This window comes from Fringilla coelebs (assembly GCF_963513975.1).
Source record: "Fringilla coelebs genome assembly, chromosome: 7".
Classification (NCBI taxonomy): Eukaryota; Metazoa; Chordata; class Aves; order Passeriformes; family Fringillidae; genus Fringilla; species Fringilla coelebs.
This window is the reverse complement of record NC_140035.1, coordinates 19,977,362-20,265,719: the sequence shown is the minus strand read 5'-3', so window position 1 is coordinate 20,265,719 and position 288,358 is coordinate 19,977,362. Positions and strand designations below refer to the sequence as shown.

The window sequence follows — 288,358 nt, the reverse complement described above, 5'->3', positions numbered from 1 at the left end:
CTGTAACTGTTCTAAAAATGGTTACATTTTACCTGCTGTACAAGACAGATTTCTGAAACAAGACCCACAGACTTTTACTATAGATGCAAAGTGATAATGATAACTACAGGCAACAAACAGGACAATCCCTCATGCTGCAGTGGTAACAGGAGTTCTTGCAGATGAGCTGAGAGTAGATTCAGGAAATAGACATTCAGGGACTAAAGCTATTAACTTGACTCCAGAGAGTCCTCTGGCTGTGTATTGCAGACTGACTCCTCCTCTAGACCTATCTGCTGCTATGAACTCAGACACTCTCTGCAGGAGTCCTCCTAAATGTAGCATTTCACTCTCCAAAAATCTGGAAATCTACAGAGCTATTTCGCTGTTTTGCCCCAGAGTTGGCAGTTAGAGGAATCTACCAGCACTGCAACAAAACGTTAAGTCGAGTATTTTTGTCACAGGAACTGAGGACTTCCTGAGTAACCTTGAATAAACTACATTCTCCTGTCCCGCAGCTGTCATGCAGGACAGCACATTGTCCACTTACAAGGTTGCTGAATGGCACTAGTGCTCCCAATACCAAGATACTGACAGCCCCGCATGGCCAAGCATAAACATCATGGGAGCACCACAGAAAAGCCTAGTCCTATGTGTACACACAGTTCTTAAGTGTTGTAGTAGGTTGACCTCAGCTGGATGCCAGGCACCCACCAATGCATTTCTATCACTCCCCTCTGCAACTGGATAGGGGAGAGAAAATATAATCAAGGGGTTGAGATGAGGTCTGGAGAGAGCTCACTCACCAAATGTCATCATGGAAAAAACAGACTCAAACTGGGGAATTTATTACTAACAAAATCAGAGCAGGGTAGTGAGTAGTGAAATAAACTTTAAAACCACTGTCCCTCATCCCTTTCTCCTTCCCGAGCTCTACCTCCTCCCTTCCAGCAGCATAGGTAGACAGGGAATGCGCAATATGGTCAGTTCATCACACATTGTTTCTGCCGCTGCTCAGGGAAAGGAGTGCTTCCCCTGCTCCAGCATAGGGTCCCTATCATGGGAGATAGTTCTGTATGAACTTCTGCAATGTGAGTCCATCCCACAGGCAACATCCTCCAAAAACTGCTCCAGTGTGGGTCCCTATTCCATGGGGTGCAGGCCTTCAAGAACAGCCAGGGCTCCAGCACTGGTCCTCCAAAAGGTCACAAGTGCTACCAAGAAACCAGCTCCAGTGTGGGCTCCTCTCTCCATGGGTCTGCAAGTCCTTGTGAGAAGCCTGCTCCAGCATGGGTTTTCCCACAGGTTCACAGCCCTTTCTTGGGCACCCACCTGCTCTGGCATGGGGCTCTTCTACAGGCTGCAGGTGGATCTCTGCATCTCTGAGGATCTCCATGGGCTGCAGGGGCACAGCTATTTCACCATAGTGTGCATCACTGGCTGCAGATGAATTTTGTCTCTGGCACCTGGAGCACCTCCTGCCCCTCCTTTTCCACTGACCCTGGTGTCTGCAGAGCTGTTCCTCTCACATATTCTCACTCTGCTCTTCTCTGGCCTCAATTACATCTGTGCAATAACTCTTTTTTTCCTTCTTAAAAATGTTATCACAGAGGCCTTACTGTCATTCCTGACTGCTGCGGCCATGGCCAGTGGCAGGTCCATCCTGGAGCCAGCTGGCGTTGGCTCTGTCAGAGACGGGGGAAGCTTCTACCAGCTTCTCCATGAAGCCACCCCAGCTATCAAAACCAAATACAATTTTATTTGGCCACACAAACCAAATACAATTGTAAACTACCATTCTTTCAAATACTGGCATTTATCAGTCCAGTCTCACTCTTGTCTATTTATTCTGTCACTTTCTGCTGTGCTCCAGAGGCTTCTGTATATAATCAAGTCATAAACATGTTTTACTTTGGTTTAAATTTTGTTTAATAATAATTTCCTGAGTAGCTTGAAACAAAACTAATTACACACACAGAGACAGGTACACAAAAAGAAACACCCGCTAACTCTACTTTTTTTTTTTTTTTTTTTTTTTTTTAAGGACTCTTCAGTTACTAAATGTAAGTAAAATTTCAAAAGAAACCCAAGCATGACAAGGTACAGAAACTGTGCCTCTCTGGCACAAGAACACCCACCTTTGACATAGATCTTCTATCCACAGAAGAGCAATTTTCCCTCATGCAATGTATTTGTGAAATCCTCAGGTATCTTAAAGTTCTGGAAGCTGAGGGAAAAGAACAAGCTAGAGTGAAAGAAGTGACCCACATATCCATAACGTGTTTCGCGGCAAGTCAAGCAGATACAAAAAACAACCATGTCCTGCTTCCTGAGAGCCTTGCCCACACATTGAGCCCCCAAGCTGGCAAGGAGGGCCTGCAGCCCAGCATAGCAAGTACACAAGGCTGAGGATGACCTGCCTTAGGGCTGGATGCTACTGGCAGGACAGACTTACAGGCAAGCTTGTCAGGAGGCAATTCATTCTCCTAAAGTTTGAACCATTCCCAACACAGAAGAAAAAGGATGGTTACAGGACAATTTTTTCAAACATGCATCAAAGTTCTTCCTTCTCTCTGCTTTTTAGGTCTAACAGGTCAGTCAGTCTCTCTCCTGAGCATTGTAAATCACTTGCTCATTGCTGGTTGAAGTTAATACCATTTCGATAGTTATCTGTGACCTCAAGATTTCTCCCCTTGTTCTTTCATGACATTAGGGGCACAGGAAGAGGATTTCCTAACATTGAGCCAGAAAAACAGAAACTGAAGCCAAACAGAAAATCAAACAGTGATCTCCCTTCCCCTGCCCATATTTTGCATTTTCATTCTTTAATTAGAGTAAGGAAAGCCAAAATGACCTTTTCCTTCTTTTAGTTGCTTATGTGTTTGTTTCCGACAGAAGAAATTTGTCCTTCCTGCAGGAGAACCAACTCCACTCTTCTATAAATAAAATCCACTTGTGTAAATGGAAGCTTGTTGGAGAAGTTTCAGCACAACTAATTTTACAAATTAAAGACTAGGAGAGCCAGAAGTAAAATTTGATTTGGTCTCACAAAAGTATTGAGGAGAAAAGACATTTATTTGGTTATGTTTTCAAAAACATTTATGAAATGTGAAGCTACCACTTCTTTTACATGAAGCACATTAGTTGACCAGCATAGGGTTAAACCTATCAGAAATCTAGCAAAGCAGAGTAAAGATAAATTTCCTGAAGTGCACAGTAAGACACTCTTAACCAAACATTGTTCTTTCTTACATAAATGCTCACATACAAAAATGTATCACCTATTGCTGTGCTATGTAAGCAGGTTTCAACATTGAAAAGCCTGGTCACAGATGCCTGGGTTAGAGAAGAGAAAGAGCACAGACGGCTCTTGTCAGCACTATAGAAGAGTTTAGCAGAAGACCTGAGAAGACAGAGAAGCTACTAAGGATGAACTGAACATAGTGACAGCCCTTTCATACAATTTCTGAATAGGATAATTCACAATGCAGTTTACAAGTCCACACAAGTTCTTGAATTTCATATGAATGCTTAGTATCTTACTATTTAAACTGTGTAGTCCTGATTTTAAAATTGGACTTTGCATTTCCCAAGGAAAAAAAAAGAATTATTAATTTCCAATAGCAACTGTGCACACAAAAAATGTATACACCTATGACTGTCTCTTTCTGCTTTGTATGAAGGACTTGATGTGTGAAATGCGACTACCCCACGCTCTGCTAAAAATGGCACAAACTAGACAATGGAAATTGTACATTAAGGAAAGTGGGGAAAAAATCAGTGTCAGAACACACAAAATAGATATTCACAGTGAAACAAAAAGAAAATTAATGTCCCTCAGTCTGTGGACTGATTATAGGTTTGCCATGGTTGTTTTTTTCCCTTGGGAGATTATGTCTCTCAGGAGGTGACATCCACTTAAGGGACAATGAACCACTATTTATATAAATGTCCATCACTGAAACTCTCTAAACAATTGTAAATATTGACCAGCATGCAGCCGATTAGTTTTGGCCTCACTGTCACTGGCATATATCGTGGATAGCTATTGCAGAATAGCAGCTCTCTTACATTCATACTTGACACATCACTGTTGAATGTGACATTTCCACCAACAACAAAAGAAGCATTTAATAGTAACTTTGTTTCCCTAACAGAAACATATGCCTTCCTAATAACATAAAGCCAAAAGACAAAACTAATATATTTTTTTACATTATACTAGGCACTACCTATGTAAATAGTACAATCCCATGGTAACAAACAGTTCCTCTCCACAAGGAATATCTCCAATAGATTCCAAAACACAAAGCTTTGTTCTACTATAACCATTTAAATGTGGCCTACAATGCACAGAATCATTTTCCTCAGTTGCAAGAGCTACTTCAATGTGGCGTTTGTTTTTATTAATACAAGTCCTTATATTCAAATGCAAAGCAACTACAATATTTTCAAATTTAAGAAACTGTCTGATGTCAACTCTTGAAGCAGGGCAAGACAGCACTGAGTTAGGAGCATCCTACTGCTGCCTCTGAGGCAAAGACCACAAAATTTGCAATCTCCTCACGTTCACAGCTCTCCTTTTGAAACCATAACTTTACAAGCCTGGAACAAACAAATATTTGTAAGACTCACTGCAAGACATGCATTGTCATAAGACAGGCAGGAGAGCAGTATTTGGAACAGAACCCAGCAGAATAACTAATAGCCAATTTTCAGAAACATCGAGTAGGTACTGTTTCTTTTCCATACAGTTTTGGATGCTCTATACCTGACCATGAGAGGAACTCAAAAAACAAAAGCAGACAATGACTCTCTCTTTCTCCCTCTTGGCTACACTCTTTTTGGATCTAGTAGTTCTAGCATTATACTCTTAATTAGCATGATATTCAAATTCCCACCTGAGATCTAAAGGAATGAAGAAATGTGTGTGTGTGTGTGTGTGTATGTTTGAACTAGTGTAAAACAGAAGGATGTAGCAGCAGGAAGCTGATAATCAAAACTTTTTTCTTCCTCAATGCATTTTAGTTTGTTCAAAATAAAAGACCTTATTTTGAACACATTTCAGAGATGTAAATCCCTGCTTTATTCATTGCTTTGCTGCACTCTTTTAAGTGCTCCAGCAGGGGAGGAGGAAAGTTGGTGGGAAGCAGAATAATTAGGCACGCACTTTGTAATTGTTAGGAGCATTGAGCACAAAGGCAATGCTAAGAGAAGCTGCCTGAAGCTTTCTTGGCTGCAGGAAGTGGCGTTACCAAGGTAATCACTTTCAAACTGTCCAGCAAGACTGCTGAGGAACTTTGTACTGAGAGGGATGTGTTGGCCAAAGCATACTTCCTGTAAAAGAGAACACAGGCATCCACTGATAATTTGTAGGACTTCCATGTTTTGTCTTACATATGTGTTTCTAGCTTGCTGGAAGTTGAAAAGCTGAGCTCATTGTGAACATTTAAGATCTTCCCTATCACATCCTGAATCCTGCAGTTGATTTGAAAATCAGATGGGGGTAAAGGAAAGCAATTTGACAATTACTGAGAGGCTAATCAAATTAGATACAGAGAGGTCGGGTATGGTTTATATATACATTTTCAGGGATTAAAGTGCAAGGATCCATTCTTCTCCCACATTGCAGATAAATATATTTGCAGTACTTCACAAGCCCCTTGTAGCACCTCATTTGGTGCCACTGCTGTGTTTGCTGCAGGAATGCAGCCCTTCACTCAGCTGTGATGTGACATGAATTTGAGACTGACAGCTACTGCACTTGAGATCCATACAGAGGCTGTGCTTTTAATTCTGGAGATCCACAGTGAAGCATCCTGCTCTTCACCAAGATAGCAGCTGTTACACTAATCTGAGGCCTCTGTGCTAATTGTGGCATGAACCAGCCACAGTAGAGCTAGCTCCTATCCCACACTTTCTAGGTGTTAGATTATTCTGCAACAGAAAGTGGACAAAATCACACAGAGATGGAAGGAGGTGACATGAAAGGAAGGGTGACAGCAACAACAAAAGGGCAGATGTAGATTTCCAATCAGTGGTAGAAGAGGCCTGGTGTTGCAGCAGTGGCCCTCTGCTTTTCACATGGTTGCATGGCACAACCCCTGTCTGCTGGAGGACAGGCAACTGAACACAGCAAGGGGGACTCCAGAGCCTAGAAATTACTCAGCTGCTCCAGCATCCTGATCACGCACCTTCCTTGGAAGGAGCAGGAAGGGTTTTCAGTATACAGTGTTAAAGTTTCTCCTCTCTTTGCTGTGTTTTCCACTTTTACATAACTATCACACTCATCCCAAGGTATAAAAACAAATTAAAAAATGGAGAGAAAAGATGCAGTCTGATTTTAGACACTATTTAGATTTGTTCATTTTATGTGAGTCAAGTCATGCCACAAAATTGTCTGGGAGCCACTTAAAAGTTTTTCAGTTCATTAACAAAACTTTCAAAGATCCTATTTGCACTGGACCTGTGGATACAGTTTTACATAACGTGGAAGGACCTCTGATACTTCTCCTTCCTAATGCCCTGTATTCAAAGCTGGAAGTAACTCCCTATGTACATGTTTTTAACTGTATTTCTATGCTCAAGCTGCACAGTACACTGGTCAGCTCCTCAGAATTTTCTCATCTTAACCAAATGTGAGCCCACCATGAAAGGAAGGAAGCATATTTTGAGCAATAAAGCCTTTGTTAAAGACATAAAAGCTGCCATAACCTCTTTCTTCACAAATTTATACAGCTGTTAATTTAGCATCTCCAGTAATCTTAGCTGCCACTATATCAAGGGATACTATGATACTTCCAGTATTTTTTCCCTATCAGTTCTTTAAAAGTTTACATTTAAAAAAAATTAAAATCATTAAAATGTAATCAAGTAGTAAAGATTTTTAAAAGCCACTTGAATGTGTTCCCTCCCCACCTCCAGAATTCTTTGTAATTTTGGGGGGTTGAGGGTGGTGGTGGTGTGCTTTTTGCAGGAATGAGTATTCAGCACAGGGTTTTTTTTCATATTAAAGGGTCTACGTCTTTCTGCAAGCACAGCAGAGACAAGCCTGTAAACTGTAAGCAGTCTTCATTCCTTATTGACATCTTTCTTGAAAAACTGTAACCTTTAACCTTGCAACATTATTTCTCAGGAAGCTGATTAACTGAAAAGTCTGTTTTGGTCAATGGCAATTATAGCTGCAGACCTCATGGTAACCTTTAGTGTGTATATTCTGCCTTGCAAACAATGCCAATTAAATGGTTGACCGTCATTCCTTAAGTTCATCTAAAATTACATTATCTTAGAAGATAAAACACTGTCAATGCAATTTACGTCTCTTCAAACTGCTATGCCAACAAAAATTTATTTCTTACGGGTCAAAAAGGGTTAAAATAAGCAAAGCAATCTAAAACTTAATTTGTAAAATACCTTTAAAATAGAGGAAACACAGGTTTATGCCATGGGGTGATTTGGGGTTTTTTCCTTCCTTACATAGCGCGATTGTTTGGATTACAGTATTGGGGGGTTTTCTGTTCTTGTGGGGGCTTGGTGGACATAGTTTGTTTGTTTTTAGCTACCTGCTATTTATATCTTCTTCTGTGAATCTTTTCTGAACGTCTCTCTTCCCCTGTTGCTCATGTTAAGCTAAATCTCTCTCAGGTTCAGAAAAGAACTGATCTTTCAAATACACAGGATAAACAGTGTTTCAGGCCATTTAATGTTCCTGTATTTTGTCATTGGCGTTGTTAAATATATTAAAAACATTTTACCAAAAACTTATTTGAATATTTGTGCCAGAGACAAATTGAAGAACTTGTTTATGCAAAGACATTGCTAAAGAATGACCCAAGGTATCACATCAAAAGTCCCAGTTTACTGACCTCTGCCTCTACATGTGGGAAAGCCTAGAAAGTTTGCATCTGCTTTGGTCTTCCCTATTAGCTTTACATCAGTGAAGTAGTGGAGGTAGATAATATATTTATTCCAATTTCTATTTCTAATAGCATTTTTTCTTTTTGTTTCTAACAGGAAATCAAAGAGAAGAATACAGGTTTTTTTACAGTTTCACTTTACACTAATTTCAAATTTCAATACCAATTTGAATACCAATTTCAAATTTCTCACTGAAAGTATTTGTTCTTTACTGTTTAATAGCATTATTCTTTAAAGGTAAAGCAGATTTTAGATAGTTTGTGGTTAATTTTGTTAGGCCCTGCTCAACTGTTAGAGAGACTTTAAAACCATAACATTTCTACTCTATTCCCCACTATGCACAAAGAGATAGAGTCTCTTACAAAAAAACCCCAAACTTGTAAATCAAAACATGAGTCAGAGCAAAGTGAGAAATATTGCATTGCACAGCCCCTTTTTCAGAACCTCATAACAAATATTAAGCACATTTGCCAGTCTCATATGGATTTTCTGTTGCTTTCAGTTAAACTTTTTTTTCTGGTGGCCTTATTTAAAAAAAAAAAAAAAAAAAACCACCACAAAAAACACTTTCCTCATCTCTGTCCAGTAATGCCCTTCGCTTAGTTGTTTCAAATTAGGATAATTACACAGCATGACTTTAGTCAGCCTAGAGCAGCTTCCATCCAGAATACCTTTATTCATATTTTTTACCTCCACTCAATACTATAATTTTATGTTTTAAGAATTTTAAAGCCTATTCAGTAGCACAATATCACATCATTAAATTTATGATAACATTCAAAACCAGTGTGAAACATCAAAAATATTTTAAAAGCAAATACAACCTAACCAAATGAGACTAATAAGTATTTGGCCACACAACACTGTCAGCCAAATGTGAACATGATTACGAGCATGAAGACATCTTTTCTATTGTTGGAAAAAAGCACCTAATTGTTTTAAATTTGAGGGTTTTTAAAGTTTCTTCTTAACCCTCGTCCTCCCCCAAAACCATCTTCAATGCTGCAGCACCTTTATTTATCATTAACATAGAACACAGTACTATCAAGTAAATCTCTAAAACTTCCTGAAGTGCAGAGATGACAAGACACTACATATACCACTTGTCTTTTGTTTATTTGTTTGAAGGAAAGACCAGACATGGACTCTACACTGGATGTATAGAGTAGTTCATCACCAAATAACACTTTAACCCTATAACAATCCATCTATTTCTATAGCTTTCATCTCTCTGCTAGAAGATTCTACTAACAGAGTCTTTGCTTTGCTATATGCTGTTTTGACCAGGAAATTTGTGGGCAAACATAGGCAATTATAGCACTTTTAAAGACAAGACTTTTGTTTTCCATCATATGGTGATTTCCAAACACTTGCTGAGCTTGACTGTGAAAGATGCAGTCATATTTAAAGTGCTATAAGTATCAATAATACAGCCTTTCCACTGTGAAACTATTTGAGTTGCATCATTAACCACTATAAACTACTGATATCAATGTTCTGTGGAATTCGATGCTTTTAAATATTACAGTCCTGTGTAGTTTGAAATACATCACTGCATGGCACATTCATGACAACAAAGCACTTCTCACCCAGGTTATGTCAATCACCAGTATGTTTAGTCCTGATCACACATATATATGTGATTAATCATGCCTTTCAACTTCCAACATAAAACAAATTATCGTGAAATCAACTGCATTTATATTTCACATAATACTTAATCTTACATATATTTCAGTAGAACTACCATGAATAAATATGCAATCATAAGAATCTCTTGTTTATAACCAACCACACCTTTGAGGGAACAATTTCCCATACATTTACACAGATATTCCCAAGGTGTTGGTACTAATATCCTAACACTGCTGAGAAAACCTGACATCAAAAACATAATCTCCCAGATAGCAACACCACTTTTATGACCACAGCAATAATGATCACCATAAGCCACGTTATCATTATGAAGTCCCAGTCAAGAGCAGACTAATAAGTGCCATCCCCAGAGCAGGGGCTGGGATGGGGGCAGGAGTCCCAGAGCTTCTGCAGTGACCACCATTTTTGCCTGTCTTCAGCACAACTCTGTCAAGCACAGGACAGATTCCCTGATTCAAGCTACTCAATAGGAACTGCAACATTCACTGTGCTGACTTAGAAACTGGTACTTTGGCACAAACAAAGGAACATCACAGAGTGAAAATACATGTTGTGTTGGAGTGATCAACAAGCCCCTGAACCACAGCTGTAACAACAGAGTGGCCATCACTTTGGAAGTCCTCACAGATTTTGGTTCCCTCCCAGGTCTTCAGAGTTTGTATGTTTATTAGGAGGTTACCCTTTCATTCTCTTCCTTAATATTACCTTGTGATCACCAATATACTTTTCTATAAAATAGGTTTACCTGGTTAAAATAAATAAAGAATAACAAAGTGCTTTGGCACCACAAAGAGCAGCTAAAAGGAGAAGCTACAGCAGCATAACTAAAATGGAAAGTATATTTCCTCAAAAATATGCAGGCCAAAATTTTTACTCCTTCATTCAAGTAAAAATATAGCATACATTAAGAAATAAAAAACCAGAAGAATCCACTAAAAACATTGAAGAAAATACATTCACAATCAAAAAACAAAACAAAACAGAAAAAAAGCAAATGCTAAAAACTATATTTATTGTATTTTTTTCCATCTTTCCTTTGGCAGTATCTCAATAAAGAGTTGGCGAAAAATTGGAAATATTTCATATCACTTCATGTCTAGATAAATATTTTCTTCTATGAAAAGTGAAATGCACATGCAGCAATTGTCTGAAATCACTGCAACTACAACAGTGATTACTCCTCATTAAAACCAGAGCAGGAGCTTCAGAGGTACTTAGAGGCTCTTACTTTAGATGGCCCCATCATATGGGACCATCTGACCATAAGGTTCTCAAGCTGAAAAATCTGGAAGCTTTCTAAGTGCACATTAGTCAACAAGGGACAAAACATCACATCTTGGTTACTACTAAAATAACACTGTTCCATGAGCTACGGGAAACATGATGCCTGGTTTCCTATAGACTGTCCTAGATTTTTTAACCCACTTATCCCCAAGCATTCTGATCAGCCAGACATTGACATATGGGTCATGATGCTTCCACAGCTCCATGTGTGCCGGCTGTCCGGCCGGTGCAGGATGTGCACGCTCATTGACCAGCTGGCTGATGCCCAGCAGAGGTGACTGGGAACCAGGATGTAGCTGCTTTTTCTCAGCAGGGAGCACTAATCAAGATGTTCTCTTTTACCCAGCTAGTGATTTTTGTGAAATTTCTAGGAATCTAAATATATTTCAGACATCTCATTCCCTTGTTAAATTTTGCAGCCAACAGGTTTGAGAGTTATGGTGAACTAAAAGGAAGAAAGAGAAACACAGTGTCTGATAGCCAAACACACACGTTTCTTTGCCTTTGAAAACCTGGCAGCAAACATACCATCAATGTTCCCCACCTACCTCTAGCTAATTTTAACTTATTTTTCCTCTAGTACATGTTTTGCTTTCATTACTCTCCCATAAATGCTACCTCATCCTTACTAAATGTTGCACTACTACTGTCTTGAAATCCTTCTCCCTCTGCTTGGAAGGTATTTCTGTTTCCAGTTCAACCAGGCTTGACAAGTAAATAGCAACCAGACAGCAGAAACACATTAAAAACATACAGTTAACAGAACAACGGTAATATACTTTACATTTAAATGTTCTAAATAAAAGGATTTATACATACAAGATCTATACATATTTCCAAGCAATGTACAGAGAAATACCCATTCACCGTGCCAATATTTAGTGACAAATTCTGCACCTACTTCTGTGTTTGATATCCTGCCACATCCTGAACCACTCATATGGCCACAACTCTAGCACTGCAGTATTACTTGCACTCAACAGCACTAGCACAGGAACAACCTTGTGCCCAGTTACCACATGTTTTGGGGGAAAAGTTGTCAAGATTTCAAGTTCAGTATGGCACAGGACTGCCTCAACACAGCCTGCCAGTACTGGAAGCTTCTTTCTAGCCCTCATCCATCAAGACGCAGTTTATATATACTTTTAGAAGTAAACACCCTAGAATTTAAGGCCGTAAGATAAGACTGTAAAAAACACACTCTCAGATTCATGCCTACTACGCAGCTGGTGTTTCCATAATATAAAATGTTTTTAAGATTTCCAGCAAATGCAGCCAAGCATACATTTCCAGGATCATACAAATAAGGATTATTCTGTAGAGCTAAAAATAAGCAGAATGAGGACTGACATAGAAAAAATTATTTTTTGTTCAAATGTATAGTGTAACTGAATGCAACTGCTAGACTGTCTCTAACAACCTCAACAATGGCAATAAAACTAAAAGTGCAGTGTATATGTATAAGTGAGATGTTGTAGCAACAGCAGATTTGCATGGTATTGTCTATAGAAATACTATGACCAAGCCACTTTAAAAAGACTGCAGAATGTCTAGATGATTATTTTTAAATTACTAGGTCCAAACTGTCTTCATAACCCCACTACTCCCAAACCCTCATGTATAAATGACCCAATTCTCTCACCTCAGAGGAGGAAGAGAGTATTCCCAGCCATTACTTCTGTAAAGCCTGGACTGGGGTTATGACAGTTCCACAAAAACATCAGCTCAGTGCTTGACTATCAGCAGAAACCCATACAGTTATTAACAACAGAACAGTGAACAAAAGAAAACAATATTATGCTGCTGAATAAAAACATGATTTTCCAGGCCATGAGTACAGTTAAGACTACTCCCATTATTTAATCAAGTGAAAGGTTCAAGGAAGAACAGAATATGGGTCAGCTGGGCAGGTTATTTTTGTTTGAATATTTTGTTTGAATATTGTTTGAATTATTTTGTTTTACTATTTTGGGGTTTTTTGTTGTTGTTGTTGTTTGTTTGGACAGGTTATGATTCATCAGTCTAGGAAAGTGATGGCCTCAAGAGCAAAAAAAGGGAAAAGAGTAAGGAGAGGATAGAAAATGTTCTTCATGGTCTCTTCTGATATGAGAGATAGGGTCTAGAAAATGAAGCCATCAGGGGCCAGCTCAGAACCAACATGCACAGCACTTCCTTACAGAGCTGGTCAAACTGTGCCAATCTGAACCAGCCATGCCACCATAACACCATTCAGCCCCACTTCCCTCTGGCCCGGCTTTATCATTCACTATAAACAAAGGCTGATGTGGAGTGGATTAGCAAGACAATTCTTTACAATACAATTCAAATTCATCAAAGTTATTTTACTGGTTTACACAAGAAGTTTTGTATAAACTCCATGACCTGTTGCAGAAATAGAGTGCAGCTGCCTCATCCTTGCAGCTGTAGATTGTTTATTTTCTATTATAAAATTGCATGGAGGCAAAATCTTAAAGCCATACTCAGCTTGTCACTATCCTAAAGCAAGCGCCATAACCTATATGCCATAACCCATTCTATATATATTTGATCAATCCTCATTCTCATGAGGCAAAAATATTACCAGACACAGCAGGAAGACCCCGAGAAAACACATGCCAAGAAACCTGTGCCCTAAACTCATAAATTGAAATGACTTAAGCCTTGACAACCTATAGAGAACCTTTTGAGAAATGCAGAGCGTGGCAGGTGCAGTCAGCGCTTGTATGGGAGGAGTTCCAGTTCTCTGTGCCACCATCTGGGCAAGGCTGCACTTCTGCTACACCATACTCATTACTCACTGTGATGACAATCATAGCAGCTGTGATGTCTGCACAATATCCAGGCCAAAAAAAAAAAAAAAAAAAGGCTATTATTTCTATTATTTCAGTAAGTCATTAGAATTTTATCAGCTTTAAGGGATGTATATGACTTTGAAAAATGAATCAGCTGTTAAACTCAGAACTCCTCTGACAAGTTACAATGTCAGCTATGCAACTGACATCTTTGGAACGTAAAATAAAATTTCATGCTGGAGCATTTAATATTCAGTGGAAGCAGACTACTGCTGTCTCTTCCAATAACAATTTAAGCGGATGCAACATGATAGTCTTCATAGGAAATAAGATCTTGGCTTTGAAATTAGAAGTCAGTTGTGAACATCGCGTTTTGAATGCAGGAGGTTGACTTTTATCAAGACTGATAAGAAAGCTGTTTGTCTATAGAGAAATGCAATGCAGTAGGATGTTGGATTTCAGACTTCACTGCAGGTGACGTGCAAGTTCACATTGGCTGAGAGAAAAAGAAAAGCTTTGTCCCCAAGATCTGCTAAATCCACAAAAAGTATTTCTACTTCCTAAAGCATTTCTAACACTATCAGTACTAATCACTAGCTATAAGAAAAGCACCTGCATTTCCCCTTGCCAATACCATACTACCTCCTAAGCACACACACAGGATGCTACAGGACAATTTGTCCACTTGGTCTTGCAATATTAGGAAGAAATGGTCCAGGTCTGAAAAATCCGTTTCTGGCAACAGGCTATGTGTAAGGGAAATCAATCCTACCCTCCCCAGCTACTGGAACCAAATACTGCTGCTTTTTCTTAAGTCAGTATTTCTCTTCCTTGTTTCTCCTCAAGCAATTACCATGTAAGGTTGACAAGCCTCAAATGCTAATCTAAGGACAAAGATACAGTTTGTGTCCAGAAGAGGTACAAGAAGATACAGAAACAAAGTGTGCTTGTGCTACCATGGTGCAAATGGACATCCAGCAACATATACTGTGCCCAAAGCTTCCAAGTAAGAAAAGACATTTTCATGAGGCTGTTTCAAGGGGTTCAACTCACACACACCAGCAATGATCAGAAGAGGATTGATAATGTTTCAGCAACGCTATAACAGCCAACAGCCCATACTGTCACAGACCTGTAAGCCATCTGTTCCGATACAGACGTGTCCTGCCCAGATGTCCTTGCTGCTTGCAAGTGCTGTACTGTTTCCACCACCTGTCAATATGGGAAGTTCTCCTGAACTAATTTGAAGAGAGAATTTCATAACCTGTGGATGGTATTAACACTATGTATACATCACTCCTGTCCCTTCTGTTTCTAGCAGGGCAGAAAGTTCTCTATGAACAAGTGAACCACCTCATGTGGATCGCCCTCCTACATTTCATTGTATCAGGAGTTACTAAAGGAAAATCATAAAAGTAGCTTAGAACAATTATTCCAGCCCACTTCAATATTGTCCTCAGTTAAGTTCTTACATCAATAGAAGTGACATACTACAGAGACATTTTAGCTATTGAAAAGTGTGGATCTTACCTTCCATCTTAACCCACTCACAGAACACGAACTTTAAATCTTCATCCAACTCTGGAGTCCCAGCAGCAAGGAGGATGTGGACCTTCCGTGATTCTGCTGGAGCAAGTCCAGACAAGGCCACAAAAATGAGAGGGCTGGAGCACCCCTTCTATGAAGACAGGCTGAGAGAGTTGGGGTTGTTCAGCCTAGAGAAGTCTCTGATGGTACATTCTAGCAGCCTTCCTGCACCTACAACAAAGGTACAAAGAGATCTACAATAAAGCTGAAGAGGAACTTTGGACAAGGGGATGTAGTGACAGGACAAAGAGCAGTGGCTTTAAACTTGAAAGTAGGTATATACTAGACATGAGAAATAAATTCTTCACTGTAGTGAGGCACTGAAACAAGTTGCCCAGAGAAGTTGTGGCTGCCCCACCCTAGAAAGTGTTTAAGGCCATGTTGGATGGTGCTTTCAGTAACCTGGTCTAGTAAAAGGTGTCCCTGCCCATGGCAAGTGGGGCTGCAATCTGAGGTGATTCTCTTTGCATACTTATTAGGCTATAAAACTCAAATTACATTATTGGAGCACTTCTCCATAACACTCCCTTATTTAGTATTTGATCATTCAGAATTTATTTTTATCCTCTATACTAAGTATATAGGTGATGCCCCTGTAACTCATCCCATGTAAACCACTGACTCCAAGTTACAAAAGAGAATTTAAATCTGGTATTTTGTAAACATGCTTCACTTTGCACTTAACATACATTCTTTTAACATAACTTCTTCAGATGCAAATTTTCAACTCTTTAAAAAAATTAAATTACATTATATGGAACAAATGCAAGACAGATTCAGAAAAACAGTTCCCCTAAAATTTATGGACATAAATTTTGAGAGACACAAATCAAACATCAATCCAAAAGCTTGAAATTTGGTGAAGCTAAAAGTATCTGAAAAGTGATCATTTACACACAAATGTGAGACAACCTTACTATCAAGGAACACCACCATCTCTATTACCTATACTCAGTGCATAGAGAGAACTCCTATATTTTGCGCTCTCTGAAGACTCGAGAGAACTGAAGTTCTCGTGCTTGATGACCAAAAGCAGACACACAAAATCCAAGCACATGACATAACGAACATTAGTTAACATATCTTTATAATACTTGTTTTAAAGAAAAAATTACCTACAAAATTCTTTTGAGAGCTAAAAAGTTTGATTGTTCTTGACCAGAAATGTAGGTACATTTGACTTTACTTTCCAAAAAAAAAGTAATTTTAATTTTTAAAATAATTAAATTTTAATTTAAGATACTTCATTGCTAAGAATTCGTGTCCTATAATAATCTGTTTCAAGAAGTATATTTGCAAACACAAAATTGTGCCTAGTCCACATTTCATTCTCATAATAATGACATTATGGCAATGTCTAACATAAAGCTGAAAGCAAACAAATTCTCCTTAGGCCAATGGGGAGAGGATAAATAATTCTTAATCCTTTTAATACACTGAGGTTGATAAAGTGTTAGCTAAGATATTTTGAGTCAAGTCAGTTTAATTTTAAAGAAGCCCTCCAAAATATGGTTAGTTTTTCCTAAGCTGAACTTTCCTGTTTCATTTCCACTTCATCCTACTATATTCAAGCCAAATGTGAAGCTTTAAAAACTCTTACTGATATTGGAACACTTTCCCACTTACAAATCTGTTCTTTGCAGAGTCATTGTGATAAGAGGACAAAGCTACCACTGAGGCAGCCAGAAGTAACAGCGTCACAAGGGAAAGAAAAGAACACCCCAAGGCTCTGTAAAAGCAGCCCAAGAGTTTCTATTCATACAAGAAGTTGAACCAATGGCAAAATACTGTTTTTCTGAAATGTTCATTTACATAAATAGTAATACAATTTAGATATAGGTCTACAGTCTGAGTAATTGGTGGGATAAGCACAGAAAGAGAGACTAGGAATGTGTGCTTACACAGTGTACCAGGTCCAAAGAACATTTCCTTGCCAGAACAGCATCCACCATGCCTAGGAAGCTGATTCATCCTGACTTATGTGAGTCAGGTTCCCATTACAAAGGCATCATGAATCACTCTAGGTCATACTCAAAATGCACACATAGCACAGGAAAAACGTTCTTATGCCATGAGCAAAGGAAGTACTTTCAGCATGCAGTCACTATTACATTTCTATTTTTTAAAAAGGCCAAAAATAAAAAAAAGAGAACAAAGAAAAAATTTCAAACAAGCTCAGCAATTCCTACTCTTGCATCAAGAAAAGCTAATAATGTAATATTTCTCACTAAAAAACAAAAAGAGTCCTCTGCAAAGTGGGTAGTTAGCCACTGAGCCTAACTGTAGTGGCTCAATGACTCCAGCATTTGCTCAAATGAGACTACAGTCCCAGCCAAACAGTGCCATGGACACTTTTCATTAGTTTCCAAAAGGCATACTTTCTGTTTCTACTGGACTCATTTAAATATGACAGCACCACTTCCTGGCTACATTAAGGTAAAAGAAACAGGTATTAACAGGCTATCAATATACCAATGCCTTAAAAGTGCAAAACAAAGCCTTATATCAAGTAGTACCAATTTTATAACGCTCACATCCATCAAAAGAACTCAACAATTTTGTATGTTATATCCTATCTTAAGGTCCATACTGTCATTTGATTGTCCCATTAAGATATTTTGGCTATGCTAACCAGCAAGAAAGACCAATGTTCTGAAGGATATACTTCCAATTATCCAAGATCGGAAGAAACAAATTGCACAACACATCATCTTTAGTAAAAAAAATAAGCTCTCATTTCATCTCAGGACACACTCCTGCTCTCCTAAGTTTTTACTGCATTCACCCAGCATATCACCTTCTCACCTTGCACTGGTCTCCTAGCCTAAGTGCCTAACTATAGGATGAGATGAGTCCGGACAGAGAGACAAAAGCCAAAGTGCAGAGGTTGTGCTTGTAGACTTCCTGAACATACTACAAGTAGAAACATAAGGAAAACCATAGCTCTTGCTCACAGTGTTGCAGAGCAGCAACCTACACCAGCAAATGACATTTTCATCCCTCTAGACTATCTTCCCTTCTGAAACAAGGAAGTCAGCTCCATGTGGGGTATTCCAAACAGTCTCCTCAGCAACTACCCCAAGGTGATCCAGGACTTGGAGGTGTTACCACAGCAGGCAGAAATCAGATCTGTTTAGACAGATGACAGCAGACTATTGCTTCCCAGGCTGTAGATGCACCTGGACCCTCACTGCAGAGCAGCAGCACTATGCAATGCAGAAAAGGCAAACTGGTAGGTACAGCAGTACTGCTATTCTCAAACTAGGAAGGCTGTTATTTGAGAAGAGAAAGAAGAAGTATGACTCAGAAACTAATAAAAACCACAGAGAAGTTTGACTGTGGCTGAAGTGTAAATGAGAGAAAAAAAAATTAAAAATATTTCTTAAACATATTTTGCTGCTGAAAAGCTAGGTTTGGCAGAAGAGCTGCAACTACTTTGTGACAGTACTGTTCTCCTCCTTGTGAATTATTTTTGAAACTACATACTAGTGCCAGATAATGTTGCACCAAGAGAATTATGTTTCCTTACAGTGTGCCTGCTCCTCCTTCAAGACATTCTCACTTGGGCTTACCATGCCAGGAGATAGCAGCAGCTGTCTCCCTCCTCTGTAAAGCAGGCCAAAAGACTTTGTGACACCAGAGTGTGAAGGGGCAGCTAGCAGGTGCTAAGATCCCCACAAATGGATGGGCTTCCTTACCCAAATTGTTAAGGTGCAAGGTGCAGCTTGTAGTAAGGCAAGGGTTCTACATCCTAGCTTTCAGATAGTGGGCACTAGCCCCCCAGGTGCTCAGACAGCTTAGAACAGTTAGAAAACACTGAAGAAGTTAGTAAGACTTTTCCCTATAAACTTCCCAATAACTGCTCACATGTCTTCAGAATACTCCCCTTCTGAATCAAAACACAGGGCAATGAGACAACCTGTGCTTTAAGACTTCCTCTAAGAATATGACCGCCATTTTCTTCTTGGGACCACACAGTAAGTACAAATGGAAATTTTATCTAACCTCAAAAAATTTTTTGTTTAAGTCTCTTAATTAATAAGAATGTTCTTCTGGAACTATTGTTAGGAGTTTAGAGTATCAAAGCTAAGTCAGGCACTCCATTTTTTCAGGAATAAATGCAAATGTCTCTGTAATGAGAAACATTTTTGTAAAAACAGATCAAAACATGTGCAAACATCCCAGTTCCTATAAGAGTATGGCACACCTGAAGAAATACTCTGTTTCTATGAGTCTACTGATAAAGGGACTGTAATGGTTAGGAGTACAGGTCCTTTAGGGTTCTTCTCCCTAATGGGTGAAATAATTGTCCCATTATTCTATCACTGTGAAACAGAGATATTAATAGCTGGCATTCTTATGCCTGAGCATCACTACTGTAGAATATATCTTACACACAGGACATGGTATTATCCCTAATAATGCTTATTCTCACCAATAAGTAGCTCATTTATGACTATCCTGGGTCAGTTGTCCCTTAAACCTTGTGTAGAGAGAATCTTTTGGAGTGAAGTAAAATTGTTGATGTGCTCCAACAGCTGCTTATCATAGCTATGCACAGAAGGCTATTTTTTTGATGGCATGCAGAGCTGAGGTCAGTCTTTCCCCAGTCCCTGAAATCTCTCCCTATAGTACCAGAAGTAAAACTTGCCTCTCTTCATCCAAAGATGACCAAGGGATATGATAGTATTCTGTATATGAGAAGCTGTATAGGAAATGTCTGACTGGTCTCTGAAAAATTATTTCACTTACTTCTACTAATTTTCATCAGGTGGCAGAATTTTTCATGTAAAGACCAGTTAAATTTCTACGTTTTTAAGCTTCCATGGTATTGTGCAACAACATTATAAATGCCTTCAAAAAGTGATTACACGTTTTTGAAGGGTAAATTGATCAATAGCTAGTAAAACATAGCAGTTCATGTAGAGCATTTCACTCTGGGATTTCTTCCAGCTGCTGGTTGATTCAGACCGGAGAAAACAGAAGGGGTGTTCTGTAATTCCCTTACTTTGTCTTTACATGCCTCCTCCATTCCACTACTAGCAGTTGCTGGAGAAAGCACCTATGTGCTTCCTATGTAAGCCTTTTCAGCCCATGACCATTCCCATATTAGTGTTCAGCCTTCCTTTCAGCATGTTCACTTTGCAGCATCGATGGAAACTTACAGCTGTTCACACCTCTATTTCTAATTGCTTCTTAAAGGTTTTCTAAATCTCATTATCCTGTATCCAAACAGCATATAAGAGAAACACCCTTTAAGAGCAATTTTAAAAGCCTTCAGGGCCTTTAGCATGAAGAAAAACAACACTAAATTGTTGACCAAGATAGCCAGTATTTCCTTACTAATAGCTGTACCAAGAAACACAGGTATAATGACCACATTTAATCTGACATTTCTGAAATAACTCTATCCTGGTAATAAAATAAGGCATGACACCCCCTGGCCTACTTCCCCTTCAGCAGCTAAGCACAGCACCTGCACTCTTCAACTACAACAGAACCAAAAACTGCATTGAGTGCTTGGGCCATGCATCAGCTCAGAATGTAGAACCCAGACTCCAACCCAGGTAGTGAGATGGAGATGGCTGCCAGTGGCTTGGGCACTCTGCAGCAGCTGGACCTCGACACAGGACACCATGCAACAAGTGTACAAGTAGCACCAGGCCGCACCTCATAAACATGCAACACAAAACAAACTGGGGAAAAAGGATCCAAAGATGGCATGTGCAGGAATGAGTACTTTTAACCTTTATCAAGCAGGGTCACACTTACGGATAGCAGGCATGGTGAAAAGACATAGAAGACAGAGCTGCCTACAAACATCAGCCTGGCACTTCTCTCAATCCTGAGCTTGCTGAGTCATGAAAACTGCATTCAAAATAAAAAGTGAGGAACAAAAATTGAGCTTCTCAGGGTAAGAGAATGTTTGATAGTTCCCCCAGGCTGGTCCCCAAAAGTCTCCTCCTGTCAGCACCCCTAATTCATCTTTTAGAATCAATCAGATTAAGTGGCTGCAAATGTCAGCCTGGTAGGCTACTTCTAAATGACCTTAGTTTCCATACCAGAATGGTTCTAGTTCCTCCATTAAGCTAAAAAAATCTCAGTTGTACTGGGGAACATGGTGATACTCCAGCTGACACCAGACTGGATCATCCTCAGTCTGAACTGACAAATGGTCAAGCATCAGAAAAAGGAAGCGTCCACCACATCTAGCTTTTGAAGACATAAGCAAAGAAAAGGGAAGCATTTTTTCTCAGACCTTGTCTAACTCAGCTGCAAAACGGATAATCATGGCCTTAGCCACAAAAATCATACTTACATAATGCCGGTTTCTACCAGTATTCACTGTTGTTTAGTAGGATGAATCCTGTTCTATCACTACTAAATGTAGTTGAGTTAAATATTATTTACTTTTTAGTTATTAAAAGAAAAACAAACAAACAAAACTCACAAAATGTGAAGAGGTGCTTTATATTATCATAAATTAAAGGTCTTTCACTTATGATTCAGAGAGTGGGTACTGGGAAATGCAATTAATTTTAACACTGAAGGTTAGAATAATGTGCTTGTGCCATAAACACATCTATATTTAAGCAAGTACAGGTAAACAAGAATTTCTAACATTATCTGTCATATATTAATATGTAACATTAAATGTTAGATATCATAGTAAAGGGGTTGGACTGAGTTTACATCATGTGGAGAGTTAAGAAGTACTTTCTTTCCTCTTTCCAAACTACTCTCTCCCTTTTCTTCCAAGAGTAAATAGACATAAAATCCAACTCTTAACCAGCTGGTGGTCTATTGTTATTTTTCCTACATTAGTTTCCACCTTAGGTTGTGCAGCAGCTTCATTTCAGTCTCAAACTCTGCTTTGTTACTGGTCAGCAACACTGTTCTTTTAATGATTAACTGAATAAATTAGCACCAGAGTCACAGCTGAACATTGTAGAACAAGATCCTATCACAATGGCTATATTTTAAACTATGAAAGTAAACAGTTACTCGCAGCTGTGGTGAACAATGGTTAAGAGATAAAAGTGCATGTAGTGTTTTCCTCTTAAATTGAAAAAGAACAAAACCCAAAACTTAAGAAGCTTTAAACAGCTTTGCTACTTAAAAAGCAGTCTTCCAGGGAAGAGGCAGTAAGAGATTAAAGCATACCTAAAAATCCACATAACAACTCTAAGGATAATAATCTGCTAATACACACTCCAGTTTCTTAAGGGTACCTTGATACACACATTCATTGACATAAGAGTCCAAATAAGACCAGCCTGCACCAAAACAAGATTCGCCAAGCAGCTTTTGCAAACAGAATAAATATACCTGGCTACCTAACACAAAACCTTTGAAACTACAAAAAAAAAAAAAAAAAAAAAAAAAAAAAAAAAAAACCCTAGGCAATGCAGCTTTGCAAATATGCTCAAGTAACTGTATTCATCAATAAGCTATTTACTGATGACCTACACTTCCTTGTGTCTGTCCTGTACAATGCAACCACAGCCCCTGATTCCTAGCTGTCAGGATAATGCAGTTTATAAAAAACTTAATTACTCCAAAGGAAGCAGACTTTTCTTGGACGTCTTGTCTTTCCTTTGATCATGGTACAGAGCTGAAAGCTGAATATTCAACTAGAATTCTGTCAGTCAATTTAGCTCCACATACATCCCAAGTAGCTTTCCACTGAAGGGCTGGATACTCAAACTATCCAGCAGAAGTTACCACTTGGCAGCCAACTCCCGCCTTCACACTCACATGGTGGGCACCTCCCAGCTCCTCCACAGCCTCCTTGCAATCCAAAACACGCTGCTGGGAGTACACAGCCTGGCAGAGATATTCAGCCTAGGTGAGACAGTTTGGCAGCTAGAGGCACTACATGCTAATTCAATGCCTTTTTCTCTCCTCCTCATGAATAGCTCCAGGATGCTGCACCTTCTGTCCTCACCAATAATGTTGTATCACTGGAGCAAAAAGGTGGTAGCCTCTCTCTGAACTGGTATCATTGCTGCATACTCGACTCTATCATTTGATATGCTTCACACACTGTTCTGTGATCTGCAACAATTCTGAGTGCAAGCTAATTTACACCTTCAGTATAATGGCTTTTGTATCTTCTGCAATGCTGGAATATATTACATGCAGCTGAAAGAGAAGTCCAGCAAGTCGCAGTCTGCCATCACCTCGTTAAAAGAACAAAAAACAGTAAAGAGAAATAGATCATTTGCATTTTTACATAGCTGGTTTTGTTTCCAGTCCTTCCTGAGCCCATGACAGTGTCCTCTGCTGTTAACTACTTCTCTCCTGCATACCTCTGGAAACAACCCAGAAAAAGGTACATATACCAGAAACACAAGAGATGCAGCATTTCAGTTATAGAAAAATGTTTCTGAGTATTAAAATGTCTTCCCTGTTTAGAAAGAGTTTGCACTTGCCCTACTAAAAGAAAAATCCATCTTAAGTTTTGTCACTCCAGAGACACAAAGTGCATAGAGTGGGATTTAGGAGCTAGTGTTGAAATCTTCAAATCAACCCTTACAGCTCAAACCCACATTTCCAAGTCAGAAGGACCACAGTGCGGGGGAAAAAGGCCAATTCTCCCTTTTCCTCCATTTCAAAAACATTGCAACACATTTCTCAAAACTAAGTCCTATGCCTCAAGCCACACAACTGTCTCACTTTGCTTCCTGAACACACCTTAAGATTTACGTAACTCCGTGCATGCCAGCTGCACACAGAAATGCACTACTTAAGGGCACCAAGACTGTCATTTCACTATTAAGCCACTCTGCTGTATGCACAGTTTACCACAAGTACATTTATGCCAACACATGAAGGGGTCAGTACAGCAGACAGAAAGAGCAACCAGGACAGCCAGACCACCTCACTCAGACACAGTGCTAGGTTCTGCCGGGTCAATGTGACCATGAATCTGAGGTGTTTGTGTGCAAGGACGAGCTTCATCTCATATAATTTGACTTCCTTTATGGATTTATTAACACTTTCTCAATATGCCTGACCATGGGTCCTGGGGAGAGTTTAGAGGTGAAAATGTGACTGCAGACAGAAAATGTGACTGCAGCCAAGCTGTGAGAGACTTCAAGTGCCCCTGAGTCTTGTACTCAGGCATACAAGACACATGACATGAAGTGGAAATAAGCCACACAAGGCCAGAGAAGTAGATGGGCTATTTAAGGGCGAGCAGCAGTGTGAGAGTGTTGCAGTGATATCATAGTTTGTCTCAGGTATCCCGATCCTTCCCAGGTGCCAATCACTTCTCCATTCCCCCACCCTGACCCCTGCTGAGTGCTGTCTGTCAGTCCTGACATTCCAGAAGGGCATGGAGTGATTGGCAGAGTTCAAAAGATGCCTGGCATCCCTGGGGGCCATCGGCCCACCCAGGTGCCCTTTCACCTGAGACCTGCCCACCCTGCACCTGGTTGGTGGGATCCCTACCCCCTCCCTCCTCCTCTCCCCGGGGTTAAAAGAGCCAGCAACCACACAGTTCAAGAGGTTCTGTTAGAGCTGTTACAGGATTCAGAATCTTGTGGGTCGGAATAAAACTTTGGATCAAAACCCTCTAACAGAACCTGATTCCTTTTCCTTCACCTCACCTTCAAGCATCTCCAGCAGAGGTAAACCAGAGTTCTGCGTGTCTGGACTTGTCTCTAGTGCCCAGCTGCAGCATCCAGCTTAGCCAGAGGTGTCTCTGAGGTGAAAACACCACAGTTGCCGCCTTTTGGTCAAGCAGCAGAGGCTAGTCAAGCCCGGACACATCCCATCCGGCTATATTGGTAATTATTCCAATATGAGAGTAAGCAGCAGTGATGCTGGAAGGGTTAGTCTCACTAGAGACAGCTCAAGCTGAGCACGTGGGCTGTGTCCTGGGCCCACTTGCCTTTCCCTCCCTCACCCCACCTTGCACAGGAATGCTCAGCACTAATCATTACTAATTCAAAGGACAGGGATGACTTTACAGTTGCTTAGGCAGATTTGCCCTTTGCAGCACAAACACAGGACTAAGATGTCTGGGGGATCACAGCCAGCTTCAGGATATGGGGAGTGTCTTTGCACCACTAAGCAGTGGAAAACTAAAAAGAAAGAGAAACACTACCTCTAGTGTCTCCATAGTCCAAATCCCCACCCACACAGCAGACTAGCTGGGCTCAGTAACTCAAGTTTCTGGGTTTTAAGAGCAACAGGCATACTTCTTCCTGCAAAGGGAACATCCTGCCTGCTCTTGATTTCCAGGGCCCAAACTTGCTTTACTTGTTCTGAATGGCACAGGCAAGGCACGCTGACTGCAGTTTTACATACTGAGTCCTACTGAGGCTGTCTATACCATGACAAACTTTTAAAAATGTACACATATAAAACTATTCCCAAACGCTAAACATATCAGATTTTTACCATATTCAGCTCCATCTGCCTCCTCTATTCCTGAAAAAAAACTGGCAGTCTCTGCAACAGAGCAGCAGTTTCCACAAGAAATTTGACCCCACTGGCCTAGCTATTTATTTCTGCAAACTCACACTGATCAAACCTAGTGTAGTCAAGGATAAGCACATAGAGTTGCACAGCAACGCTGCAGAAAGATGAGCCAAATTCACAGGGCTGTGGGTTCCTAACTTTGTTTAAGAACATTAATTTTTTAATGCGACGTTGTCAGGTACTGATGTCCTGCTTAAGTGATAGTGCTCAAATAACAACAACATGAAACAAATAGTTTCATTCTTCAGAATGAGCACAGCAAGAAACAGTATGTAAATTAAGTTCTCCAACTGACAATGGTAAGTCACTAATCCAGCTCTTTGAACCCAAAAAGAGAGCTGAAGCTAATTAAAACATATCTCCAATTACTGGATTCTATTAGAGGTCTACATTTACCAGGAATCTCAGTGATAGCTGACTCTGGACTGGTCATCTGTCATATTCCAGGAAGATTGTCAGTAATTTCCTGGTAAATACACTCTGCCTATTGACTGTGCAGGCAGATATCACATTTTAACAGGAAGCCTCACTATGCTGTCATGCTCTTTTTTTAATACTGGAAAAGTGTATAATTGCTAAATAGAAAAATATTTGGTAGTGTGTGATTTCAAAGAAAGCCAGCTTTTTCATTTTTTTTTCTTTTTCTATTTAAATAGTAATATGTCTTATACCATCCCCCAATTACAATGCGACTCCATAACTTTCCTGTTGTTATTAATGCTTACACTAGTCCCAAGATTCCTTCTAATTAGAGTTCATTACACCTTTTGTCAGTTTTGTTTGCTAAGTACTTCGGTAGCTAGACTAAGTGTCAGATAGTGGCCAAGAAAGATAATATAATAGTTTATTTTGGGTTTTATGCTTAAAAATGAAAAATAAAAATATTCAAAGTCACCGGACTGAACTGGCTGAAATTTCATTACACAGCACTTCCAGCCTACAACATTTCAGTACTTGGCTCCACAGTTACATCTTTGTTTACAGCAAAGATATCCTGGGATTCTCCTCCATAACCCCATGTGAGTCCAGGTGCTGGTATGTGGGACAAGACAGAGCCTGCCAGTGGTTAAGCCTGAAAGGCAAGATTGAGCTTGAATGAGTCTGCCTTGGAGTCAGCCCCAACATGCTCCAAGACTCTGTGAACAAGGAACACACAGCTCCTGTTTCCATGATTCTGTGCTTCATCTACTACTCCTGGATAGGCTCTCTGAGTAACACAAGGGCAGTAGGAGGGACAGATGGACGGCACATCCAAACTAGATACAGATGAGGAGGAAGATGAAGAGATGCTCCAACACCAACGAGATGTCTGTACTTCAGTCAGAGCTGGCAAGTAGCTCAAAAACTGTGCTCTGGAAACAATTAGCTTACTAGACCTATGGTTCAGATGGTCAGTGGTGGTGGACTAGAATAAAAGCAAAGCTAGGAAAAAATTGGGCATTTCCATACAAGTAGGAAAGGGCAACATGTTAGCAAATATGTAAAAGGGTAGCTTTGGGTAATCAGGCAATACAGGTATTTCCAAGTTCTTTTCTTTCACAGCTTCAGGAAAGGGGCTAGAGTTCCCACGTTGACCCTACTCCACAAATCAGAACAATCACAAAGACACTGGGGAAGCCATGGTGTTTACAATCTCTGTATTGTATTCCAAATCTACAGTCATGCTCCTGAATGGTCAATGATACCCTGAAACGGCCAAGAATCTGGCCCATGAAAATCAACAGGGAAAGTTGTCATGCATGGCAACCCAAGAAACCACTAAAGAAACTACTATGTAACTCACCCAAATATCAACAGAAAATGTTTCCTAAAAATTAAACAGGGGAACACTTCTTAAGAAATACATACATCCAGGGTTTCCTGCCCTGCCCCAGAGGACATGCTTCTCCCTGAGATATGCGTAATTTCAAATTAGCCAAGTCTCTAATTAATCTGCTGTGCACAATTCATCAACTCTGGTGTTTTTCGAGGCATAATTATTGGGAGTTAACAGCAAGGGTGGCTGAGTTTCATTGCATTATACTTCAGCATTGCTGGCCCCAGGTTTTGGTAGTGTCATGCTGCTGCTCCTTATTGTCTTCCAAGAGCTTTGCTCCCCAATGGTCCTGGCTTGACAAACAGCCCCTTCCTCTCCATCTAATGTGTCACAGTAGAGCTCAGATTATCATTCCTTCATCTTGTTCTGAGGTGCAACTTCCCTCCTGAAAAAAAAGCTCCGTTTAAACAAGAACAATTATACCTTAATCACATAATAAAGTCTGTTTGAGATTCATATACATTTTACAATGTAGATGGTTGCATTCTTGCAACATAAGCCACTTCTCAGTCTTCTGTGCTGCATCCATATGTGGGATGTTCAGTACAACAGCCTCATTGTAATCACACAACTTTGGCCTTGTGTTGGAAAAAAATGAAGAGAGCTTCCAGAATTGCAGAAAGATCAAAGGTTGAAGCTAGGCATTAATGACCTAATAGGCAGAGGTCTAAAAGTCAGCAAACCCCCTAACCCTTGAGCACAGCTCTAAATTCACTTGCTGTTGTTTTCAGTTTACTGCAGCTTCTTTGTTTCTTCTCAGCTCTCATTCCACATTTTTGTAGATTATAGATTCCTTATTTTCTTAAAGTGTAAAAATTAGGATCCTAGAATTTTATTTCTTCTCACTTGTTGCTCTTTGTAGTCATGCAGTGACTTCATCTGAGGCTTCCAAAATAAAATCTGGAACTGGTGTTACAGACAACAGCTGGGGTTGACAGACACTACTACCAGCACCTCAGTCAGCCTTGAAAGCAAGCTTATTGATTGCTGAGTACTGCTTATCAGCTTCAACAGTTACTGACTGACTGGCAGTAACAAAATAAATAAAAAACAAATCAACAAAGTCTTAGCATCCAAAGAAAGAAACAAATGCCCTCAAAAGTCTCCTGTGCAGTTAAACTGAAGTGTTCATAGAACACATAAATATACAAATAATAAATATAGTAAATATACATACTACCACTATCTAAGTTGTAGAGGAAATAGGAAGCTATTATTTTCTGCTGCAGAGCTTTCTCTGTAATACTAATATGCTAGCATTCCTTGCCTAAGATAAAAGGTGTTAATGCTCATTGATAATAAGAACTGTGGGTTTTTTACCTGAAAATAAAGTTGTCATGGTGTCTAATTGTTCTCAGGGTAGCACTAGAGTGTTTGAATGACCTGTAAGTTCCCTTAACTCTCCAGACTATTTTGTAAAACAGACTCCTGATTTTCCAGACAAAATAAAGTGGTTTGGAGAAATTACTGCTTTTAAGTTTTTATAGCTGAAGTCATTAATTATTTTCTTGCAGGCTTTAAGGCAAGACACTGGTTTTCCTATGCAGACACATATCACAATCTCTTTGATTCCATTGCAATAACTAAGGTGTATTTGAAGTAAACCTATCATTGAAAGGCACAAGAAAAAGAGGGAAACTGCTATACACCTATATAATAGAGAAGAAGCTACTTAATTTTAAAAAAGAGACTTCTTTTGAATTAAAATATTTGTTTAAACTGTCACCTTCCAATCTTGATCAAGCACATTTCAGAGGTATAAATCCAAGTAATCTGGAAACTGCTTAAACATACCAAGTAAGAAGGATAAAACTACTTTATTAGCTCTCAGATAGCTAAGTAAAAACAAGTTTAGAAAATTTCTACTCACTGTGGCTTGTGCTCAGTCAAAACTGGCAGTAGCTAAATAGAGCACGTATTAGTGAAAGTACTCAGGCTCAACAACTAAAACAATATTACACCAAGGAACACAAGGAAGAAGTTAAACACACAGCCATCCACTCACACACATCATCTCTTTGATGACTTAGCCAGTGCTTAGCACATTATTTATGACAAATAGAGTATAATCTTGATGCATAATGGCGTAGTCTGTTATTTCTCTAAGTCTTCTCCTTTCACAAGTTTTACACAACCATGAAGCAGTATTGTGGAAAGCATGCTGGCAGCAATACAAAGATCTCACTGATGTGAAAGGCAAAGCCTTTGTTATAAGCTGGGTGGTCAGACTGCCAAGTAATGCTGTTTGCTAATGCTATGCATCACTAAACACTGTTCCTCTGTGTGTGATCTTTAATGTTAATACATTGTTTGACGGAGCAATATGTAATAATAATAGAATATTTTAATGAAGTAATCCATAAATTGATAGGTATGCTCTATCCTAATAAAGATATGTAATGTGTAATCTCTACTGAAACATAATTCCCAGTTTATGATATTCAATGGTAGAGATAGGAAACAAGTAGAACTGCTAGAACCTATCAAATTGAAACAATTTTCAAATCAGCTAGGGTCCAGATCTTTGCTTGGCAACACATTGGTAGACATCATACTAGAGATCTGTGACTGCCTTGCTCTTGCTTTAATTTTACTGTACCTAAGAAGAGGTCACAGCATTATGAAGCTACTGGAGATCAGCCAGAAATCATAGAAGGGTTTGGGTTGGAAGGATACTTCAAGACCATCTAGTTCCAACCCCTCTGCCACAGGCAGGGACACATTCCACTAGAGCAGTTTTCTTCACCTCCTTTCACCCACCCCTTAATGTCCCCACAGTGCACAAGTCCCATTGGCTTTGCCACACTTGTCCCCACAGGTTCCATTTACTGCCAGGGTGGACACCAGAGCAGTGGGCCCCATTGAGTAACAGGGATCATAGTGCAGAGCTGTCCTTGGCAACTTTTGGATGGGAGTCTCCTCCCTGGCTCCTGCCCCATCTATGCATTCACCCAGGCCATAGGCAGCATGACAAGGAGATGAGCCCTAGTAGCATGGGATGCCAGCACCTGTGGCTGCACCCAGCTCACAAATTCCCTACCCTAACTCCAGAACTGCTTCAGCACCAAAAAAAATGCTTTTTGCCCAAAAGAATGCTGCAAATGACACAGAGACAACAACAAGACCTTCCCAAATTCTGTATTTAACATATTGTATAAAAGAAAAAGCTATAGACCTTTATGCTCTTCTGAGGAGGATTTTCTAAAGTCTTGTTCTCACAGATGTGGTACCAGAACTTTGGAAACAACCCAAGAAATTAAAAGTTTTTCAAGCTCAGGTGAAGTACTAATTCGGAAACAAGCCATGAGAAGGAGGAATTTAAAGCAACATTTATGAATCTACAGTGCAGCCAACTGGGCACATTTAGAAAGCACCAATCTATTAACCATCTTGTTACAATAGTATGAAGTTTGTTTAAGAGAAGGGACAAACCAAAGCAGTAAGTTTTTCCAAACTTACAAAAAGAAGAGTTTGCTCTTCAGGTTTTCCTGGAAGTCTGAATGGCCACATGCATGTGAAAAACACCGTTGTGAACGCATCTGTCTGTACCAAGAGTACTAAGACTCACCGCATAGACTTTCAGGCACAACAGGCTACCAGCAAAACGTAATTGTTCCTCATCTCAAACACTATCTGACTTAAAAACACATTTTGTGATTTTAAGAGGTGCTGAAAACCTAAGGCAACTGGATATAGTTAATGTAGCTATAAAGAATTCCTCAGGAAAGCATCAGCTTCCATGTAACAGCACGGTCTTAGCAAAATATGAAGTCCAAGCCTTAACACAGAGCTCCTTATGCTTTATACTTTTTAGAGAATTATAGAATGGTTTGGGTTGGAAGGGACCTTAAAGATGATCTAGTCCCAACACCTCTGCTGTGGACAGGGACACTTTCCACCAGACCAGACTGTGCTAAGTCCTGTCCACCCTGGCCTTGAACACTTGCAGGAGTGGGGCACATATCCTTGTGCAGTATCAGCTACAGTCTGATCCATCACATACTGTACATTCAGAGTTTTGGGACACATATACTATTCAGAAGCCAGGGTGTAAGTTTTACTACTGTCGCTGTTCCCTGCACCAGCTTCCTACTTGGATGCATTTATTGTGCAGAACACCTCCCTTCTGCTTAAATTAAACAATATCTAAAGTCATCTACCCTAAGAGCCCAAAAACATTACTTCTACTTTCATCCCTTAATTTGATGCCACCAATGTTGTTCAGACAATTCCTAATTCCTTAGATAAGTATGTCACTTCACTTTCTTGGTCAAAAAGCAGACCTCCTGGAGCAAGCCTTTAAAAGTGGACAGAAAACTATCTTTCTGAATAAATTCTCATTCTAATTTCAGTAACCAAACTACACTCACATGTAATGAGTAACTGTTACTTCAGAAAAATCAAGTCTTGTCCACATCCAATCTTTGGAAGTTAAAAGAGAACTCAGACCTAAAGTAAGCAAACCAAGCAAAGCAATTTCTTTTTTCCCATTCTCCCTCCATCAGACTGAATGTTAATTGGTTGCCCTGACAAATAAGCACTGGAAATATAAAAACAAATGCTAAAACGTACAACATATAAAATAGCATATTTAAGACGTGTATCGAGCTTTGTACCACAGGATAAATGGCCTGTCAGGATGCATCAGCATGGAACAGTGGGGACACCCTGTGGCCACTTCGATTCTTTACATGTTAATATTCACCTTCTTAATCCATTTTTCAACTACTTTTGCAAATTACATGCAAAGTCACATAAGGACTGAGTCACAAGAGCACCTGAAGGCAATAGAATTTACTTAGTTAACTTCCCACCTACCACTTTATCTCTGCAGTTGCTTTGCTCTCTCCGCTTTCAAGATCTTTTCTTCTTAGATCTTTTCTTTAGCTTCCAAGCTGAAAATAAAAAAAAAATTAAGCAGCTTGAGCTCCTTACGTGACAACACTAACCCCCGAGAGACATGCATACAGGTAAAAAGCAACATTCTAATTTAATTTATTTAGATTTACAGCAGCGTTCATAAAAGGCATGTACTTCTCAGATCTAGGCATTCTGCCAACAGGAAAAATACTATGAGATGAATACATGTGCAAATCACCTGCCGATATCCTAAGTGAAGCAACCCCAAGAAAACAAAAGGCCAGTAACTCTTATGAACCTGAACACAGTTCCTTTCACCCCTTTCCTTCCAAGGAGGAGCAGTTTCAAGATAGATATGTGTGCAGATTATGAGATTGAGCACTCCTCACAGACAATTCACTGCCTAAAACTCCTGCTGTTTCCATATTTAAACAACAGACTTCAGCTACACAGCCTGAAGAAAAGGTCTCCCAGCCAGTTCATGGGACAGCTGTGACTTCAGTCAATTTCATAGCAACACACTCATTTCTGATCACATTTACTTCACCACTTAAAAAAAAAATAATAACTTCAAAGGCAATTATTTTTTAAGGTTTGTATGTTCATATTTTCTCACTACTGGAAAGAAGAAGATTTTCTTTTAAATTTCCAATTTTGAGCAATTAAATCATTTCTACTTGTCCGAAGTATTTTGCAGCTGTATAATCCATTCACAAGATTTGTTCTTGTACATATCTTCTTTAAAGAAAAACACACATCTCATCCTTCCAAGCAAGATATTCATGTTTTCCATCCGGAACAGACTTTATTATTGCCAGTCATAGGAGGTGTCAGCTCAAACAAGATCCTGCAGAAGAAAGCACACTCCACACCTCAGACAGTTCACTGGCACTACTAATCAAAATTCATCCAGTACACTGAGGTGATGTAGCATTTCTGAGCTCCAAACACCACTGTCCACTAAATTGAATCCTTAAAATAATCACATTTAAGCTAACACCAAAGCAGTCTAGGTTATTCTCAGTGCTGAAATTTGCTTAAACTGCACTTAGACTACACAGGTAAAGGTTGTACAGACATTACAGTCAAGGAAAAATAAAACGTTCTCTACTACCTGTGCAAAACAAGAGCTCAAAATGATACAACTGATCAATTCAGCTTAAATCTGCTCCCACAAAATACGCCTCTCAGCTTCTCTCACACTTGCCATCTACAGCAATATTAGAAATTATCTAATGATTCATCTTGAAAGCATTTTTCATGCATGCACTTACTAAAAGCTTTTGTTTCATCTAAATATTCACACACAAAACACTTTTGACAAAGATTTTCCTATTGGCTGAACCTGAGTGTGCTCAAATTCACTATAAAGTGGGCTCACAAGCACTGCCCTGTACCACTTGCCTAGCCTCTGGCCAGTTAACATTCCCACAAAACAGTACTGAAACGATTCGTTTCTAGCTATTCTACCAATCTCATTCTATTAAGGAAAAAAAAAACACACCATGAAAAAGCCCATAGTTTTTGGGTTTTGTTAGTAGTATTACTTTTGTTACATCTGGTAAAGAAAAAAAAACTGGAAGCCCCAGAGATGATCAGAACACATCCAAGGGCCCTACTGCAGAACAAGGTAGAATTTCAGTCTTAAAGGAGGCAAGAGGGACTGTTTGGGCATGCTCTGCTTTATTCCCAAAACCCACAAGGATTGCTGCTCTACTGCCTTCACATTCTGCACACAGACCTTCCTTCCCACACCAAGCATCTGCAGCAATTATTAGAACCAAGAATGTGCTGATATTAGACATTCACCCCAATGCATCAGGCTGTGCACTTCCTCAACGCTGTACAAGGAAACAAGTGAGAAACACCTGTGCTAAATAACACCAGCCTAATCCACTATTAAAAGTCACAGTTTGTGCTACAGTCTGCTAAGATTTCTGCTGAAGAAAGGTGCTGAGCTGCCAGTGAATCATCACTGAGAAAGATAATCTGAGACCAAGACAGCTTAATAAACAACTCTGAAAGGATTTTCCAGAACCCATGTCTCATGTCACGCTTGTATAAGCTGTTTACAACAAGGGGCTAAGAAAGGAATCCTCAGGGAGCCACACAAGGGGGCATATTCTTCTCAGAAGAGTTATGTGATTTTTGGAATGAAGTAATCTGATGTACAGATGAATGAGACAATAAACAGTTTTTAGAGAGGAAAATGATAATGCTGGATTCTGAAACTAAGCACAGCAGGTAGCAAGCTTACAGAAGGGTGTTGAAAAGATTCGTACAATTTCCCAAAAGCTGATACACTTAATCCCTCAGAAAAGGAAGACTGAACTGTTACCATCACTCTCAAGTGTAATACCAGATTTCATAGGTACAGTGAAAGCATAAACCCTCCTCATGGCTTCATCTGGCACATGATTATATTACTCTTCAATTATTAAGGCAAATACTCAGGACTACACCATGCATTATATCACTATAAATCCACTGAAAGGCATTTCCCTTAGCCATGGAAAGAAGTCCATACTCGTTAACATGACACTGCAGTTGAGACTACTGTCCAAGTACTTTTGTGCAATATTATCAGAAATAATAGGCCCATCTCTTAGGATTCACCACATTCTTGCTGAAGTAAGTGAAATGGTTTGGCCAAAAGGGGATCCTAATGGGTAAAATAATATTTAATAATACAGCAGACTAAAAATTAACCTCAGTCTTACTGTTAAGTGCTGTTCTTTTCAAGTGAAACTTGAGATAAAACACTGTGTAACAACTTGTTCCATTGATCCTTAGGTTAAATCTATACCACATATATAGAGTCAGGATACCAGCCCTAAAGTGTTTTCACATTTTTCTCAGTTGAAGTCTATTTCAGGAAGAGAATCATAGGAATAATAGTTAATTAAAAAATTAAACAAAATATACCAGTCTGGAGTTACCATAGCCATTTCTATGAATCATATACAACTGCCTTTTTAAAAAAAAATTTAAAAATTCATACAAGCTGATCAGCTGGAGATGATGATTTTGAACACTGATGGTCCTCTCTTGTGTTTATACACACCGTGTTTACCATATTTCATAAACTAAATATGTCCACAGTCAGCATGAGGATGCTTCTAAAACAAACAAGTCAACAACAACAAAGCCAGCTCAATTGTTTTATTGCCTCTAGCAGTAAGTGCTGTATATTCATATAAACTTCATGACCAAAACTTCTCACCACTGAACTACTCTGCAGCAAGAAGGCAAGCATCCTTCTCCCGTGTGCAACTGAATGACCAATGTGTGTAAGATGTATATTTTGTATCATACAAACATTCCTTCTCACGGGGATATAAACAATAACACATGATCTATTACACCAAAACCAAGCAGGACTGCAGAGTATTAACAGCAGGTACACAAAACACTCCTACTCTCCTCCAATTTTTCCCTCACTCCCCAGTCTTTCTGTGTCTCTTCTCATTACCCAGCCATGTCACACTCTCAATTCCCATAGCAAGGACAAAAAAGCAGAATTAAAATGATTAGCTCAACACAAGAACATGAAAACACATAAACACTGGGCCAGCCTAATGCCATAATTTTTAAAACTCCTGATAAAACTGACTGATTCAGAGAAGTGTGTTGTAAAACATTCATGGAAGTCATCTCTCACCTAAAATAAGCCTTTCTCCTTCCTTCCTGCTGCCTGATGTCATCTCTCCATTAATCATGCCTTTATTTATACAAGTTGGTGTTTAAAACAACCACCTCACAAGAAAAGTTCAAGTAAATTAGAAATAACAAAATCAGATCGACAAGATCAGTCATGTGAATAAATGCAGAATAAGTGCCAGTGGGCATTCCAGCAAGTCCAGCAAGTGCCTCCACACAGGCAAAACAAACTGCAGAAACAAACCTGTAAGACTTTGGAGCAACTATCATTTGACAATATCATTTAAATTTGTGAGCCCTGCATCAACTTATGAGGAACTTGCACAAGAAAGGCTATTCATATAAGCTGGGGCAAACAAAATAAAATCATGCCCTTTACTTTTTGTACAGATCACCATGTACATGCTATATAACACTATTTAATTTCATTTAAAAATAAAAAAATTGCCATATAGCAAGACAAATTCCCAAGTAAGTCCTTTGCTTTATTAAATCCTCAGTATGATATGAAGTGTCCTTTCACCTGTGTATTTTTTTAACTATCTCACACACTTCAAAACGTGACTAATGAAGGGTAGCTGATTGTCCTGCTGCTTGCTGACACCAAACGCTGTTTGCCCCTCTCCCGTGCCAGCCAGCGGCTTTTTCAGACTGCCGGCCTTCATCCAGCGATGGACAGAAACAGTCCTACAAAGATGTCCTGGGATCAGACTGCCGATTGCAGAAAGCGGTCTTCTTTTGCACGAAGCACCAGCCATACGTGGGAGCGTCAGCAGCATGAGAGCCACTGCTGCGGGCACCGAGCTCTCTCCGTGACCGCCGCTGCTCCGGGCCCCGCTGGCCAGCGGGGCCGGACGCCAGGTTCCGGCGTTCTCACGCCGGGCTGTGGGCCCGTCGGTTCCCGCAGAGCCCGCGCCCGGGGCTCACCGCCGCCTCAACCGAGCGCCCACCTCCCGCAGCCCCGCTCACGGGCCCACCTGCCGCTGGCAGACGACCAGGACCAGCCCCGCGCACCTGCGCTCGCCGCAGCGCCGCCACCCTGCAGGCACAGACTCCAGAATCAGGCTCCAGACACAGTCCTCCTCAAAGCGACCGAGGCCGGGGCGAGGCGGGCCCGGGGCGGGATGCCGGGCACCAGCGCCACGAGGGAGCGGCCCCCGCCGGGCGGAGCAAGGCGGGACGAGCGCGAGGAGGGCGCCTGAGGGGGCACGCGCGGGCTCGCGAGGCAGGGCGGGCTCGGGGCGCGCGGGGATAGCCAGGTACGCCACGTACCCCGGCCCTTGTAAACAACACGACGGCGGGGGACACTTTTTTTTCTTTTTTTCTTTTTTTTTTTTTTTATCTTTTTATCAGCTTTTTGCGGTAACATTTGCAGCCACCCTCTCACCAGGGCCGCCTCCCAGCCCGTGCTGAACACACGTTAGACTCCCGCAAGGCAGCGCGGGTCCTTCTCCCAGCGAAAGGAACGCGCTCCCTGGCAGGCGGCCCGGCTCCGCGGCGGGACAGTCGTGCGAGGAAAATAACATAAAAGAGTAAAAACCAGTTCCGAAGCGCTACTCAGCACACCTGAGACACCATTCCGGCTGCTGCCCCGCGGCGCTGTCCCCGGCAGAGGGCGGCCAAGGGCAGCGCCGCCGTGCCCGACTGACAACCAGCCGCGACGGCCTTGGTGCGACCGCCAGCGGACAGGGCAGGGAGACAGGCGGCTGCTCGCGGGTGCCTGGCACCTCCGGCCCCGCCGTTGTGCCTGGGCTGCAGCAGCCGCCGGTGGGGGCTGCCGCGTGGAAGGACGCCCCGTGGGCGCCGTCAGCAACTGCTGTACAAAACACGTCTGATAGGCGGAATGTCGCCCCTCCGCGTGTAATGTTACGGAGATTTCACTGGAAAGCTCTGCCACTCTAGCACAGAGAGCAGGTTACTGATCTCCCGCGATGTGCATGCTCTCCCGGGGGCGCAGTAACTAAGAGGGGCCCCAAATGCGGCCGCCCAGCTCCACCCGCAGTCAGGCGCCCCCGCTTAGGGATGCCGCTTACGGGGGGACCGATGCGCGGATCTTTCCCTGGGGATGCCAGCCAGACGGGGCCACACACAGAGACACAGAACGGCAGAAGCGGCCGGGCTGAGCCGAGGCCCCGAGCTCTCGCTAGTGCGGATCGGACCGCCCCGTCCAACCAAAGGTGCAGCAGCCTGAGCCGTAGGACGGGGAAGGTCCCGGTTCCCGGCGACCCCGCGGCCGCTCGTCCCGACGCCCGGCGCCGCTCCCGTCCCGCACTCCGCGAGCCCGCGGGGCGCCGGCGCGGGCGGGCTCCGCATTGGCTGTTGCTAGGTGACGTACGCCGCGCCACGTGACCGGTGTTAAATGCCGTCCCAGCGGCGCGCGGCGCGCAGAGTCTGTCCCGCTGGCGGCGGCGGAAGCGCGGCTGCACCGCCCCGGCGGAGCGCGGCGAGCATGGTGGCGCGGCTCTGACCGCCTGTCCCCGGTGGGGACGGCCGCGGGGCGGCGACCCGTGCCCCGGCGGGCGGGGGCGCGGGATGACGGGGGTGCTGGATAGTCTGATGCCGGACATGCACACCAGCCAGATCTCCGCCGGCAGCTACCACCAGCACGGCGGCCTGCACAAGCCGCAGGAGTCCCCCACGCTGCCCGTCTCCACGGCCACCGACAGCAGCTACTACACCAACCAGCAGCACGGGGCAGCGGGCGGGCCGCCCTACGGCCCCGTGAGCTCCTACCCCTACGCGGGCGGCGGCACCGCCCCCTACTCTGCCAAGGCCGCCTACGACGTGGGTTACGGGGGCGCCTATGGCTCCTACGGGCCCTACGGCAGCAGGGCCTCCCCAGCCAACAACGACTCTGGTACGTCCGAGCCCCGCGTGGGGGACGGCTCGGTGAGCCTGGCGAGGAGGCGATCGGGGCTCTGGACACGGGGTGGGCCGGGAGAGCGCTCGTTCCCGACGGGTCGCCCCGACGGGGAGGGCGGTGATGCCGAGCTCCGAGCAGGGCCCGAGGTGGCGGGGACGCCTCGCCTCACTGGGGTTGCCGTTTCTGCCGCAGCAGAGAAGGAAGACTGCGAGCCGGAGATCAGGATCGTGAACGGGAAACCGAAGAAAGTGCGGAAGCCCCGGACCATTTACTCCAGCTTCCAGCTGGCGGCTCTGCAGCGGCGCTTCCAGAAAACCCAGTACCTCGCCTTGCCCGAGAGAGCGGAGCTGGCGGCCTCCCTCGGCCTCACCCAGACGCAGGTAAGGCTCTTCCGCCGCGGGGTCCCGGGCACGTCCCGCCCCGCCGGGGCCTGTCGCCCTCCGCGGAGTTGGGTGCGAGCGTGGGAGGAAGGCCGGCCCATGGCGCCTCGACGGCCTGGGGTGGGAGCGCAGGCGAAGCGGCAGCGCCGCTGAGGCAGCGCCGGGAGTGCTCGGGGCTGCGAAAGCTGCGCGTCCCTGCCCCGTCGCGGGCGGTCTGGGCGCCGGGAAGGCGCCGCAGAGGCAGCGGCCGCCTGACGCCCCTTTCCCCGCAGGTAAAGATCTGGTTTCAGAACCGCCGCTCCAAGTTCAAGAAGATGTGGAAAAGCGGAGAGATCCCAGCGGAGCCGCCTCCCCGCCGCAGTTCTTCGCCACCGTCTCCCTCCTCGCCCCCCGCCTGGGACTTCGCTCCGCACCCACGTACCGCGGGCGGCGCCGGCACCGCGAGCCCCAGCCCCGCCGCCGCCTTCCTCGGTAGTTACTCGTGGTACCCGCCGGCCCCCGCCGGCCCGGCGCACCTGCCAGCGGCCGCTCCCCTTCCACAACCGGCACAGCCCCCGCATCACCACGGCAGCGGCAACATCTTCTAGGCGCTGCAGTAGAGACTTGAGCCCGCGGGCCGCGCCCGGCAGCCGCGGGGCACCGACGTGCAGCACTGCTGTTTTGGTGAAGCCTGGCTCCGGCCTCGGCCATCCCGGCGGAGAGGAACTGCTCCGCTCCCCGTCCCGCCCCGTTGCCGCGGTGGGGCCCCTGTGCATTCGGCCCCGTGGGGTCCTCTCTCCCTCCCGCCGTGAAAACAACCACGCTGCGAAACAAGTACTCACCTCCCTCCCTCCTCTCCGTCTATCTTCCTCCTCTTCCCCGGCATTTTCATCAAACCATCGGTGCAGAACTCTGGTTAACTTTACTTTTTATTTTTTTAAAGTTGACAGGTGCCTTTGCGGATAACCTCACTTTGATGTTGGGGATTAAAAAATAAAACGATTAAAAGAAAAAGATAAATAATTTTTATATGTAGATTTAAAACAGAATCCTCCCGTCTTTAAGGTATCCGTTTTAGCCGTGAACGAAGGCGTCCGACGGAGGCGGAGGCTGGTCGCAGGCGGCGGTGCCGGAACGACTCCCGCCCGTGCGCTGCCTCCGGGTTGGTTTCGTACCCCGACGGGGCTTCCCCACGCCGGGCTCCATCCGCAGCGACCTCTCCTCTCCACTCCCCCTCCGCTCTTCCCCCGCCGGCAACCTAGCCACTGACATGCCCCGATCTGTTTGATGTCCAGCGTCGTGGGAAAAAAAAAAAAAACAACTGTATTTTTGGTTATTTATTATGGAAAACTTATACACTCATTAATGTTTCTTTTACAATAAGCAGAGAGTATTTAAATAAATTATTGTTTCCATGGTGCCCGCGCTGAATTTTTGGGGGAGGGGGAAATTCGAGGGTGTCGATTTGGACCCGGGCGTTCGCTGGGAGGGAGAGCCGCGTCCCCTCCACCCCCTCCCCATTGTAACAGTTGCGCAAGCCTGCAACTTCCCTCCTCCTTCCCCTCTTTCCCGTCTACAATAAAATCTCGCCCCTGACAGTCTTCTTGGCGAGGCCATGAATCACTCAGCGCTGCCTGCAGCAGCCCAGAGCCGCCCCCCTTCCCCCTCTCCCGCCTGCTGGCGCCAGAGACATTTCACCCGGGACAGACTGCTGCCGTCTCCCATCTTCCCTTGGCTGTCCGGAGGGGTTTGGGACAGGGCCGTGCCCGGGATTCGTAGTAGTCCCGGAGCTGCTCCTCGGGCGCAACCCTGACCCAGGGGCAGTTCGCCTTACCCCTCCGGCAATGGCAACCAGGCCGGTAACCTGGTTCCCTGCATGGGATCTTTGCTTGAGCCAGAGCTGGTGGCTGCCCCAAGTCGCTCTGGGGTGCTTCGAGAGCTGGGGGCACCGACTGGACTCTCTCTGAGATGTGCCCCTTGAGGACCGGACCCCTCAATATGTTTTCCTTTGAGATGCAGCCTTTCAGCTTCATCCCGCCTAGCTGAAATCTTGTGGGAGGTACCTCGTACGGGCAGCATCCCTCCAGGCTGAACCCCTTTCCAGGCAGCAGCCCGTCCAAGTTGCATCTTCATGGGATGTATCCTTCGAGGGCTGGACCCCCTCCAGGATGTAACCCTCTGGAACGCTCCCTTTCCCCCCTCTGAGCTGAACCTCACTTTATGACTTTTGCTGCACCCTTCGGGGCCGCCCCTTCTGTGCCCCCCCAAGCTGTAACCCTGAGGGCATACCCCTGCGGGCTGCATCCCTGGAGGCACTGTTTGCCGGAGATGCAAAAGCGGGTGAAAGAAGGGATCTCTGGCCTTCATCACCACGGGGACCCCGCCATTCTTGGAGAGGGCACGGAGAGAGAGACCCGTGATGAAGATCGCATTGCAGACAAGGAGGCTCAGGCCAGCTTGCCCGGGGTCGGGAATGGCCAGCCTGACCGAGGCTCTTCAGAGAGGCCTTGGCATGAGGAGCCCGGGCGGGGCCGGGGAAGGCGGAGGGGGGTGGCCTCACAAGGAGACACGTCGGGAGGAGGGGGGAAAGAAGGGGGAAAAGAGGGAGGGGGAAAGAAGGGAGGAAAGCGGGAGGGCAGATTGTTTCTGAGAGCTTGGGGAAAGCTTGGGGGCAAGGGGAGGCGGGGGTCGAAGGAGGAGTGAAGAAAAGCGAAGAATGACGGGGGGATGTTGGAAGACGGGAGTCGGATGCAAAGAAAGCGAGAGGAGGGAGTGGGAGAGACAAAGGGGAAAGAGGCAGCTGCCCTCCAGTGCCGGCGCTGACCCGGCGGCGAGGACTGGGACGAGAGTCCAGAGCCGTCCCAAGAAACAGCAGGGCCGAATCATCGCGTATCTCTCCCCTCCTTCACCCTCCTGCCGGCCGCGGGTCACTGGTGGCAGTGGCCTCAATCGCCCGCTCTGAGCAGGGAGAAGAAACTTCCCCGCTGGCGGACGGCGAAGCGCTGGGGCGGCGAGCACGGAGCGGGGCGGCACGCGTGGCGAGCAGCGCCGCGGAGCCCCACGCCCCCGTGGTCCAGCAGGAGCTGTGTTCCCGGCAGCGCGGTGTTTCCGCGGGCTACGACGGGGGGTGGCGGAAGCGGGGGGAAAGTGGGATACACCCCTTTGGCAGGTGACAAGTTTTGCTAAATCGGTCGTCCGGGATGCACGAGGAAGCCGTGGGCGCGGGCCACGATCGGGACGGAGACGATTCCCGTTCCCTCCCTGTCCCTCCGCCACACCGCTTTCACAGGCGTTTCTCGCAGTTAAATAAAGTTCCCCCCAAACATCTGCGCCCCGGTCTCTCCTGGCCCAGTGTCTCCAGTCCGATGTAGCATTGCGGTGCGACGTACTGCTCGGTTCCGTGGGGTCTGGCAGAATGCCGACAACTACGTGGGGTCCCTGGGTCCGGGACCTGCCCAACGGGGGAACGCTAGCAGCGCTCGGGAGCAGAGCACACCACACCCAGTACTGGAGCCTCTGCGCTTTCTTTCTGTTATTTAGTAATTTTTATTTATTTATTACTATTTATTTGCTGTCTGCTGGTAGCAGTCCTCTCTGGGCTGTCCGCACCTGGCGTATGCGATGGGATTTTTCGTCCTTCAGCATCCCCGTATCTCCCAGAGCCCTCCCAGGGTCCGTATCTCCCCCGCTGTTCGCATGCCAGATGCGGCTCACACCGTGCGGGGGTCGGCGGCGGCAGCGGATGCAGAGGCGCGGTGCAGCAGCTCCCGCGCGCACCGCAGATGCATACGTACAGAGATATGCGTGTGTTTGTAACCTGTTTTCCCCTGCTCTTTTCCTGTCCGATGGGACGGGGCAAGCACCGCTGAGAGCCGTGATCCCTCTCACAAGTTGCACGGGGATCGGCCTCCCGGAGCCGGCCAAAGTCGCGGGGAGCAGAATAACCGGGAGCCGAGAGATGCAGAGGTGCCCCGGCCTCCGCAGCACTCCGGGAAGGGCCGCTGAGCGGGGGAAGGAGCCTGGTGGGGGGCCTGGGACGAATCCACCCCACGTCCCAGTGCCGAGGTTCCCCCTTCCGCCCCCCGTCGGGCCTGGTCCCGGCTCCCGGGCCAGGGGAGCTGCTGAGCGCGGCAGGTCCCGGGGGGGGCGACCGGGATAAGTGACGGTTCCGCGACCAGCCTGGTCCGGGAGGGCGGCACGGCAGCCACCCGGCCGAGGGGGCACCCTCTGCCCCCCCGGAGCACGGGCGGGGCCGGCCGGGCTTGTACCGTGGGGAGGCAATTTACTCATTTGCCCGGTGAAAAGAGAAAGCACGAGAAATTCAATTAAAGCGGCTCTGGCAAAAGGAGTTATTTGAGGCATGAATGTCTCCCCTAAAGCTGCAGCAATCATGTGGCATTAGACACTTCCGGAATCCTATAGCCAACTTGAAAAATCCCAGACCCCTTTTTTCCCTAATTTTTGCTCTGATCTGTAATTTTATCCACATTTGCACTAGTTTGAGCATTCTGGCTCTCCCATCTGAAAGCCTGCAATTACTATATAATTCTTCGCAATTTCACATGTCCTAATATGGACTGTAATTTTTGCGCAAGACAATTTCCTGCTATTTCAAGCATCAACATTGTCAAAGTTGTATGTACATAATAAATGGGAATATCAATGCATAGTTTTTAGCATAACATCTTGACTCCTCGATAATTATATCCGTTCGGAGCCTACGCAGAATTAGCCTGAATTGCATGGTAACTGCTGCTGCTTTAAAATTTTTAAAAATTACTCATAATTTTCCCAAAGATTACCAAGATCTCGAGTGCACAATGTCATCAGCGTAATGAAGAGTAAACATTTATGCTAATAATCTGCAATTTTTTTCATCAGCTATAAAGACAGAGGCTATATAGCAGAAAATTTCAGTCATATTCTGCAAGAGCAGAGCTGCAAAAAGGCTGCTGCGCTCAGAGGCATGTGCATCTCTGGGGGATCTCAATCCACATTTGCACTCTCAGGATATTATTATTGTGCTCGGCTTCTTTTTTTTTTTTTTTTCGCTTTCTTTCTCCCTCCCCGATCCTCTCCCTCTCTCTCACACTCTCTCGTTCTTCTAACTTTCGTAGCAAAAAGCCGCGTTCGGTCCTTTGGTTTGTTGTAAAGCAAAGACTTGTGCCCAGAGCCTCAGGGACTGAGGCGGAAGGTAAGGGTGGCGACACAGGCTCCTTTCTCGCGGGGGTAGGTGAGTGTACGGGGCGCGGGCCGGGAGAGGGGGGGAAATACCGGCGGCGGCTCCGCCGCCCCAGTCTCCCCGCAAAACTGCCCGCCGGCGGCACCGGGGCGGGGAAGGGAGTGGGGCGGCGGGCCGGGCGGCGGGGATGCCGCGCACAGCCGAGCCGAGCCGCGCCGCGCCGGAGCATCCCGCGGGCCGAGCCGCGCCGAACCGCGGAGCCCAGCGCGGGCAGAGCGGCGCGGGGGCACTCGCCGCCCGGGACTGCCGCGCTGCCGGGGGCTGCCGGCGCCGGCGTGGGCTCGTTTTCGGCGGTGGTTTCGTGGTGTGCGTTTGTCGGTTCCTTGCGAAGGGGAGCGTTACTGCCCGGTCCCGAGCCGGGAGGCGGGGGGGAAAGGCGCCGGTGCGGAGGGGGACATGGCACTTTTTCACTGGCATGAGAGTGGCGGTGGCGGCAGGAGCGGGGTTAGGAGGGCGGCAGCGGGGAGAGCGGAGCGGGCGGCGGCGGGGATTTCTTATCCCCCTCTGTCAAACGAAGGGAGCAAATTCCGAATGCAAACGGGCTTGGGCTCTGATATTTGATTTTTTTCTAGTTTCAGGGGCCGCTCTGTGCTCTGCAATTAGATTGACACATGTACAACATCCCCAGCTATTCAAGGGGGTTCGCAGGGACACTCCAAGGGGATTTTTTTCCCCCTTTTTCTTTTTGGGTGGAAGATATTAAAGAGGTATCTGTTGTTTGGCAATTTTGCTAAGTCTGTCTTCATTACTTCAACATTGTGCATTTGCTAATTTGGAAGCCCCTTCCTATTGACAGCTCTGCTCCATACACCTGCAAGCAATTTGCAGAGCTCCAATATAGGAGAATTGCAGAGATGGCAGCTCGCACCTATTTTATTTTTTTTTTCTTCGCTTTTCTCAATGCACAGCAAATTTGGCTTTCAGTGCGTTATCTCTTTTGTTAATGCAAAAAGATTCCCTGGGCGAAAAAATTGCTCATAATTACCAGAGAGATGGGGAAACTGCATTAGAATAAATAAACCTGAAATTACTGTAATTATGTTGTGTTTGATGGGCTCGGCTTGTAATCAAGAAGAGAATACAGTGAAATGATGCTGACCCTCTTGGGTTTGCAGCTGTACGCGCACTTTGGGGTCTTTTTTTGCAGAAAAGAGTCATTTTGATCATCATTAAGCTGTGTGTAACCTATTTCAGAAGTGTTTGAAAATGAGGGGCACTTTTTTTTTTCCCCCCAACAAGGAAAAATATATCCCAAAATTACATTTTGCCATTTACGGGCACATCCATAAGGTTGTATTTGCCGGGTGACAATTGGTAAAGGTATAATATTCGAAATCAGGGCTTAATCATTGTAATGAGGTATTGTTTCAATATAAGCACCTTTGGATTATTCATAGTTTAATTAATATCCTCATTATGAAAATCTTCGAATCAGATATTTGATGAACTACTTGTCAGCAACAAGGCAGAATTAATTAGGCCTGTATTGAGATTAACATTTTCAAATGTACAATTATAATAGCCTCTAACTCAAGACCGCCTCGCTGAGAGAAAACTGATAATTTCTCTATTTGAACCGTTAGCAAGACATTATTGAATTAGGAGAATCTAATATATCTTTAAAGCCCTCCGAGCTGTTTGACCACCCCTCTTTGGCCCGGTCAGAGGCGTTTGGTCACCGGCAGAGCCACCGCAGGAGCTGTGTGGGTCCTGGGGCGCTACGGGGCCGCGGAGCCCTCCGGCTCGCTCGGCACTTCGGGCCGCTCGCGACCAGACTCGGGCCGTGGCACTGCGGGGAATGCGGAGCTGCGGAGGGTTTGCCGTGCGGGATCCAGCGCCCGCGGGCTGCCGCGCCGCGTGTGCGCGCCGGGGCTGATGCTGCACCGCCGTGCCTCGGCCGCGCACCGGCCCCGCGCACCGGGGAGTGGGTGCGGATCTCGGGGCGAGAGAGCACGGCCCCCGCGGGGCTGCACGGCCGATCCCCCGCGGAGCCTGCGCGCAGAGATGCGCACAGGCAGCCGGCCGAGCACAGCCGCTGCCGGCTCCCTCCGCTCTGCAGCATTAGCCACGAGTTGTGCCGGCGCTGCGCCAGCTCGGGGAGCGGGCACGGCTCAGTCCGGGGCCGGATGGCCGCGGCGGTGCCGGCACAACTTCGCCTCCCGTGAGATGCGTGCGTAGGCAGCCGGCTCGGCTGTTGGGAAGGGGGCCGGGGCTCTCCCGACTTGATCACATCCCCTTTCCGTCCCAGCAGCTATGCGCGGCTCCTCCCCGGCTGCGAGCGGCCCCTCTGCCGAGGATCCCCCGATCCATCGCGACGGCTGCCGCCGCCTAACTGGGCCCTGCTAGGCGCACGGGGGACAGGCTGCCCTGTCCGGGGAGCATCGCTCCTCCATCCCGCCTCCCGGTTACGGCCACCGCCGTCCCGCCGCGGAGCGCGTAGCCTGGCCCGGACCCCGCTGTCGGCCGCGCTACGGGACAGGGAGCATGCATGTCTCTTTTTCCAAACCATAATTTTACTGTCTCAAAGAAACTTTATAACTTATGTACAAAGATTTGTGTGGGTTTTTTTCCATTTTCTCCCCCAGATACAAAGCAATAAGTTAACATTCTCAATATAAAACTAAACTTTGACATATAGAACACTAAACACAGCCGAGCTCAGTTTATCACATTTTCCGAATTTCACAAGTAAAATGTCAATATCTCAGTACACAAAGCATCATGTTTTACAGCCACACGAAACAGAACAGAAATAACAATAATAATAATAATAATAATAATTAAAAAAGGCTAAATTTGTGCAACATGTTTACAGAACAATAATAATAATAATTAAGAATAAAATATGTACAGCGAGTAGCTCCTGCACGTCGATTTGTGCATTTCAACTTCGGGCCGGCTTTGCTCGGGGAGGCCGCGCCGGGACTGCGCGGGTGTGCCCGCCCGCCCGCCCTCCCGGTGGGTCCCCCCCACCGCCCTCCGGGCTGTCGTTCCGTCCTCTGCGCCTTGCTTCACCTCAGCAAAGCGCTGGCAGCTGCCGCAATTCCACTTCAGAGTACCAAACAATGTGCATTTATTTCCTTTGTTAAATATTCGAGAAATGCAAATCATTCGGATCAAAACTTTCGACACCAGCGAAGTATAAAAGTTACTGTAAAAGTTAAAATCGCATCCTCCCCTCGCGATGATTTATTCGGGGAGAAGGGGGGGAACGGGACGACGGACCGTCTGTGGTTTTGTTTAAATTGTGCGTCCAAGCAGTACACTCAGCAAGCTGAGTTTGTTTCTAGCACTCATAGTGGTAATTTAAATCAATAAATAAACCCACTGTCTTCCCCTTTTAACAGCAACAAAAAATATACAGATGGATAGTGAAAGGTACAGAAAATGTCGCGGGAAAGAAGCTCTGGTAAATCGTACAGCTTCCTTCCCCCTTGCAATTTAAGAGACGGTCAGATCGGGGTAGTAAATAAATGACCTACATTTCAACAGACACAGACAGACAGACAGGACAGAGGAGAGGGCTTCCCCGCCCCCCAGACATCTTTTTCTGATTGTCCCACAAAGCCGCGGCCGGCGCTCGCTCTGCTCCCAGGCTGTTGTGCGGTGCTCGGGGCCGCTCCGTCAGCTGTCAGCGGTGGGAACCGGCCCGCATCACATCTGTGCTCTCCTGCACCGAGCTACCGTGCAGCGTCCTAATGGCAGGATGGGCAAGAGACCTCCTGTTTGTTTGCTTGCTTGGGTTTCATTTGTGGGTTTGTTTTTTTTTTTAATTCTCTCTCTCTTTCCCCTCTTTTTTTTTCTTTCCTTTTATTGGACTTAGTTTCTTTCTTTTTTTCTTTTCTTTTTTTTTTTTTTTTTTTTTTTGTTTGTTTTGGGTTGGATTTTTTTTGTTGTTGTTGTTTTGTTTTGTTTTTTTTTTCCTGTAATAATTTTAATTCTTTTCGGGACCGATAGTGCTTGCATTAGGGGAAAACGTATACATAATCACATCAGTTGCGGCTGCTGCATAGCTTCTTGGTGGGCCGAAGGGTACCACGATGTGTAGCTGGGGATGTAGGTGCCCGGGGTCCCCGACGAGGCCTTACCAGAGGCGGAGGTGGTATTCCACACTGGAGGCACGGGTGGAGAGCTGCCCGAGAGAGCCCTGCCGTTGGTCAAGGCGCTGCTCTCCAGGGCGGCCCCTCCTTGCTTCATCAGCTTCTTGAATTTGGAGCGCTTGTTCTGAAACCAAATCTTCACCTGCAAAGGGGAACGGAGCAGGGTTCAGCATCCCTCGGTACGGTCCAGCATCCCTCCATCCCTCCCAGGGCACGACGGACCCCCGCACTCGGCGGCCCCCAGTTTCTCTCCCTCATTCCCCCCGCGACTGCTGTGTTATTTTGTGACGCCAAGCCACCCAGCAGGAGCCCCCTGGGCCCACTCCAGCGGGCTCTGCGGGGGCTGCCACAGCACCGGGAGCGCCCCGCGGCGGGACGGGTGTCGCCCCGGGCCCCGCTGCCCACGGCTGTGGTCCGTGCGCGTTACGCGTGTGGTCTCCCACGCAGACGGTGGGGACACAGGAGAGGGGCCGACTCAGTCGGAGCTGTACCTGGGTCTGGGTGAGTCCCAGAGATGCTGCGAGCTCGGCTCTTTCGGGGAGAGCCAGGTACTGAGTCTGCTGGAACCTCCTGTTCAAAGCCTGTAGCTGCAAACTGGAGTAAATAGTCCTGGGTTTGCGGATTTTTTTCCCTTTCCCATTAAAGCGAACTTCCCCTCCTTCTACCACAGTGCTTTTCTCCGATTCGGCCCCTACAAACAACAAACGACGCAGAATAAATAATAATAATAGCAGCAATAGCAATAATAGCAGTAACAGTAATAGCAGCAGCAGCAGCAGTAACAATAACAACAGCAACATCGACAATAACAATAATGAGAAGGAAGAAAAGTGAAGCTCGAGTAACGCTAACAAAGGCTCGGGCGATTATGGCAGCCCAGGCTTCTTCCCAGCGAAAGTTTGCTATTTTTACAGGCTGCAGTTTAGGTTTAATTACCCTTAATTGCATACATTGTTTATAGCGCTACGCAATAAATAATTACGAAGACTAATACGTGCACATCTGGGTTGGTTTCTTTTCCAGCCAAGCATTGTGTGCTCTGTGTATTGGTCCCCTGTGATTCTCAGCCTCTCTTGACTAATATTTTGTAATTTAATTTAATTTTTTCCCCCGATAGATTTTTTTTAATACAACACCCTCCCTCCAGCCTTGCCTTCCCTCCTCCCCTCCCCCCCTCCCCAAAGCCGAGTGCACCTACCTGTCTCCTCTAACCGGGTCTGAGTCAGGCTGGAGCTGTTGGGGTAGGACTGCACTGAACTGATGTAGGGGTTGGTCGAGTGGCTGCTGACCGAGTTCACATAGGGGTAGCCCAGCGGTCGGGAGAAGGACGAAGCTGTGCTGTACGAGCTGTCAGGCTGAGAGTGGCCCGCGGAGTGTAAACAGTGCATGGAATAGTGTCCGTGGGACATGGGAGAAGGAGACATTTGCTGGCTGGGCGGCCCAAACTCCATAAAGACAGCCTTCCCTGAGACGGGGCTATTTAGACTCTCTGGCATGGTAGTCATGGTCATTTCTTGTCGCTTGGTCTGTGTGTGTGTTCTCTCTTCAGCTTGCCTTTTTGGGGTCTGTTGTGTTTCTCAGGACAGGAAAGAACCCAATTTAAGCGAAACAGGGTTTTTCACTTTCCATTCATAAGAAAATGGAGTTTGTCTCTTTGAAAAGTCTAAGCATGATGCTGTAGATCTACACAAACTCGCCTAAAAGCTTTGACTCAGCCAAGTCTATGAATATTCATGAGACGGCGGAGCTGATTGGTCCGTCGTCTTGCATAATCGCTTTGGATTGGTCCGAGGCGCTCGGGGCTCGCCCGGACCCCGGTGAGCGCGGAGAGCCGGGCTGGCAGCGCCGCGCTTGCCCGAGCGCCGGCGGCGGCCGCACGCCCGCCCCGCTCCCGGCCGGCCCCGGCACGGAGCCGCCCGGGAACCCTCTCCCATCGCAGGCCGCCCGCTCCCGCCGCCGGCGACCGAGGGCGCCGATCCGGATTTTGGCGGAAGGCACCGCAGCCCCCTTCGCCCTTCTCCGCCCCTCGCCGCGAAGGCGGCGCGGAGGGAACAGCAGCCGTGCTCCGCCGGCCCCGGCGGGCTGCGGGAGTTCTTGCAGCTGCCCGCCCCGCTCCGGCAGACGGCGGCGGGACCCGCGGACAAAGCGAGCGGCCCCCGCCCGCCAGGCCCCGCGGGCGCGCAGGGGCTCTCGGCCCCGGCCCGAGGGTCCCAGCGCCATCCGCACCTCCAGATTGCGCCGCCCGGCTATTGTCGGTGTTGCTTTAAAGGGAAAAAAGGGATCCAAACAAAGTCCCCCTGAAAGGGCCCAACAGCGCATTTGAGCTTAAAATGATAACTTCCGCGTGCGTGAGCGGTAAATGAGGTGGGACTTAGGAGATCCTCCCCAGAAAGCCCACGATGAATCCCAAATTACTTTGCTAGATAATTAGAAAGTGTTGATAATTATTTCTTTCATAATTCTGCGGTGTGACTGTAACAGGAAAATGATCTTGTGAAAGTTCACACGTGCAGATGTATTAGTTACTGATTCATTTGATTAAATGCTAGTCTCAAGTGCTCTGATCCACAGCTGAAGGCGGCCCCATTAGCATAACACTGATGTTTAATTTTCATACGCATAATTAGCCATATATTTAACACTAATAGCAACATGCAGCCTTCCAGCATTAAACAGCCTGGGATTTGATCTGGCCTGGGCTGAACTTTCCCGGTTACACCTAGGCTGTCTAGGGTGCGCAGTTATCACTGCACTACATCTATGTAATCAAGCACATTTTGGCAAAGGGAGAACACCAATAAAAATGAACATTCAAAACAAATCGCAGCGTTGATGTCGTTAGAGGTACTAGCGCCGGCAGCGGGGCTTGGACACCCCCGGCAGAGCCCGCATGGTGTTCAGGCTCCTTCGGGCAGCGACGACCCTTGAAGCAGCCGGCCCCTGACAGTGCAAAGCTGGCACAACCGAGCCCCTCTGCTCCTTTTTTTTTTTTTTTTTCCTTTCTCCTTTCATTAGTAGCTCTGTCGGTTTTAATTGCCCGTTTCCTAACGACGCTTTTACCTCCTTCCCCCCCCCCCCCCCCCTTTTTTTTCTCATTTTTTTTTTCCCTCGCAATGCGCGAAGTTCATTCTCAGTAACTCTCCGAGGCTTGGCGCAGAAGGGGCAGTGACGGTGTTTCCGCACGCACACGGTGCCCCTCGCCAGCCAGTTCTGCCCTCCTGGCCATGGAAGTGACCACCCGAGGCGGGTCAATGAGTTTGACCGGGCAGGGAACAGGGCGCCCCGGCAGCTCCGGCACCTTCGCCGGCCTCAGCCTGACAACTGCAGAGAGGGGAGGCCGCTTCGCGTCCGGCGGGACTGCTGTCTCCTGCTCCGCTGGGCCGGACACAGGCAGTCCCGGAGCGAACCACAGCCCCTCCAACCCCGCCAAAACCCCGCGGACCGGTCGGTGAGGCTCTGCTCGCACCCGTCCCGCAGAGCAGGGCCCCCGCCTTTCCGTGGTCCCGGTCAGTGCGGCTTCGGCGGGCGCGGAGGGGCCGCGGCCACAGAATGTCCCGACCCCGCGGGAGAGACTGCCACGTCGGAACTCTCATCGTGCTGTCCCGGCAACACCTTCTGCATGATGGGCTTATGCGAGGCGCTGGCTGTCCCCGAACAGCCGAGCCATCTCTCCAGTCTCGTTCGTAATTAGGATTACAAAGGTGCGCAATCAATGCCTCCGCCTGGCCGCCAGCGCTCCGCAGCGGCCGGTAAAACTCTTAGTCCCACCAGAGTTACCGGCGGGACTTCGGGGCGCAGCGATTAGCAGGAGCTGCCGGCAGTCCCCCTACGACGGGCTGCGGGGGGTTCCCTGCTCCCGGTTGCTCCGTTCCCGCCTCATCCCACGCCGCGGTAAGCGCAGGACAGGAGGCAAAGGGCAGACGATGGTGAGAAACATGGCACCTGCGGTGCAATCCAGGGCCTCCCGACGCGGCAAAAATCCACGGGAGGTATCTCTGGTGCGCCTCCGAGACGCGCCGGACACCCTGCTGCCCCCAGTGCCCCTGAGAAGGGGCAGCGCGGCTGGGCGATGGAACGTAAGGGAACAAAATACATGCCCCTCCAGGCAATGCCGACTGTCCTTAGCACTGTTTAATCTCTGCGTATTTGTAAACTTGGCTGCATCATTTGTTTTGCAGGTTTTATGGCCTTCCAAGCTCCTCTCGGTGAGGATGAAGCTGAGTGGCTGCCCCGCGGTGTTAGCCGTATTCAGGGAGGGGGTCCCTGCTTTTTGAAAAGCTGCTGTTAGAAACTATTAGAGCTGAGAGCTTACTGTACTTGAATGAAAGCAAACAGCAGAGTAAAGCTGTAAGAAAGCAGCTCACTTCTGGCCAGGACCACTGAGGGAGCCAGTGCTGAGCCACTCTGGTTGCCTGAATGTGCAACTGGCCAGCCCTCAGCATGCGACCCCATCTGCCTGCAATGAGGGCCAAGTTATTTGTAGCAAACTGCACCACTGTTGCCGTGGGCCTGGGGAACTTCTGGAAGTCCTTTAATTATCTCCAAGGCTACCCCACATTTCACAGGCCCAGGTCCTGCTCTGGTAGTCTCCAAATATCAATGCCAGACTTGTTTGGTCCCACAGGGTGGTCAGCAACTGGCTAAATTGCAAATCGACCCCTGCACGCCTGGCAGGCCCAGGACAGGACTGCAGAGAGCACAGGGCCAAGTGAGACCAAAGCTCATGAGGTCCATCAGTTCCAAACTCTGTGCAGGAGTCAGGACTGATCTTCCAGACTGCAAATTCCTCTGCCTCCATAAAATGCTTAAACTGTAGAGTGCCTCTCCCTTAACTAACATGGGCACCACAGAGCAGTGATTACCCCAAACTGGCTAATTTTTCAAGCAGGGCAATTATTGATCCCCAGAGAGGCATGCTTTGCATCTCATTTTTAATCACTTTTTGTGCTGTGTAAAAAGAGGCAAGAAGCGGGGGATTGCCGCTGGGAATGATGCTGGGAAGAGTCTGCTCCCTCTGCCTGACACTCTCAGGAAACTTTTTTCCATCCTAGTAGAAGTTACAGCCTGGGAAACAGCACTGTGTTAATCACAACAAAGACAAATTGACTCCATACCTCAGCTATAAAGGGAAAATGCTATGTTTCTCTGTCCTCTCAACTGCTTAGACTGTATCATCTGATACCTATTTGCCCCACGTAGGATTTGGAAGAGAGGGGCGTCACTTTCTGCCCCTAACCCCAAATAACCCCAAACCCTTTGCCACTTGCAGACTGTGCTTGGCTGCTCCAAGGGTCACAAAAAACCCTAAAGATTTTTATTAAATACTCACCAGGTAATACACAGAAAGAACTATGTCCAGAGCCAACCCCTCAAATTGCTTTTTCTGTCCCCTGGAGTGACTTATGCAACAGTCATTCCCCTCAGAAATTACAGAAACCTCTTCTCTGTCCCGAGTGAAACTTGAAATCCCAGAAGTACAGCAAGTCTCTCCACTCCTTGCTTCATCTTTAGGCTTCTTCCACCACTTTAGTGAGGATTTCTGCTCCCTCTGAGGTAATCACCAGGGTATGTTCAAATTGTGCCGATCTGAAATTCACATTTAGCAGTTATGAGGGGGAAAATACATTCACCATGCCTGGAAACTCATCTGTTTGGGTTTTTGGGCTATCAGTGATGAGTTCCACATCTTAAGAAATACCAAAAAATAAAATCAGGCACCTTTTATTGTCTACAGAAATTGCAGTCCATTTGTCCTCCAGAATCTTAAATTCAGGGGATCCTTCCATTATTATTGGCTCTGCGGCAAGAAAAACAAAATATATTCTAAAGTTAGCTGCACTCCTGTGTGGATTGGGAAACAACCAAGAACAGGGGGGCATCTCAGCAGGTAGCTCCCCTTCCACACAGGTCCCATCTCCCTGGGCTGGCATTCTCTTGACACACTAAAATGTGAACTAAAAAGGAAGACAAAATAGCAAGGTAGGAAGTTGCCCATTCCTCTTTTGTAAAACCATGGAATTTTAATTAAGACCGTGTGGATAATAACCAAAGCACCAACCACATTTATAAACAATAGATAGTTTTAAATATTCCAATTTTTAAAACAGGCTTAAAATGTTCATTAAATCAGCAAAACAACAATTTTCTTATTTCCTTCTAATTGCCGTGCCATTTAGCCACACAGTGACAACGAAGGCTTTTCCCCCAGCAGTTCCCCACGACTGGAAGTGAGCACGATCAGCCTGCGGGGCGAGGCTCCGGCTGGTTACCGCCGCCGCAGTCCCCAAACCCAACAGCAGCTCGGGAAGGCAGCGAATGACTAAGTGCCACCAGGCTGCTCGGCTTCAAGGACACGATCGCATCCTTCTCACCCTCCTCAAATCAAGTGTGCTGACAGAGTCTTTGCCTTGCCAAAAATAGGAGTCAAATATTAGCAAAAATTATAATTAACATTTCATTCTTTAAATCTTGTAATTTTAAAATTAAATAATCCAACTAGTTTCTAATGCATTTTTAAAAATGATATTTTAATCTATTTCCTAAGAGGTCAATCTCACCGACGTCCTCCTGTCTGCAGGGTTATTTCTATATCCCAATAAAGAAATGTTACTGATCTGGGCTGCTCCGTGTGCGCTTTTTAACAGAAAACCATAGCAGAGAGTTACTAACCTATTGTGAACGCCATTCCCTCTTCCATTAACAAATCACTGTCATTGGCTACAAAAGAAAAAAAAAAAACCGCGTTTATGCATCTTGGGTCTCTCTTTTTTTTTTTTTTTTTATGAGAAGGCAACCAAGCCCTTTGTTTAAACCCCTTTTTAGCTCGCAGGTACTGTGCACCCGAGCCCGTTATGAGCCGGAGCATCAGTCAAAAGCGATTCCACCCCGGCCGCAGCGAGACCACCCCGACGGCGGCTCCGTCCAGGCCGGGAGTTTTAACGTTTTAACAGAGATTTTTCTTTGCCCCGTGACAAACTTTGCCGGCGTGGCTCGGGCGCGGGCGGGATGCGGAGGCACGGGACAGGGCGGCTGCCGCCCGCAGCGGGCGGGGGAGGCGGTCCGCGGCGCTCAGCTGCCCCGGCAACTGCGTTAACGAGCGACTCGTCCTCATAAATACCCACGCGACCCTCAGAAAACGAGGCCGGGGGATGCCCTCCAGCTTCCCAGCGATTTAATCTCCCCATCGGCAATCTCCCGCCCCGCCGGACCGGCAGCGTGCGTGGGGGTGGGTGTGTGTGTGTGGGGGGGCTCTGCTTGCTTTACCGCCCTCCCTTTCCCCCTCCCCGGAGCCCTCTCATCGCCCGGGCGGCGCGGCGCGGCGGAAGACGGGCCCGGCGGGCGGGGGCCACTTACCGTGGTGCCACACCTCGGGGTGCCCGTGAAAGTACGACCCGATGCCGTGCCCGACGAAGAAGGGGCAGACCTGGAAGCCACTTTGCCATGCCAGGGAGCTGCGGGGGCAAAGAGGACCTGTCAGGGTGCGTGCCCCCACCACCAGCCCCGCTAGACGGCCCCAGCCCCTGCTACCGCGTTGCCACCGACACTGGGTCACCACTTTGTCACCGTTCCGAAAGACAGTCATTGAAGGGAGCATGGCTGAGCCATTGTTAGGTTTCTGAATTAACATGCCTGCCAACAGAGGCTGGTAGTTCCCGTGCCAGCCCTACTAAGTAAAACAGTCTCCCTGCTCAACGGAGGGTAACCTTTTCCACAAGCACACTGAGAACTCATTTTAAGATGGCACAGCTGAAGTTGTCAAGCCGAGGTCCCAGCACAGTACCAAACCACAGCCTCTGCCGAATTCTCTGTCTGTGCAGAGGCTGCATACCCAGGGGCCTGCTCTGGGTTTCCTGCAGAAGAGGCTCCTGCTGCCAACAGGGGCAGGAGCCCTAAGAGCCCTACTACTTCGCTTTCATAATACTTCAAATATTTAGTATAAAAACCTATTGAAAGTTCAGCAAACAGATGTATGCTAAATAACAATGTATTTCTAATGAATCTATTGCCACAGAGGCAAAACCAAATCATAACAATTTCAGTTTTGCCTGAGAGATCTCACCTGCCTTTCACGGCCTGTCTCAGGGAGAAGCATCTCTGAGAACTGCCTGCAGGACCATGGCTGAACACTGATCCCTACCCATGGTAGGAAAGCAAATTCCTATCCCAGTTCCCCAAAACGAGAGGACCTGGAGATATATGGGCCACCCCATGTCTGCAGGCTTCACTTTCAGGGTCTCCCTACGTTCAAGCAGTGGTGGAGGCAGTGGTGGACACAGTGATTTGAGGCAGCTCAACCAAGAGGCCTCCCTGCATCCAAACCAGAAAAATGCAGAGATTCTCAAAGATTTGGAGATGGATTAGAAGTGACAAGAAAGTTACCCTTGTCCCTGAGTATCATCCCCATCCTATTTCTAAAATCGAATGGGAGCAAGACAGGCACGCACTTAGCCTGAAGAGATTTTGCCTGTAACATTAAAAGCTTAATTTGCTTCTTTGAATGAAGGTAGGCACTTCAGGATTGTCTGTATTTATGTCTTAGGAAATGTTCTCTCCCAGATTCACTACAGGTGGAAAGCTGGAAAAGTTAGAAAACTCAACTAAAGGTAAAGCTGTTGCAGAAATTAAAGCCTGTTAATCCCCATGGGGTAGCTTTTATTCAGGTGCAAAGTGGCCTCAGCTTGCTGTACAAAGTAATCACCTTTGCACACCAGGCTCCACAGACTCTGCAGTGCTGGCTCCAGTGCCCATGGGTCATCGTCCCAGAATTTAATGCCACTCAATTGAGGGACATGCTGCTCCACCACAGTTAAACAGCAATGAGAGAGTAGAGTTGGTTAATGCTGCAGTGCTCAGACCTTAGAACATTTTTTAACAGGATTCGTATATTACCTTCTACCTTTTTATTGCTCTGATAAAAAGATTCATCACATTTCTTCATTAACTCTGGAGAAGAATAGAAATTTCAGGTTTAGGTACCCCCAAACTCCAAAGTACGGACAAAGAGGATTACCGATAACGCTAGAAATTGGGGCTTCATTGGTTTGCACTCAAAGTCCAGGCTTTATAAATAATTTATATATACATAAACTTTATACATCAATTATTTTGAAAAAAAAATCACGTAGGATTATGCAATAAGAAGTCCTACTAGAGATGGAAAATACTTTCTCCCCTGCCTTTCTATCATGTTCCCCATATCCGGGTCAGAGACTTGGCCTGCTGGCTGTGATGCTGCTGAAGGTCAAACAAGAAGTACAGGGAACAGTGTTGTGTTAGAAAGCCAGATTCCTCAGAAACATACACAAAATCCAAGATCTCCAGTGACCAAGCCCAGAGCAATGCAGACGATGATTCCCATATGAGTGAAGTGATTCTCGGAAGAGAGATGGGAGAAGCCATCCATGTAACATGTGATAAGGTTTTCTTTCATCTTCTTCTGCCAGTCTTTTAGCAAAATCATAAACAATCACACTAACTGTTCAGCTTTGCTGATGTCCTTACATGGCACCCATATAAGGACACTGGCACTGACAGAACATTTTTTGTATTACTACTGCATTTTTTCTTCCAGAAAAATCCATGTTCTGTAGCAAAACAGAAATAGTTTCTCTCTGTGCATCTATTCTTCCGAGAACCATGGCTACATACTTTCCAGTGAGCAGGGGAAGCTGCAGCCTCGGCATTCAGCTGCTGCCAAGGAGGGTGGCAGTAGCAGCAGGAGCTGTGTGTTGGGCACCAAGTGCACAAGCACCAGGGCACACAGGAGGCAGTGTTACAACAGTATCCCATCCTCATGCAGTCAAAGAAATGGTTCATATGCATCTCAACAGTGAATTCTACCACTTTCTTCCCGAACAGCTTTGAAAACAACTCTGTTCTCATCAGTACTTCAGTGGTTACTGTCTGTGATACAAAGAGGGGATCCCGGAGCTCACAGGGCTTTGACATCTACTGACAAACAGCGTGCCCCTCCTTTTTCCCTCTTGTTTACAAACACAGCCTTGGTATTCTCTACATAAAATGTAACGTGGTCAACAGAACTGAAGTAACACACAGAAAATAAACTGCAGGTATGAAATTCACCGTTTTCAATCTGGTTTTAGTATTTGCATGCGCTTCAGGTGTTTCTCTCCACAACCACTAGCTTTACTTTGGAGTATTTAATAAATCCTAGTGAACTCTTACATCCTTGTGGAGTTACAGTAAAATACTCAACTTTCGTAACAAAACAAAGCTGCTAATTCTAGCCACAACTTGCAAAGGTAATCCTGTAAATGTACACGTTGGCTGTAACTTTGAGACAGCTCTGAGAAGAGTGAATTGAACCAGTGGTCTTAGCTAGCCTCTCTGATCTCCAGGATTCCCAGGCTGTGGAATCTGATTAAAAAATCAAGATCCCAGAGAGCGGAGCATTTTTGTGCACATTTGCCATTCCTTGCTGACAGCAGCTCAACATTTTGGTCTCTCTGTCTCACTGCCCAGCTCAGGACCTGTCAGTGGTGGCCTTTCTCTGCAGCTTTCCCATAAGACAGTCTTACAAGACTGCAGCCCCAGCTTCATCAGATGCTTCTTGCAGACAGGCACCATAAGCTTAGACAGCTGGAGGAGCCCTGACTGCAAGTGGGAAAGCAGTGAAGGCAGGAGGCAGAGGTTGGCATGGCTGAGCTGGCTGCCTGGCATCTGGTGTGGGAAAGGATGTGCCAGTCTGCCAGCTCCCCTTGGATGGGGTACATCCCAGAGCAAATGCTGGGACAGCAGAGGTACACCTCACAAGACAGCATCAAGAGAAAAAAAAAGGTTCTTGAGAATAATCACCGTTAAAAATACCCATTGACAACATTTATTATCACACATATTGATCTTTGTTGCATATTTGAGCAGAAGTGAATTGGGCAGGATTAAAAGCATAATTATTTAGTGAGCCCAGTACTTGATTTTATGTTTTGCTGCCATGTGTTCTAGCCCAGTGGCTGAGGAGTCAAGAGTAGCTGCAGTGCTGCTTTTCTGTAGCTGATGGCAAAGCCAGGCCAAGTGTCTGGCATTGGCATGGATCAGCAGTGACCCAGCTGGTAAAGGAACATCACTGAGGGCCAAGCTATTCTCCTGAAGCCATTGTCAGAGCCTGTCATATGGTGGTGTCATGCTTCAGAGAGTGGAGACAGGAGAGATAGGTGTCAGTTGCCATCTGAGCATCCTCTTCCCATGTTGCCAGACAACAGCTAATTCTCTGAAAAGAGGGATAAGTGTGGAGACATGCTTTGCTGTCCTGACAGCAGCCTAACAGGGAAATTGCCACAAAGGAGGAACAGGCAGGACTGACTCTCTAGAAAGCTTTCCCCTATACTCAAGCTTCCCCTCAAAGGAGCTCTTGGGTGATAAATCCCTCGTGTTAAGCTGAAAAGCACGTTGAAAGAATTTCCTTAGGGAGCTGTCCTGTGCAGATACCCTCTAGGTGCACCTAGAGGAGCATTTTCCTTTTTTTACCAAATTTTGTCACTTCTTCCTCAGGGTAGGTCTGGTCTAGTATTTTTAGCACTCACTGAAGAAAAAAAAAGTGCAACAATTCCATTTCCAGCATTGATAGCTACTGCTTCTGTGGTGGCACAAGGGAAGAAAGAATTTGACTGATTGGACAAGACGGCACAGACTGCTTTGCTGCCAAGGATAAGCATCCTGGTGAACTGATCCTCAGTCAGGGATGCTTCTCCCACAGTGCCAGCTTCTCTTACCAGGGATGAAACCTTATCCAAAACAGTCTTGCAGAGCAGCATGACATGAATGGCCAAAGTTGTTAAACAAATTTGTCTTACAATTCTTGGCAGTGAATATACTTGAGAAACACTGAAACTGGTAACAGTCCCATGACAATTGTGTTCTTATGTAGGGATCTGATTTTTATTTTTATTTAGAAGTAATCATGTTTGTCTTAGCTATATTAGTAGCAAAATGGCCACTGAATTGCATACTTTTTTTTTTTAAGTATTGAATCCAAGTTCATCCTAAACTATATTTATTTGTGATAAAAACCCTATTTTGAATAATACCATAGTATTTAATTTGAGAAATTACAAAATTCTACAGGTAAAATATTCAAGTAGGTTTTTTTTCTGAAATAGTAATCCTAGACTGAGGGAATGCACAAGTTCAGGGATTCCCTATAATGACAATAAATGTTGAGGTATAATTAGTAATATTTTTGAAAGCCAACAATTGTTTTTTGAAAGAAAGGTACATTTTAGTTTCGAACTGGAACACAAATTACTGTATTTTTCTTACAATAGTGCTGAACTTTTATTTGAGGTTCTCTGTTTCTGAAAGCAGACATGATGGATTGAAATAAAAGATAATTTATTGCAATGCTTACTTTCAAGTGCAGAGAGAAGCAGTGTAATTGTAATTTACAGTAGCTGTCAAGGAAAATCTATCACAGATGACATTAAAATGACTTATTTTGCCTGAGCCACTTATTGTTTAAATGTGCATAATCTGATAGAAACAGATTTTTTTAAAATCTGCTTTATATTGTTCTAAATTAATATCAAAACACATACTTACTAGTTAAACATTTTAAACCATCTATTAATACTTTCATCACTATTATTTTTTGTAGGAGTTGAAATTTGGTTTATTTAACGACATCACTTTTAAGTTCTTTAGCTCTCTACACTCATAACACTTTCATGCACTTAGACTCACCGTCTGAAAAGCAGATTTCAAACGAGATACATTTTTGTCTGAAAATGTCAGAAATGGTAGAAGAAATGGACCATAGAGACCAACCCCATTTACACTGGAACCGACCAATAGTTTTGATATGCCTTCCAGTAGAAAGAGGTTAGCAAAGACCCAAATTTTTCTAAGCAAAGTAACTCATGAATCCAAGCAATCTTTTTATTTGCAACTTGTAGCCGATGGAAGAATGAACTGCTATCATGGAAATACTCAGTGTCAGCTATTGAGCTTCCATGACAAAGACTATGCTGGAATATTGACTGCAAACTTACTCCAAGATATAATTATTCTGAAACCTACTGTAGAAAGGAAATATTCTCATTATTTGTGCATAAGATGCATTCTGGATATGACTGGAGCACCTTTACAGAAAAACTGATGAAAGAAACCTAGACACGTTTCCATTCTGATGGACCTAAATGTTTTCAGCTTGTAGGTGCTTGTTCTCAGGCATTTATAATATCTAACTCTTGTGAAACTTGAGATTTTTATATGTATATATATGTATTATATGTCTGTCTGTAAGCAAATGTCAAATGACAAATAACCTAAAACTCACAGCTTCACCAAGCCAAGCTGAGCTTTCAGCAGAGGGAGTGTTAAAGTAGTTCTAAATAAATCAGCAGATTTAAATAGTCAACATGATAAAATCTTGAGAAATAAAGTTAATGACCTGCTATTTCATATGCAGTTTTGAATAGCTACTAGCTTCAATTAATCTGCTTTGCAAAGGGGACACTGACTATATATTTACATTTTGCAAGGAAACTGACCTCTGGAACAACACAGCAAAAATCCAATGTCACATTCAACTCTGTTATTTTTCTTCTTTTTTCTTCTTCTTCCTTTTTTTTTTTTTTTTTTTTCAAAAAACAGCTAGAATTAATGTAGTGAATCTGTAATGAAATGCATTATCCTGCATGGAGATTTATCAGATTTTCCAACTGAATGCCATGCTTTGCTAGCACTAGCTGGAGTTCACCTGCGTGTTGGTGTGGCGTGTGGCTCTTTTTTGTAAAGAGTTAAGTTGAACACAAAAAAAGGGAACAAAGGTCAGCACCCAGCCGCCACTTGAATGTGAGATTTTTCTTTTTATTCCCCTTGATGTATACTAGGCTCTGTGTTATTAGTCTTAATGATGGAAAATTGTAGTGTTGATACAAATCTTTTTTTCAAAGTAGTAGGCGGGAGCTCCATTTGTTAGTAAGTTTTTTTGTGACTAAAAGCCATGGACAGTACATTTATGTAGCAGTAAAAGGCCTAGATGCTCTTTCCATAGCAGAGCTAATTATTCCTACTGTGACCTTACTGATCTACCCTGTTCCTAGTACATCTCATCTGCACGCCTGTTCCTCTGTGTAGATGGTGTCAGAGAATATGAAAAACCCTATAATGAAACCATTTTCATGATGGAGAAAGGCTACTGGAGTTGCACTTGCTACAAAGAGGCTCAATTATATGAGTAATTGTGATAATTTTCTACATTCATAGCCTTCAATGGGGAAAAAAGAATGAGAGCCACAAAAGAAAATTACTTTAACAAGAAAGTACAGAGAGTAAAAATGGAAGAAGAGACAAAAAAGGGGGAAAAAATAACCAGAAAAAAAAGTTTAAAAAATAGATCTGGAGGGAGGAATAGCAAGACAGGGAGAACAACAGAAATGCTCAAAAAGCCTATGTGCAGCTGTGTTGCACAATTAAATTGAATTTTTTTTCTGCAGTTGATGAATGTGACTACTGCAAATGTGCCTCTGTAGTTAGCTATCATTTGTTGTTCCGTGACAGGAAAAGGATAATTACCTCTCAGAGAGAATCAAAGGCTGACATGCCCTTTAGACACAGCCATGAATGCAGAGCTCGATAGAATGCTTGAATAAGAATCCAGTGTTCTGTGCCCCCTTCTACTCAAGAATAAATTTTGTTAAAATGCAAGAGCACCACCAGTAAATTTGTTGAACCCTAGGTGTTCAAAAATATGAGGTGCATCTATCGACTCATCCCATTTGCAAAAATAAAACTACATTTTGAATTCACTTCTATTATATTCATGGACAGTAAGATAGTGAGATATGCATTAAATTTCTTTTCCCAGTAGGGGTCTGATTCAACATTTCCTATGAAAGAACAGAAAGACACTATCCTTTTTCTCCAGGCTAGTTAGCCTATAATTTAAAACTGTCAAAAACACAATTTTATACAAAGTCTTCAATAAAAGCTTCTCAGATATAACCCAAAGAGGTTTTACTAAAGTTTGATTCAGACTCTGTTACAATATTTTTAAAGCTATAAATACATCTAACTGATATTTTGCCGTTCTCTTTTTTTCTTAAAGTATTTGAAGATTTACAAAGGAAAAAAAAGGCAGCATCCTTTCAAGGTGACTAAGCCTTGCAGCTTTTAAGTAATCAGAATGAATTCAATAGCTTGTTGGGACCATTAGCAGTCCGAAGAAGTATTGCTTAATGAAATGTATATGATATATGTCTATTTCTTTCTTTTGGCAAACATTTTAAAATAATCCATAGGTACCTTCAAAAAACGAAGACGCATTTTTATTTAAAACCATCAGCAGAAGAGTCATGACTGCATTTATGTGAAGGCTAGAAGAGATGCAAAATAGGGAAAAAATCTCTGAATGTCAGCTCTTTTTTCCCTATGACGTTAGCAGGCACTGCTCTTTGTAAGATCAGAAGCTCCCGAGTTAAATATTTTCGTAGTTTTTAAACAAAGAGCTTATTTATGTTGACTAATTCCTTTGTAACATTCAATGAAAACAATGGTTTCTAACTGTCTTACACCGTTAGACAGATGTGGTGTAGTGTCACACACAAATAAAAAATAAACAAAAGCCCACTGCAAATTACATCTGTTAATTTAAATCTACTTTATGAATATCTTTGTCTTTTTCTACAGTTATCTTTGCTGACCCTAGTGTAATTCACTTAAAAAAAATACCTCTTATCCAAGGAACAACATTATAGCTTGGCAGTTCACATACTGATATCAGACTGAAATGATGGTTTTGAATCATAAAACATGTCATCAGCTTTATACCAAACCACCAATAACCTTTGTCCCATTTGCCAGCCCTCCTTTTACTTGTCAATATAAGGCTTACCTGATTGTGTTTCCAATTACAGAGAAGGGAGCCCCTGGTCTGCAAGCTGCAATTGCTTCATCTCTACATTTCCTGGCAACCTCCACTAACTTTTCACCAGATTTATCCACATTGCCCACCAAAAAGGTTTCAGAAGTGTCACCATGGTAGCCATTGTAATACACCTAAACATATACAGAAATGCAAAAGACATTTTCTCATTTTGCATCCAGAAAAAAAATCACTGTCTTAATTAAATCTATTCTTTCTAGGAACAAGCTATATATTGCAACAGATAGACAGGTAAGTTGTATTTGCAAGACTGGAAAAGCAAAACATTGCAGAGGAAAAAAAAAAAAGCTTGAAAGACTGCAAGGTGCCTAAGGGTTGCCAGTGTTGCCAATTAAAAATTCAAGAAAAGCAGAAGCTGTGCATCAGTGCCCAGCAGTGCACCAGGCAGTGACACTGCTCAGCCACAGGACATGAGGATAACTGGGTTGCTTGTGAGAAGATGGCTGGGGGCCGTGGATGGGCTGAGGTGGGCCGTGGGGGCTGTTGGGTCCCACCCATGCTGGCCTCTGCCCCTGCAGCCAGGGACCTGCTTGCTCCCCAGAGGGGCAGGGCCTGGGGGAACCTGTTGGTGGCTGGCAGGGAGGTGAACATCTGCAGGCAGCAGCCCCCGTTGGAGCTCTGAGGTGAGAGCCATGCCCTGCTACCAACAGCCAGAGTGACCCCCAGGACCAAATCCACTGTCAGCTGTTGCAGGTTTTCTTTAATCTCATTTTTAAGCTACAATATGGCATTAACATTGGATTTTACTTCTGATTTCCAGAGATGAATTTTGAGAGAATGTCTACTGCTGTGACACTGAAATATTTCATGTTCTGAAAATGGAACATATTGTTGAATTAATTATATAATGTTTTTTTCTTTTCTTTTTGAAAATTCATAGGTTTTAAATGTTATACCTCCTGAAATTCTCAGTTGATCACAAGAAATCCTGGCTATACACTATGGAGCTCTGCAACACACCATTAAAATGGGGTTTGCAGCTCTGCACATGACAGGCAGGCCCATAATTGTAAGACCAAGCCATATTTCCCTACAAAAAGACAAATTATAATGGTGCACAGTTTTGATCTTCTAAAACGTTTTTTCTCCCCCAAACAGTGGGCAACTATCCTTCTACAACTAATTACTCACCGAGCTCGAACCACTGAACTTTTGCCACTGGCAAGCCATTTGTGAAAGACAGACTCACATTCTTTTTGGTTGATTCCAAACTAAAAAAAAAACCCATAACCCCCAAAACCCCATGCTACAGACAGTTTATCTCAAGGCCAGGTTTGTCTTCAAGCTGAGATATAAAGAAAATGCAGGCATTAGGAGCAAGGGGTATTTTAAGGAAAGGTGAGTGTCAGCAAGGGCCTAACTGTGTTGCCACTGCTCTGGCAAAAAGCAGCTGCAATCCTCTGCTCTACACCTTCCTCTGCCAGTTCAGACTGCCACAAAATAATTTTTTATTTTTTTATTTAATGCTCATTGGGCAGGTTTTAAAGCACATAGTTCATATTTAGACTAAACTAGTTTGTTTTTAGCTCTAGCAAGGAAAACACACAAACCCCCAACATTAAGCATCGTCATCCTTGAAAAGCAAACACAGATTTAAAACATAGGAGAGTTAAAAAAAACCAAACCCACAAACAACAACAACAACAACAAAACCCAACAACAAACCAATAATAATATTTACTGCAGCCCATCAGCTGCAATTACATATTTCTGATGTTAATAAACTACAACCACAGCAAATGCAACATACTATTTCCTTAAATTCAGTGAAAGAACCAAGTTGTAAGAAACATTAACCTGGTAACAATAGGCTGAAAATTGCACTATGCTGAGGATCCAGTAATGGATAACACTATTGTCTCTATCCTAAAACACATTTTCAAGTCCACATGTTTCAAGCCTATAAAATTTGTATTTCATCTATGAAATGCTACCATCTTAATTGTGCTAAAATGGATTTTTTTGTTCAGATAATCTGTACATAGTGCTAGGTATTTACACTTAACATCCTGAGTATTATTTAATTACTTTATAGAACCTGTACACAATTATAAACAATTTGTTGTGCAATATTGACTTTGATTTTTATTCTGTCCAGCTGTGAAACATCCTAGCTTTGCTCATTAAAAATAAGCTGAGATCAGTTAATAATGCTGAGAAGTAGTATTTTTTCCTCAGCTGTTTTGAACTAAGCAATTATCACACAGAGCACAGTTCAGTTTTAAATGATAAAAAAAAATCTTACAAAGATAGTCAGCATTTCCCATCCTTGCAGGAATCTTTACATTCACAGAAATGTCAAGATTTATTTTCTTTTATGAGACTAAATTAAAAGCAGATAAATATATGTCTGCAAAAAGGCCAGTAACATTTAGTCAGACATTTGTAAAGCAGAGTGGACAAGATATACACACTATTTTAAATATTTCATTTAGTTTATCATGAAAAGTATCTGTGGTATGAGTCTATACTTTTTTTAAATCTAAGGTATCATTATTATCCTGACAGACTGAACAAGAAGTAAAATGAACCTTAAGGAGGTACAAAGACATGAGATTTAAATACTCAGTTGTTGCAAACTGATTTAGTTTAATAAACTCAGCAAAGTGACACCAGTTCACCAAAGTTAAAATTAAGGCCAAAAATAAAGTTTAAAAATGCTAGATTGCACTGTGTAAACCTGATAGTCAGAATTCTATGATTAGCAAGTATGGAGATGGGAAAGAATTTAAAAAAGATCAAAACCCCAAGCCAAACCAAATCCAGTTCTGGATCACATGTGAGTATATAATGGGAAAAAGGTCGTTGACCCTAATTTTAATAGAAAAAATATTTTAGAAAGCTTGAATCTCATGCTCAGAGGTAGGTCTGCTGAAGATTTCTTCACTCTGCCAGTATGAACATAGTATCAAGTTACTAATAGATTCTTTAATGCTCTAAAACCCTTGTTTTTAGGAGATTCTACTCCCTTGTATGTGACATATTATTGCAAAATAATGGAGGGATTAAAAAAAAATCTGTGTTCATACTAGAAATAAACAGCACTTCAGAAAAATATAAACACGCACAGCAAAAAGAAAAAAAACTTCTGCAAGACACAATTTTTTTTTTTCATAAATGAAATGAGAATTAGGTTTCCAGTTCCTGTGCTTTCTTGCTCCTAGGAAAACCCAGCCTATGTTTACTTAAATAGCTATAATTGATGATTCCCTGGAAATATTAAGTCACAGTTATATCACACTATTTCTGTTTCTGCTCAAAAGGTTCAGGGCTTATACACCAGAAATGGAACACAACACTACCTTCGGGGATTTTAATAAATGTAGGGAACACTGCTAGCAAAAGAGTTGCTGTCCAAATAGACTGACATACCCAGGCCAATGCAGCCTCTAATGACAGAGTAAGATAATGTCAGGCCCCACTCAAAATCAGCAGGAAGAGGAAGATCAATCTTGGCAGAGTGAAGGAAAAATGCTGGCTTTCTTCATGTTAGCTCATCTCATACATATCTATCTTCAGCTGCTGCCCAGTACTGTGGTGCTCTGCATTAACTACACAGTGGATCAATAACAATTACACCTTCTCAAAAACATGACACATAGCAGGATTGGGTTGACATTTCACTTAGGCCAACATTGATCTCAGTGCATCTGATTCCAGTCCTAAATTCAAGTCAGGCCTGAGTCTAGCTGGAATAAACACACAGTTAAAAACAAAAAAGGAAACCAGCTGCTTGTGCCTTGGCTCAGAAGTAAACAGCACATCCATCTGTGCATCCCCCATCTCCAATCCACTATTCTTCCTGTTGCTACTAGTGACTCTAAAGTTGATCAAAGACTATTTTTTTATATGAATTACTCACTGTGACATCAATGTTGATAATATCTCCATCCTGAAGAGGTCGACTGAAACATAAACAGAAAAAAAAAATAATGGTGACAGACAGTTCCCAACAAAGGGAATATAAGAATAAACACCTAATGACACATACATAAAAAATCAAGGGGTAGATATTTTGTGATGGAGGAAGGCAGAAGCAAACAGAATAACCATTTTTAATGTTCAGCTCTGACTATTTAGAGAACAAGTGTAGCTGAATATAAAATAATGAGAAACAACTACCAGAAAAACATATCAACACCTGAAAAATCTACCATTATATTTATTCTTTTTCTCTCACTAGGGTTCATATTTTACTTTGTGAGTAGCTGAATGTATTGAGAATATAAAAAAAATCCCGTATAAATTCAAATATATTTATTCCCTAGCCTACACTTATTTTGCTGGATGAACAAAAAATCAGACCATACTGTTTTTTTTCCCCTCACACACACTAAACTCAAAATGCAATATGGTATTTTTCTTTAAGTGTCTGGAAAACCAGGATAATATATTTTTTTCGTATTTCACATATATTTCTGTAACAGCTATAAGCATCACAGGGTAACATGTTCTGCATCTACAACACATTTAAAGTACGACATTTAGTTAAGCTGAAGTATATTCAATATTAAATACAATTTATTAATTCCAGTTTAACATTTTAATTTCCAGTTGTAAAATGTAAATTATTGAGGAAATACCTGTCAGGAATACCATGACATACCACGTTGTTTACAGAAGTACAAACAGATTTTGGAAAACCTCCATAGCCCAGAGGTGATGGATAGGCATTCTGTCTGATTATTTCATGATGAACAATGGAATCTATTTCTTCAGTTGTCATGCCAACCTAAAATATCAAACATAACATCCTGTTAAAAAAGCAAAGACAGTTTCTCATATTTACTGAATGTGATTGCAGCCAAGCTTCAATGAAATATTGGGTGTTTCAAATATGCTGCTTTGATACAAGACTATACTGTCTGATATACTTTATTGATATATGGGCTTTTTTTTTTCTGAAAAATCCTCTGAAAAAGAGATTTTAAATAAAGCATGCAGTAGAAATAAGCACTCAAAGATTCCTAGAAAACCTAAAATCCTGTCTACTTCCTTTCCGTTTTTTCCATATCTACTTTCTCAAAGACACCAATTTCCCATGTCATCGTTTCAGTAGCTGCTATAGAAATGTCTTGTTTCAATGCTTTCAGTCCCTTAAAACACAACATTACTTTCCCCTTTTATTTGTAAAAGAAAGGATATTAAGTCTTGTAATTGCCCAGTATATTCATCATAATATATTTAAGCATTTTAAGAAATTGTTTTCCAGGTATTCCTAAATTTTATAAAACATTGAAATATTTAGATGCAAATTTTAAGGATATTTTACTTAAAGTTGCCATGGCCTGGATGATCATAATGAATTTACAAGTACTGACTCATCGTTTTTAGAAATCTTAATTTTTATGCTTGATATTTTTTAGATTCATCTTTTCCACAAGATTTTACTTATTAAAAAACCCCTCTCATAAATCAGTCAGCCATTTTCTGGGTATCCATGGAGTGCAAAGTGCACATGCTTAAAATAATACTATTCTTGCTTTTCTTTTGGATCAACTGTCTCTGGAGTGGTTAGAGCTGAAATTTGGTAGGGAAACCTCTCTAATTGAGGGTTTTGAGGGTTCCTCTGTAAATTGATTTTGCTTTGAATGAGTTCCGAGCCTTTGAAAATCATACTTTGTACAGATACAAGCATCATTCTTAGCACACTGAAGGAAATGTCACAGTGGCTGTGATTTTGAAGTAACATGTGGAATACAGGTAGGCTTTGGTGCAGGAGGCAGTTACATATTGAAATACTGCGTGGCCATGCACAGCCAATACAGAAGAGTGCACTTGTGTACTGTACTGTGCTGAGGATAAAACCAGGTCTGTTTACTCAGCTGAATTTTGCTCAGCACAGAAATGTTGCTGGGCAGGTGAGGAGCAATGAACGTGGTTCAAGACCAGGATTTAGGATTAGTGCACATCATCCCTGTTTTGCAGCCTCAGCCTTGGCAGTTCTCTGGATTGGATAGGGCAGCTGTTGGCTCTAGATAAATACAGGTTGCTCCTGCCCCTGCTCAAACATCTTCATCTTTAGATACAAACTGAACTGCTATGTACCTGACTGGCTGCTGTCTACTGCTTCTCTGCTCAAGCAATTTGACGTGGTTTTTGGATTCTCAGCAGACAGATCTCTGGTCTCTGCACGGCTTACACTCTGTGCCAAGTTCTGCTTTTAACAACATGTGCTTTGCTTTTAAAGATACTTTTGCTAGCTGGGCAGGTTAGGGGTGGCACCTGCTGTGCCCCTAATCCCTGACTTGGAACAGGGCAATTCATTAAACGGTGTAGAATGAAATATTTTCATGTCATAGAACCTGTGGTTTTATTCCCAAATCTGTAACTCAAACTCATATAGCCCTGTATCGTAATTTGAAATCCCACAGGTGGTAATGGCAACATTAAAACCATGTTCCAACTCGATCTCTCTGTATCCATGGACTATAACACGCCTTTGTTATATCAGGGGATCTTAACTGCCACTAGCTAAAGCACAGGCAAGAGCCAGTTTGGAGGACTGTATGAAAGGTGGGTTCAGCATGATAACAGGAACAGGTGGAGGGATGGGACTCTTCAGGTAAAATAGGAATGTAGAGTTTAGCTTATGAGACTAGCCTAAAAGAGCTTGGTTTGCTCAGTCTGGTGCACAGCTCTATCCCTGTGTGAAGGGGAAGACTCATGGAAAGGCAGGAAGCTGTTTAAATTAAAGAGCAGTGTTGGCACAAGAACAGATGGGCATAAACTGACCACATGCAGCAACAGACTGGAAAGCAGAAGATGCTTACTGTCAATAAGGGAGGGTTTTGGAGCATCATCCCAGTCAGTGGAGTCTTGAACAAACACTTAATTGTGTAAAACAGAGCTCACCAACAGTCCATGACTGACCTGGGCCATGGTTTTAGCACTGCAACTCCAAATATCAGCTCTCCCCTAGTACACAGGTCCTGGTTATGTAATTATTACCTTATACACCTTTTTGCTACAAAGCATTCATTATGCATGTGTAGTATTTTGCTGTTATGTATGATTTGGCACATGTTATGAACTGCATCATAAGCGACACCATACTGCATACATGTGTATTTACACATGATAACAACCAAGGAGTATTTGTGAAAAACTGCTCTCATTCAAAACCCACATTGCACTCTGATCCTTTGGAAACATGTATATGCCTTTAACTTTAAATGAGTAAGTTTTATTGAGCTGAAAAACAATTGAACATTAAAAAGTTAAACATGCACAAAGCTATGTAAGATTAAAGCTTCAGGTAATTTTGTTATTTGCTATTCCAGCTCCAGAACTATACCTTTGTGAAAAAGTGATGATAGCTGGAAGAAAAATCCTCTTTTAAGTCAATGGCATTGACCTACAGTCCCCATTTATCTCTGCATCTCATAGCTACTCAACCCATTTCACCTTATCCAATATGCTATTACGTGAAATACCAAGGCAAGGCTAAAAAGGCATTTCTTCATCTGCAAAACCTGGTAGTAGACTCCTCCCTCTACATTTTTTCTTGGGAGGTATCCTAAAAAGCATATTGTAGGAACATTTTCAGAAATCATGAAGCTTTACTATCAATGCACTCTGGAAAATTGTGTAGAATTTGGCAGCTGTTTTTCCCCGTGGCAGCTCTATGAGTTGCAGTGGATCTCACAGGACAGTGAGGGCTGAAGGATGGACAGGAATGGAGAAGGCAGACCAAGTGTGGGCTTGTACACATGCAGAGCTGGAAAGCATAACATATGAGGTAGATGGGCCATGAAATGAAAGGAAAAAATGTAGCATGTGCCTTAGGAGAAACTCACATGATTTGACACAATCTGAAGAGAGGGAGATGACAAACACAGAGATATTACACCTGAGCCAGTAACTATGCACTACATAGGTCCAAAGTACAGAAATAATTAAACAGGCATATCATGAACTGAATAAAAAGTTAATAAATCCTTTTTTTTTCAGGATAAAACTTAAAGCTGGATGCATATAATAGGAAAGTTAAAAGAACAAAAAGGTAGGAAAAAAACCCAAAGAAGTGAAAGCATAGAAAACACCCAAGCTGTTCTGGGACTTCTGTAATTGTTACCTTTAAGCCCTTTCCAGCCAGAAGCAGGATATGACGGGCCAACTGACAAGCTTGACGAAGCCCTTGAATCTGATCTTCATTCTTAATTTCTATGTCGTCTCCCCAGTCTGGTACAATGCCTGTCGTCACATAGTCTGGCTTCTTTATGTGCTTGGAGAAAAAGGATTGAAAATGAAGATCAGAAAACTGAGCATGACAATGGGATCATTTTCTCAGATATTGCCTCCTGCTTCATGGCAGCTTGCCCTTTCTGTCGTAGTATCGACCTTCCTAAGCCATCAGGGCAAACCCTCAAGGCTGCCTCAGTATTTCTTCCACTGCCCTTTTGAACTTAACATTGCCTGTTACTACTGACTTACACAGTCTGTTAGCCTTCCAGTGCTGAAACCCCAGATACTGCAGCTGACTTCCAGCACAGACAGTCTCAAGTTAAGAAACTGAGAGAAAGACTTTAAAACTCTTCATTTTCTTTTGCAAAGAGGGGCATTTTCTACAAAAGGCATCTAAACACTGGAAGTGATGGGACAAACATACAGAATTAATCTTAAAATTAAACTTGATCAAATCCTGTGTTTCTCATTCAAACAAAACTCCTGTTGAAAAATCCATGAGATTGCTTTTTGACTAAGAACCTTAGGATTTAACTGATTTTAATTTAGAGGCTTTTACACATTAATCTAGTTCATATGCTGTGCCTAAATTTGTCCATCTACAACATTACACAAAGGTATCCCAATTTGCTGTCAAGGGAAGTGTAATAAACCTCATTTTTTTCCACACAAGAACTTCTCAGCCCTTGTAAGAGGAGAAATTTAATATCTGATTTTTTAAAGATCCATATCAATTTAACAACATTTATAAACATGAAAGCTAATAAGAACAGTAATGGCTTGCACAGAGTTGGAAATGCACTTTCTCTCAGAGTGTCCTGGGCTGATTCACTGGCTGTGGAAGAATCCCTTTGGCCATGACAGCCAGGCTAATTTTCTGCCATGCTAGCCACAGGGTGATTTTTGCACTGATTTCACAAAATACACAGTCAAGCTGGCAGGCAGAAAACAAAGTAGGCATTTTGGCTGTACACAAAACAACCACAAAACAACAGGGTGTAGGAGTAACAAAGAGTGGGGCAATTGATGAACTTGATTGGGACTTTAAATAGGAAGACTACTATTACTTTTACAGGTATTTTATGTCTAGTCTGATAAAAACTATGAAATTATCTTCAGCAAACTTATGTCAACAGAATTTCAGATCCCATTTCTTTAAAATTAATGCCATAACCACCCTAACAACATCCCACTGCAGTAGTTTGGGCCTTAGTCAAAAAAAAGCCAACCAAAACAATGCCATTTGTTAGACTAGCAACTCCACACACAGCATCACCCTCGCTTTCCCCTTGGAGGGCACTCACCTATTAACTGAGACATGATCCTACTGACCTCTAAGAACTGTGAAGGGAGAAGCCCAAAGCAGAGTGCATACAAATCTCCATGTGGACAGTTTCACACCAACACCTTAAAAAACACTGTTATTTCAATGTGATTTCTGCCATACTCTGAATAAAAGTAAAAACTTTGCCCTCAACTTTTCAGAGTTCATAGATGTGGACTGATTTTTAGATGTCTGAGAACTCTGATCTGGGAAGACAACTCTTCATTATGACAATATATTTCTTCCTCTTTGTCCTAAAAGGAGCATCTAAATGCAGAAAATAAAGTTTTAAAATTCTATGATTTTGTGCTTTAGAAAATACATAGAGCATGTAACCCCATGTTCTCTCTGCACCCAGAGCTTCCACAGGCTCTTAGGGCTAAGAGCCCTACTTCCATCATTCTTATCTGTTTTTCTATCTAACAACTTTTTAGTATATCTGGCCCATGGAGATGCCCTGTATTTGGCATAAGAAATCTATATTAAAATGCAAAGCAAAATTGTATAAAGTACTAATCCACATCCTGTGAAGCACTGTTTAGAAAGGGTACTTTGGTATCTGTTGGCAAAAGGAAAGATACTAAACAGTTAATCTGTATGCTGTAATTAAACAGGGGAAAAAAAGAAACAGAAAAAAAGGAAACAAGAAGTGGAGCACATGTTAAATTTGCATTTGCATCAAAAAGTCCCTTTTGGCTTTAAAGTAAATAAACCCGAAAATATATGTTGCAAGGAAGATGAACACTCAGGCACAAAAAAGACAAGTTTAAAACATGCAGCGGGGTTAGGGGACAGCTACCAGCAGGTATTGTATGCTCTTTTTCTGACATAACCAAATAATAAAACCATCAGCAAAATATAAGCATTTTATAATTAGCTTGTTAGAGATTTATACAGAAGGGGACTCAGATGGTCATGAATGATTCCTCCTGATTTCTGGCAGGACAGTGTACTGTTGCTTCAAACAAGAATCTGGACCCAGAACTGTTGACAGATTATTATAATACTCACATTTATTCTACTATAACTAAATGAGCCCCAGGATTGAACTCCCTCATAACTAAATACATCACTGTGTTTAACATGGAAGACAGCTGGACATCAGCTCTCCTATTTCAAATACCAGACCAAGCAACGGGACAGTGATCCAATCCCCAGCTGTTGGACAACAAATACACTTGATCATGACTGCAATCAAACTCTACACTGGCTGAAGAACATATTAGGTAACAGAAATTGCAGTACCTTAGGAACTTGGTGAGCTGGAGAAACCACGGCTGGCCAAACTACACTATAAGCAGCATTTCTTTGTCCCTGAAAGAAGAAGCATCTTTGCTGATGATTGCTTGAGTGCCTGTGCAGGTAGTTATGATTGCACAAAGAAAAGATTATGTGGCAGCCAGTCACAGTACCTGTTAACAAATAAATTAAAAAATATTAACATTTTAACAAAATGGAAAGTATGCAAAAAGAAGGGCATAATGTAAAACAAAGCACAGAACTCATGTAGTCGCTGAGGGTAATTCAAATCTTGTACTGTTTAACAAAGAGCAGAAAGAATGAGAAGAAACGAGAAAAAAAAACCCTTCCCAAACAATACTTTGAAGCTTTATAAAATACCAAATCTATTTTGGTTTGATGCATTAAAAAGCAATGTGGGTAAATTCCCCACAGTTAACAGACAGGAGTGATGCTCTAACTGGCCTCTGCTTGGAGCAATTTGCACGGCTGCACTGTCCAAGGCTTGGCAAAGCAGTTAATAAGACACAATAGCAGGAAAAGAGAAGACAAAAAGAAGAAGATTTAAAGTTACTTCATACAATATTTTCAGCTGTATTTTTGCAGAATTGGTCACAGATTTGAGCATAACAAAGGTAATGTTGCTCTTTGTCTTGTTGCTCAAGACACAAAGAATAGTTCATTTTGTTCAGGGGGCAACAGAAGAAACTTCAGGAGGTATTTTTAATCTTGGCCAGAAGTAATTGAAGGGATTAAAAGTGCAATTTGGAGTATTTGAATCAGATTTCCATTTAATTCACATGGGAATTTGGAAAGTTTCATAGCTCAAACTTAGTTGTTGGGCAATGACAAATTTTGCCCCCGCAAAAAAAGGAAAAAAGGAAAAAAAAGAAAAAAGGCAAAAAGGGAAAAGAAAGGGCAATTGAAGCCCAAAGGCTCTCAGAGACATCAAAACCAAAATAATGCACCACAAAAGACAATACTAGCATCAAAACCAGGAAATTCAAAAGGATTATTGACACTGCCCAATTACATTACAATTACACACAGTGTGTATTTCCACTACTCAAATGTTCTACAATATAAACAGGGTTTTTTTTCTGAAACATAAGTTAACCATAACAGTTGATCTGCTTCTGAAAAATGTCATTATGTATACAAATACATAGTGTACAGAGCAATCTTGTGGGAAGTAATCCAGATGAATAATTATTCTTCAGTAAAAAAAGGTTTTGTTTAAACAGAAGTAACGAAATATTTTTATATCACAGAAATTAAGAAATTAATCCACTGTATATTTTGTAACTATGTAAAAATGTTTATTTCCAGAGGAGTTTCTTTCACATCTTGCATGTTTTTTATTCTATTGTACCTTCCTTCCTTTCCTTTGGATGCATTTATCATGTTCAGATGCAGAAATTATCCTTCCACATGTGCAATCTTTCAAAGACAGCCCTTTTACTCTATGACGTACAGAAGATTCAAGTTATGCACTGTTTTGGAGCCCCAAACCCAGACTGAAATAGTTTCATCGGGTTTGCATTAGAAATGTTTCCGACTGTCTCTTTGCACTGGTCAGGGTTACATTTAGGTACCAATACCTGAAAAGTTAAAACCTAGGCGAAGAAACTTTTACTCAAGCCAATTTTTACTGGAGTTTTTTTGTCTGTTTGTTTTGGTTTTGGTTTAGTTTTTTTTGGTGGTTTGGTTTTTTTTTTTTTTTTTTTTTGTGGTGGTGGTGAGGTTTTTGTTTGTTTGTTTTGTTTGGGTTTTTAGCTTGGTGGGTTTGTTTGTTTGTTTGATTTGTTGACAAATAACAAAGTGAAGCTGAAGGGTGAGGTTCACCTCAAGCTCTCAGTATAGCCTAAATACCCACTGGAAGCTGCCTGCTTCAAAAGAGAAGAAAGTGTCTCCAAGGAAGTGGAGCTGCCCAGTTAACAGAGGGCTGGATTGATGTGGCAGCCTATTAACTGTAACTAGAGTGTAAACAGCAGACTCATAATCTGCAGCAACTTTTGGGCCATCAGAAGTAGCCATCACTCAAACAGGGTAAGCCAAGGTGCCTCTTTTACAAAGTGCCGTTGGAGTACCTTGCTTTTAGCACAGCTAAAGGTACTGCAAATATATTGAAATCCCAAACTCAATGATGTGGTTAGCTAAAGTCCACATGGACATCAATATGTGCACACGTATTTTAAATGCTCTCCTTGATGCCCAGAATGCTCCCCAGCCACTTTGTCAATTGTATCACAATTTAATTTGGGAAGAAAAGGTGCAAGTGTGCTTGTCAATTACTCCCAATAAGCTCCCCCAAACAGACACTCTTAAATACATTAAAGCATATTCATGGGTGCATGTCTATTGACTAGCTCACATTCAGAAGGGATACCTTTTTATTCGGAATAAAATTTTTACCTCTATTCTCCCAAAGAAACACTGCAAGTGTTGTCACAAAATAACAGGATAATAAGGTACTGTAGCCTGTTGTTATTCTACTAACCACTCATTATAAACCAGATGCATACAAAACTATCTACTACTTGAACAGATGAAATGAGACAAGCAAATAAGTATCACCATTCTAAAATACAATTCCTAAATTATATTACAAGAATTATAAACACAGGACAACTAAACCTTTATTTGAAATATAAAAAATTGTAAGAGAAAACATTCTCCTACAAAGTAAAAATAAAATTAAATAAAATGGCATTAAAATACAATGAAGTTACTGGTCTATAATGAAAATCTGGACTCCATCCACACACTTCCTTCCTTAAGAAGGCCTTCTAATGCCTCCACAGTGCCTTTTATTTTTCAAGCTCTGTATTCCCAGCTAATTCGATATAGCAACATCATCAATCACCTGAGACAGGAACAACTGTCTGTATTCTCCAAGTCTGGCTGAGAGATTCCCTCCTCCCCACTCCTTACACCCATCAAAGCTTTTCTCAGTGCCTTTATTTACTTCTGCAACACTGGTGTTCAAGCACATCCTTTTGTTAAGCTTTCTGTGTATACTAATTACTGTAAGACAGTTCATACACATGGCATCTATGCATTTTCTGGCAGAAACTGCAGCCACAGGAGAGCACGGTGTGTGAAGCAGGGCAGGCTGGTAGCAGACCAGCACAACCAGGATACAAAGTTGACTCTTTAGGTGTTTATTCCATACCCCAACAGCAAGGCTAAAGTCACCTGCCATGAGCAACAGAATATTGACTATCAGCTGCACTAAGAGAATTATGAGCAGCGTTACTGAATGCCATGAGCTGCTCGGGTGCATCGAGCCCAGAAAATCCCTGCCACCCGCTCCGGGAGCCGCCAGTGAATCCCACTGTGCAATCCAGCCAGAGCCGCCGGATTCCTCAGCACACCTTCCAGACCTGCCTCTGCATTCACAGCAAAAATATGCACTGTGAGCTCTTCTGAATTACCAGATGTATTTATCTTGTGTGGAAATTACATTTCTTTTCCTTTTTAACGAGTCAGTCAGAGCAGCTGAATATGGCATTCAAGAATTATGATGGGTGGGAGCATTTTTAAGTGACTGATTTTGCAGCACAGTGTGCCCTATATTTATTAGCCTTTTACTCTAGGGCTATTTTAATTGTTATCTGTTCATGCATGTTACACTATATAATGAAATGCTCTCATTTCACTCCTAGAGTGGAGAGTTTTTTATGTGTATCTCTATTAATGACCCTTAATTAAGTTGATTTTAGTAATTTAAATGTGATTTTCCTCTGGTCAAGAAGTATTTTTAACGGGAGATGTTGAGAATGAACTCTCACATAAGCCCTTTTCTAATGCTTCCTGTTTAACAGTTACAGCAATTTATCAAGCTATGTTTCCAATGAATGAAGTGTGGGGTAGCTGGGGAAAACCCTGCTCATTTACACGATTCATCAAATGTGATTGTTAGCAACCTTTTTTTTTTTGTATTTATTAATGAAAGATTTCAATTTTCCAAGCAATTAACAAAATATTACCAATGGATAAACTTCATGACAGTTCTGAGCTACAATAAATACAAGGGTGCATCTTAAAAGAGACAAGAAATAAATTAACATATTTTAAAATAATTTAGTCATAGTATCAACAGAAGCAGAGTACCAAAATTATTTAAGGTTACAAGAATTAACATTCAAAACTATTTAGGAAATAAAATCAACTTCCTCTTGATAAAGTTAACAACATCAAAAGCATTGTTCTGACAACTCTTCTCAAATTATGTGATTTAATCTTTCTTTTTAAACTGAAAAAAAAGAATGACTGTGGAGATTTTCTTAATATATATTCATTTGGAAGTAAAACACTAGAGATCTTTAATTTGGCTTGTCAGGTAATTTTAATACTCTAGCATAATTTAGTTTCTTGTGCAAATACTCATTTTGCTGAAACTTCTGAGGATTAAAGCTTGAAATGAGGTATTAAAAATCACTAAGGGGAACAATATGTGGAATCCAGCCAATGCAGCTAGGTAAGAATACATAGCTTCTTACTGCTAATTACCAAATGTTCCCATTTTTCAATCCAAAATAATGGCTGTGGTTTGAAAGACCTTTACTTGTAATTGTAACTCTAACTATCTAATAAAACACTGACTTTGTAACCCCCTGTTGCAAAGGTATGTCCAAGCTTCAAAAATAGGATGGGAAAGATTAAAGGTTCTTTCCAACTCTGGGTAACCTGCGTAGCAGAAGACCAGCTCACATTTCACATGCAATAACCTGCGCATTTGCTAAAAAAAAAAGAAAAAGAAAGAAAAAAAGGAAAAAACCTCTAAGAACAACATAGGGAAATGCCTGAGGCAGAAGTTGAAACTGATTGGGCAAAGTAGAAGGACAAGAGCCCTTGAAATTAAACAAAAGCAAATTCATTCTGTTGACAGATGTTGATTACATCAAAGCCATGAAAGAACTTTTTTTTTCCGTTTCTCTTTTTTTTTTCCTTTTCTGCAACTAATACCTCCACATTTCTGTACATTACGGATATAACGTATCTTAATCAACATAATCCAACACATGATAATTCTCAAATTTGACGAAATTATATTATAAGAAGGTCTTAATGACAGGCTTCTCCAAACAAGAGTGTATTCACATGGTCATGTCTGCATACCCGTGCTGGTCACGCCATCATCAGCCCCTTACTTCCAGGGGTTAACTGCTCTGGCAGCCAAATAAAATACAGAGAGCGCTGTGTAATTATGGAGACAGTCAAAGGGCAGACTCTATTTTGAAATCTATTTGCACAGACAAGGTCTTCCAATTTCGCTTACAGGAAACAAGCTGGTAAAGGGGGTCTCCTCCTCTCCAGATGCTTTCCACACATTTTTCCCACATCAGGAAATCGTGGACATGGACACCATGCAGGACTGTTTCCTGGATTGCAGAACTATGTCATTACAAGGAGAAGAGCAAGTCCCTGCTTGTGAGAAATATTTCCTCCTAATTGGACGTATTAGGGGAAAGCAAAACCCATAAGGACTAATGAAAATGTGACTAGCAGCAATTTGTAAACAGGACGCAGCCACAGCTGTCACGATGGTACTGGAAAAGAGAAAGCAGAAATGAAAGGGTAAAGACACTCTGTTTTTAACAGCATGATTGGGGAAATGAAATATTCATCAGGATAGATGTGACTTCAGTTACAACAGCAACACATTGGTGAAAACTTCAACAACAGCATGCTTATGACCCTACCCTGATAAACCGAAACACAGGCCAGTATCTTGCAAACATTACATTCTAATTGGTACTGTTTTATTTAATTTTTCTGGAAATTAACAACAGAATTTGTTTAGTTAATAGAGGCATTAACAGAACTGTTCTTGCTACTCTCCTAAGAGGCAACGAAGCATAGCAATGGTCGAACAGCAACTGACTCCGAGAGAAGAGTCAGCCCCTCTGCAGCATCACCGTGACTCCCCCGTGTCACTGAAAAAGTCTGTTTTGGCCCTCAGTTATGCTCCTAGCTAATTACAATTCTGCCCTTACTTCATACAGAGTGGAACTGGGCAATTTGTTGGCAACATGCCAATATAAATGAGTTTGTAAATTCATAAACTATATGGAAACAGATTTTGTTTTGCTTTACTTACTATGATTTAGTCTAGACGAACAGACTAAAATGATGAATCAGTGCCTTCTGGAATAGTGCTGTGCTTCTAATTCATTATTCAGTCAAACTTAGGGCCAACAAAATAGCTCTTCTGCAAGTTGGTAAACTGGGAAACCACAGAGATTCAGAACCCCTTCTATTTACAGGAAGGATGACAGCCTAAGGGTACTTCATCCCAATAATAACAACATTCAAGTACCGGTGCCCAGGTCATGACAAGCCATGACCCTCCCTATAGCTCCTTCAGAAAGCTGGCTTGATGCCACCTTTTATCAGCAGCAACTGACAGTGCAACTTTAGCAAACAAGAAGAAAAAATTAAAATGATATCCTTAAAATCTCCTTTGACCAGTTGAGCAGTTATAGAACAGCTCAACTGTATATACACACACACACACACAGAGTCACACCAAGGCAGTATAAGAAATAAATTGAGTAAAATTCTGGCATCATTAAACAGTACTTCCCCCTTTTATTATAGGACTTTAAAAATACAGAGTACAATCTCACTATAGCTGAGTGATATTCATTACTATACCAAAGGAAATGAATTGTCCATTACAGAATACAGGATCAAACTGTACAGACACTGGGAACAGAGCATTGCAGTCCTCCAGCACAGCCTTCCATCCCGCTGTTATTTCTACTACATTTTCCCTCTCTGACAGAAAAACGCAAGAAGAAAATAAAAAGACAGTGTTGTCTAAAGCAATATCACTGCAAAATGAGATAAGTCCAGTACAAAAGCTGCACAAAGCAATATTAAGGGTTTCAATCACAGTTACTATCAAGGGAATTTGGGCTCCAGATCACAGCATCTGGCAAGTTTCAACTTCTCTGACTAGCAGGAGAAACATTCCTCTTATGTTACTGCATTCCTTTATTGAGTAAATTAATTTATCATAAAATGAATAAATTAGAATGAGAAACATATCTGTTCAGGCTTCCATATTTAAATACATTTTCCAAGCACTTTCTATCTATCTTTAGATTTCTTTAAAGATCAGAGAAATTACTTTTGCTTGAAAGACTGGCTATTGTATTCATGATTTTGATTTTGTAGGGAAGAAACAGCTATTGGAACAAGTTAAAAAATAGCACTGGTTTCAGATTAAAAAAATAAGCTATTCAAATAGTCCTTATATACATCACAATACCAGATCTAATTGTTTATATGCACCCACCCACTGCTCTAACATTCACGAAATCCTACTGGGTTAAAATCTTTTCAGGTGCTCTGTGAAACAACTGTTTTTCAACTTGCATGTTTATGTCCTATACACATGCCCTGACACAGCATTAAATGTGAAAAATAAATCCTACTTTAACCTCTAAAATTTCCACCTGAAATGGAAAAAATATGTCTGGATCACCATAAAATCCGTTTTCCATCCTTTCAGTAGGCAAGCAACATTGCTGAAACAAGAGTAATCTTTGCACAGGAAATTTAGGAATGCTCCTGAACATTGCATCAGGATGTTCTGTGTAGCTTGACACATGGGAAGAGAACAGGCAGTCATCCTTTTTTCTGCAGTAAGTATTTTCCATACATCTGCAGCCAAATCTCTAAGGACACAAGATGATTTCTGAATCATAGGTCAGTCTTATCTCAAAATTAAGGAAAAAAGAGCACATGGCCAACAACTTTGGGATGAAAACTTCAATAAAACAAGAATACATTACTACTCATTTGGTAAAATTGACAGTTAGTAGTATTTCTTGCCTTGTGTTAAAAGTTGTTCATTACTTGTATTGTCCTGTTTTCACCTGAAAACACAAGTTCTGTTAGGACAGTACATGTTTACTGAGAAAACACGTATGTGTCCTTTGCTAGGGTGATGAGTCTAAGGCTGGGGAATTACATCCCATAATCCAGATTTCAAAGTACAGGAGCAGAGAGGTCTAAGAGTTTACAGCTTGTTCTGCTAAACTGCTGTGGCGGTGGTAGAAATAAGCTCTTATTTTTATTTCAAGAAAATGCTCTGCACAAGAAGATGTTCTAATCAAGAGCTTGCTGCAGATAACTTGTAGCATCCTGATTAAAACATTTATTTTTAAACCTGTCAGTCATTACCATGTGCTATTTATGAGTAACTTGGAAGCTTATTCATAAATATGTGACATTTGGGTCACTGAGTGAATTATAATGATAGAATTATGGATGAAATTTGGAAGAGTAGAGTATAATATTTGGGAGATGTTTTAAATGTTTTTTAAACACCTTTCACTTATCTCCTTGCTTAACATTTACAAAGACCTCTTTTTAGCATAAAAATCTCTGTTTCTCAAACAGTGATACAGGAAGAAGTTGTTTACATTTTCAGAAGTACCAACATACATCACTTATGACAAAAAAACCAAGCACTCCATAAGAAATGCTCAATCACTGTCAATCATACACACTAAAATATACATAAACCAAAGCATGTGGTATGAACTGTATTAGATTCAAACTGAACACAGAATTACAACTATAACAAACAAAACCCAAATAATTGCTAGTGACTCACAGGCCTATTTACACATCTCACCAAACTATTGGAAAGGTAGGTAACCATAGAAACCTGTCAGCCTAAATTCAGCACTTCAAAATTTGTATTTAGTTTAAAATGCTGACAATTCTGTTTCTATTTGACAAAATTCATATTTTTAAAGGCTTTAGTTTTTGCTTTGGTACTTAAATAAATGCCTAAAATTATTTCATGTGTTGGTTACTAATAATTTGCCTTTTATATTTGATTTAACCCAAGCAGAAATTGCAGTTTACTCTCAGTAATATAAAATGTTAATATATTTTAATATTGCAAATTGATTTCTAACATTTCTTTAATGACTGAAATTAAATAACAATATAAAACAAACACTTCTGCGCTTACTATGAAATGTTTTGCGTATGGACTTTTTTAAGCTGCACACTAGCAGAAAAAAGAAATTACTGAAATTAACTGTTAAAGCTGAAATGCTAATAGCCTTTTCAACTTATACTTCTTTTTCACTGACAATTGCAATTTGCATGGCTTAAAATTTAATACTATCATTAGTACTAATGTCCTATATTTTACTTCATAATCTAAATGAGTAAAATATTATTTTTGTAGTTCACTGGCTCTTATACTTAGGCTGTAATGTTCAGTGTGTATTTCATTATGTAGATGAGCAATGGAAGTTGTCTAACATGATTTAAATGGGTCAACAGTATTTTCCTATTCACATTAATCATCCAGACAGCCACACACACAAAAAAATAGCCTTGAAAACTAAGCTAGGAAATCCCTTTTTATCACTGACTCTTCCCACCACTCCAAGAACAGCACACACATGCTCCGGGAGACGGCAGCCCCGGGAACAGGGAAGCCAAGGCCGGGCACTGCTCCCCTCGCCAGCGCACAGCTCCCGCCGCAGCCGGCCCCGCTCCCCGGGCTGCCCGCGGCCCCGTGCCAAGAATGATTCTGGTCCTGCCACGTTCAATGGGAGCTGTGTGTTGACAAACTGAGCAAATCTGAATCGGCAAAATTCATTCTTGGCACGGGGACACACAACTGTGCTGAAAGCAAAGGCGCGCTGCCCGCTCCGCTGCACTGGCAGCCGGCTTCTTCTGGCGTAAACACACTTGTCAGAGCTCCCACTGAAGTCAAAGGACACAGGATGAGGCCGTTTATTGCCAAGTGTTTATAAAACACATCGAAATTAGGGGTTCTATTCTCAAGCCACGTAACTACCATCTACGGCCCACTTCATATATGGCATATGGCAAATAAAATGGCAATTTATAAAGAACATAGCCCTTCTGTAGAAAGGGAAGCTGTTCTAATAGACGATAAAGGGGAAGAACATAGGTATAAAACAGGTAGAAAGTAACAGAATTATTGTGTACCAAACATTCAGACTAATGTATTCAAAAATATATTATTAAGCTAAAACAAAAAAAACACAAAACCCAAAGCAAATGAACAAAACCCCAAAACAAACAAAAAGAAAAACAAAACCAAAAACCTCATTTCTGAGCTATCTTTACCAGGTTATTGACTCACTTTGTACAGTTTATTGGACTATTCTACTGTCTGATTTTCAAGCTAGACAGAGTAAGCAAGCAGTCCTTGCAAGAATGTAGGTCTCAAACTCCTTTTTCTAGACTGAAAAGGGTTTACACAGTCTTTTCTGCGCAGACAGTAAATCCATAATAAGAAATAAGTGTTCTGCTCCCCACAAGATGAAGATAATCTAACTTGCCAGCAAAATATGACAGGCAATTCTCCTGAGCATGTTTAGCTACCTTGTCTGCAAAACTGGGCAGTAATCTATGAAATTCTCTATAGGGACATCCATTTAATCAATTACTAATCTGTAAACTCAACTCAGAACTTCTGGATACAGTCAATTACATGCTAAGAATCCTGCTGCATACTTTTTTCACATGGAAAATGCGAAGTCTATCTCAATCTATACCCATGGCCTATTGAAAAGAGATGCAACTGTGAATTTGAGTCTTACAGCCCTGGCCACAACTTCATAAATGTCAAGGCTCCTGATCTGTATTCAGTAGGCAATGAAGTTGACTCTGATGTGGCTGTTCCCCTGGCAATGGCACAGTCATTGGAAGTGTTATGCCCATGCCTGGGCCATGCTTGCCCATCCTGCAGTGGCTGGTAGTCCATTGTCACCACTTGTCACACCGGAGGAGACATGAGAGAACTGCTGCCTTTCCCTAGACACCCCAGCAGATTAATTTCATCTGGCTGAATTTTCAGCTGCCAACACCCCATCAGCCTGTTTGCAACATCCATCGGGTTTCCACAGCTGGGGATACTGTTGCAGCAAGCTCTGCCAAAGTCTTTCCATCAGCTACCTCACTCTATACCTGATTTTGTGAAACAGCTTTTAGGGAAGAGTTATTTGGACAAAACAGCCTCCAAATGAACAAAAACAAGACTGTCTTTATCAAGGAGATTTTAGAAACAGCCACTTCAGAGCAATCTTTGGTTTGCTCTGCAATTACATTCTTGCCAGAAAACATGTATTAGTTAAGGAGAGTACTCTACACCTCAAAACTCTTAGACAACATAATGGTACTACTCAGAAAGCTGCTGGGACAGTTACGCCAGTAAAATAATTCTTGCTGGTACAACTTGATCTTTTGGAGCAAGTTTTGATTTAAGCTTTCCCAGAAGAGAACTATTCTCATGAAATGAGCTTCTGCTGATTTAGCAGGGTGTGTTAGAGCATGAATAAATTTTTATAAACCCAGACAAGACCCGCTACTATATTTACTTCTTTAAAGAACACCCATTTCTACCATGACTTGCAGAATTGTGTTAATAATAATAATCAGTGCAGAACAACCAGAAATGTCTTGGAGAGGTCAGACCTGCCTAGCCACCTCACAGGTGTTCAAAAAGGACATGGCAATGACATTAAGCCTTGTCATCACCTACTATTTCATCCACAAGGCACGAGTGTGATTTGATGCTCAGATCTGCACAAATGACTATGGGCAACACCTCCTCCCAGTGTCAACCCAGCACGTCTTTGTGAGATGCCTATCCACTTTGTCCAGTGGAAAAGGACCTCAACTCAACAGCACTAGATGAGTTTACAGGCACACTCAAGAGATGAGAAGTCAAGCAGAATACAAGCAGATCTGCAGTTACTGCACCATTTCTTACATAAAACATCTCCATTTTACATGGAGGAAAGCTAGGAGTTTACTGTTGCTTCTGCCCAACTCCATCTTCACTTGTGTCTATCAGTAAATCTGAGACCAAACAGCTGGAATTTATATGAGAAACAAACTTGCCATTTTCTTTCAATGTTATGCCACATCTGTTGACTTTCTTTTAAAAAAAAATACATAAGGCAGGATGTAATTTAAATTTATGTACAAGAAAGCATGAAACAGATAATCTGAGAAGTGTACAAAGTTCTACACAGAACATCTGATATGCTGTAAGTATTAATGTATAAATTCAGACTGTGTTCTTACTGCAATAGTTCTTTATGGTTCAAAATAAGCTTGATCTAAAATGAAACATAACTTTAAACACGTTTTAACAATGAATACCTGAACATAAACATATTAAAAATGTGAAAGCTGGAGACTTTGTAGAGCTGGTTAGAGTGGCTGGTTATTTATACTCTAAACTCAAAAGAACAGTGTGACTTTCAAAAACACCCATGGAAGTTTTTGCAGGCTGCATGCTAGAGAGTATGTCTGCCAAAAGACCTCCAAGGAACTCTGAAGAGCCCTTTATTCTCCCTTCTAAGGCTTCCATGCAGCAGAGCAGCCTGTTTTTAGCATTCTCCCTTCTCTTCAGAAATTATGAAGGGAAAGACATTACTGATTTGGAAAGGATATAATCTCTAAAAGAAAACTGAACAAACTTTCCATACCTTGTTTCAAGTCATACAAAGAAGGTAAAAAATAACCAACTGAGAAGAAAGCCTTATTATACAACAACACAATTTAAATGTTTTGAAACAGTTCCTTTAAAAATCATCTGGTGTCTGTTTTCACCCTAGACAACACCAAAGCCCAGTGGTGTGACCTGAGCTGATGAAAACAAAATACAACTTTTCTTAAATGGAAACTAGAACTTGACTTCATACAGTGCCTTCATACTTAGTGTGTTATAAATTGCTTTAAATACTGGCAGGCAAACAGCCATTATGCACTCAAGAGCTCATACGTAATAATACTTAGCATTTTGATAAAGCTTTTCATCTTCAAAGTGCTTTACAAACAACTCATTAATCTCAACCAATGCACCTGCAAGGTAGATAAATATCTGCATTGTAGGTGGAGAAAGACACGAAATGTAATGACTCAACCAAAGCCATGCACACTACCAGCCCCAAATATCCCTAGCTCCTGGCTCCTAGTGCCATGAAGGACCTGAGCCCCACCGTGTGTTGAGATCACACCTTCTCTCAAGCCACAGAGCTGCAGAGAACTTATTTTACTTCGAGGCAGTAGCAGAGTGCCAGCCTAGCTGGAGACCCTTCCTTTTCCAAAGGTGATAAGTTCCCAAGGACTGCTAGCTCCCACCAGGATCAGCAAGGCCAGGCAGTGGGAAGTCCATGAGACACTGAAGTGAGACTCACAACACAGATTCTCAAACTGCTTCACCATCAAGCAGTGAGCTGGAAAAGCCTCTGTGCTGGGAGAAGCCTTTGCCTCTCGCCCTATTTATTTCTAGCTGCTGAACAGACTCCGGGGCAGCAGATTCCTACAAGTCAGATAACAGAACCCTGAAGTCTCTGGCTTCTGAGTACTGGCAGGATTCAAGAAAACAGCTTCACTCCTCTGGTGTTCTCTACCTATTAAAAACTTGTAATGAAATTTTGCCTTCAAGAATGGTAATTCTCTTCCCTATTGGTGACTGGGAAAAAAAAAGTGATTATGCTGCATGATTGTACTTTTAACTTTCTGAGGTTTAAAAGTATCAGATATGATTTTTCTTAAACCTCAGAAATACCAGGAATGTCAAACCTGGAGCAGAAGAGAAACGTGGAAGGTGTGAACAATACAATACACATACTGTGATACAGCAGACTTTATATTCCCTTACACAGAGAAAATGAATAATGAACTTTTAGTAATAACATATTTATTTCAGATGGTTATTAGTCACTAGATTTAAATATATAAATCTGACAATCCTTATCTGTTCATTCTTCACATTTGTGAGCCCAGAATTTAGCAAGTTCTCCAGCCACCGTAGTTCCTCCCTGGGTAAACCATTTATGTCTAAAAATACAGGTTAGTCAGACAAACTGTTACAATAACAGAAAAACAAATCCCACTTTTTCTTAAGATATCAAAGAAAAAAGTCTCTCTACAAGTAAGGGTATAAGCAAAGACAAGCAGCAAAAGATAAATGAATGGCAAAAATGTATGTAGCTAAAAGAGCTCTGTCAGCCTGCCCAGCTGACCTGGGTATAAAAGGCAAAATAAGAAGAAAGAAGCAGCCTTTAATTATTCTTCTCCACCTTAGTGTTTTAAACTTATAAGGAAAAAAATAACAAGCCCACATAATCCAAAACACTTGAAGAAACAACTTCTGATCATTAAACAGATCATTAAAAAGTTCCCCACATTTAGAAGACTTTTAAGCTTATTTCATTGATTTAAAGTGAGCTTGTGTCTGACTGCCAACACCATGCTTTTAAAAAAAGAAGTCAAAATCAAATCAACAACTCCCAATGAAAATAAGGGCATATAAGAGCAAACTAAAAATATAACATACAGGAAATAAAATTATATTTAATTACATTGAACATTAACATTCATTCTGCAATCACAAAAGAATTCTAAAAACATTTTCTAAATTAAAAACTCCACTATAATATTCTACAGCTAAAATAATATGTAATCTGTATATAATACAGTTTTTCCAAAAGAAGGAAACAGATTAAAGAGCAGTATGCAAGAACAAAATTTAAATCTGCAATTGTATCCACTAAACTCTGGAAGCCTAACAATGATGATGCAGTAAAAAACCACCCAACATCACAACAGTAATGCCACAACATCTTTTGCTATTTCGTTTAATAACTCATCGCTTTATTTGTACGCAGTAATGAAGAGATGTCACAGCAACTCGTGTCTGTCTCTGTGTGCTCTATTCTTTCCTGCTCCTGTTTTCAGGGTAGGTTAAAAAGAATCTTTTCTCCTAATCATCGGCAAACCAGTACCAGATTTCACTTGTGGTAAAGTATGCTACCCATCAGTACAAGGCAATGCTCCACGAAAACAACAAAGAAAATAAAAAAAGCAAGAGGCAAGGTCTGAACACATTTTTCTTTCAATTCCCTTGGGAATCGTGGTTCTATAGGTCTTGAATTCCCAGGCAGAGGGGATCATGTTCATCAGTTACGGCAGCTCCTCTGGGCCTAAGTCCAGGTAGACTGCTTGTCTAAACTTGATGAAATATAGGCGCCATCAGGTAACAGCAGTGGTTGGGGAGACTCCAGAAATGTGTAACTGAAAACTAAAAAATGAAATTAAAACAAGGCTGTAGCCAAACAGCCTCTTTCTACAGGATGCAATAACTGTAAGGCAAAGAGTTTACAACATACAGACTGCTCCTTATGTATGTTCTTTTGCCTCTTCACATAGATAATATGAAAGCTGGATTGGGCAGACAAGCGTATTTTAACAAACATTGATTTTAAATAGAAATGCTTAGGAAAGAAACCACTGTGACAAATACAAATAGCTTGAATAGACAAAACATTAAAAAGAAGTCATTGCCCTGTAACCCACTCTCCCTCCCACTACATTACTTCAAAATATTTTCAAATTAAATTTTCATGCTAATAAGTATTGCTAGATCAACAGCACTGGGATGTGGTGTCTAGAAGCACTGCAAGCTACCCATCATGGCACATCATCATGTCAAACTGTCAAAAGAGAAGAAGAGGCAGTAAGACTCTCACTACATGTGCATTTTGAAGTGCTATAGGAATATGCTTGTTTGGGAGTGGGGAAGGAAGGAGGAACCAAAATAAGGAAAATAAATTACCAATCCCCATTTGATAAGATCATTGTAACTGGGTGTCCTAAAGGCAGTCTTAGCACAGAAAAGGCCTTTTCAGACTGCATACACGATCAAGTATTCCATAAAGCTTTGAAATCACAAATTGTAGTGGACCAGCAGGACTGTCACTGAAGAATGCTCAAAAGCTCCTAAGCTTTTGTTTAAATTTCCTCTTGATTCACAACTGTCACAATCAGAACATCATGTCTATTATATCCAAATATCATGGAAAGGAAAACCAGCTTAAATTTCATGAGACAGACATCCACTGCAGCTTTAGCATCAAAACAGGCTCAACACCAGAAGTAGCTTGTCTTCAAGGTGACTTCAGCCAAAACCCACATCTCTTCAGAATAAAAAAAAAGAAAATACCATAACACCACAGAAATATTTTTTTGTATCCTCAACTTTACACTTCAACTACAGCTATACATGGAAAGCCTCACAAGAAATGAGGTTTAAGTGTGCCAAATTGGCTCAGTAGGGTTTCCCCTGCACAGCTAGAGAACACCCACAACACACAAATCCCAAACTTTACAGACTATGTAGTAATTTGTTTTTATGTGCACCTTAAATTCAGCTTCTGGTCTAGGTAGGGTAATTCAGTGCAAAAACTTGAGTAAAAGAAATTCTGTATCTAAATCTAGAAAGCACTTTACCTATGTCCACTGCTAAACTGCAAGTTTGCCTGGTAACTTAGGAGCAGCAGGCACCAGGACAGGCTCAGGCCCTGTTTCATCCTGCTGATGCAGAGCTGCCACAAAATCCTTCAGAAATTACTCCTTCAGTGCTAGAGTTTCTCCATCCATCAGCTAGTGCTCATGATTTCAGCCCCTTTTGTCTGCTTAGCTATCTGCACTGTGAGCTCTCAGAAGCAAAATAAAATGTTTTATTATATGTTCACAGGACATTTGATCCTGTGATTTCAGGGAGTGAAGCTATCTGCTCTAAAATAAAAGGCAATTCACTATTTGAGATCCAGAATTTCTTTAGGAATTACTGAATCCTTCATTCTTTTTCCTCAAACACTATATATTACTCTAAACAAGCTTAGAGACCTGTCATATACTCTACCACTATTCTTGAAGTTTTAAGTAACAGAACATGCAAGGACCAAGTAGCCAGACATGTCACAGTTTGATCCTGCACGTAGCCTCGGCAGGGTCATCTTCCAGTATAGATTTTAGGAGTCTGTACTTTTGTTCCCTTTAATTTAATCTCTAAAGATTGTGAAATGGTATTCTTCGTTTCACTGATTTTTTGTATGAGTATAGAGGAGGTTAAATCAGTTATTTGGTTCTTTGCAGAACAACACTAGAATTTGTGTGTGTTGGTTAACACTGCATTTGTGAGCCTGAAGAGTAGAAGACTGAAGCAACACCTAAAGGAGAGACAAAGATTGCTTTCTTTGCTGCCCAGAGGCACCACTCAACTGAGTATCTTGAATTAAAATCACAGACATGACTTTCCATTTCAGACTTTCTACCCTGTTACACGGTATTATGTGGAGCCTTTGCTTCTGCATCTGCAGGCAGGTGAGGAAATGCCAGATGACAACAGGCTCTGGGCAGGCAGTGTAGAAGTTGTGCATGCAAACACAGTCCTCATTCCAGATATCCCCATGTCCAACTGTGAAGACAGAGACAGCACTGTAAAATCCACTTTGGAGGCACAGCGGCAAGACAACTCCTCATAACGGGGCAACCCACTTTCTTGCTAGAGTCATTCCCAGAGCTTTGTGCTATTTTCCTTCAGGATCAGTAGCCTATACACAAAGGTGGACAATGGCCCTTCAGCAAATCACTACAACAGGGCAGCGAGCTTCTGCAGATGGTGGAAAAGCCTCAGAGCTCTGCCATAGGAATGGAAAGAGGAAGTAGCTCTTTTTCTGCTTAGAGAAAGCTCCAGGTGAGCTTTAAGGAGAATTCTGCAAAATTAAAAGTGATATATACAAAGTACATTTCCAAACAAGGTCAATTTTGCCTGAAGGATTATGGCTAGGTTTACTTCCCTTAACTTCTGGCATATGAAAATGTTCCTGTGTAATACATTTATCACAGACTAAACACTGGCAGATACAGGACACTACCTGGGACCTGGGCACCCAAGACATAAGGCATGCAGAGCAGAGAAAGCATTCACAAAAAGCTGAGACTAAGTACTCCTTGGGAACTCATCATTAACTTTGTCTCCATGTGGGTTTTAGCTGCAACCACAATGGTGATGCTCTGGTGCCAGGGCAATGGGCACCTTCCTACAAAGGAGAAAAGACTTCTTAGTCTGAAATGAATGGCTAGAAGAGTGGGTGTGGGTCACTAAAGCTGTTGATATAGCAGAAAATGTTGGTTTTCAGCAGCTGTCCAGGACATCTGCTAATGACTTTCCTTCATTTAAACCTTAGCTAATGCTGAGAAACCTAAGCTCACAGAGAAACCACACCCTACACATCCACCCCCAGCCAGAAGTGATCTTGTAAGAAAAAGAGACACAGTGTGCTGCCAACAATACATTACCTCTCAACTGAGAGAAGAGAACGATTAAACACTTTATTGAAAGGGGAATATTTTTCTCTCATGCCTCAAACCATGAAAGTGCATGTCTTCCCCAGAGTTGCTGCACAGTTGAAATGGGAATAATTCCTCGCCTGCCTGATTAGTTTCAAGACAGGGATGAAACTACCTTAGAATAATTTAAAAAATGTTGAAAGTGTACTACAATCAAATGGTTTGAACTTCTACCATGCATCACTTGCAGCTCATAATGCTAATGTTAAATTCTGGAGACATGAGTCTGTCTACAAATTAATGGAAAATGTGAATTAATATTTTCTTCCAGTTAATTGCCCAACTCATATATTGCACAGTGCAGCCAAGCACATTAGATCTTGAAAACTCTCTTGCACAAGTTTAAACCACTTTTTCTCATTTGCAAAAAAAAAAAAAAAAAAAAAAAAAAAAAAAAAAAAAATCAGAGTTACAGGACGTATTTAATTGTAAGTCCGGAATACCAGGAAACAGTCAAGTCTTCCCAAAACTGTTATCTGTATATTCTATGGTTAATTTAAAAAAAAAAATTAGGTTAAAAGTACTGGAAGTTACTATAGGTGAGTATTAATTGTTTGAGTTGTACATTTCTAAATTTCTTTTTAACAGTGAGAAAAATACAAAGTGATAGTTCTACCATTTGAATATTAATAGTGCTAAGATTTTTATGATTCATTCTTAACATGAAAATGGTATCTAATGTGCTGAAATTTGTGATTAAATATGCTTATCAAAGAGCAAGTCATAACAATTTAAAAAAAAGAAATATAACTCCTGTTTCAAAATGCACCATCAGAAAGATGGAAACAGACTGATTCAGTAGCATATGGCAGCGAAAAAAATCTGAAATGAATACTTTGATTTCAGAGAAAAAAAAGGAAATAATCTAATTTTGAGTCCTTTTACTTCCTCTTAGAAATACTGAAAAGTTTGAATTTTGTAGAACCATCAGCATTACCAAGGCCCGCAGATGAAAAAAACAGCGAGAAGTTAACTGTACCAGAAACACTGCTCAGTAAAAGATTCAGTAAAGGAGGTACTTATTTATTTAATCACTTCCCAGATGGAGACCCCATCGCACACTTCTGTACAGTAGCATGCATAGTCCAACATAAAATGGCAATTTAAAAGTTCATTACCAGTTTTAACGTCCTAAATGTCAAAGCCATGTCTGACCAGAATGAAAAACTATGTAAAATTACTTGCCTGCACTCTATCTGGAGCATGTAAAACAGATCACTTCACATTGCCTCAGTTACTTGCTACACCTTCTGTATTAGTCCAACTAATGCCTTTAACTTGTGTAGTGCTTCAGATAGTTTGATGATTTTCATATAAATAACCTTCTGAAGAAGAGTTTATTATTTCTTTAATATACACAGTGTTGGCTAACCTAACTATGAAACATAGAAAATACTTAACTATGTATTACTGACAAGGCTTGTGAACAAAACAAAAAACAAAACAAAAAAAAAAAAAACAAAAAAGAAACCAAAAAAACAAAGCAAACCCGAACTAATTTCTAATGAGATTTGGCACTTCTGGGCAAACCTAAAAGTGTGAGGCTTTGAAGCTGTACTGCAACAGAATCAACTCCAGCTATATCCCTCTGTTTCTATAAAAAATAAAAAAGGTTTAAGGCGTTTCCTCCTCATTTTACTAACAGAGGGGAAAGAGTAACATTCACAGAAAAATTTTGAAAACAAACATCTCTGCAAGGCTCTGTAGTTCCAGAAGAAGGATCTCACAACATCTCATATTCTCTGGTGCTGGAGACAGCTATAGTGCTAGCCAGGTGCAGTTTCCAGGTTCCCCACTGAGGAGCCCGTGGACAAATTCCCAGTTCCACAAGGGGCTGAACAAGGCAGCTCAGCCCCTTACCAAGCAAACAGCCAGCCTGGGAACACAAACTACATATGCAAGGGATGTATCACACCCCACCAGTCTATACTGAATTGACTTTAAAAACCTGGCCCACAGTAAATCACACAGCTTAGCACAGAATTCTTATTCATTGTAGGGAAGCAAGCTCAGGAATCAGTTATATCAGTATGGAACACGAAAGTAACTCAATTTACATGGGATGTCTTCTCATCAATTATTTCCCTGCGGCTCTAAACCCTGAAATTTCATTATAAGAAATTAGGGGCTTCTACTCTACAATAATTCACCTGTGTAAAATAAATAGATCTGTAAGACATTACTATGCTTTAAACCATCTAAGATACAATTGTAGATATAAATGCAGTTCTTTCATGTGTCCTACTTTATTACCAATAAAGTAGCACAGATTCAGTTACAATAATACCTGAAACTGTGATAATATCTAATCAGACCATTTACAAGCCAGTGAATCAGCACACAATCCATACTATTTCTAACTACAAACTGTGACAATGACTTGATGCGTCTGTGCTCTGGGTGTTTCTTTTGCAAAATAATAAATTCAATTCACACTCCTATGCATCACCTGTAAAATTTTTTTTGAATACTCTTCAAGAAAAGGTGCCAGCTAAAATGCAGTTCAACCCACCGCTAGTCCACTCTGAAATGCAGCATTTGAACATATAGAATTTCACAAAGGTTGGTGGGAACCACTCACACCCTAAAGAGTTGTGTGCCTTCTCCTTGGGTTCAAAGTGTTTGAATTGACATTAGCAAGGGAGAGACTACTCAAATAACTTCCCTATATGATTACTAAAAAGTACTTTTTAATTTCCTAGTATTTTTCGTCAATTTTCTTTTTTAATGAAGGGTTTTTTAGGCTAGCCTAAGTCCTTCTGATGTGTGGATAAAGCATTTAATCAGTATACAACTTCCAAGATCTCTGCTGCTCAAATGCACTTATGCAGAAACAATTCCATAATAAAGAAAAATTTCAACATTTATAAAAATGTAACATCAGATATATTAAAAAGAACACACATAAGAGGCTATAAAAAACTAATTTTTGTTCAATTAAGGTAGAACAGATACCCTTAGGTGAACAGAAACCAAATTTAAATTACTTTTGTCTTTCAGTATTCACAAATTAAATTATACTGAACTGTCCGATTCAGGGAAAATTGGATTTTGTTTAATCAGTCTTGTCCTAACTATGACAGCTTCCCTTTCTCAAGTCTCTGTAAAAGCATATCCCCTAAGGGAGCTGAACAAGGTTGGATGCCTGAAAGGAAGGTAGGAAGGCTTAACAAACGTAATTCGCTAGGTTCTTTTAACTGGATGACGGACATCGGGCTTTGAAGGGCGCATGGGGCTGAAGACGGATGTAGGACATGGGTACACGACTTCAGCTTGTGAAGGGTTATGTGACAGAGAAAGTGCTCGTCCGAGAACCTCAGGGCACGGGGGACAACGGGCCCTGACAAGCCATTACACAGACGGGCGAGCCAGCAGGTAAGAACTTCTGCACTTGAACGGGTATACTCATGTCGCATTACTTCAGCAGCAAAAATCACCACAGCCGAAATAGAGCAAAACATTCCCACAGCCTTCCCCCACCACGGGGTCCCGGCAGCCGCTGTGTGCCGGCCCCACGCCGAGCACAGCGCCGGGGGAACACACCTCAACAGAAGCCGAGCCTTGACAGCTGCGGCCGCTGCTGCGAGGCCCCGCCGCCACACGCCGCCCCCCGCCCGGCGGAGCGCTCTCTCGCAGCCCTCGGCAGGCGCGGCGGCGGGACCTTTCGCTCCTCGCTTTCAAAGCGAGCCCCGACTGAACAGCGGCGCGGCGCCGGCCGGCAGGAAGGGCAGAGCGGCGGCGGGGCCCGCGCCTCACCCCGGCGGCGGCGGCGGCGCGCACTCACCTCCGCTCCGCAACGCGCGGGCGGCTCTGGGCGCCGCCATGCTGCCCATGTGAGGCGGTCACGTGGCCGCGTGCGGCGGCGGGCCGGGAGCGCCCCCCGCCCGCCCTCGGCCGGAGCGAGCGCGGTGTGAGGGGCGGGCGGGATCCGCGGGGTGACGGGGAGGGCGGGATCCGCGGTGTGAGGGGCGGGCGAGATCCGCGGTGTGACGGGGAGGGCGGGATCCGCTGTGCCGGGGCAGCGCGCTCCGCTGCGGTCCGGCCGCGGCTCCCTGTGCCCCGAGGTGCTGCAGGCTGCCCTTCCGTACGGCCCCATCCCGCTCAGCTCACCAGCCCTGGCGGCGGTGGTGACTGCTCCTTCCGCAGCGGGAGACACGGCAGCGAGATAGAACTGCCGAAAGTGGGACTCGGTCCCGCGTGAGTGCAACCATGCCATTCCGTGAGTGATGGAGTTACCTCATAATTTCTTGCCGTTAAAAAATAAACAAAACCCAACCAACTAAGCCAGCAAACGCCACCACCCTCGCCTCAACGTGTACTTTGGTGAATAAAATAGGAACTACTTAGAACATCTCGAAGGCAGGTGCCGAGAGGATGGTGCCAGAACTTTTCCTGTGGTGCCAAGTGACAGGATGAGGAGCAATGACCATAACTAAAACACAAGTTTCATCTGAACATGAGGAAGAGCTTTATGTTGAGGGTGGCAGAGCACTGGAGCAGGCTGCCCGGGGAAGGGCTGGAGTCTTCTCTGGAGACATTAAAAACTCACCTGCATGCATTCCAAAATATGGAAGTAATACAAGTAATCCTTTCTTACATCTTCACACACATGTAATGATCTTTGTGTCCTTACATACATTCATGTGTACACACGCAGTGGTAAACTGTGGGATAAGTAAGTAAATTGTCAAACATTTGACAGGCTGTTTAACTCCAGATTTATTTACCTCCTGGTAAATAAATTAGTAGTTTTCAACTTCCCATGTACAAGTTTTATGATTTACTTAAGAATAGACTCAAAGCCCAAGGTGCATGGGAATTTACCTATATGTGCTTTAGAAAAAGCCCCCAAAAAGTATGAACTTAAAAGTTACACTTCAAGCATTTCTGATTTTAAGGAGCAAATTCCAAGCATGTTCTGATTTAAAAAAAAAAAAAAAAAAAAAAAAAAAAAAAAAAAAAAGAAGAAGAAGAAGCTGTGATCCTCTTAAACTTTACTAGTAAAAATGCATCTCTTTTAATCAGCTGCCACAGCATGACAGGCAGCCTATCACATAGCTTATATCCAGAATATACAGTAGTTTAAGATCAATACAATACCTTACACTGCCTCCAAAAAATAAAATATTCCACTTATAGCCACATTCTGCATGAACTGACATGTTTCATTATCATTATTCAGTGAGGGGAGAACAATAAGATTTTCACAGAAATAAAGATATAGAAATAAATATGGAGAAAGCATTGCTAAGCTGATCAGTTGCACCTCATGAGCACCATTACCCACTGCTCACTGGTGAGAGCTATGCACACATTTCATTTGCAGGGCCCAAATGTGCGTATCTTCACTTTGCTTCCAATTCTACAACATAGCATGGTCTTTCAGGAGCATCATTTTATTCTCTTTTGTATCTTGGCAAGGCTCTAGGAATCCAGACACTCAACCACTAGTTCTGTAACATCAATGTGCAGTGTAATGGAATCACACATTCTGCTGCTTGGCCTAAGCAACTATATATACTCGAGTGGGTGTCCTTGTGTGTGCTTAAAGCACACTTCACATGAAAGTATCCAGGTATGATGAGTAATTAGCCACGTTTTCCTCAACTGTCACTAAAGGAGAAAAACAGAGAGCTTTAACGTAGTCTAGTCTTGCCTTTCTTATTTGAGTCAGCAAGTATTTCCTACTCAGTGGAACGAGGCCACTGTTAGAGAAAATGAAGTGAATGCTTGGCTTTTTTTCTGCATCTGTAAGCCCTAAATTCCTTATTGTAACAGCCTGAAAATTGGTTGATGGCATAAGAAAATGGAGGCAATTCTAGTTATGCTGCTACCCCCTTTGTAATTACCTTGTCCTTAAGTGTCAGGCTATTTCACAAATACTTGTAGGTACTGACTAGTGGTTAGATTGGACCAATTATTTTTGCATGCCAGAAAATAAAAGGGGATCAATCAAATTACGATCAATTACATTTCAAGCAAATGGTGTAATTTTTGCAGTCTCTGGATGCATCTTAAGCCTAACAACAGTCATTGTTCAGTAGTCTCTAATTTATGCTTAGATGCAGGTTTTCTCCTTTTGCTAAGAAATACAAACAACAGATATCGTCTTTAGGACCTTTATAGCAGTAAAATGGAGGTGAATATCTCTGGAAAGAGGGACATACCAGATCCTAACACAGCAAACCTGAAAAAAATCATACTCCACTGCGTTCAAGTTGTCACCAAAAGCAAATACATCACTTTCTTCTTCATGTGTACAATTGTCATTTGGTTACAATTGACAAATCCCCCTAAAATATTTAAGATGGACAGTGATGTCTCAAGATGGCCTGAGTGTCAAGTTGAGAGGCAGTTTTGGAGAAATTTCTTTTCAGCTCAGGGTTTATTCAACACATCTGTGTGAAAGACTCTCCTTGAAGAATGTTTCACATCCCATCTCACTTATATTGGTTCTGTGCTGCGAAAGACACCAAGCACTAAATGCAGAATCTCAACTTTATTTCCTCACAAAATTGGGCAGGCTGATATTAAAATAAGCAAAAGTGTGCTAAAGAAGACATAAAGCTAGGTTTTTACATGCAATTTTCAAAGCAGTCTGTAACAGCCTGTAAGACAACAGAGTTATATCTTATGCACACACAAAATCTTTTATGAAGCAATATAGAAAAATGCTTCTAGTTTAAGTATAGAAGCTGAGGTTAGGCTTAGATCTTAACTTTTGAGGTTAGGTTTAGACTTTCCTAAGATTGTCTTAAAAGATGATTTAGTTCCACAGCAGCTTTTGCTGATAAGACTCGTGCTGTTTAGGTCCTGCTCTAAGCACAAATAGGTGTTCTTTTTTTCAGCACTAATGTTCATCTGATCCAGGGTGAGAGAGTTTGGAGCCCTGAACTTGCAAAAACCCAGAAATCTATGTTAGTGATACAAAATATATATAACCAGGTAAAGCTACACTAAATAAAATTTACATTGCGCCTCGAGGGAAAGAAAAATAACATATTTACAGATCCCCATCATATTAAATTCATTCTAGGCAAAGATTTACTCTTTTCTATGAAACTATGAAGTTTTAAAACCTGAACACCCCATATAGCTCAGAGTAAAGCCTAACTAGAAAAAGGGAAGCATCTAAAAGTAGCAGCTATTGAACATGGAATATCTCCCTTTTTGCCCTACCATTTAGAAACAAAAAAGGGATGTCAAGCTCTTCCCATTGATCTAGATTTCTTTATGTTTTATCTCTTCAGCTCAAACTGTGCAACAACCACAAATGGAGCACATACCTCCTGTGTGAGGAATGTTTACAGCATTACATGTCCTTTATTTACTGAAGAAAGAAGCAAGTGCTACTCTCAGAAAAAAACAGTGCACAGTACTGCTCCTGCTATATAGATTTTTTGTACAGGCAAAGAGGGAATTCTGAATCCTCTTCCCAAGGCTTCGTCTTCATGGTGTCATAACCTGAGATTCCTCTAGTTTGGGTGGGAGCTTTCTATCTGAAATGAGCTTTGAAGAGTCAGTGTAGGACATTTTTTCCAACCTTTTCTCTCTGCCTTTGGTCTGGAGAATTAAACATATTTTGAACATGGAAATATGAAAGCTGTTCGATTAATGATCCATTGTTCCTAGCTTGTACCATTCTAGATCTAAAAGGAAGCTCAGCCACGGTGTGTAATCTTGTTTCTTGCAATGTGTATTACTGAAGGCTTTAGTGCAAGGACCAACGAACCTGGTAAGCATGTATTTGAATGAGTGGCTATGAGTAGAAACTGGTAGCTGTATTATTTTTATTTTTACATTGTAAAAAAAATGAGTGATAGGGAGGCAAGCTCATTCCTACAATTTTCCCACCAGTTATAAGCCAGTATGATGGCAGATAGCATGCCCTCCTGAGCCAAGCTTGCATCTATTTGTATTGCTTTGTGTAATAGCCTTCCATTTTTACTAGCTGCACTAAATTTTTAGCCTCACAATTTCAAATATTGTCACTGGTGTGGTTAACTGCCTTTTGTAAATGGAATGTTTTAATAGAAAAAATCCAGGGTTAGAGTGAAATCTTTCTGATCACTGGAGAAAAGAGCTAGCAGTGTAAACCAGCTGAAATTACTGAAAATCATGAATGACAGCTTGGGGAAAAATATTTTGATGACTTTAGGCTGTTTTGTTTTTTGTTTTTTTTTTTCAGAAAATGGAAATATCTGCAACACATACTTGCTTATGAGATACAGATGTTAATATTTATTATGCTGTCTTTTTTTTCAAGTCCAAATTATCCTAGCAAGCAACATTTCACAAAGCAGTAGCATTACAGAATAATTTCAAATTTGAAAACTAAAACTCCAAGGTTTTATATGATAGGCTTAGCAATGCAACAGGTATTTCTAGTTCCAACAGTTTGATACTGAAGAAAGCAGGTCAGAACTGACACTGTGAGGAAAGGTAAAATGGCAAGATATGCAACATAAGATTTTCAAGCTTTCTAGTGTCTGACAGCCATAAAATATGATAAAGGGGAAGCATAAAGAACAACAAAGTCTCAGTGAGAGACAAAAAAAGGAATTGAAAAAAATCTATATAAGCACACACAAATCCTTCATACAGACATTATGGGCTGCTTACCCTCCTGCTGCTATTGCAGAGAGAGACAATAGGTCAGTCTTGAATTGCCTAAACTGCCACATAGCAGCTTTGTGTGCTGGTTCATAGGAGGCAAAGACATTTGCTGCCCAAGACACTCCTTCAGCAACACACAGACCTTTATTCCTCCAACTACAGCAGTTAGTGTCCTTCAAATCCTGCAGATCCTGGTAGTTTGCTTTCTCAGTTCTGAAGCTATAGGTATTCTGTTGTATTTCTTGAGATTAGCTGTTGAACAACAAGTTGTTTCCTAGTATCTGCAGTAGGTAACTTTTATGTTTCAAAATACCTGAAAGGGAACAGATTGACCCAGGTTTCTGAACATAAAACACTTTTCAGAGTTTTATTTACCTCTTAGGACAAAATCTTGTATTAGCACCCTTGACAATACCTTTACATTGGAAGAAAACTTGTGTCTGTCAATTGAACTAAATTACTAAATTCACTCTTTTACTGAATTTTTTGAAGTAGATTCACTGTTGCCATGGCTGGATTTGTAAGTGATGGAAGGGCATACCAGCATCCTGATGCCAGAAGCATCTACAAAGAAAAACTTTATAAATATTCTCAGAGATCTTATGAACGTTCTGAATATTCAAATGTAAAAAATTCTCTAAAGTGCTTTACCAGTATGTTGTGTAAAGTTGTACTTGAAATTTGAGTGAAGCAACTAAAGAATCTGGATTTTATCAAAATGCAGAAAAAAGTCACATAAACCTATTATTAATAAGACTATCATTAGTGTTTGCTTTAAGTTTCTGTAGTTAGTAATAACTGAAAAGAACAATAGTGCTTAAGAAACCTAGAATAACAGATTAAGTATTTTAACAAAAATATTTTTAATCCAGGATTACTTTAGCACCATATTGTGCCCAGAATAGGAGAGGGCTCCAATAACATTCAGCTTCAGCTATCCAATTCTCATGCCCCCAGCCTAGAGTGAAAGAGCTGCTACTAAGCCTCAGTGTTGTCAGCTCATAAATCCACACAACTGAGCCCCTCCAGTACCTACTTGCAATTCCATACAGACAGCTGTTAGTAGCTCACCGGTCTTCTCAGCATGCAGAAGTCAAACAATACTAGTTGTGTTCTACACCTCAAAGTATTTGTTTAAATATAGTTCTTAGTTATGTTAGTGCAGAAATACAAACATTACACAAAACTTACTAAACTTTTATAAATAGTATTTCACTTTTTAATTTCACAATATGACTCACAGAACAACTGGTATTACTACTGTGTGTACTTCTGAGACAAGCATCCTGCAGTTCACTTGTACGTGAAGTTATCCTGTTGAAAATCATGAACTGGCCAGTTAGGACTTTGTCCAGCAGCATCCTGGACATGTGTGTATTTAGTCAATTATACCAAGAATGCATAGTCTCTGAAATGTTAGCTCAAACAGATGCACCCCACAAGCCTACTGAAGGAAACTGGCATGTGCCCCCCAGCAGTGTCAGAAGAGCTGTTGTAGTTTTCTAGCTGTCCAACAAGATTATTGCCTTCTTCTCTTTGCCAAGGGAAAGGATAGTCCAGACAGTTAAGACCACTTCAGACAAAGTCAGCGGGGCTAGTTTAATTTGCTGATGAAGATTACTTCAGATAATTGGCATAATTTATGGTAATGGATTAGGGTGTACTGACAAGGTCTTTCCTGGCAGCAGAGCTGCAGAAGCTGTAATCTGCTGCAGGATGGAAGGATTCAGTTTATTCCTATTTTTCACACCAAGTTTTGCAGTTCACAGGCACATCCCAACATCTTAGAATGTTCCCAAGACCATACTGGGATGAGAAATCACTAAAGGAACTCGAAGCACTAATTCAAACTCTTTCAACTGTGTCAAAACAAAAAGAAAAAAAAAATCCGGTATGAAAAAGTGAATCTGCCATTGTCACTGTGTGAGATAAGTTTTGCTATTTGTGAATAGCAAAAGGAAACTGTGATTAAGGAAAGCAATTTTGTGCTTTTTGGCTCAGTAATTTCTAAGTGGGCAAACAGCCCATTAGGCAGTGTTTCTTTTTGTCAGTCCTACAGTTTATTCAATGGCTTAAGCTCAGGGAGTGTTAGTGCAGGCTGCCCCAGAAGTATCCCAGACCTCTACACAGGAACCAAATTTAAGCACAATTCTTCAGTTCAGCTCTCCCACTTCTGACCTATCCCCAAGTTCTGAACATGTTCAATAAAAAACCAAAACCAGCCACAGAAAAAAAGCCAAACACCAAGTTCCCCAGCTTAACCTCAGCCTTACTATTACTACCAGGAAAGGTCATTTAATGATTGTTACTATTGATTAATAGATTTGGATATTACGGTAGATGAAAGACTTATCATACAGCCAAGATACCCTAATCTGGAATTAAAATTTCTAAAAATAATTTCATAGAAAATACAAAAAAATCCCACAGATTGAAAACATTTAAAAATTATTTTACTTCCTCCACATCACATCAGGTAGTGGAGAACTGTCAACCTACAAGCTCCAGTTTTGAAAGCTAGACCTGAATCCCATTATGACCATCAAACATGGTTAATAAATTTCAATGATCCTTATTCAGATTAAATCCTCTAAAGCCTAAACTACCAGAGAAGATAACAATTTATTCTTTTGAGGGAGGACAAGACAGGCTATTTCTGAACTAACCTCAGGTCTGAGAAGCAATGGACAGCCGAAGAGAATCAAGGAACTATATAGAGGCAGTTGTGTCCTACAGATTTATGTTTCTTTCACTAGTAGAAGTGTTTTTGGAGTCCTCACAAAGTCTTGGCTGGTTCCCCAGCCATGAGGTTTCTACCTGAAAAATCAAAAACCTGAAAACTTTGGGGTTTGAAGAAAAATGTGCTTGAGGCACTTTAGAGGCTTAAACAGAATGGGTCTGTTCCCTTTCAGCAGCAGGTGCCCTTTTAGCAAAGGGTAAAGAGTCTGTACACAGGAAACACCTGAGAGCCCAGAGAATCAACCCTGTCACCCGTTCATGACATTAAACCTGCACAGGCCCTACCCTGTACAACAGGATTCCTGGAGAACAGCCCCAGGAGAATCAAGTTAGGAGAAATGGGAGATTGCTTAGATTTATATATTAACTTGCTATTCAAGTATCTATTAAGTCTTGAGCAAAACAAAAGGGTAAAAGAAAATTCATACAATTGAAGTAACACTGTATCTGAGAATCTACATTTTTTATTTCATCAAGAAGTGCCCCAAAACCTAAAGTACAACGTTTTTAAATCTACAACACAAAAATAAAAAATATTCAAAATGCACAGGAACACAAGTCACCTTTAATGTGATTAAAACGTCACATGAGATTTTTTTGCAGTTAAGTGGCAATTAAGGATGTGTTTTACAACACTGTATAGATATCTGCAAGTTTCCTGTACAAGTAGGCTCCTCATGCTTGTGCAAGTCGTTCTAGGACTCTTCGGTAATCTGAAACAAGCTGTTGGAAGCTCTCTTCTAACTGTTCACGTTGCAAGTTTAGGTCTATTTGGTTCAACTGATTAGTCATCTCCTCTGGTCTTAGACACCTTCTCATCTTGGCAAGTTCTCTCTGTTTTTTCTAAGCAATCAAACAAACAGTAGTTTGAACACAGCTAATAATTATCAAGAATATGCTATTTCATTATAGTGTTTCATTAAAATTTATTCTATTTCAGTATCTAGTTCTTTAATATGTCTCTAATCCCAAGAGAAGCAGTAACCATATTTGATTAGTACTACAGTTCTGTTAAAGGCTCATAGTTTCTGTATTGCCAATGAACTAGTGAAGGGAGAAATAGCTTCAGATTTTGTTCCTTAACCAAACAGATTAGGTCTAACAGTATAACTACTACTGAAGATGCATGGCACAAAAAACTTGACTGTAGAACTCTGACCAGGATATTTAGTCCTACATTAACATTAAATGCACCGGTGTCCCATTACGTGACCATTCAGCCAAATAATTTCCATATAACTGACTATCAGAAATTAATTTTAAGCCTCCAGTATACAGAAAAAGTTTCACAAACTCTTACAAATTATTCGAGTTACCAGGGACTAGCAGTAACAGCACTGAAAAGCAGTAAGATTGTTTATAAGCATAAACATATTTGTACAGGAAGACAAGTTGTCCTTGCTCTGTCACATGTGATTTTTACCTGTTTCTTAAAAACACCTCAAAATACTTTTCTATTTTCTTTACCCAGATACACTTTTATATAGGTGATACCTATTTCTGAACTATTCAGTTCTTCATTCTTCAGTCTTCACTAGCTTTGTAAAAGCAGAATATCATTCAACACTTCATTTCAAAAAAGTATTATGTACACCTGGTGTCTTACCAATAAATCTTTGCAATACCTATGGAATCAATGTATTAAAACAACAAAATTTCACCAAATTATTCTATTTCTAACAGTCTCGTAATCTAAGCCCTTTTCTGCTCTAACTTTAAGCTTATCTCTCAAAGGAGTATTTGTTTTCATTCTGTGATTGATGCTGAGAGTCAGGAGGGAGGAGTGGAGACTACAGTGAACTGTAAATGAGTAAGACCTGAAAAACTTTAACAGTATCCCAAATATTGTGCAGATAGGCAAAGTTCAGTTCAGAAAAGGAGGTTCTGTACTTAAGTCCTGATTAGGAGTTCAAGCACATTTCTGGCCAATAATCAAACCTTTTCTTGCGGAAAGGATGTGAAAAGCAGCATAGATGTTTAAATTTTAGATTCATATTAGCTCTGTGAAGTCAAAATGAGTAAGATACTCAAGACATATGATGAGCTGCCCAAATGAGTAAGATACTCAAGACATATGATGAACTGCCCAAATGAAAATAGAGATGAGTACCTTTTGGCCAAGCTTCTGTTGGTAGAACAACTAAAACTTTATTCTAGAATTAATTCAAAGTCTGCCTAATTAACAGGAGTGTCTGTTTAGATTATAAACATTAGCTCTGAAAAAAAGGCTGTCAGTTTTTAAATGCCCACTACATCTGATACTGTACCATTAAGTTATCTTTAAGTTTCAGATTCCTGCTAAAAAGCAAACTCTATTTGCATGTTTCAGATAACCAGTTGTTTCAATATCCATTTCCCCCCCTCCAAATATACTACAAGCATATCCAGGTACACAAGATTTTGGAAACTGCCATCAGTAAGATTTTACGGGAGCAACTTCAAGTTGTTGGGCTGGGCAGAAAAGCAAACAAAGTATCACAATTAAAAAAACAGCGCAGCAGTGGTATTTACTTCCAAGAGCGATGACATGAAGAACAAAGACATGATAAAGGAGATATGTCTACCAGCACAATCTAGTAATAAAATGAAGAGTTTTGTCAGAAATGGAGAAGCCACAGTGAAACTGAAATTTTACAAGCTGCTCACCCTTTAAACTACCTTGGAGTGATGCCCTGTTAACTAATATACCAAATATTTTCTTTTCTGTATTAGTGCTGCTTATACAGAGAGCAACACACCCCGCTGTATCAGTCATCCCAAGCTACTCATGCCACATGCAGAAAGGTCTCAGTATCTTTAGCAACCACCTCCTTGCTAATGTAATGACTTCAAGGGGAATAGATGTATTACATGTTTTTCCCCTGAGCTTTCTGCATATAGTTTTTTTCACGGCTACCGTTAGTTGGAAAATAATTCTAAGATGGAATACCATTTTTACTAAACTAAGGTAGTATCATCTTAGAATTACTCTACATCTGTATACAGCACTGCTCAAATGAAGCTATCAAACAGTTTATGTAATAAAATGACACCAGTATTAGAGTATGCAATAACAGTCCTGATTATATATTTATAAAGTTTGGTTCCCCCCTCAAAACTACCCTCTTGATACTAAAAGTTAATTTCATTAGATTTTTGAAAACTTTTCGAAAAGGGCAGTGTGACTAAAATTTACTGGAAACTGCTTAAAATGAATGTATGAATAAGCTATTTACTAAGTAGAACTACCATAAACAAGATGACTATTTCAGAACATGAAATTTAAAATCAGGGAAAAAAGGAGTTGGTTGCTTTAAGGATTCTTTTGAATCCCCACTGAAATAGCCAAAAACCTAAAAATGCAATGTTCTAAAGTAGCAATATTGCATATTTAGTGATACAAAATCCATTCATTATCCATGCACTTACTGTGTGCAAAAACTGAAGTGGAAACACCTGCTAGAAGCACTAGAATTGAAGCTGCTTATGAAATTTTGGATTTTGCCTACAGAACCTCAGTGATGAGTGAGTGAATTGAAACCAGGTAATAGTCATGAAAAACAGTTGCTGAAAAATCACCTTATTTGTAGTGGACACTGAGTGAAATTTAGCAAATGAGACAAGACACTCACGAAAGAGAGTGTGTTTTGATTAAGGTTCTGGCACTCAGCATGCAATGAAATTATCACTAGATCAGATAAAGATTTAATAATTCAATGCTCGCCTCTCATTTCTACTAACAGCCCCTGTAAGCCCAATGTGACTACAAGCAAACTTTTGCTATTTGGTATAACAGGGTAAATGCTGCTTTAGAAAGGTTTTCAAGCTAATCAAGGTACTCCCTGTGCTCTGCGTACCTTTATATGCAGGATTTTGGTTTGCCTGGCAAGTACTTAATCGACAACACCAGCTAACATGCTAATTACAGCAATAAACCTAGATTTGTGGCCTTTTGACTCTTGATACAAAGACTGATGCCATTTGCAACTAAGATATAATTATTTTAATCCAAATCTCAAAGGTTCAGTTTATGCAACACAGACCAACCACATTGAAAATCCAGGATGCATAAACAGGAACTAAGAAAATTACTTGGTACTATGTTTAATACTTGCTTGAATTTTACTGCTGGTATTATTTTATATTCTATCTGCATGGAGTTAGTCCTATGTTGACGTCACTTAATTACTTCTAGCAAGCGGTTTTTTTAAAACCTAGCAAACATTTAGAACAGCAATCTAAACTATACCTAGTCTGCAGTGTAAACTTCACTTCTCTTCAAATTTCTGGCTTGTCTATCTAAGGTATGTTTTTAACCTCTTCAAAAAATTGACCATTTTCCCCTGTTAAACCTACCTGGGCATAATGCCACGTGCAGCTAGGTAGCACAGGCTTAACAGTAACCTCCTGCCGGAACTGGGCAGGAAACTACAGGAGCCAAACACAAGATCCTCAGTGCTGCTATGTACAAATGTCCTCTGCATCTGTATATATGTCAGCTAAACACTGCATAACTAATAGTAGTTGATTGGCAACATAATTGACATCAACTACATTTATGGAAATTAAAGTAAAATCAAGTATAATTAGCCTTGAAATAAATATGAAATGATACTTAAGTCATATACACCTTATAGGGCCCAATCAGTCTTCTTTTAACATCCAACCGATAGCTTCTGGACTGTTCTGCATCACCCATATTTGTTGCACGCAACCGGAGAATTTCATAAACTCGTCTTGTGTGTTGCTAATGAACAGAAAGGAGAATAAAAACCACATCTGAATAAAGAGGTCACTCAACAGAACTCCAAGTGCAGAAATACTGAAATATTAGAGTAATTCTTCATCTAATCAGAGATGGGGCAAGGATAAATCTGTCCTATCTGGTGAGTTCAGTGAATAAACATTTTTCTTTTTACTTGAAAACCATTTTCTTCCATGCACCCAGTGTCTGATCTCTGAAGTGTTGCACCAGCCATAGAGGTGCTTCAAGGACTTGCTGTAAGTGAACAGCAGAAAGCCCAGAAGCCAGAGTCCAAACACTTCCAAGAACAAGGACTGGAACTAGAGTGATGTGAAGCAATACCAAGAAGTATCCACTTCGTTAATTTTAACAATCCACATATATCTACTGCCCTTCACAAGGCCCCCTGAAAGTTATAAATAAGAAAATGAAACAACAATATTTAAACTTCTCTGTTTACTGGGGAAGAAGATTAATTAGTAAATGGAAAAACTGAATGCTTTTGCTATCAGGATCAGATCTGGGGAGAAAAGTACATTGCTACTATATTAGTCTTAACTTGCATTCTAGACCAAGTATTTGTTTCTGAACAACACAACACAAAATAGTTTGTTTGCTACACTACCACGCTTATATACTGTTAAAAAACCAAATGAAATTTATTTATTCTTTCAGATTTAAAATAGGCTGCAGATGTAGTTTCCTTATATAAGCTATACCATTTTCATGAACACATCTGAATATGGCTTCACACTGACCATTCCTCAAGGTTGAAAGTCTTCAGTACACCACACTCAAATACATTTTTAATTAAGCAACTTTGCTATTTCACTACCATACTCAAAAATGAATTTAATAACTCAAGATTACCAATAAATTTAATTGTTCAATTTAACTCTTTAGTTGTCCAAGTGTTTAGAGATGCATTAGTAAGTTGTTTGCCACTTTAGCATTCTGCATTCCCAAAGCAACACTTACTTGCACACTCTTGAAAGAACTCAAAACCATTTAAAATTCTATTACAATAGAATTTGTAGGTAAAAAAGGCATTTATCTAAAATCATGAGCCATGTATCTCCTGATACATCCTTAATAAGTGTAAAAATATGCAAGAGTGTAAATTCCATGTCTCTCTAAGTTTAAATTGTATTGTACTAGTTTGATAAGAATATGTCCAACTACAACTGTACTGATTTAATACCTTATTTATTTTCAATTTTTGTTGAGCTTCCATCACCATTTCTTGACTGAAACCTTGCATTAACTTTACCGGGGAAAAGCAAAGCAAATCTTGACAGAGCTTTACAAGAACAAAGTCTCTAAGCTTCACATAGTTCTCAGAAGGATCTTCAGCTAGAAAGAATAACAAAAAAAGCTTATCAGCATTATTTGTTTTCTCATCTCTGGTATGTAATTACAAAGAACTATGGAAAACAAAAGCAGATGCAGTATTCATCAGTATAGAAAAAACTGTGCTTAATTGTAAGCAATGTTATCAAAGGTTTCAACAGTAGACATCAAACAGGTCACATTAAGAGAAACTTCTAATATTTTGTGTATGCGGTGCTGTACAGATTGTACGTATGTATTGTGAAGTGGACTTGTTTAAACCCATTTAACTCCTTGGGAAAAGACAAGCCTATAAACCTTTTTTCTTGTATATTTCACCTATTCTACATTTGACAGTGGTAGAACTACTAGAAGACAAGCAAAAGGGAAAGTGTGGGAAAAGATTAGTGAAAATATAAAAATATAAAATATAAAAAGCACTAGCAGCATACATTTTGCTTGTGTCAGGATGACAAGGGATAAGCAGAACAAAATATTTGCTGCAAACATGAAACTCAGAAGTAATTTTAACTAGTAAATCATTAGCTTTTTCTAAGAAATTAATCAAATCTCCATTTCCTCTTTACAGAAAAGTTAAGGCTTTATTTCACAATTTTAGGTGATATGTAACTAAATATCCTTGGCCAGTCCAAGTCCAATGCCCCCCTCAAAAAGGACAATAAATACTTCTCTAAGAGTCTTAACTTTCATAATTTGAAGGCCATGTAGAATATTGCAAACCTCCTGCTTCATTCCACAGTAAAATGGACCAATGTTTTAGTGCACATTTACTGTTTTCTACAACCCTGCACTTAAGGCACTGAGCCATGAAAATGCCATAGGATTTATGCAGTAGCAAGCTAAGACTTTGCTCATCCTCAATTATAAAAGTTACATAAAGGTCTGTACTACTAAAAGGAAATATACATGATGCACACGAGTTCCTGTTGCAAGAACTAAGTTATACTTTCTTATGTTCCCACAAACTGGATTGAAATTATGAGGTGGATTATTTTGTTACAATAATCCGGCAACAATGCAGAATGAAACAAGAGGTCTATTGGGTTTTAATTAGAATGGAGAGTTATTTATAACCAAGATCAGACTACACATAGAATTGAATGGTAAATGTGTTTGAACTGCATTTCTTCCTAAACTAGACTTGAAACCACAGGACTGATGTCACGCCTGTGGCAATTTTCAATGTTAGTTTTTTTATGCACATGGACCCTTTATCTGCCATTTTCACAATCTTCTGGTTTTAGGTATTTGTGCATACACATCTAATATTATGGATACATTCAGCCAGCAATATGTGCTCCTAGACCACAAGTTCTCTATAAACTCTTACTATCTGTGAAATTTCAGTGTGCACACTAATATTAAATACGCTATTTTAGTTAGTTGTGTTGTGTCTCCTCTCAAGTTTGAGTTTTGGCTAGCGGGGGTAAGTTGAATAAGGAATTTGACAAAGCTTGATCTCTTGGCAAACTCAGCTGTGTATCTCACAATAAAATAGTTAATTAGCTGGTAATCCGTTCACGCTAGGGATTGAATTTTCCCGGTGTGCTGTTCTCTGAGTTATGAAGCTACACCACATACACTTCTGTAAACCAGGGTACAATTAATCCTGAACTGAGCAGAAGCTAAATCTTCAAAAGGCTTTAAATTTGCACAAATGAACTTAAAAGTTAGCTTGTGGGATAACAACCTGTAAAGTTCCTTATTAAAAATTTAACACAAACCTGTTATATCAAGTACTGTAGGAGAAGACATGTAGTATCTATGAACTGTTTCAAGCAGCTGAGCACCATGGCCTTCTCCTTGGAATGGTGGCAAGATCAGCATCTGGCTACAGACAAAGGAATGCATTTTCAGTTCAAATGCAAGCATTTGGAAACATAATGCAAAATCTTAAAAACAAAATGGTATTTCATTTTAGATTAAGGTATGTGCAATCTTAATGTTAAATGTGATTTTTAACAATCTTAAAACTGTTAAATATTCAAAACTTGTTTGAGATTCCCTCCGCTTCAAGAAGGGAACAATGAAAAAAATCAGTGCAGAGACAGCTAATAATGGGGATTTTTTTAAACAAATCAACACTATTATAAACAAGTATTGGGAACTTCAGCAGTTCCCTCTTCTGAAATAAAAGGCAAGGCACGAGTTACACCGCCAATTACCTTACACGTGGCCGGGTTTTGTCTGGGTACACATAGTAATTATAGACTGTCATGTAGCCTACGGTCGCAAAGAGCGTAGCTCCATCCTTATTATACTTCTCAAATCTGCAGATAAAACAGAAAGCCAAGCAGGTCAATTACAGTTGCGCTCCCATGCAGTGTCCATTTTCTTTTCCATTCTCCAACTGAATTTTCAGTGTCAGCAAGCTACTCTGTGAGGGCCCAATGGGTACACCTGCTATGTTCTGAATGTACAATTCACTTAATTGGTGTGCAGCAACTTGGATAAATCAGACCTCTTTACAGCACTTCAGTGCACTTGCCTATTATAAAGATGAATAGGTGGCAAGTAAAAGAAAACACAGGCAAAGCTCATTTTACTGTTTAAGCCTACATTCAGGGCTCTAACGGACAACAGCATTTAATTCAGCTCTATTCTCAAGCTTTCCCAAAGCATAATGGAGGAAAACTCAAGCCTCATAAACAATGTTTTTTCTTTCCTGGGAAAAATATCATTATACTGCCCCAATAATTGGCCAGCCACAATTAAAATGCAGGCTTTGTGGAGGTAATAAGGTCCACTGTTCCTTTAGAACTGTACTTACACTAGAAAGTAGTTCCATCTTTCATCATCTACATCAATAAAGCTAGCAGTTTCAATAAACCACATCAGGAACGTCTGAAGCCTTTCATGATATTCTCGAAAGCCTGGACATGTCATGTCAGCCTAGGGAAAAAGCCAGGAGAAGTCAGGTGAAACCTATCACAGATGCAAGAGGAAAATCTATGCAAAACCCAATTAAATTCTCTAATATAAAAAAGCATGTTAATGATTAACAAATTGATAAAATTATAGTATTTATACACTACAGTTGAGTCACTACAGAAGGTGCATCTCTGAAAAATAAAATTGAATTTGGTTGCTCAAAAGCAGAAGTTTAACTCAATTTTTCATACCTTGTATATCTGATACATTATATCTTCACCAGCTTCCTCATTATGGATAGAATATGTGTGTAACAGCATTCCAAAGGGCTTGAAGTTGACCTCCTTCTCCAGCAGAGACACAAAGTCATCTGTGTTTGTGCAAAAACCAGGCGGAATGATTTCTCTAATTTTGCTTTCCACATCATCTGCCTGGAGATTACAAAAAGGGGAAGGATCAGTGGAAAATTAGAAAAAGACAGCATTGATGTCACTGTTGTGTTTAAGAAATGAATATATGAGACACAGTATATCTACCAGTAATTAAAAAAAAAAAAAAAAGGAAAGAGAAAAAAGAAAAAGCAAGCATTTCTTGTTCATTAGTGATCTTCCAGCAAGTAAAGGAGCCACACTAATGAGATCAGAAATGTCACAATCCAGCCTTTTTAAGCATCAAAAATCTCTTGGGTTACAGCCTAAGTTCATGAACATTTTTATGTTTAGAGACTGTTATATTTGTTCAAGCTTGACTAAGAATGTTGATAGCTATTCTGTAAGTGCAGCATGTTCAAAAGCCAAGACTTTCTAGACAGCAATTCACCAAGACTGTGCTATGCTATACAGCCTTGCAAAACTCAGGTTCCCAAACAAGCAGCTTACAAGAAGTATTGGGTGATGCAGAACTAAGCAGAGAAAAAGGGACAAAGACCAAAAACGGTAGCTCCCAAATAGGGAAGTGACAGCTAGCACACTCTGGCATTCTTACGGCCCCCTGCTTGAAATGCCTGCCTATAGAATCAGCTGCAAAACAGTACAAACTCAGACAACCACATCCTGCATTCTAATAAAAGAAAGTTTTGAAAACAAAGTTTGACCATAAAATAGTACAACTTATGAATACTGTCAGCAAATCTGACCTGTAGTCTAACATACTGTGGAAGACAAAATATTCTGACACCAAAATTAAATTCAGAGATTACTCTTTTCAGATAGCCAAAGTTAGAGACTATCAGCTGAGCAGACTTGATAATCCTTTTCAGACCCCCAAAAGACCACTTGATTGAATACATTTACTACTTCTTTTTAACCATGAATATTTGATGAAGCTTCACAATAACGTATTACTGCTTCTCACCAGGCAATAAAACCTAATGAATTGGTCTCAACTTAACAAAACCATACTCCTCAATACAACCCCTAAAAGCCTGACATTACATTCAACAAAATGAGCTTACATTCAATTCAAACTTTCCTGTGGACAATGAATCCAGGTTTTTACTTAATGGAGTTTGCCGTGAGTTCAGCTGTAATGTTTGTATTGTATCTATTTCCACAAGGGCGGACACAAGAACACTTTGTGTTAACTTACTAAGCGGCTCTTTCACACCGTTTACATGCATGATGGGTATTAGTTCAAAACCAAGACTCTTGCTACTTAGCATTCAAAACAGGGAAATTAAGATGCTTAGAACAAAATACACTACAAAAGGCTAATACAACATGCTACTAATTCCTGTCCTTTCAACCATGGGCCCTTAAGCAGAAGCAACGCACCTGCAAATGAATAGCACTTTATCATTCAGTTACATTTTTAGTGTAGAGAAAGATAGACTTAGTTCAGCACAAACAAGTTTTATTCTTAATGGTTTGGTACTACCAACATTTATACTTGGAGAGAGCGCTATTAAGCAGTTAAAATATAACTCTACAGTACCTGGTGTAAGAACTCAGTAAAAATATGTACAGTCTTTACATTAATTTCATTCTCAAAACAAAGATAATTTGTTGGTGCTTTCACTACTCTTCATAAACCAATATTAACTAAAATATGTTTTCTTTACACTTGCTGATTTAAGGGGGGGTTACACAAAACCAGCCACTTCTTCTGAATCAATTAATTACATTAAAAACATACTTATATGGAACACAAATTAGAAATGCCTTTTTAAAAATTGTGCAAATGCATTGTTTACGCAGCTCTTATGTCTGCACTACTGACAGAGCTGTAAGAAATCACAACTAAGAATTTGTAGCAATTTGCATTTTATATATGCAACAATAATCTAGAATTAAAACAGTATTTCCAAGCTACAGATGACATGTGGATAACATCTAAAAACAGTGAATATACAGTAGGAAGTACTATATACATAATGTTTAAGTACTTTTGCTTCCCCTCACGCTTCCAAGTTTCTTCATTAGAGGTAAGAAGGAAGCCGAACTGTGACCTGCACAAGAGTACGGTAGCACATCTATCACTAGCTGCCACCAGAGAATTCTTGTTTTCAATACAGCAGAAAGCTGTAAAAATACAGCATATTAAAATATGCCAGAGGCTTAGCAAATAAAGCACTAGATGATACTTCTTGATTCTATATGACTACAACATATTGTCACCTATTGCTTCCTAAAAATTCTCTCCCCTTGGAATGGGGTCTGACACAAGAAAATACAGTCTTCAATTACTTTTAGGGTTAACAGGATCTCTCCTTACAGAGCAAATCCCAGAATCCTAGGTTTGAGCAGTGGCAGAAGTTTAAGCCATGCAATTTTCAGTTAATAAGACCTGAAATACTGGAATCTTAATAGATCAACCACATAAAAAAATAATTTATTTCATTAAAACTTGTATTTTTAAATGGAAACATTCATTACTTAGTAGGTCCTTTTCAAATACTTCTCTCTGAGGAGCCCATACCCAAGGAGCTACCAAAATGTGTTTACTGCCTTCCCTTTGCATTTCTTTGATATTGGTCAAAGGCTATTTTTTTTTTATCAGAGCAAGACACTCATATCTTAGAAACTGCAATGGATGCACACAAATTTCTCTTCAGAAAAACAATCCTTGTGACTACTACAGCAATGTTTAACATAGGCAAATCAATTTACAATGAAGCATGCAAAAACCTGAATTAAGCCAGCCAAGAGTTGCTAAGCCTATGGTTCATGGAACTGCTGCCTGTAATATACATTACCTTCACAATCAGAATCATGTAAGGTGATGACAGGAAATTTGGAATGGGCTTGGAACTACACCTGATTTGTAGTAGGACTGCTTAAGTGGGTAATGTCTCCTAGAACATCACATTTAGATCTGGGTAATTTTAATTTAGAAATTATTATTGTACTAATAGGCAGCTATGACATTTCCATACCACATAGATGCTGTTTCAAAGTGACTTAATTTAAAACAACAATAGAAGCATATTTGAGAGCTGAATTTCTCTAAAAATTGTATGCACATACTTCAGAGGGGAGAAATGATCAGCAGTATTACATTACAAAAGTGCCAAATACTGAAACAATACTTTTTAATTAACGTTTGTATAAAGCAAATGCATACACTAGACACAAAGAGAGATACAGAGTTTAGTGAAATACTTCACCCCTATCCCATCATAAAATGCAGAAAAAAGGAAGATACTGTAACAGCTGCAAATCTCAAAGCAGCAAGCACTTCAGAGGTCATTGCTATTAATATTTACACTAAAAGAAAGCAGTTTCTCTTCAGTTATTTGAAAGAATTAATTAAATTTTGTCTACTTTCACTAAATGAAGTGCCAGCTTCTGTTCAAAACATGATCATACTTTGCTGAGGCTCCCCCGATAATTTCCTTAAAGATGGATCTAAACCATGTTAAAATGCATAAATATGACTGGACTTCTGCTTTTTGACATTTCAGGATTTTATCTTGAATGTTGAAAAAGATCCTGGAGAAAAAAAACCTAGTGGTATCGGGATAAATATTTCTGTCAGTCCCTAACAGGGATAGCAGCAGCTGCTTTAGCAATATGGAAACCAAACTCAATAACACAGAACAAAACCACCTGCTGCTGCATGAGCTTGTATGGGTACAAAATCTTCAGCTGCAAATAACTTTGTGGAGCATTAAAACCAACACGCTTGGAACCAGTTATGGTAAAGGCAGAAACTGCTGTCCTTTCCTAAATGCCACCTATTCACAGCACAGGATTATCTGTCATGTGTGGCAGATAGTCTGCATCTTAGTATAATTATCATCAAGGAGGAGAGATCAGCAAAGTTAACTTAGAAACATAAATGTTAATATGCATTCAAATCAACATTCTGCTGTAATGACAGCTTATGTTTTAACCTCTGCAAATGTGTTATCTTAGGGTGGATGAACTGATGGCAAATACAAATGCAGAAGCCATGTATTTTTTCCTACTTATGTTTAGATATAGCAATATAAGCAGCTTATTTGACTGTATAGTACTAGTAACACTAAGGGAAGCACAGGGTAAGCAACCACATTCTTCCCCTTCAGTCAAGGCATGTAAATGCTCTGGAAAGCAAACACAAGTGCTCAAAAAGATCTTTTTTGTCCACATCTCAGTCCTTAAAGGAATTGGAGGAATAATTTAGTACAGGAAACAGGCCTTGAAAAAAGCAACCATTTTGATAAATCAAAAAATTGCAGTGTGCATAGGGCAAGACAGACCCTGTTTAGACTTCTAGAGAAAGTAAACCGGGTTTGCCATTTGTACAGAAAATAGATGAAGTAAAAAGGTGCTACAGTGCAGATTTGTGTTCTATTTTGAAATTATATCACTGAAACAATTGATTTTAATATGTTTACTATACAGCCAATAGCCTTTCCTTTTTTTCCTTATTTCCAAAAAATCCTTAAGATTGAAGAGCATGACCTTTCACTCCTAAGACATGTTGCTCTAGCCTCCAAAGTGTTTCAGACATGTCCAGGAACTTAGCCTGTTGAACGGAGTATATTCTAATACACCTTCAAAGCAAGGAAGGGCAAATCTTTAAAATCATTTAAATGAAGTAATTCCAATGTATTTCTCCTTTTACAGTAGGTATTTCCTTGAAATTACTTAAATAAACTGCAATGAATTTGAAAGTAGTAACTTAAACGCAGTCTGAAGTCATATTTGGAGAACATATAGACAGTAGAGGAAAATAAAAAGCTATTCTATAGGTATTTTATAAGCTCATAAGAAAAGTATTTATAAGCTCATAAGTATTTTATAAGCTTATAAGAAAATCTGCACGAAAAAGAAGAAACGACCAAACAAAAACACTGCAGGTAATTGTATCATCCCATTCCTTTAAGAAAGATGTAAAACTTACATGATACCCATACAGAAGTTTATAATCCCTTTTCTGCCCTACTTGTTCTCCATGTTTAGAGACACAGTCAAGCATACTATCTCATGAAGCTCTTACAGAAACCACCTTCTCACTGATTCTCTCCATCATTCGCCCCACCAACACTAGTCCTCCTCCTGGTCACAGTTGATATGAAAATACAGACTTGCCAAGTTGAGGTTTATTTTGTGGAACTGGCTTTTTGCATCAGCACCTCACATCTGACTGTTCTGTTTGACACAATTTTGATTGTAATGTCATCAGGGAATGGGAAATGAAATTCTAAGCTTTTTATTAGCTTAGCAAATGGAAGCTTTGTTTCCTTCCTTTTAATTTAAACCATGTCTAGGTGGGAAATTACTAAACCTAGAACTGAAATAAGCCTTCTCAATGTTATGTTAAAGACAGAAGCAGACCTGCACTTACCTCCACACAGTCAAACTTTTCATTTACTCTTGATGTGTATTCAACGCGGAAGAGTGTTGACAGGTTTCCAGCAATGTAATACAAGAGGATCTTGAGTCCCTTGTAGCCAAAAGCAACTTCACTGAGAAAGGAGAAAATAACAACCAGGAACTCAATACAAAACAAAACATTCACATCACAGCGGCTTCATTTCATGTGACATTCACAGAAACTTTCCTAGTAAGGTAAATTAAGCTTCCTAATAGGAAAAGGGAATCAAACTGCGTGTGTGCTATAGGACAGAGATAACACCTTACACTGCCTCTATTATTTCACTCCTCTAGTGGAAATATTCTGAGCTCAATAAGGCAGTGCCTGTGTCCTTACTGGGACAGCTCAGGAGAGAATACCTGAAATAGCTCATATTGTGTTTATGCTTTCTCAACAGCTTTAACTCATTAACAGTTATTTACACTAACTGATTGCTAACTTTTATTAAGAATTACTTTGCAGTGTAATGTAATATTTTGGAGTAAACTACTTCAATCTATAACGCACAAAGCACAGATAACAAGTTGTAGCAATTTGTGGAGTTTTTAGTTGACTGTTTCTGTTTAGTTGTCCAATCTAACCAGAAATTAGTACATGCAAAAAGAAGTATAGAATACAAAAGCCTTTTTTATACTTTGAAAATATGAGCCGCCTGAACAAAAACTCTATACTCTTATGAAGAATACAGAATTTCTTTTCTGAAAAAAAAATGCAGAAAATAGTAATGTTCATAAAGAAACAGGCCATTTTTTTTTATATTAAAGCATAGCTAAAATTTTTTTTCCACTGGGATTTTTCTTTTATGGTAGTACATAATTTAAAATTTGAAATGTATGTGCCAGAAGAAGAATTTGCTTGTTAGCTAAACTAACAGATCGGAGAGTTCTCTGACTACTAAAATTATAATTATTGTCAATGATGGCTACAGTAGACATCCATTAGTGTAACTAATTTATTACATTTCATATGGGTAGTTGATTCTAACTGGAGTACTTAGAATGCTTTCAAAATAAATTGAAATTAAGAAACATAACCACTTAAAGAAGTTCACAGAAAGAGGTGGATTCTCTGTAGGTTTGTTTGGGATTTTTTGGTTTGTTTGTTTAGGGTTTTGGTGGGTGTTTTTTTTAATCCACGGCCAGATTGTTGAATGAAAATACTCTACTGAAAATAATGAATGACACTTCAGCACTAATTAATTCAGGATACTCAAAATAAAAGAAACAATACTTTTCTACCTACATTTTAGGAAATACTTAGATATCAGCATTCTTCTGGAGAAACCAGCTGCTCGTGGCCTGAACAGGTGTACTCATCACTGTCTGGGTGGCCATGCCCAAGGAGTGGTGGGGAATGGAGTGAAATGCTCCAGACAGCTGTTCCCCTGTGGTATTCCCCAAGGCTCAGTGCTGGGGACAGTCCCATTTAATGTCTTCACCAGCGATCTGAATGCTCCCTAAGTCAGACTGCAGTCAATACTAGGCTGGACAGGAGTGCTGATCTTGGGTCAAAACAAGTGACAGACTTGGGGAAGAGCAGCTGGAAAAGGAGCTGGGGGTGCTGCTCAACAATTGACTAAACATGAGTGAGTCAGCATGTGCCCAGGTGGCCACGAAGGCCAGTGGCATCCTGGCCTGTATCAGCAAATGTAGCAGCAGCATCAGGCCAGCACTTCTTATCCTGCACTCAGTATTAGCAACTTTTTTGGGTTTTGATGATTTGGAAACAACTTCGCCCTTTGGGATCTATTAGTTTAAAGCTGGAAACTTTAACTTACTCATCTCCAAACACTTGATGGCTGTACTCTGGATTAAATGTTGTGTTCTCATCTTCCAAATCCTCAGGAAAGCGAACTGAGAAAATAAAAAGAATAGGGCATGACCAAGCCACCACCTTTGATTAGTTTATCCACAGAAGCCCTGCTAGCTGTTCATGCACCTCTCCACGAGTCAGACAACTATAGTTATGAAACTATATGAGAGTGGCATACAAATGAAATCCAGGCATCCTATACAATTTAGGCGCATGGTACTTGATCTACAAGTAGCAAATCAGTAATCAGACCAGACCTGAGAAATTGACACAGATGTATACATGTGTATATTTCATAGGAAGATACTGGAGTACTTCAGTACCACTGGTACAATATAAAAAAGTGGCATTACCTAGCTTCAGCTGAATTGCCTCATTTGTATTACACTTGTATTCAGCCAGCTTCTTCTCTGTAGCAGTAAGTCCTGGGGAAAAAAAAAAAAGTTAAAGAGGATAAATAGATCTATCTCAAACACTCTTCTGGAACTAGAAAACATGCAAGTATCTCTTTTTACTTTCTGAGAATTAAAGTCATTACTATAAAAACATTAATTATTCTAAGCTACTACAAATAAAATATATATTTCACATGTGTTACTTATAACATGCTATACTGAATAAGAATTCATTATAACATATTATAAGTAAGACGTGTCAGGACACTTCATGTGTTTGCATTAAGTCCTTTTCATAAACTGCTGTCAATGAACTACAGTGGCATGTACACAACCAGCAATTACTTAGCCAGCACTACTCTTCCAGAACGGATGTGGAATAAAAATGCAAATAAACTGTATTTCATCTGATTTCCAAAGCCTAATCTAGGCCAGAAGACACGTTTCACCTCAGGTATGTTCCAAATGCTTCACAAACAAAGTCTCCCTTCATTTCAGAAGTACCATAAGAAAGTTCTTCCACACCTTACTTCCGGCAGCAAACTTTAAGTAAGAACACTTTCGGGTTTTTAAACTCGTGGCCATGGACACACACTGGTTAAACACTGCCAGACCGTGGGGGCCAAAAGCCCGAAGACACGCAGGAGCAGGGCCACGGGAGCCGGGCGGCAGAGGCAGCCGGGCATCCCTCCCTCACACCCTACCTCCCGTCCACCCGCGCTCGCCGCGGTCCGTCTTCACCCGCATCTGCCACACGCTGCCCTGCCACACGCTGCCCTGCCCCGGACACGGCACTACCCCCAGGCCCTCCCCGCCCCTCACGCCGGGGCTGCGACAGCTCCCGAGCGCCCGGGCCGGGACTCACCCGCCATGACCGAGCCCCCGCGCGCAGCGAATCAACCCCGCGCGCCCGCCCAGCGGAAATGAGAGCGCGCGCACACGCGCTTCCGCTTCCGCCCGCCGAAACCCGGCGGGGAACCAATGGCTGCCTCGTGCGGCGCGCGCAGGCCGCGCGCATGCCCAGCGCTGCCTCGAGCCTCGCGCTGGCTCTCGTGGCCGGCGCCGCCCCGTCCCCCAGAACGCGGGCCGGCCGGTGCGCGTGCGCAGTGCAGCTCGCACCTCTGGCACGTGCGGCGGCTCCGCGCGGGCCGCTCGCGCCGCTCCCCCGGGGCCGCCGGCCTCGCCCGGCCCCGAGCGCGGGACGGACGGAGCGCTGCCCTGGCTCGGCAGCGCCTTGCGAGGGACCGCCTCCGCTCCCTCCTCACGCACAGACCTCATTGCTCATTGCTGCAGTTCCGCTTTGGCCGAGCAAACAACCGGAGCTTTGTCATTATTAAAAAACCAAAATGCTCTATGCTGAACCTCTTGCTGCAGTTACTGCGGGAAGGACCATGGGGATTTCTGCCGTTTTCTTTCAAAATCCTGGCATTTGATGCACTTTGCTACTTGCTGTGCTGGTTTGGCCTGGGGTAGAACTACTTTTCACACTGGTTTGTGTGGGGGTAGTGAGTTCCATCTTTGAGGGTCCCTTCCAACTCAGCTTATTCTGTGATTCTGTGATTTGTGCTGAACACAGCGTGGATAACACAGAGATGGTTTTGTTATTGCTGAGCAGGGCTTACATAGAGCCAAGGCATTTGCTGCTTTTTGTACTGCCATGCTGGTAAGGATATTGGGGCGGAATGAAAGGTTGGGAAGGGGAAGAGGCACAGCTAGGACTGGTGTCCCCTAGTGACTAAGGGATATTTTTGACCAGATGGCATCATGCTCAGTATATAAGGTGAGGAGAAGAAGGAAGAAGGGAGGGGATGGTTGGGGGGGATGATGTTTGTCTTCCCAGGTAACTACAGGTGATGAAGCCCTGCTCTCGTGCAGATGGCTGAACACCTTCCTACCCATGGGAAGCAGTGAATTAATTCTTTTTTTTGCTTTGCTTGTATGCATGGCTTTTGCCTTTCCTATTAAACTGTTTGTATCTTAGCCCACGAGTTTTCTACTTTTTACCCTTGCAATTCTCTCACCAGTCCTGCTGGTGGGGGAACAAGTGAGGGACTGTGGGTCTTGGCTGCCGTCTAGGTTTAAACCATGACACTCTGCAGCTAGCATGTATATATATGGATTTGTTGAACAAGATGCTTGGGTGGTCAGATGCTTATCAAATAGGCAGAATTCTAGCAAAACTCTTCCTGCTGTCAGCTGGGACATAGGAATATATAAGTTATACGCAGATGTTGACGTGCTAAAAAAAGTTGTTTACCAGAGAAGAGTTATTTGAAACTTGAGTCATTGTTTCATGACCACCATTATAAGCTACCACTTCCAGTATTGTATTTTAATATCTCACTGTATTATTTGAGAAGTACCAGAATCTACCCTTTTTGTGTTTTCCAGTGGCATCTAATAAAAGACACTTTGTTGGGCCCTTGAAATAGCACAGCAAGACAAATTACACAGTATTAAGTCAGGTTTTATAAGCACTGTGATTGAACTGCTGGAATAAAGTATAAACCTTCCCTTTCTTAAGGCTTTGGCCTGCATGCTTTTTGTTTTGAAGTATAAAGCATATATGTGCTCTGCTGATAAAGGATTATAAGACCCTGTCAGAAGTTACTGAATTCCAGCCAGATTTTGGGCCTCTGGTTCTATGTTTGAAATACGGAGCTACAACCGATTTAGAGCCAAGCTGCCAGAACCTCAGTCTATGAACAGTTTCGGCACTTGAAACCAACAGGTACACTCACCTCTGCTGAGCCTCAGGGGCACGGCTGCATCTGTTACGCCACAAATGAGATTCAGCAGCATTTGAAGAGGCTCCGTTTTGCACCGTGGCGGTGTTACCAGCAGCCCCCTGCTAACGACCTACACCGCGCCGCCGCTGCCCTGGCACCCGGCGGGGCGGGGCAGGGCAGGGCGCTCGCTCCACAGCGCTGCGCTGAGGCGGCGGCGGCGGCGGCTGCTGCGGCGGCGCGGCGGGCGGCTGGCTGGCTCCTCCTCCTCGGCGGGCGCAGCATGGCGGTCAAGGTGACTCTCCCGCTCCGCCGCTGGTGGCAGGAGTAGCCGGGCGGATCCCGCGCGGGGCCAGGGGCAGGCGGGCGGCGGGGGGAGGCGGCCGGCCCCGCTGCTGCGGGATTCCCGCGGGGGCCGGGGAACGGCGCCGCGGGGGCGGTGATGGCGGGGCGGCCCCGGGGGAGCGGCAGCGCTGCCCGCGCTGCCTCCGCCCGCCGAAGTGTCCCGGGGGGCGCGGGCGGGGGTCCCCGGAGCGGCGGCGGCGGTCGTCCTGTGGGGCCGGGGCGTCTTGCCGCTCGCAGAGAGCCCGGCGCTGAGAGCTGTCACCGGCGCGGAGCCCTGTGCCGTCCCGCGGCAGCGCGGTCATGGCTGAGGTTGGGCCTGTGGGTCTGACAGGGGACCCCGTATTGCCGCCTGTGGCCGGCGCGGCGGGTTTTATCTGCGCTCTGACGGCAGCCCGGCTAAGCGAAGCATTAATTTGCTTGTGTTTACAGGTGCATTCAACTAAAAGAGCGGATCCTGCTGAACTACGAAATATTTTTTTGCAGGTAAAAAGATCTAATGTTGTTTGAGTGTCAGACTTCTGTGTTTTTCCCTTTCAGCAGATTACCATGGCATCAAACTCGTGTGGTGCTTGTGGGACGCTTAGAAGTTCACTTTGCAGGCTTAGTGTATTGGCAGGGATGTCAGGCATTGAGAAGAAACTGCTGCTGGCACAAAGTGTGATACTGTTTCCAAATTATAATAATAAATAAGTTCCTGAACTATTTTCTAATTTTCTACAAAGCAAATAATTAGAACGAAGTACTGGTTTTTTTTAAATACACCTTTGCAGAATAAAAAAAAAATTCCTCTTCAATGACTGTATGCTTTGTCCTTGGGGTTTATATGTGTTTGTACAAATAGTTGGACCACTGGCAATGTTTTTAGAACTTAAAATTGATTTCTCAAGATTAATATGTCTTGTAATATTATCCCTTGCAGGGCCTTAGAATTAGCATATATAAATAATAGTATGAAGGTTTCTCCACTCCCTTAGTTTCAGTAAAGCATGATCAAAAAGGAAAATCCAGTTAATCCTAAAACTTTAATGATAAGGTTTGAATCAGTCATATGGAATAATAAAAAGAACAAGAACTGTGTTTTAGGTCCATAATAGGGCCACCAGTATTTCAAAATTACTAAAATATGTTTTTTCCCCTACTGTTGAGTGTTGCACAGTATATTCATGAATCTTTTCTCTATTTAAAAATTAGGGGTATAAAATTAGAGCTAATATTGTAAATAATAAAGTCTATTATTTAACTCTTTATAGGTATCTTCTGGTTCTACTATACCGTCTGGCAGTTTCCACATATGATAAGTAGAGTGAGCTTTTTGCCTGAGAGAGAGGAGTTATATCCCAGCCATACTTTTGGTGGCCTTTTCTTTTGCATACCTGATTACCCTGTGACATTGCTGGAGTGCAAACACTTAGAATGCTGGCATCAAACTGTGGAAGCTCAACATTTAGTTTCTAGTAAAAGATACTCCAGCACAGGTTCATTTTTGATTGACATGGCATTCACCTTTGTAGATAAAGATTACACTAGAGTATGTTAATAAGATCAGCAATATAAAAATATTAGCTTTTAAAATATATATTAATACAGTATAAAAATGTGATTCTAGAACATCTCTTTCCAACTTTTCAGAAAATGCCTTTGCACATTTGAATGAAGAAAAGTGAATTGAGGTGTCAAAACACTATTCAGTTGTAAATGTGAGCTCTTTATGATTCTTGACATCCAGTCAGTAGAAGTTCTTGCATCTGGAAATAAGCAGTTGAAGTTCTTGATAGTGGTCATACAGGGAACAGCAGAGAGGGAGAACATTGTACCACTGGCTGTTGAAATTTTCTTCCTGACAGTAGATGTTTTGTTGACCAAAAAGCAGACAGTATGTTTAGAAAAATGGCTTTTTGCTCTTCCCCATGTCTGTCTTGTTTTCTTCAAAGAAGCATGCAAATGAAGTTGTGGATTGTTTGATACTCTGAGGAATGAAAAATATGAAGCTCTCCTCTCTTTGAGTATCTGAGATTTTGCAGTAAAAAAAAACCATAGAAAAAAGAGTTTGTATTTCTTCTGCATTTTGTTGAGTTTGAAATTGTGGGGTTTTTTGGTGCTTGGGAATCAAACTTAGTTGCAGGCTTTAAAACAAAAGAGAATCATTATTTTCAAGACTAAGTTGTAGAAAGTCTTGTTATGAAATACTGCAAGTGTTTAGGGGTCAGATGTGTTGTACTCCTTGCTGAGAGTGCTGGTCTCTTCCGTGAACTTCAGCTAAAGGTCGTGCATTCCTTCCTAAATTTGGCTTCCCTTGGAAATGGTTAGAAGGGAAGATGTGAGCTCTAGGCCTCGTCACCATCCACCTTAATCATAGAGAGTCTGCTTAAATTTCCTTCTGTTCATGCATGTCTTCTAATGTGATACGTGCCCTCTCCCCATGCAGTTTACCTTGTACCTTTCTCTTCAGAATTTCTGAAGCCTGGTATCTGCTTCCTCTAACTGTTTTAAGCTGTTAAAAAGATAAAATTTTATTTGCATTAAAAAGATTTGTGATTTCTATTAATCCTGTAACTATGAAATGCAGGCATTGAAATTTCGTGTCTGTGCACCATCAAATACGTTACCTTCTAGGTGTTTGCTAACCACTGACTTCAGTAACAACCATAAAAAACCAAATTTTTTAACAAATTATCACAAAAGGATAAAAAGAGTTGGGTGGAAAAACAGTTACCAGATTTCTTAGTGAACCTTCATTATTTTTCTTAGGCAATACACAGTCAGCCTTTGGAAGATATTGTTGAATTATTCTCTGCCTGTTGAATTAAGTGTAGCCTGTTCAAGCAAGGCGGAAAAGGAAACAAAAAGAGATTTCCAAACCTTGTTTCTGGAAGTGTGGTGATACATAGCACCAGCTTGTGTACTAGAGTAGGGGGTTTGTATGTTTGTCTTATGTGAGGATGTTTAAAAAAAAGTCTCATGGAAATTCATCAACTGCTTACCAGAGGCAGTCTACAAATGTATACTAGGAAGTTTGTGTTATAAAGTAACAGAGTTCATGACTGAGAAAAGGAAATGTTTAATTGATGGTTTTGTTTTATATTCAAATTAGGCTATAATTTAAAATTGCCTATTTTGGGCTAAAAGATTCTTGACTTAAGTTATATGGTGCAAAAAAGGACTAATGTATTTACATGCTTAGCTACTTAGTTGGGCCTTAATTTATTGACTTTCTGCCAAACTCTTCCAAAATGCCATGACCTTCTCATATGGAGCTCAATGTATCTGTCAGTTATTTTTGTCTGAATATTTTTTAGCAAAACTTCCCCCAAAGAGTTTTTATTGTGGAAGGTATTATTATAAATTATTATTTATGATAAACTCAGAGAAATTGGTGTCTGGAGAAAGAAAGATGGTGTTTAGATTTTGTCTTTGATATGCCTTCTTCTCTCAGCTGACTTTGGTGATTCTTGAAGATATGGTCCATACTCTGCATGTTTGATGGGCCTTCAAACATAACATTTTCTTTGGATTCCATGTCTTGCAGCAGAATTGTGCTTCATAAGGTGTTTTTCAGTCACTTGTGTGTATGGCTGAGAAGAGAACCTTTCGGAGTTGATTCAAGGAAGCCACAATTTACTTGTACTGTCATATTGGCAGCAGTGCTCAGTTAGGGGATTCCTGTCCCTGCTTTGTGTTCCTGTTTTAGTGGAAATACTCTTTTTAATTCTCCATAGATTCAGCAATCTGGTTTACAGTGCAGTCTTGCAAACAGCTGTCATGACAGCTGTAGGGTGGAAGAGTAAAAGGTGATGAGGTGATGTGAGGGGCTGATATTAGGGAGAAATACACGAGATGCTGAGGCAAGCACTGTCAATGTGTGTGAATTTTTCCTTAAAAACATTACTTTCAGGATATGAATGAATCTGAACATTTTTTTCTCACAAAAAGAGAAAAGAAATAGTTTATGTCTTCCAAAATAATTATAGTAAAGGTCAGAAACAATTATTCAGAAGATAACTGTTACTAGAAATTGTAAGAAAATCTATGTGCTGTATTTTCAGTGTAGCTGCAAATGGAATGCTGTACCGTGGTTGTAAATTTATAAATTTTCAAAATTACCTGACAGTTTCTGAAATATGTATTTTTCTTTTTATAAGAAGATACTGGTTCACCGATAATTAGCATCTAAATGGATTAATTTTTGTTTGTGTGGCTTTGGGTTTTTATTTTTACTCTAGTATGCAAGTGTTGAGAAAGATGGTGAGCATTACATGACCCCAGAGGATTTTGTGCAGAAATACCTAGGACTTCATACAGATCCACATCACAATCCTAAAACAGTGCAGCTGTTGGCTGGAGTAGCAGATCAAACTAAGGATGGGTGAGAATTTTGCTTTCCATTTGAAACTTGCATTGTTAAATGTGTGAGTGCATGAGTTTGATAACTTCATCTTCTAAAATACATTATTGATTTTATTACACTTTATACTTACTTAAATGAGAAGATTTTTTCACAAGTACAATAGACTATAAATTTGTGAAAACTGAGAAGAAATTACGGTGTTTAACATGGATTTTTTAAAGCTGAGATTTATTTTGATGATATTTTGTTAAATTCTACAAAAGGTAAGGAAGTTGAACAGCAGGTAAGTTAAGTGTAGCACAGTTGCCTTAGGAAAGTTCTTTTCTCTGTGTCTGCGTCCATCATCAGGTACTGTGGAGAGTCTTCAGTACCTGTAAGTAAACACAAAAATACGGAAGAGCTTTCTTATTTCTGTAGTGTGCAATTCAAATCCAACCACTGAGGTCTTTGTAAAAGACTGGCTATTAGAAAAGAGAGACACTAGTGACTTTATGATGGAAGAAGTTGTTTGCCTAGTGAAGATCAGGTCACACCACATAAAGCTTTTGCAGCTCAGATGCTCCTCCTTGCTTCTAGACAGTTCCCTGAAACCAATTTACCTCTGCTGAGGTGTTGCCCTCTAACTCATTTGTCTTCCAAGGAGCCTTTTCTTTTCCGGTATACACTAGGCTTCTGGTTTTGGCCTTGGATTGTAGTAGGAAGCCTGGACCTTGTTAATGTAAAGTGAGAAGGTTAAGATGGATCAGAGAAGAGGTCAAGAATGCATAAGTGAATGGTTATTTTGTTGAGAAGAAAATGCTATTAAAATAGTAGACAATACATTTGTAAATATGTAAATATAACTTATTTTAAATTGAAAGCTCTTTCACTTCCTTGGTTACTTAAATTTTGTTTTCGTGCATTCTGCTATAGAACATTTTATTAGTTTGCTTAGTATCCTGAGCAGCTTGCGCAGTATTTGTGCAATGGAAATGAAATCATATGTGCTGTATACTTCTTACCCTAAATGACAAATTTAGTATTTCCTGTTTGATGTAATGCTGTATGATTTTTCTTTTCATAAGGCTGCAGCACTTTGATTATATATTTGATTATACATATATTTGATAAATGTTAGTAACTTGTCTCTGTTTCCAATACATGGCTTCAGTTTGTTGCTTTATTATGGATTGAAAAGGTAATTTTGTATGTATCTGTTCACAATAGTTTAATTGATAAAGTAAACCAACATGCTTAGCATATTGTTTCTCTGAAAGCTGTTGGTTATCTTTTGTGGTGTGCAGTTCTTCAGAAAATGTCTTATAAAAGGGTCTTTCTTACAGTAGGAAATCAGTTTATTTTAATGCTAGAACTTCTAGGTATTACTTTTTGTTACTTCCCTTTGAATAAGATTTTTTGGTTTTTTTGTTTATTACTTTTTTAAAAAATCTGGGTAATATTTGAAGTAAGTTAATCAAGTATGGGTAAGTGTGCTTTACCACCTTTATGGGAAGAGTGGGATTTTTATTTTGCACTGCTATATAATTCAAAGTGTAAAATGTATATCTTTTTGAATACTTCTCTGAAACTTTTTTCCCAAAGGTTTTAATCTATATTCAATCTATATTTCATGTAAAGAATTTGTTACAGCCCCATTTTCAACATCAGGTTGTTTCTACATTCATGTTCTTTCATTTGTAGTTAGCTGTAATAGATCAAAATCCAGACTCTAATAGCATGAATAGCTATTGTAGTCTTAAACTGAATTCTGGGATGCATTGCATCTTTCTAAGGACTGACTTTATGAGGTCCAAGGACATATCAGGAGTCCTGTTCTGTATGTATACTTTTACAGTACATGACAGCCCAATGTCATGCAGCAAGGCATTGAGAAGCTTTGGGTTGTGTTACAAAATTTCATTCCTATATCTGCTATCATATTCTCTTAGCCTTGCTTGCCCTTGAAATAAATACTCAAGAGTGTTGATGGTTGCTTCCATTGTTAATATTTTTTTATTTCTTTTAGGTTTAAGTTTGGCACTGTACAGAAACAGCACATTTTGGAACTGGCTCTCTGTAGGCATGCATTTAAAAAAAAGTTGTTTCACTTTTTTCCTCATGGTAACTTGATCCTTACTTAACTGTTCCAGAGCACTATTGCTTTCTCTCATTACTGCTGTATAAGAGTGGTTTGCTTTCATGGAGCTCATTAAGATGGTTCTTAAAACAGCTGACTGTTCATTTCCAAAATGTTTATTCCTCATTGTTATAAATGCATGTTCTTAGAAATTTATGTGATGTCCTCTAAATTAGAATTTGCTTTAAACTTGCCTGTTTTCTATTTAGTACAATAGGATTTCACTGATGCTGAAAGCCCTCCTGTGTCTCCAGACTGCAGGTGCTGGTTTTAGGATAGGATAAATACCCTCTCAGAAGAATGTACTTACAGATATATATAAATATGCCAAAACCAGCTAAAATATTTTGATCCCCCTTCAAATCTACAGAATTTCACAGTGGTAGTTCAAAATTCTTCATTTTAACTGCTTGTTTCTGGGTACTGTTTTTATCAGAACATCATTCTTAAATCTGGAAATGTGTTCTTAAGTGAAGTCCCCAAGAAAGAGTTGATATTTCACTTGATGGAGAGTCACAAGAGAGATATACGTAATGTTTAAAAAGTTGTGTTGTATGGGGAAAAATTAGGAAAGACTTGCAGTGGGGAAAAAGGGAAGAGAAGAATTGCAAACACGTGGGTTACTTTGTGTGCTTTTGAAGAGTAGCAGTACAGAAAAAATCAGATGAAAAGAAATTTTTTTTAAATGTTACAGATAAAATGAAAGGTGAGTGATTTATACTGTTATGGACTCTGTAATGCAGCGGGTTCACTGGATAATACTGGAGTAGTGATTGGGTGGGAAGCTTCATCATTCTGTTTAATCCAGCTCCTGTTATCTCTGCCCTAGTGGCTAATGGAGGATCACAGACGCTATGCCTGCTCTTAGGCATTGCAAGTTGAATATGTGGGATGGAAATTGAAGGTGCCTATCTCCTCTTGCTGTAGGCACTGTTATAGTGAGACTGCTGAAGATGTCTTTCAGGTCCAGGCTTCTATGAATGCATTCCACAGAGATCAGCATTTGATTTTGTCAGTTATAAAGCTTCCTGGTTAGGAGTTAATTTGTGTGTCAGCTTTATGCATGTATGTGAGATATATTTTGGAATGATAATGTTTACAATTATTTTAAAGGAACATTTGTTTCTTTGATACTAACTCTTTATTTGTCAAAATTATCCTTTTGATGAAATTGATTTTGCATGTGAAGAGCCATTCTCATATCTCTGATTTTTCTGGCTAAAATATGGTAAATGTAATAATTTTATATTTTCAGTGTCTTAATTATTTTCAAAGTCACTAGGTTTCTTCCTTTCTTGTGCAGTGCCTATATACAAGAATGTTAACATATTTAACCTTTTTAAAGTATCTCAATTCTGCTTCATGTGTACTTAGACAGAGAAAGACTAGATATAGTAATGAGTAGTGTGAATATTGTGATTTTTCTTCTCTTTTTTTTTTTCTGTGGGGAACAGGATTTATACTTGTATCTTTAGCAGTAAACAGTAATGTTTGAAGTAATCACCATGAGCTAATGATCTCATATGATGACTACTAAGTTGAGATCAGTTATGTACATTTTCTAGGAAAATTTTTCTAGGAAAAACAGTGATATTCTCTGCTTTAACAGCATTTACTGATATATAGTAAATTTTTTGTTAAATATAGAATATGTAATTGAAATTCTTACTTCCATTGATTATTTAATGCTAACATACATATCCCGTCATTTATCCCATTCTTTTCTTGTGCCAGCATTATCCTTTATCTATGTTTGGCTTCAGGTTTACCTTTCTGCAGCAGTTCATACATACAGCATTAGGATGCCTTCGGAAGGGTTTTTTTGTGTTAGAATAAGCAGAGTTCCTCTAGAAAAGTTTCTTATTATTATCCTAATAAGGTATCTGTGCATATATTCAAGTCTGAGTTTGTCTCTGGTGACCATGAGGACTTGGATTTACCTGTGCAGCCTGAGTTGTGCACTGTCTTTCATACACACCTCAGAATCTTGTGATCTGCTGTTCCACTCAGATCCTTCCCTGCCTGGTCATGTCTGTCCTTGAGCCCAGATGTTTTATGTTTGGCTCCGAGTTCCTGACTTGGCAGTTCATGTTATTTTTGGAGTGTAGTGTTCTTTCCATATGCTTAGTAAAGTGTAACTTGTTCTGAACCTGTTTGTTTTTTATGAATGTTGTGTTTTGTTTTAAGAAAATGTATGTTTTGTAGTGTATTCCTGTACATGCATTGCAGTATCTTTTCTTACTGGAAATATGTACATTGTAACAGAATGACAGGCCTGTAAATTTCATGTTCTTAGGATTTTTGTGGTGTTTTTATATCTTAATTGTCAGGTGCTGGTCACATTTGTAATTAAAAAGTCATAACTTGTAGGTGTTCAGTGAGAATTCAGTTGCTTCATAGAGGATGAAACTAAGTTGCATAAATGTTAAATACTTAAATATAACATACTTTTCAGTCTCTAGAGTGTTAATTATCTTAAGTTAGTATTTTATTTAATATTTGGATCACACTGTTTTCTAGAGTATCAAATGTAAATTATCATTGGTATTATGAACAATTAAAAAAATCTTTATAACTTTTCTGTTTTCCTTTCTAGGTTAATTTCCTTCCAAGAATTTTTGGCATTTGAATCTGTTTTGTGTACTCCAGATGCAATATTCATTGTTGCTTTTCAGTTATTTGACAGGAATGGCAATGGAGAAGTAACATTTGGTAAGAATACCTAAAAGAAAAACAGTTTTAAGAAACTGATTATAATAGTGTCTGTTCATAATAGTGGTTCATGACCACAGGTGCATAGAAATGCATTTTGTGCAGTACTATACTGTTTTTCTAAGACACTGTGTGAGTAGAACTTTTTTTCTCTCTCAATTCAAGCCTAAGAAGTACACAGAGACAAAATATGTTTTTCTCTGTCTTCTTGAATCAAGATTTTTTATTTTCCTGAAGTAGTAATAAATAGAGTGATGTTCAGTGTCGTTCTAAGTAAAATTCTGTATCCTACACTTCAAAATCCTTCAACCAGGAGGGAGTTTTAAGATATGTTCTGGATCTCCACATGTTTCTGAATAAAACATGGAAAGAATTCCCCAAATTGTCTTTCACACAGTAAGAGCTCAATATAGAAATTAAGAAGATCTATAATTTGATTTCCTGTTCCTTTTCTTGAGGAGCAAATCTTACTTTAATGTTATGAGTGTAACTTACAACTTGATTATATGTTTGCAAAATTAGCAAGAAAATCTGGCCTTTGGTTTTGTTACCTAAGTTACCTAATCACCCAAGTTAGTAATTAGACCACAGTCTTGAGGCTAACTATACTGCTTTGTGATATTGCTAAATAGCTGTTATAAACATTCTAGTTTAAGGAGGACTAGGCTTTATTTTTAAAACTTCGTGTTTATGAAAATTAGATCAATCAATGGTAAAAATTTTAATAAAATGGAATGAGAATTAAATGTTATTTCTATCCAAAAGAATAAAGCACTCAATAAAGAAAATGCAAACTATGCTTGGATTTGTAGCCATTTGCTGTTTGTGCTATTTCATTATTATGAAAATTGCTGTAACTTGTTGGGGAAGAAAAAGCAAAGGTCTTTTTATGGAAACAAATTGTTTGACTTATGGTGCCTGTTAAAATACATCATTAACTGAAGAGTCAGATACTAAGCAGTTTGGATGCACAACATCTTGGAAAAAAAAAGTTTTAAAATTTAAATAAAGGTGAAGTCTGTAAATGCAGTCATTAGGAATTGGACAAACTACTACAACCAGTGTGACTGTGTTAACGATGATTTATTTAATAATCTTACAAAATGGGGATTTGAACTTGGTAGCTCTCATGAGAACACTTGAAATATCCGATTCCATAATTGAGCAATAAGCCATTTCAGATTGTATACAAATTCCTCAGACTGAGAATTGTTATTTTTATATAATTAAAGTCTAAAAGAAAACACAAACAAGAGAAATTGTAAAACAGAAAAAAACCCCAATTTTCTTTATCTTCCTTCCTTGCTGATTTTTTTGTAAATCTTGAAAAGGAAATTTTTGAGGGATTTTTAAATTTACTATTGGTTTCTTGGATGCTTTTTACAAAATTAATTATATTGCAATTATGACTATATTTAACATTATGTTAGTAAGATGACATGGTACATATTTTTTTTGTGCTGCAGTTCTCACATTTACTGCTGCTTTTTGTGTTTGTTTGTTTGTAACATGGGCTACTTACTTTTACTTCATACATGTATCATATATATTAATACAGCTGTGAAAAATGTGAATGATGATCTGTGACATCTTCAGAATATGGTAACCCTGCAGTCAATTTCCAAGTCAGTCTTATGGCAGTTTTATAGATGAGACCTGCACCCTTTCATTTTCATACCACGTAAACAGAAAGGCACAGAGTTTAGTTTCATGTAAAAACAGGACACTATAGAAACATAAGTTTTAAAGTTGAAGGTTTTAGTAAATTATTGGAAGTATACTGAAATGGAGTAAGTTCAGTCAGTTGGTGTGAGAATCACTACCAGACAAGTCAGGTCTTTTATAGACTGTGTAAATGTACCCAGTCTGCAGGTAAACCATATTGGTTATGACAGCAAACACAAGTCAAGATTTTCTAGCTCAGATGAAATGCTCTGTGGAGGTGATTGCATTGATGCCAAAGCTGTCTCAAACCACTAAGTCTTGCCAGAAGCAACATGGATTTGCTGAGGTTTATCTGCACTGTGCATCCAAAGCAAGGGACAGAGTCAACTTGGGTTGGTTAGACCAGTTACTAGAACCAACACTGGCCTTGTGTGAGATAACATGTTCTCAAAAGGTACTCTCATCTACTCAAATTTTCAGTTATCTGGGGGGAGTTAAGTGTGCTTGTTGAATTTTAGAGCTGTCTCTGTTTTTGGAAGCAAACTGCTCTAGTTGGGTTTGCTTCTGTTGAGGATTTATTTACTGACATGATTTTGAACCATTCTCAAGCACTTAAGCATTTTACAGTCCTCTTGAGCCTCAGTCTGCTACTTGTCTCTTAAAATACTTGGCTTCCAACTCTCCAGTGATTAAATTATTGTGTCACAGAAGAACTGTCTTAGAAGAAGACTTTAGAAGATATTTTGTAGAAATACTTGTATGCTAAGTTAATCAATGTCTTTGTTTGCCATATCATATGTTGAAACGTGAAGCCTTCTATCATTTTAACTTCATCTACTATTTTCTTACTGCTTTGGGACACTTTTCCAGGAGCTTTGGACATCCAGAAATCCTGTATGAATGACTGCCATAAATGTGTAGTTGGTATTCTGCAACATTTGTAAACTAGGTCCATTGCAAGGACATGAAACTGGACCTACTTTAGCCGAGCAAACTGCACAGCATGTTCAGTACTCTCTACATGTTTCAGCTACACTGGACTTGCTGTCAGCTTCCTGAATAAAAAGCAGTAAAATGACTGTTTTAGTAACCCATTGATACATGTGACAGTGTAGTTTAAACAAGTTTTTAATTGTGGAGAAATAGAGAAAAAGCATTTATTTCTAACCAAGTGCTCCTACGTCTTCATGAATGCTTCCTAGGTGAATATTTTATGCAAAATGTGTTGCTGCTGAGCCCTTACAATACTGCATTATCCATAAAATAATTAAATGCTAACAGCTAAAGCTGATGAAGACAAGTGATTTTTTTTTTCAGGTTGCTGTCTGTAGCTATAGAAGACTGACAAGCGCTTTGCTCCTTTGATTATGGGATGTATTGACTGTGCTACTTAACATGAGTGAAATATTCAAAAACACTCCATAAAATTAATACTATTGTACTAAGGAATATTATTTTTATTTCTATTCTGTGCAGATCTTCTGACCTGAAATCAGGTTAAAGCAAGCCTGAATATTAAATCTGCTCAAGCTATTTTTTTTTTTCAGATGTTGAAGCAGATAATCTTTACTGTGTTTAAAAGGTGAAGTCTGTGATTATCTGCAAAACTTCTCTGCAAAATAGGTTGCCTAACTGAAAGTAAAAGGATTCTTTGTAGTTTATCTCTCTGGCACACCATGCAATGATCTGGACTGCTTCACTTTTAATTGGAATATACAATTTCAAGGCATTTTCCAGCTGTTCTTCCTTGTAGAGTCACCACAAAGAAAGCCATTCTCTGATAAACTGGACAGTTTAAGAGGTGCTTTTTCAGTTAAATGCATATGCTGGTATAGATAGAAGGATAGAGCTAAAATATGTTTGTAATTCTTCTGTATTCAGAATTATTTTGGAGATAATTGGAAAATATTTATGGACCTGAATTTAAAGCTTTTAAAAACATCCTGCACTCAACATCTAATTACAAATATTTTGCCAAGTATAACAGCATCTTCTTCAAAGGCATTGGAGGAAGGAAGGCAATCAGATGCCTCATAATGCAACTATATGAAAATAGTACAGTATTGGTGAATTGAAATAATCAGCAATTTAATAGTTTCAGAATTTGAATATACAGGGATATTGAAGTTTTGCCCAGTCAGTTACTTAGACAAGTTTTAATCTGGGAAAGTTCAGGTTTCCCTTAATCAGGACGTAGAGTTTGAGAACAGTGGAGGAAGATGAGCGAGAGAAAGGATTTGAATACATGTTCGTGCTTTGCATTTGAGTATTATTTCTCAGGGACCAGGGATCACTTCTAGTACTCACTCCTTCATTTCTAAAAGGGCAGCTGGGTTGAAAATGCTAGTATTTGGATTTAAACTTTCAAGTTCTGCTTTCAAAAATATTACTGGCAACTGTAAAGACTGGAAATATATTTTAAAATAAGCAGAAAAATTCTCATGATCACATGACTACAGACATGAGGCTATGAGGGAAACATCCGTGTTTTCATCAAGAACTATAAACCAGAGCTGCTATTTTTTTTGGCCTCCTGTTAGTTCTACTAGTTTGTTGCCTGTTAGTTGCCTCTAACGAACTACTACTTCTACTAGTTGGTTAGTTGCCTGTTTTCAAAGTGTCTTTTGCTTAACACATGCAGATAACATTGGAAACATCACTGTTAGGACTTTCTTTTTTCCTTTTGTTTTGTGTTGTATGGTTTTTTTCAGGCGTGAACTGCAGTTTTGAATGCTTGTGAGCAATGCAGAATGGGAACCCCTCTTATTACTACTACTACAAGTTTTTTTTCAAAACCATGCTTAACAAGAGGGAACAGAAAAGGAGAACTTCATTTTAAGATTATATGTGTTGGCAACTTTTTATCATGGTTGTCATTAATCTTTCAATAGAATCAGTAATCCTTTTAAAACAAGAGTAGAAATAAAATTAAGTATTTCTAGTTAAACTTTCTCACATTGAAGTAATTGGTGTATTACATTTGGATTACTTTAATAAGCTTCTCCTGCATCAGGTGCTACAAAAATGTCTTTCAGCCCTGAGCTATGGTTCCTTATTTTATCCTTCAAAGTGAAAACATGCTGATAGCAGAAATAGTGAACAACAGCAACATATAAATGTTAAAATGTATTATGTATATTAGGCATGAAGTATGCACAAATTGGACAGTAGATTACTGAGTAGACAGATCTAAAGAAACCCAAACCAACCCTGTTAAACAACAAATCTTTACCATACTTCTGCTTAAAACTTAACACTTTTATATTTTTTTGTCCCTAAGAAGTGTGATTGCTTTTTATCACTGGTATGAGGAAATGAATGGCAAACTGTTAACAGGTTGATGGCACTAGAATTGTATGAGCTTTCCACTCTGCTTCTTGGGGAGCTGATAAGTCAAAATAAATAATAGGTACTGCTGCAAGGTTTACTTGGAGTACTTGGCCCGTCCCCACAATGGGCCACCAATGGGACCGCATAGCGTTTATAATTTAAACTATTCTTCCTCCTTATATGAAATTGATTATTGCCTAGGATCTTTGGGGTTTTGTATCGTTTTTCTGAGCCTGATAGGTAACAGTGTTTGATGGAAGCTGAGGCAGTCATGTGTGTGCTGCCTGCAGATAGCTGCTCCAAGCATCTATAATTTGTTTAAAATGATTGGGTGGGGAAATTCTGAAGCAATCTTGTGAGAATGTGTGTTGCCTTGGAGGTAATGTACTAGTACACTAGAGTAGTAGGTTTATTGTTCCTGGGGCTGATGGTAAGTTGAGTATGTCATCAGGCTGCTGACTTGTATGCCTATCTGAGAGGAAAATGCATTACTGTAAGCCTGGAAAGAAAGTTATCAGCTCAGTAGGAAAGAATTCCACTACAGAAAGGTGAGCAGAGAGTAGAAGACATTAGTAAATGAGCAACATGTATTGACAGGGACAATGAATGCGTTCTGTAAAATGTCCTACTAAAATGAAAGGCTTGAAAAATAATTTCCCGTTTGCCCCCTGCAGAATAGCTCTGTTGGAAATTTGAAACACTTGTAGTTTATCTTAATTTAGAAGCATTACTAGGTTTTGACTGAGGAAGATGGGAAAAAAAATCAGCAAAGCCAGCATCTGTACATAAATGTTGCCTGTTTCCTTTGTTGTCAGTGCTTTGCTTCTACTGTGGAAAAAAAAAATCAAAAATTGGACATTTGTTGATCATTCAGAGTGGTGAAAATGTCGGTGATGATCACATTGTGTGTAATTTCTGCAATGTGATTGGCTGTTTGCTGCTTGTCATGCAAGTTGTTAGCTGTGGTGATGGCTATTTCCATTAATGTAAAAGAAGAGTCAACAGAATTGGATTATAAAGGTATTGTTGATCAGTTGTGAAGAAAGCACCCCTGCTCTTGGCTAGACATAGTAAGTTTTAGCACCTAACAGGAGGTGTCTGAGAATCTCAGGTAGCTTTGGTAAATGGTATTTAATGTTTCTGTGGGTTTAACTGGGTCAGTTACTTTGCTCTGGGGGTGGTGAGACACTGGAACAGGTTTCCCAGAGAAGTTGTGGATGCCCCATCGCTAGAAGTGCTCAAGGTCAGGTTGGATGGAGTTCTGAGCAACCTGGTCTAGTGGAAGGTGTCCCTGCCTGTGTCAGGGGGGCTGCAACAGGGAGATCTTGAAGGTTCATTCCATGTTAAACCATTCTGTGGCTCAGTGATTTTTCAGAAAAAGTGCAGTTTTGCCTCTGTACCCCAAGTGTTTCATAAACCAAGCCAACATGGAAGTAATTAAGCATTATATACTAGAGCATATCTTCAAACCCAGACTATTGTAATATAAGCAGGATTTACTGAGTGTGAGAGATTGCCTGCAAAAGAGAAATGGGTAAGGCACCTCAGTTTTCAGAGGGGCAGCAAGCTAGTTTGGATACTGTTTATTAAAGCTGGTTAGCCATTTCTGGAATTCATCAAGTATCAATACACTCAAGTATTGAATATAAATTTATTAATTAATTTAATTTTTATTTTTATATGCAGACGAGTCTTGACTTCAGATATTTTGATAAGGAGTTGTAAATGTTTTTAGGAAGAATAAATTGAGTGTAGGAAATTGATTCTTGTTTTTTTTAAGTAGTATGCAGTTAAATGCTTGAGAGTTATGAGAATACCAGGGGCTTAAGTCTCACTAAAAACAAGTGAAAAATCTGCCTCAGTGAACATGGATGAATAAGAAAATAAAATTTTTAAAGAAAAAAAAGAGGCTTTTTTACCTTTCTCTGAGGTTAAGAGAAGCAATTATTGGAAACAAGTGAAAATAAGATTTGAATTTTCTGGCTGCTTCAGTACGTTCTTTTTTCTAAGTTTTCATTGGGGGAGCCCAGTGTATCTTAGCAGTCAGGTTTACATCCACTAAGTAGCAGCCAATTGGCACCTTGTTTGAGCATTAGTAGCTGAGCCAATAGAGCCAGTGAAGCCTGCCTGTCTTCTGCTCTGTTCACGGTTCATTGCCATTTTTCAGGCTCCATAATGAGCTGCACTGACCTGTTTGTGTTTGTAGTACATGGAGACTCTAGCTTGGCCAGAAGCTGCAGTGAATTAGTGGTAAGTAGGGAATTTAAATGTGCATACCTTGATTCCTTGATCTGCAACTATGATGAATAAATCTACTGCAAACCGAACTTTCAGAGGAAGTATGGTAAAATAAAACAGTTTAGCACTATATTTAGTGCTTTCTCTCTTTTTCTTAACCCTCACCTTGCACATTGATACTGGTGAGTGGTTGTGAGTAGACAGTTAGAAATGGTCAGAAAAGTTTTTTTTAGGTTTCTTGTTGACTCTGAGAAGTCCTTTAGCCTACCTTGCAGTGGAAACTGGTTTAAACTGTAGAGTTTTGACTCTTGTGTTTGATCTATATGTAAGGGTTAATCACTAGCCATAGTCTGCCCTTTGAATATGTAATCTCAGTCTAACTGTGAAGGAGGTGATCTAGCCAAGGAGTCTGACTTTGTACCTGTTTCGAGACCTGTATTCTGGACATTTCCTTTCCTTTTCTCACGGAAAAGATAAAAACATGTTGTGGATTTCCTAGATTTGCTCTAGAACTAATAGACTACAGAACTGAAACTATGAATGAATCAAGTAGTCCTTTTACATAGAGGAAGCAATACATTTACTCCAAGTAAATAGGTAATAGAGTTATCAAATGATAATTAAGGTTCTTACTGCATTTTGTCTTGCAGAACTGTTTAAACATATAAAAGGTGTGTTATCAGCTAGAATATTTTGTATTTTGTTTTAAATTTTAACTGTGTGCCACATTTTATTTTGCTGTTAACAGATTCTAGGCTAATAAACTATTTCAGGTACTATGAGGGAAATTTTGAAAAGTGTTCCTGTCTTATGGGTAGATGTCCTGTTACACAGTTCATGTATTTGATAATCTGCACAAAAAGCAGGCTTGTTTTGGAGCATGGCAATGCTGTGTATGAATAATGCATGCTGTTTTTCAGATGAGGTTTTTGCCTGAATTCAGATGTTTTACATTGAGATTTCAGTTGTACAGTATGCATGTGGAGAATTCCATCTGAAATGGCAGGTTTTTTCTTTACTTCATTTAAAGGAGGGCATCTCTATCTTCACTTATCTTAAAACATTTTAATAACTGAGACTACCAATTATGTTTTATAGGATTTGATTTTTGTGCTAAGGCCTTATCAAAAGCATCTAATAACGTGCTTTCTGCTGAGTTAATGATATGTTTTAGATGTCATTTCTTATACCTATCTTCAATAGCCATATTCAGACAGTTTGATTGTAATAATCAAGTTTCAATCAAACCATGCTTAGTATGACAAATATTGCCTGAGATTGTAGTGCAGGTATTTGTGCTCTTGATAAAGGGCTTAATTTGACTCCTGGCAGAGACGGAGAACCACTATTGATTTTTATATCAGAATGCAAAATAGCTTTTATTTGTCATGTATGAGGGAAATTGCTTCTTAATTAAAACTAAATAAAACACTCACTCCATGGTTTTATGCAATAATACAAAAAGTATCATTTGTGTCTTAAATGTGTTCTTTTACAGGTCTGTAAAGGTTTGGTTAGCAATTATTTTTAACAAGCTAAAATACTTCTTAAACAGCTGCTGAAATAATTTTTTTGTATTCCTCCTGGAATGTTTGTAGATTTACTGTACCCCAAGGCTCACCTGTTGTTTTTCCCTCCCCAAAGCAAATGTCAAAGAAATATTTGAACAAACTCTTATTCATCTTCAAATCCCATTCAACTGGGACTGTGAGTTTATTCGACTGCATTTTGGACATAACAGGAAGAAGCATCTTAACTATTCAGAGTTCACTCAGTTTCTTCAGGTCAGTTTTTAACCTTGTTCCAAATCTGGAACTGAAATTCATTTAACTTTTAATAATACGCTAATACCATTATAAATGTTGAGTTTATTCTGGTAGTGATAGTCCTTATCTGATACTAATCCTGACAGATAATGATGAACTGTTATTTCTCCATGCTGGTTTTGTAAGCAGTGCGTATTCATTGTGCTGTAACTTGAATGCCATCCCTTAAAAGTGTGGGACAAAACATACTGTTTATGAAATTAACTATTTTACTGATTGTTGTTAAAGTGGGTTGAGGATCTGCTTTTTCTGTCATAGGAATTCAATAGCAAAACTAAACTCTACCAGAAAAAGTTAGCTTTCTTAATATAACCAGTTATTATTCACCATTAAAACTACCTTATAGTGGTTTTAGGTTCTGTACCATTTCTTTATTTTTATAAACATTCTAATACTTATCACTTTTTTTTCTCTCACTGGCATGCATGCTACCACACACATACTGGGAGTTTGGTCTTAAATGCAGCCAGCTTGCAGGAGGTAAAATCTGATTACCTGTGATGTTGCTGAACTACCCTTTAGGGATTGGGCTTTAAAGAACTTCACTTGTTGAACTTCGCTTAGTGCTAAGCCAAAAAGTTACAGTTAAAACATATTATGAACTGAACGTTATATTAGAAGGAAGGAAAATGTCATCTATAAAGGATGGAGAAAGAGCAAATTAGGAGAAATTTACATTGTAATTCATGGAAAGGAAGTTCACAGAGTTGCTGGTGATTGCACTGAATTCCATAAATTAACATACAATGACCACCTTGTGATATAACTTAACATTGCCTGTCTAGTAGATGGGAAGAAAAATAGATTATGCACTTGAGCTGCCTTTGATGCAAGAAAAGTTTTGTGTGTATTGTCTTAAAAGTGATAGATGTGCTTTGACATAATTTGTAATTATTGCCAAAGATAAAAATATCTCATAGGATCACAGAATATTTTGGGTTGTAAGGGACATTTAAAGGTCATCTAGTCCAATCCTCCTGCAATCTGCAGGGATGTCTTCAACTAGTTCAGGTTGCTCAGAGTTCTGTTCAACCTGAGCTTGAGTGTTTTTTAGGGATGAAACATCTATCACCTCCCTGGGTAACCTGTTCCAGTGCTTTACCACCCTTGTTTAGTTTAGAATCATTACCCCTTGTCCTGTCGCAGCAGGCCCTACTTAAAAGTCTGTCACCATCTTTCTGATAAGCCCCCCATAAGTACTGAAAGGCTGCAGTAAGGTCTCCCAGGAGCCTTCTGTTTTCTTTTCCTCTCCAGGCCAAACAGCCTTAGCTCTGAGCCTTTTCTCATAGTGGAGGTGCTCCAGTCCTCTCTCATTTTTATGGCCCTCCTCTGCACCTGCTTCCAAGAGCAGAGTGATAAATGTCGGTTCTGGTTTTATGTTTGTGTTTCCAAGATACTGCCATGTAAGATACAGTAGCTTCTTACTGTCATTGTATGACTAAAAAAAAAAAAAAAAGAGTTGCAGTAATTTCAGCGTGTACACAATTTGGGTATTTTTATACCTTCTTTTTATATAAGGTTGTTTTCCTCTTTTGGTCTAACACCATCGTCTGGAGTTTGGGACTTGAATCGGAGTGGGTTTGTTGTGCCCTGGTCTAGAAAACGTTGTTCATGAGGTTATGAGAGTTGAGAAATTACTGTAAAGGTGATATAAGCTAGATGGTTTGCCCTCTTCTTACTGTCTGTCAGAACGTGGTTATTTTTTTAGTGGCTTCTAGAGGTCTGAATGACAGCTGAATGGGCTTTATTGTTTGCTTGAATAGAAGGAAACAACTTTTTCTGGACGTAGAATTTACAGCTATTGTTATTATCTTGAGGTTAGGTTAGCACAGTGATCTTTGTATGGAGGTTTTTACAGTTTGTATGGGAGTTTTAAATTGTCTGAAATGAATGACCATTTGTGACATTATGGGAGATAGCTGTTTGGGGCAATCTAAATCCATATTATATAATTTTCACTGTTCTCCTGTTTATTTTCAAGTACTTTCCAGTGAGTTAGTATATAATAGCCCAGTCATATTTCATCTTGGATATGTAAGAGATCACCTCACTTTGTGTCTTCAAGATCAATATCAGAAGTTTTTCTAGCACTTAAGTATTTAATTAAGGACTGGATAGCAGGCAGGACATGGGTGTGTGAAGTGCATTTCTTAAATCATTTAGTGAAAGTGCATATTTCTTTACGGTTGAATTGGGGCTTTTCTTTGACAGAGGAATGAAACTGTGGATTAAATCAGTAAGCAGCCTTCTTATTTTAGTTGAGCTGGCCTTGAAGTTTAAACTGTAGTTACGCTTTTGTCTATATATACAGACCTGTTGGAGCATAAGAATATGAAATTAGTGAAAATTTTTTGAACAGTGGGTTGCAGAATTTGCTTCTAATCCGCTATCTCTGAATATTCATTCTAGGAGCTGCAGTCAGAACATGCAAGACAAGCCTTTGCATTGAAGGACAAAAATAAAACTGGTCTGATAACTGGGCTGGACTTCAATGAGATCATGGTTACCATTCGCTCCCATATGCTAACTCCATTTGTGGAAGAAAATTTAGTTTCAGTAAGTGTTAACAAAAAGTGCCTCGATTTCAGTGTTTAATAGCTGTGATGTTTGAAGGTGCCACATCTTCTCTCCCACTTTGTCTTCTACCTGTTTATCACTCACTGCCTCGGTGCTAGAGATTATCAGCTTCATAATAGAGTGGGCAGGGTGAAACATGGCAGCATTCCTTGGCTGCAGTAGTGAAAAGGTTGGCAGTCTGGTTTGCATGTTTAAAGTGCCATTGGAAGCAGTTTGAGTTAGTCTACTATGCTTTCCACCAGAGCAGGGCAAATTACTTGCTACAGAAATAATCATAGAATTGTAGAACCATATAGGAAAAGACCCTTAAAATCATCAAATCCAATGGAAGTTATTTAGGACAAAAGCATCCAGTTTTTATATTTGAATATATGACATCTCAGGAGCTGGAGACTACTTACATTTTCGTCCTTTTATATACTCTTGCATTCTTTTCTTTTTCAGATCAGAGTTTGGAAAATCATGTAGATTCTAGAGGTAGAATGGTTACAGCCCTGATAGTTTGGCAAGATCTGTAGGTAAAGTAATAACATACAAGTTATAATCTGAAAGTATGTAGTATGAAAATTACATAAGAACGAAATTTATATAGAAGATACAAAAGTAATAACTTTTATCTTACTATCTTACCTATAAATCTTGCCTTGCCTTACTCATAAGGCATACTGTCTTCTATAAAATTGAGAGTATCTACTAACTTTAGACTTTGAAGTAAATGGTCATTGATGTATGTGATGCAAGAAATCAGTTGGTGCCTTTATCTAAAGGCATTTGCATTTGCATGCATTTGTCTTTCAGAAGATTACTTGGTGGCACTTTCAATGTGTGTATCAGATAACTTCAACAATAACCTACTTACATGATTATTTCCTAATTGTTTCCTAGTGTTCAATCTTTACCACAAAAATAGTATCTTGTTTAATAATTCTCCCCTCATGTTCCTATTAAAAATATCTTAAAAAAGGAATAGAAAGATATCTTTAATTCTTTCATAATTTGCTCAAATGAGTGTTTCTGTGATTGTAATAAGATGCTGTGAAAGTGCTTAAGGCACTTAACTGTTTTCATTTAATTTTTAAAGGTAGCTGGTGGAACTGTATCGCATCAGGTCAGCTTCTCCTTTTTCAATGCATTTAATGCCCTTTTGAATAACATGGATCTTGTTAGGAAGATATACAGTAACATAGCAGGTACAAGAAGAGATGTTGAAGTAACAAAAGGTGAGATACATTTCCTGCAGTTTATTAATTTTTTAATTTTGTCCATTTTGTAATTGGTCATGCACATGTGTTAAAGTGAGTCAGAAGTCAGTTTATGGCCACTGGGAAAGTGGTTTTTTTAGCTGTGGGTGATTTTCATCCTCACAGGTTAGTAAGTATTTTCAGTTAGCTCATTAAAGAGAAGATTCTGGCAGGAGTTCTTGTTTGAATGAGTAACTCCAAGTCAGTATAATACTGAGGATTTTACATCTCCTTGAAAGAGATGCAATGTTGCTTACAGATAGGAAGATTCTAGGGAATGTGGTGGAGTGGGTTAAGTTTGAAAATCTGAGTGGTTTTATGTATAGATGATGCCAGTTAGTATGTAACAAATCCCTGTGTGTATGAAAGGTTGCAGTATTTCAGTCTTGTCACAGACATGAGCAGAGTGCTTTTGTAGCCATTTTATAATAGATTTTATCACCAGTTTTACTACCTGTATGGATAGGGCCAGCCAAACCATTGTGTGGTAAAAAGCATGCCAAGTTCTTTTTATTATTTTTCTTCTTCTTTGTTTAGCATATATTCATATGCTCGGCATATTTTTCCCTAAAGGAAAGCATAAAAGGCCTGTTCTCATCCTCCAAATTGTCCTAACAAATTGCTTAGCAATGTGTTTTGGTACAGATGCATAAATACATCTTGCTTGTATTTGTGCTGAGAAAAAAGGCTGCTCTGTTTTCACTGCTCAGACTTGTTAACTGCAACTTGCAAATTATGTCATAAACATATTGTGTAATTTGGCTAGATGAATATCTAAGCTTGGAGTCACTCAGAGCTGTGAGAGAAAGAACTCTGGACATGATGGGAATAGATGAGTCAGTCGCCCTTAAAGCTGTGAATAATGGACCATTTCTCTGTTATGTTCTGTTTTGCAGAAGTTCAGAAGCAAGAATCACAAATTGTAGGTGTTGTTTTATTAAGCTTGCTAATTTGAGGATTTTTGTTGTCTTTGGTGAATTTTTACCCTAAGTCAGAGTTGTGGAGTCAGATGTGGTCTGTGTTGGGAAGGCCTGTTTTAGGATAGATGTTCTCCTAAAGATACCTTTTCCCTTTGCATTATGGATTTTGCTTCTTGGTGATAGACTTCTTTTTTTTTTTAATTAAAGTTATTTGAAAAGATTCAAAGAGGATATTTGACAAATAACACAAATTTCTCTTTCTCTTTTAAATCCAGAGGAATTTACACACTCTGCAATCCACTTTGGACAAATTACACCACTGGAAATAGATATTCTCTACCAACTTACAGACTTATACAGTGTTACTGGGTAACATAATAATGAATTTTATCATTTTGCCATCATAATTTTTGTGTTTTCTGTGTGACCTCTTACTTTTGTCCTAATTTTAAAGGGTTTTGTGTTCTATTTTGTTACAGTAATTCGTTCAATGTAAACTGATTTTGCTGTGTCCAGGCGTTTTGTAAGTGAATTGTATATGTCAGGCACAATTATTAATTGTTGTACTCCCAAAAGGCTACAAATGCACTGGTTGATGTTTTGCGTGGATATTTAATGCATGCAAAATCTTACTTAGAAATAGCTAGAAATTGTTTCATTTTTGTATTATATTCCTTATTACTAGTAGTGAAGAATTTGCTTCTGAATAATCCATGATCCCTTCATCTCCAAACATTCTTTAATGAAGTGTAGCAGACTTCTTAGGTCTGCATTCAGATATGACAAGTGTCTTTTTTTAAACTCAGATGTAGTTTGTAGGGTGTGGCCAGGAATACTGTACTTAATATGTTTGATGCTTTATCTAACCATTATTTGCTTTTCTCTGCCTTTGTAAAGGCGCTTAACTTTGGCAGATATTGAGAGAATAGCACCACTGGCTGAAGGTGCATTGCCTTATAACCTGGCAGAGCTCCAGAGGCAGGTGGGTAGAAGAAAAAAAATTGCAATTGAGTGAATGTTAGCATGTACTTGCAAATGAAAAATAAGAATAATGCACTTTAACCAGATTCCTGACAAGTGGAACATACTGAGTGTATTGCTGTAAGGATAGAAGTGGGGCAGGCTGTAAGATACTGTATGTGTCTAGACAAGGTATGAGATGTCAGCGTGGCCTGTTTAGATATGAGCCTGTATGGATACTTGGATTCCATACCATGAATACATTTGTTCACTCCTGAAAAGCCTTTTCACAGGGCACAGCCCTCCATGAACTTCTCCAGCGTGAGTCTACCTGTGGAACCCAGTTCTTTACAAACTCCTGCAGCGTGTGTTCCTTCCACGTGGTGCAGTCTTTCAGGAATAGATTCACATGGGTCCTCCATGCACTGTCAGCCTCCTTGAGATGCATCCACCTGTTCCTGTGTGGGTCCTACAGGGTCTGCAGGGGAATCTCTACTCCGGTGCCAGGAGCACCTCCTCCTGCTCATTCACTGACCTTTGTACCAGCAGAGTTGTTTTTCTCATATATTCTCTCTCCTCTTACCAGCTGCCATTGCACATTGTTCCCCCTTCATAAATGCATTAATTCTTAAATACATTATCCCAGAGGTGCTGCCACTGACACTGATGGACTTGGCCTTGGCCAGCAGTGCGTGCTGGCTCTGTCAGACGTGAGGGAAGCTTCTGGCAGCTTCTCACAAAGCCACCCTTGTATCCCCCACCCCCAGCTTTGCCACACAAACTCAATACAGGTTGTAAAAAATATGAATATTAAACATAAAGCTTATAAATGTGTTCTTCGTACTCACCTGTATGCGTGGACAAAATACTGACTTACATCACTTCCCAGAACTACCTTTGTAGCTTGGCACTCTTTCAAAATGAGCTCACTGATAAAAGTTTCCCTCATCACTAGAACAGAATATCCTCTTTTCATACTCTTGAAGGTAGTACATTATATTTTCGTCTTATTTTACATTGTGTTTTAAAACCAGACACCAGAAAGCAAAATAATTTCATTTTATTTAGTTTATAAGGAACAGTCTTTTATTAGACCTTATCCTAATGAACAGTAAATTAAGTGTATTGACAAAATGAAAGCTATCAGTTCATGAAGAGCAAATATCATCTCAGTGTGGTCCAGCTGTCCCTGGGACATGAAACCAGTTCTGTAATCAGTTTTATATGATTTTAAAATCCCTTTGTAAAGAAAAATCTAAATTTTTACATAAAATCACTCTGTATAGATTTGGCAGAAATGAAAATTAGCCTGCTTTCAACCATGTTTACTTTATTGTCAATTTTTTTCATTGTGTAGGATTTTTTTAAAGCTTAGCAGCTGAATATCCTATGGGGATGACAGCTACAGTAATTTTCTCTTTATAAATATTCATGATTTGAAAGCTATAGCATTAATTACATTCATTTACATATCCATCTGAACACACAAGTAAACTGAAAACTTTGTGAACACTTATTTAATAATATAAAAGTGACATTTCCTTCAGAAAGAATTTGATTTTTAACATTCAGTGATGCATTCACTAAGATTAATGTCTAAATGCAATGATTGGATTTTGATGAGAACCGTGTGAAGCTTTGAGCAAAAAGAATAATCTTAAACCAGCTGAAAGGCAGCAGGTGTGCTAAGCTAGGGGAAAATGTCAGTGGAATGAAGAACTAGTTCTGCTTCTAAGGCTTTTTGGGGTATATTGTTGCATGTGTCTTTTATTTACATGAATCAAAAGAAATATATCTGAATTTTATAATATATTTTCGTGGTTATTTTGGTGTTATTATCCTTTGGGGGTTTTGTGTGTGGTTTTTTGTGGTTTGTTTTAATAGGAAAGCATAGTGGTTTTACAGTAATGAGGATATTCTTTGGATTTATTGCATCTATTGCTTGTAAAGGCAGTACATTTGATTTATGCTGTTTTTTATGCTGGTCTGCATGTGCAGTGTGTAATTTTAGTGCTACCTAGAATTTTTCTATTCTTCTCTGTTAAGCTATATTGTGGGGGAGGAGAGTGTCTTCTGAAGGGAAGTGGTTTTAGCGGTACCTTTTTATTCTGTGGAAAAGGGGTGTCAAATATAATCCATGGTTTTTTACAGGTAATGATCTCATCTTGACCTCATGGGCTCCTGTCCTGTGTTGTGTGTGTACCGTGTAACACCTTGTGCAGTGTGGGCAGGTTTTTGCGCATCCAGTGTAACACCAGCCCAGAGCAGCTTGTGCTGAGGCAGGTGCTGTACTTCTGTGGTGCTTCAGTGAGCTGAGCTACCTTGGCTGGGTAACCTTGGACAGGGAGCTGAGAAGTGTGTGTGTGTGGTAATCTTTGTGAAAACTCCTAATATGCATCAGTCTGGGATCTGGACATTCCAGCTGTCCTGGCAGAAGCACATCTGCTAACAGTACAGGGTACTTTCAGGAAAAACACATTTGTGTTTGGAAAGTGGACTTTAGTATCTGCTTTACTATGGAATTTAACAGTTAATATCTTGGCCCCTTAGCCCAGACAAGTTATACTGCATAATATCAATTTCTCTCTAATTGTCTTATTTATGTTTGGATGAAACTTTGACCTATCTTACGTATTTTATAGTGCAAGTTTGTGAGCATGTCTTGTTAATCAGTTCAGTTACCTTGTTTCTAATAGCTATTTAATAACATAATTATGAGTCTCTGCAGATATTTTCTGTGCAGACTGTATTATTTAGAATACTTAACACATTTATAATAGTGTATGTAATTGAAAGGATTGAGGTCAGCATTGCTCTGTAAATTAGCAACTGCATGGAAAAGTCTTGTCTTCTGTTTTGAAGGCATGAAATCTCATGTTTGTGCTATGCATTGATGGATATGTAATCTTAGAATATGTCCTGTGCTGATAGAGCCTGTCTGTGGGATATTCTGTGAATTCGTTTTGAAATACTGAATTTTATTTGAGTCAAAGGGAGTTCCGGTCTTACAAATTCAAAGGCAACAGAACAGAAAACAGCAAAGTTGTTTAGAGTTTCTGTCTTCTTTTTCTTGAGCATCATTGTTCTGGTTATACTGGTGTACTGGTTTGGCACAACTAGGAATATGTAAGGAATATTTTGTAGAAGAAGTATTTGGAAAATGTGCTTCATCCATTAGGCACAATAGACATTATCTAGCAATTGCTTTTTCTTCTTCCTCCTGAACATAAAGCTACTAATTTTTATCAGATTCTTTCTGTACCATTGTAAAAGTAATTCACAGGTGTCTTCGTTTTCCTGTGCAGATTGTCAAGCTTTATTTCATTTCTTTTTCCCTCACACAGCAATCTTTTGGAGAATTAGGCAGACCTATTTGGCTCCAGATAGCTGAGTCAGCTTACAGGTTCACTTTAGGCTCAATTGCTGGAGGTGAGTAATATTCTGCTTTCTGTTTCCAGGCTTGGGGTACTTTAACACTATTTTGCCTGACTACTTGATCATATCTGAGGTGGATGTCTTGGTTATACATGTGTAATATTGGATGTTGGGACCATTTTGATTGTGCTCTTCCCATTCTTTCCTTATCACTTGGGTTCTAGAACCCCTCCACAGTCCTTTGAAACTATGCCAGTAACAAGTTTCCTTAGTGGTAATTCAGATAGGTGTTGTTCATTCTGCACACCTTGTTTTATGTAACAGTGTAATCCATTCTCCTTGAGACTTTTTTCCTAGACCTTCATTACTGTTCTTTCTTACCTCCAACATACCAGGGGTCTTACCAGCTTATACATTCTTTGTGTTTAAATAAATGTCATAGAAAATCATCACAATAATTACATACTACACCAGCCATGATGTTGCAGAAATAATGCCCAGATGCTTTCTTACAGCTGTTGGTGCTACTGCAGTATATCCCATAGACCTGGTGAAAACTCGTATGCAGAATCAGCGCACCACAGGTTCAGTCGTAGGAGAGTTGATGTATAAAAACAGCTTTGACTGCTTTAAAAAGGTTTTGCGTTTTGAAGGCTTTTTTGGTCTTTACAGAGGTAAGTGAATTTAAAAAAAATAAAAAATATATATAAAGTCAGTAATTTTCTGTCACCCTTTTTTAATTTTAATACCTCAACAGTTAGTTTCCTAAGGGAAAATCAGAATACTTGATACCATGTCTAATTTTGCTTTCATTTCTGAGCTCAGTATTTTCCTTCCATTGCACACCCTTCATCATAAACAATTGCTGGGGAAAACTGGGCTTTTTCTTTTTGTTGTTAGTGATTTGCTCCTTGCTGCTTAAGTAACTTGAAGACCTAATTTTTAGGGTATAAGTGTTGAGGATATAATTGTAATCTCACAAATTGAGGATTGCAACTTTTGGCCGGGGTCAGACATCAGGAGAAAATTCGCATCTGAGGAATAAAGATTGGTTTTGCAGCAAATATTTTTTGTTAAGAGACAAAAGACAGTAATTGGGAAATGTATCTGTAAACTGGATGCAATTTCTTGTGCCTCATACTTTTGCAGGTAGTCGGACTTGTCTTATAATTTTATTTTGTGAACAGAAGTTGCATTCTGCTGTTGAATTATGTTGCTCTGTTTTACTTTAAAATATCATCAGTGAAACTCAGAAAATTGTAATTTGGAAAAGGAATAAAACTCTAAGATACAATTAGGTTGAGATTTAATCACTTTGGTAAGACGACTTACATACATGCTTGCCAGCCCTCTGAATAGATACTTAGTTGAATTCTCTATTTTTAATTCTAATTTCCCACAACTTTATGAAGTTCACGGTTTTCATAAGAATCAGCAAGGTATTTCTTAATTGGCACACCTGCTTCTTTAGCTGCAGCAAACTCACATGATGGCTACAGCATTTTGTTCTGCTTTGTGATGTGTTCTGGCAGTAAAGACACTGGGCAGTGTCCTTTATGGACAGTATCTAAGAAGTTTTTACGTGTGAAAGTCTGTGTGTTCTGTCTAAAGAGTGTTTTGTGGTCTTTCAGGATTTTGCTCTGCAAGTAAGTAAGGGAAGGAATATGTTGATGCAAAGTTAATGAAATAGCTGTAGTCTGTGTAAATTATGTCTTACTGGTAAATTGTTTTCTTTTTTTTAATGTTAAATCTCTCCTAAAAGCAAATACTTGAGTTACAACTATGAGACTGATTCTTCAGTGCTGTTCTTCAGTACTGTTTTCTTTTTCTTGCCCTCCCCCCCTCTATTTTTGCACAGCAGCATTTAAAATAACTTGCTATTTTATTTTTGTTTCTGACTTTACTCAAGCACTTTGAAATCAAGGATGATTCCATTGATGAGCTAAAAGCAGTGGTTTACATTTGAAAAAAAATACTCTTCTTTGAAAGAGTGTCAGTTTGCTGAAGTTTTTAATAGCCTGTTTAATAACTGTTTTTAAGATTGTTTAGGATAAGAAATTCATGTAGTTTTTTCAACACTGTTACAGTTAATGATCAGCATGTTGCTAAGATTTCGACTCAGAGATTTAGATGGTCTGTAAGAAGTATTTTAAACTAAAAAGCAGAAACACTTATGGAGTTTACTGTGGGTCTGTTACTGGGTTATTGTATTCCTGAGCTGGATTATCCTAATTGCATTGTAAAATAACAATACATCTATACCATAATATAATGGTACAATGTAGTTGTTTCCTGCAGTTCAAAAAACAGAACTGAACACAAACTGGAAATGTTGTAATTCTAAATAAAAACTTATGATTTTTGGTCAAGAAAATAAAGATGTTTTTTAAGTGTTGGTATCCAAATTCAGAATTAATAAAGTTTATTCTCAGGTTCCTACTAGCCCATGCTGTGTCCCAGGTTCTCTGGCACACCAAATGTGTGTGCCCAGTGAGTTCAACTACATAAAAAAGGAAGTGGAGGGGATTGTCTTGCAGTGTTTTGTCTGGTGGTTTTGGTTTTTTTAAAGTATAGGCATTGCAGAACTGAATTTTCATGGTAGATTGGAAATTCAGTCTGGGAGGGCACCATTTCTTTTTGTTACTGTCAGCCTTTCTTTGTGTTTAATAGCTACCTTTCCTCAGCACAGTAAGTCTGTAAATCACACAGAAAGTACTGTGTTGGAAGAACACACTGCACTGTGCATATTCACTGCTGCACTTTCTATTAAGGCAGCTTTGTTCTGAGCTTTCTTTTAAGGAAGTAGTAAAAAAATTCAGCAGAATGAGAACTTCTGGGAATTTTGAATTTTAGCTATGATTTCTCTGTACTTAACAAATACAATGGAAAGTGGCATTGATGCAGTTTTGTTGCTGTGGGGTTTTTTTGTTAGGTAACTGGCAAACACTTTTAACAAAATGATATTCCATAACCATGGAATAACATTAGGAAGTGACTATATCCAATCAAAATAACTTTCTTTTAAGTTTTATGATCCATACCTATGCCAAAACAACTGTGGAGAAAATGGGTTTAAAAATATCAGATGCTGTTATAATGTGTTATGTTTGGAAGTTAAGACTGCCATCTACTGATTTTTTTCTTAAACCTATTAGTTCCTAGAAAAGTGCATGTGCGTTTTCCAATGACAGTTCATTTTCATAGTAGCTATTTTCCAGGAGCAAGGGCCTGCCAAAATCAGTTTCTGTCCACTAATCCCTCCTCTTAGTATGATTAAAAAATGCTCATTAGTTACAGTGTTTAAAGAAGTTCATGCTACCATGTTGAACTGAACAAGAGAAAATCCTTCTTACCCTTAGTTGACTCAAGTCTTGAGAAAACTCAGGTTAGTGAGTCAAGTAGAAGAGAGTTGATAATTTATCATAGTCACGTGTCTATCTCACAATTACTATCCCATTTTAAAAAGTGATTGGAAGCTTTATGGGAAAATGATGCTAAGGGGCTAAAGAAGTCCAACAAACTCTTAAGTAGTAGACATATCCTAGGTTTATGTTTGGTCCTTAAACTTTTTTCCTTCTGTACAGCAACAGCATCAGGCTTAACTTAGTAGAGGAAGGCAGATCTGGTCACACATTTCATTATAATTTTCAACAGAAATTGTAGTATAAAATTATACTGGTATGAATATGCAGTGCTCTAGCAGCATCCCATACTTTATAATGCCATCCACCTCAAAGGATATTCCCTGTGCAGAAAGGCATTTCTGTGCAGCACTGATAAAATACTATTTTCTCTATTAGGAAGATAATGTTGCCTTATGATGTCTTTGTTTCTATAGGCTTGTTACCACAGCTGATAGGTGTTGCTCCAGAAAAGGCTATTAAGCTAACTGTACGTATCTTTTTTTTTTTTCTTTCCTCCCTGGCATCCTTTTGTTTGTTAACATGCACAGGATTTATTTCCTAAAATGTGTGAGAGATGACCACTTACAAGCATTCTAACATATATGGCTACAGATTTACTTGATATATATTAATAAGGAAGAAAAATAACTTAAAATAGTGTGTAATATATTGTATCTTTATTAGGTCAATGACTTTGTCAGAGACAAATTTACCAAGAAAGATGGTTCCATTCCATTGCCTGCAGAGATCCTTGCTGGAGGCTGTGTAAGTATCTATCCTGTATTCCTAGGAAAAATTGATTCTCAGTCATGTCCAGGATAGTTGGAATGACAGTTGACAGGTGTGCTTTGTCGATTTGAGCAGAAGTGCTCTTTTTGTCTCCCAGTCACAAGAACTAAAAAAAGTACTTTTTCTGTTTGGAAAGCTTAGCATACTTCTGAATTAAGTTCTCTTGGACCGATGTGCTTAAGCAACTTGTTTTGGCCCAGTTTATAACTTTCAGTTTCAGCAGTGGTTTCATTCACAAAGTCCGAAGAAGAGGGTCCCCTGTTCTACCTTTCCATATGTTCTACTGGGTTGCCATTCATCAGTAGTTTGCGAAGATACAGGTGCTCCTTGAGAATGGATTATAGGCGTGATTAAGTTTCCTTCAGGGGAGGGATGGAAATGTCTACAATGGCTTAAGGAAATCTAATTCTTGCTGAAGATTTTAAGAAGGAAAAGAAATACACTTTTCAATTTGAGGTATGTGAAATTTTTACTGTTGTGAAAAGATGGAAAAAATGAACAATATAGCCTTACCTTTCATGTAACATGTATAAGTGAATTGTCTGTTTAAATAACTTTGTATAAAATGTAGCTATGTTACTCCAGATGCTAATTGCCTCCCTCATCCAAATACAGTTAAAAAACAAACCATGTTTTTGTTGAAATTGAGGGCTGTAATTCAGTGGATGTTTTAGCAATCTGTAAGTGGTTTGAATTGATGTTCATGCTGGATTTCTTTCGGTTTTGCACGTTGGCTAATTTCATTTGTGGGATTCCCCGACAGTTGTTAACCCTATAATATGTTTAGGGCTTGAGTTGGGTTTCTTTTGTAGCAGAGAACACTAATGACTTCCAGTTGAGTAGGCTGACAGGCTGGTATAAATCCTCCTTGGCTTACAACAAAACCTGGGGCAGAAAGGTTGTTGACCTCTGCAAACTTTTAATTCAAAGAAACAGCCCTGAGGGGTGGCTGCTTATAGTTCTGCCTGATTGAATTTGGCAGCCTGGTACATGCTTGAGTCTTCACCTGTCAGTGTACAAAGTTTATTTTCTGAGAAATGTGAGAAAGCAGCTTTAATGTGTAGCTAGCGGAAGACTAACCTTTTTCTGGAAAGCTCAGTAACACAGAAAGCAAATACAGGGTCATCTGTAATGGCAGAGAGTACAATTCATTTGTGTTTGTGTTGTGCTTAAATTCATAATTAAAGTCAAACATCTGATAATGAATTTTATTATTTTACATTATTTTGTGCTGGAATATGTAATACTAAATTCAATCTATATTAGAGCCTTTTTCACTTGCTGGGTACTCCTCTTTCAAAATAACTTCATTGTCTTACTGTAGTGAACATGCAAAAATTGGGGAGAAATTGAGTTGCAGATAAGCTTCAGAGATTTGAGTGTTTTTTTGAAGGTGACCAGATTTGTAGTCTGTCCAAACACAACACCTTGTAGCTGACTGTCTGAGCTGGTATTTTCATCTCCTTTTTCAAGATAATACTAGTCTCACTCAATCTGGGATACTTTTAAACAAAATGATAGAGCTGTTGGTCACAGTTTAGCAACCTGAGGAGTGTCTCTTTGAGCTTCTTCTGGATCATCTGATATCTTACCAGCTGAAGAATTTTTTTATCTCTGCTGCTGCTGCTTAGTTCTATTTTAGCAATTCCACTTCTTCCTAGATAGCAGAATCTTTGTTGGGAAGCCTTTAAGGTTAAGAGTCTGAAAGTATGAGTTGGCTAAAGCAGGGGCAATTAGACATTAGTCTCTCTTTTTTCATCCTCAGACCTTTTCATTCTCATTTTGACAGCTCTTTTCTGTATTGACTTGCTTGGAAATAATGTTGGTCTTCACACTTCTGTTGTTACTGTGTTCTGTTTTTCTACAAAATATTATGGAGCACAACCAACAATTCCATCCAAGGAAGGGCCACAAGTAGGGGCACAAAAGGCTTTGTGTTTGGGTGATGCTACCTTTCATTTTTCCTTTATTCTCTTCCTTCCCTCTCTGTTAGTACAAAATGATGGGTTAATGTGGGAATGTTTGGATTTTATATATGCAAAAATTATTTTCAGCATTTAGATTTGGGTAACTCAGGTTTTTGTGGCTTTTTGTTACTGTTTGTTACTTAAAACACCTAAGTTTTTTTCTAGTAGTATACTAGAAATATAGGCTAAAATAAAACCATGCTTTTTTACCTTGTAATAATATCAGAATAAGTAGCTTTATGTCCACACGTACTTCTCAGAGATGGACTTTCTACTGTCTCTGACCCTCACTTACCTGTGTTTAGTGTTGAACTATCCCCTCATTAACAGGAATAATGCAGTTTTTGATCATGTCTGGTATGGAACTGCTGGTGGATTAGCAAGATGAGCAAGGCATATTTTCAGTCATTTTACAGAGCTTTCAGCAGAGATTTTTCATACTTTTAAAAGCCTTCCCTCTTGCAAGATATACAAAAGCACATTGTGCATGCCACAGTCCTCAAACAGCAATCAAAAGAGTTCTTGTGAGGAAGTGGAGGCAGCCTGGGAAAGGTTCCAGCAGACATGGCACATTCTCCTCTCTGGATGGCAGTGCTGTATCAAAGCTTATGTATGGTGTTACAGTCTTCTGAGACCCACAGGTAAGGACAGGTGAAACCTTTGACATTCAGACAGTGGTGGTTCAGGAGACGCTGTGTAGGCTGGTCAGTATCCTCAGCTCTGGGGTATCTGGGAGCAGTGCTGTACTGTCCAGCACAGGGGCCATTCACAGGCACGTCCCTCCTCCAGAAATGCTGACACTGAGAGACTGAATGGCTTTGGCCCAAATCTTATGTCTCAAGCTCCAGTCATTCTCAGCTTCTGTCAGCTTGTGGAGTAAAGCAGTGTTGGCAGTAAGAAGAAACACTGTCATTCTCACAGCAGCTACCAAAGACTTCGGCCCAGGCAGTGCCTGTTCGTGTGGTCAGCTGCCTGTCTGTTGTCTTTCCTTCCTTACTGCAGGGCAGGGACCTCCCGCAGGCAGCCCGTGCCCTATGCTCCTTTAAACCTTCCTGCTGCTGCTGGGCAATGTAAATGTCACTGGGAAGTGCAGGGTCTGCTCTGTCAGAGCCCAAATATTCCCAGCTGCTCTCAAGCTGTAGCTGTATTTGAAAACTGCAGAGCAGCTACGTCGAGCAGCTCAGTTACAGCAGTCCGGTCGTACCTGCCAATGAAAGGGCTCTTGTCCTGATGGATGAAACTGATATCCCATCTTCCTACCTGCCTGAAGTATGCTGGTTTGTTAATCATTAACAGCACTACCCATATTTACACGTGTTCAGAGCAAACAATTTCTTTCCCTACTGTTACTGTAATTAATTGGATTACATTCTATTGTAATTCAGTGATTAACCTGCATTCCTGAAGTTTTCAGCTCCCATTAGCTTGGAGTTGCAGGGAGACTGAGTGAGGCTCTGGCAATGCTTTCCTCTATCCCAGCATAGGCCTGGGAAGCAGGGAGCACATGCCTGATATGGACAGTGCTTCCCAGAGGAGCTTACATTCATGGCACACGTGAGTACATCCTGAAGGGCAAGGTGCTCTAGGGAGCTGCTCTTCCTCACTTGGGAAGCATTGCTGAAGCAGACACCTAATGCTGTGCAAATGATTCATGGTTACTGTTACAGTAGACAAAGATACTGTGATTTTAGGCTGTGATTCCTATGAGGTACGTGGGAATAAATAGATTCTTCCCATGCTGTGCGTGGTGCTTAACATTTTGAATGGATGAATTGTGTTTCATCAGAAAGATGTTTTTGCTTTATGCTGTAGGAAGAAAGATGATTTGGGGTGCCAGGTAGAAAGGGTCTTGAGAACCTTTGGAGATGTAGGCAGTGCATCTATTGATAATTAGAGGTTGGGATGTGTGTATGTATGTTTGTGTTTGCACATATATGCGCATTGAGAGATTCAAATTTACCACTGATTTTGAATTTTTGATAAACATTAAATCTAAGATTCAATCTAAATATTTTTGGTATACTTGTAAGAAATAATTTTCATACATATTTATGCATGTATATATATATACATATGCACAAAAATGCATATAGGTGTATCAGGCAAATAGGAATGTGTCAAATATTTAGTTTGGAAAGAATAATGTAAAATGTTAATGGTTTTGTTTAACAAGAACAAAAATACAGGCTGAATTACAGACTGCTTTTCCTTCAAAACCCTGAAGATATGTTACTTCTTTTATTAGACTTTTAAAAAATAAAGTTAGAAGCAGAATTAAATTTTACTACTTTATCTTGATTTCTATTGTGGACATTTAAAACCAGGGAGAAAATGATTGTTTAATAAAAGAGACAGTAAGCTCACTCTGGGTTCATGAACCATGTCAGCTTTGCCTAGAGAAAGAAATGCAAGTTCTTTTGATGTTTTTAAACAAGACTGTTCTAAGTAACATCTTATTTTAGCTGCTTCTTTGGGACATAGTTGTGGTCCAGGATGTGGTGGTTTCTAAAAGGAAGGAAGGAAGGGCTTGAAGTAGGCCTCTCCCCTTTGGAGCATATGCCTCTCGGGTGGAATTGGAAAGGGCAAGAGGTCTCATGTTGCAGGGTCATTTGTGTATTTCCTTCAGCCTTTGGCATGTCATGGGGCGTTTGCTGTGGGATCTCAAACTACATCTTTTCTCTCATAACCTTTGCTGTCAGATTTAGTTCCTTTATTTGCTCCTTGTAGAGTTATTTTACATGACATTAAGGTTAAGTAGAAGCTTTTATTACTGGTATTTTTGATGTGTATGAATAACCTCCATTCAGAAACAAATTTGTCAACCTTTTTTAAAGTGTCTGTTGCAATTTATGTGTGAAGCGAGGATTTATGAGAGAGCAATCTAGATTTACTGCACCATCTCCAAAAGCAATTCAGGGAGTGCAATGTATACCTCTGTGTGCATATACACTTGCACATGTATTTAACATACAGAGCTGACAGCTGAAGTAAGAGACTTTGAAAAAGAATGATGCTGATTGCTAATGATTTGCACAGGAGCGTGGAGGTTTGTACTGCAGACCTACATGCTTCCAGTTCATTTTTATTTGGAGATCCTTTGTGTCATTCTCCTCTGCGTCCTTTTCTGCAGAGCGCTCTTCTCGTCCCCAAGGCAGCACTCTCCTCTGCCTCACATGTTCTTTGTCACATAGATAGACGCCTTTTACTTAAATAGAAAACACAGACAAACTAAAAAACCACCCTTGCATTCAATCTTTAAAAAAAACGCAGTGAAAATGGGAGTTTTCTTGTGTTACATGTTCTGTATTAAAGTCAAAGCTTGTCCTGTCTGTGTTTGGGATCTCTTGAGCCACCTAACTCATATGTGCCACTCCACTGAATGCAGTGCTCCTCTTTGTGTGGAGCTTGGCAAACTTTTCTCCTCTTGGCAGAAAAGTTTGCCAAGCTGCAAGTAAAGCAGCCTAAGTCAAGGCTTGGATAGAAGACATACTGCTAATAGGGACTATTTAACTGGGTATCTAGGTAGTGACCGCTCTTTTTGAGAAAGCTGCCTGTTGAGAAGTCTGTCAGCACTGTAAATACTCAAAGTGTTCAGTGTTGATGTAATTAAAGAGCTTTTCGATGGATTTTCTACTGATAAGTGTAGGGTTTTCCTTGTATTTTATTTTGCTTAATAACCTGACCACCAAATCATCTTCTAATACTGATAGAGTACATAATTCCATTTTTCCTATATAGAATTTGTAACATTGTTTTTCTAATTAGTGTTGCTACTAAATTATTAAAATGTGTTGTGTTCAGTGTATTTTGCTTTCTGTATCCGAAGAGGGCTATGGCTGATTTTAACAGAAAGGTAGGCACCTGTGCACCTAGGAGAAGAAAATGTTAATTACAGGAAGATTGAATTCAGGTTAGAAAATAGAAATGTTTACAAATTGGCCTATTTGTGTTTCTGTGGTGGGTGTTGGGCAAGTAGGAAGAGTTATTTTGGCTGCTCTGCAGGGTGTGCTAATTTTTAACATTAAAAATAAAAAATGGAATTTCACATATACATGTAAACAAATAATACATATTTAATAGGTGGGTAGCTGGTATTTGTCTAGAAGGAGTGAATTTCTAGCTTCATGTTGCAATCTAAAGTTACTTGATTTTTTTTGTGTGGTCCATTGTATTATGTAGCCAGAATACACTGCTTAACATTTTATCTTCCAAAATTATTTTTTAAAAGGTACAGGGAAATGGTAAACATTTGAAATTGGTTTTATGCTTAGTGCAATACAAACAAAAAAAAAAGTAAATAGAATTTGCCAGATGCAAATTTTATAAATTTTGTTTAGATTGGAACTATGCTTAGTGAGACAGCCATTTCAGCTTGCATGCATAGGTGTGTATGAACTGGAGAAGGTGAGATGAGAAGTAAAGAGAGTCTAAAGAATGCCTTTGGACATAGGAATGGTGTCAGATAACTGAATAAACACAGTGTAGTAAGTCCTAGGAACATAGAAGATGGGAATCACTTTGGCTTGTCTGGAAGTTCTCGTGGTCTTCCTGATGATTGCAACAAATGTCCACAAAAGCATAAGCTTTGATTTGCTTTCAGAGAGGTGAAGAAGTGAGGGAATAAAATTAAGATTAATTTATAGACTCATTATTTGAGCGGGAAATGTTAAAGACAGTAATTACTGCAATGGAAATAATTAATCAAAAGCAGCGATTTGGTCAAGGTGCTTCAGCAGAGCTGTTGCAGTGATGATTTTCAGTGTCAGTATTGAGTGAAGTAATTAACAGGGCTTGCAGTAAAAGGCTATCAGTCCTCAGTAAAGGCTCAGTGAAGTATGGGATGCTTGGTCAGTGAAGGTGTTGATGCTTCTCACCTCCAGCCCATAGATACTGCTGAAGTGCTGGGTCATTCTCAGAAAGAGCTGATGAGGGTTGCAATGCTCTTTTGTCTCTAGGCTAGAATAATTCAGATTGCCAGTTTATAAACTGTGTATCAGGGCTAATCTCAGATTTATTCTGCCTACTGCTGCTGCAGAGAGTAAGATTGTGCTATATGCAGAAAGGATTAGTGTTCATCAGTTGTCAGTCAGTTAGCAGAGAACATCGTGCAGGTTCTTCAAGAGATGCTGTATCAGACTACTGACTGTACTTCACCACACCCCTGTATGCACAGCCCCTCCCAGCCCCCCAGCATCTCAAAAAGAGTTTATTGCTTGGGCAATTTAGAAGTGGTAAAGAGTTTTAACTGCAAATGTTCTACATCTGTTTACTTCACTAAAATTCAATGGGTTGGAGGAATTGATCAGAAATAAGAGGAGTTCTTATATTGTGCAAGAAATGCTTTTAGATCCTTTCAAGCAGTTATATGCCACAATTTTAAGGAACTGTGTTTAATTTTTAAATTAAAAAAGGAGGCTTAGGAAGAGGGGAACATAACAAGCTTAGTAAAATATAGCTGGATTGTGATGAACCACAAGCTTCTTCAGAAGTGAATGGTATTACCTACAGCAAACCAGGGAGAAATCTAAAACACATCATTCTAAAGAGGTTTAAAAACTCTGAAACCGAACTGTCAGGTTGAATCTCTCTCAAACTTGGGACACAGTTCTTTGAAAGTCTTTGGCTAAAGTGCAGAGTCAGAAGCAGTTTTACAATGCTACTGCTAGAAAGTTTGCAAGACAGTCCTTCAACTCTGCCAACAGAATATTTCCTTCAAGTAAAATCTGTCATGCCCAGCTCAAAGATATTACTCCTGTTTCTATCTAGTATCATATTTTAAAATATTAGTCTTCCAATTTAAATTTTATATTTTGTTTCCACTTAGGACTATTACAGGCTGCTAAACAAAACTCCAAACACCTTTTCTAATAATTTAAAATTATGCTGTTAAATGCAAATTTACCTTTTAAACAGCATCACTTCTAAATGCAAATAGCATGTCTACACATTGGTGATGGATTATTATTGAATAAACATAAGGTCTTTAAGTGTATTTGATGCTCTAGTAGCACAAGTGTAATGATTATTTTAGTTTAGTATTTCCTGTAATATCTGATAGACTTTTAAACACAGAAATGACTTATAGAAATTGATGTCAAGGAGAAAAGCAGAGACAAACTGAATTAATTCACCTCAGGGAGCTATAAAAATATATATGTAAAAATCTATTTTTACAAACCCATGATTTCTGATCCAGGTCTTTTGACTTTTAGACAGGTGCTTTATTAAATCTCTCTCATATATTTTTACACGAGAATATCAGCCAATGCAGTGAGAAGTGAAGGAACTCATCACCTTGCAAAAGTCACTATGTCACCACATGCTCTAGTAATGCAATTTACTTTCTTTTTCTTTGGGTTTGCAGGCAGGAGGTTCCCAGGTCATCTTCACTAATCCTCTGGAGATTGTAAAGATTCGGTTGCAGGTAGCAGGAGAAATTACTACAGGACCCAGAGTCAGTGCCCTCTCTGTTATAAAAGATTTAGGCTTTCTTGGTCTTTATAAGGTATGTACTTCTGCTTTGAGTACCTTTATCATTTTATGCTAAACTTCTATACTGTTGAAACAAAAACTATTAAAAACAAAGAGATCTTTTGAATTTAAAACCAATCTCTTCCTGCAGGGCAGCCCCACAGTGGAAAACTGAAGAAAACCCACTTCTATATTAATGGCAGTGGGATACAAAAAAATACTCCCCCATTCTATCCTTTGGGCTTTTATGCCAAGCTACAGGGAGTCCTGTATTGCAGACCTGCTGGCTTCTGGCACTGCTCATTTCATTTGGTGGGGTTTTGTGAAAAGTTTCTTTAGCTTTCCCTGTGTGTTTTTCTTATATTTATTTTGAATCTCTGTATCTCTATTGTTATCTTTGCAGCAGGATATTCTCTTTGTCTTAATAATTTGATGGCAGTGAAACAGTAGTGAAGTTTAGTAGGATTCAGATTTTTAAGAAGTTAAGTGGTGGGATTTGTCAATAAATTCCACTGAAAAAAAGCCTGTTCTGTATGGTACTTCAGCAAAATGCCAGTCAACAGATTCCTTCCCTGCAGGTATACTTACTGCCATCATTACAGATCAGGTGTAATGGAGCAGAAGCTATTAGTTTCCTTAAACAAGGAAGAAGTGTTTCTTCCTGTATCTTCTGCCAGTGCAAGGGGTAATACGTAAATTCAGCAGTTATATTAGCTGTGCACTTGCAAAACATTGCTTTATGTGATTTGCCCATAGACCTGCAATAATACTATAAAAATGTGCACATTTACTTTTAGAGCTGAAGATTTTGTTTTGAATTTGGTAGATGAGATTCATGACCATTGTGTTTCCTTATTGAACAGTACCCAGTTTGCAGTGTTTTTTCTCCTTTTGCTAATCTTCCAGTGCAGCTTCTTTAGTGAAACAAATGATGATGATCAGTGTGAGGTCTTACAGTGCTCACTGGTATTTTAGTAGTGCTTTTGTGTTTGGTGGAATAAAGGCTGGCAGGGACTGGTCTTGCTGTTTCACCTAGTTGTCAGAAGGACGTAAGGACTGATCTCTGTCACTTCTTTCATTGCCTTTGGCTGTAGAGTGTGTAAAAAGTATTTATCCTAAGTACTTATGTCAGGATTGATGTCATGTATAACTTAACAAAATTTTAGATGAACCTTGAATCTTCCTCATTCCAGATACTTAGTTTAGATATGCTTTATTCTTTTTTTCAAGTTCTCTGTATCATCTGTTTCCTGAGATATTTTATTTTCTGTGTTGTTTATCTGGTAGATCAAATGAGTTTGTACTTTCAGGGCTCAGGCTGCTTGCTGGATTTCAGTTTTAGCCTTATTACCGAATTTATTCGCATTATGTCTCTTTTCTCTGTGTCAGGGTGCCAAAGCATGTTTCCTCAGAGACATTCCCTTTTCTGCAATCTACTTTCCGGTTTATGCTCATAGTAAACTGATGTTTGCTGATGAAAGTGGCCATGTGGGAGGGCTTAATCTCCTTGCAGCTGGAGCCATTGCAGGTAATTTTGCAGAATGTTTCCTAAAAGTAATTTACTTTTCTTTTAGTGAGTAATATTTAATATTCATTCAGTAGCCCCATATAAAGGAAGGGTACTGTACCATTGTATCTGATTTAATCTAAATTTGATCACTGTTATCCTTAGTGGGAGGCGATGTAATTTTGATGAGAGCTAATTACATTTGCATAATGTGGATAAACAGCGTAATGCAGCTCAGCAACTTGTAGTCAAATTTGATCTGTCTGTCTCAATGGGGTTTTACTTGTTACTGAGCTCTCAGAGTTGAAGGCTAATTTGAATCGTTGATGAACATAAAATGAGAGATCGTAAGAGCTAAGAAGAAAATGACTTACCCAGGTTTGGATTGTGGAATAACTGAAAAGAAACTTTGTTCTAATATAATTGCTGAAAATAGGGCATTAGTTTGTAAAGAAGCTGAACTACCATACTCTGAAATTTAAAATATTTTACAGCATCTCAAACAAGTTTAGTATAAAGACAATATGCAGCTGTGTTACAAATTTTTTACTAAAGGCAAGGGGTATAAAAATAGTAGATGTAGGAACTATAGTGGTGGATATTTAAACATGCAGATAGAGATGGCCAGATTCTGCACTGCCAAGGATGAGCTCAGCAGATGAAAACTAGGTATCTGCACACAGCCTTGCAACTGTGAATGATTCAGTGTCGGAATCTGCAGTTCAGAAACACCACTGGGCTGAGCAAGACCCTTTGCTACTTGTTACAGTTGTAAAGAATGACTACATAGATATATATATATCAATTGTGAGTGCCTGTGTGTGAATAGCAGTTCCCATATTGAACATGACACGTAAGCTTGGCTGCACCTTCTCTGTGCCAGTTGGTGTATTCCTCATGCCAGAGGGAAGGGACACCACCAACAGATTTGTAACAGATTCTTTAGTATTGCAGGACTGCCAGAAATGGAAAATGATTTAGCTTATATACATACAATACTCATATATATAATTAATTTGTATTTCCTACAAGACTTTTTAAACTGCAAACTTCACAGTGTCTCTTTGTTTCATTAGTGTTTCTGTGTTGCTCATATTAAGGGATGAACCCTATTAAAAATGTATGTAAATTTCATAAGCCTACTTTTATAGCATGTATAGGAATCCGCCTCTCTGAATTGCAAATTTCACATTCTCAATTGCCCACTCAGTCCCGGTTACACGTGCACAGCAGGCAAGAATACAGTCCGAAGGGATCTGCCTGTCAGAAAAATCTGCATATGATTGCTGTCTGTGTATGCTTGCAGGCTTAACTGCAGTGCTTCTGTTTGTGTTTAAAACCTCCTGGATTGGTCAGTGGCATTTCACAGTTTATCATCACCTATGCAATCAGTTACTTGTTAACATTTTTAATTCAGTGTTAACCAGTTGTTAAAGTTTAACAGAAGTCAAAATTAATTTCATTCTTTTTAGTCAGAAGATGGTTCCTCTTTTTAGGGGGATTAAGTTTTTATAATATTTAGAAGTATTCAGAAATATCTCAGATAACACAGTTACATACTGTGGAGTACATTTCTGAAAACTTTCTCCTTTCCTTTGACTAGAAAGCCGAGAGTGGTGCCTTGGAAGTGGAGATTTGTTCTTCCATCACTGTTGGCTAATATCACGCTGTTGGTACTAAGCAGACTTGTAAAACACCTTCATTGTCCTCAGTCTTTTTATGGCTTGCCTACTGAAGTAAGCAGCATCTATTCTCCTACAGAACAGTCCAATCAGCAGTTTAGACATATTTCTATAGAATAGGGGCTTTAAGCAAGCAGTAGTTTTTCTCATCAACACCTTTAACAAATGGAGGCATAGGATTCAATTTCCAAATCAATCACCTATGTAATTTTTAAAATACGTTGTATAGACAAATACAGTAAATTTGCACAACTAATTTTTATACATTACATATGTATAGCCGATTTTATCTTGTTTCAAACTACTGCTACAGCCAGACCACTAGAAGATGCTGAAAATGGGTTTTGATAGTTTATTTCCTTTACTACCAGTTTCAGCCTTTAAATTTAGAAGAAAGAATGATTGTCTCAGGCACGACAGTTTATATAAGTGTCAAGAGTAAGAACCTGCATTTTTTTGTAATGTCTAGCCCTTGTAAAAAATATGAAAGTTTGCACTTGTATTTTTCACTTGGAAGTGTTTCATCTATTACAAGATCCTTTGTGCAAATTAAATGTGGTTTTCTTCTAAAAGGTGTGCCTGCTGCTTCTTTGGTAACCCCTGCTGATGTCATCAAGACAAGACTGCAAGTGGCAGCTCGCGCCGGTCAGACAACATACAGTGGAGTTATTGACTGCTTCAGAAAGATTCTAAGGGAAGAAGGCCCTTCAGCTTTGTGGAAGGGAGCTGGAGGTGAGAAAAAAAATTGAGGCTGACCCCAGATCTGCAAATTAGCACTTGCTTTGTTAAGGACTCAAATCAGAGCAGTATTTACAAGGTCTGATTGTGAAAAACAAAATACCTTGTTAAAAATGTTTAGCATCTCTCCTGAGGAATTGTTTTGTTTAACACTATGATTTGTAATATTTAACAGCTCGTGTGTTCAGATCTTCACCCCAGTTTGGTGTTACTTTGGTCACTTACGAGCTTCTCCAGAGATGGTTGTATGTTGACTTTGGAGGCCAGTAAGTCAAATATTTGCTATTTAGCTTGCACAAAACAACTGCCAAATGTAAAGAAAAAACCCACAACTTTTTTATGCATAGGACCCATTAAAACTTGTTGACTTTGAGCATCTGTACTTAAAATTGTATCATGTAAAAAATTGCCCCATCTTTATATAATTGAGGGAAACTTGCATGCCACTTCTAAACAGATGAGGAGATAAAGAGGTATTTAATATTTATTTCGCTACACTAACTTGTATTTCCGTTGTAGCAAGATAGTTTTGTCCATTTTCCTTGTGACACTGGAAGCTAAAAGAATTTACAAAAGTATCCATAAAAATGTAACTTCAATTTTGGCTTTGACTTAAAATTAAGTAGTGGTCTGACCTCATTTACCTCACCATAGGAGTAATTAATCAAGGTCAGCTTTAACAGTCTTCCATATTCAGACAAAAAACTTAAGTATTTAAGCCTGAATAAGTCTATTTGAAGTCCTTTCTTATGAAATGTAGACTAACAAAATGACCTTACCTTTTTTCTTTGTTCAAACAGCAAACCCACTGGATCAGAATCTACCCCAAAAACACGAATTTCAGATCTTCCTCCTGTTAACCCTGCACATATAGGAGGATACAGACTTGCTACAGCTACATTTGCTGGAATAGAAAATAAATTTGGTTTATATCTTCCAAAGTTTCGAGCTCCTGCCACCACCTCAGCTCAAGCACAGGGTTCCAGCTGAGTCCTGAAAAGGTGTTTCAAATGAACAAAGTGATGCAGTGGGAAGAGTTCACAAGAGTACTGCTGTATTATTTTCCAGTCAGCTGCATGTGTTCTAGCTGAACTGAGCTTGCAAATCTAATTGCTCCTTTCAAATATTCATACATACCTGCATTTATTTATTTATACACAAGGAACTGATTGAAGCTGTGGTTCTCTGCCTTGTTTTAACCAGTGGCATGAAGCTGTAGCCTAGACTTTGCCTTGCACAGCTTGCATTTAATGTTACTGTACATATTGTACATCTTTGTACAGAGACATCAGGGCATCTATACACGTACATTTATATAATGGGTATTGCAGTTCAAAATAGTTTGAAATGTACAGACGTTTTGAAGGTGTTTTGTTAACAATCGTGACAATAAAATGTTTAAAAATGCTTGTGTCAGTTTGCTTCTTTGAATTTAAAAGAAGTTGTCTGGTATGATTGTTTTTACCTCCACAGAGGAAATGTGAAGATCAGATGCACCCATTTAATGAATGGACAGGACAGGACAGAGCTCTGCAGGAATGAATTGAAATGCAATGTGCTGGCTTGTAAGTGTTAGCGAACACGGTAATTAGATGAGCACATGCAATATTTTATTTTGCAGCACTACTTTGTGACAAGGAATTCTCTCAAAATACATGGCAATACTAAATGTGTAATAGATATTAGTTCTATGGTAGCATATTCAAAACACGAGAGATTTGCCAGTTACTGGCACACTCAGGAATTTTTACAGGGTTTATTACTCAGAGTGCCTTTTCTTCCTGAATAGAAAACTTGTTATAAAAAATTGGAAGCCTTCTCTTTATTTCTAGATTGTTTTACCATGAGATTAAGTTATTCTGGGGGGGGGAACCTATTTACTTTTGTATTATTTTTATATGCAAGAAAACTCATTGTTTATATTTACAGGTAAGTGGAAGTAAAAGGAGAAGAGAAAGTGAAAGGCTGAACTATTTCTGGCGTAGTGTCCACCAGAAGTTTCCCTGGTATAATACTGAAATGCAAAAATGTCAGAGGAAATAGGGGAGTTGAGATTTCTGCTGTCATGGAGAAAAATTAGTCACACTGTCCTTGCGACCAGAGATGAGACGGGTGGTTTCCAGCCTTGCTTACTGAAGTTTTATGTGTTTCTTACAGGGTTAAACATCCTGGAATAGAGCATATCCAAAGGGTATAAACTGATTTCAGGTTCTGTTTTTTTACTTAGGTGACAGTAGGCCCATCAGGGATTAAGTCAGTTTATGAAGAAATGGCTTATTAAGAACTGAACACTACACAGACCAGCCTTTCTCCAGCTCTAGCCTCTAAGGAAGCTAAATATTATTGTGGTGCTGAATAATATTTAGTGAACCAGAGGTTACAGTACACTGACCTTAGAAGCTTGATCACTATTCTGCAATATGAATATAGATAACCCCATTCGAAGGCTTCCTTCTTTATTTGTTGTATTGTGTTTAAGGAATTTCTTGTTCTGCACTGTTTTCTGGATAGAGGCAGGCTTCTGGGAACTCTCCTGTAGCTATGAATTCTGTCTTGCACTTTTCTAAATAGAGACTAAAATGGTGAGGACCCACAGAATTTAATCTTAGTCACAGCTTGTTGACTGCCTTGATCAAGGCCTTAGGAGACCTGACAATGCACAACATTTGTATTTCTTGCAGCTCCAAAACTGGACAGTTTGACTCCCAGAATCCTCATTTACAGCATCTAGCATCACTTTTGGTCTTAATGTTGCAGGTATGGCTTTTTCATTTTTAATCTGTACTCAGCTATTGTGGAAGGGAGGACCACAAGCAGGAATAAAGATAGAGTAGTATTAAATTTAATAATTGAGAATTATTAGAAGGTTCAAACTAAGCAAAACTAATGCCATATGATCTGCATGTATGCAAAAGAAAGCCTGACCTACAGGACTTCTGAAATAAAAGTGTGAGGGAAATGTATTATTCAATGAAATATAATCTCAAAAAACCCCACAAGAACAACCAACCAAAAACCCAAGCACCCCCTTCCTTCGAAACCATCAAACCAAGAGAAATTCTGCTTGTTAAGAATTCTTCTGCCCAAAGGTACAAACCATCTCATGATGTGCCAGTTCTTACACAGTTCACCTGCTTCTCATCTGAACAGAGCTGCTGTTGTAGGGTTGAGGAGAACACACAGGATAAATGTCTGCAAACTGAGCTGTGTTGAAAAGGGAGGGACACACACACTTGAAATGCTAACACCAATGGTAGCCTTTCTGAAGAAAGAATTGCTGTTACTGCTGTGTCTCCACAAGCTGCTTATAACAGAACTAAGACAAGGAGAAAGTAAAAAAAACCCAAAACTAAACAGAAAAGTTGAACAATGAAGAAACAATGACAATACTCCTGGACATGAAATTGATATAAACCTATTTCCTATTTTTAAGCATATAAAACCAACTCTTCTGGCAAAACAATAAGCTCATAATAGATTAAGAACTAAGGTAGAGTCCTAAATTAAAGGCTACAAAACTGAATTAGTGTCTAATTAGTAAAACTCACAGTATTTATTAAAAAAAAAAACAACCCAAAAGAAATAGCCCCCCTGCAACCCATTGTGACAGAAAACTTCATAATGTGCTAAGAAAGAAAAAAAAGTAACCTTTAACAGAAATTACAACCATTCTGTTTCAAGCCATTAAGAAGTCTTGCTTCAACAAAAATGTTAAAAATCAATAATAATAAAAATCTTGAACTTAGTACAGAAAAGTAGTAGCAAGTCTGTAGTTAACAGAATGAAAGTCATCATGCTATAGAAATTAAGTTAAAGTCTAGTTCTTATCCTTTGGAAAAGAAAAATTTGATAGGAGCCTTTTTGCTATTGGCCAGTTGCCATGGCAGTAAGGGGTGGCTGAGGGTAGAAAACAAGCCTGGGATGTGTGTAGTAAAACTAAAGGATCAGCTCCCAGAAGCTTTGAACTACTGCGGGGACACACATTAGAGGTCAGGGCAGCTGACAAGTGCTTGTATAGTATTTATTTATGAATCAGTCTCACCTTTAAATGCACCAATTCAAACAAAAGGAAATTGGTATTAAATATGTATTTCATTAATTCAGGTCTGATTATCACATAAGTTTGTAACTACAGACAAATTTTTATTCACATATATTACCCACTACCAGAGTCTGAGGCTTATCTATATATAAACAATGAAACTTGGAACATATGCATGCATATCATGGGTAATTTGGAGAGTTCAAAGTAAAGAATGCTTCAGAGATTTACTACCTAATGAAGGTTTGTCTGTAATACAGAAAGTTTTAGGAGCAAAACTTTTACTTTTCAGAAAGATACTGTTTCAGACTGGACTTGACTGACGCCAAGTAGCAAATTTATACCAGGTTAGTGTTTCAGCAAAAGAAGATCCCTGCAAAGTCAAAGTTAACTGTATTAAAAGTTACACAGATCCAAGGATGTGCTTGTAATTCATATATAAAACAAAACAATGCAAAATCTGATTTTTAGTGATCTTAATACATTTCAAAGTCCATTGTTGAATCCATCTGTTCCTCCCTACGCTGTGGTCAGGACTGACACTCTGGGATGGCCATCCCCTGCAGGCTGGCTGGCGGCTCTAGGCCGGGATGCGGGTCGCAGCCTCCTCCTCCGCGTCGGCTCTGTTGGCGTTGATCTCTGCCAGCGTTCGGCCAAAGCGCGTCCACTCGTCCCCGCGGGGAACGGCGATTTGCTGTGACACAGACAGTGTTACTGCAGCCTCCTGACAAACAGAGCTGAGCTCATGCTGAATGGCACAGCACTTATTCAGAAGAGGTTCCAGTTCCAGAGAAGCTTACCTTTATTTTAGTGTAAGCAGCAAAAGCTCTAACTAATAAAGAAGCAGAATTGGAGACTCCTGCACTGAAGTATAAAATGATATTATTATAAGCTTGTGCTATGTGTCTCCACCTGAGAGACTGCCTTCAAAGGGAATGCTAATGCTCTATCCTCATCCCATCAATTCATCATGTACTACTGCAGTACACATACTTGCAAGAGCAACTGCTTCCCTGTAAGAACAAAATCAAGGCTGCTCCACAGCAAAATTTTTTGTTTGGTACTTCTCAAGCTAGGATCAGAATTCACATGTGCCACAGTTACATAGAAGATAAAATTTCTATTAAAAAAACCCATCAATTCTTCTTTCACCGGCCTAACAGTAAAGCTTTTTCCTTTTGACTGGACGACAGCATGCTAAAAAGTTATACTAAAACACCTTAAATAAAACAGTACTAGGAAATATTATTTCAAAAATACAAATTAAACTTATTTATTCTTCCTCTAATGACAGGAGAAAAAAACGAAAGGCAAGCTGTTAAATAAAGAACAACTGTTTACAATATACTTTGCACAATGCATGACATACATACCTCTCCCACGTCATATATAACTATCTGTCCCTCTGAATCACCTACAGCAATCTCTCTCCCAGAATGTGTCCATCTCACACGGTTCAGAGCAGGATTGCCCTCCACGGTGATGCTTGCAGTGGGCACCTGCACCAATTTAAAACACATTGCTAAAAATGCATCAGCTATCCATAAGCTGGAGATAACAGAACACACCTGTGTTGCATCTGTGCTGCAGCAAAAGAAGTGTACAACACTTCAACCGTGCATGGAACAAGGATCAAAGACACAGTTCACAATACAAACACCTCAAGCTATCATCAGTGCCATGACCAAAACAACACATCTGTCCCTTGGCCAAAGTACAAACATCTGCTATCAAAAGGCACATCTGCACTCTTGCTGTGGGACAGGAGGCACAGACACGCTTGCAGGCAGTCACGAGGCACCCTGGGATCTCAGGAAGATTATGGTACAGGACAGGGATGAAAGCAGCTGTTTTGGCAGGTCAAGCCCTGTCCAAAAGGCTAGAACAGGTAATTCCAATTTAAAGCCACAGACTGGCATATGGCATAACTTTCTTCTATATGCAGTTTTGGGGTGGTGAAATTTAATTACTAAGTATCTGTCAGGTTTCTCCTCTGATCTACTGCCAGCAAATCTTAAAAAAGGTTTCTGCTATAATGAAGTTTATAACCCACACCAGAAAAGCAAACAGTCAATTCACTAAGTTAGAAACAAATGGCACTTTCACTGCAGTATTACTGTGGCAATAGGAACAGCAGTGGTGTGTGGTAACAGGTTTGTTCACACTGTTGAACTGTAGGCTGACAAGGCCTCAGGGTGGGAGGTCTGTAATTGCTTTCACAACATGGATCAGTGTTACACCAACAGATGTTTTCCTCTCTTGTTATAGGTACAATAATTTAATTACTGCTGTTATTAATTAAGAGGAGTCATTTGTAACCCTGTGATCAAAGAATGCTATCTACTACACAGAAACTACTGGAACTACAGAATATTTAAAAACAACTACAAAAAAACAAGCTATGGTAAAAAACCTCCACAAACTATGGTAAACACCCAACTTTTTTTTTTAAGAGTACAAACAATTCTCCAGCTGCATTTGACAGTTAACCTGACTTCTCACCTCAGTATCATTGTTGAGATTCCACAGGTCAAGCCTGCCCATCCCATCCACACAGGCAAACAAGGCAGGGTGAGTTGGAGACCACATCACATCATAAACATAATCAGAATTGTCTTCAAAGGAGTAGAGAGGTTTGTTATTCTGAAAGGAAGCAAAGATAACAATGTGATACCCAAACCCTACATTTCAAAATTATAAAACTAACAGGTTAAGCAAAATACAGAACTTCAACAGTATTGCCAGCAATAAGTAAAAAGTGATTTGCATTTTGACTTGCTTTAAAAAAAATGCTACTGTAAAAATCAGCCAAAACCTAATGCTTATTATTATTCAAGGTATGCTTTCCAAACCATGCAGCCATTTTTATGGCTGCTACTATAAAACAATCAATAGCAAGCCAATAAATTGTATATTTAATGCTTTAAGAATCTTCCAAATCAAGGCAATGAAAGTTCAGTGACTATTACACAAAGATTTTAACTCTGCTTCCTCTGCTTTGCCTTCCTCAGGGCATCAGACTAACAGAGAAGAAAGTAATTCTGGCATTGGAAATGACAGATATTTCAATTGTGAGCCTCATCAAGTTTAATTGACATTAGTTTTGGTGCTATCCCTTATTCCTCCACAAAATTGTAGCAAAACATTTGCTTTATGAATATATGAGGTAACTGACTTTATAACATGATTTACATTTGATTACATTGTAATAATTGTTGATAACAAAGGGCAAAAGTTGAAAAGAATGGATCAGAAATACACAAATGATGTACAAGCTGAAAGCGAAGTTTTATGCTGTTAATCTTAGTTCTGCTCATCAGCTGTCTCCTCTTTGCAGGACTGCAGCTAAAAACCTCAGTACTTCACACAATTTGACTTCAGGTTCATGAACTTCCTTAAGTAGCTTACATTATAGCACCACCTTGTGTCAAGGGCTATGAAGAAAACCACTGAACTATCTAAGTTACCTTCGTTGTCCAAAGCTTTACTGTCCAGTCAAAAGAAGAGGTGACAAAAAGATGGGAGAAGTCTACAGGTCCAACTGCTGCATGGCAGTTGATACCTGTGATTGGTCCCTGGTGTCCTTCAAACATCTCACTGATTCCAGCTTTGCTGTTTCAGAATATACAACCAAGGTTAATTGATTTGGAAACCAAACATCTGCAGACAGAGATAGCACTGAAATGCAATTTAAATACAGCCACAAGAAGATTTTGCTGCCTTACATGGATGTTACCTCACTGCAAAAGGCTTCACCACAACAGGATCACAGAAGACCATGCTTGAAAACAGACCTTAAGCTGAACATGTATTTTCTACTAACTGTAAGTACCAAAATATATCCTAGGGACAGGAGACTCATTCATGTACCAGTCCACACATTTAACTATGCTGTCCTCCAAGCAGTAGCTATAACTTCAAGTCATACAAAGAATAAAATCCAGACTCAGAATAAGCATGAAACTCCCATCAAATTAGGAGAAGCTGCATATACTGTAAGGGCTGGAGGTTCACACATAAGCCAGTAACAATATATCCCTAACAGCCTCCTATCAGGGGTGATGGAAAAGGAGGGAAACAGATGGGAAGGATGTTACACAAAAGTGACACAATTTTGGGTATTTTGGAACCAAAAAAGCTGTGCAGCAAGGTGATGTGTATTTGAGATGAAACCTGGACACTCAATTATATTTAAGAAAGCAATTGATAAGATACAGCCAGACAATTTCAAAATAGATTGAACAGCAGGAGAACAGCTAGCCAATTTGAGATCTGTGCGTGACGTTACTGTACAATTATCTACAAAACTGGTACGAAGTTTGGAATGTTCTGCTACAATTCAAATGAATAAAACCACAGTGACCTATGCTGTCCTCATCAACACAAACAACTCATAACACCAATTCAATATTCCAACCATTTCTGTTTTTAATGAAGCTCTTACTCAGGAAAAAGTGCACTGGAATTCAGACAGAGATACTCTGAACTCCTTCAGTGCAAAGAACAAAGTATGAACTTAAAAAATTTTGAGTGTAAAGCATGCAAGAATTCATCCTTTCACTATTTTTACTGCCTTTGAAGAATTAAAGTTTGTATTCACCTGCCATGACGGCATGCAGTGTACACTGAGCCTTCTTCACTGCCAACAACAAAGTTGTTGACATCTCCAATAGGGAAAGACATGCAGGTAACAGCCACAGCCTTGGACTGTTTGTGAACCAGCTCCATGCTATCCTGTAGTGAAAATATCAGCAACTTACTTCATACAAAGAAATATTAACACCTACAAAATCTTTTAGATTTCAGAATAGAAGGCTTTTCTTTTTATTTTATTTGGATAGATTGGGCAGGAATAAGGAAGTTTGCTTAATACATTTGTGTTTACCACTAACACAAGTACACCAAAACAATACAAAAGAAACAACAGAAAATATTTGATTCCGCAGGTGGGGAAATATTTTATCAAATATCAAGCTACCTGTGTTGGGAAAGTGTGGATTAATGTTTATTAGATCAACTGAATTTTTAATAAAATATTAACCTAGAATAGACACACACACGCACATATATATATATTTATCAAAAGTTATCTTACCTGGGGTTGGGAAAGCATATCCAAACTCCAAGAGCATATTTTCCCATCAGTTGAGATACTAATCAAATTATGAGCATTCTGGGTCCCAACAACATTTACACAGTACACTGGGTGCTAAGAAAAAAAACATTATCAGAAAAGAATTTAGAAGTAATAACCAGTTCTGGTATAATTATTGTACAGTACAATTAATATATGACTTTACCATTTCACAAAGCACAAAAGATTGATCCCAATCAAAAGTACAAATGATACTCCCCTATAAAACTGATACTTGTTTTTTCTGACTCTGATTTTTATGAATAGCCCGGTTCCTAAGTTTCAAAATATGGACACAAACATTGAAGCATTGCCAATCAAGTGCACTGGACAGAATTTCCTAGACATTAAACACATCTCAACAGGGCACAGTCCTTGAAGACATTTCACCTCCTACCGTGTGAGCAGCAGCTGAAAGTGGCGTTCTCTGCACTGGGGTTCTCTTATTGCTGCGATTATCCCACAGCACTATCTGGCCCGAGTAAGTGCCACCAACCACCAGATTGGGGTGAAATTTTGCAAATGTAGCTGACATCACTGCAGACTGAAAGGAAGAAAAACAAACAACAAAATACACGAACGTTCATTCAGTGACACTATGTCTAAAACTAAGGGAAATGAGGCCAAATATCAGAACTACTTCTTTGAATAAATTTATTCAGTACATTATTGCATTGCCCAATTACTTAAGGATTCACCCACCCTTTGTAACCCCTCAACAGTCTTTTTGTTTCAATTTATAATTATCAAATGAAGCTTTCCTCCTCTTTTCTTTCACATACATACATCTGTATTCCTCCTAGCATGGTTTATTAGCAACGGAAGGCCTGGTAACACACAAGATCTTAATAATGTTTTGCCACATTCTGTAGTCATTACTTCTTAGAGAATGCAGAAATACATTTAGATATAACAGAGTTACTTTTGCAATCTGGGCTTTGACAGTAATGTGACAATGAGGTTAAATTTTGATTCAGCTGTGTTATTTTCCAAAATGATAGGAAAAATGTGGATATCCTGGGCTTGGCATAATGGAAGAGATTTGCATGTTTTCATCTTTCAGAAAACTACTAGAAAACCTCCATCTACCTTTTTGCTGATGCATATGTTTCTAGTTTTCATCCTTGCTCCATTTCCCTAGGTTGTCTTCATTTTATTCAGTAAACTAAGTTGTAGTACACAATCCCACTCAAGCCCCTTACATACAAACCTTTGTGGTTCAACCATTACACAAGAAAGTTTTCCTGTTTTTTTAAAGGAAAAAAAGGAGTTCTCAAGCAAGACTGAATTCTGAATGATGTCAGAAATTCTGGAACAGAATAATATTTCTCAGCTGAGGTGTCTAGCTATTAACATCTGTTGGCAAACAAAAGTGGTTAAAGTGAATGCCAGCCCAATGAAATTATTATATTGACAAACATAAGGAAGATACTTGTCCAAATTCATCAACATAAAATCCCTCCCAAGACAGAATCATACCTGGCAGTGAAAGACATATTCTGGGGTAGTTTTCTTGTACTTCATATTCCATACAAGGGCCACCCCATCAGGCTCGTGAGGCGCATCCTCATTGTTGTTGTAAGAGGCTACAAGTAATTCTGGATACTGCACGGGAAGTGAAAAAGACTCAAAGTAAGCAAGATGACTGGCTGAGGGTCCAGATAATCCTAGACTCTTTCCTTTCTTTTGCCAAAATAGGGTTAAAAAACCCCCTTGCATTATAAAGGCATGAAAAATTGTCAGTTAAAACTGCAATTGTTGCTAATTTAGCTCTGACATCAGCATTATCACACACATTAGTCTTGTTCTCTCATCATAACTTTCTTTTAACTCTAAAACCCATTACTTTTAAGTGAGTTTTCTTTTTAGTGAAGCTGAGTTACCTCTACCAAGCAGTCCATAAACCAAAACCAACTTTCTTCACAATCCGAACCTTTCGCTACCTCTCACAAAAGATTAACAGCTCTGTCTCCTTTTTGCAAACCATGGAGCACATCAGGAACACCTTTAGAAATACAGCTTCTAACAACTGTGCTTTTATCGGAATCAAATGCACAGAATGACATCAATTTACAAAGTCAACTGTTTACTTTGAGCATTGTTTTTTACCTGAGATGACCAGTCCAGACAACTGACAACACGATGCTTTGACCAACGTTCATCAAAAAACTGCCTGTTTAAGGACAGTTTTGCTCCCGCTTGAATCTCTCTATAAAGACAATTAGGAGATATTAATCTTAGATCACTTTTTCAATTAAAAGTATTGGGAATTCACAGAAAAGTATTTAACATTCACATTACCCTTCTTTGTCCTCTAAGTCTCTTCCACTGTAGTCAAAGAAAATGTTGATCTGCTCAGAAAGGGCTCTTTCAACAATCCTTGTGGAGTGGTCAAAAAAACTTAAAAATTCTTCAGAATGCAAAATTTGTTGCTTTTCCTCCTCTGTGAGTTCATGAGGGGCAGCTGAAAAAAATTCAGACAGATATTTTCTGGACTGCACGCTTTCACCAATTCTTTTCAAGAAAGAAAAACAGTATTTATCATGATTTTGAATAATTTTTGCATTTTACGTTTTGCTGGCTAATTAGTATTTGACAACAAAATTTATTTTAAATTAATGGAACAAAAAATTTAAAAAATGTATTGATGACTTTCTTTACAGCTCTTAGAATGTCTTGAGATGAACTGTACCTTCTTCCTCCTCCTCTTTTTTTAATGTTTTTTCTTCTTCAGGTTCAACTAATGGTTTTGGTGCAACCACATCATCTTCCTCCTCCTCATCTAAGGAGAAACATTATGGTTAGACCATCAGTGTTTCTAAAAGGGAACAGTAACATTCTATATGAATGTCAAATAAGCTGATGTAAAATGGCATCATGTAGCTTAAAATGGTTGCATTTGTAAAATGTAGCCCCAAGGATAACATTATCACAAACCAAAATATCATTGTCTCCACCTGGGTATCAGTTGCACTGAGTTATGTAGTTGCATAAACTGAAATAAGAAACACAGGGAATTGTAAAGAATCCAAAGTGGAAATCTGTCTTCCAGGCAGTTATGATTCCACACAGAACCATGCGGTGGATGTGTGTTCTGTGTAACACACTGACACATTAATGCTGCGGAATAAAGAAAAATCAAACCTAAAATAGTCTACAGAGCAGCTGCTTACTTATGATCTGAAAGCATCAGTCTAATGGGTCTGCACATGGCATGAAGATGGCTTACATTAGCTTTCAGGTTGCTATTCTGAGAGGCAAATTTTGCTAAAGATAATAGCAGAGAGATTACATTTTTTCTGTCATTCTAGATGCAAGTCTCATTATCTGTATCATGTTTGGCAATGAAAACTTTACAGGAAAATGTGTTTTCCCTAATTGCAATGAATAACATAAAATGCTAATGCTCAGGAACACTGACAAGGCTTACATCACTTTCTGCATTTCTACATTTTATTGTTTGAGTACTATAAGCCAGAAAATACCTTCGAATTACTTAGAATTGTGGGATATGCTGGCTTTTCTTCATCCACTTCTAGAATAAGCTTCTGAAAAGACTTGTTTTTATTGGTTAAACAGCTACGTCATCTACTTATAAGGGAATGGCAGCAGGAAACTGCTGCATGCCTCATCACAAGTACAGAGACAGTATTCAACAGGGACTGGCCTTGTTTGTTGCAGCCATCTTCCTGACCCATGTTCAAAGTTATCTAACACAAAAAGTAAAAAAAAGACAAAATCCACATGCATGCACACAAAAAGAGTTAAAAAAAAGGGGTGGTCAAGGGATGGGAACCAGCTGCCAAGCCATGGTCCCAGCAGCCAGGCCAGCTGACTAGATAGCAACAACCAGATGGTACTGCAAGGATTGTCTCTCTGCTATGAGGTGGCAATGGGATGGCACAACATTTTTCTGCCTGACTGCTTCCAATCATGTCTTTCCCCAATGGCAAGCCTGTGCAATTACCAGCACTCCAGGAGGTCTACAGACAAGCCTTTACCCTGCAAACAAAATACAGCTTGTAGGCCATACCAGCTGCCAAACCACACACATAGTGATAGGTTTAAAGAGGGCTGAAAATCTTTCTAACTCCATAGTATAGGCAATAAAAATATAACTGTACCTGCAGGAAAGAAAGCTTTAAATGACACTGTATAATGCACACAATAATACAAACTCCAACTTAATCAAAATGATAATGACGTATGCCAATCCTACATTACTTGAAATTGAGCGATTTTTATGTTCTGACAAGTTTACAGAACTAGGATAAATGGCATGAATGATTTCAATATATGCTCATACTTTTGAACCAAATGGTGAAGGTTAAAATCTTTCCTTTCAAGGGCCTCAATCAGCCACAAAGGAAAACAGTAATCACTGTCTTTTCAGCCAGCCCAACCGCATTTGTCAGCCCTTTCTCCGTCAATGCAGCCAGAGCAATCAACCTGCCAAACATTCAGAATGGAAAAACAATCTGAAAATACAGGGTATAATGCACCTGCCAGTGAAAATGGCCATTTCAAGAAAAGCTAGTGATCTCAGTGACCCTGCTGAGGAGGCGGTGGTGCAAAGGGGAAAGAACCCGTAAAAGAATTCTTAGTGATCTCCACTCTCTTGCACATTGACACTTCCTTACAAAGCATGCCAATTACAGCTTTTGTGCTACTTAAAAAAAAATGAAAGCTTTTTTGGGCAAAATAATCACGCAAAGAAACAGAAAGACACTGCTCCTTTTTCCATGGATTCGCGTGCACAGTGGACTCGTAACCTGAAAACTGTATAACTCGTGGCCATTTTAAAGAAGGGAACTCTTCATGTCAAATAACTACAGGTGTGAACAATGATTAATTAAAAAATGCAATATGAGTTAACACACATGACTTTGAGAACAACACATACAGGATCATGTATTCAAATTATGGCCACTTGGATAAAAATCCCCCTCTTTTTTGCCCTGCCAATCAATCTTGCAGAATTAAATGATGCCTTCAAATTTAGAAATTTGGTTTTGGGTCACCCTGTATACATTATTCTAGCTTTGAAAGTCCCAAATTAGAAACTTCAGCCCAACCCCCCATTAGTCATACTACACTGATTCTAAGTACCATTTTCAGTGACAGGAGTCAAATTCTTGTCAAACGTAGATGGTCACCCCTTAGTGCTATATGACCTTCTAATCTACATATTTTATTCAAAAGATCATATAGTTGATTGCTCCTGCCTTTTAATGTTTGAAACATAAATGGCATATATTATACAGAACTCTAAATTCCTTCATGGTACTTTCACTGCATACAGCCAGCTGATACTACTGCATTTAAATGCAGGATACGGCATTTATTTTAATATTCTCCAAGTACCAGTCTTGAAACTGAACATGTCATCTCACTGATTTATCTGTAACTGCATAAATCTAAAACCTTCTCTCTAAAGAAGAATCACACGCAAACTTTCTTATTAAGGGATCTGGAGAAGAAAAACCCCAAAATTAAAAAAAAACTCCCCACATATACAAGATCTTGGCCTCATTACCTAAAACTAGAATGCTTTCTATTCCAAACCCAGGAAGCTTTCTCACAGTTCACAAAAAAAGGCACCATTAAGGTCATGGACTAAAAAAATGAGGTAAGTAATGTTTGTTTTAATTACTTTTCCCGTCTCTCCTTCATCTTGAATTTATTTAATAGCAGCCCAGAAACCAGAATTTGCAAGGAATTAGCATAACAATAATACACTACCCAGAAAACAGTGAAACATTGGGCATACTATTTCTGAAAAAGTTCCAGTCTACTAAGTCAAGAAGCCATGAAACTGTCATGCACTGCATTTATCTCAAGTCAGCTATCTAAATTCGAAACCTTAAGGGCACTCCATAACTGCATCCACCTTATTCATTATTGACTTATCTACTGGCATTTTAAGCCACTTCAATTGTCAGTGTACCAAATATGATTTCAGATTTAAAAAAGACTGCAAAGACTTGGAAAAGTCAGAGGGCCAGGAAGACAGGAAATGGGACTCTATGTCACATCAACATATCGATGAATATTCATTATAATATGCTAAGGGATTAACTCTATGTTGTTTCTGACAGGCAATCAGGGGATCTAAGGTTACAAACTGAGCAGTAAAGTAGTTGCTATTTTTATGCAATCTTTAATAGCAACAAATGTCTTGCCAATGAATGCTAAAAACAGATTTAATGAACCACTGAATTTTTACTTTGAGTTAACATCAAAATTGTGATGTATTTTGGCAAGACAGAAAGAAAAGCAGTGCTGTAAATTAGGCTGCACCTAGCAATAACACTGTAGAGTGTAGTTGCAGTTGTCTGAGTAATCTGTTGCTGCAGAGTAGGTTAATCAAAGTTAAATCACCTGTGAAATGGGTAGCTTTTGTTAAGCCAAATGTCTTCACATCAAGTTTTCCTATCTGTATTTCTGTACATTTAAGGCATGTACTAGATAATACAGAATCACAGAATATTCTGAGTTGGAAGGGACCCACAAGGATCATATACATGAATACACAGTGCTCCATTATTTCTTTGAAAAATATTAAAATGCATAATTGTACCAGCATCCAAGAAGCAAATCCTATACATCATATTTTTATTACTCGGCTTAATATTTAAATTCTGTGTTCTGGAGATGTTAGCAGACAATTATTGCTTAAAGAGTGAGTTAATGCACTAATACTGGCTGCAGCTAGCTGTGATTGCACATGCACAGTATAGTAGAGCAGCACTAAGGAGCAAATACCCAGTTAGTCCTGGAAAGCCTTAATTGTGACAGCTGAACAAAATCACAATCCCCTATACACCCATCTTTCTTTGGATTAACTGATTTCTAGGAGAGATCCCAATTTTATTGTTTTATAATATATAAGAATCAATTTTCCTAAGGCAGTTTCTCAGATACTTTGAGGTCATAATAAATCACCATCTCAGTACTGCAATAAAATAATGGAGTTGTGAGAACTGTTAGAACACTAAATGCCTTAATCTCCAAAGAAAGCTGCTACATTTCAAAATTAATTTAACTGTTACATGAATCCAAACCAGGCATTTCCAAATGCCTAGTTTTATTTGAGGACATGAAGTCTCTCCTATTTAACTCACTTGGTATGTGTTGCCACCAATATTTCCAGAACAACTAGGAATGGTTTTAATCTAAAACTAGTTTGCTTCTACTTCCTATCTGTCCCACCAGGCAGACTGGCTGTAGTTGCAATGTTTCTTAATTTAGCTTACAATGTAACTACATAACCAATGTAGCACACAGAACCGGAACAAAGAGAGCTATTAAGATCACTTCCCTGGTCCACTGATGTAATCACTCCAGTGTAGAAGGCCACTAGGCTAGTCAGGCAGGAGTTGCCCTCCTTAAAGCCATGCCAGTTGCCTCAAATCACCTCCCTGTCCTCCATGTGCCAAGTTACGTGTGGATTCTTAAACATCATAAATGCAAAATATATCCCATTTATTTATCTGATGTCAGCTAATTAAGCAACTTGGTGTTTAATCTGAACATATACTAGGAGTGTGAAAGTACCACATATTAGTAGCAAAAGTGATGTTCAAAGAGATGCAGAACAACAGTAACAGTTAAGCAAAACCTACAAAAATTTAGTAATAGAATTCATATAAATTATCTCACAAATTAACCTTCATTTACCTTATTAAGTTTCCAGATCACAAGTGACAGTTCTAATTCAGCCAGTCATCATTATTATATTAAAAGAAACAAAAAATAACTTAATAGTAATAAATTAACCATTCACCTTCCTTGGGCTGAGTCATGACAGGTGTTTGTGTCTCCTTTGTGTAGGTAACAATTTCTCGAGGAGGAAAGTCAACCTGAGTAATTTTGGCCATTCCAAGTTTAACAGGGCCACGTCTAAAAATCAGAAAACAACATTTAATTTTATTATTTCACATTTTGCTCAGAATAATACCCAAGTCATTATGTCACAGCACTGCTTAATCAAACTTAAATCCAGTGGAAACTTTGAACAAGTCACACGATTATGACGACTATTTTATCATTATTATTTAAAATCAGCAACTATTTATACATCTGTGACAAAAAGGAAGATGTGCACATATAAATATCTGGACATTAGGATATAATTTAAATATTTGCTCTTTGTGCTTGACCAGAATACTGCCACATATATGGTACACCTCTACTATCAGGGGTAGAGATCTACTCACAAGTCATGCTTATACAGCAACAGTTCTAGGATTATAAAGCTTGAAAACCAACTTAGCTATACTGAAGGAAAAAGCATTTCCTAGTCTTTTAATTTTGCTGCCCTTTTTTATCCACCTCTAAGATAGTATCTAGAATGCAGAACAGCCAGGCTGACCTGGAACTCACACTGACAAATAATTTAACCATAGTACATGGTTCCAGAGCACAATAGTGAAAACCTCTGAGCTTTGTGACTTTAATGAAGGTAGATATAGCTAGCATCATACAACACATAATATATTCCAAAACCTGCACAACATTAATTCAGGCATTGTAGCCTTCTGTAAAACCTAATTGCATATGTACTGTAATAATACAGCAATGATCCAATAATTTACCTATATCAGATTTAGTTTCTTATTATCCACTCCTCTCCCAAGATAAAAGCAGAAGAGTAACTCCTTTTGAAAGGTTTTGGTGGGCAGAATCATAATTCTTAGCACACAATACCGGTTTTAGTTAGTGCTTATAATGAGCTACAGCTTTTATAAACATATTTGTAAGAAAAGATGGGAGGTGCTCTGGTTTTCAATACAGTCAGAAATGATTTCTTAAAGTTTGTATTTTCTCAAAAAAAGACTCAAAGAAAACTAAACTTGTGTTTATTGGAAATAAGCATCTAATGTATATTAAAATACATTGCAAGCAAACGGTGCTAAGTCAAGGGACAGCAAATTTCTATTACTTACAAAACAGTTTCTTAACAACAACAACAACTACAAGTCTTAAAGGAAAAAATGCTCATACTTATTATCCATAAGCACATGAAAGAGGGAATATAAGAAATCTATGCAATACCCCAGATCGGAATCAGAGTGGAGCTGAAGAACTGATGGATCAGTATCCCAATGCAGCGTCCTGGTACCCCAGGTTGAACAATCATGCAGCATTAGCAAAAAAGGCCAGAGATTAGTGAAGCAAATATACACTATGAAATTCTAGAGTTACAGCAAGCTTATAGTTATTTTATTGTTCACAAGAAACAAGGCAATGCAATATCAGTTAAGGGAAATTCAGCAAACATTCAGTGCAATAACACATGCAATAAATACAAAAGTTAAGAAGCAAACAGAATTCAGAGCTATTAGCAAAGAATTAAATTATTTTAAAGGTTGAAAATTAAAGGTCTGCTAACAAATGTTGCCTTAATGAAAGGCAAATAAAAATATTTTAAATACTGCTAAGAACCACTAAAAACTTGAAATTCTTTTTAAAATATGTTCAGATTTCTTCAGGTTATATGAAGACAGATTTGTTAACATAACATAAACTTGCCCAGAGCAGTAAATATGTGGAGGAAACTGTCATATTGGTAAAGGAAATGAGTCAACACATAAGCCTTTTGGTAGTGGGGCAAAAAAAGCATTTCCACTGGGATAAAGAACTGCTAGAGTTTCCAAGATGTGACATTGCAGTAATTATGGGTTAAGCACTGCCTTGGGCTTGTAAGTGTCATCTGAGTTAGAGCCAACTCCATCTAAGACACTTAAAATCTCTTATAAATTGTGGGCTTTATATTAATAATATGTTTCAAAATCACGTGGAATAACAAACAGAATGGATCCATTTCAAGTTGTACTAGAAGAAATTGCAAGGGGGAAATCAATATTCCCTCTACTTTCATTTCTAGCCTTCATCCCTTCTTCAGAAATTTTCATGTAGTCTACTGGCTATCAGGCTTGGGCAGAATTTTAGTAACACACTTGTAAGAGATTAGCAGATTAACCTGCATTTTTTTTCTGACATTCTCATATGTTACCTGCATTTTTCAAAAAAATGTTTCTGAATAAAAAAATAAAGAATAAGCAATATTTTACTATGATGAGTCAATAAAAGACAGTTTTACGTTTTCATCCCATACATGGTAATTTTATATTAACTAGGTGCAGAATTCCTAAAGTTAAAGTTGTTCTGAAAAATATACATGCAATGCCATAAAAGCTCATGAATATGGGTGTGCCACATACTACCCTGTTCTAGTGGAAAGTGTGCATTAGGACTATTAATCATCACTTAAGTAGGAATTACAAATCCACCATTTTCATATGATCATCAACTGCAATAGCTTAATACCCAAATTTCCAAAACCTTTTCATATCTTTTGTGCATTAGAGAACCCATCATTTTAGCCTAAAGTTAATTACTTTGAGCATACTTATTTGTTGATCTCTGCTATCTTTCTTGACCAAAGAGATTTAAGCTTAAGGGTTTAATATGGTCCATGAGACTTGAAGCTGGGTATTGCTTGTATGTTGTTCAACCATAAGCAAAAGCAAACCACCATCCCAACGTTCATGTTGCAAAGAATACTTCAGCTTCAGATACAGATGCTGCATCACCACAATACCTGTCCGATATTTTCTCAACTTTTTCAATCGTGTTTGAGAGGAAGTTGGGGAAAAGGCTATAAACACAAAACACTCCAACTGTTGCACCTGTTTAAGATCTAGCCCTTAATGAGGTAGCTTTCCTGCTTTCAAAGCATTATTTTAATTTTCAAAAGCTGCTTCAGTGGGACCAGGGACAGTCCTTCAAAATAGTTGAAGCTAACAAGCAGTACAGGAGATAAAGTTAAATATTTCTCAGAGATATTCTTTTAAAATAAAGGTAACATTCTAAAATAAAATTCACCTATTATATATATATATAACAAAATGGTGCAAAATACTGGTTTTGTTTTCCAGTTTGTTTTGCCTTCAGTCAAATGAATTTATCTACAAGCTTCAGTGAACAAATTTCCTCTTCTTCCATATATGTCCAGATTTCTCTGTATTCAGACACTTTCCCAACAATTCCTATATACCTAAAAATATTTTCTGCTTTTAAACTAATTCTATGAAGCATCCACCAGCCTAAAAGTAAACGAGCTGTATTCTTTTTGAGTGTTGGACTTGCATTCTTGACTGAGGAAAAAAAGAGAAAGAACAAGGATCAAACTAGGAAACAAAACTCTTTACTAATGAAAATAAAGCAAGACAGATGGGAGTAACAGCAGGAGCACAGTCTCAACACTGCTCTACTACTTACTAAAAGAGTTACTGACAAGATCCAGCATCACTGAGGAGGCTTTATAATAGATCTCATATTGGTAGGAGTCACCTGTGAAATGCCACGTGTAACACCAAGGAATATCATTCAGTCCAACTTCCATATTCAAAATGTATGAACTTGTACTAATAAACCAGGATGTAGACACTCATTTACTGGGGTAAGGGAAGAATCCACTGGTGGGAGAAAAAGCAAGGGAACTCCAACAGGGACTCCAGAATGCCTTCAATTTAGCTGTATATTCATACCTCCAGGCCTTAAAGATCACAATCCTGAGACAGATTTAAAGTTTGAAAATGCATGAAGTTTTTAAAACTCAGGATATGGGTTTTCTCAAGGCTTCACAGGAAAATGCATACATACAACATTGCATTACTATGTTTGAGAACACACAGAGTGCAGTGCACGGATGAGGTGGAAATAAATGCAGTACACAACGTGGCATTCCATTTCAGGTATGTGGCCTATGCATATGGTTCCATACTGAATTTAAATTAGGTGTGAATGGAAAGAAAATATTTTCTTTCAAAAAGTCATCATCAAATACTTCTTGGGTTTTTTTTCTTCTAGTGAACATAATTACATACATAAATATATTTAAAAAAGACAATTTAATAAGCAATAAACAACAATTTAAAATAATTAAAATTTGCTTGCCACTGAATTAAGGAACGATTATATTGGTTAATTAACACGACAAGCAAACAAGATCATACCTGAGCACTCTTAACAAAAAGTCTGAGTTCACATCTGCTATCTGATCTATTCTCTGTTGTAACTGAACAATTTCTACTTAGAAATAGGCACCACGTAACCTTTGTTCAGGTCATTAGTCTCTTGAATATTTTCAGATTAAGATGTACAATCCACAGATTCATGCATAATCCACATGCAGTCTTTTTATAAGATGTTTTAAAGCACTCTAACTTTTCCAAATGACTTCCAAAATGACTTCCAAACTTTTCCAAAATGACAACAGTAACTGATAACTGTTGCAGTTACTGTGCTTTAACTAAACTTCCTCCACAATGTATACTTACTAAATTTCAAGTACATAAACTTCACTTGCTGCGAATATTTTAGCAATATTAACAGGTAGCTACCGCTCTTATTTTCAGACTGTGCATGAGAAGCAGTAAAAAATATCCTTTGGAAGCAGTGTTTTCCTGCCTTAGCACCCATATATGACCACTTGAAATGTTTAACAGAAATATTTATCTGACTCTTTTTTAGAGCAGCATGTCTCAAACCATCACGCTCAAAGAAATGGTCAAACAAACGTGACAAGTATTGACACTGAAAAAAGACCAAAACAACGGTGGCTGTACTAAGATGGAGTTATGTTTTGATAAAATAAAAGATTGCAAGTGCTGTAGTTGTGCTACACAGATGAAGTAAAAAAATGAGAACCATTAAGGGAAAAATAAAATCAGAAGTCATGTGAAGTTTGTAGATGGCACCTTTTATTAGACCAACTAGGTATGGGAAAAAGCAAACATCCTCTCATCCATACCCATCCTCCTTTAGAAAAAGCTGGGAAGAGCGCAGAAGTTAGAGTTTTTGAGTTTGTTATTGTCCCAGGACACTCATTTTACTTCAAACTTGCAAGTTACCATCAACTTGGAAACTTGCAAGTTAGCATCAGTCACCACATCAATGCTGGCAACTTCAAATCAGGAAGTATAGTTGCATTTCAAATTTTAAAGTAAAGTATTTCAGCAAAACAGTCACTTTTGACAGATTCAACACTGTAACCTCATATTATTACAATATTATTACAATTACAAATAATTAACCATGATTTTCTTCTAAAGCTTAATTATTCAGAACCCAGGTATTGAGCAAAGGAACACGGCAAGGACAGTGACGTACCTCGATCCAACAGCACCATCCCCCGAGTCCTGGCTGCCAGCCTCGCTTGGCGTACTCACGGATTTGGAAGACGGAGAGGTAGGAGGAGGGACTAAATAGTGAAACAGACAGGTATCCGCTGTTACTACTCGCAGAGGTTGCACAGCTTAGGATGTTTGCAAATTAATTAAAAATGAAGTATTAAAAAAAAAGTGATGGCAAACAAAAAAAAAAAACATGGATGAAAATGAACAGTAGAAAGAGAGGGGAAAAGACAATGTTAACAATTCATGCTGGATTTTCATGCAATTGTTTGGCATTTATGCATCTGGAGCATACAAAATGACATGGAGGGGAAGACATTTAAGAGAAAATGAATTGAAAAAAATATTTTTAAATTGAACTTTTGACAAATGATGACACTGATTTTCAAAGGGTAATTTCCACTGACTCATGTTGCTTAAATATAGAAAAGATAGTTGTTAATACAGCTCTGACATTAGTCTTTCTTAAAGATTAGACAATGAATGTGTTTAACATGCAATGTTATTTCAAAACATATAATCACCAAACTGTGGACCAAAAAAGTGGCTGTGTCATACAGCATCCTGTTATTTTTGTTCCAGGTTGAATAAAATCAACATAAATCTTGTGTATTACAAAGTTTCTAGTATTAGGTCTTGAGAATGACTTTTTTTTTTTGCTGGACTTGCTGGACAGCGAACAGCCTAGTACCACTGTATTTAAACTTTTAAAGTGTCAGTTCATTTCCTGCTAGTAGATGAAGACTGGATTTACCATTTGAAAAGTAACACTCTTTCTGGAAGCGATATATAGTGAATGATATCATGCAATCTGATACAAATACAAAGCTACTTTGGTACTTCTTTCAACTTTTCTTTTTAGAAATGGTCATTTTTTAATGAAACTTAGGGTTTAAACACAAGAATTAAGGGGTGTTTTGAAGGTCCTCATATGCTTCATTTTTCAGCAATATGTAAAGCATTCACTGCTTAGCAACCCTTAAAAACCCCTTTAATCAACTGAAGACAATTATTTATACAAACTGCTGCCTACTCTGTCAACAGTTATGCATGAGAGAACTCTGAGTTTAGGTCTGCATAATTTCTTGAAATCACAAGTATAATGTGAATTCTAAAGAATTTTTCTACCTCATCTCAAAACAGAGACATGGTTCTGATTGACAAAAATTCTTCCTTAATTATACCAAAGTAACAGTGAATTCTTCAATTTATTAAAATTTCATTCCTCCTACGGGGAGAGACCTTTTTTATAGGTCTTGAGTTGTTTTTCATAAATTCATATATACACACATTTAGACTTTATACTTATACAACCGGGGGCATGTAAGAATATATAAATTCTTCAACTCATCCTCGCCAGGTTAATCTACAGCAGCGCAGCTGCCCGCGGGCCTTTGCTTTGCCATCTGTGTGCGCTTTCAGGACATGACCCCAGTGCTGGTGCTGCAGCGCTCTCTTGTGGGGAAAGCGATTCTCGGGAAACCTTGCCCAAAACTCAGGGGAGTCCCACTGAAGGACCAACAGTCTTAGGAAAAGACCTGATGGAATTTCACCTACCCCAGAGGATTAAACTATAAAATCTTTTTGAAAATAATTCTGGTTCACTAACTTAAGGCTTCTTATATAGTATGTATGGTAGATATCAAAACATGCTAACACCGATACAGTCCCTTCTCCTCTACCAGAGCACTCTCTCGAGCAGTTAACAGGAATTAACACAAATTTCTAGGAAAGAATCTAATGTCAAGCAACCTCCCTCCACGGACAGTGTGAGCACAACTACCTCAGCTGCACACCAATCAGCTCAGCCACAAGTTAGCATCAGGTCAGGCATACAATCACTGTACTTGCTGGCATCCGGACAGCAGAAAAAGAGCTTGAGCCTTAGGCATGCTAACTGCAGGCAGCAAGGAGGACATTTTAACTTGATTAAGCATCCATATCAGACCTGGTTATCTCGAAAGGAGACAGACTGAATTCCCTGCATACACTGAAGGGTGTGATGAAGTAGCAGCTCACTGGAATTAAACACAACATGCAGGGGTGTGCCCCACTCTTGCATGTCAGCACCTCTGTGTTTTTCATGAACACCTACTCTAAGCATACACATTAACCTGCTTTGAGACCTGGCTGTTCTGCAGCTTTCAAATTCTCTGCCAGATGTGAAAAAAACCAGCAATCACATACATTCCTACAAAACTTTAATCAACTGCCTTAGCACACTATATGCAAGATAAGTGTTCAATTAATAGTCTAGCAAAGAAAATCTGTAGCAGGTCAGAGCTGATTTCTTAAACAGCTGCACACTGGTGCTAACACAGCCAAATGGAGTCTCTCAACTATTAAAACAGTTTGGATTACCAAAAATGACTGCTGGGGCTGTTGGAATCTGAGCAGCTATAATGCTGTTCACTTCTGAACACTTGAGGACTACACAAAAGCAATTATGAAAATATAATCGCAGATATATGTGTAAGAAATTATTACTATTTTATTTACAAACCCAGCTGAATAGAGCTCCAAGATGCCAAACTGCTAAGCTTTAAACCCCTTTGATTTCAGAGTTGGTGACAAAAAGCAGAGTTGCATTATGTTTCTTGCTTTCATCTTCCATAGGGATGTGCCTAAGTAAAGGCAAAAAGGAACAGCCAATATGCTAACACATCCAAGAGCTGCAGAGATACCAATCATCACCCCTGGAAGCTAATTTTTATACTTAGTGTTGTTATTGCTCCATCAAAGTCAGTCGGGTATTTGAGATAAGAAAAACTAGGGAGTAAAAGATGTGGAAAAGAAACAAGCCAACTCCATACAAAAATATCAGCAATAAAATTTGGCATTGTGGAAAAGAGTAAGGAAAAAAATACAGGAGAATAATGAGCATGAAAAATAGGAGGGGAAAAGAAAATGAATACATGATATTTTAACTAATATACTTCAAATAATCCACTAGTGTAAATGGTATTATTTTATACAATAATGTTATGTAATGTGTTCTGAAGTACATCATTTGACATTTATAACAGATCATGAAGGACAAAAGAGTATACAACCCAGACATGTATAACCTCCAAAAAAGTGGCCAGAGAATTATTAAGTTAGTTACATAAATACCTCAATCCTAACAAAAAAACCCAAACCACCACCACAAAAATAAAAACCCCAAAAAACAAACAACACAAAGCCCCAGAAACCACTTCACCCCCCAAAAAAAAAAAAAAAAAAAGACTAAAAAAAAATCTCGCAAACATTTCTTTCCAACAAATAGTAACATTCCTACCAACAGGAGACTCAGGTGTCAACCCCATACTCTGAAGCAATGCTTCTGCTTCTCTTCTCTTCTTTTCAAGATCAGATTCTTCTTGTACTGGAAGAACTTCTTTCTTCTGGTCAGTCTAAAAATTATTTAATAAGTAAGTTACAGCCTTTAACCTTTCATTTATTTTGAGACCCCACAGGGTTTTTGTAATACTGAAACCTATCAAGTATATCAGATATTCAATTTCAATAGTTCTAATGGCTCTTTTTTGTAGATAGAGTAAACAGACAGGAATAACACTGTTCCAAAGCTTTGGTACTGTCTTTAAAGAACATATATAAACATACAAAAAGTGTCTGTGTATTTGCCAAAATGACTAACACTTCATAAGATTAAGAGTACCTTTTTTTACACTAATCCTAAGCACTGTGAAATGCAAATAATGACAAAAACATCCTGTACCTGGGTGTAAAAGTATTTTAGAGATAGTCATGTGGTTCCTATTTTAAAATTACAATAACTGTGTCAAAGAAAAGTAGTTTTCTTTGTGTTATCTGCTAGACATAAAAAAATACACCCCCCACCCTCATTGATTTAGAAATAGTGCAAACTATTGCAAAAGATGCCGAACACTATATCTTTCCACTCTTAGTTAGCTGCTTTTTAAAAAAGCAATTCTGGTAATACACTGCTACAAGGTCATTAGGACATAATCTGAGCTATTTCTTTCTCCTTTTCGTCTGAATCATGTGGTTGGCAGATGCCCAGTGTTCAGGCATATGCTGATTTAGAACACCAACTAGATCATAACCAAAACACAGAGAAGAAATGAAAAAGTACCCAAAACATACCAGTAAAAGTTTCTTTTATGAGAAACAATTTGTATTCAGGAGAAACAGTAATCTATCACTGATTATCACATTTTTGAGCATGGAGAAATCCAGAAGACTGTTAACAAACTAAATGTAGCACACAAGCACCATATACATCCTGAGTGTTGCTCTGATTTTAAAATTCAGGTCAAATAGGTCAAAGAGCAGAAGAACATAACACATTGTCTGTACAATGACAGTACTGACAGTCAGATCATTCCTACAGACATCCTCAGAACTGTATTTCAGAAATGAGTTCTTTAGATAAAACCTATCACAACTCATTAAGTAGAGCTTTCATAAAATGGACCAGAGTGATTTGATTAATGATGTCACATGCACAAAGATAGTTCTAGAAATCTGAACTTCATGCTAGTGTAAGATACTAATTTTTATATTTTTTTAAATCCAGCTTATCATACAAACAGTTGAAAAGAAAACAGTAGGTGTTTACATCATTATAAAATGAAAGTGCTACATTTATATTAGCATCAACCATTAAATAGGCAGTCTCTGAACAGGACACAGAAAATGATTGATAGATTATGTGAACCTACTCCTAAATTTTGGGCAAGTAACATATGCAAGTCAAAGTGAAAATTATTTCTTACTTCTTTCTTCTTTCGTTCTTCCTCCTTTCTCTTCTTCTCCTCTCTGATTTGAGCTAATCGCTGCTTCTTGCGCTCCAACTCCGCCTTCAGCTCACTTTTGTCAGACATGGCTGAAACACTGAGCAACAGAAATCATGTCACTGTTTGGCTTTTGTTTGGGTGGAGTTTTTGGGTTGGTTTTTTTTTGGTTGTGGTTTTTTTTCATTTTTTTTTCAAGACAGCAGCTGTTCTTTCCACAAGCTATTCTTAAAGAAATTACCCTAGCTTACCAAAACCAGCTTACTAGAAGCCTGAGTCAACAATAATTGAAAAAACCCACAATTCTACTTCTATTTTTCATTCACTTAACACATTCTCAATACTAAAGTGATTGATTTAAAACAAACATAGAATCATGACATGATGACAGCATCCATTTCTGAGGCAGGTCTGATGCTCTTTGAAGGAACTACTTTGAAAGAAACCTTAGGCACCGATGTGAGTATTTGATCTTGCCATAGGATTTTTGCAGATACAAAACCACCTGCAAGATTGAAAACAGCAAGAAAGGCAGCAAGACAATATTCCTCTGTAATTTTTCACTTCAACAGCTAAATATTGGCATGCTATAACTTAACAGTATGTAAGCTATATATCCTTCTACAGACCATTATATGATTCAAAGTAAAGATTTATTAAAACATTTAGTAGGATTACTATAGATGATAAGGCAATGTAAGTACAAGTGTGTGGTCTTAGAAAACTGTAAAACACATGCATTATAACTTTTTTTTTCAAAACTGTTATACTGCTAATAAATTGGTGGATCGTTTAAAGACAAAAATGCTACAAAAAGTTTTGCTATGTAACTAACAGATACAAAAAACAAGGTCAACAACAAAAGGTGGAAACCCTCTAGGTTGTTTAAAACTTCACAAAGACTTAGAATACAGGTAAGAAAAACTATGTGAAAGCGCTAGGTGAAGAACTTAATTTTACTGTTTTTAAGCAAAGTCAAGTCACCAAAGAAAATGCACGAGTGGTCCTATAACAAATGAGGCAACTATAAATGCTTTTACAGTAAGTTTGACAATGAAGATACAAAATTAGGTGTTAGCAATATGACTGTGTGCTAGTTCAAAATAAAGAATACTTGCAAGTGTTTGCATAGCACAGCTAAGCACAGAAAGGGATACAAAATGTTGCAAGCTTCATATGCCTAACACCACTTCCTAGAAATCCGTATACCAGATGTACGTATTCCTCCATGCCGTCTGTTGGCACTAAGGTGCTAATAAACACCCTACAGTCAGCATTTTCAAATGGCAGTCCCGTGTCCATTTAGAACAGCACTAGGAAAGCGCGCTGTCACACCATGGATTGCCGCCCGTCCAGTGCCGGCCCGAAGAGGCGAAACAGCACAAACCGAGCGGACCTGAGGGGAGGGGAGCCCAGCCCATCCCGCCTGGAGATGACCACGGTACCCACCTGGTGCCACCAGAACCAAGGTCCCCACCCAAATCCCACAGGGGCCGTCCCGGGGAGAGCGCCCGGCAGCCCGGACAGGGTCGCCCCACGGCCCGGGAAAAGGCGGCACTCCCAGCCTCCCCCACTCAGCGAGCCGGGCCGCCCCCGGCCCCACCCGGCTGCCACAGCCCTCGCTGCACAGGGCGAGGCCGAAGGAAGGCGCGTTCCCACCGGGCGGCAGCAGCGCTGTCCGCGGCTCGGCCCCTGCGCACCTGTCCGCGGCTTCTGCCCTGCGCCCGCCGCCCTCGGCCCCGCGCCCCTTCCGCCGCCGCACAAAGGCGCCGACAGCTGGCAGGCGGCTGCCGACGGCAGACACCGAGGGTCAAACCAGCTCTGAAGGCGTTGCGGAATGCGCAGAAATCTACGGAAACTGCGGAAGAACACTGAGATCAGTGCAGTAAAACACCCAATACCCCACTCGTCCGCACCGTCAGGGCCAGCAATCGGAAAGGAATTAACACGGGAAACGAGCGCGCGAAGCGACACAGGAACAGGGCGGTTCCCGAGGCCCGGCGCCACACCCCTCCCGCTGGGCGCTGGCCGGCGAAGCCGCTTGGAGAACGACGACACCCAGCATGCAGCGCGCACCGCTGGATGGGTCTCGTCTCCGGTGCTCCCCGGGCGTGGCCGGGGCGCGGCCGCGCGTTGCATGATGGGAGTCGTAGTCTTCCGGAGTGGGGACACTCTAGCCGCCGCCGCTCGGCGTCCTCAGGGCGCGGGGAGCGAGCGCCACCGCCGGCCGTGGAGTGCATGCGCGCATGCGCGCCGTGCGTCAGTTCGGGCGGGGCGCGCGGCGGGTTCCCCTCAGGGACCCCTCGGCAGAGGCCCCGGCAGGGCAGAGCGGGCCGAGGCGGGATCCCTGTGCGGGACAGCGCCCTCGCCTCTGCTTTGGCGTCTGGGTAGTGAGGGACGATCCACGTTAGGCCCCTCCCGCAGCCGAGCGTGAAAACCAGTCGTGTCGATGGAACCGTATGGTTTTAACCGCTGGGCCTACGTGCGGCCAGTAGCCATGATCCCGGCAGTGACCTGGGGATAACGAGTGTAAAAGCCTGGTGCGGTGTGAGCCTCAGGCTGGTGACAAAATGGCCACCGCAGATGGTGCTCCGTGCCTGTCAGCCGCTGGCCTGAGCTGGCCATGTGGCGGATCCCGTTGTGAGTGTCGTGCAGGAGTGAACTTACAGACCTCATTTTGATGCAGCTCCAAACTGGTAGCAAGTGACTTTGCTGTTTCCCACTCGTCCTAAATAAATAAGTATATTGTCATTTGTACCCAGTGGAAACCTATATCAGAATCCTATACCTGATTGTGGTAACTGCTGGTCTAGCGCTGCTGACTTCTGTCTCAGTGAAGTGCAGGGTGCCCCAGCCTGCTGATCTGCCAGAACTGTGCTTACCAAAGCAGAATTATCGGGAAGATTGCTGTAGTTCAAGTGGAGTGTTCACAACACCCTGTGAAGTGAAGCGTTTGGAGGCAATAACCCCAGAGCAGGTTAATTTTTCTGCTATTACAGAATTGGAATAATTTCTTTGCAGTGACTAGATCTACAAATAGTTACGCCTAGCGAGTGTATTTTTGAAACTTGTCCTGACAAGCCCTGGAAAAAGGCTTCATTTGCAGTCTGGCTTTGTAGCAATCCTGTTAGGTACAATAAGCTGAACAGGTTGGTTGCTACTTTGCTGGGATAGCTGCTAGGAAAACTTCAATTGCTGCAGGAATCAGTGTTGATTATTTACTCCACTGTAGCATTCCATGTGAGTCAGGGTTTATACTGTACCTCAAAAAGTTTTGGAAAAGCCTCTGTTGTTCAGATGGCTTTTGATAATTTAATGACCTTCATACATTTTGTAAGAGTTTCTCCCCTCTTTCCCGTTCCTACTAGATGGACATATTTCTTTTCTGTCATGTCAAAATAAGGTGATGATGAATGATGGGTCCTTTCTGACATGAGAACCCTTTTGCAGTCTGGTAACCTTTAGCACAAAATGTACAATAGTGAATGGTCCAGCACTTGAGGGCGATTCCCTGCCAAGCACTATAGAAAATAGGTTTACCAGCTGAAAAATTCCAAGTTCTCCTTCCTCAGTGTGGTCTGATATGGTACTCTCAATTTTTCTATTATGTGGTTAAGACAGGAGATAATGAGAGCTTCTTAATGAATTCTGTAATTCACTAAAACCTACACTAGTTCAAGTGGTTTTATGAGAGATGTCTCATACTGTCCTGATTTCAATAGCAATTTTCCTTACTGCTAAAGCTATGAGATTTGGTATTTGAAAGGAAGCCTTTTGAGTGGAAGGCACCATATATAATTGGGAGTGCTATTAACATCATATCTGCATGGAATAGTTCATAGCTTTCATGCTAAGGAAATCAACAACTGAATCACACCTATGTGGTTTCTGAGCTTTTCTTCCTGCCACATTTCAGAAGCTGACAGAGTGACGCAGGTGTGAAGTAAAGATGACAAATACTATACAGAGTTTTACAGGAGTTAACTCAAGATCAGTCACAGAAATTCAATTGATGGTAAAAATTACCCTTCTCTTATTCCCATGATCAGCTCAGAAGAAACAAGTTTTCTTAAATATCAAATAGTATTTAGAAGTAAGCATTTTAAGTGAAGGCGAGCTCTAAATTTATGAAGTTAAAACATGACCTCAATAGGGTGGAAATTTTTATGGGCTGTTGTTTGAACTCCTGATATGCACTAAAGCAAATTTCATATTTATTTCCATGGGGAAGGCAAACTACTTTTCATAGGAAAGGATCAAAAGCATCAGAGTGGATATGCTGTGTTAATAATAGGAGGTGGGACAGTGAGGGTAGAAGAACTGATGGGACACTTACGGTTCAAAGAATTCAGCACTTCTCATTTTTGCTGGAAGAAATGTAAATTATGTCACCCTCACCTCCTAGTGCAAAGTTATCAGACAGACAATCACTAAGTGATACCGCTGACATTAAAATGGTTGGAATGTTATTTACTTCCATTTATTTCTCCTGGAAATCTTACAATATCTTGTTGCAAATGAAACAGAAGTCCACATATAATGGTGTAAGAAACAAAGGTTTGTCTGTAGTTTCAATGCTGGATTATTGTTCTATCTCAAAGTTAATTGAAATCCAAGATGTTTATATCAAAGCTGTAATGAGACACTGACAAATACCTTTCTGCCCCAGTGGAAATGTAATCTTTCTATTGAACATTTTGTCCTGGTAAATTCCATCTGCAGTAGGCACAGGCATTTTGCATTTGAATCAAGAAGGTCAGTCCTTTGGATCAGATGATATAGTGTACACTCCACTTGCCTTTAGATGAAATTGATCCTTTACTGCATTGAACATAAGACTGTGCATTTTTTACACCTAATTATCTTATTGTTTCATCTAAATGAATTTGGAATGCTAACACTACCACCCCTTTTTGATCTTTGCACGTATCAGTGAGACAATTCTCTGAAAAGCCTTATTTCTTAGACAGGATTACTTTAAAAATATTCTGTTGCATTTCTTTGCTAAATAAACCAGAATAAAATCAATGTTTAATTTATTGATAGAATTGAATATTTTGCAACGTTTTCCTCACATTTGCAGCAGTAACACAATAGTTCTATGTATAATTACTCAAACTTGTTTGAGTAATCTTCTTAGTACCTAGTAAGTACATATTCAACATTTTGGTTGTTTTACTCATAAATAATGGCATTGACTTGAGTGAAGAGAGGCATCATAAAACTGAGTGGCAGTTACACTGTGTTCACTATTCAGTGTTAAAATTTTCATTACCTTTGGAAATGTGACTTTTTTATTCTATAAAAATATAAAGTAAATTGTACTGAGTGTATGTAGAAAAGTGTGTAGATTATTTTTACAAAAACAAAGGGAAGAAATCTCTAGCTATGGAGGGGCCACTGTGAAATGCATAAATAGCAGCTAGGTCTCTGCAGGTATGAACCTGTTCTTATTTAAATCAATGGAAATTTCACTGCTGACTGCAGTAAATGCTGCATCAAGACCCCAGCTCTTTCCAAAAATCAATTAAATGCGTTCATAATAGGCTTTCATGCCTTTGAAAGTCTTTCTCTAAATTGCCGATGGAAACCAATCAATTAGGTCTTAGAGTTCATCTTATTAAAATAAATCCCACAATATTGTGCAAAATTAAATAAGATGCTTAAATTTGCTGGCTTTTATTTATCCTGAAAGATTAAGCAGTATCTGTGATTGTCAAACCACCTTGTTTTTTTTGCTAGAACATGTAGGACTCTACAGATGTGACTCTGTGTGTTTTGAATTGTTTCTGCACTGCAAAGAACAGTGCTGGTACTAGGAAGTTGAACAATGAGAAATTGCTCTGTTAGAACATGGAGTAAAATGAATTTTAAATAGACTTTTTATGTGATATTGTAGCAAATGGAAATTCTGATTTAGTGTTTGCTCAGAAAATGTTGAAAATGCTTTAGAGTTTTCTTAACCAACTGAAATTCAGTAATAGTAGAGACAAAAAATATAATTATTAAGGAAGATTAAACAGTACTTAGTGTAAAAGACTGTGGCTTGTTCTGATTTGTATTATTTTTGAATCTTTCATTGTTCACAGGAGATCCAGTGATGGCTGAAGAGTACATGACACAAACTGGCAGGTGGTACAGGTAAGATCTGCATAAAGCTAATTCCTCCATTTCTGCTGTCTTCATCTGCTGTCATTCAGGTGCCACAACTTGTTTCCTTAAACTGTTTATTGTGAAGTGTATATTTATCTGTATCACCATGAGGTCATAACATGTATGCTTCACTGTGCTCTATTTACCTAGAACATATTCTTTTGAAATCTTAGGTAGTTATACTGCTTTTATAGATTTAAAAATTACAGCATTAGCATCTACTTTGTGTTTTGTAGTTTGTGATTAAGCTGTATTTTACCTAGATATGAGACAGCATATTTATTATTACAATTTTTATATAAACTAAAATTATGTAATGGAGGTAACATAGCAATACTTCATATAGTATGCATGTCACCTTATGCATAGTTCCTATAATAAGGATGTTGACGTTGTTATTAAATTATTTAATAAATTCAGTTACTGAGTCAAGACAAAAGATGCTCTAAATACCTTAAAGCTGTTACAAAACCAGAGAGAAGATCAACTTCAGGAGGAATTTCAAAACAGAAAAAAATTAAAAGTGGTGTTTGAGGGGATATTATAATTAGGAGGGAAAAGATTTTAAAAATAATAAAAATAAGGAACTACTGCATTTGATAAGTATTTAATGAAACCAACTGTATCTTTATATACTTGAAAGTCCGATCCTCATGAACTACTGAGTGGTTCTCTTCAAACTAAAAATGGAAAAATATGTGACAGCCTGAGAACAAGCATGATAAGATTGGTCTAGAGATAATTGCTTTGAAAAGTTATTTTAAGCTAATGAGTAGTTCATAAAAGAAAAATGCCATTTCAACCAAATAAGTGTAATTATATCAGCTAACGCAGAAACACATTCTGGGAAGAAAAAATAAGCATTGCAAAGCCTGGAATGGTCAGTATGGAGTACAGAAATGTGTCCAAGTGAGTAAGCATCAAATGAAGGATTATCCCTACTTGTGGAGAATCCATTCCAGCAAGTAATTGAACCATGGACTACTGCATCTCTAATTCGTAGGACTCCCCAGAGAGCTAAAAGGGACTCTGTAGATTCTGTCATCAGTATGCCAAAGATCTCTGCTCTGTACTGTAGTGCTCAAAAGTAAGTGTTCCCCAGATTTCCATTTTTAAAGGACTTCTTTCAGAATACTGATCAAACCTTGGTGTTCTGAGTTTTTAAAGATACAGTGAGCTTTTGCTGTTGTTTTGCCTGTGAATGCAAGAAAGAAGTTCTGATTATGGTTCTAAAATTAGAGCAAAAATGTTATGTTCTGAAATAGCTTGAAAGGTAAACAAAAGGCTACCAAGTGTGTAGGCTAACCACAGAAAAAGACAGAGGATAAGTGTTTAAAGAGAAATATGTTATTCTGTACTTAGCTCGAAGTGAAAAGAGACTGTGCCAAGCAAATAACAGAAAGACAGCTATGTGTGCAAAACTAGGTGGCAGGACACTGGGGAAGTGTGCAGGATGAAGCTTCTGAGACTGCTGAGTAAAGGTCTGCAAAACCATGATGCTAGAATATATTGATGCAGGAATAGCCTACATATACTGCATATATCTCAAACAACTTCTAGAACATTGTGCTAGATCACACAACTGTCTTTTATGAGGATTCCTGTTTTGTTTGGAAAAGGATTGCATATGAGACTCTGTCTCTGAACTTGAGAGGTAATGTGATCTGTAGAATCAATAGTACAAAAGACTTCACAACTTTACTGGATTTTTTTAACTTTGTGTTTTGTATTTTTCCTGCCACACATTCAGATGGAAGGCTTACTACAGTATGTTAGGCTTCTCATACTATCAGGAAACCTTGACACATTTTAAAATTTACTTTAGAAACTCAGTTCTCTCTTAAACACTGTTGACTGATTCATTCTGCAAGCTTTCTTAATTTGATTCTGATTTGATCCTTTGTACAGCTGCATAAAAGTAGTGGATTAGGGTTTATCATACACAAAACTATTCTGAAGAGTCAAGAGATTTTAGCAGAATCTGTCAGCAGCCAGAGCTGTGCAGACAAGTCCAGTTAAGATATGGTTAAATGCTTTTTGCCAACCTTGAATAAAAAATACTGTTGTTAAACAGACAACAGCTAAGAAACATAAGCATATATTTCATTCAATGAAAACTAATTGTATGAGCTCTCTGTCATCAAATTCTATGTGATTTAGTTGTATATCCAGAAAGGAAGCTTCATGTTTATGAAAGATTTCAAGTGACACTGCAATGCATTGAAGCAAGTCTCTACCAGTGCTTCTTGACTTAGTAGAATATAAAAGATTTTTCATTTTGTTTATTCTATAATAAATGGCTGCATGCAGTATGATAACACTGCATAAACCATATTGCAGAATGTTAAACACACTTTCTAGATAGGATTTTTCCTTATTTCAAGCAACAAAGAAGTATTCTTAGTTTTATCTTTGGGTGGATTAATGAGAAGAATTTATTTTCTTTGCAAATCATGGCAAATTGAGACTTGGTTTGGGGTTTTACATTTTGCTCCCTTGGTTTTAGAATCTTGGAGTCTTGCCTTGCTTTGGAAATTCTCTGAATTTTGATGCAAACTTTTTCCAGTATCTCAAAAAACTGCATTTTCTGTGGGCACTGTGGATTAACAGAAGACAACTGTCTGCCAGCTGGCGGTAAATAATTTCAAGTTGCACAAGTCTGCCTTATAAGCAAAAATCTTTACCTGTTTAAATGTCTAGAGAAGGTAATTAAAAACTGTAGAATGTGCAAAAGGCTATACAGACAATGAATTGCTAAAATAATTGTAATGATGCACAGTTCTACACTCACCCTTTTCTCTCTGCTGAAGGACACTGTGTAGAAGGCAAATCTCTGCCTGACGGATTCTGATGAGAGTTATTGTTAATTACACTTAGGTTACCAGAGGCACTGTGTCACTTCTATATAAAAACAGTACATTGCTTCCATTATAGTTGGACATTTGCATGAAACCATAAAGAGTTTCCTTGCTTATCTGTGTTCCTAGCTTGAGACCAGTAGCTTTCTTGCCTTTTATTAGTTGGAGCATAATCTAAAATATGAGGATGAATAAAATAATTGACTATGAATATAGCTTCAGATATTATTGTCTATGTCCCCCACTCTGTCTTTCCCTTTTCTGCCTCTCCCTAGGGGAAAAGCAGTTATCTTCCTTATGCTAAATCCAGTTCCTATCCACAGCAATCGTAAATCTTGGCATCAGTCTCACAGCAGAATAAAAAGTCAGATCAGCAGGAAGCTTCCACATAAGAGCAACAAGCAGCTCCAGGAGGAGGAAAAAAAAATTACAAGAAAAAAAATCTTTTTAAACTCTTCCATTTATTTTCTTTCAAAAAAAAAGGATTCTACTCATTAGAAGCCCTCAGGTTTTCTTGTATTTTTAAAGATAATATGCCTTCAAAGAATGACAACTCATTATTCAGCCAGCCTTTCAAAGCCTTTTATTTCAAAGCTTCTTTCTGAATAAACAAATCTATAAAGAGAAAAATTGAAGTTTCTGCTTTTCCTAGTGTTTTACATAGAGGCTACACAAGCTGTCTTCTCTCAAAATGAGTCAGACCTGAAATTACAAAGTAACAAAAATTGTTGGATGTAGCTGGTGGAATTAATTTTATGTATTTTATCTACAGACTGGCTCTAAAGCCTCAAAAATATTTTTAATTGAAAATTCAAAATTTTAGTTTAAAACCCCAAGGTATTTTTTATTACTGTTATTATTTGCTTAGGGATGTTTAAATGTTTAGAGATAGGCAAAGGAATACTAAGTAGAATAAAAAAAACTATCTTAAACGTGGCGACAATGTGATAAAACTGATAGTAGGGTTTGCAATATAATTTGAATTTTTACTTACTGGGCTGTTGTACAAAATATCTTTGTACATTTATTGCATTCCACAAGTGAATTAGTCCTTTAGGGCATTAGGAGTAACTGTCCTGCTCAGATTAAAGTGAGCTACCCTCCCCAGGATGAGAGATTGATTAGGTTTTAAACCAGAAAAAATATATTGAGAAATATAAAGATTTTGTTGCTAGAGCAGAGATTCAGGGAGTACAAAGATAGGAGTAAAATGTCCTCAGAAGAACTGGAGAAAGGAGTTTGGAATAAGAAAGAAATGTTAATTAGTGAATTGAGCAGATGTACCTCAGTGGCTTGGAAAGCATAATGTTAGAAAGTCCAAAATAATAGTTTGTAGGAAAATGTGCAGAAATGTCTGAACTCTCACAGGATTGTAGTAACCTCTTCACTCAATAAGACCAAGGCATTGCTGCGATGAAATTGCTCAAACCATGTGTAGATTCCTTGATAGCGTTTCCTATAGTTAGTACCTGAATTACAATTGAAAATAAAAAAAGAGGTTCAAACGGAGTACACAAGATGCCATGATGGCCGACGTAGGCTTACAAAGGAAGAAATCAAAAGAAGCACTCCGTGTGATTCTGTGCCAGAGTATTTGACGTCATACTAAAAGCAGGTACAAATAGAGTACAAGTGCAGTCAGAGACTGGAGTAACAGGGAACTCTTCTGTCCCTGAAGACAGCTAAAAACTCTGGAAGCAATTCTTAAAAATACCTTTCTTTTCAAATTGAAGTAACTCTGTGGAGGGGTTTTGAACAGCTGTTGCATGTGGGAATTGCTGACTGCCTGTATTGCCTGTGAATTTTCTTTCATTTATTTGAGGAGAGGAGAGCAGTGCTTAGGTCCAGATGCAGACTCGTTTACTCCAATAGTGCTCGTGGTGATACAGTTGCAGTCTCATGGATAGGCAAATTCTCCCCAGGCTTTTGCAGTGCCATCATCAGGTTACCGCTGCTTGGTGGCAGAGAAGAGTTCATCCAAGTCCATGTATAACAAACAGTGACTTCTTTTCAGAGCTGCAGACTTTTTTTTTTCCAGTCACCAGCTGCATAATTGTCAGTACAGACCAAAGAGCTAGGAAAACTTCTACTGCAGCATTATGAGATCTGCTGCAGTTGTGTTTCGCTAGGCTTTTGTAACTTCTGCTCATAGTAGGCAATAAAGTGAGAACAAGATTTATCCGATTTAGCTGATTTCAGATTTATTGCCACAGATTTTTAAAAAAGCATACTTTTATACATGGAAATGGATGTTTCGTGCTGCTACGCTTGTTAGGAATGGAAACCTGTGAAATGATGGTATCATTCAGTAGAACTGGAAATGCAGTGGAAAAAGGTGTTTTATTGTTGTCGAATAACTGTCTGGCAGACATCTTGTTCACTCCATGCACCTCATCCTTTATTTGTTGGTTTTAACTAAAATATAATTTTAAGGCTTTTTAAGCAAAGTATTTCCATAAAATAATTTGAAGAGAAGAAATAGTTATAAATGGGGAAGCCACTGTCTGTCTGCAGCAAATAATTCATGAAGACTGATGTACCCAGTTCACAGTACAGGCTGAACATGCAAGAAGATTCCTAGCAGGGTGCAATGAGGAATGGCCAGCAGCAGGGCAGGCACGAATTGCAGGAAATGGCAACCAGGTTCAGCTGCTGAAGCAGGTTGACAGTAATTCTGGAAAGTCAATCCACAGGTCATAAACTTACCTACTGAGGGTCAGAGTTCTGTGGTCACTAGGCAGGTGCAGGGTGATGGGACCAGGCAGAAATCAGACCAGGAAGTCAGGTGCAAGGGGATGCAGCAAGCACTGGAACACCCAGGTGAAGTGGGATTAAAGCAGTGTGTGGGTTGAGGCTCCCAGGTGAGGCTGGTAAGGGCCATTAAGACTTTCTATTGTGTTCAGGGTCGTTATTATCCATTGGCAGTCTTGCATTTGAAACAGACTAAAATAATTACAGAGGCTGTGCCTTACTGAACTTTTGTTCAAATTCCTCGTTACAAATGCAGTAATCATAGCAATGAATAGTCATGTAAATTTTCTTGTATTTTTAATCTCCTTCTCTACATCTGATCAGAAACAGGAGCCAGACAATATTAATGCTCCCATTGCCACAATTCCTTAACTGCAACGGCAATTGCTGTTTTTAACAAAAAGATCAAGCATTCAAGCTGAATTGCTAGGGTATTTTAAACTAGTGTTTCTACTAGATCCAATAGTCATAACAATAATGAGAGCAATGTCCTGGAGAATCAGAATTACATGAATTTTGCCATTTTATTGACCTAGCAAGCTTTGTGAAAAACCACGGTGTCTTGTCTACATCAGTACTAGTTAGCCATAGGAGGCACTGGAGTAACTTCCAGTGTAGACTGAGAGAATGGGTAAGCGAGATCAAGCAGTAGCACTAGCATACCATGTAGAAAACATCATCAGAAAACAAGCCAGTATCCACAAAGAAATTAAATTAAGAACAGAAGCTGTTAGCATGTATCTGATGGCAGAATGTACTTTTCTGCTATTTGAATTTGGCGCTCATGTTTACCTTTTCAGGATCTTTTTTTTTTTTTTTTTTTTTTTTCCTTTGGACTGCCTGGTCAAATGGTAAAAGTACTGGAAGTTCCTGTTTTTTTCCTAATTCTTGCTACTTTCATATCTTGTATATGAGCTTATTCCTAAACTTTCATGCTTTTGTGATCTTATTGTTGTGTCTTTTAACTAAGCTTGGATTTGCACAAAAGTTACAAGCAGAAGTTTAAGAGCTCTGAGGTGGAGCACAATAAAGAACAATTTCCAGCACCAGGAATGAAGAAATACTGTATTCTGAGTGGGCCCTTTAAAAGAAAAGTGAATATATAAATTCTGACATGACTGTGTTTTTTTGACTACTAACCTTGTGCTTTTGTTTTGAGGAAGATGACTCAGCATACTGTATCACCTAAAAGTAAGGCTGGTCTTGCATCTGCCAAAGGCCGTTTTGGTAGTGCTTGCCATCTAGTGGATTACTGCTTGTATACACGTATGAGCAGGATCATCTGCCACAAAGATAGACCATCACACTATTAATCACACTGATATTTGATTATATCCTGCAGAATCTGAGTACTACTCAATGGAATTTTTTATTTTGATGAATGAAAAGCTTGTGAAAATTCAACTACAAATTGCAAACATTTTCAAAACTTTTATCTGACAGCTGTATTTACAACTCTACCATGACTTGGTGACCAGCAAAATAATGGAATTTGAGAGCCAATGAGTAGTCAGTGTAAGTGGCCATGAACTCAGCTGTAAACTCAAGCCCCATGCTAACGTATATTGGCTGAGGCTTTATGATGATTTGGTGAACATAACTGAGCTTGTTGAAATTTATACCCATTGTTTCTGCTTCTTCTGTAAAAATTCGCTCGGACCCTGTCATTTTTTTAGATTTCTGGTTTGTGTATAGTAGTAACTGGATTTTCTCAACATGACCTCTTCTCTTCTCTTAGCTGAATTGCCTGGAATAGTTGTTATCCGTTTTGTTGACCTGGACTTGAATTTCTACCTGATTAATAGTTTACCCCTCATTACTGCCCACTAGTCTTACGATCACAAGTGTTGCACATACCATAACACAATGCAAATATCTGTATTGTAAGTTACAAGGGTTCCCTCCACTTCTTAAAAAAAAACATGTAGACAAATGTAGTCCTCCTGCCAAAATTTGAGTCCCCTCTTTCAATTTTAAATACAATTGAGCTTTTACTGTTTTTTTTAATAATCACCATATTTTTAAAACATGGACTATTTTACCAACACATACAGCCTACAGGCAATAGTTAAGGGAAGTTCTCAGCAACAGGGAATTTTCAGGTTTGAACACAACAGGTTTTCTGCTATGTTGATGTTTGTAATAGTATGGGTTTTTTAATCCATGATGATAAAGACGTTGGAAAATTTTAGCCAACAGCTTATGGTATTCACAAATAATTTATGCTCTATGCTTTCAGCAGAATTTCCGATTAAACTTATTAAACTCAAGAATACAGTAATTCTTATTTGTTACCAATATGTTCATACAGATGATTTTACTTTTACAGCATTTAATGATCATTATCCTATTTATGAGTAACTTCATATGCGGATGTTGAATTGGGTAAGATTCCATGGGGTCTGTGCTTAGTCTGGCTGTTACTTACCTGAGGGTGTTTCAGTCTTACAGTGCATTGTTACCATTATATATCAGAATTCCTGATCTTCCCCATCGCATTCTCATGACAGGATAGTTTTGGTTTTTTACCTTCCTCTAACAACTGCTGTGAGGAACTTCTGTTATGATCAGAAGGTGAAATACTAATTGTTTGAACACTGAATTCTTTCCCTTTCTGTTAAATACTGACTATGTTCCTAAGACTACAGAGTACATAAATTTCATCATAAAGATCACCATAAATAGTTGAAATTAAGACATATGTAAGAAACTTTGTACAACCATCCTCCTGTTTTCAAAAAGTAATTTACCAATAATTTGATCTTTATCCAAATTTAGAAAGTTGTATTTTAGTACCATAATAAAAATTTGTACTCAGTAGTATCACAAGCTCAAAAAATCACTTTTATTAATATATAAAAAAGAATAAAGAAAACAGACATTATAATTAAATATTTGCTCTCATCTACAAATAAGTACTTTGGATAATAAAATAATTTTTTTGGTTCTTGTGGACAGTTAAAAACAGAGGAAGGAATGTTCTGAAATAAAAGAACAGAAAGAGACTTCTGAAATAGAAAATATTTGGCGATATCTCTTAGTCACTCGATAAAATATCTATGTAAACAAGTAATCCATATTTACATTATCATATGCAATATTCTTGGCTACATGTAGTAAGATGGATACATGTAATTACATTCAGTTTTAGAATCTAATTTGCACCATCATTTCTCAGTTCCTTAATGTTGGAAAAAATTATAGTATTTTTTTTTCCTAGGCAATTAAAAAAGATAGCACTTTCAATGTTAGGTTTTGTAACTTCCTGTTTTTTAAAAGGAATCCAAACCTGGAATGTAAGCTCTAAAATCATGCTCCTGTAAAAACAACCATGTAGATGGTTTCCAAACATGCAGAAAAAGACCCATGAAAAAGCTGGAGTTCTACCTTCCATTTGTATCTCTGAAATACATTTTCTTTCCTATGTTGCTACTGTATTTATATAACTCATAAATACAAGTAAGAAAAATAAGAAAATTTGCATGAAAGGAAAGTTAGTGGAAGGCCCCTTTGAGGAGCAGGTTTAGGACTATTATTCTCCAAAGAGTAGTTCCTATACATAGTACCTATGCATTTTTAGTTAGCATTGAACTAACCTCATTTTTTGCAAGGATACTCAGAGGCCTTTTAAATCAATTAGAATTAAGCCAGAAGTCTATAGTATGTTTTGTCTGTTCTAAATTGCACACACCAAGGTTGATCAAGGTTTAGGAGATCACAGCTACTACATCTCATGGGGACCTTCCGAAGATCAGCAGCCAGAATGCACATGAGATATCACTGATTATCAATTCCCCAAATGGAATCTTCCAGCTTCCACTGACTTTCTACTATCATATTTAACCTCTAAGTTGAAAACCAAGATTATGTTCTGGGGGGCTCCCCCCAAAAGGTTGCTAATCCTTGATTTTCAGTTAGTTTTATATCACAGAATGGTCACAATGGAAGGGACTCAGAAGGATCATCGAGTCCAGCCCTTAAGCAAATGGCCCATATGGGGTTTGAACCCACAACCTTGGTGTTACTTGTACCTTGCACTTCGTGAGAATAGAGAAGTAAAGAAATGGCACCATTCTTTTTTCAAGTAGCATTCCCCTTGAACACCACATGGAATACAATGGAAACCAGAAGGCATGCTGGTTATTTAACAGCATATAGAACCAACCACCTAACAACTATTCATTTCAATACATTCAACTCAGTGCTGTAACAAAAGAAGTCAAATATTCTGTGTTTTCCAGTACACTGTACAGTTATTTCTTCCAGAACAGTCCCTAGGCAACTCACTACCTTCCATACAAACATATGCTTTTATTATGGGACCTAGTACTATGCAAGGATTGAGTGAGCTCATTTTCACAGGTGGATGAGACACAGTAACAGGCCAATATAACAATTTAAATTGCTGTTGCCTGTGTGAATGCAGGACAGAAAGCTGCATAATAAAATACTGCAAGTGAGCTCGTTTATTCACTTCCTCTGTCATGCTTCACTGTTTGATTCACTGCATATAGTGGGACTGGAGAAGTGCTCACACATTAGTTTAGCAGTTTAGGTTAGTGTTCCTTCTGTCATACCTGAATTGTACATTAAAAGCCGGTATTTTCTACAGTGGAAAAATACACCAATGTGAGGTTGGTCCCAGTCACCCACAAACCTATTAAGTGAAACCATAGAACTCTGTGATGTAATCCTTGAGTAACAAATTCTACAGAAGAAAAGTTATAAAATATTTTATTATGCTAGCTTTCTATACTGCATTCACCAAATAATAAAATATTATTATTACAAATCAAATAACAGGAACTGAGGTACATCTTGTCAGAGAAGACCCAAAATAACTCCAATGTCCAAAATAGTTTGTACTAACAAAAAGTGAACTACAAAAATGGCACATTTGTTAAAGGGTAATGTATTAAAATGTTTTTAAAAGCTGAAGTAAATAAAAATTTATGTAGTATTTAAAAAATAGGAAATTATTTGCTGTCTGCAACTATCTGCAACAATAGTTGCTGTCTGCAACTATTTACCACATGAACAGTGGTAAATTTGTATTTGTAGTGGGCTCTGCAGCTTTTACAAGAGATAATATAATGGCTCATCATTTTGGACATGTGCAGTCCAAATAATCTACTATAATTATTCTTCCATAATAGTAAAAGTATAAATATAGTTTCTATCTGTGAAATTAATGAATGAGCATAATGCATTAATACTTCAATTACTAGAAAGAGCTATAAAAGTGCCAGTAGGGACTCTTCATTATTTAGAGAAAATTGCATTTTTTAAAACTGTAATTTCAAATTAAAAAGTCATAGAGTTTGTATAGATTGCTTACAGAGTAAAGCATGTCTTCATGCCTATGATAATAATGCTTCTGATGTCAGTGTAGAGATACCCAAACTGGCTTTCAGTTAACAGGTAGCGTTTTATGAAAAGAGCAAAGCTCACCTGTGTCTCGGAGAAAGTATTTCTCACTTGAAGCTAATTTTTTTTCTGTGAGACTGATAGCACATTTTTCTGGTTTCTAACCTCCTAATTTCTACTCTAGTACCATAAATCAATAGAACTGTGCAATCAAATAAAGATACTAAAATGCTGCCTTCTGGGATAAAAGGAAGATTTAGTTTAAGTGATACATTTTTCTAAGTGTGTTTCTATAGTTTTTCAAATAAGACAAATTCTGCATTTGGATGTCTTTAACATTTCTTAGATTACACTAATAATTGCACATAATTCAAAGCCAAATATCATCTGTATTACAGTATATTTGGTAGAATTTGTTGAAAGGTCAACGGATACATTCGGATTTTAAAAAAACAAGATCAAAAACCCCCAGAAGTTTCTAAAGGAAATATAACATTTTATGAAGATGTCTAGCAAACTTTTCTTTTTTTTACATAAAATTTTAGAATAAACATTTTTATGAAGCAGCTCTGTAAAGTGCGGAATGACCTCAAATCCCATAGAATATAGCAGCCAGTGAGGGGGTTAATCAGCTAGAGAAATAAGAGCTTTAAAAAAGTGAACATTACCAGGAAATTTATGTGTAACAAATTAAATTATTCTGTATGGTATACTTCATGGCTGATTCATAACCTGCTAAAGCACTCAAGAGCAAAATTTAGTCCGAATTTTGTTAAATTTTTCATGACTATAAAAGATATAAGCATTAAATTAAGAAGTGATATGGAAGACAGTTTCCAATAGTGTGATTTTCCCATTATGTGATGTCATTAATGCTCTTCTTTTTTTAAACAAGGCATGGACTAGTCATGGACCAATAAAATATGCTTGGGACTTACAGAAATTTAAATCCATATGCAGAAAACTTGAGTATCTTTCAGCAAGCCATACTAAAAATGAACCCCAAGCTTAATTTCCATATCAATAGAATTACATTAGAAGGACCCTCACCAGGGGGAATTTGGAGGTATAATAGTACTTTTATTTTATGTATTTTCTTTACATAGTTGATCTTTGTCCTGCTTCATCAAATTTGATGTTTTGTTTTCTGGCTGCTTCAGTATTGCTCCTTAGATCAGATTTATCTGCATTACTACTGTTTGTCATTGTGGATTCTACTTCTGTGCCTTCAGGAGTTGCTCCAATGGGCCTCAGAATTTTAGCATTCTCTGCTGGGGGCCGCTTCCAGTGGGGCCTGCTTGCCATCCACAAAATAAGCGAACCAAATATGACAAGCAAAAGACCAAGACAGTTGACCAAAGTTGCTTCTGGTGGGGATGAACTGTATGCAGGATTTTTCCTTTGAAAGGGGAAAAAGAAAGAAGAGGTCAAAAAAGATTGTTTTAAAGACAATCCTGGTTTAAAAACAGCAGTCTCCTGCTGGGTAGGTCTTTTAATACAAACAAAACAAAACACTGTCTCAGTACTGGATGCTTATTATTCTGGGCAAATGGAAGTATATTTGCAATGAATAACCTTAATAAACAAATGGAAACAAGTACTTACAATGCAAATATAAGCTTTTCTGTGATTCCCATGAGAGCTGTTGCAATCACTGTTGCAAAGATGGTAAGACCCGAATAAACGTGTATTGGCATGAGAGCTGCGCGGAGATGAACCGGAGCAAACGGGAGCAGAAAGACAGCAAAACCAAAGAACAGCTACAACCAAAACAGATTCATAGTCAGGGCTAGATGGAAAACAAGCTGCATGCCTCAAGCTTAACAAAAATAATAATAAAATTCCATTCTGAGATGTCTTCAGGTAAAAATTTGAAAATAATTGGCATTTCTATTTTTGAATGTGTTTCCTATCAAAACCAAAGCAAAATTCTGGATTAGCACTTGGGAAGCAGACATTAAATATTTTATAAATCATCCTACATAATATCAGTGTCCAAACTTACTGACAATGCTAAAACTCCAACCAAACTAAGTACTGGAAACACAAATTTTCAGAGTCACTAAATCACTAATATAGTAAAGGTGTGAGGAGCCACACTTTTACAGTCTTGTCAAGTCCTTCCTGTTGTCTGGTCCTGTTGCAGATTTGCACATAAAGGAACATCAGAAGACAGTCTAACCTTCTGACTTGAATGGATTAAATAATTTTCTCCTGTTAGAATTTCAGTTAAATTTAAGTGCTTCTCTTTAGAAGGTGAATGGTCTCTCAATATATTGATCACATGGCATTTACAGAGTGAAGACATGTATGGGTGGCATCAAGTTATTCAGGGGACATTCGTCCTCCTATTAGCACTAATTTTGTGATGGAAAATAACCTATCATGTCCCATGGTTGCATCCACAGGCTTGCCCAGTCATGCTGAGGTTGCAGCCCTTCTTTTGTTTGTTTTACTGTTACTCACCCCTGCTGCCAAATTAGACACAGTGCGTGAATTTGTATTTCATCCTGGTTTAACTCAGTCCTTGTTTTATCTTTCCATAATGGATTAGAGAGCCTGATATTTTCTCCCTGGGAAGCTTTTTAGTACACCATAATCAAATCATCTCTTAATCTTAGATCTGCTAAACAGCTGGAATTTTTAAAGTCTTGCAATGGAAAATAGCTTTTCCAGCCCTCAAATTACTTTTCCAGAATTACTTTGGGTTTGTTGCTTTTTATTTTTCTACATTTTTGCCCTATTCCTAAATTTATGTCAGTGTGCTATATTGTATTAACCTACATTTGGCTTAATTACAATATAGTTACAATATTGCAGGCAGAGTATTATGTGAGCATAGGACTGACATGCCCCTTCTGGTAAGTGCCAAGTGTCTTCTTTGTCAACAAAGATGCTGCTTTTTGACTATTCTTTATAGTGCTCAGTTGCTTAACAAACATCAGTCTCTGACTGGAGACTTACATCCCAGATTGGAGGAAGGAACACCAAGGATCTTTTGATGTGCCATTGATCATGTTTATAGTAGCAAAATGAAAAGTAGAACTAAGATCTTAGTCACAATTCTTCATTTAACCATTAGAAAAAATACTGATACTCAGTGTAGTGGCAGCACAGACTTCCTTGAAATAGCTGCATTATTAGGACAAACTTAATTTTAACATTGTTTTTTCTTATTAATTTATATTCATTCTTATTTATTTGTTCAGCTGTAGAGTACATACTCGACAATGCTGCAATATGCTTTCTTTTTTTAAAAATGTTAAAAACACTATTTCAACACTGCTTCCTGTACCTCTTGAAGAATGAAGCAGTGAAGAATAAAGTCCAGAACCCAAATCCCTTAGCTGAGGCTTTTCTGTGCTTGATCATAGATAATTAAGTCTTTTTTTTCTTTTTAGTGTTGTGGGAAAAAAATATTTGAAGGAACAAAATAAATTTTCATAGTGCAATAACACAGCATAGGGAGTTCAGAACATATATGCAGAAGCATCTGTATGTGTTCTGTAAATTTCAGGGCATGGTTTCTCTCCTTTGCCAAATGCAAAACACATCAAGTTAGCTCATTTTACATTACAATAATGCTAATTCTCTGCCAAGAGGAGCAGTTAAAAGCATGCCCACAAAATCAAAGTTCTGCTGATTCAGGAAAACTGGTTAGCCAGTACTAGCTCATTCAGGTGTCAGATCCTTTACATCTCTACTGCTCCCTGATGCACTTGTTTTGCTGATTAGAAAAGTCTTAAGGCCAAGAAGTGACTACTTAAATTTATGACAGCTGAAAACCAAACCAAAACAAAAGCTGTTACTTCATTTGAGACTTCCTTTATAAATTCTCTGTATTTCAATACGCTGCCAACAAACCAAGTAACTTGCTGTTCGTTCAGGAGTTAGTAGGGCTTAGAAACACGCTACTGTGTAACTGTATTGTAGGTTAATGGCCATTATGCCAGCAAATAAGCAAAATAGCTTTAAAAATGCATTTTTCTTCAAAGCCAATGATCCAGTATTTGTACATTTACATAATAATTTGCCAAATCAGAGTGTAAAATGGCTATCCCAGCAGTTACAATGTACTAGCCAAAGCCTGTAGTGCCTGAATTACTAAAAACATTCTTCAAATTTACAACCTGTTTGTAAATACAGTTAGATTCTGACCTGGAGAGAATAAAATATAACAGCAGTCAGCCCAATCCAGCTGTGCAGACTGTACATGTTAGGAATGTTCGAGGCATTGTGGAAATCAAACGCGGCTACCATAGAAACGATTGCAAGAATCATAGCTATAGTATTTAATCCAGCGTGTATGAACTTCATTAGGAGTTTGCTGCACTTCCAGGTCCAGGGCAATCTGTACACAATAATAGCTGAAGAAAGAAGAGAAACAAGATTTTAGGCCTTATAGAATAATTTCTTTTAGATGTTAATAATTACGCATAATTCACATAGGTACATTGTAAATTACAGTGAAATCCAACCTTAAGTCGTGTAAAAAGTCTATTAGAAGTTTTTTTCTCAAACACTTAGCATAGCATACACTGAAAATACAACTGAAGCTTAAATATAGTCTTTTAGGGATTTCTTCTCAATTATAAAAAATCCCAGAAACTTCAGTGTGTTTCCAAAAAAATCCCAGTAAATGACTTGGTGTCATCTTTTCCTCAGTCATTAAATTGATTTAACAGGGATTTGGCATAGGATTTTGATTTTTCCGCTACTAGTCAGATTGAGCAATTTAGCCCGATTCTTATATTGAGAAGATCACTTGTTGAGAAAGCATGTAGGATTATTTTATACTATTTATTCTCTTTGCAACTTTGGATAATGCCATTCTCTAATTGCATAGATACTTATATGACTGTCTATTACATTGATATCAATAACACTACTTTGAATGGGAAAATGCTCTTCAGCATAAGGGAATCATAATCTGACTTTGAGACAAAAGCTTTTAACAAATACAAGTCTTCCACCACTGTTAGATGAATGTAGGGAAGTTTTGCCTATACTTGAATTAATAACTCCAGCAGACAGTGTTTGTTCCAGTCTGAACAAAACGATAATTTCCATTGCTCTAACTCCAGATGGTCCATAAAAATAACTTAACCTTGAGCTGCTTCTTGCTGAGTTTTCTCAAAGATCCCCACTGCCCCTATCTGCCACAACTGTCCCCTGTCTGTCATATGATTCAAATGCTTTCCACAGGGGACACAAACGGGGCAGATTACATCACTGAAGCTCCAGGTACATCTGATTACAAACTAGATAGTAATTCTGGATGTATGACAGCACGTAAGTATATTCAACTAATGGGGGGCAAATATTTATGAGGACAACTGATAATATGACTAATAAAGACTAATGTCTTGCCTGAACAAAAGTCTGAGCTCCACTCAGTGATTCATCACATCTAATTTAAGGCTTCTGCCTATGAAATTACAGTGAAAATTTTATATATAATTAGCTACAAACAAAGGAATAATAATTTATGTAGGTTTTTTTAAACAATCCTGTTCCAAATATTAAGAAATAGAAAATTATTATCTAAGTGATTCTCATGTGCCCTACTCATTCATTACTTCTCCATAACCCTTGCATTTTAAGCAAAAAGCATAGATTATGGAAAATAAATAGAATATTATCTCTACATGTTCTGATGAATAGTAGTAATAAATGACAATTTCTTTTCACACTTCTGTTCACACAAGTTCTGTTCAGATTTTTCTTTTAACTTGGATGCATTTCAATAAATACAGTACTACACTAAATAATTCACAAAGAAAACGGTTTACAAGTCAAATTCCCATACTGTGATCAGATTTTAAATCAATGTATGCTTTTACATACTGTGTGAAAATATAAAACTGGAATGAAATGGTTCCTTAGAATATTTAAATATATACACCACTTAGGTTGGTTTTGGCTTTCTACTTTAAAAAGCAACAGTAATAAATCCTACAAAGTCAGGAAGATAGAAACCTTGTTTATAAGATGATTTGACTGTCTTAAAGCAATCTATTACAGAAATATGATTCTGCACACCAAGCTTATCACCTCCAACAGTTCCCCAAAGTGATGTTACATGATAATATTAGAATCACAGAATCCTAGAGTTGCTAAGGTTAGAAAATACCTCTCAGAAAATTGAGTTTGACCATTAACCTATCACTGCTACATCGACAATAAACCACGTCCTGAGCACGACATATATGTTTTTTGAGGACTGCCAGGGACAGTGATTCCATCACTTTTCTGGGCAGCCATTTCAATACCTGACCACCATTTCAGTGAAGAAATTTTTGCAAGTATCCAATCTTAACCTTCCCTGGTGCAACCGGAGGCCATTTTTTCTTGTTCTGTCACTTGTTACTTGGGAGATGAAATCGATCCCCATTTGCTATAACCTCCTTTCAGACAGTTGTAGAGAACAATAAGGTCTTCCCAAGCCTCCTTTTCTCCAGGCTAAACACCCCCAGGTCCCTCAGCTGCTTCTCTTCAGACTTGTGCTCCAGACTCTTCACCAGCTTCATTGCCCTTCTCTGGACCTGTTCCAGCACCTCAATGTCTGTCTTGTAGTAAGGGGCCGAAAACAGGACACAAGATTTGAGGTGTGGCCTCACCAGTAGTGGCTACAGGGGGAACAGTCACTGCCCTGGTCCTGCTGGCCACACTATTGCTGATACAGGATTCTGCTGGTCTTCTTGGCCACCTGGGCACACACTGGCTCATGCCCAGTCAGCTGGCAATAATATCCTGCATTAGACTATTATTAACCAACTTAGTACTAATGATAATGACTTCTAATTTTGTAAAGCAGATGAGTCCAAAGGCCCCAAACAAGTTTCAACATCCCATGAGGATATTCCAAATAAATCCTTCTTACCTTATGTACCACAGTATTGTCAATAATTTAGTCACGGTGCAGCAGAGTACTGGACTCTATATGAAGAAAACTTAATGAGCATAGGTCCTCATCTCAGTTTTTAGTCTTTGATCTCAGAGGGTCAAGTCTGGGCTAAAATTTTTATGTAATATTTTTTTTGTTGTCATCTAGATGATTTAACTTCTAGAAGCACTATCAAACTCTCTAGTCACTTGTCCACATAGTCTCAGATCTCTGTTTGGGCCTTGAATTTTCTAAGTTGATTCCCGTAAACATTACAATAGAAAACCAAGGAATAACTGAATAATGGTTTGGCCAGTTGTTAACATTCATTACCGTGTAACATGCCACAGCCCAGGCCATATGCATGATATTGCAGTTTGGTTTAATCATCTTTCTGTGAGGGCTTTGTGTGAACTTACACATTGCAATTTCAGCAGATTTGTTAATCACTGTGAAAAGATACAGTTTTATTTCTCCACCACCACTTCTGTGTGCTTCTCCCTGCCTTTCTCATAACTGGTGCTTTTCTAATCTGCAGGAGGAAAGAAGACAGTCTGGGGAACAAAGGGGAGAGAAGGAAGAGTCACCTTTCAATGAATACAAGCTCTTAAAAACTTACTCAGATGTGATATGTAATTTCATGTCAAAATTAAACAGCCTGGGTTAAAACATTCAATTAGAATGTTTGGTGGTGACATGGTAAAGCATCCTCGTGAAGAGCTTTCTCAAGGCAGAACATTTCTAGTACTATTAAGAAATTTGACAGCCTAGGTACCCTGGACTGAGCATTTTGACTCAGACCTTACTCCTTTTTTGAACTTTGATTTTAAAACACATCACACAGGGCAGAGTTACCTTGCAATATTTTTATATGGCATGGGACATTTATCCTTTTACAAATGTACAGGGCAAAGTTCTAGAGTTACTGATCAACAATACAACATTACCATCCTTTGTATAGACTAATAAATTCAAGAAACAATTGGTTTAATTATTATTTTAAATCCTCTACTCAAATTCAACCAATTTTTTTTTAAGCTACATCTTCCTTCTTTCAACTACTTATCTTTCTTGTATGTGTCCAAAGAGGTATCTGATTTCTCACTCTCATCCAAATTGCTTTGAATTTAATGGCAGCCAAATTTGAATCAGATTCACAGTGGTATCTTATCTATCTGTTGATATTTCATCTGATTTACTACAATATCCCTTCAGTTTCAACTTTATGTAATAGGAGTTCCTCCCTAAATTATGCTGGATTATTAGTGAATTCCTTGTATGCGTGTGGTTTCTTAGCTATGGTAAACTTCCATTTACTTTACGTATATCCTTACCAAAGCAGGGCTTGGGGCAACACCCTTTCTCTGTGACACAGGGAAAAAACTGAGTTTCAGAGGAAAAAAATAGAAAATACATAGGAAAAAGCTGCAGAAAGCCTCTCCCTATTTTCTTCAGAAGTTCTATGCTTATATATATATTAAAAAAAAATAGGTTGAGCATATTAAGTAGTATCGATCTTCATGAAGTCAACAGGTGGTTTTCATTGCTTATTTGTAGCCTGAAATTACACTTCCTGTTGAGCAATATTATGTAAAACAACTTCAAAATGTGGTTTATTGCTCAATACTGGCTTGCAGCTTGAAGCCACAAGAAGGCTGAGAACAGTCCCACTCCCACTCAAAACCAAAAATTTACAGTGTATGTTTAAATGACAACATTCTCTTCATAGCCAGAACAAGACAGCCTTCAGCCACTGGCTGGAAGTGTAATGGGAAAATGTTAGTCCACAACGGAACTCTATGAAATCCACAGTTCATACACTCATAAAGAAATTTTTAAAAAGAAAGAAAAAAGAAGAAGCAACCCTGTGTCTTAACGATTATATGTTATTTAAGCAACATAATAAATGATTCATTTAAGATATATGCTTTACAAAACAATTCATCCTAAGTCCAGCTTGCATTTTAATAATGCTTGTGCTGCTACATTTTCTCTGGCAAAAACCCTGCTCCTGGATCAAGCTTCTGTGGTACTGAACTTTCCTTTCTCTTCTTGGGACATGGAAGAGAGCCAAAAGAGAAACGTTCCTAGGGCAACATTTCTGGCATTTTGATTTTCAACTTGCATAAATTCCAGCTGCCTAGGAAAAACACACCTCGCAGCCATTACTCAAAGTACACGGCAATCCCCGGGCCAGGATAAACAAGTGCTTGCAGGAAAAAAACCCCAAAACAAGCCAAAGCCCATATGTAGCAATTTTAGCTTATTTCAAGGGACTCTTTGTCCCTTCCCGGGAGTGCTGGCTTCCCTACACTGCGGACCGACTGCTGCGCTCCCGCTGTGACCCGCTACCGGCCGCGGGCTGCCCCGCCGGCTCCGCCCGGAGCCTCCCGCGCCGCGCGGCCCCGGCCGCGCCACCCCGGCCCCAGGCGGGCCCGGCTCCCCCGCAGCTCCGCGCCGACCCGCTCCGTGCCGACCCGGGCCCCCGACGCACCGATGCCCTGGATGAAAACGAAGCCCGTGATGATGAGGACGGGGTGCCAGTTGAATTCCCTCGGGCTGCCGTCCCAGCTCAGCCCCTCGCGGTAGTGGAAGACCCAGACGAGGGAGAGGATGACAGACACGAAGCCGACCAGCAGCGAAGAGGCGAGGAGCGCCAAGAATCGCCCATAGTCCTCCATCTTTCGCGCCCCGTGCGCGGCAGCGAGCGCCGCGAAGGAGGGGCGAGCCGACGGCCGGGCGGGGTCGGGATCGTGAGCGGGGTCGGGATCGTGAGCGGGGTCGGGATCGTGAGCGGGGTCGGGCCCGGCGAGCACGGGAAAGGACGGGACGGGACGGACGCAGCAGGGGCGGGAGCAGGGCGGCACTCCGCGATCCTCCGCGCCCCTCCACCCTGCCCTCTCCGAGCGTCCCGTCGCATTCAATTCAGAACTCCGCCTTAGAAAAGAATTTTCTGTGTCAGCCTGTACCCTGCCGTGTTGGCAGCCCGACTGCGCTCCCCCCGGCAGCCAGGGAAGGGAGCGGGTGGTCACGGGTTTTGTGCCGAGAGGCTGTTGTGGAGGTTGGGGAGTTCACAGAGCCGCCGGAAAGATAAGCCACCACCTTACAGATAAAGTAGGAGTGCTGTTATGAAGAAGAGACAGCGCACACAGAAAATACAAAGGAGGAGAAGCGTACTTAAAGACACTGATGTACTTACCTGGACCACAGTCTTGCCATCATGATTGCCCCCTTCTCACTGGATTCATTGAGTGCTTCAAATAGAGTGCAGATACTAACCAGTTTCATATGTGGGGTCTGGCCTAAGTATGCAAGAGGATGTGGACATTGTTCTTGTTGAATAGCACAAATATATCAAATGTCCAGTAGCAAAGAAAGGGAATGCATAAAATCTAGGCAATTCCAATAGGTATGGAAAGGCCCATTGTAGGGAAGCTAGAGAGGAAAACAGAAGGAAAAAAAAACAGAATTGCAAAAGAGACAATAGACCTTCCAAAAATATGACATGATAGATTAGACCAGTTTGGTCAAATCATGTAGTTAGCAGTTACTTTTTGTTTTGGTGTAGAACATTCAGCTGGCTCTGAAGCCTGTCAGATGTGGTAGGAGGATATGCCCAAACATATATTCAACACTAATTTTCTGGTATTTGATTAGCTTACTTTTAAAATATATATAGTGTTGAACTACATATGAATTAGAAGTTTGTTAATTGATTGAGAGAAAAAAAATATTATGTACTCTGGCTAGCATTTGATCTCTCTGGTATCTCACACTTAAAGTGAGGCTTAGAGAAAGAAAGGAAATAGTTTTATGAAACTTAAAATACTTTTGAATAGAATACTGCCAATTCAAATACCATACTTACTAAAGTGTTGGAAATATCTACATAGAGACATGAAGACCAAGCCAGATTGGAGTGGGACGCTAATATATTTCTTAATTATTGTCTTTAATCTCCTAAAAATATACCCTGATGTTTTAAAGAAAAGCTTGACTTGAGCAGCACTTGGATGAAGATGTTTAGCTTTAGTTTGCATGGATTTGGTGTGACGTGTCCTTAGGATTTAACTGGTTGCTCATTCTACTCACAATGGCAAGTAGAACACTTGCATTATTAAATTTCACAAGTCACAGCATCTAAGAGAAGATCCAAGCCCTAAATCTTCTGATGAATGCACTCATACATAATCTTGCCAGGGTGCCAGATTGTCATTAGCTTATGAGGCACACAGGTCATCTTAATATTATGGTCAGAAAAATTTTACTTTTGTCTCTGTAAAGCATAAAAACTGACATAAATGTTTACTTTAATTTGCCTCCTATGAACCTAAATCTCCCAATTGCAAAATGCTTCCAGTTCCCACTGATTTCAACAAGCATTGATTACATCCAGTATCCCACCAGTCCCATTTAGGAATCTTCTACTCAAGTGGATTTTACTTAAGCTAAAACTATATCTCTCAGAAGACTTTAGTGAATACCTATAGCTGGAACTGGTTTACCCTGTTAAAGCAGCAAATAACAAGATCAGACACAAAATTCCATTGAACTACATACGAAGCCTAGTTTTACCAAGTAATGAGAACAATTAAAAAATATATATATAATTGAAGAAATTCTGAAGCTTAGAGATTGTTAAATAAACCAAACCAGAACAAAGTGCAAAATAATTTTTAGACAAAGGGAAATGTTCTTTATGGAACATCTGTAATGCAGAAGAGATTTCAGGCAGCACCATTAGTAACTCTGGTCTGTATTTCTCCACATTTCCTGTTCTTCCACCTCTTCTTGCCTGCCTGGTGCAAATATCAGATTTGCACCAAATATCTGCCTGGCGCAGAATCAGAAGCAATCCTTAGCACAGCTACGATGGCTGAGTGGATTTCATGTTTACTTGGGGTGGGAACTCAGCATGCTACAGTTGACTGCTGAGGGCCGAATGACACACTTCATAATCTGTTTGGAAAATAACCCCCCACATAAAAATGAAACTACCCTAACTATGGGGTTTTCAAGTCTCTTTGCAAGGAAGCAATAAATACCTGGTTTTGTTAATCATTACTGAGGATAGGTTCTACAGCAGTTAATCTCTACTCTTTTCCAGAGCTTCCTAGAGACAATGGTATCTTTCCAGTACATTATCAACTCTGTCAGTGTGTATTCCCTCTTAGCAGTTCTGTTGGGACATGATCTAACATGCACTTCTTTCTTTGGGTTGCTGCATTGTCAGACGTAGGATAAGTGTGACTTCAGACCTGGAAGAACTTCAGAGTAGACAGACAACAAAAGACCTACGAAACACACAAAGATTCACGGATTATTTTTAAGAGGTAGCAATGGATTCCTGCCAGTATTACACGTATGGTACTTGGCAACTGCTGTTATCATTGCTATACCATTCATACATTCTGAGAGCAGCAGCCTGAACATAGGTGTACATAAGTGCTTATCTAAGCAACACACCATGTCACCATAGGCCATTATTTTGTGCTTCTGATGTAAATTTTTAATACAGAAAGTGTTTCTAATTTTAAGTGACCAATAACTGACTTGTCAGAGCCGTACTTAGAATAAGATTAGAGTCTCTTTTACCAGCTACAACTTTATCTTTTTTTTCCATGCTGGACAAGTCATTTAAGATCTAAGCCTTAGACCTGGATATTCCAGATAAGTTACAGTATCCCTTAAAGCATTTGGATGAGTTTTTCAGAAACCCGGTGGCTGTTCATTTTATAAACAAACAAAAGTGCTGAGATTGTCCAGTCAGTTTTGTTCTGGCAGCTAATTTAACTGACTGTTAACTAAATAACTGTTGTGGAAGCTTTAGAAATACCTCTATAGAAGTTATCTTACCAGGAATAATACAGACAAAGGAGTTCAAGTAATTAGTGTTTGAATGGCACAAACAAACCAGGATGATCCTTTTACTCTTTTTGGTACTGAGTTCCATGCCTAAGCAACACAACCATTTGAGAACATCAATAGCAAAGGTCAAATTAATTTTAATTTGTCTTTGCAAATTGCAAATTGTGACTATGGAGCAAGGCTCTTCCAATAAATGATTTTTACTTATTCTCCACTCTAGAAGGAGCTTTTGCTGGGATAAAATAAGGCACACAGAGCACCTTTTGTCCAGAACGTTATTCTGATCATAGGCCAGTCATTGTTACCTGTGCAATAAAACTTTTTTTTTGATCTTCAATCTATAAACATTTTGCTTCTGTGAGTTGTAGGGTATTTTTCTAATAATTATTTTGTAGAAGCTTCTTGAAGTTGTGGAACTGTGGGACAGTAGTTGGAATTGTCAAAGCAAGATTATAAAGTTTTAATGCTTTCTGTTTTTATTTGTGCTTTCTTATTTGCTTCCCTACCACTCACCAGCCTTGGCAGTGAGTACGTGCTCAAATGACAAGAGAAAGACAGGATGTGCACTCTTTTCACCCTCAAAGCAAATCTTACCAAGAGAAGTCACTCCTTCCTACCTTTTAAATTTCTAGGTTGGGAAATTCCACCTGGATCTCTAAACAGCTATATTTATCAAATACAAATAAAGGGCTAGCATTTTTGGGATCCCATTTCTGCTTCTCTGTCCTCTCTCCAGTCATTGAGATGTCATGGTAAAGTAGAAAATCAAAAGTGATTCTCTTGAAGTAGAAATGCTGGAAGTATGCTGCTTTGGTCCACAAAACGTTTCTAAGACAGCCATAAAATCAAGCCAGCTTTCAGGCAGTAGCAAAGCTAGGCAGTGGCATTACAAAAGGCTAAAATAGGAAGAGCATGGTGTCAACATTCAGGTGTTTCCTAGAGTTCCATTGCCCCAGAGCATGGAAATGTGTGCAACCATGCTGCAAATTGCATGTTAGAGGCGGGCAACATCCAAACTTGAGACTAACTGCAGATACAGAAGATAATAGGGAAAATTGCCAATGTATGAGTCTGAATTTGGAACATCCAAGTAAACACGTTAACAGAATAATTTTCCTGCCTGTCTTCTGGCAAGCAGCTGTTACTGGGGACTGTCTGGAGAGCCTGCAAGCCTGTCATGTGGAATGCATTGCTTCTTTTGCAGCATCTCAAGTAAGCCAGAGTACTTGAGTCACTTTTGTGGAATAATTCCAGTGAATTTTAGCTTTCCCTCCCATGTTTCCTTTTTTCTTCCTGAGAAGAATGTGCCCTTACTCTTCCCTAAAAATATAATGTTCTCAACAACACTATTCCTTCTCCACTCAGGCAGGAATAAGGCATTTGTACTCCCAGTTTACTAAATGAGTTACTAAGCTATACCAAGTGGTTCTTAGCAATCACATAATTGTAACTCTTCACTCTGCCAGGATACCTAGTTCCCTTTATTAAAAAAGTCAATCCCAAAAAAAAGCGATATATTTTTGCAGTTATTGATCTTTTATTAGTCAAATCAAACACTCTGACTACTTTATTTGAATGCACTGACATAAAATTATTTTCTATATTATTTCTAATTCTTTCTATATTCTCTAAGAATATAATAACCTGAAGATTTTAGTCATCGTTTTGTAATTTCAGTAAAGCAGAAGTAAATACCATAGTTGTAGAAATGCCAAGTCTAGCAGCCAGAGAGCTTCAAGTGATCGTCTCTGAATTGTTGATACAATTCAGCTATTATTGGTGAGGCATTGCTACAGACATATCAGATCAAGTCCAGAAAAAATAAGCTCTTTAAAGGTTTTGCAGTGTAGTAATACCCGTCAGTTAGAAAGGAACTCAGTTGCTGTTCTATATATTCTTTTGTGGTTCAGTCTTAGAAAACCAGTTTTACTACTTACCCTTTTTTGCACTTACCATTTAGGATTTGTTCATTCTGGCAACAGCAGACAGTTTGTTTCAAACAACCTTTGGTGAAATGCAACATGAATTCACTAGTCTGTGATCTTTTTAATTACCAGACCAACATTTTGCTTTTTGTAGGCAGAGTACTCAGAGGCCCTGCTTTAAGTAGCAAACAGCAGCTCCTCACAACTGTTCTTACTCTTACGTGCCACCCTACCCAGGTGTCCTTTCTAGCAGGTATTCCTTTAAACAATCTTTATTATAACTGGGAACCAAATTAATTTATTAGCTGTTCCATCTTGTGGGATAGCTGTTACAGTTCCATAAGGAAAAAAATTCTTGCTGTTGAGTTTTTGGCAATCTTCAGTTAATGTAAAGTGATATGAAAAGTTTTCTTCTCAATGAGGAAAAAAAAGACAAAATCAGAATAAAATGAGCAAGAAACTGTGCTGTTAAAGTAATTGGACATAAGAAAGAAACATTTTTGCACATTGAAAATGCAGAAAGTTTGGGTGAAGTTACTTAATTGTGAATGCTGGCAAAAGGGCTAAGATCCCTTCAACTCTATGTGTGAAATACACATTTGAGAGTCTTTCCTCGCATTAAGAGTTCACTTGTATATTTACATCTTTCTACATATGTATATATAAACTTTTTCCCTTGGGCATCTAGTGCTAGTGAAAATAATGGAAGCATAGGCCATAAGCCTTTTAGGTTTGGTCTTTTAAAGGATGCACTTGAAACTGCATTTGATGTAATTAATTGAGGTTTTATCTGCTTACTCTGGAAATCACGACATGAGTGCTAAGCACCCCCTGAAAATCACAGGAAACAAGAGTACTCACAATTTCATGTTAACAGTTCCTTAGTCTGATTTTTGTAAAATAAAAACCTATCGGTAAATGGGTTTCCTGATCTCAAAGGAGTTAGGTACTGTCTATGAGAAGTAAAGAAAATTTTTGTCTTCTCTTACTCTAATTAATCTAATGCATTAATTCACATTTAATATCAATTTGACCCTATGCAACAGTACACCCCCGCCAGCAACAGTGACTAAAAAATGTTTGCATATAAAATCTCCTGGCAAAGTATAAAGTACTAGCTTTTTTTCTGGTGGCTGAGTTTTGTTTAGAAAATAACTTGAAGTAAAAGCACTAAATTCAGGTAGGCTGCCACCAAGTATAGAGGTATTTGTATTTGGTTTAGATAGTTATTTTAAACAGTTTAAAAACTACTGGTTTGTGGTCAGCATTTTCCTCCCATTTAAACACAAGTTTATTTTTAGAATTTTCTGGGTCCCTGCATAAGTACAGAAAGCAACTCACAGCTTGCAAAGCACAAACCATAAGCATTTATTGATTCTGCTTCTTTAGTGTGTTCCAGACTGTAAGGAGGGTGCCAAGACACTCACAAGTGCTCAGGGCTAGTTGTTCGGGATTCTCTGTTCTTAAATAGCTTTCAAGGTGTTTTGAAGTAAATAGAAATCTCTTCTGTTTCTGAATGCAAATGTCTATGTGAGAGCTGCCAGCATGGAAATCTCCATTATCTGTAGCACAGCAACACAGTGTGCATTTAGAGTGATAGAATTTCTTACACAAGGCCCAATCTTCATCAAAGTCCAGGCCACTTTTGATCATTACAATTTGCTGCATTTAAAAAAAAAACCCAAACAACAAAAACAAAATAAATTAAAAAAAAAAAACCTGATGGATGTACATTTATAGTTGTACCCAACTCTCACTTTTTAAGTCTGCCACAGCTTAAAAATTAGCCACATAGCCAATTCCTGGAAGCTACAACTTGGCTTCATGAATATTCATAGGAATAGTACCTGCACTATTTAATAAATGATGCCGTTTCAATGTCTTGCCCTGGGAGGAACTGCTTCAAAAAGCCAAACAGCAGTGAGCATAAAATTTAAGTATCTGCTTAAAAGTTGGGTTTTCTGTTTTAAGAATACAGCTGCATATTAGTTTTCACCTTCATATATATATATAGTTACTTATAAAATAGCAGGTAATGGACAGGTGTTCTTTCCTGGACTCAAAGTGAAAACTTATGGAAGATAGGGTGGAAGTTGGGTGTTACTGCTGCCCTTTATTTCTACTGTTGTTTCATGATCTTTTTAAATGTCCTTTTTGTGTTGTTTTTTCTTTCCACAATTTTAATTCACTTTTTCTTTTGGATTATATTTTCCTTAAAAACTCACAACAGAAAATTATCATTTTTCTAGAGTGCTTCTCTATTGAATCATCTAGAATGATCCCACTCAATTAGTAAAGCCCAGAGCAAAAATAAATATTTGCATTTAGAGTTACCATGCTTATGATGACAGTGAGGATAGCAAGCTCTGCTTTGGTGAGCTATGCTCCTGAGCCCGTCTTTATCACCATGAAGTCTACAGCGTGTGTTTTGTTTTTGTGGGTGTCTTCTAATTTAAAATGAAAGCTTTCATTCTGCAGATTCTGAATATACCACCTAGAACTCCAATGTATCAGATAGGCTGCACACAGTAATTAGGGTGAACAGCTGGGAGCTTTGGCTCAGACTGAACAACTCCTGAACCTTAACAGGGTCAGGCAGAGAATTGCTTGGATATACATATATATGTAAAAACATATAAAATGTATTAAAAATACAGTAAAATACATAATTTATTAATATTTTTCTTTAAACCAAAACATACACAACCAGAAAACCTGAGTGATTTTATTTCTCACACAAAACCAAGAGAAGGATTTTGTCTAAGTGGTTTAATGGTAACACTACAATTTTCATACTACATACAAAATTTATCCTAGATAGTTTTACATACTTTGATTAATTAACAGTTTGTATTAGAGATGCCTTAAGTTTTAGCTTTCATATTTTCCAGATTCTGTACTGCATTATTATATAACTCTGAACTTCATGTTAAGTGTTAGCAAGTTCTCTTCACAGTTTCGTTAGACAAAACAATCCTTTTCCAGCCCAAGAACCAAGGACACCTTTGCAGCTTCAGGCCCAAAAAGTATAAACAACAGTGAGCTGAGGAGAGCAATCTGAGAGGATGGGACTGCATAACCTGAAGCGGTAATTGGACAATTAACCCCAGTATGTATATGGACCAAAACTTAGAAAAGTGTGAAAACATGTGACCTGTCATCCATCTTGGGTGGAGCCACAGCCAGGCTCATACTGCCCAAGGTGTATCCTTTGAAGGCCTTTTTATAAATACCTACTTTATTCCTTTAACACTGTCTAGCCTCTGTTTCAGGTAGCCTCTTAAGGCATCATCAGAGTTGCATAGGTAAAACTATGTAAGACAGATCATAGCAGATGGTAGATAATAGGTAAGTCCACATCTTTCTCCTCGATGTCCAGTATTTCAATCCTATTGCTGAAGAGAAGCAATAAATGCTGCATCTAGCATTAATGATGAGCGGGTGAATACATGAAAAGCAATGATAAACTACAGGCAAGTGTACAGTGTCACAAAGAAAAAAAGAAACAAGACCTTATCTAGTAGTACAAAATGTTAAGATTAAATTCAGCCAGAAAACCAGTAGTTGACTACTATGTACGGAGTCCTTAAATAGCATCCAAAATTCTCTGTAGCTGGTGTTTATGGCTTAAATATATACAAAAGTTCTCCCTCCTTTTTTTTACAAAACACTTTCTCATTTATTTTATAGCATTAAGAATCATCATCTCTTGCAGTATCCTTAAATAGCATCCAAAATTCTCTGTAGCTGGTGTTTATGGCTTAAATATATACAAAAGTTCTCCTTCCTTTTTTTACTAAACACTTCCTGTTTTTTTGTATAGCATTAAGGATCATCATCTCTTGCAGTATCACATACCATTTGGTAAACATAACAACTGAATCTCCTGTTAGGCTTCTGTTCTATATGTAATACAAGGTCTTTGTCAAAGTAAACTTCATGACTGTAAGTCTGAAATGAGAAAAAAAAAAAAAGTTCAGGTTGCATTGTCTATTTCCACAACTTGCTAATATCTCTATCATTTTCCACAAGGAACAAAAAAATATTTAACAGTGGTGAACTCCATGATCAGGCAGAAATTTTGTGTGGACACACAGAGATTACTCTTCCAGATAAAGGACAGAATTTTATAACTTTGAGAGGTTTCTCACATCCCTGTTTTAGGAATTTAAGTTCAGAGCATCTGATTTAAGATCACAAGTTGCCTAGGCAGTCAATGATAAAAGAAGTGTAACAGTGCTGAAAATTTCAGACCATCTAAGTTGGATGTCCACCTAAACTTGGACTGTTTAAACAGCCCATTCTATCTTCCCAAATATATATACAGTGAAGTCTATGCTTCATTTTATGCATGAGGACTTCAAGTTAAACTAGGGAGACTCTTTACAAGTTGAAAAGTTAGTCTGACATAACTAGCCATGGAGTATTTAAGTGGATAAATACTTTAAAAATACATTAAAGACAACCCTTTCCCCAACCACAAAAACCCCAAACAAAACAACCAACAAAGAAAAAAAAAATCTTGATTTCAAATAATGGAGATTTTCAGGTAAATTAATTACTGTCTGATGAAGGACTTAAAATTTTAGAGCTGTAATTGTTATTTTATGCAAATCTCATCCCTTTGCTACTTATATACCTGCTTGAAATCTGAACAGAAATGGTACGTGAATGAGTATAGGGAAGAGACAGTGGGAACAAAAGACAAGCATTTTCCTCACCACATCCCAGGACTCCTTTAATGGAATACTCTTAAGTAGAATCCCATGTTCATTGCAATGAAAGTCAAGGTGAGCTCTTCCATCAGCGCCTATCTGAGTAACTGCCACAGTGGATAATAAATCCAATTCATCCTCATAGTCCACAATTTTGAATGTCTTAAGAGAAACAAAACCTCAGGTTTATAAATCGAACACAAATTCACATTCCCCTCTACCTAAATTGCATAGCTATTTTTTCTTCATGTGAAAGCAGTACTGGGCAAATTCCAGTTCTTAAGTCTTCTCATCCAAAAGAAAACTTTGGGAGCCTGATACCCAACGGGCATTTTTCCCAACATGAGTTGTCAGGGAATTTCAGCAAAATTCATTAAGCAGGAGAAAAGGAAATGATGTTCTGAAAAATCCAAATGTGCAAGTACACGTATTTTATATGTAGCATATAAGAAATATAAAAGAAGTATTTCTTAAGTGGCCAAAGAAGTATATTTAGGCTCTGGAAGCAGAGATGTTAATAGACAGTGTAGCTTTAAACCATCATTGGTTTTGAGGGAATGTACATTAGAGTAATTCCAGGAATATCTGTATGTTCTGTTCAGATCTCTCTCTTGCTCCACAGATTATAGGTCAGTGAAGAACTGACACCAAAATCTGAAGATTGTGAATGACCTTAATTGCCTTTATCTCGCTGTGACATACTCTAAATTCAAGCCCGTTCTTTTCCGCTATAATGTAAACACATTTACTGGAATCACAAATATAGTGCAACAACAGGAAAAAAAAAAAGTACAATTACTTTTCTTATGGTTAAAAGAAAAAGTGAATAGAATAAACTGCAGACCCTTAAGGGTTATACTGGACTGTGCTGTGTTTTTACCATAGTAAAATCTACTTCCTCAGAATAAAAAATAGGGGTGACTGCCAGAAACTGATGAATTTTACCTGTTGTGCTTATGTCAGTTACAGATCCAGCTCTAGACAGAGCTAAAAAATATTTTTCATAACCTTTTAACACTCAAGTGGTGTTTTCAATCTCAAGAAGCAGTTAGTTAAAGGAGAAGTGCTAAATACCTTATCCTACATTCCAATCAAACTAACTGGGAGGGAAAAATAAAGTTGAGAGATACTATAAAAAAGACAAGAGGATCCTAAAGGAGAGGAAAAGAAAAAGTTTCTTTCATTTCATAAAATGCTTGATAAGAAATGTTCAAAGTAGATATTTAAATGGAGAAAGAGTAATGGTTTATCACATTAACATATCTTTCCTGTGCCATTGAAGTCACATGAAATTATGATATCATGCGGCATAAGGTCAGTTCTTGAAAGAAAGAAAAAATACAAAGCTCAAATATTGATCATGGAGAAAAGATGATAAACAATATGTGAAGCAACTGGAAGAAGACAAAGAGAAGAGGAATAAAGAATTCAAGGATATAGAGAGCTAATGGTTACACCCACTGCACCTAAAACAAGAAGGGCTTCTGGCTAGCTAAACACAAAAACAATCCATGAAGTGCTCTCACTTCAGTTACCTCTTGTTCTGGGTCATCATCCAGCAAGGTAAATCGCTTCTTCACCACTCGACCAGAAGCTGTTACAGTAACATTGTTGTTCACCTTCGGAGAAACATAAAAAAAGTGTCTCTAGACTTCGGAGCAGTGTAGTTGCTGTCGTTCTGACAATGTATCTATTCCGCATATTTTGCTTTCTGACCTTGTTTTACTTATTAGCTACGCATAGCCCTGGCGCTGCTGTTTTCTTTGAGTTCATGAGCTTGATGACTTTAGTTGAGATATTATTGCTGTTTACTCATATTCAGAGGTGTCCCACAGAGGTGGCAAAGGTTCTCAGCTACCATAATTTTTTGAACAGAAGTGACTAGAACCAAGATTCTGGAATGAGAATTAAGACTGCTAAATCACCACTGATTTTTTTTTCCTAAACTTTTACTTCCAGAAGATGGGGGAAGTAGCATTTTAAACCACCGTTTAAATGGGCTTCATTAACACCAGAAATATTAAAAAATAGCTTCACAGCATAGGCAGGATTCGAACTCCTATATCTTCTTACTGTCACAGAAGTTACTTACACAACTCAAAAAGCAGTATGGGAAGTTATTAGATGACCTGGCATTTAGTTTTTTTAATTCAATACAAGTTTTGTTCTTGAGTTTGTGAAGATTTTTAATACACAGACTTTTTTCCCACAAAAGCTTAAAAATTAGCGTCACAGATTTGCACACTTTATAGTATTCAAACTATAAAAACTTGCTTTTAGGTAAGACATAACCTTGTCTGCTGAATCAAAATGACACTTCCAGGAACTACCTAGAATTTTTTTCACGTGTGCTCTTTAACCTTTTTGACATCAGATTGTCTTTGTGATTCTATATCACAAAAGACTTCATTAAACAACTTAGGTGATAAAAGAGCTCAGTTCTACCACTAGTTTTAAATCATCCTCTCACACTTGGTTCTACCTTTCTGCACTCTTCTGATCCACTGATGACTCAGTCCTGTTCTGCTCCAGTTCAGCAAAACAAGCAAGCAGAAAGTACTCACCTCTTCTACCAGGTTATTCTGTTATTTTAGAGCACTGACTTGGCTCACCAAGGGTTAGATGAATGCCAAACTTGGCACATGACAGGCATGCATGGCCAGGAAAAGGAACAGACTTTTGAAAGCAATGTAGTGTCTTTGTTATGAGAGACTTGAAACTTTTCTAGCATTTGTATGATCAACTTACCTGAGCACCAGAGATGCACACAATTATCACTTGGTGGCACCTTCATTTCTGAAGGTGCCTTCAAATCTGTCACCATCTTTTAAGTATGTTTTATATCCATGATACATGGTTACACTGCCCACCTTAAAGAAGACTGAAAACTAAAGAAAAGACTGAAAGTTTCAGAAATCTATCCTGAAAGTGTTACGGCTTTCAAAAGTCTTTTCATACTGCTTGAAGTCCAATGAAGACAGAACATGTCTTTCAATAAACCTTGGATAAAGCTCATAAAATACAAATATGCAAACCCCCTGTTTATAGCTCAAAATCACACATTGTGATCTCAGACACTAAACTCACACAGTTTTCTCTGTTGGCTACAATCGTAAAATCTTCTGCAATTTCCATTTGATCTGCATGATTTTTAACTTCCTTAAGCTTCAAGACTCTACAAAAGAAACAAATTAAAAAGTAAGTCATGTATTCTAATCTGCTTACTACAACATTTCTATATAATTTTTTTAATCTAGTACATTAAAACATTCTAAATAAATAAAATGGAAATTAGTTATTTTTGTAATTTATCAGTGGAATTTCGATACAGTAGTCCTTGAGTATTTCTCATACCAAAATCTAAACTGTGGCCTCCAGTGCTCACATTCATCACACAGAAATCTGCAGATGTTTCTAGAAGAAAGTCTGATTCTGACAAATTAATAGATTTTATAATCTCTATAGTCTGATGAGTGTTTGGGCCTGCAAATCGTCAGACTACTAAATTTATGCAGTTATGCAACTTCTCTTAAGAATAAAAAGATTTGAGTAAAAAAGGCTCATACTTTATCAAATTTGGTCCCACGTGGATTATTCTACCTGACATATCTGGATGGAAATATATCCAGTCAGGTTCAAGTGAACAGCATTTCATATCCTGTATGCCATTTTTTGCCTGAAGAAGAAAAGGAAAGCTTAGAATATTAGTATTTTGAAAGTCTCACAGATCTAATTAAAGAGGAAGTACTGAGCTCCTCACTATATACCTCTGGAGGTTTGTAAGTATTGCTCCTAAACATGACCAGAAAGGATGGCAGTAGAACAATAATAAAACCAACAACAACAATAATAAAAAACTCAGTTCCAATTCTCAAGATGTTCAGTGAACTAGTTTTGAGATTTTTAATATGCAGTAAGCAATAACCTTGAACCTTAGCTACATATTGTCCTATCTCTCCTGAAACTAAGCAGAATGAGGATTTAACCTACACTGTGCAAACACTTCAACAATTCCAGCTATTTGAGTATCCAAGTCATGGCACGTGGCAAGACATGCGACAAACATTAGCACAGAGTTTGACTTGAGCTTCAAACCTCAGGCTTAGCCACTTTTGTGCTAAGTATTTGTGGAGCATGTAAGCCTGGAATACCTTCTGATTTCAGTAATCAGATGCAAGCCAGTCAAAATCCCGGGATTTTGGCAGTGGCTTTCTTTTATTAAATTTAGCTGACACTGATCATTCAAATTATTATCATGCCAAATATATGAACCCACATAGAAAAAAACAGATGAGAAAGGATTTTGCAAGACCATCTGAATCCAAATTGATCTTCAGTTACAATTGTGGAACATCAGTTTTGAAAATAAGGAGGGAAGTAATTGATTAGGCAAGCAAAAGAGATAAGGATGTTTACAGATGAGACTTATTTAGTCAAGAAACTCTTAACAGCCCCAGAAGTTGCTTGAGCTACAGAATGACCTTCAGGTCAATTTCACATTCAAAATAAAAGCTGAGAAGGAGAGCTCACAAAAAATAGCATTCATATGATGAATAGTACATAAAGAAAAGTAATTAGGAACAGATTAAATTAACTAATAAAACCTTTATCAGGACAGAAGGGGATTAAACTGAGCAATCAAATATTTTTTAGGGAGAGAAAGAAGGTACAAAGATAAACTACAAACATTAAGGACATTTATTCTGCAATATCATAAAATTTTAAATAACTCTGTAGCCGCATTTAGTAGGCTGACTAGTCAGAAGTGCATTAGGATGTTACCATGCAAGGAAACAGGTAATGAGACTTTTAAGTCATGAATACAGTGCTGTGTAGCTCTACTGCACTACTATTGTATTGGAATGAAGGAAATATGAGAAGCAGTACTGATTCAGAAGAACGTATTTTACACATGACTCCATGGGATAGCTAATTTGATACTGGAGTGAGCCTGTGAAAGCACTACACTGGTAAACAAAGGTATTATAACCTACTCAGAATAAGAGATGAAGACAAACATAATACACATTAAGTTCAGAGAAGCTGCTTTCTGAATGTATTACCAAAGCATTGTCTTTCAGAGAACAAATATGGAAGACTCCTTTATGTTTTTTCTTGTTTGGTGTGATGATATAATGCCAAGGGTAACCTCCAATTTGAAATGCATTCTCCAGAGAAGATGCTTCAAATAGCAAAGGTGGGGTATCTGCAAATATTCGGTAATGTTAACACCATTAGTAGCAGAACAGTCATCATTCCATTGATGCTTACAATTCTAAATTCCAATAAAGCTACTAATTCTTCAGAACCTTTGAGGATTGCTGGAAACACACTTGCTATTAACTCTTTTCCAGTGCCAGCTATGCTACCTCCCTCAGCATCCAGGTGCACATCTGCAGTTCCCTCTTCTTCCCTCCCTCCCTTCAGAAGGAGGGTTACTGCCTTCTCAGATCTTGATGCGGAATACTTTTCTAGTACCTTTGACTTACAAGCAAAGACACAGCAAATAATTAAAATTATTCCAGCTCACCTGATTGAGAAAGGATGCACACATGAACAGATCAAAGACCATATCAAGATGGTCACTATTCTCTTGAGAAAACCAGTGATAAATAACTGGAAACAGCAGGCAGCAACATCAAATAACAGAACTGAATGCAGGAAGATAGCACAATCTGAATATTCGTTCTTCTTTTGTGTAATACAACAAAATAGTGTGGACCACAAAGGATGCAATGCTGAGATCATAAAAATCAATCAAAATACAGAATTTTTTGCAATTAATGGCAAAAGGTATCTAGTTTTCCTTTTGGTTCAGTTTGGATAAATTACTGAGATGTACTAGGCCATTAGTACAAGTCTTCTTTTTACTAAATGAGAGGCATTTTTAATGAAATGAACTTTACAACTTCTGCCAACTAGTTAAATTAAAGCAATTTCTACAGCTGCTATAACTGAATCAATTTTAGACTGAAGACCAGGTCTTTCTAACAGTACAGAGAAAAGCTGGGGGAAAAACTGACAAAATGTGGAGAAAATCTGCAGTTACGAGGGGAATTTAAACAGGAAGAATATAAAAACTCAAACTGAATTAGTGCAAGAACAAGGTTCTTATCTGGACTTTGAGTCCCAAAGGTCTTATCCAAATTTTGACTTACTCTTTTTCTGCTTTGTCTAGGTAATTATCCTAATGCTAATGGTGCTGTCATATGACAGACATCACATATTATGCTTATGGAGTGCTTCTTTCCTCTTCCTTTGTTCATGTTTCCATCAATTTAGCCATTTAGATTGATTGGAATTAGTTCACTGCCAATGGAAATGAAGTCCTTCCTAAGCTGGAAAGTGGTTGTGTCCCATTTGCTTTTTGGAGTGACACGTAAGAAATGGGAGATTCTGTACAAGAGACAAACTGCATCTGCTGGAAATGTAGAGAATGTTGAAGATGGAAGCATAAGCAAAGGACCTGCTGATACTAAAATCCATCAGAAAATGAAAAATGAGTTAAGAAAGTTTGTGACATTTTACCCAAACAACTTTTTAAACAAAGCTTATATATCAAGGTCCCTCAAAAATTCTGGTAGACTAAATTATACAATTAAATGTATCTCAACAGTATATCAATAGTGAGTCGTAGAGGCTGCTTATAAAATACGCCTTTCCTATTATGGCTTCCACCTAAATCACTGTGATAATGTGATTCTGCTGCCTCAACTCCATCATTCCCTCTTGTATGTCACTTGCTCTTGTTGCCAAACACCTCCTGTTTTATTGTTTGCAAGTCTTTTCCCAAGTCTTGCCAGTTTTCAATCTCCAGTTGTGCTTCTTTGTTTACTTACTTTAAACTCTTCAAACTTATCTAAACAAAGCTCTTCCTGACAACACTAACAAGTGTTCTACATGCAAATAAAAGCCAAAGAAATAAAAACAATATAAGGTTTCTACAAAGTATCCTTCTCCTTTCTTTTTTTCCTGAAATTACTGTTTCAGCTAACAATAAATCAAACTACAGTTTTAAGTTCTGAGCCGTTCAGAAAATAACACACTGTGACAAAAATCAATTCCTCCCCAGCAGCTAAGAGCTGTAGCATAGTACATCTTAGCTTGTAAGTTTTGATCTCTATACACTTTTGGGTACCTCACACTATAAAACCAGTACTGTAACAATGCCCATCCCTTCAGGCAATTTCTGGAGGGAGGCTAGGACTTAAGTAAGAAAGAAGACTACACACAGTTAAATTATTGTAAATACAAGCCTGCACTCTGAAACTGCTAAGATCTTGCTCACTGAAGCATTTGCCCATCCCATTCTTGATAGAAAACAACTCAAAAACCACAGGAATGAAACTATTTGCAAAAAGCAAGCATGAAAATGTACGTCATGGGTTCAAAACCTCCTAACCACAAATTCCTGAATATGATTAAAGATCAAAAAGGTTTTCTCCAGTACACTGGTTTTAAATCTCAAAACTAAAAACTATAATGGTCTATAAGCCATGAGATGAAATCTTCCTATTACAGTTTCCACAGCAGGTTTTCCACAGGTCCCTAACATTAAATGGTGATTTCACAGATTGAGATGGAGACAAAAAATTTCCCTTTGCAAAAACTGAGACATCAAATATAGCAGCCTATTGCTTTGTTTTGATAAAACATTGCATTATAACCTCACTATGTAAGTCTGTACTTTATCTTTGTGTACTTTATCATTTTATATAAATCTGGATTGATTTTGTCTCATTATCTGACACACTGAAAAAAAAGAGGCATTTTTATGTGGACAATCATCTGAAAAAAAAATTTGATACAGAAACATTCAAAATTAAATAAATAAATGCATGCATTCTTTGATGTTTGTGAAACCAACCTTTTAAATTTTTTTTAGATGCCTCAAGTGTAGGCTTGTGAGAATGTATTTTTAAAGTAAGAAAAGAAATTTCAAAAGAAGTCTCGCTTTGGTCATTCATCAAGATTCTTAGCACCAAATTCTAATCTCAAGTGCACCAACAGAAGCCACTGTTTTCTTTTAGAGAAAGAATTCATTACATAATGCAGAACATTTATAAGTTAATGATTTGAGGCATTAGAATTGTTTTTTAGGAATTTGTTCTCTTCTCAGGAATTCATTTTACTGAAATCGGCACATTTGTGACCACTTAGAATATCAAAATGCAAGTCAGACAAACTGTATTTAGTCTCACTGAATCTCCTCTGCAAGTTAATGTTCTCATATCTTTTGCTTACATATCCTATTCTGTTTCCGGGTGCTACTAACAGATATCCTAGTCCTTCCTCTTTCTCAAGAGCAATTGCATGTCAGAAATAAAGAAAGGGGTGTACATTTCATGCACTGATGATAAAGTTTTTCAGATAGCTTAGTTGCTCTAACAGTTTTCTTGGTCTGTCCTATATAATTATTACTGTAATTAGAAGTAAAGCAAAGCACATTTTACTGTAATGTAAGTCCAGAAATACAGCTACAGCACAATATGAGCACAGTAATTTTAGTAATTTTTCTTAGTGTGAAATTAGCCACAATCAATCCATAAAAGCCACAATCGAGCCAATACAAAGATCATAATTACCTGTTATTTTAATGTTACATGGAAGACCAAATGGATATTTTCCTACAATTCCCACCTGACCATTCCAGTTGAATTCTTGTCCCAAATCAAATGGTTGTTCCATGAACTAAAATAATACAGAACAATTTAGCTTCACAGATACATATTTACTTGCTGTTTAGTTTTATTCTCTATTACTACAGCATTCTTTATCTAGTTGGATACTGCTTGAGGTCTTTTGAATTAATGGCTGATTTTTGATTGAAAGGATATAAACTCGCATGTCTAACTGCAGTTCTGTTTGAGATCAAACTTCCCTGTGCCCACCAGTTTCTGGCCTTAACAATCACCTCTAACTACAGACTAGGTGTGTAGAGAGAAGCACATCTGGTGTAACACTGACATAACTCCCCAGAAGTGCCTGTATGACCCTGTATCTCTTACGTTCTGCCACCTGAACTGTTGCGAGTAATTTTTCTGATAGGTGTCCATTTTTATCTTCTGACTGTAAACAGATATAGGCAGGAACCTACATACCCCATGTACTTATGTAGAGTACATGAATATTTATGACTTTTTATCCAAAAATAGCATGGATTGTATGAAAACTCTACTTCATTACCTGTTCCAAAATGGCCTTGAAGTTATAGAGTCTGACCAGACCCATGCTATACATTACAATCAGGATTCCATTAGAAACAGCAACATCTGTCACACTATTACCAAAAATCTGGAATAAAATGAAGCAAAAAATATTCTATTAGAGAAGAAATAATTGAGAGAAAACACAAATAACTGACATTATGTCCTTGATTTTGCAATCACTTTTTTTTATTCTGACCAAACTCTATGATCAGTGTTTAAGTTTTCTGTAACTCATCTGTTCTGCTGAGTTTCTTTAATCCATTGCACTGCAGTAACACCTGAGGTTACAGTAGTCATATTCTGCAAGCAGATTCACACTCTAATCAATTCTCAGTAAATCTTCATATCATGCTACCCAGTTATTATCATACATGAATAGATAATATTATTCAGCATCCCACGTTAGCAAAACTAGCAACTCAATCTAAAAGTCCTGATTTCAGATCTTCTGTTCTTTCTTCATCCCCAGTCTAAAATACTAGTCTAATCACAACTCTATGACTGCATACAGCTGTACTGAAACTACATTATCCAGCTGTCACAGAGTAGGGGTTCTCTTTGAATCCAAATTAGACATATACAAGAGAAGTTGACTTCTCTTTTTTAAAAATTATGCACTATTCATTTGTGCCACTACTTAACACATCACTGAGCTAACTCCACAAACTAATTTTTAATATTTAATTAATACCAACATGTGAAGTTGATTTGGGTTTTTTTAATAGATATGCTTGAAAATGTAGTTTTCTTTAATCTGACTCACTATGTGAAAAAGCAATTAAACCAGTTAAAACAGGCTTAAAAACAATAAAAAACTAAAGAAACCCAGAAACTGTAAGACACCTATATCTTAACACTACTGGCAATTATGTGATCTGTTTGGTTCTGAGAGATATATTCACTCCTGAGCCTTTGCCTTTTATTTAGTTTTATGGCTTTCCCAATACATTTGCTGGCTTTGTCTCTTTCAGACACAAACTCTAATATAATCTTCCAACCCTAAAGTCTCCTTTCTATCCTTGAGACTTCAGCCACTCTGAATTCCCAATGTATTGTGGTATAGCATCTCAGTAAAGCTGATGCATGAGGTGCATTCTGCAGCCTTAGGCAGTAACACTAACCCCAACTGCAATCTTAACAGTTACATTCCATTGATCTGTGTCAGGTCTGGCACTGCCTTACTGCTTGCATCTCCTGCTGGCTGTATTCTCACATCCCAAATGCTGCCCTGTCCATTACAATTTTAACAATTTCTCTGATGAGTACTCAGCACAGACCCAGCTGAAGAGGTGCCCCTTCACATGTTTTGCCTGCTATGACCATGATGAAACTGGCATGCCTTTCCTAACCAGATTGAGAACACCTTTGATACTGGTAACGTTTTTTCCAGTCCTAAATACTAATTTTGAACATAACAATACACATACCCCCAAGCTTTCATGGGCCCAAATGAAAAAGTTTAAACCCCTGCCCTCACTTGCCAGGCCCAATTTCAATTACAGCCTCAACCCAACCTAGCACCAGTTAAAACTCCAGCTTATAACTCTGGATCCTAAAAGACACAGTACCTACACAGACATAGTTTTCATGTTTGTATTGTTTCATGTGTAAGTTGTATCCAGAGCCTTCTTGACTTAAAATAGAACAGTAAAAATTACCGTCAGGCTCAAAGTTTCTTCCCCAGTATATACACTTACTTATAGGTCAGAAACTGAACTCAGATTGTTTGTTCTTGACTAATAAAGCAAGATATATTTACTTTTGTCATTCAGTAACAGTGATAATAAAAGTGTGAAACATTTGTAATTGCATATAGAATTCATAGACTATTACTAGGACTGGCTCAGAGGCACATCTGTCTTTAAGGAGTTGAAAAGAAGTGTATAAACACTTTAGGGTTCCCTAATTCTTACGATTGCTTTAAGAAAAGGCTAAAGTCCCGCTGCATGTCAAAGAGTAATCCAGTTAGAGAATCCATTTGTATCTTCTCTTCTGGTCCTTAGAATTAAGAATATTTGCTCCAACGCCCCTATCAGACACAAGAACCCTGCTGCTAATTAATGTTTCAATTCCTTTTACAAGCTTCTAAGTATGACTTCTGAAATAAGTGTCTAAACTGGAGCTGTCATAGAACTACAGTACAGATTACATATTATTAGAGAAATTAACTTACCTTTTTGTTTATTTCCAGCATTCCAATGAATGAAAGAGGCAAAACTTGGAATACAGCAAGATAAAACAATACAGTCTGTTGGATTCCTGCCTGGGAAGGAACAATACTGAACATAGTTATTAAAGGTAGGACATCTTTATCTTCTTCCATAGTAAACAAGTATAATGTTCCCATCTTTATGCTTGTAAATTTTCTTTTTATCAATGTTGTAAAAATTACAACACTTACCTGCCGTGCTGCTGCAGGAAGCTTATTCTGAGCTGACTTTACAATCATTACCTCTTGAGGAGTATCCCAGCTCAGATACCTGTTTGTGACAAGAAAGGCCTGTCTTAACCACTTAAAAACCATTTATTAATGTATTATTTCGCATAAAATATAATCAACTATAACTAAGCAGATGTCTGTGCCCAGGGAAACTTGACTATTTAATCTGGAAGAGGTGCTGTTTGCAATAATGCAGAAATCCATGGAACTAGGAATGACTTATTTCATACAGGATTGTGAGAAAAATTTGGAAAGTGTGAATATTCACTATCTTAATTTTTCTCCTTTCCTTCATAATCACCACTTTCCTATCCTTCAGCCTAAAGAAAATATTATTTTCTGAAAACCAAAAAAAAGCAGCAGTTTACCAGAAGCAGTAACTGCCCTGCTTTAAAAGAGAAATATGGCTACCCTATGGAGAAAAACTTTTGCAAATTAAAAACAGCTCAGACTTCAAACATATTGTTTGTATGTTTGATCAGGTTGTTTTTCACCTCTTAAAAGTCCTCTCCTGGTATGTTGCCATTGCAATACTAAAGGCTGTAAAGCTGTCAGAGAATAGCAAATAGTAGGCTAGGTTTTGTGGAACTTGATACCAAATTTGACACCATAATACTAAAGTAAATGAAATTGTTCTACAAGTAAGAGCATGCAGGAAGAGTACTCATGGTCTGGATTAACAAGCCTGTTGTCAGCCATAGGGTAGTACTAAAACCACACGATTACCCTTCTCCTCTGTAGTACTAATCACTGTTAATTATATAAAGCTCTCCTTCTCCACTATACTGCTACTGACTGTTAGATATAAAGCCTAGTTGTTGTTTAATACCTGAAAAATTTGCAACAGGAACCAGCAAGATACACTTTTTCCAGTACTTCTCCACTGTCAGCAGAGAGACGTAGAAGCCAGTTCTGCACTGTCAAGACTATCAGGGAAGCTTTATAATCTGATGGACTTGGTAGCATTTCCCCCTACATAAAAAAAAGGCTATTAGAAAAAAGTTTGTACCACAAAGATACAAAACATTTTGATACAGAAGAACATAAAAATAAATACAAATGCCTCAAAAACTGAAGGTGGAAAGCTGCCTACTAATCAGATCAGCATCTCTAAGCTCATGTCCATATCAAATAATTACCTATGACACAAATAATCTGCTGTCACACTTTTTGCAAGACAGTTACCTCTTCTAGAAAAGGCACCCTTTAAAAAAATCTTTGCCTTGCAAAAATTAACAGCTTACTGATCTATTTGATACGAATCTTGAAGAGAAAACTGTTTAAGTATTTCAAAAGAAGACATTCAGTGATAACAGTAACTGCTACAAATGGTACTTACACTGCTTTAGTTTTAAACACCTCAAGGATAGGACTAATATTTCTAAGCTCTGTGGACACTGGGGGAAGGAGAGAAATGATGCAATTATCAGGTAGAAGCAGGAGAAGAGTTTTTGGGCAGGGTTGCTTCAATGGGCCTCCAGTGTATCTGCTTTTTGGTTTTTTTAATGTCAACAGATCTGAAGAAAACTAAAATTCCCAGCTACTGTCCTTGCCATTTAAAAATAAATAAGGATATAAGTAGAATTTATTTTGTAAGGAATTAAGAATTAGTTGCATAAGAATAAAAGCACTGGTTTTAAAATCTTCCATGACAGCTTATGAAGAAAGCATTTGAATGCACTACTGAGAAATTCAGAGAAGTATACCTCTAAATGTTCAGTTACTATAAATAAGGCATATGTTGCAAACCTTTAATGACCTAACTCCATAAAAATATTGAGAAAATAGTTTGGAAAGAAAAAGCACTCCATTCTAAATGTTTCATCAAAATATATTAATTTAGTATTTTGCACAAAAATGTTCTAGTAATAAATAATCTTACCAGTGGGCATTCCAATAATAAAGCATCTTCTATTTTTTCAGACTTGGCACACTTTGACTTTTGATAAATTAGTCTTGGCTGTTGTGCAATGCTAGAGGAAAATGATTGCTAATCATTAGTCTGTTTTATAGACCACTTTCTATCAACAAGTCATTTCATACAGTTTTACAAATCCTGCCTTCTCCTTAGGCAGGTCAGAAATCTAAACATCTTATTTTTACTTTGTAAACATACCTGAAATTGCTCTCAAAATAAGGTCTAATAAACAATAGTTTATATAATGTAATACTTTCAAGCTAACCTTCTCTACATCTTTTGGTCTGGTTGCCTTTTTTTTTTTTTGTTTTTGTTTTTAGGTTTGAGTTTACTTTTAGTTTTGGGTTGGTTATTTTTTAAGTAACAACTTTAATAGTAACATTCTTGCTCTAGTGATATACATTATGAAGAAAGCATATTTCAAAAACTAATCATCATGGATCATCCTGGAACATTCCACTCAGGTTCTTCCAGTGCTGCCTTTTATAACAAAGGTGTGGCATCGTGTCTAAGTATTTTAAAAACCCTCTACTAAATAAAATTGATGCCATTTGGGTTTTGCCTTTTTTCCTTTTATATATTCTCTGTATTCTTCACACAGATATTTGTAACTCTGTCACCTATTGTATTAGTAGCTAGTTTTCCCACTATCTTTCCATGGCCTTTCCCTAGGCAGAAAGACAAAACAAATTTCAGAGCTCCAAGATCTGGGAGGTACAAGGCCCCAGTGCTAGCTTGGTTCTACGTGGGAACCAAGGCCGAGAACATCTTTGAGATACATTCTCATGGACAAAGTACAACTAGTGCTGAAGTGGGGGCTCCAAAGAAGGGGCTTGACCTGGGAGGTGCAATTACATCACTACCTGTCCTCCTAACTGGGGCTTTTAATCAATTATGCTAATTTCCTAAAACCTATAAATGTGTACTCATCCCTGTAAGGGTAGGCTTTTGTGGACATCTTTCCTAAGTGCCTCTGAAGGCCTTCATTAAAGATCCCCTTTTATATTATCTCCTTACTAAAACTGAGTTTCATTTCCAGGTTGGGAAAAAGGCCACAAAAGAAAAGCTTTGTACTGTGCACAGTTTTGCCCTCTGGGAGAGGATGAGACAAAAAGAAAAACCTGAAAGATGTTAGACAGGTTAACCCAGTACTGAAAACATTCAGACAGTGTTGGAATAAAAGCAGATTTAGATCTCAGCTGTGGATGCTAGATTAACTTAATTGACTCTTAGTGGTTTACCCTGACAGAGTAGTTTGTATTTTATGTATCATTTGACACTATCTCAAAACTGCTCTGTCCCCAGCTTCCTCAGCAATGCAGTTCTCCCAGTCCATGCTACTTCCCTCACAGCAGGGACAGGCAAGGACAAGGGCTGGTGCACACAGATATCCTGTCCTCTACCCTAGCATGTGCTGCTTCCTAACCTGTCTCTGCAAATGACCATGGAACAGGAGAGACTATATTAGATTGGAGAACTGATCTACAAAATACATTTGCCAAAATTAGCCCATACTGCAGGCTATACTTTTACATGAAGAAAAATTTACTTATTTTATACAGAATTCACATAGTACCAAGCTTGTTACATAGGCTGATTCTGTGACACACTCTTTAGCACAGTGCTAGTTGCCAGACTACAACGAACTACTGTTCATTTGACTTTTTAGTGCAAGACTAGAAAATTGTGTTAATCTTCCATTCCTGCTCTAAAAGCTGAGGATATACTCCACCCAAAAAATCAGACTTTCTTTTACCAAAATAGGTGTCACATTAAGATACAACAGCCTCTAAATGTAATGCAAAGATTGTAAACCAAATATTTATCACCTCCTTATTTTTTGTTCCCAAGTTCATTGTTCCCAATGAATTAAACTCCATTTAATTCTCAGCTATTTGTATGAGTAAAGTTAGCAATATAACACAGAATCAGTCTCAAATCTGTAAGTCAGTACCTCATAACTGTAAATTTATTACCTGGTAATACAGCACTGGTAATTGTCCATATAAATTCTTCCTCTTTCATATGCAATAGGAGATGCAGAATGAGTTGTCCAAACATTCTTGAATTTAGTACTTTCCTGAAACACAATAGTTACAGCAGTGATGGCTGTTTGTAACAAACTTTGCTTCTGAAAATATTTTGTTTGGCTCTTGCAACTTAATAACTTACATGAATTAAAACTTTACTGCTGAATACATGAGAAAGAATCTTACTTGGTTTTTATAAATAAAATTAACAGACCTTTTATAAGGAAATTTTGTCTTTTTTAAAGACCAAATTAAATTTTTTTAATTAGCTATTATGGACAGGAGGGGTAAGAAATATTTTGTCATTAACTTGCCTGTATTAAAACTGGCAACTAAACTTCCATGGAGACTTTTGAAATCAAGGACTAGACTCACCAGAGTATAAATTCTTTTATATGTAATTAATTTGATTTATTGAACATTTAATTCCATTCTGCTGGTGGTGTTTGGTGTGAAAGACAGAAAAACGTATTTACTGTTATTTGCAATAAGCACCTGAAACGTTAAAGAAATAAACTGCTCACATTCGAGTTTCTTGCCTGCATTTGAGATATCAGGAGCTCCATACCATTAACAAAGGGTCTAGTCTTCAAAAAAGACGTGTAAGTCAGACGTACTTATTTTTATTTCAGTAAACATTACACGCCTATTGATCTAGTTACATAAGCAGACACTTCAGCTGACTTCCAATAAATGTATTTTCAATATAAAAGCTAATTCACTTCCACATTCTTTTCTAATGTATTTCTATCAACTATGAAATGGAAGCAGTAATTGTTTTGACTAAAAAAAAATTTAAAAAAGAGTTCAGTTTGTAATTGGTTCAATTCCTATTTTTTTTGTAACATCAGTTTCACTGAGAACTGGGGTTACATTTACCTGAAAATTCCTGCCAATTACCTTATTATGCGAACTCCTTTCAAATTCAACATGAAGCACTAAGAATTTAAGATTAGTATTAAATATGAAGCCTTCTTGGGGAAATAAGCGATATAGAATCTCATAAAAGCTTATTTCTAACACAATTATTAGATACACAAGTGCCTTTGCAGTTTTTGCCCAGCACAATCCTCTCTACCTTTCTAGTTATGGGCCTTGTGAAATAATTTTAAGTACTACTCTCTTTATCAAAACTGCACCATTTTTCTCCCCAGATTTGTTCTCCAGCATGACCGGGGGCCTCTCGAACGCCTGGGCTGAGGACTGACGCTCAGCCCCCTCGGCTGCAAGGCCGAACCGCGGGGCTGCAGGCAGCGCCGGAAGGCAGCCTGTTACCTGACACATGATCCTTCTGAGGAGTCCCAGGTTCTTCCTGAGGGCGACACCAGCATCTCTGGCGTAGAAGCCGTGGGCCCTGCGGGTGAGGAGGCGGCACACGTTGTGCACCCCGCACGCCCGGAGGGCGGCCCTGCCCCCGCCGGCGGCCGCCTGCGGGCATTTTCTCGGCCCGCGGGGCGGGATCGCCTTTCTCCCCCGCTCCAGGCTCGCTCTCGGCAGGGCGCGCAGCCTTGCAGGCCCAGGCCCGCGCCGGGTTTATCTCAAACTCCCGCCCTTGCCCGGCGAGAGGCGAAGCGAAGCGGGAAAAGGCCCGAACGGCCCCTCGCTCCTTGACCGTCGAGCGAGGCAAACCGAGGCCTTCCTACGTTGCTTGTCGCCCCGCACTTCCCCGGCCGCCGCAGCTCCGGTTTCCGCAGACGCCAGGCGGGGACAAGCCTGCGCCGCCTTCCCCGCGGCCCGCCGGGTACTGTAGTTTTTCCGGGAGCGGAATCGCGCGGCCCGCCCGGACTTCACCTCCCGCCGCCGCTCCTGGGCGAGCCGAGGCGGCCGCGTGGTGCCCGCGGGTGGCGGCCAAGCGGGGTCACCCTCCCCTACGGGAGCGCTGCGGCCTTGGCGCTGATAAGGCACCGCTCCAAGGACCGGGCAGGAGCAGGCGCTGCGCCGGGCTCGGTGAGAATCGCCGGCAGCGGCCGCCGGTCGGTGCCGCGCAGCCGCCCGCGCTCCCGGAGCTCTGCCCCGGCCGGGCTCCCCGCCCATCCTGCGCTGAAGGATGCGGGCGCTCGACGTGCGGGGCGTGCAGATGGAAACATTTTACCCGTTGTGTTTTCAGTTAAACCAGGAAAGTTTGTGGTAGCTAGTTAAGGAGAAGTGGGAACTGGTATCTTCTTTCTTGTAAAATGTTCCCGCTGTAGAAGTCAGCCTTCGGGGTTGGGCGCGGGGTATTCTTGGGGATGAACGCCTGGCCTGGCACCTGCGAGCGTGGGCACCGGCCGCGAGTCTGTCTGGGTACGGCAGTGCGGGATCGAGTGTACCTGGGGGGAAGGTTAATGGGTTGGTTGAAACCCGTTTAAAACTCCAAGTCAACAGAAACTTCTTAAGATGTATGACACTTCATTTTTGTATTTTTAGAGCTACGTCCCAAATGTTGTCACGGTCATCAGGCTCTGCTTGCCAGCAGACCAACTGAAGTCTGTGGACAGACTCGTTTCTCTTACTTGCCAGAGGCCAAGCGCCCAAATGGGGTAATCAAAAGTTGCTGATCTTTTTATGTGCCCATATCTGTTTCTCAGAATCTGAGTGGAATGTTGAATCTTCACTGATAGTGAAGGAAAGAGAGAGTCCTTTAAATTTCTCATCCTTTTCAGTTATTGCTTGAAAGGAACTAAACACAAACACAAATGCTTGCTGTTGCTCCTTCAAAGAGCTGATTAGGGCAGTAAGTGGAGTGTACATCAACAGCAATGGATTTGCAACATTGCCAGTGACTTCAGAGCTAGCAAGGCGAGTAGCTCATCAAAGTACTCATGGACATCCAGAGTCCTGCAAGAATGTAAATGGATGATGTTCTTGAATATAAACTGTAGACACTAGTAAAATTCATGCTACTCTATCCCAATTCTCATCGCCTTTAATAGAAAAATCTCATAGTTTGTGTTGAGACAAATTATTTTTTGTTAGGCAATACATTTAAATATTCGGTATTTTGTAGATAATGTATTTAAAATAGTTTAAGTGATTGCATTTGGAGGTTTAGATGTATCTTGCAAGTAGGTGTATGCATGCATGTAAAGTCTCAATAGCTTTTTTTTTCCCCTTTTTCCTCCTTCCTGTGTAAGTAGCGGCCAGCAGAGGGTGTGCAGGGTAACGAGGAACCCTTGGATTATTCAAGTAAATGTTTCCAGTAAACCCGCAGGATTTATCTCCCCTTCTCTCTCATTGCATAAACTATTTCCTCTTTGCTTGACTATTTTTAACCGGCTATCTCACTTGTGGAAGCTTGTGGAAGAGCAGGCACTTCTCAGCACATGTATATGTGATTAAAGTCATATCTGGTGGGGCAGGTTTGTTTATTTAGGTTTGTTTATTTTTATCTGCTTTGCTTTTTAACTAATTTTAACTTTGTTGTGTCTATAGGAATCAAAATAAATAAAATAATTCATAATTTTTCTTTTATTTTTCTTTTCCCTTGGAAGGCACTGCTCTGCAGCAGTTTTACTGAAGTTGCTATATGCTCACAGGGAGGTCTGCATCGTTCCTGGTGCATGAGAAGGAAACACAGTTGAAATTTTTAGATCAGCTGAGTTTGAGAGGTTGTGAGATACCCTGTTGTTTCAAATGTGCATAATTTTTTGGAAGTATATAATTGAAAAACTAATTATGAAGCCCCAAGAGGGCATGATTAGTCACTTGGTCAAATAGAATAGGATTAAGCACTCAATGAATGAGTCTGGTTGACAGTCAAGTCACCCCCACCCAGATTGGAAATATTAATATGCATGTATTTTAAAAATAACCACTGGTAATTAATAGTTATACCTTCTGTGTTACCATTATCTTGAATTTTCTTTTCCTTTCTGTCCCCAGTTGCCACTTGCATCTGTTTTGTGTAAGGTATTTTGAGTTTTGGTAGTGTTTGATGGTGATAATACAGATTAGTAAGGCTTTACAGAAGAGCATTGGGAATTAATGGTCAAATGTTTTCTAGATAGGCTTCTAGGTACGAAGCAGAAGTAATTGTATGAAGTGAACTGTTTCCAGAATACTTTTCTGTCTAGGAATGTAACAAAAGCTGCACATGCTGTTCCTAATATAGGCTATTTTTGTCTTTATAACAAAGACTCTGCAAGTAGACTTAGTGATTGGAGATGGAAGAAGTTGTTAGATCTGTAGTTGGGTTGGAGATCAGCTAAATGTCAAAATATTTTCATCCAATATGTTTATTAAATTAGGTTCTTGGACAAAAGTAACAGGTTATTTCTGTTCTTTTTGCTTGGTTGGCTTTTTTTTTCATCTGACATCTCTCTCAGAATTGATACTTTTAAAGAATTTTACTCATCAGTTCAGTGGTTTGCAAATGTTTTGTGGTGTAATTCACTGTTGAAAAATCTTAGAGCAGTTATTTTCTCCTATATCTAATTCTTCTTCTATGGCTGTGATTGCTCAGGGTTTTAATGGCAGCCTCAATTAATTTAATGCCAAGTTCAGGCCTGGCTAGCAGTTGATGTGTGTACATTCTTCTGCATGTTCACCTGCAAAAAGCTGTACTAAAGATGCTGTGTTTGCTTGTTTCTTAACATTTCTCAGTTAAACTGAGGACCTGATCTCTAGTTGTAACAATGACAAAGTAAAGTTTAAAAGGCAGTGCTCCATGGGAAAACAAAGTTGCTCGAGTGCGTTGTTTCTTTAAGGGTATTTTTTTTCTGAAAAATAGTTATGCTGCTACAAAATCTAGTAATTTTTATTGTAATTCAGTTTTATGTTAATTTCCTTAAAGATGAAAGTTGAGTTCTTTGATTAATAATCAAACTTAAAGTATTCCAGACTGTGACTGTGAACAGGGAAAGAATGCCTAATTCTTTCAGGAGACATTTCTTGCTGTCATAACTTCAGGGTATGATCATCTTACCTGATAACAAGAAAGAGTGTTTGCCTGTTTTATTAACAAACTTCAATTAAACAATCGAGCAATGACTCCCTTCAGAAAATGGAATTTAGGCTTAAAAGTGATTTAATGCATTTTGAGCTTTTAGTAGCCATGCTGCCAACTAATCTCATAATCTGTGGATGAGTTATAACTCTCAGGGATGTACATGCATGTCTCAAGGGAGTTCATTCATATTAACATAGATTGCAACAGGAAACTTCCTCACTTACCCCACTTGCCTTACATTTTCAGAATTTATCTGCTAAAATTGTTCAGCTATCACTCAAAGGCTCACTTTTTCGTAGAAAGGCTCACATATCTGAATTTTACTGATGTAAGACCATCTTAGTCATCTGACTCTAGTTCCCATCTGTGCATCTTTTCATGTTCTTATTGAGATATTTAGAAAGCCAAGAAAAATTATGTGACTAGCCTAGCAGCTGAATCACTGTATTTTATGGTGAATATCAATGCTGGCACAGGAAATGCAAGATACTAACTCAGGTTTTTTCAAATGATTGAGGGAGGAAGAGGATTTGTAAACAGTTTGCAGTGTAATAATGGAATCTTTATCCAAGCATTTCTATAATTTAATAATAATAATTTTGGATTGTGGTTTGGGGTTTTAGAGGACTTTCTATTTGTTTTTATATTCAAGAATTTTTTTTTCATTGCCTTTATGTAAATTACACATTTTGCAGAAATTGTCATGATGCCTTAATTTTCATGTATCATCATTATTATTTCATTATATCCCATATATGTTAAGAATTGTGGATTATGTTATGAAAAATGCGTGCATATTTGCAAATAAAAACCAATAAAAATTTGTAGTAATTGAAGTATAAATTGGAATAGTTTTGGTTGCTGAGCCTCATTTAAAAAAACCCAAACCACAATAAACTCATTAACATTAGAAGAAGTTTTGATTTTTTAAATAGGCCTAAATGTTACATTTTCACTGTATGGCAGTGCTTCCATGTTTTGGTAACATTAGTCTCAGCAGCCAGAATTAACAGTGGTTTTATTTGGCATTGTCAACCATAAGGCAAACTCCATTTTATTTAAACTTTGACAAATAAAATGAAATTTTAATCTTTTTTCATTTTTTTCATGTAGGCTTAAAATGAATAAACAATGCCCTTTTTAAAGCATGACTCATTCAAAAGTATGTGATAAATGAGGAATTGTTAATTTAATTGAAGTGATTCCTTTGCCAGTCATTGTATTGATGTGTACAGATTAATAATTTTCAGTTCACAGCACAAAACTTGTGATCAAATACTACTATTTTCCTTGAGATAGAAATCTTTGTTTTGCAACCAATTTGCACAGAATGTTTTCTAGTAGTGTCTTGTGCCTGTTCTTTTGTAACTATGTTTTGGATTTCCAGTGCATTAGATATGTATGTGGGTTTTTATGGAAGCAGCACTGCAAAAAAAAAAAGGAGAAAAAAGGCAGGAAAAAATAGGACTTAAAATAATTTTAAGGAAAAAAGAACAAAAGCCCATCAGGATAAAAGTAGTAGGAGGGGTGTTTCATTTTACTCATCTCATAGAAAGTTTACATTAACAAGAATACACAAAAAACTCCACCAAAAATGCTAATGCTAGCTACACACACTTGTTTTCTTTCATTATTGAACCTTTGTGAAGATATTCCAAGTAAAGTAAAATATAGCAATATAAAATAAAATTATACATGTAATAGAAAAATCTGAATCACTTTATAATTTCCATTGATAGAAATTAAGCATGTATAACAATTACATTTCAAAGACAGTAGTGAACAGGGATCAGGAGAATAAATGGCAGAAATGTTGGAAAGCTTTATGTGCACTATGTTTACACTTAAAAAAAGATATTTAATTTCCTATTTAAAAGCATAAAACCATAGTCACAGTTCAAGAGTGAAATCTTTTGAAGAAAGTGAGTGGGGTGAAAAATGTCAATTTTGCTGACAGTATGTACCCACTAGAAGAAGTGGTTTATTTACTGATCATTTCTGGCTTGCATTTGTAAAGGTACAATATCAGTCTTGGGTTATTGTTTTACTGTGTATTTCTTTTCCTTCTCCTCCCTGACAGGACTTTGAAATGATACCAGGTAATTTATCTTTTGACTGGTTTCATTCCAGTAGCCTACTTTGGAATTATTTGGGCTTTCAGCACAATGAAGGGATGTTACCATTTTTTAAAAAGCGTTTGAATTGATATTTTAGTAAATCTCTTGCATTTTCTTGGCTATTTGACCAGGCTCCCATATAAGTGACATAAACAGTTGCATTACTGCAAAACTGTAATTTGAGTTAAATGTGTTTTCAGGTCTCTCAACACAACAAACTTCATTACAAGGCTTTCTGCTTTATGTCTGAGGAAATCCAAGATGCAATACAGGTACCAAAGTAATAGACGACCAACAGCTCCACTCGGATCACGGATTTTAACTGATCCTTCTAAGGTCTTCGAGCACAACATGTGGTGAGATGTTTCTTCAAGGATGGTTTTCATATAATTTTGGATACTGTTTACTCTGGTGAATAATGGTGTGTGTGTATAAAACAAGGTGCTGAATAAACGCGTGAAGGTAGCACTAGAGGAAACCTGAGACTGTCACAAGTAATCTGACAGTTGTGACTCTCAGTGACTTGCATTAAAAGCTGCCAAGCTGATAGTTAGTCAAGGAGTGAAAGGCAAATATTATAGATCAGTAATCAATTGGGAGACAGAGAATCTAGAGATAAGATAGTCCATGTTATTTAAAATGGCAGAAAGTTTCTAGGTACAATAACATTGCATACTGGATTAGCTCCCTAATGCTTACTTCTTTCCAGCTAAATTTGGAGTTGGCTGTACTTCCTTGGTCAAGGAAGCTGAAAGCTGTCTGATTCTTGTGTTAAGACTGTAAAGTTTGTCTCTGTGTTTCATAAATCTATATGCAGTGTAGTTCTTAAGCATCTTCCAGGCTTAGTGCTTCCTGCTAGGTGGATGAATCCTTTACATAAAATGTAAAATCAGTGTAAATGCTGATTGAAATGTAGACTACATAATCAAGGGAAGAAAAGATTTCAAGAAAAGGGCCACCCTTTTTCTGTAACGTTGTTTTTTGATGAAACTCTGTCTGTTTGTTTGTTTTATAATTTCCTTCCAAAAAATTGGTCATGTGTAGCTTCAGTTTTACCTGCTACTGTTTGGTGACAGTCTAACACAGAGTTATCAAACTTTGATGCAAGTAGATGGGATGGATTGTGAAGATGGAAGTGAAGAAACAGGGTTGTTCAGAAAGTGGATCTGCAGATGAATCTATGTAGCTCAGATGGGAAAACAGGTGAAATTGAATTGAAGCAGAGGTGCATGGAAGTTGTGAAGGTCTTGATAAATCAAGAACCTGGTTATGCTGGGGGTTAGGTCATTGTTTCTGAAGCTCATTGCATTGGCAGGGTTCTCACAAGGGAGATAAGGAGAATTAGGATGTGGTGGTAGTGCTAAATAGATTATACAGGGTAAGCATAAGATATTTGTCTTCTCTAACATTGATGTATGATTTCCTTTTGTTTTCCACTCATCATCTTTGTTAGTTCATAAAGTGGCATTCTTTTTGTGTGAATTGGCAGAGAGACAAGAGCTGCTACCATTGCTGCTAGAAATACTAAGTAAATTAAATTGGGAACTAATGCTTTAGATATCTATTGTGGTGCTTTCCTGTCATTTTGAGAGAGAAGTAATGAATGATGCTAAACATTGGAGCAAAAAAATACCTGCTTCTATTCAGGTCAGTAATTGAACCAGTTTTTACATTATCACAGAGATAATTAAACCCTAAGTTAGCAAACAGGGTAGTGGAAAAAGACCAAGTTGAATAGGCTGAACTGAAAGCAGCATTGTTTGATTTCGTATCAGGCCTACTCATGTTAACAGTTCCTGGTGTGGTTAAAATGGATAGCTTGCTTTGCTGCCTCAGTGTTCAGCTTAAAACACTTCTGTATTTAAACACTTCTATGCTTAGAATTCTTATGTGTCCTGTGTTCCTACCAGCTTGTATTGCTGAAGGAGCTGCCTCATGTGAAGCATCCATACTATGTAAATAATTGCTGTAAGAACTATGCAGTGACCCCTCTTTTGTAGATTTTGATCAAGAAGTGCTGCAGCAGTACTATTTGGGATCTACCATACAGAAATTTCAATAAAAGCACCAAAAAGGGCTTTATGAATTTCCAAGGAGGGAAAAAAAGGGGGAAAAAAGGCTGTTAATGAAGATGGAGGGCTTCAGGCACCTTTAGTATTGTGTGTAGAGCCCCTAAGGGCTCTGACAGACATGCAATGATGGATTAAAATTGATCAGCTAAAGATTACAGCGCAGCAAGTCATCTGTCAGAAGGGCTGACTCTGTATTATTGCTATCTGAATAGTCCTTGGTTTCAGCTTGCTGGAAATAGGCAAGGTCAGCACTGGTGATAGAAGTGTGGGAAGCAAGTCTTTCCAGGAGGATATCTGCCTGGTAGTGCTTTGGTCACTCAGTTTTATTCTACTTCAGCCTGTCTGTCAGAGCCATGACACTGCACAGGAACATTTGGTATATGAACAAATACAGGAAGGGGAGAGGCAACCTGCTGGGGACAATAATGAGAAATATTTCAGTAGAGAGGCGGAAATCAAGTCTGAGGCAAGCAGACAAATACATACCAATTAGTCTCCCACAATTAACAAAAGAGGAACAGTGAAGGTCTAAGAATTAAATTACCTATATGTCACCAACTACGGAAAAGGAAGATGCTCATTAGCTTTTAGAGACAATCAGCTCTTTTCAAGTTGGCACCTTCTTCCTTTTCCCATAGTAATCAATGGAATTTTAGCCATGGGCTTTTAGTTAGCTCATTTCTGTAGGATTAGGATCTAATAGATTACTTGAATTATATTATCTAATTTAATCTGTTCAGACTGGACAACTTGGAAGGACACCTGATTGGGTTTTGAAAACGTCCTGCAGCACATTTTTGGATATTCCCCATTGTGGTCTGATCCAAACCAGAATCTTCATTGAAGGCAGTTCAGTCATCAGGGTCAGATCTGGGCTTGGTTCTGTGACCATGTATTAACATTTAGGTAACCCCTTTACACAAGTATAGATAGCATAGACTGGAAACATTGCAGCACTGCTTGACTTGTCTTAAAAATGTCTCATTCTGTTGGTTTTTTTAAAAATATTACCTATCTCTGTTCCTCAGAAAAGTAAAATCCTGTTCATCAATTCCACCTGTTCCAATTGAATAGGTGGATTACGCTCCCTGTTTCAGAACAGCTGATTTCTTTGCTAGTCCTTAGTTCCTCATCATAAACTCTATTAATGTGAGGTGTTTCTTGCATTAGGGTGTTTGTTGGTAGGTCTCTTATTGCATTCAGCTAAATACAGTTCTAATGGGATACTCAAAATACACTCCTGTAAACACACTCAATTTGTGAGATACATATAATCCTGTTATTAATTAAATACATGCTACCTCAGTCTCTTGGCAGTTGGGACATGTTTCTTAATCACTTGACTTTTACCTAATTGGTAATTAATTTTTATCTATCATACACTGAAACTTAGGTTTTAACTGTCAGTCTCCTTGTGGTCATTTGCTTGCACTCAAAAAATTTAAAAAAGGATATTTGAGACAGTGTAGCTAATTCTTGACTGTTTTTCCTGGGAAAAAATATTATGAAAAGCCCTATTGAAAAGCTGTTGCTTCAATTGCCTTCTGCAGGGACCACATGGAATGGTCACAAGAAGAAGAGGAGAATGCCAAGAAAAAAGCAACAGAGAATTCTCTTGTGAAAGTTCAATTGGAAGACCAAGGTAACAAATTTCAAATGGTATGAAAATTTTTTAATGCTCTTTATTAAAACATTTGAAGATTTGTAGAATTCAGGAACACTCTTTTTATTTCTACATTCTTTTGTCTAAATCTTTAAATTTGTTTTTTGGTTTTTTCCCTTTTCGTTTTTTCCCTCAAAAGATCTCACAGTGTGTTTTTCCTAACAATACAGTCTCTTATTTGAACAGTTTTACAATTAGGGTGGCAGTAGACTCTATGTAAAACACATGCATCAGTATGGTGCAGTTGTTCTGACCCATTTTGCAGTCCTCCAGAATACAACTTCTACTACACAAGGCTTTTACAGAATCATAGGGAATGAATTTGCAGTCATTCCCTATGTTTTGCACTCAGAAATTGAGTACTGGGGATGAAGATTCCCATGTACAATATTCAAATACTTTTCAGTGATTTGGGAACTATTTAGAGAGCTTGTGTTTGTTCATTGCACCATATTTCTGTTAAATGCCATGAAAGTTGCAGTGGTCCCAGCTGGTCCCAGCTTGCTGCCTTTGCCAGGCTGAGCTGGGAGTGCTTCAGGAATCCATGTGTTCATTTTGTGTGGAAGGTGTTCCAATACATCCTGTACAGTCTGCTCTCTAAGGGATTAAGGAGTTTTGTGCCTGTCTTCAGAAGGAAATTGAATGTATTCTGGGTTTCTGAAGGGCGATTGCTCTAGCTTCAAACTGGCAAATTAAACCATAGACTAAACTCTAGGGTAGTTATCAATGCTAAAGCTGGAATATCAACTTGATAGTAGCATAGAAGACTGGATTCTTCTTTGTTCCTCTGTTAGAAGAATATTCTGAAAGTGGTTTCTTGGATAACTGTGCCTCAGTTTACTTAGCATGTCATGAATCTGCCAGATAGTGTCTTATGATCCCATGCCATGGTGTAACTAAGGCACATGTTGGAGTTTATTTGAATTACCTGAGAATGTGCCTTGCATTGTGTGCCCTTCATCACCTTGAACACTCTGAGATTGTCAGCTTGCCTTTCTCTATTACCTCTCACATTCTTTATCTACATACAGGAGTACAATGTTTGTTTTTCAAAAATTACATCTAATATCTTAACTTGATTTGTATAAAAAGCTGAAAAAGCTTGTAATTGAAAAGTAAGCTGTGTGGCTGTGTGCTCATGGAACCTTGCATTCTTCATCCACAATCAATTAGAAGTTCATTTGTGCTGGTGAGAAATGGCATAATCAGGCATTTGGCTATTGCCATGAAACACAGGAATCCAAGGACATTTCTTATGAATGCCCCTCTGTTTAGAATTTGAATAGGTGAGCACTGCTGATAGTGTTCCTTCAGAAAGCTTCAGCTTCATTCTGAAAATGGAAGTACATTTTGGCCTATTTGTGTAAACAATGAACTAGACCAAGGCTAATGAGCAGGTTATTTTGGGGCCTTGAAAACTACAAGCGAAGGGAAAAAAGACAGATTTCAACAATGCTATTACATTACTAAAGTAGAAGAGCTCTAGTGAGCCTTTTTAAAGCAAGAGCAGTGAAACTGAATAAACTCATGATACTACCTTTAGGAATTTGATTTACATATTAGCATGTGCAGTTTCTTCTCAGGCATGCTTGCTAGCAGTTGAAGATCCTGTTATGGAGAAAAATTGCTTGACAAAGTAAAGATTTTTGGTTTTCTTGGGTTTTTTTTTTGGGGGGGGGAGTTTTGGTTGTTTTTATTGGTTGGTGGGTGTTTTCATGTTTTTTTCCTTTGGTTTCTTTTGGGATTTTTTGGTGGATAATTTTTGTTGTTGTTGGTTTGGTTTGGCTGGGGGTTTTTGGTTTTTTTGTTTGTTTTCTTTTTCTTGGGAGTTCATATGTTTTTTAGTTATGCAGTTTTTGTGGGTAGGCTAATTAAATACACAAAATGAAATAAAAATTTGATAATACTGCATGCATGTTATTACACAGAGATGCAGGAATGACCAGTGCAACAATGCAAAGTAAAGTGTTCCTTCACTTAAACCTGTGTCATTCCATACTAATACAGTTTGAAAGGCTGACTTTAGCTATTTCTTTCCTTCAGTTCTGAAAGCTGGAAAACTTGATGTAAATTTAAGTTCAAGGGTTCCGAGCATACTTGTAAGAAAATTGAGACTATAGCAAGGGGTGATAATAATTAAAGAATCTTTTGACTAGAAGGGTTTTGGTTTTTATACTGAAGCTGAGCAATCTATAAATGTGCAACTTAAACTATTGAAATCATAAATATATATATATATATATATTTATATGACCTCAGTCAACTCTGAACTTTTAATATAAAACAGGCCTGTGCAATTACAATTACAGGGCTGGGTCCTGCCCTTTAATAATACAATTGGATGTATTAAATGTTAATTTTAAAACATTATGCAGATTTCTAGGACAAGGCATTCTGCCACCTCCTTACCACTTCCCACTGCCTGTCTGTGCCTCTAATGATAATTCTCAGCCTTGTTTATCTCTGAAAAGCTGTAGCAATTTAGGAAATAACATGTTAAGATTAAAAGAGAGTAGTAGAAGTGCACTGTACATTTACTCTGTACATTTATATTAAAAGAATTAACGTGCTGGTGTGAGTGAGAACAAAATAGGAAAGGCAGCACTTTATATGAGGTCCACTTTTGCAGCAAGAGATGCCAGGGGTAGCAAGATAGTTCTGCAGATGCTTTGGAAATAAGGGGGGAAAAACAAGAAAAAAAATTTTGTTTGCTACTTAGGAGGGATAAGGAAGGGAAAACCGTCAACAAAAGAGACATTGAAAAGCTGCAATTCTTATCTTTTTATCAGCCTTCCTTTGAAAGGGTTAGCTAGCTCCAGTCCAGTGGCTAGCACAATTAGTGCTAGTGAGAAGGAGGAAAGATTTTGTTCTTGGAGTGAGAAAGAGCAGGTTACAAAGTACATCCATAGAGTACATGGATGAGTGGAAAAGCAGAAAAGAGAATATTTGCTTTTTTAAAAAGGAGGTGGGAAAAAAAGAAAAGTCAGATAATTGGCTTTCCTGGAAAAATACTGGAAGAGTACATCCAGAGCTTGCAGACATTGGGTTCAGAAGAACAAAGGAGATGAATACTGGCCAACAAATATTTTTTCAAGAATAAATCATGTAAAATCAAGCTAATTTTCTTCTTGGAGAAGGTTGCAAGCCCTGGGAATAAGGGAAAAGCAGCAGATGTCCTGAAGTTTATCCTTATTCAGGCTTCTGACTTGCTTTACTTGACATTTTCATAAGCAAGTTAGGCAAGTGAGAGCTAATGAAACTGCTTTTGGGTGAATGAATGCCTAGAGAGATCCTTTCAGAATGGAAGGCTGTGCTGGGCAGAGGAGTGTTTTATTCTGTGCCCAGTTCTGCTTGGTATTTTCATTAGTGACCTTGGGAAATGAGAGACTTGAAGATGATGTCAAGTGAAAATGTGTTTTAAGTGTGGTGAAGGACAGGATTAAGATTCAGAAAGATGTGGACGAATGGTGGAAAAAAATAATCTGAAATGTATAAATTTGCTAAAAATGAGTGCAGATTTCTTTGCTTCAGAATAATTCCTTGAGAAAAAATCAAACTAGGTTTTGAAACAATTGGCTTGGTAGTCATTTTGCAGAAGAAGATCTGAGAGTTGTGGTGAATCACTAGCTGAATCAGCAGTGTCATGCTGTTGCAAAATGGCAAGCTGGGAGTTATAAACAGGATTACAACCTGGAAGCCTCATAAAATACTCCTTTTGCTCTGCAATGATAATGCCTTTGCCAGAATACAACACCCAAGAGTAGTAAATCAATTGGAGAAAATCTAGAGAAGAAAAATTGAAATTATCAGAAGTCTAAAAATCAAAAAGAAGAGAGTTAGTTTTAGACAGTCTAGAAAGGAGATTGTTTATGGAGGCATAGTAAAATACTTCAAATATGTAAATAGGTGATGCAAAGAGAAAAGAACTAATCTTTGCTTTGTCTGTTTGATCCCTATCTGGGACAAGAATTGCTTGGCCTAATTGTGAGATGGAAGTTCTTAGGTAGATAGTGGAAAAGGTTTCTAACTGTGTAGAATGTCATATATTACTGAAGAAAGTTGTTTGTGAAAGGTGGTATTTTAAGAATAAGTTGGACAGATGTTTGTGGAGAAGGGGTATGAATTCCCTGACTGTGTGAAATCCCTTCCAGTCTTACTTTCTGACATCCTGACACTCAGTTAGAATGTTTTGTGAATTAAAAGTGAACACAAAAGTGTGTTGTAAGACTCTGAAGTGATTTGAAAATAAGAAAGCAAGTATGTTCCTTCTGTATTGTTGAATGCTTACTGTCTATTTGCTATGCAGTAGCATTTATCAGTCCTGTTCACAGAACTGGAATTTTTTTTAATAGGTGATGAGGTACCAACAAATTTGCAATTGATTACAGAATTTCATAAAGCACAAAAGAATTTCAATTTACTATTTCTTAAGTAATTGAAAAGATGCATTGTTTTTATAATTTGAGACATGAAAGCTTGTCTGAGAATCTTCAGATTGTGTATTTTGGTCGTGCTGTTCTATGATGTCACTACACTTTTAAAAATATGCTGTAAGCCTGTCAACCCCTTCCTAAGTGTCATAAAACCTAATTAAACCTTCATAGAAGTTATTTTGAGCACAAGTTAAGGTGAGATACAAAATCTATGTGTTTTAATTTAAATGTGCAATGGATTTTTAAACTGTATATTTGAGGTCCAAATTATATATTGCTTTAGAGTATTTTCTAGCTAAGCTCGTATTCACCAAGGTTTTGTTCTGTTTTAATTTCAGATAAATATGAGAGAGAAGCCAGTAAATATTGGAATGAATTTTACAAGACACATAAAAATAACTTCTTCAAGGATCGCAATTGGCTGTTTCTGGAGTTTCCAGAAATTCTTCCAGAAAAAAGGAGACAAGAGTTCAAAACAGAAAAAATATCTTTGGAACACACAAAAATAAATAATGACAACAGCTTTTCACTCAGAAATGGAATGTTTGAAGAAGGAGAAGAATACTGGGAGAAAAACTATGGATCTGGTTCTACTGCTGTACAAGGATATGTATATAGTCAAAATCAAGTAAAAGCTCTTAGTGCAAATCCTCAAGGTAAAAAGTGTGCAGAAGAACTTGGCAAGGTAGAATCCTTCCCTGGTTGCGATGCCACGTACCGAATATTAGAGGTAATGCACTGTGAATGTGCTGCCCATCTACAGAACTCCACGTAATTACCCAAAAATCTCATAAAGACCCTTATTAAGTATCAAGAAAGCAAACCTTTGGAATTTTACGTACTCCATTCATTTATGGCAAAAACTTTCAGAGAAACCTAAATCTGGACTTGGTTTTCCCTTTCCAGTTTTTCCCAAATCAGAATAGGGCTAGATTGTCAGACTCCATTTTCATTGAAAGTCAGGTTTCTTATTTCCTAAGGACAGGTGTGAGTTTAAGTGCCTTGTCTCAAAGTGCAAGTACTTGCTGCATTCTTGCCAAATGGTGAAATTGAACAAGAGTATTGCATTTTCTTATGCAGTTTGAGAGACTGATTCTCTTTTAACTTCAGAAAGACTTTGGGGAGAAATGTGATCATGTAAATGATTTGAGAACTGTGGTATTAGCTGATTATACCTTTTCTGTCCAACATAATTTCAAGTCTAATGGGTCCTACTGGCCAACTAATTGAAGACAAAAATAACAAAAAAAGGTTTTGTTTGCTCATTTATTTTAACTGTATCTTTCTCTTCTGATTTTAGGTTGGTTGTGGAGCTGGAAACAGTGTCTTTCCTATTCTGAAAGTTCTATGGTAAATTGTGTTGGATTTCCAAATATGGATGTTGTTTTCATATCTTCATTTTCACCAAATGTTGGTGCTGGATCAGTGCTGCAGGAAGCATTGAGTGAACCATTTCACAGCGCTAAGATTCTTAGTGTGTCGAACCACAAATAATATTGGTGGCATCAGTATAGGATACTCCTCATATTGCTCCACGCTGGTCTTGGGGGATCAGATTTGCTGACAAAGTTTGTCTTTGGGTGCATTTAGGCTGAGTTCTCATACTTAATCTCAGGCAGATGTAATATTCTCTTGTCTTATAGATCACTATAAAGCTACCAGGTGTCTCTTCAAAAGGCCAAAATTATAGAGACCATAGAAAATGGCATGTGATCTATTGGAAAGAAGTTCTATTTTTTCTGAATTGGCTGCTATATTTGTCACATTACTTGTGGTTTCAGTGTCAAGGCACAAGTCCTGTATCACATTACTTAATTCATTGAAACATCTTAATCCACTTAGCTTCCAGTTTTAGAAAAATCTGTTATGACAGCTTGTCCTCCCATCCTTGTACTCAGGAAGGTTTTATTGGAAAGGCTATGTATATTTCAAGGGTTGAAATAGATTTCTTTTTATTCATGCATTTAAGAGCTTGAGAACAACGCAATTCCTTATCCTATCAATGAATTCTGATTGCTAGTATCACCATTATACAAAAATTCTCCATTTTGCAGATATGGAAACGCAGCAGGAGGAATTAAGTGGTGCACCAGGGTCATACATTGAACCTCTGTTAGCAATGCATCTTCATCCCACAGCAAATGCTTTGCTTTAGACAGCATGTAGTGAAAGGAGAGCCTGGTTTCATAGGAAAACTTTGAAAGGAACCCTGTATAGAAAAAGATATCATGTGGCTGTGTTGAAAAAGATGAGAGAAACTTTTGTGTTTTCCTTACAGGAGGCATTAGTCATAGATTGGCACTTCTGATAATGAAGAAACTACTCCTTAGGTATTTTTCCTGGAGATCTCTATTCATGTGTAAATCCTTCAGTCAATCACATTGGTTGATAGATTGAACAACTTGCTTGTTTGTCTTATATATGACCTAATGGAAAGATCTCTTATCTCTAAGCAGGCTTGGCATTAGAGAACAGTTGGTTTTACTCTGAATTTAATAATCTAAAAATTGCCATTCTGGCAATTATATGCATATAAAATAATATATTTATATGCATATAAAAACAAGCCAGTGTCAAGCAAGTGTACCCTGGCTACAAAAGAAAATTTAGTTACATTAGTAAAATTAGTAATGTAACTCTTAAACCTCTTCCACCTGCCTCCCTTAAAGTTTAAGTTAGTGCTTTTTAATACAGTGTGTCATGAAAACACCATCCAGATCAAGCCATGTCTTTGTTTTAAGTGGACTTTTTACATAGTTTCTTTCTGCTATAAAAAAAATAAAAGAAACCCCCTACATTCTAACAAGTCTGTTAGGTAATCAGCTTAACCTTTCCAAAGGGACTGACTGGGTCCAAGCCTGGCTGCTTATCCTCATTCATAATAAATAGATAAATTCATCAATTCTCATGGTGGTCACAGAGCTGATAAAAGTTTTGGTCAGCAAACGAAACAAGCATGGAGTATATTTTGTTCCAGTGGCATTCTCCTGTTGAGCCTTCACAAGTCACTAGCTTAGTTGTGTATACTGTGAGATTTTACAGGCATTGGCAGAGTTTGTTGATTCCCTTCTAAAGAAGCCATCTATCCAAAATCTTAAATCTATTTTTAATTAATTAAATTGATCATGAGTTGATAATGAGGTCTTCTCTTAGTGGGTTTTGAGTAGCTTTCTCAGTTTATCCTTCAGAGGTGAGAAACTTCTCCCTAGAATTACTAGTATCTGATGAATGGTACAAGGAAATTTGCAGCTGGCTGAGTTTTGGATGGGAAGAGAAGGGAAAACAGTGCTACAGAAAACTCTTACTCATCCTAGCTGGGAAATAAAGGAGATAATAGGGTACAATAACCAGTAATGCTTAATCAAATCAAAAGAACAGCAAGGTGATACATGGAACCCCAAACTTCTACAGAACTGAATGACTTTTGCAACTCTCCATCCCTGCCCAAATCATATTGCTAACTAAACTGCATGCATGGGCTAATAATGCAGTGCTCCTGTAAGAAAATGTGACCTATTAATGTGCATCTATGCATTACAGCACCAGGACATTGTCATCAGTTCTGACAGCCCTCTGTGACCTTTTTTCTTTGCCTTTTTGCTTCCTCACAGACAAGGCTATAATTCTTTTTGTACTAGCTGTCTGTTGGTATTCTTATGAATTTGTCAGCCCTATTGGTTCATTACAACCTATGTGGCTTTCCATGTGCTAGACATCAATAAAGCCTGCTTGATCAAACCTGGGGAGAACCCCAGAGGACCCTCTGAAGTATCATGAACACTGATGTAGACTTTCATCTTATACATTAATAATTTTCTTACTGATGTTGGTTTTGTTTTCCTAGCAATACACCTGGAACCTTTCTGTACTGTTGTGATTTTGCTTCAGGAGCAGTGGAGCTGGTAAAGGTAATTCATGCACTTGCTTTAGAGTACCTTACAAGCCTGTAATTCAGGAGGCTGCCAGGAAGCCATCTTCATGAAAAAGAATGTGATGGCTTTGAAAACTTTTAACTGAAGTTTTCAATATTCCAAAGAACAAAGTCATACTGTATGCAGAGAGGAATGAATACCATCAGTGAGCTTGCTTCTCAGCTTGAGTAAGATACCGGACAGAATAGGCTTTTATATGAGATGTTTTACAATGCAGAATAATTGAAGAAAAAATGTTTCTTGAGTCACAGTAAACGTATTAACTACTACTGTTCTCTCTGTGCCTCTTTTCATCTTTTTCCTGACAGTCACATTCGTCCTACAATTCAGCCTGGTGTTCTGCCTTTGTTCATGATGTGTGTGATGATGCTTTACCCTATCCTTTTCCAGATGAGATCCTGGATGTCATTCTCCTTGTCTTTGTGCTCTCTACTATTCATCCTGACAGGTAAATGAAGACTAAAGGGCAAAGCAAATGGGTTAAATCTCTTTTTTAACTGGAGGTTTTCAATAATAGCAAAAGAAGATGATTAATCTTTAATGTTATTTAATAAGCTGCAGCATATATAAGGTATTTTAAATGCTGTTTACCATTTTCAGGCTTCAAGGGAAAAGCTAGTCAGGCTAATTATAATTAGTGAGTCTCCAGTCTCCATCAAAATACAAAGGATATATTGTAACTAAGTACATCTCTACTAGAAGGGACAGATTCAAAAAAAGGCAAATTAAAAAACCAGACTGACAATCTTCTAGAAGGTAGTTATTTTTAGTGATCAAAACCAAACATTCGTGATTTAACACCTTACAATGTGTTGATATAGACTTAGATTGCTGGTTTAGCCACATTCAAATGCTTACATGCAGCACTTTTAAACTAAAGTGGATCTATAATTTTGTAACTCGTTTGGACTACAGACATTTCATCTAATTTTCATGTATGGCATTGAGTACTGTTAGCCTTTGCTAATGCTTCTCGATGTCTAATGAACCAATATTTATGACTTAAGATTGGCTGATTGTGAACGTGACCTTTTCTAATGCAAAAAATTTAGAAGAGGGCATGTAAGTTCAACTTCTTGACTCTAACTACGTTATATGAAGGGAAATACATGCTGTTGGTGTGATAATACATTTATTACTTCAAGAATGTCATTAAAATGGACTTGGTGTACAGAGCAGTATTTGCCTAGGTCTGAGAACTGTTTCCCTGCTACTAGTGATTAGCTTTATACAGGAAAACCTTCCCTGTATAGGATATTTCTCCTTTCTGTTTATTCAGACATGAGCACAAGTCACACAAAGCCAGGGTCTAGGTTTCAAAAACAGTTCAATCAGGAGACTTTAGATTTCTGTAATTCCAGCCATGCTGCCGGAAAGAAATTGGACAACAGTGATTCATTCAGTCACTGTGCCTGTAGAAGCAGTAATCAGATGTTCTGTCAGAATTTCTGTGGATCTTTTCCTATTAGTCTCCTAAGAATACATTTGAGGTTTTTGTCGTTGATTTTCTGTTTTGTTCATTTTCTTTTTGGTTGGTTTTTTTTTTTTTTTTTTTGTTGGGTTTTTTTGTGGATGGGGGTGGGTTGTCATTTTTGGTTTGGGTTAGGTTGTTTTTTCCCAGGGGTGGTATGGCTGCTTTTCTGTACATGTGTGTATACACACACAAAGATTTTCATGTAATTATCTGTGTTTTGAGACCCACTTTCCAAAGATGCCTTAGTCATTACTGCTATCTCATAGAAGTAAAATGACTACATAAAGGAAAATGTGATCCAGATTCATCTTGCTCAGTATACATTTTTTTCTGGAAACTTTGAAAGTGGGAAATGAAAAAGAAAACCAAGGGAATCATGGTGCAGAACTTATGTACTTTGAAAAGATGGAAAATACATGTGAGAGGGACACATTTATATTCAGAAAATTGTTACTTAGTAATTTCTCTCTAGGCTGTTGTGTTTAGTTTTTGATAATTGCTGCTCTTGTAGGCAATTTTTAACACACTTCAGTTATGCTAGAAGGCACCTCTAAAATTTGGTTGCAGAATTGGAAGTATTAAACTTTCTTCAAGCTGTGTAATTAATGTCTTTGAGTTCTGCTGGATGAAATTTCTCAAGGCACTTTCACTTTTTGTGCATATACACTTATTTCTGTGTGTGCAAAACTTCTTTTTATATAGGCAAGGCTGTAATTCTGTGCACAACTACTGTCCTGAACAGTCTCTTACTCTTAGGTAGCGCTGCCTTTTTGGTCTGTGGCAGCAAACTTGGTTGCTTATGTTTGCAAACTTCACCAGCATCTCATCTATTCTCTAAGGATGCAAGGGGTTGTCAACAGGTTGGCTAAGCTACTGAAGCCTGGAGGAATGTTGTTATTTCGAGACTACGGAAGATACGATACAGCTCAACTTCGTTTTAAAGAAGGTAATTCCTGAATGGTTCTGTATTTCACTGTTCATTTTAACTCTTGCTGGGAAAAAAAAGTGACATGTCCTTTTTCATTACTGCTTTAATTTCTTAGGTCATTGCTTGTCAGAAAATTTTTATGTAAGAGGAGATGGAACCAGAGTATATTTCTTTACCAAAGGTATGGAATGTTATAGTTTCATAGAATGGGTTGAGTGTTTCTCAAGGTGATTTGAATTATGAAAGCTTATCTTAAAACATAAATTTAAAGAAGGTTTTATTGGCTTTTTAAAAAAGCCAAAGCTACCTGTTGTAAGAAAATTATTTCCTTTGTGTGCACACATGTTGCATTTGGGATCCTGCAATGTTGCTTACAGTCATCACTGGAAATTTCATTTTAAGTATCTTGTGTGTAATTGTATGCTCAAATTTTATTATTTAACCATGCAAATGATTTCTCTGTTAAAATTGAGGTAAACATGCCTGGAAGGAGAGTCTGTAGCTATATATGGCATAAAAGTCTGGATTGTCATTTGTCAGGGGAAGTAGCTTTGTCTTGATAATATGTGAACAGTGACCAAATGGCATGCATTTGTTTACTCAACCATGGCATCTTGAACCTTGTGAAGAAATGGTATCTGTGGATGCTGTGAGTAAAAACTAATGTGGTTTGGGCCTCAGCATGACAATTTTTCCTGCAATATAAATTGAGGGCTGTGAAAATGAATTTCTAACAAATCCTTATTACAGGCAGTGTCCTTTAGCTTTCAAATTGCAAAACAGATTTACTTCCATCTTTGGTTGAACTACAGGCTGGTAATTACTACATTCTACAAATTACTTTATTTTTTTTTAATTGCAATAATTCTTCATATAAAAAATAGATGAGGTATGGAACATGTTCACCTTGGCTGGATTAACCGAAGTACAGAATTTAGTTGATCGGCGATTACAAGTAAACAGAAAGAAAAAAGTGAAAATGCAGCGAGTTTGGATACAAAGCAAGTTCCAGAAGCCATTGCTATCTCTGCATAATCCTGAAGAAAGCACCAAAAGGCACCCTTGTAAATAATTTTACTCCAGAAATGCAGTACAGAATTGAACTTCAGAAACTGAAGGAAATTTAAGTATGTGTATTTTCATTTAAGTAAATGTAAATGTTGTGTTAGCCACTGAAAAATATAAAAGAGTTCAATAAATGTATTGAACTGAAAACCTTTCTCTGACTTTCTTTTCTTTGTAAATTCATATGTGTAAGAAAAATCTGGGGGGAAATAAAGTCCATTTCTGACTTCTGCTTTATATGCAATAATCTTTTCATAACTGTGACCAGGCATTATTTTACTCCCTTGAATATGAATAGTCAATAAGTATAAGTATATACCTCATTCCTGTTGAAATTCTTGGTATGTAAAAAGCTTAGTCTGAAGCATAATTGTTTCAGAGATTTAGAGAAACAGAGTATCTGTTCTCACTATTACTACAGGCTGCACTGTGTTAATTTCTGAGTCACATCCTTTTAACCCCTGTGTCTTACGACTGTATTTCCTCTTTGGAGGGAAATTTCTTGGTGCATAAATAATGAAGACAAAATTTTTTTTTCTGGTTTGCATGTAGCTATCATTTCACACTAACTGCATGTGATATGTGATATCAGATTACTCAGTGATTTTTGTCCTCCTGACTACTTTATTATGCTGTCTCCACTTTTTGTCTACACGCTCATAAGGAACATGCCAAATTCAGATACAATGCATTACATTTAAAGTGCTCTGGGTTGTGAACTGGACATGTTTCATGTAGAAAACCATTACCAAAATACAAATATTTTGGATAAATACAAATATTATTTTTACGATAAGTTAGATACTAGAGGGAGGATGCTAGAGGAAGGAGCAAGAACAGTAGTCCTAAGTACATTTTATTAGTAATGTTATGGGGTAGTGTAATCACACTAGAATGATATTCTATCTGGCAGCTGAGATATTTTTGTTGTTTACAAAAAGAAGTTGCTTTCTTAGGGATTCTATATTAGAAAGAAAAAACACCGTGGTTTTTTATTGACTGAGTGGGGATACAGTAAAAGACAGGACTAGTCCTGTCCTTCACTACTTCAAATTCTTTTAAGAAGAAAAGTTAACTGCAAGCACTGTTTTCAAGTGTAGAACATGATCCTGAGGCTGTTGAGCTTGTATTTAAGAATTCCACTATGCCACTTTGATATTTAAATATAATTTTAAATCACTTTGCCACAAGGAGGAGAGAACAAGAAAAAGGTGAATGAATAAAATAAATCTCTTTATTTAAACAAGAGTGTGGGATGCATGTAATCTATAACATGTACTTTTGAGTGCCTTTAATACAGTGACACTCAAAATCTCTTTTGTTGCTTTTGTTTTAATCTGAAGGGTAAACATGTCACAGCTGACAGCCCAGCCCACTGATCTTTCTGCAAGTCGTTGGTTGCTAAGCTAAGGAGGACTGATGGTCTTCTAGGAAGAAACCCCTGAATTGTCTAAATGGGGATGCCAAATATCTTCATCCCCTTTAACCAAGATGTATTTCAAGAATAAGGTGCAATAAGGGGTCTGATCCTGCATTTTTGATATATTTGAAACTCCCATTAGAGGAAGATACTGTTTTATGAATTAAGAGGCCTAGGAAGCTTTGGTTGGCAAAAGCATTACTGTAACCTGCAATAAAACTCTCATGGCATAAATCAAAGGTTAAAACACAGCTGTGTTTCTTAAAGCCCTAAGAGATTGTAGCATCCTCGCGGAAAATATAAATAAATGTCGCCTTATTTTAAATATGTTGCTACTCTGTTATTATTAATTATGACTTCTGAATATACATAGCCCTTAGCTAGCACAAATAATTTTCACTTGTAGAATTTTCCAGGGAAGTGATGATGATAAGTTCTTGAGCATCGTGCAGTCTTATTCATGTGTGTGACGTAAATTTTCCATTTGTAGAGGCTAACGTAATGTTTGCTTTGGCACTCACGAGGGTATATTGATTCTGGCAAGATTTTAATATGCTATGTTGTTAGTTAAACAAAAGTGTGACTTCACAAAAACAAACCCTGAATTTTGAATGGCCTTAAGCAAAATCAGCTGTCCACAATTTACACTGCAAGTATTGGCTGCCTCTTTTAGAATAATAGTGCCTGATTTGGAAGTAATAAGATCAGCTACTATTTTAATACAGTGTAAAATATCCACTGTCTGAACAGTTGTAAGAGTCACAGAAGGGGATATGCAAAAAGGCATAATTCCCAATAAGAACTTTTGAATCTGAGTAGCACTTTCTGTATTTTGGCTTTATGACACTTCAGTTTTCAAAAAGCTTAATCAAAGACATATTTTTAAAATGCTTCCAAATTATCTGTATTAAACAAGAAGGACTACTGAAATAAAAAGAAGAAAAAGAGATGCAGACATCTATATAGGAAAGGCAGTTTAAAATGGCTTATTGTTAATTAATTTCTGGAGGAAAGAAAAACTAGTTTATTAATATAGAAAAATGCACTTAAGTTTCACTTTTGACATATGAAGTTGATTCTTTAATCAGATGTGTACCTAAAATTAGTTTATACTCATTCTATAAATAAAAAACTTCTACTTGCAAATTCTCTTAAATTTTTTGTGGAGTTCTTTTTGGTTGTTTCAAGCATGGCTTCCTAATGACAATTAGAGAAAGGTAGTCTTGCTAGATCTGAGCTTTGGCTTCATTGGCTTTGGCTTGCTTCATGAATACTATGTATTTTTTGCCCAGATGTACATGGTACTTACTGGTTTAGACCTTGCTTAGTTTTTAAGCAAGTGTGAGGCAGTTAAAAAGTAAAGAAAGTGACCAACTTTTTTTCTTACACTAATTTTGAAGTATAGTCAATGACAATTGGCTCATATAAAAAAAAATTGCCTTTTTCTTAGCAAAACGAAGGCAGGTGCTTGTTCCACGTTGACAAAGCCACCGAATCTGAAGAGGACAGCCAAATGCAGGCATGATGAGGAGACTCATCATGCTGAGCAGAACTCTAGGAACACTAGGGCAAAGTTTAATGTCTTGGAAACTGCACAGCTAATCTCTTGATTCTGCTAGTTAATAATGGCTAAAAGGTTATAGCAAACAACCGCAGAATTTGTATTAAACAATGGTGGAAATCACTTTACATAAATTCTGCTACTTCATTTTCATTTGTGGTGTGAACTTTACTCACTGTTCCAGTTTGCTCTTTGATCTGTTGACATATGGTTTTCTTCCTCTTTTTCCTATGTGTAATGGACAACTGAGCAGTTTCCCAAGGAGCTATATACACAAACATTTGCAGTAAAGTTGGCTCTCTGAGTTATTGTTAGGATTGAAAGAAGGGAGATTTATTTCCCTCTATACAGATTGTTTTTTCTTTTTGTGTGAGTGCAGTGAATTGTATAGATGCTAAATTATAGATAGTGTTGGTGACTGTACTTTTAAATAATTTTAAGTCAAGTGTCAGAGAGTCATAGAATGGTTTGGATTGAAAGGAACTTTAAAGATCATCTAGTTCCAGCCCTTCTGCTGCAGACAGGGACACCTTCCACTAGACCAGGTTGCTCAAAGTCCCACCCAATGTGTCCTTGAATATGGGTATATTGTCTGTGATAGTAGTTCACATATAAACCATTTCTTCTCCATAGAGCATCTTCATAACGGGTAGTTGAACAACCTTGGAAATAAAACATGTATACATGTTGCAAAAATATTAAACACTGCTTTTGTTAATAATACAGTTCACTTTGCATTTCAGTATATGTAAACTTCTCTCCACATTTGGAACAAGGATGGACATGAGGGGTTTTATTCATCAGTTATGTGCCAGTTCCCCTTCTCTTAAGAATCATCCAGGATTTGGACAAGGTAAGTCTCCTATATGTGGCTGCATTTTTTATGAAGTCAGTAAGAACTACATGGATTGCCATGGGCATTTTAGCAGGTTCTCCTTTTTAACTGTGCCTCCTGGCATGCAGGTCATGCCTGGACTGGGCTTTGAGCTGAGAAGGAAACTTCTCTGTTGAGAGAACATCCTTCACCTCTTGCTAGTACCAAACAACTAAAAGGAGAACTTGCCTGATTGGAAAGCAAGAGGGCAGAAAGATGAAGATGCAGCTCAAAGGCAGGCAAGAGAGGGAGTGAGTGTTTCCTCTGGGAGCTAGGGTCAGAAGCAATCTTGGATAGACTAACCAAGAAAAACAAAATGTAGAACAGGGAACTGAGGAACAGGACACTGTGGACATTGTTTATGGAGAAGATTGTAAGAGGATACAGTGGGACAGGGTGAGGACCTTGGGCCTAGAAATGAATGAAATGAAATTAATTAATTAAATTATATAAATTAAAAAATAGAGGAGGCGAGACGAGAAAGGGAACTATTTTTCTCAAAAATATGGTGAAATCTGGGTAAGCAAAGCAATCAGTGTAAGGACTGAAGGTAGAAAGACCTATCTTCAAAGTTTTTATTCTCCCAAATGGTAATGTATTTTCACATCTTTATGACAGGTTTTCTCTTTCATCCATATGTGCAAAATCCATTTCAATATATTTAAAAGATTGAATGTTTCATTTGTTGTAGTTTGTATGTGCTATGCACAAGTTTTCAACAGCGCAGGCAAGTGTGTGATACACCTGCTTTTGCTTTCTCCTTAGGGAAAAATGTTTTTACCTTCTTTCAAGTAGAATCCTATAGTGACAGAAGCTACATTCCTAACCTCCTGGGAAGCAAATACCAGAGAATAACAGAAGTGTCTGTATCCTGATTGTGTGCAATCAAGGTAGAACAATTAAATTTACTCCATGTGTTCTGATGATGTCCCATTTAAATCAAGACAATATCTGCAGATTATCACTGTGAAGAGCCTCCCAATATCAGTTTTTGTTATACTTGCATCTGTTCAACAGAACTTATAATGAATTTGTATAAACTAGAAATAAAACTTGAAAAAAATAGCAGAATAGGCTTCATCTGGGATCACAGCAATTTAGAGATGGAATATGTTTTGTTATTTTAAAACACTTATGGTTGCAGAGGAGCACTTATCCAAGAGGCTGAAAATTTCACTTATTTGAGGTATAATGTATGTCAAGAATATTAAAGCTAATATCCGTGTTTTGAAGCTTTGTATACTTAATGTTAGCTAAAGCTATCTTGTCAATTGTTGCTGTGAAAAAGGAGTTAGCAACAAGATAGTCTCATTTTCAGAGGATATTTTATTGATTGGGTTGCTACAATTTTGAAGGGAATTCAAAAGATTAGGGAAGCAAGTGAATTAGCTTAATAAGGCCAAAACCCACAGATGACATATAGAATTTGATAAATAATTAGATTAAGAATAATCCAGGCTTTCCTGTGTTTTGATACTAAATGAAATTTAAAATTAATTTTAAAAACAGAGTTGGTGTATACTCCTAGTTATAAAAACAACCAAAATGTTAAAATTTTTAAGTATAATATAAAAATAGAATGCTCTATAACTACTGCATGAATCCAATGTATAGTCTTCTCTGTAGTGTGTCATGTTCAGTGAGAAGAAAAAGATGAAGCAAAAATAGATAGTGAAGTTTTTTCATGTCTCTAGGAATTTTCATATGAAAACAGCTTTGGGAATTGAATGATAGTGTGAGAATGTCATATAATGTTATGTCTTAGTATTTAGAAGATCTAATTTATACCTTTACATGATAGAAAAAGCAAGATAAATTAGTCAAGTTGGCAGGCAGCAAACTTTGATTGTATATATTTATCACCATGCCCTGTTAAAACAAGGAATTGCAATGTTAACAAGGTTGGTGAGTTACCAAAAAGTGATTGTATTAGATTTTTCCATGTTCATTTTCATATGTGTGAATGGGAAATTTTGCATATTTACTTTTCAAGATTTTTAAATGCTTCAATTAAGAAACCAAAGAAACAAAGAAATAACAATCCTAAAACATTTCTCGTTACCTTTTGTGAGATCCTAACATTGCTCAACATTCAGCTCAACAGCAGAGCTGGAGAATACACCTGGATACAAAATGGGTCTAGTAGACACAGTTACCAAATTAAGAAAAGATAGAGGGGGAAAATGGAGAAAAATAGAGAACAGAATAATTGGCATGACAACATGTAATCCTGTAGCAATCATACAGCACTTACTATTTGATATGGAATGACAAATTCAGTACAGTTCCTGAGAGAGCAGGAGGGAGACAACAGTCTTGCCACACTCCCCTCACTCCTGACTGTAAACTGGCACGTGGACAAGCCAAAGGCCAAAGAATGAAAGTAGTTGGTTTGCTATAAGAGTTACAATTAATTAATTATGCTCAGTGAAGAGTGGCTGTTTTGGAGGGTTTCATTACAAAGCCAGCACTAATTTTTTCTTTCCTTAGTGTCAGGCACACTCTAGCCTCCATTTCCTTCTGATATGACAAGTGCTCTTTAAATGGAGGAGTGCATCTTTCAACTTGAATAAAAGGGTTGTTGTGCAGTGTAGCATTTAGCAGATGGGCTTAGAGAATCCAAACCTACCAGTAGTCTTTTATTTTACACTAGGACAGGCTTTGCCATTTTTAATGGCTCTGTTTGCTCCGTTCCCTACTAAGCACAGTAATCAGATGTTGTTCTGTGGAATCGGGCAGTTTAGCTTCCAATGACATTGATTAAACTCAACAGTGAGAGCATGAGAAAGAGTAGTGGGTGGAAAAGTGAAAAGGCAGTGTGAGGCATTTCAAGGAGGAGATTTGCACTCCAGCATTTGCATGTGGGTGACAATCCCTCAGAGAAACAATTTTTACTCTGAAGTGGAGCAGAGTTGAGTCTTCTGTGCTCACTTCAGGTTTAATCTCCATCCCTGCAAACTACCAGTGCAGCCTGTAGTTAAATATGCATTTACTTAAAATGAAAAGAAAATAACAGTAGCGAGAAGCTGCATTTTTAGCATGGAGCTCTGATTTCACAGGGAGAGATGCTGGCATGTTAATCCCTGGCATAAATGGGTACAATTCTCAATGACAATGCTAAGCCTGTTTACACATGGGCTGAGCTAAACCCAAAGATGACACACAATGCTGTTCAAAATCATTCATTTAATCCCTTTTGAATTTTTGTGATCTAACGACCAGAGATGTTTGTTAAGAAAAGGTGATATGAAAAAGCTGTCATTGTTGTGGACTGTGACTTTCTGTGACATATGAATTATGACAGTCATTATTTTAGATATAAATGTCAGCTTTTTATTCAAGAGTGAATATTAGTGAATTGAATAAATCCTCAGTGATAGTTACCAAACTCTGAAATAAGATCTGCTTTTTAAATTAGAAACAGTCTGAGCTAGCTTATACAAAGAAAGAAAAACAAAACCATCCTGGCAGTAAGTCTACATTTTATTTTACTAAAGTTTGTGAGGAATCAATGCAATCAACAAGAACCTTGGCTTTAGTTTCTTCTTCTTTTACATGTACTTTTTTTAATAGCAAAAGAAAGCAGATGGAAAAGGAAGCTGCATGATACACAGTCTACAAAAAATGCAAGTATTATTATATCACTTAAGATATTTAACAAGCTACTGAATCACACTCTTCTTCTTGCATCTATTGCCTGGAGGCAGAATATCAGAAACAGTAAATATTTATTTTACTTAGAAACAATGTTACTAAAAGGCCTCAGGGTTTAATCCGAAAGAAAAAAATCTTTGAATATTTGACCCAAATTTCCCATGTCATTTATGTCAATTTAAGTCCAGAAGACTCTTAAAGTCTATAGAGCTTCTTCAAGATATTGACTAATTGCTCACAATTGGAATCCAAATTAATGGCATGTGCTTTGGTTTTGGCTGAAGTAGAGTTAATTTTCTTCACAGTGGCTGGTAGGGTGCTATGTTTTAGATTTGTGCTAAAAACAGTTTGGTTATATAGAGATGTTTTTGCTATTGCTGAGCTGCACTTGCACAGTATCAAGGCCTTCTCTGCTTCTTGTACTGCTTCATCAGTGAGAAGGCTGGGGTTGCACAGGGATATGGGAGGGGACACAGCACAGCTGACACCAACTGACCAAAGGGATGTTACAAACCACATAGTGCCATGCTCAGCATATAAATCTGGGGAAAACAGAAGGGAGGGAGGAACATTTGGAATGACAGTGTTTGTTTTCCCAAGTCACCATTGCGTGTGGTGGAGCCCTGGCTGTCCTGGAGATGGCTGAGCAGCTGCTGGCCTGTGGGAGATGGTGGATGAATTCATTCTTCAGCTTTGCTTGTGTGCACAGCTTTTGCTTTACCTATTGAACTGTCCTTATTTCAACCCCTGACTTCTCGTGCTCTTACCCTCATGACTCTCACCCACTCCACCAGAGTGAAGTGAGTGAGTGGCTTGGTGGTGCTTAGTTACTGGCTGGGATTAATCCCTGACAGGGCCTAATACTACCTGTAAAGATAAAATTGCAAACATTAAAGTAAAAATACTTTGTTCATTACTCTTACTTTGTTTAAGGGCTAAAATTTGGTTTGCTCACATATGCGTTTCTATTTTTGTGTAGGAAATTCAGAATTTTTTATCCTAATAAATTCTGTAGTGGGTAATAAGTTGTATGAAACTTAATAACCAACCAGATAAGCATGATTGATTAAGGTAAGTGATTTTTAATAAAATCCTTAAGACATGTTCGTATTTGTTGTTTTTCTCTCAAACACTTGAGAAAATTACTGTGAGAAAGTATGCCTGTTCTTAAAAGACCTTTGAAGTCCAAAATAACAATGTTTGTGAAGATAGGAAAAAAACCCAGTAAGGGAAAAAATGGCTTTTTCAAATGCATTGTCAGAAAATAAGAATGCATATTTATGTTTTCCTATGTTTTTACATTTCATAAACATCACGTTATTTCATTACCAAAAGACTTTGCACAATGGCATGCAATTCTAAGGAAATACCAGTAAAGCAATATAATCTAAACTTATATTATGCTTTGGGCTTCCATTTTTTTCCAATTGTTGATTCTCCTTTTTCTAAATTATTCAATCAAATTAAAGAAGAAAGCAAATGTGACACTCTTTGTAAGTGACAGATAGCTGAAGGTAATGCAGGCAAATACTAGCTAAGTGCTTTTTTCAGTGGACTTTCCATTCCTTTATGAGATCAAGAATACAGCAGTCTTATCTGCTGTGTTACCAGCAATTCTTTTTAGTAGAGGTATGCTATATGTATGCTTGTGATACTTTATATCATTTTTATGTTCTTGTTTCCAGCTACACTACCTTCTGATTTATTTTAATAAATCTTTTGGAGACTTTCAAGTGGAGTGTAAGTAAGTATTAGATATAAGTATACATTAAGTATTAGTTGTTGAAATCTTAAAGTGAATAAATAAAAAGTTTAACATAAACATGCATGTGTATCCAGGTGTAACTACATGAACAATGACAATTTCAGGCCTCTTGGTTTTTATGCCCAGCTTGTTTGGTGAGATCAGCAATGAACATGCAAACTTTCCCCAGGGTAGCCTAGAGCAGCTCTTTCTAACTCTCCAAGAGTGTCAGTACTCCCTCTTTTAAAAACAAAACAAAGCAAAGCCACAACAAAACAGTTATTTCCAAAGATAAGCTGAACATGCTTAAATTATATATATACATACATGTACATATGTATATGTATATGTTTAAAAATAAATGAGAGCATAGAGAACATCAGCAGGCTGAGAGGTAGAGAAATGGAAATTGGCTGGCATCCAAGTAAAGAAAGGTCCAGCTATGAGAAAAAAGAAATTCTTTAAACAGGCATTTAACACAAGGTGAGAGAGAAAAGCTGTTCACTTAGAAGTTTTTCCTTAAACAAATGGTTGTATGGAATGAGTAGTAAAAGAAAAGTTAATAAAGGTCTTTCTGTTATTAATCTGGAAAAGTATACAAGCCATAACTTTCACGTTGGGACTTCTGAAGCACTTTTACGCAAGGGGCCTGCTGGGGATCTGCATTCTTCTGCAGTCAGTATGGATGCTGAGTCATCAGGAAAGCTGGCCTTTTTTTTTTTTGGTTTCTAAATACAGAGGTGAATGTTTAAAGCCCTAATCTGCTAACAATGGGCACTCATATGCAGTGTTGGTGACATGAATGATTTCATTCTTAATAAGGTTGTACCAAAACCAAAGCTGTGCTTGTATGACATGTAGTCCTGAAGAGCTATGGTTTCTGTGACAAAAATTTAATTAAAATTTAAAAGTCATTAAAAGAAATATAGAAGAGCAACAACTTTCAGTCTTTGATAAGCATCAGAACCCTCTCATGGTAGCTGATGTATCTTTGCTATATGCAGAGGAGGTGGAACAAGTAGACTTTGCGGGAGGGAACATAAGAGCAACATAAATTAAGGAAGGAAGCTTAGATTAAGCCTTAGAAGGGGTGAATTATGACTCTTTGATTGGGTTTTAGCTATGGCATTCAGAGAATAAGGGGTTTGTGGGAGTCTGCCTGAAAATTTTCAGTTTGATAATAATACTATTGAATAATATTATCAGAGATTTATACTAACAGCACCTTTGCAGCTATACTAACATTTAGTACATAGATTGGTGTGGATTTTTAAAATTTCTGATTAAGTTCTGCACACTTGGTTTGTTTGGAAACTTTGCTAAAGTAGGACCTATGACATTCAAAATGCTGTGACAGAATCAGAATTCACACAGGCATTTTCACTTTCATTTTAGATAAATTTGTATAATTCAGTATTAAGCAGTAGGAGCTTATTCTGAATAAAGCAAGCTTTTACATTGGTGGTTCAGTGTTTTATTTTGACAACATTCTGTGCCTTCTGCATAGATCCTAGCTGAAGAGATGCTGGCTGTATGCTTTGCCACCTGAAAATGTGGGACAGGGAGAGACCTGCCTGGTCAGCAGTACTATCAGTTTGGCTAAGCACATACCCGACCTCAGCCAGTGACTCAGCCCTGGCTCTCTCTGCTCAATCTGCTGCTGCAGAGTGTGTGCAGCACAGGTGCCATCTCCCCATCCACCTACCAAGGTCTTCCAGGAAAGTGAGTCCTGGAACAAGCTGGGAGCTCCCGTGGGTGTTGTTCTGGCAGGCCAGTGTGGCCCATGGACACTCCAGGACCTGGCTCTGAGCGAAGCACATGCTTCATTATTTAGATTGCTTACAATCCAAGTGGGCAAAACTCCTTGTAACTGTATTAAGGAAAGACTATCTAGTAAGTGGATGGCAGCAGAGGAAAGACTGTTTTGAGGAAAAATAGTTTTTTAATTTAAATTTTTTTGTCTAACTTTCATCCTGAGTATACACAGTATGTTTCAAGAGCTATTTTTTGTAGGTGAAATAGCTGGAAATGGAACTCTTTAACAGGATGTAAAAAACCTGTAGCTATGTTAAGTGACAAAGCTCTGGCCATTGCATCCAACATGCAGTGCTTTTGTACAGTGGCAGTTCATGTGCAGCTGATTCATCCGTCAAAAAACCAGCCGTTACCTTACTATGGGATGTGAGCTTCAAAATGAGGCTGTGCCCTCATTTTCTGTGAGAGCTTAAAGCAGGCAAAGTTTGAGGGTTTAAAAGTTAGTCGGCCATGCGTGAGTTATAAAGCCACGACAAATTAAGAACTCATTAAATCTTGAAAATACTTGAATTTTATCAGTTTCCTTCCAGCTGGTGTAAGACTAACTTGATTTTACAACAAAAGGGGGGTTCTTGACAGTGTTATAGCAGAATGATAAGAAGAATCTTTTTTTTATTGAACTAGGGCAGAGGACTCTCCTGGCACTTGTGCTAAAAGGTCTGGCCCTAGCCATAACCATCTTGTCTGTTCCTCTCATGGAGTTTCTTGGCAGCATGGAGGTGGAGTCAAGGTCTCTGGGCTCCAGAAGATAAATGTCTAATATGTGACCTACAAGTGTATCTTTGTTGTCTGTGGTAGTTATAAAGAAAGCAAGAAAGTCCTGGTTTATTCCACTAATAGAAGAATCAGTAAATGTTTATTATCCAGCCTATTTCCTAATGTTCTTTGGACAAGACTGAATCCTTACTTCAATTATGCATGGTATGCTGAAGATATTAATTTGAGAATTTATTACTAGTTTCTATTATAATTATCTGTACTTTGGGTGCTGTCTTTGCACAGACTGAAAACCATGATACAACTCTTTTTTAAAATTGAACTTTTTACTGTTATTTTTCTATATTTTATCTACAGCATTCCAAATACCAGTTATTTCATGTGTTCTACCATAAATATATAATGGTGAGGCCTTGAAACAATTGAAAAAATACAGAATACAGCTGAGGTGGGACAGAGATATGGAATGAGTTATTGGTTGTCTAAAATACAGCCACATTTTCAGCTTAAACTCTTAACATTGTCTGACCAGTTATTATGTCCTGTTTGAGCCTTATGTGAAAAAAGCCCCATGGAAAATGCAAAATATTTACTGTGTTCACAGAACTGCTAGTGCTTCTTTTTCCAGTTTCACTCATCCCTGTTACTTCTGACAATGCTGACACATGACTTGTGGTGAAATTAAATTCCCATTATAAAACACAAGTTTGGGGTATAAAATATACTTGTGAATTTCTCTAATGAATGTGTCTTGCCATAAACAGCAGCTTACTGGTCAATGACTATTATTATGCACAAATAAAGTCCCTCTTGTGAGAACACCTCTATTATGACACTTATAGTATAATATGACACGTTTTCTTTCATGTGATTCCTAGGATAACCCTGTCTCAAATTTGATGTAACAAATATTATGAGGGTTCTGACCTTCAGGAATCAAGTAAAAGTTCTGCCACAGACTTCACTTAAGACAAGATCTCATCATAAAGAAATGTCATAGTCAGATCTAGAACTGCTGTGCATACCTTTAAGGGACCTGCTGACACTTGAGTGTAATATCAAGAGTTGTTGGGCTCTTTTGGCAAAATGAAAAAGAAATAAAAAGAAAAAGAAGCTGCAGTTTGAGTATATCTGTACATTGCTGTGTTTTCAGACCTGCTTTTTAAATTAGTTTTTAAGTTTTTATAAGAAATGTTTTAATAAAATATTAATATGGAATGTTCTGTTCAGCAGTCACAGAAAAGAAGCAGTCCAGAGTCTGTATCTGCTCAATACAGAAAAGGCCCATAGCAGAAGCAGCAGAATGACTTAATATGAAGAATTTTGAAAAAGGAAGCTAAGCTATTCTGCATTCTCATTTATTAGACAGGGAGAGGGAACTGAAGAGTAACCTTTAAGGGAACTCAAATTGCACCTGAATAATTTGCATTTAGAAAGGATGTTCCTTTCATGTTCAATCGGTTTATTGAATCCATGTTAGATTCCTGTAAATGCTACACAGGTTTTGCATCTCCAGTATTTCGCCTAAATGAAAGACTAACCTTTGGAATCTGGCTTGGCTATATTACATTTATGTTTAGTCTAATAGAGGTGAAGAAAGTCATTGAACTGAATGGCACAAATTCTCTTGGTCCTTTGGAAGAAGCTTTAACAACAATCTCACTTGGATGTTCAGAGTGACAGGAATTAACATCATTCCTGTACATAGGAACATCCTTCTACTTGAAACAGCCTTCACAAATTCATGTTTCAGTAATCTACAAGGGCAGAGTGCGGTGCTGAAGGAGGAAAAGCTGAATATACTTTTCATTCCTGTGAGAAATTAAAAAGGAGGCAAGTGCTTTGAGTGGTAAGCAAGTGTGCCTTTATTTTGATTCTACTAGTCTGCCATAAAGAAACTTCAAACAATGCCTATTTTACTGAACAAAGATATTTTGAAAATGATTGTCTTAAGGAGCTGTGGGGTTGGTGTGAATGTGGATAGAGATAATTTTGTTCCTTTAGTGTACAGTATATGTTGACAGTAAAATCTTCCTGCAGACAGTGGTTATAAGAAGTTTTGCCTTGGGGGTTACATAAAATGCTGCATTAGAAGTATAAGAGAAATCTTGCTTTTTATGTGGGACTTCTTAATAATACACCTATTTCAATCTCCTTCTGTTTCAACCTTTGTGTGTAGATCTCTCAGGTATCTTGTACAGTCTTTGTGGACAAGATAGTATTTAACAAGGTGCTTGTTAATATTTTGGAATTTATGGTTTTATGCAAAAGCAAAATCATATTGAAATCAGACAGGAATCTAATTTGTGAATTATACTCAGGAAATGTTTTGTGGGAAAATACCCAAATCAGTAATAGAGAATAGATATTTCATATTCTATTTAATATACTCAGCATTAGACACATCAGATTGTAAGTAGCATTTTTGAGTTTATTCCTAGCAGGAAGTACTTGTTTGTGTTAAGGCAGGGGGATAGTTTGGTTCTTATCCTGAAAAGCAAGAAAAAGCTGATGTCTTTGTGGACTCTGCACTCACACTGTCTTTAGGGGAACTTAGCAATAACAGTGCAATTGCTCTTTCAGCTGGAGTCTGGAATGTCCTGAGTTATTCTGAATGTGTGTTAGCCTCAGTTATTTGCACCCTGGTCCCCAGATGGAATCTTTTCTTCCACTCCTCTGCAGCATTCTTTGTCAAAAGGGCTACTCTTACTCTTTACACATGATGGTAGAAGGGCTAGAGTTTGGAATGACAGTACTGAAAAGTGAAAGCTTCTATAAAAGAGGAATCTTAACTTTTTCCCCAAAAATTCCTATGTAATCTTTGCTTTCATTTTGTTGAATCCCATGACAAGAAACTATCCAGTAAACAGTTTACTATTGCTAAATGTCTGGACTAAATTACAAGAGCCATGGATAAGATAACCACCATAATAAAGGTTGACTAAGGCCATATATAAACAAAGGCTTCTCAGACAACCTGGATATTTTTGTACGTGTCCCTTCAGCAAAAAAAGGCATGGCATGGCTGCAATCCTCAAGCTGAGTACAGCTGCTAAACTGTAATTGGTTATGAACCTGTGTAAGAAGTTGTCCCACCCTGGTGAATAATCATCTCATCTCACTCATTGTTAACTCAGTTGGGTTAGAGTGAAGGGGATATGGTATCATGCACAGCAGTAAGTTTGGCACTGAAGACTTGCAGCTAAAACAGAAGAATGCCGTGTATTCTCAGAGGTGGAGGATACACCTCACCTGTTCTTCTGCATCTTCTGTTCTTTGCTCTACCTATTCAAAGAATAATAAATTGGTATCAGTATTCTGCTCCATTTTCTCTAGGCACTCCAAGAATGAGATTTGAAGTACTTAACAGATCTACTAAAGCTCAGAAACAAAACATAGGTCATTTAGACCAATGGACCTTTCTGCAGTAAGAGCAAAGCTTGACCATGATAGTGTTTTCTTTGGAAACAGTTCAGCTCTGTCTCAGAAACTACAGATAAGGAACACAGGTATCCATATTTGTGTGCATGTGTATGTAAACCAAAATAAAAATTCCAAAACAAGTTGCCTTGCTTCTTCCCAGCTCCATGTAGAATCATAGAACTACATAGATAGCAGTTGTGTTGCTTTGTGCATGCCTGAGGTCAGGAATCAATATAGAAATACATTAAAAATAGAATGAAAAAAGGAAACTAATGTGCAGAAATGTCTTGCTGCTATTTTGTTTGCCTCTAAATGTTGTTGTAAATAAATGAGTATGTGCAATTGGCCATGGATTATCTTTTATACTAAAAACTCAATTTGGAACAAGTTTTACAGCATACTTCATAACTTCTTTGGATTTTTAAAACTTTTTAATAACTTGGCATATGAATTTATGAGTGTACTGTCGTACTGTCATCAAAAAGAAGATCAAAATAGTGACTAGAATAAGTGAAAAGGAGATAGAACTGGCACAAAATCTGTACGGAACAAAGAAGTTACCTTTATTATTCAAAGTACAACTCCCGTTGGGAACTTGCCTAGGTATCATATAAATCATGATGGAATAGGTCCTCTAATGAAGGACCATTATGATGGGAAGCAGGTAGTCTCCATTTGAAATAAAAAGCTAGGCACAATTATACTGGTTGTTAGCGTGCAAGCAGCTAAAAGAGCCCTGTGTGTTATTAGGCACTTACCCTTACTACCTGGAGTGGAATTGTCTGATAGGAAAATTGGGTGGGACTTTCTGTGGAAAAAAATGCAAATTGTGTACGAAGTTGTCTGTATGAGTCTTATGACTGATTTTAGTGGTTTAGGGTTAAGTTTTCTTGGTAATGAAAGAAGTATTTTTGCTCTTCCTGAGGACTGTAAACTTTATTAAACACATGCATGACAAGTAATCTGATAGCAAACTATGTCTTCTTTGCCTCCCTAGTCCCTTTAACATTGGCTGAATCCCTTCATCTGAGACAGGCATTGCTTTCACTGTTGTTGCTATGACAGATGAATATGAATGGTGAATCTATCTTTGGAAGGCAGAAGATGAGATGCATTGTCTTTTAGTGGTCAAGTCTGATAGACATCCTTTTTTTATGTGTCAGTATTGAGTCTTAGAAAAGATTTTTCAAAGTGAAATTAAGTTTTCCTGTCAGAGTAAGATAAGAAATAAAGGATTAGTAACTCCTACTGTGAAAGTCTAGCCCTATTTCTAATGCTAGGTTAATAGTTGGTATTTGTGATCCTAAAGGCCTATGATTCTAATGAGACATTTGCTCCTGACTTCAGGATGATCACAGTTTTACTCCTGTGGAGCAGTTGGCCTTTCCTAGGAAAGCTAATGTATAAAATACAGCCTCTGCCAGCACATCATGAATGCAACATGACGGGAAGAGTATAACATTGAATGACATCCATAACCAATAATAGCTGCTGTGAGCATCCTGTCAATGGGTGTAGTAATGTTAGTCACCAGCTTGATTAATGACATGGAAACACTCACTCTTCTCTGAATAGTGTCTGAGTGCCTCCTGCCAGAGCAGTGGAGATCACCTTCTGCTGAGCTTATACATATATGCAGGAATAGAGCCATTATGGGTGCTTCAGTGCATTGTGTAATAGCCTCTTCCAAATAAAGGGGGCTCTGAGGCACCATTCAGTTTGTACCTGTCTGTATTTGTTTGCACATGTACAATCAGCTGACTCTCAGACCAAGGGGTGCCTTGTAGCTTTAAACTCAGCAGTGGCTGTAGTCTGGCCTGTCACTATAAAAGAGAAAACAAGATCGTACTAAAGATGGCCCCAGAATTTCTTTGCAATGATCCTCCCTGAGAAATGTGAAGTTTCTTGATCAAAAATGGAAAAACACTTGAAGAAATGTGTGTACGTGGTAGAGAGAACTTGAGAAGGCAAGAAAAGTATTTCATTGAATAATTTCCAAAAAGTAAAAAAGAATTATTTATATCAAACCAGAGGGAAACAGAACAGAAGTGTGAGGGAACAGAGTCCTTTTACTGTCTGAAAGTACTGGAAATTTTACTCAAGACTGGGCAGAGTTCTGCATTGTGGTATTAGATGTCAACATCCTGAGATACTCAGCTTGGCACAGTGAGACCACTTCATTGCCTCATTTCATGCTGGTGTGTTTCAGGCTGTGTGCTAAATATGTCCAGAACTTGGCTTTTTATTCCATGTGCAATAGATTAAATTCTCCTATTTTGACAGGGAATATCTTTAGCAGTGTGCCCTGAAATGCCTTAGGGATTCAAGCTGTCCCTTAATCAATGCTGCAGACGATGCAGTTTTGATTTTTTTTTCCCCTCTAATATATGAACTATGACACTAGATTCATCCTGGCATACATCTGTCAGACCAAACTGAAAGCATTCAGTTAGAGCCACTTCATTACCAGCACAGGGCCAACAAATAGGGGACAAACTAAAAAAGGGGGATTGAAATATAGCATAGATGAGAAATACATCTCAAAATAAGGTCATAA

General features: G+C 38.9%; 9 protein-coding genes across 13 annotated transcripts; 3 read left to right on the top strand and 6 right to left on the bottom strand.

Moving 5' to 3' along the window:
- Positions 1–38,574: 38,574 nt before the first annotated feature.
- On the top strand, positions 38,575–40,039 carry DLX2 (distal-less homeobox 2; the record flags this gene model as incomplete). The annotated part of the gene is made up of 3 exons (XM_084209558.1): positions 38,575–38,899; positions 39,098–39,285; positions 39,558–40,039. 3 exons carry the CDS (start codon positions 38,575–38,577, stop codon positions 39,870–39,872), a joined length of 828 nt encoding a protein of 275 aa, XP_084065684.1. The 3' UTR covers positions 39,873–40,039.
- Positions 40,040–47,894: 7,855 nt separating this feature from the next.
- DLX1 (distal-less homeobox 1) lies at positions 47,895–50,117 on the bottom strand (the record flags this gene model as incomplete). The annotated part of the gene is made up of 3 exons (XM_084209132.1): positions 47,895–48,748; positions 49,098–49,297; positions 49,805–50,117. 3 exons carry the CDS (start codon positions 50,115–50,117, stop codon positions 48,494–48,496), a joined length of 768 nt encoding a protein of 255 aa, XP_084065258.1. The 3' UTR covers positions 47,895–48,493.
- Positions 50,118–53,887: 3,770 nt separating this feature from the next.
- On the bottom strand, positions 53,888–97,398 carry METAP1D (methionyl aminopeptidase type 1D, mitochondrial). The gene is made up of 10 exons (XM_084209166.1): positions 97,267–97,398; positions 75,264–75,430; positions 72,585–72,734; positions 69,091–69,239; positions 68,370–68,412; positions 64,457–64,620; positions 55,960–56,057; positions 55,276–55,323; positions 54,325–54,403; positions 53,888–54,192 (listed from the first exon to the last, which is right to left on the bottom strand). The coding sequence occupies exons 1-10, from the start codon at positions 97,313–97,315 to the stop codon at positions 54,114–54,116; spliced, it is 1,026 nt and encodes a 341-aa protein (XP_084065292.1). The 5' UTR covers positions 97,316–97,398; the 3' UTR covers positions 53,888–54,113.
- A 7,883-nt stretch (positions 97,399–105,281) lies between these two features.
- HAT1 (histone acetyltransferase 1) lies at positions 105,282–124,652 on the bottom strand. Of its 2 annotated transcripts, none has more exons than XM_084209156.1 (11): positions 124,532–124,652; positions 121,749–121,820; positions 121,361–121,436; positions 119,554–119,674; positions 114,033–114,212; positions 113,681–113,802; positions 113,076–113,180; positions 112,635–112,741; positions 110,762–110,913; positions 109,447–109,563; positions 105,282–105,680 (listed from the first exon to the last, which is right to left on the bottom strand). In XM_084209156.1, the coding sequence occupies exons 1-11, from the start codon at positions 124,590–124,592 to the stop codon at positions 105,513–105,515; spliced, it is 1,281 nt and encodes a 426-aa protein (XP_084065282.1). In that variant the 5' UTR covers positions 124,593–124,652; the 3' UTR covers positions 105,282–105,512. The 2 variants fall into 2 exon arrangements, with proteins under 2 accessions (XP_084065282.1, XP_084065283.1); XM_084209157.1 differs by lacking the exon at positions 124,532–124,652 and adding an exon at positions 122,656–122,706.
- An 80-nt stretch (positions 124,653–124,732) lies between these two features.
- SLC25A12 (solute carrier family 25 member 12) lies at positions 124,733–170,149 on the top strand. The gene is made up of 18 exons (XM_084209456.1): positions 124,733–124,811; positions 125,291–125,344; positions 129,082–129,224; positions 133,919–134,034; positions 142,912–143,051; positions 145,503–145,649; positions 146,752–146,890; positions 148,107–148,200; positions 148,729–148,813; positions 152,136–152,220; positions 152,682–152,840; positions 156,005–156,057; positions 156,255–156,335; positions 164,691–164,831; positions 166,187–166,325; positions 168,560–168,718; positions 168,900–168,990; positions 169,525–170,149. Exons 1-18 carry the CDS (start codon positions 124,800–124,802, stop codon positions 169,712–169,714), a joined length of 2,028 nt encoding a protein of 675 aa, XP_084065582.1. The 5' UTR covers positions 124,733–124,799; the 3' UTR covers positions 169,715–170,149.
- A 1,395-nt stretch (positions 170,150–171,544) lies between these two features.
- On the bottom strand, positions 171,545–197,785 carry DYNC1I2 (dynein cytoplasmic 1 intermediate chain 2). 4 transcript variants are annotated; one of them, XM_084209457.1, is made up of 17 exons: positions 197,563–197,785; positions 195,845–195,962; positions 194,383–194,497; positions 193,217–193,255; positions 191,080–191,170; positions 185,687–185,802; positions 180,593–180,682; positions 180,202–180,364; positions 180,010–180,109; positions 179,380–179,505; positions 178,298–178,444; positions 177,862–177,975; positions 177,367–177,500; positions 176,234–176,378; positions 175,269–175,409; positions 174,140–174,265; positions 171,545–173,460 (listed from the first exon to the last, which is right to left on the bottom strand). In XM_084209457.1, the coding sequence occupies exons 2-17, from the start codon at positions 195,950–195,952 to the stop codon at positions 173,347–173,349; spliced, it is 1,869 nt and encodes a 622-aa protein (XP_084065583.1). In that variant the 5' UTR covers positions 195,953–195,962; positions 197,563–197,785; the 3' UTR covers positions 171,545–173,346. The 4 variants fall into 4 exon arrangements, with proteins under 4 accessions (XP_084065583.1, XP_084065584.1, XP_084065585.1 ...); XM_084209458.1 differs by lacking the exon at positions 197,563–197,785 and adding an exon at positions 197,312–197,512; XM_084209459.1 differs by lacking the exon at positions 193,217–193,255.
- A 12,665-nt stretch (positions 197,786–210,450) lies between these two features.
- CYBRD1 (cytochrome b reductase 1) lies at positions 210,451–222,580 on the bottom strand. Its single transcript, XM_084209353.1, has 4 exons — positions 222,372–222,580; positions 217,150–217,358; positions 214,597–214,751; positions 210,451–214,390 (listed from the first exon to the last, which is right to left on the bottom strand). Exons 1-4 carry the CDS (start codon positions 222,556–222,558, stop codon positions 214,090–214,092), a joined length of 852 nt encoding a protein of 283 aa, XP_084065479.1. The 5' UTR covers positions 222,559–222,580; the 3' UTR covers positions 210,451–214,089.
- Positions 222,581–230,338: 7,758 nt separating this feature from the next.
- DCAF17 (DDB1 and CUL4 associated factor 17) lies at positions 230,339–249,678 on the bottom strand. Its single transcript, XM_084208948.1, has 14 exons — positions 249,258–249,678; positions 247,929–248,032; positions 245,917–246,007; positions 244,864–245,006; positions 243,996–244,074; positions 243,768–243,857; positions 241,572–241,679; positions 240,971–241,076; positions 237,449–237,591; positions 235,952–236,061; positions 235,473–235,560; positions 233,921–234,004; positions 232,392–232,547; positions 230,339–231,621 (listed from the first exon to the last, which is right to left on the bottom strand). Exons 1-14 carry the CDS (start codon positions 249,264–249,266, stop codon positions 231,496–231,498), a joined length of 1,437 nt encoding a protein of 478 aa, XP_084065074.1. The 5' UTR covers positions 249,267–249,678; the 3' UTR covers positions 230,339–231,495.
- A 234-nt stretch (positions 249,679–249,912) lies between these two features.
- On the top strand, positions 249,913–270,693 carry METTL8 (methyltransferase 8, tRNA N3-cytidine). Its single transcript, XM_084208949.1, has 11 exons — positions 249,913–249,929; positions 250,389–250,501; positions 255,227–255,382; positions 258,649–258,740; positions 263,533–263,924; positions 264,495–264,544; positions 267,039–267,102; positions 267,435–267,574; positions 269,440–269,546; positions 269,644–269,709; positions 270,413–270,693. Exons 2-11 carry the CDS (start codon positions 250,497–250,499, stop codon positions 270,598–270,600), a joined length of 1,260 nt encoding a protein of 419 aa, XP_084065075.1. The 5' UTR covers positions 249,913–249,929; positions 250,389–250,496; the 3' UTR covers positions 270,601–270,693.
- The last annotated feature ends 17,665 nt before the right edge of the window (positions 270,694–288,358 follow it).

What these genes read in the sequence shown, in the direction of transcription:
- METAP1D (XM_084209166.1), bottom strand. Translation starts at nt 97,315, where the DNA reads ATGGGCAGCATGGCGGCGCCCAGAGCCGCCCGCGCGTTGCGGAGCGGA. An exon ending in CCCCGAGGTGTGGCACCACG is followed by an intron (nt 55,324 to 55,959) that starts GTAAGTGGCCCC and finishes TTTCTTTTGTAG; the next exon opens with CCAATGACAGTGATTTGTTA. An exon ending in GGGAATGGCGTTCACAATAG is followed by an intron (nt 54,404 to 55,275) that starts GTTAGTAACTCT and finishes TTCTTGCCGCAG; the next exon opens with AGCCAATAATAATGGAAGGA.
- HAT1 (XM_084209156.1), bottom strand. Translation starts at nt 124,592, where the DNA reads ATGCTGCTGAATCTCATTTGTGGCGTAACAGATGCAGCCGTGCCCCTG. An exon ending in CATCAAGTGTTTGGAGATGA is followed by an intron (nt 119,675 to 121,360) that starts GTAAGTTAAAGT and finishes CTCCTTTCTCAG; the next exon opens with TGAAGTTGCTTTTGGCTACA. An exon ending in AGATGGAACTACTTTCTAGT is followed by an intron (nt 113,181 to 113,680) that starts GTAAGTACAGTT and finishes TTTTATCTGCAG; the next exon opens with ATTTGAGAAGTATAATAAGG.
- SLC25A12 (XM_084209456.1), top strand. An exon ending in TGGCAGAGCTCCAGAGGCAG is followed by an intron (nt 148,814 to 152,135) that starts GTGGGTAGAAGA and finishes TCCCTCACACAG; the next exon opens with CAATCTTTTGGAGAATTAGG. An exon ending in TATGTTGACTTTGGAGGCCA is followed by an intron (nt 168,991 to 169,524) that starts GTAAGTCAAATA and finishes TTGTTCAAACAG; the next exon opens with CAAACCCACTGGATCAGAAT.
- DYNC1I2 (XM_084209457.1), bottom strand. Translation starts at nt 195,952, where the DNA reads ATGTCTGACAAAAGTGAGCTGAAGGCGGAGTTGGAGCGCAAGAAGCAG. An exon ending in AAAAGAGGAGGAGGAAGAAG is followed by an intron (nt 180,365 to 180,592) that starts GTACAGTTCATC and finishes AATTTTTTTCAG; the next exon opens with CTGCCCCTCATGAACTCACA. An exon ending in TTTCAGCTGCTGCTCACACG is followed by an intron (nt 177,976 to 178,297) that starts GTAGGAGGTGAA and finishes TTTTTTTCTTAG; the next exon opens with CACCCAGTGTACTGTGTAAA.
- CYBRD1 (XM_084209353.1), bottom strand. Translation starts at nt 222,558, where the DNA reads ATGGAGGACTATGGGCGATTCTTGGCGCTCCTCGCCTCTTCGCTGCTG. An exon ending in CGTTTTCATCCAGGGCATCG is followed by an intron (nt 217,359 to 222,371) that starts GTGCGTCGGGGG and finishes TTCTTTCTTCAG; the next exon opens with CTATTATTGTGTACAGATTG. An exon ending in GAAAAGCTTATATTTGCATT is followed by an intron (nt 214,391 to 214,596) that starts GTAAGTACTTGT and finishes CCCCTTTCAAAG; the next exon opens with GAAAAATCCTGCATACAGTT.
- DCAF17 (XM_084208948.1), bottom strand. An exon ending in TACCAGTGCTGTATTACCAG is followed by an intron (nt 246,008 to 247,928) that starts GTAATAAATTTA and finishes ATTTTCCTCTAG; the next exon opens with CATTGCACAACAGCCAAGAC. An exon ending in ATGATGACCCAGAACAAGAG is followed by an intron (nt 232,548 to 233,920) that starts GTAACTGAAGTG and finishes GTTTCTCTTAAG; the next exon opens with ACATTCAAAATTGTGGACTA.
- METTL8 (XM_084208949.1), top strand. An exon ending in GTCTTCGAGCACAACATGTG is followed by an intron (nt 255,383 to 258,648) that starts GTGAGATGTTTC and finishes TGCCTTCTGCAG; the next exon opens with GGACCACATGGAATGGTCAC. An exon ending in AGTTCAATTGGAAGACCAAG is followed by an intron (nt 258,741 to 263,532) that starts GTAACAAATTTC and finishes TTTTAATTTCAG; the next exon opens with ATAAATATGAGAGAGAAGCC.